Here is a 288358-nt window from a genome sequence, read left to right as displayed (position 1 = left end):
AAAGGCATGGCCATCACTGACTGCAAAGTGGCTGCTGGGCTCCAGACAATGTGTTCTCATTCAGGAAGAAAAGAAGGGGTCGGTGAGAAAATGCATTTCATTGATCATGAGGAAAATAGCCTTCAGCAATGCCCCAGCAGACATTTTGTTAGTTGTCTTTGGCCAGAACCAAGTCACAAGGCCACCGGGAGCCACAAGGAAGGACAGACAACCCACAGTTGGCTGAGGCTGACCAACAATCGTCCACTGGGGCTGGGCCCCTTGCAAATGGAATGAAACCAGGGTTGTGTTAGCAAAGAAGGAACCAGGGGGTCAGGGTGGTGGGAGGCAACCAGTAGGCTTAGCCTCACAGCAAAGTAGAGGGTGAGGTGAGAACGGCACCATGAGTCTAGTAAGGGAAGAACTAACTAAAGAACTAAAGGGAAGAACTCACCAACTCTAGTTGGTGAGATGCTAGAGGTGAAGGCTGAGGAAGATTCTTTTTTTTTTTTAATGTTTATTTATTTTTGAGAGAGAGAGAGAGAGCATGAGCAGAGAGAGAGGGAGACAGAATCCGAAGCAGGCTCCAGGCTCCAAGCTGTCAGCACAAAGCCTGACACGGGGCTCGAATCCACGAACCGTGAGATCATGACCAGAGCTGAAGTCGGACACTAAACCGACTGAGCCACCCAGGCTCCCCCTGCGGAAGATTCTTCGGTGATTCGCAAATGTATGGCTTGGGTGACCAGGATGTCAGTGATTTAAGTAACCAAAGGAAGGCAGACGACTGAGACGCATTGTCTTAGTCCACTCCAGCTGCCACAACACAGCACAGGCGAGGTGGCTTAGACAACAGGGATTTATTGCTCATGGCTCTGGAGCCTGGGAAGTCCAAGGTCAAGGTGCCGGCTCATTCAGCTCCTGTGAGAGGACTCTGCTTGAGTTGTCGGTGGCTACCTTCTCACTGCGTCCTCACATGTGTGTGTGGGGGGGAGATCCCTCTCTTTCTTGTTCTCCTTTAAGGGCACTAAACCCATCATGGGGACCCCACCTTGATGACCAATCCATCCCTAATTTCTTCCTAAAGTCCCCATCTCCAAGCACCATCACCCTGGGGCTTGGGGCTTCAATACATGAATTTGGGGGTGACAAACACTCCACCCCCAACATGCCTAAAACGATTTTGTGATTTAGGAGACATTCTGTTGCTTTGGGATTCTTCAGAGACGTTCTTATCTCTCGTTTGTTAGGAGGATCAAACAAATAAAGCAAGTACAAGTGTGTTTACATCAGCCCCCTCTGACAGTCCGTTGCCATCATCACTTAAACAGAAGGCAGTTGGAGTGGCTCTCCGATCCTATTTCCCCGGTGGCTGCATCCGTGCTATGTGATCTGAGCCCCTGACAGACAGGCTGTGTCATTTTCATATCAGTTTCAAGTCCCAGGACACCAGGAAGCCCTGTGTCTGAGGACCCAAGACCTGGCCTGGTGCCTGCCTCCTGAGGTGAATCTCATTATTCCTTCATTCTTCCAAGAAATTAATTTTGTCATCAAGTTAATAGTAACCATTTGTACTGTGTAAAAGCAAAAAAAAAAAAATTTATCCGACTTGGTGGTGGTGGTTTTTTTTTTTTTAATCACATTATGAGGTATGATTGCCATACATCTGGGTTAGGTCTTTATTAATTTTTTTAATGTTTATTTATTTTTGAGACACAGGGACAGAGTGTGAGCAGGGGAGGGACAGAGAGAGGGGGAAGACACAGAATCTGAAGCAGGCTCCGGGCTCTGAGCTGTCAGCACAGAGCCCGATGTGGGGCTCGAACCCACGAACCATGAGATCATGACCTGAGCCGACATTGGACCCTTAACCGACTGAGCCACCCAGGTGCCCAGTTAGGTCTTTAAAAGTACGTCATATGCCACAATATCTCCTATGCAGTACTCTTGCCAAACTATTGTGTTCCTCATTTCTGATGATCTGTTTTGTTTTGTTTTAAATCTCCTGGTTAAGGGTCTCACTGATGTTCTCCACTCTTTTCTCAAGCCCAGTATCTTTGTGATCATTACTTTAAATTCTCTCTCAGGCATATTACGTATCTCAGTTTCGCTTAAGCCTCTGGCTTAATTTTGTCCCATTTTTTTCACTGGGTCATATTTCTCTGTCTCCCCGTTTTGTCTAACTCTCTGTGTCTGGTTCTGTGTGCGAGGAAAGTCAGCTCTTGAAAGTCATGGGTGGGGCAGGCACTGATCCTTTAACGAGGGTGCACTGGTCCTCTGCCAGAGGGAACATGCCTCCGATGCTGAGGTGGGGCCAGCTGCTGCCTCTGCGAAGTGTGTGCAGGCAAGGCATGCAGTTTGAGCGAGGTGTCCACGTCCTCCCTGGGAGGTGACAGGCTGCCGCCACAGGGACTGAGGTCCCTCAAAGTGCGTAGGTAGGAGAAGCAGTGTTGGCATGGTTTGCGCTAGTCTTCTGCAGCGGGGGGGGGGGGGGGGGGGGGGGGGGGCAGCTGCGGGGCCAGGACTGAGACACGCAAGCCTGGCTGGAGGCAGTGGGGTGCAGTGTAAGCAAGTTAGGCGGTGAATGCAGGGGCCCCTGCAGGCACAATTAATAAATAACTCTTCCTCCCGTACGCCCCAGGCATTTTTCAAACTGCTGTCTCTAAGCTGTATCTCAGAGGGTTATTTGTCATGCTGTCTCTTTAAGGGTGGGGATGGTTGCCTATCACCCTCCAGGCTTTCCCAGACCAGAGCCCTGATTTTTAAAGTTCGAAGCTTTATGTCCCACTAGTCGTAAGAACTTTCGAAATTCGGTCGTTCTAATTTTCAAAGTCAAATGCTATAGAGATTTGTCTTCACATGTGGGCTCGAGGGTGTGGTAGTCTGTTTCTCTTCCCCCTCTGAGACTGTGACCCTCTCCCTAGCACTGAGGACCACAGTCCATTTAGCTCTGCCCTGGGACTCCACCCTTCCTACCGTCTTGAACGTGGCCTCTTTTTTTTTTTTTAATTTTTTTAACGTTTATTCATTTTTGAGAGACGGAGAAAGACAGAGCATGAGTGGGGGAGGGGCAGAGACGAAGGGAGACACAGAATCGGAAGCAGGCTCCAGGCTTCGAGCTGTCAGCACAGAGCCCAATGTGGGGCTTGAACCCATGGACCGTGAGATCATGACCTGAGCTAAAATTGGACGCATAACCAACTGAGCCACCCAGGCGCCCCTGGCCTCTTCTTTACAGTTAGTTGTAGAGTTTGTTCTCCCAGTCTTCAGGTCGTTTTCTAGCTTATTTACAGTGATGGGGGGTGTTATCTAGTTGTATCCACAGGACGAGGTCAGCTTAGAGTCTTTCTACTCCGCCCTCTTCCTTGGAAGTCAGCCATGTAACTCTTTTTTTTTTTTTTTTTAATTTTTAATGTTTATTTATTTTTGAGAGACAGAGCGTGAGCAGGTGAGGGGCAGAGAGAGAGAAAGACACAGAATCCGAAGCAGGCTCCAGGCTCCAGGCTGTCAGCACAGAGCCCAACACAGGGCTCGAACCCACAAATCATGAGATCATGATCCGAGCGAAGTCGGACGCTTAACCGACTGAGCCACCCAGGTGTCCCTCAGCCATGTAACTCTTAATGTCAATCTGTTCATATGTTCAGAAGGACATCTAAACTGATGTTAACTTATCCAGGACAACGATAATTTCTGACTCATGAGATTTATGTTCATTTTTAACTTTCTTCTCTGTACGTTTTTTTTGTATTGTCAGGTTTATTTCCTGACATGAGGGCATTTTTGTTTGTTTTTTCCTTCATGAAGACTATGGATTGTTATTCTTAGAGGCACCCGGGTGGCTCAGTCGGTTAAGTGACTGACTGTTGGTTTCGGCTCAGGTCACAATCACACGGTTCATGAGATAGAACCCTGCATCAGGCTCTGTGCTAACAGTGTGGAGCCTGCTTGAGAGTCTTTCTCTCCCTCTCTCTCTGTCCCCTCCCCCACTCTCTCTCAAAATAAATAAACTTTAAAAATTTTTTAATTTATGTGTTTTAATTAAAACGTAATTCAACCTGGGCTTCAATGTCCGATAGAGCTAGGTTCAAACCGTAGATTTATTAGAGCCTGGTTGTGACTTCCAGCGAGTTCCCTTGCCTCTGTTAAGCCTTCATTTCAAATGGAGATATTTACCTTCAGAGGCCACGGCTGGGATTTGGCTTGGTATGTGTCAAATAGCTAACACAGTGCCTGGCAATAGAAGGTGCCTACCCAGCAAATGAGAACCATTTATCACTTCTATTCGTGTAATCCCGGTAGGTTGCTTCTGTTCTTTAAACTTTCCCCACCTCTCTACTTTTAACAAAGCGCTGTGTCACCAAGACTTTGGCATTAAACTACTATTGTCTCTGTTCCATGTGGGTGAGGCTCCCAGTGGGAGCCCCAGTCTACCCCTTTGTCTCTCCACCTAAAATTGTATGGAAATTGGGGCACCTGGGTGGCTCAGTTGGTTAAGCACCTGACTTCAGCTCGGGTCATGATCTCACGGTTCGTGAGTTCAAGCCCCATGTCAGGCTCTGTGCTGACAGCTCGGAGCCTGGAGCCTCTTTCGGATTCTGTGTCTTCCCCCTCTCCACCCCTCCCCTGCTCACGCTCTGTTTCTCTCTCTCAAAAATAAACATTGAAAAATATTATTTAATAAGAATAAACATAAATAAAATTGCGTGGAAATACCTTACTTCCTCTTTGCAAACACTATTTAACTGAGGGGTGGTCCTGGGCCCAGGCCAGCGTCCTGCAGATAATACTCGTGGTTTATCTTGGTTTTGGTTTTTGGTAAAGGTTGGTTTGAATAGGCACATTTGCGATTCTGTTCTTCTGAGGTTACGACTCTATTCTACATAGTAGTGCTGCTGTGATGCTCCGTGTTTGGTTTGAACTGTATCTGCAAACAATTAAAAGCCTCCTCTGATGGCCTCAGTAGAAGCAGAATGGAGCCTAATTGAGTGCTGGACCAAGCAGAGCTGGGCTTATTCGTCCCTCGTGTGCCCTACTTCCTCAATTCTAGCTTGCAAAGGGTAGCACATGCCAATACCGCACCACCCAGCTCTTTAACCTTATGTTGTCCCTGGAATACTCTTTACAGAAAAGAAAGTTCTGATGATTAAATAGTCTGGGTTATTTGCCCACATGGTGTTCTTTTCCACCCTGATTTTCACCCTTTCTTTCTTGTGCAGCTTGGCTCTCATAGAGACCAAAGGATCCCTACTTTTTATAAGGCCATGACCTGACAGGCATCATCTAGCAAAACTTTCTGTCCCACAGTGCATCACAATAGCCTTTTGAGTGATGTAGAAGGATCAAGCCCTATATCTCTGCAGTGTGTTTTTGCAGTATATCCAGCACCCGGAGGTGGCTGAAATAACCACTGTCCTCAGAAGACTGATTTTTAAGAACAAAGAGGACTCTACCCACTAGAGCCCAAGCAGGTAACACCGGTTCGGTCATTACTGCTGGAACATCTCTCTCCTCTTACTTAGTGCTTGTAGTACTAAATTGCTGATTGCATTTTGAATGTTCTGGAGACGAGCACTCACAGTTCAGCAAACTTTGTGGCAAACCATTCTGTAAAGCCAAGAATTCTTTTGGAAAGTGAATATTCATACCTCTCAGCTTTAAATTATTTGAGTAGATTTAGCTCAACATTTTTTTTTCTTAGAAATGAGGTACACCCATGTAAAGGCATCTGGCTCTCTGCAATACAAAAAGTACAAAGATTAAAAGGGTATCTGGGTGATTCTGTCGGTTAAGCCTCTGACTTCAGCTCAGGGCATGATCTCATGGTTCGTGGGTTCGAGTCCTACGTGGGGCCCTGTGCTGACAGCTCAGAGCCTGGAGCCTGTTTCAGATTCTGTCTCCCTCTCTCTCTGCCCCTCCCCTGCTCATGCTCTCTCTCTCTCTCAAAAATAAATACACACTGAAATTTAAAAAAAACAAAAAACAAAAAACAAAAAGAACAAAGATTAAAAACTGTTTACTAGATTAGCAGGTTATTGAGTTGACTGACTGATTGGTTCTTTCATTCACTCATTCCAAAGTACGCACAGAGAACTTCCTTGGATGGGGAGTACTTTGCCAGTCAATGAGGCAAGAGAAGGACAAGGACAGTGAAGACAGTGGCTGCCAAAACGATACGGTCCCAACAGCTAGGAACTTGCATTTCAGGTAGACAGGCCAGACCTTGCATGAAACTCATGTCTTGTGCTTTGAAGAATCTCTAGAGCCTTATCCGAGGCCTGGCACAAACTTTTTACTCATTCAATGTTCTCTTAAACGATAGAATGAATAGATGAATTCAGAAACCAATAAGCCAATGAAGACAGGCCTTAAAACCAAAATGCGTTATAGGATTAATTAAGGGCTCTGGGAGTCCAGAGGTGGGCAACGGACCATTTGGAACCCAGAAGAGAGAGGCCTTGGAGGATATGACACAGACCTTGAATAAGGCCAGGAAGGGTGGGTGGAACTTAGATTCAGAAGAAGGGAAGAAAAAGCATTGAGGCAGTAGAATTCAGAGTAGGATGGGGAGGCGGGGGTAGATAACCAATCTTCGTGAACTGGGAAGACTGGCTTCTTGAGGAAACAGAAGAAGGAGGGGACTGTCCAGGTCATTCAGTGGTGGAAAGCCCTCTTCTCAATTCTTCTCACAATACACATGCTCAAAGGCAAGTGGTAGCAATTGCCCCCACTATACAGCCACCCTGCAATCAGCCAGGCCACTGTCATACATCCAGCCAGGGTGGGTCACACCAGTTCTGAGCAAGCCCCCACCCCACAGCTTCTCTGCACTGTCAGATCACTAAGGAGTTGCTTTCCCCAGGGGCCCAACCTCCGCCAACACCTTGAGTACCGATTCCACACCTCCAAGGAAAGGCGGGGGCGGGGGGGCGGGTGGCGCGCAGGGCTCTGGGGTTTTAAAGTACATCTAGAAAACCAATTGTTGCTACTTATATACCAGTTTAAATGCCACCCTCTGTTTCTCGAATTTTCCCAAAATTATGGATAAATAACATTAGAATCTTGGGACCCTGACTACTATTCTGCCTCTGCTCCTTCTTTGAACAGATTAATTAAGTGATAAAACTTGCTAGTTATTTGAGGTTCACAAGCTTATTAGACTCACCAGGCAGTTACTACTGGTTCCACTCAATCTCATACTGGGAGGATCTAACCTCTGATTTAACAAATATTATTTTTAGTCCTTCCTACCATAAAAAATTGATGTCACTTTAAAATTTTAAACCACAGAAAGCCCATCTACATGAGGAAAGCTTATCACATGCTTCCTATCAGGGAAAATGTTCAGGTTTTCTGAAGCAAAGGTGACATCTGTTCTTGGAGCCTTTTCCTTTAAAATTCTGAAAAATTCGGAGGCGGGGGGGGGGGGCGGGGGGGGGAGGGGACCTGGGTGGCTCAATCGGTTTAGCCTCCGACTCTGGCTCTGGTCATGATCTCACGGTTGGTGGGTTTGAACCCCACATCAGGCTCAGAGCCTGATGCCTGCTTCAGATTCTGTCTCCCTCTCTCTCTGCCCCTCCCCCACTCATGCTGTCTGTCTCTCTCAAAAACAAACATTGAAAACATAATAAAATTCTGAAAAAGAGTGTGGGTGGGGTGTGGGGACACAGCCACTCAACAACCTGAAAGGTCACTTGTCGAGGAAACTTGTCAAGGATTCTGTTTTAGAAGCTACGAAGCTTCAATTTTGTATCAACTTGTGTGACGTTGTGATTAGTATCAGACTTGATCTCCTTCCAGCAGGTAAGTAACGAGAAAGCAGAACCACATGTCTCTTGCTAAATGCTTTTTCCTTAGTGCCTGGCACAGTGCCAAGCAAAGGTGGTTGATCAAGAAATATCTGTTGAGTGGATCAATGAGTCAGTGGCACTGTAGCAGGAGGAGAAGGGCTTCAGAGTCAAACAGATTTGGCTTTTTTTTTCCTTTTCTTGTTTATTGGCCATGTAACCTTCAACGTGAAATTTAACATCTACTAGAAATTCAGGATAATGAAGGAAAACTCTCAGGACTCCTGAGAGGATTGAGTGAAACAGCATATGTGACAACTGTCTGGTGGATAATGAGCGTCAGCCCAGGATGAGGCCTTTCCCATCGTTTCCCACAGAGGGTGGCTACTCTTTTTCAAAATTGTTTTGGCTATTTTAGTTCCCTTGCATTTCCAAATAAGCTTTAGAATAAACTCATCTATATTCTCCAAAAACTCCTACTGGGTAGTTTGACCAGATCCAATTTGGGCAGATTGTCATCTTTACTATGTTGAGTCTCCCAAACCATGAACATAGTATATCTCTCAGGTCTTTGATTTCTTCCATCAATTCTGTAGCCTTCAGCATACAGAGTCTGTGCATGTCTTGTTAGATTTGTGCATAATGTTTCTCCTTTTTTCTTTTGAGCTATTATAAATAGTTGTGTTTTAAATTTTGGGCTCCAATTTTTTATTTAAAGTATAGAAATATAATTATGTGTGTTGACCTTGTATCCTATGATCTTGTTAAAAACGTTATTTGTTTTGGGGCGCCTGGGTGGCTCAGTTGTCTGGACTTATCATCCAACTCTTGATTTCAGTCCAGGTCATGATCTCACAGTGGGGAGATCGAGCCCCCGTGTCAGGCTCAGTGTGGAGCATGGAGCCTGCTTGGGATTCTCTCTCCTTCTCTCTCTCTCTCTCTCTCTCTCTCTGCCCCTCTTCCAGCTCATGTGCACTCTCTCTCTCAAAATAAATAAATAAGCTTATTTATTTATTCATAGGCTCCTTGGGATTTTCTACATAAACTATTACATCATTTGTAAATAGGGACAGTTTTCTTCCTTTCCATCTATATGCCTTATATGTCTTGCCCTGGCCTTATTGTACTGTGTAGGACTGCCTGCATTATGTTGAATAGGAGTGATAAGAGTGACATCCTTGCTTTATTTCTGATTTTAGGAAGAAATCAGTCTTTCTCCATTAAGTATGATGTTAGCTGTAAATTTCTATAGATGTTCCTTATCTGGTTGAAAAACTTCCCTCATGGTTGGCTAAGAAATTTTACCATAAATGGATAGGTTTTATCAGATTTTTGACTGTTATATTATTTAACAGAATTCTGATTTGATCCATAATATATTCTGTAATACCAAAAAGTTGCTGAAAATGTTGACAAGATAAGTCTTATACCTTTGTCCCTAACTCAGTATGTTGAACATTAACGTTGAGGCAGTTTGTTGCAACGTTATGTCTTTTACTCGTGTACCTTAGTTCACCTTCTGAACATGAGAATGATAAAAAAATTCTATTATTAAGCTTTCATTTCTGTGCCCTGGGAGTCTAACCGCAGTGGTTTATGTGCCGGTATTAATTAATTGGAAGTGGTTGCAATTCTCCTAAATAAGGGCCATGAAGTTGCCCAAATCTTATCTCATTCTTAGGAATGTACCTTAAGGAATGAATTTCCTAGAATCAAAATATATTTATATTCACCAAGATCAAAATGGCCAGTACTATGGGACTGGGTTTCATAAATTCCGGCATATTCGGTTACTCAATAAATATTTATGAAATGTCCACCATGTGCCAATTTTTATCTTTGGCCCTAGGGACACAGCAGTGAGGATAAGAGACAAACTTCCCTGTCTTCATGGAGACTACTTTCCGATGGGGAGACAGACCTAAATAAGATACATATGTAAACATGTAGTACAGCAGGTGGTGATGAGCATTTTGGAGAAAAATAAAACATAGAACAGGGAGGAGTCCAGGCGTGGGAGAGGAATGGGGTACTATTTTAAATAAAGTGATGGTTGGACCTCGCCAAACAACATAAAAGGAACCTTAAACATTAGAATTAAGAATACTCTGTAGCAATGTGGAAAAATGTCATGATACCTCATTAAGTGAAAAGCAGAGAATATAAAACAGGAGATCTGCCGTGGTTTCGAGTATTGAAGTATGTACATATATAATGTATATAAAACATAAAAAATGAAAATAGTTTGTGGATAATTTTCATATTATTTTACAGCATTATTCACTTTGAGCATAATTACGCCCGCAGTTTAAAACAAGAAAAATGTTTAAGGTTCCCTAAGGCTAATTCAAAATGGAATGGAACGTATGTATGGGGATCCAGCTAGAACTCACCCTTGCCCCGGAAGGATTTTATTTGGGGCACCTCTGAGGAAGAATCTTCTATTCAAGTGACCAGCAAAGAGTCTGTATTTTAAAGGAGATGAAAGTTCCATTGTCCAGGGTGCCGAGAACAGTGGTTGCGCAGTGTTGGCTGCGAGTATGGAAGTGATGGCAAGCTTAACATGCGTGCGTAATCATCTCCTTCAGATTTGGCATGTGAATCTATTTTTCACGATCGACTAAAATAAAACGAACTGACACGTCTTACTGCAAACTACATTCTCTTATTTGTTCCAGAGATGACAAGTAATCACACAAGATGTGACTTGGTAGCCTGTATATGTGGTAGCAACCGTTCTCTAGGGATGCAGAAGGACAGGTTGCAACCATTGCCAGACAATGTCTTCCGATGATTCTGAGAGCTCAGATTCCGTGTGGGCTGTTCGTGTGTTCCTCCGAAAATGTTTTTTGTGGCCCGGCCAAAGCATGGCAGCCCAGGACTGGTTTATTCCCTCCGGTGTTGATTCAGAATTCCTAGGCACTGAGCAATCACTCTATCCTCAAAAAGCAGACGCGGTGTTGTCTTAGTGAAGCGCAAATGTCCTGAATATCTTCCATTCTTCTCTCCGGCATGTCACGTCTGGCGAAGGAAAATCCCAGCAGTCACAAAGCTTTCCGAGTTCAAGCAGGAGCTCAGTGGTGTTTACTCGGATTTTCTCTTTTGTTCTTTCTACTTCTTGGGTGTTTTTTTCTTTTTTCTTTTTTTTAATAATCACACTAGCACTAAGAGAAAAACACAGATTACATAATGAGCAGACTCCACTGGATAGCCAAACTATTCTACTATAATCTTGCCTGAAAATGTTCAAGCTGCTTGAAAAATACATTCAGAGGCGAAATAACGCAGCTAGCTGGCCTGTGAATGGTCCGTGGACTAGTTTTGACTAGAAAAGGGAAGAAGGAGGCACCACGCACTTGTTTTCCGACCTATCTCCTAACCAAAGAAGGTTGCTGCTTCTTTGGGGCTGTCCCGTTTTTGTTTTGGCTGATGGTCTGGGCGCTCTGTGGTTTTTGCGATGTAGCATAGTAGTCAAATGTTTCTGGAACCAAACGGATTCCCATCCTGGTTGCTCAGTGTCCTTGTACAACTTATTTCCCAGTACTTTTTTTTTTTTTTTGGTCCATAAAATAGCAGGTTTCATGTCACCTGACACATAGTACACACCCATACATAGAAACTCATATTTCTCTGTTCGCAAAGGTGCTGTTTTGTGTACAGAACACACACACACACACACACACACACACACACACACACACGCATCACTGCCTCCCTTAACCCTCCAGATAGGTATTGTAATCATCAAAACACAGAGCAGCTGCTTTAGTCTGTTCCGGCCGCTGTAACAAATTCCCGTGGCCTGGGTGGTCTACAAGCACCAGAAATGTATTCCTCACACTTTTAGAGGCTGGAAGGCCGAGATCTGAGCGCCAGCCTGGTGGGGGTTCTGCTGAGACCCCTCTTCCGGGTTGCAGGCTGCCGACTTCCTGTTGTGTCCTCACGAGACAGAAGAGAGCAAGTGAGCCCTCTGCGGTCTGCACCAGTTCCATTCGCGGGGTCCCCGCCCTCTTTCCTTCTCAAAGGCCCCGCCTCCAAACACCACCGCTTTGGGATCAGGGTTTCACACGTGAATTTAAGGAGCTCGGGGGTAGGGGACACACACATCCGGTCCCCTGCGGGGAGACGACTTTCCCCATTTCCTCTAGCCACGTGGGTATCAGTCAGACATTCCACTGCTGTGCTATTCTTTACCCCACTTATGCAGACACAGGCCCAGCGGTCTGCGCATACGCATAATACAAACACACGGTACAGAATTGATGAGGTACCCCAACGGTAAACTAAAAAAGTAAGGCTTTCTCCCACCTCTGTCTCCCAGGCACTCCGTTTCTCTTCCCATCGTGGACTGTTTCTCAAGAGAATACTCATGTGTAGTGGTTTTCCGCTGAAAGTCTTCCTCTCCGGGAGATAATCAGCTGCAATGAGAAGTGTAGACTAGAAACAATCTAGATTGTATGTTTACGTCTAGGAAAAAGAAAGAGTTCGATGTCGATGGTGAGGCCCTTAAAAAATCATCAGAGGGACAATGAGAAGCAGACTCTGGGGAAGGCCTCCAGGAAGCTTCTAGAACGCCTCCACAACACTGACCCAACATGGGAGCAGCTACCTGTGCCCTACTCAGGAAGCTGCTTCCAGAACCTACTCCCAAAGCCACCAGCACGGCCACTGCGGTGCTCGCTCCATACTCCTAAAGATGGTGTTTGAACCCCAGAATGTGGCCTCAGTCACTGTCTTCGATGCACTTGCTTCATGACACCCAGTGCTGGAGACCAGCCCCTGCCTTGTGCTGCAGACACTCACCACACACGGCTTCATGAGCAGCAGGAAATGGCCTCTGCCTCGTTTCTGCCTTCCAGATCTCAGTCCGGTCTGTCGGATTTGGAGGAGTCGAAATCCTATCCAGAGGTCTAGGTGCCAGGGAGTCTGGACATGTAATGCAAAGCCCATGAGCCAGTGCGGTAGGAAAGCACCTAAGAAGGGTGGGAACAGACACTAAAGACCCAACTGCACAGTAGTTTCTTTTTTTTTTTTTCTTTTAGGGTGAATTCCTGCTGACCTCTGTGGCTCAAGTTTCACAGATTGTTGTGTTAATCCTCAGATCAATTTTCTAGGTGTGCAAAATGGTTCGTTGCTGATCTAGTTGCATTTCAGGGATGGGAGAGGCAGAGAATGTCACGCTGCTCTGCCATCTTGGCCCCTCCCCCCCTTTTTTTCTTTTAAAGAGAGAGAGAGAGCAGGCATGAGCCAGGGAGAGGGGCAGAGGGAGAGAGAGAGAATCTTAAGTAGGCTCCTCAGCATAGAGCCCATCACAGGGTTCAATCCCACAATTGTGAGATCATGAAATGAGCTGAAATCAAGAGTTGGACACTCAACCGACTGAGCCACCCAGGGACGCCCATATCGGCTTATGCTTTCCACTTTTTTTCCCCCTTTACTAGTTTCTTTCCTTCCCTAAGTGGTCTACAAGAAGCCATGGATAGTCTCCTTACTCTTCAATTTTCTTACTGTTATTTCTTTCCAGACAGACTTTGTGGCACTAGACAGCTGTCACATGGAAGTGGACTGTGTGTCTAGTGTATATGCGATATAGTACATAGTGTGTATACATTTGCAATATAAACCTTCACTCTGTAATGTTTTTTAGACTCCCATCCACCATGGCTGCCATCCGGCTTTGAGAATTTATTGACCGCCGCCCAGTGATCCTATCTAGGTAATGTTCTTCCAGATGCAGACGCCATCCAGAGCTGTGGTGAGGCAGACAGACACCTGGGGTGGGGGGTGGGGGGTAGATTTGCTCACCGGGTGCCCTGTGATTGAGAGGCAATAGCTGCCAGAGGTTCCAATGACATTTCTTTGAGTTTGGGGAAAGTTGTAAAAAACAAACAAAAAGAAATTCCACACTGATGGCAAAATCCAAGCAAACAGGCAACTCCAAACACCCAGAAGATTGGAAGGATATTGGTTTTTGCTTGGGAAGGGCTTCAACAAGAAGGATGAGGAACCTCAGCCTAAATTTTAGCGGGGGCCCCTTTAGTCTGCTCAGGATCAAACAAACCACTTCCTGCTTCTGCCATATGGAAGGTTGAAACGACGTAGGATTTTCACTCTTCCTCCAAGTTCCAGCCTTAGACGGGCCAAGACTAACAAGCCCTAGGCATGTGTTCTTGGGCTAAAGTCATCTTGCTGAGAGATATGGGTAATAATCTATAGACTCTAACCCAGCCTCCCTTTACCACTGGCCGTGGGGTCTGGAGAGGCTCCGAAGCTATGACAGTGGGTAAGACATTCACACGGTAAGCGACTTTGAGGTCAGCCTCTTTGGCTTCATGGTTTTGAGTGAGGCCTGTGTTTATTTTAGTATCTAGTTATTTTTGACAATGTTTAGTCAGCAAAGATAAGTCCTTTCGCTTCCAGAAATTACCAAAGGAGGGATGGGGAAAGGATGCTTTGTTCCTACAGTCCTCTTTCAGAGAAAGGACAGAGTCTACCCTTCTCTCCCAGAAGCCCACACGATGAGGAACTGGAGGAAATAGGGATGGGTTCCAGTATTTCTTGATTTCTGCCTCCCCACAACCCTTTGGTCTTTCGGAATGTGTGTGAGATCTGTCTTGCCCGCTGTTGAGTTATTTAACTGTGGGTCATCTCCTGGGCAAAATGGAAACAAAGCTCCCTTAGCTGCTGCTAAGGAACTCAGTGGGACTGAGGCAGGGTCATCGGGCCTGGCCTAAACCAGCTCACAGGGAGCCTGAGGGTTTGGGCGAAACAGTGCAGCAGGCACAGGGTCCGTGAAATTCTAAGGTGGGGCTGGATTCAGTTGTCTGCGCTCATCCCTCAAAGCCTCCACGACGAGGCACACCACCGGAACTAGGCTGGGGCCCCAGCCTCCCCGCCGTACTCACTGTGAGGCTGGCCCTTGTCTACACCTTTCCTGAATCTGCAACAGGAGGGGGTCCAATCCATCAGTAGGTTCCTCAGTGGTACCTCCAGGACGTATCTCCAATGGGAATGCGGCCTGTCCCCACTCACCTGCCACGACCACCGTCCATTCTCCAGAAAGCACTTCCGAAAATGTAACTTGGTTCAAAGCCCTTCATTTCATTAAGCCTTGCAATCACCGCATTTTGCATAAAATCTAAACTCTGCTAGGGCCCGCGCGGCTCTCCACAAACGGGCCCTGCCCCCACCTCAGCTTCCTCTTCGGCCAGCCCCACTGTCTTTCCTTCATGGGAAAATGAAATCGCACACGGGCAGGGGCACCTGATAAATATTCAGTGGTTCACCAGTCATAGTGACCACACAGCTCTCACGAGAATTATACCAGGTGTAAATGCCACTTGTGGCCATTCCCAAGCTACAGGCCTGACTCTCAGGCTGGGCTGAGGGTTGAGTTGGTTTGCAGAGCATCAGATGCTCCTGAAAAGACGGTTTTAGGCGGATAAGTGCAGTGTGGTGTGGAAGAAAAAAGAGGTGGAATTTGTGTCAGATATAAGTGGATTTTTTTTTTGATGTTTATTTATTATTTTTGAGAGAGAGAGAGAGAGAGAGAGCGCGCACATGAGTGGGGGAGGGGCAGAGAGAGAGAGGGAGACACAGAATGTGAAGCAGGCTTCAAGCCCCGAGCTGTCAGTGCAGAGCCCGACGCGGGGCTGGAACTCACAAACTGTGAGATCATGACCCGAGCCGAAGTCGGACGCTTAACCGACAGAGCCACTTGGGTGCCCCAAGAGTGGATTTTTAAAACACTGGCTGAAGTGGTCTCTGGGAGATCAAGAGGCAGCTGGAGGGGTCAGCTCATCCCGCCCGGAGTCATGGTAACACCTACCCCAGATCACCAAGTATGTCCACAATGTCCCATTGACTCACGGAGCCACACGGAGCCATAGCTGATCAGTTCCCCCCCTACTTTACTGATACCTGACGCCCCCCCTCTTCCTGGAGGGGATAGTGAGTCTGGAAGATAGCAGAGCGGACACGGCAGTCTCCCATCCTCTGTGCCAACCAGCTCGTGTCCTTACTAAGTGACTCATTCCCTAGAGCCTGCTCCTCCCTGACACAGCACTTACTTCATCGTGTATGATAGGTTAGTGCCCGAGTGTGATTTTCCTGCCAGATCGTGAACTCTTGGGTAGAAGAGAATGTTGAATGTCACTGTCTCCCTGTCCCCTGCACACGGCGGACACCTCAGAGCCTGCAAAGAGGGCTTGTTTCCTTGAACCAAGGACAGCTTCCAGCTAACACGGCCGTGTCTGTTTCTTCCCCTGTCCCTTCGGTGCACGGCATCGACTTCCTGCGTGCCCGTGAGAGAATCACAGAGTTCATATAAAAATAGCACCGGATTCTTCTGAAAGCCAGCCATCCTGCACACCAAGAGATGACTCTGGGTGCAACGTGGAGCTCAGAGAACGGGTTTGATCCTTGGCTCTGGCATTTACCAGCCGGGTGATCTTTGGAGGGCCCAGTTGACCTCTCTGAACCTCGGTCCCCTGTTGTTCATAATGTTTACCTGGCAAGGTGACTAGGGATTAGATGAGATCACCCATGTAAAGGAGCCTCATAAAGCCTGAGGCCCAGCACAGACATAACAGAGGACTGCAGGGCCACCTCAGGTCACGGGGCCAGGCTCTTGAGGGACGAACACGCCTGACCTCCCCTGGGCATATTGGATTCCGTCTGCGGCTAAGCCCAGGTTTCTGCTCCGGCTACGCACGCTCTCGTCTGCACAGACCGCATCACCTCAAAGAGCCAAGCTTTGAGGGGCTGGCAAACAACGTATGGGGGAATCGGTCAAAGCAGGAGTCTGGAGGAGGAGGAGAAGGGGTCTTAGAAGCCAACCTTCCCACAACTCATTCAGGAATCTTAGAAGCCAAGTCAATCAACGGGTCTGAGCAGAGCCCAGGCAGGGGTCCGCGGCCAGGTCTGGAGAGACCGCTGCTTCCCCCACTCACGCACCCAGCCCCGCCAGGAGAGGCCAGCTCCTGACTGACAGACCAGGTTACCTACGCTTTGCCCCTCATTAACCTCTCGACTGGGATCTTCCTCTTCTGGAAGGTGAAGTCAAACCACGTGGGGAGCTGGGAAAGTCCACCCGAAGAGTTTGCCCTTCTTTCCCCAATCCTTTCCACTTCTCCACCCAGCCCCCCTTCCCTTCAGCACCTGCTTACGCGCTTCCCTCCCCCTCCCCGCTCCTGGGCCAAAACCTACCAAGAGAGACCCCCCAGGGACTGGGAGCTGGGCCTGTGATCTGGTGCTGGCAGAGAAGGGCTTCTCCATCCTCAAAACAGCTTTTACAGACGGCTTCTACAGAGCAGTGCTTAGGTCACTCGCCTGTATTCAGCAGGCGTTTGTTACAAGCATGCTTGTGAGAATCCACGGTCAAAACTCGGCCTACTGAAAACGGCACAGCAGCTGTGAGAGACCAGTGTGGCTTCGGAACCCCGGCTGGATGGCTCACAGACTGTAACAGGGCGCTAGGGGGATCTTTCCAAGGGAGTGCTTCAGCCACGGGACGGGTGCCCAAGAAAGTCCCAGGCTCTCAGAAATGTCATTTGTTCCCTATGATTGTGCCAGTTCCTCTCCTTTCTTATGACTTAATCCCTGCTCGTATTTACTCTTCGGGGCTCAGTCACTTTATCCGAGCCACTGGGCAGGCCCGGACAGCCTGTGGTTTTTCTGAAAAGTCAGAGCTCCCGGAAGCCCTGTTTGCATAGACAGACAGACCCGCCCTGTTCACAGCACTTGCCTTTCGCACTGGTTAGACAGCGAGGTCCCCACTGGCCCCCCGCACACTCCACTTTGATCCCAACTCTGGCCTCATCTTGGCTTCTGAAATTCCCACCTCGAATGTCTTCCCCATCCTGTTTGCTTGCCCAAATCCTGGACATCCGTCCCTCAACCACGACCCCACTGACCCTTTATTCAGATCACCATTTCAGCACATAAAGAGCAAAGGGACGCCTGGGTGCTCAGTCGGTTACACTTCCGACTCTTGATTTCGGCTCAGGTCGTGATCTCACAGTTTGTGAGTTCGAGCCCCACATCGGGCTCTGGGCTGACAGCAGGGAGTCTGCTTGGGATTCTCTCTCTCTCCCTTTTTCTTTGCCCCTCCCCGGACCTCTCAAAATGCATAAACTTTAAAACAACAACAACAACAAAAAAGAGCATTATGAGGACAAGTCAGCTCCTAGATCTGTATCTAAGAACCCTCAGTGTGCAGGCACGTTGTGTGAATTCAGTAAGTGCTGGTTGGACTGCGGACACGGTTCAGATTTCCATTCATCACCCAACACGTGTTTGGTGAGCTATTTCGTGCAAAACTATGTACTGTTTTCTACCAAGTCTTCCCTTGGAACTCTGAAATAGCATCGTCTGAGAGCTCAGAACCTGTGGAAGTCCCCAAACACCTACATATCACAAACTCTCCCCACGACGGTCACCTTCCTGTGTCCCCTCCCTCTCCAGAGGAGTGGCAGCCTTCTTCCTTATGCCTGAAGCCGTAAGGCAAGCCTGTCCTTGTATTGGACGCCTCCCTCCCAGCCTCAACCCTTTCTCCCACGGTGTCCCCTGTCCTCTCCAGCCACCTTCCCCAACACATAGCTCGGGTTTTTCCGTGTCCCACATAAATGACGACACCTGCCTCCTGGCCAGTCTCTGTACTTCAGTCAGACTCCTCACCTTCATTGTCCACACAGCCACTGGCAAATATCTTTCTAAAATAAAAATTGCACTATGTCATTAATCTTCTTTTTAAAAATGCTACCAAGATTCCCTGCCCCCTAGTGAGTGGTTCCCAACCTCTCGGACACAACGCCCCCTTTACGCCTAACATAATCCAATTACACGTAATTCTGAAATGGCAACATAATGCAGTGACCATAATCTAAAAGGAAAAGTAATTGGTTATAAAGTAAGAAGTCTTTCAAAACTTTTTTTTTTAGTTTATTTTTTGAGAGAGAGAGAGAGAAAGCAGGGGAGGGCTGGGAAGGGGCAAAGAGAGAGAGAGAATCCCAAGCAGGCTCCACACTGTCAGCACAGAGCCCGATGTAGGGCTGAATCCACAAACCATGAGATCGTGACTTGAGCCGAAATCAAGAGTTGGGTACTTGAACTGAGCCACTCAGGCACCCCAAAATAAGATGTCTTTCAAACGGTAGGGTCTGGATATCCCGGCACCCTTGCCTCACCTGGCCTTGGTTCAGCTGTACATGCCCACCCACCCCTGCTCAACTTCACACCCCAAAAGCACTTCCTCCCCCCACCCCACTGATTTGTGCTTCAAAATGTCTTTACAACCCAGCCCTCCCTAGCAAAGCTAAGTTCCCTCCTCCAGCCCACAAGCGCCCTGTGCTTTGGCCATCATAGTGCCTATTCATTTCTTGCCCCATACACTTAATTGCCACAGCTTTTAAAAAATCTAAAATACTTGGGCAAGTTTGTAAACCTACCAAAAGTAGGGAAAAAAATAGTATAAGAAGCCCCCACGTAACCATTCTCTCATTTCAACAATGATCAACATTTGCCCCCACTGATTTTAAATAGCCTCTTATTTCTTTTTCTGATAGTTTGAACCTAATACCTGACACATCAAATACTTCCTTATGACTCTTGAGAAGGAAATCCTGAAAAATGGACAACAGAAGACAGCCCTATCAAGAAATTCCAAAGGTTTCCAGAGCTCTGTGCCAGAAACCGGAAGCAAAGACTACATGTATTTTTTATTATACCACAGCTGGCATTCTGCTGTAAAGAACTAATTGCTTTTTTTTTATCACCCTTTTACTTTCTCCACTAGTGTATTCATCGTTCATCAAGGAAAGGACATCCAAGGATATTACCCCGGGCAGCTGGCAAGAGTCCACTTTGATTCTAGTGAGAAGAGACCTCCCAGGTAAGGAGACCTTCCTAAATCTTAGTTTTCAAAAATTTCATTAAAGTTAGAATAATAAAATGAAAAAAAAAAGGGGGGGATGACAATTTGTAGTCATAATAATGATAATAATAATAATTATTATTTAATGGCTAAAAAAAAAAAAAAAGCTTGGAACAAAATACACCAAACTTAACAATGACGTTTTATGACTGGTTAAGATCATTGGTATTTGTATTTTATTTTTCATCTTTCTCTCTGTTTTCCAGATTTTTCTCTAAAGAACATATATTACTTTTATAATCAATAATAAATATAGAATGTTACTAAATCATCAAAGAAATGTAAGAAACACCAAGAGTTTAGAGTTTCAACTTGTTCAAAAAACTTACCCTCCTGAGAGTCAGTTTCCCTCTAAGTAAAATTGTGAATTTGGTTTCTGTCTTTCCAAATGTGATTTTAACAAAAAGAAAAGGAAAAAACAAAGAACAATCATTTGGACGTTATTTAAGTTTATTTACTTATTTATTTATTTGTTTAGAGAGAGAGTGAAGGAAGGGCAGAGAGAGAAGGAGAGAGACAGAATCCCAAGCAAGCTTCGCCTACCAGGGCAGAGCCCAATATGGGGCTCAATGCAGGACTCGATGCGGGACTCACTTCATATAGTTGCACATTTTTTTTACTCATGATGAGAACTTTTAAAGTCTACCATCTCAGGACCTTTCAAATACACAATACAATATTATTACCTATAATTACCATGCAGTACATTACACTTCTAGAATTTATTTATCTGGAAGTTCGTACATTTTGACCTCCTTCACCCATTTTCCCCATCCCCCCAAGTCTGCCTCTGGCAGCCACCAATCTGTTCTCTTTTTCTATGTGTTTGGTTTTTTTGTATTCGACATATAAGTGAAATCATACGGTCCTTGTTTTTATCTGATCTTTTTTCACATATATATATATACATATATGAGAAAAACATATATATGTATGTATGTATACAACAACATCTTCTCTATCCATTCATCCATCAATGAACACTTAGATTGTTTCTATGTCTTGGCCATTGCAAATGATGCTGCAATGAACATGGAGATACAGATATCTGAGACAGGGATTTCACTTTCTTTGGATGTGTACCCAGAAGGGGAATTCCTGGTAGTCCTAACTTTTGGAGGAACCTCCATACTGTTCACAATGGCTGCACCAGTTTGCAGTCCTACAACAGCGCATGAAGATTCCCGTTTCTCCACCTCCTCGCCAACACTTCTTATCTCTTGCCTTTTTGATACTAACCATTCTAACAGGTGGGAGGTGACAGCTCACTGTGGTTTCAGTTTGCATTTCCCTGATGGTTAGTGATGGGGAGCATTCTTCATGAGTCTGTTTGGCATCCATACGTCTTCTTCGGGAAAAAAAATGTCTGTTCTGATTCTCTGCCCATTTTTTTGTCAGACGGGTTTTTTTTGTTTGTTTTTTTTTTTTTTTTTTTTTTTTTTTTTACTATTGACTTGTAGGAGTTATTTGTGTATTTTGGCCATTAACTCCTTATCAGATATATGACTGGCAAATATTTATCCTATTCCACAGGTTGCCTTTTTGTTTTGTTGCTCTCCTTTGCTGTGCAAAAGCTTTTTAGTTTGATGTAGTCCCGTTTATTTGTGTTTTTGTTGCCTTTACTTTTGGTGTCAAATCCAAAAACTCATTGCTAAGCTTGATGTTAAGGAATTTACTCCTTATTGTTTTCTTCTAGGAGTTTTATGGTTTCAGGTCTTACCTTCAAGTCTTTAACTAATTTTGAGTTGCTTTTTGTGTATAAGATAATTCATCTTTTGCATGTTGCATTTTTTCCAACACCACTTACTAAAGAGACTATCCTCGGGGCGCCTGGGTGGCTCAGTCGGTTAAGCGTCCGACTTCAGCCAGGTCACGATCTCGCGGTCCGTGGGTTCGAGCCCCGCGTCAGGCTCTGGGCTGATGGCTCGGAGCCTGGAGCCTGTTTCCGATTCTGTGTCTCCCTCTGTCTCTGCCCCTCCCCCATTCATGCTCTGTCTCTCTCTGTCCCCCCAAAAAATAAATAAACGTTGAAAAAAAAATTAAAAAAAAATAAAAGAATAAAGAGACTATCCTCTCCCCATTGTATATTTTGGGGATTTTTTTTTTTTTTTTTTTTAAACCAATTGACCACATAGATGTGGGTTTATTTCTGTGCTCACTATACTGTTCTGTTGATATATGTAATATATGTGTCTTTTTTATGACAATATCATACTGCTTTCATTGCTATAGCCTTATAATATAACTTGAAACCAGGAAGCATGATGTCTCCATGTTGTTTCTCTTTCTCAAGATTGCTTTAGATATTTGGACTCTTTTGTGGGATTTTTAGGATTTTAGAATTCCTTGTTCTAGTCCTGTGAAAGAATGCCTTTGGAATTTTTATCTTATTTATTTATTTAATTTTTTATTTTTTTTTCAAAAGAGAGAGTAAGAGGCAGAGGGAGAGAGAGAGAATCCCAAGCCAGCTCCATGCCTGTGCAAAGCCTGACACAGGGCTCGATCCCATGAGCCCAGGATCACGACCTGAGCCGAAACCAAGAGTCGGACTCTCAACTGACTTGAGCCATCCACATGCCCCTGCCTTTGGAATTTTTATAGGAATTGCATAAAATGTGTAGATGGATTTGGATAGTATGACGTTTTAACAATATTAATTCTTCCAATCCATGGACACAATATCTTCCCATTTATTTGTGTTTTCTTCCATTTCTTTCATCAGTGTCTTAACGGTTTTCAATGTGTAGGTCTTTAACCTCCTTGGTTTAATGTACTCCTATTTATTGTTTTTGATGCAACTGTAAATAGGATTGTTTTCTTAATTTCTCTGTCTGATAGTTTATTGTTAGTGTATAGAAATGCAATACATTTTTCTACATTGATTTCATATCCCGAAACTTCACTGAACTCCTTCATTTGTTCTAACATTTTTTTGGTGGAGTCTTTACAGTTTTCTATATATTGATCATGCTATCTGCAAATAGAGACAGTTTTACTTCTGACTTTCCTATTTGGATACCTTTTATTTCTTTTCCTTGCCTAACTGCTCTGGTTGGGACTTCCAATATACGTTAAATAAAAGTAGTGAGGGTGGACACCCTTGTCTTACTCCTGATCTTAGAAAAAAGCTTACAGCTTTCTAACTTGGAATATGAGATTAGCTGTGGGCTTTCATATATAGTCTTTATTATGCTGAAATATGTTCCCTTTATACCCACATTATCATTAATGGATGTTGAATTTTGTCACATTCTTTTCCACATCTACTGAGATGATGGTATGATTATTATCTTTCAATTTTTTAACGTTTTATTCATTTTTGTGAGAGAGGGGGGGGATGCAGAGAGAGATGGGGAGACAGGATCCAAAGTAGGCTCTGCACTGACAGCAGACAGCCCAATGTGGGGCTCGAATCCATGAGTTGCAAGATCATGACCCAAGTTGAAGTTGGATGCCCAACCGACTGAGCCCCCCAAGGTGCCCCTCCTTCAATTTGTTAATGTGGCATATTATGTTGATTGATTTGCAGATGTTGAACCTTCCTTGTAGCCCTGGAGTAAATCCCACTTGGTCATGGTGTACGATCCTTTTAATGTGTTGTTGAATTCAGTTTGCTGATATTTTGATGATTGAAACCTTGTTTTGTATAACAGTTTTCCTGAGATAATTCCCACATCATAGAGCTCATCCACTTAAAGTGTTCAATTCAACTGAAACCTTTGTTTAAACTTAATTATTTATTGTGGACTTTCTTCCATCTCAAAATTTATAATTCCACAGCATCACTTTTAATGGTGGTATGATATTCCTGTACATGTCTGTATCATTTTCTAAATAATCCCTCTTTTTTCACATGAAGATTGTTTCCATTCTTTTATTATCATAAAATACTTCGGTGAACATTCTTCGAGCTATGTCTTTGGTGACACCCCTAATTTCCGGAGTTGGCTGTGACAAAGTATATGCACATTTTAAAGATATTAATACTCACCACCAAAGTGTTCTCAAGCAAGCTGCACCAGTGAGTGTAAACTCCCACACGTGTATGAAGATATTTCACCATTAAATTTTGATTCTTCTTTACTTTTACTTTCAGAGGGGACTTATCTGAGTGGAGGGACAGGAAGGTTATAACTGATTTCAGGTTCATCCAACACCAACTTGCACCATAGTGGTTAGTCTGGTCAGAAGACAGTATTGGTTCCTGGAGGGAACCAAACATCCATAGGGAAGAAAATTACGCTGGGAAAGGGCCTTGGGGAGATGTGGAGTACAGGAAGTAGCCGGGGCACAGGAAGTACAGTACAGGAGATAGCCAGAGTGCAGGAAGTAGCCACACTTGAGCAGACCCAGTGGAGGTTTCAATGCAGGTCGTCTTCTGGAACCTGTGGTTGAGGAGGAGGAGGGATGCTACCATGGGGGAACAAGGGACTGGGATCCTCGAGCCACCTGCTGAAAACCCCGCTGTGCTGGCCTTGGTGCCATGGAGTCTTACCAATAGTATCTTTGTAGCCTCCTGGCTGCTTCCAGAGAGTGGATTTCAGCTGATGAGAACGTTGGACTGCTTGTCTTCTACTGGGTGCTCAGCAAGCTGTTTCCATTTTCATTCAGACCTCTCATAGACTTGACAATTCCACCCAAGAGAAAAAGCCAGGATCAGCCTCAATTAGACCAACAAACTCTCATTCGATACATTTGTTTTCGAAGACATTCAAGGCCCGCTGAACCCTGGTATAAAGAAACCACCTACCAAAGGGACTATTCTCTGCCATTTTACAAGATTGGTAAGTCAGGTCAACTGCTCTTCCTCTCTCAGATCACACTTGCCTCCGATGAGTCTCTTTCGTGGGCTTGTAGCCATCAGGGATGTGTCTGGGACCAGTCAAGTTGGGGACAGTGTGTGTGTGTGTGTGTGTGTGTGTGTGTGTCGAGGTGCAGGAAGAAGAATTTAGAGGCTGGCCCAAGGGCTGTTTCCGCCTCTCCTTTTTTCCAGCTCGCTATAGAATTCAAGGATAAAAATGCAGAAATGTCAGGGTGGCTCAGCTGGTTAAGCATCTGACTTTGGCTCAGGTCCTGATCACGTGGTTCATGAGTTTAGGGCTCTGCACGAATGGTACAAAGCCTGCTTGGGATTCTGTCTCTCCTTCGCTCTGCCCCTCCCCGACTTGTGCGTGCACGTGCGCTCTCTCTCAAAATAAATAAACAAACTTAATAAAAAAGAAAAGAAAATGCACAAATGTCCTTGCTAGGAAGCAGGCTCAAGTGTGACTGCTTCTTACCGAGCCTCTCGTCACTCAACAAATTCCTTGTGGTGCCTAACTATATTGAGGAAATTTTTTTCTTTTCTCCCATTTTTTTTAAATGTTTTATTTATCTCTGGGAGAAAGGGCATCAGTAGGGGAGGGGCAATGCGGGGCTGGGCAGAGGATCTGAAGCAGTCTCCACACTGACAGCAGTGAGCCTGATGTGGGGCTTGAACTCACGTACTGCGAGATCATGACCTGAGCTGAAGTTGGACGTTTAACTGCCTGAACCACCCAGAGGCCCCCTTGTTCTCCCATTTTAAATGACTTTATGACAATTTGACATTTGGAGGCATGTTTCAAAAATTCTAAGTTCCCTGTACATTGCAACATGTGTGGCTATGAAGGGCCAAGCCCTCCCCCAGATGTGAGCCGGGGGTACACACGTGGATGCCAGTGTAGACATTACTTGTATTCCTGTCCTCACGGATGCCTTGAATTTTAGTGAGGGGAAGGAGTCGCTGCGTCGACAGGCTTTGTAAGTGAGTTAACCCCACTGTTTCTGGAGCTCTTACCCTGTGGCAGGAACATATTTTGTCCTCGTAACACCACTCTTAGTGCTATTATTTCCCCCATTTTCCAAGAAGGGGGGATCGAGTTTCTGAGACAGTTAATGACCCAGATCACCAGGCAGCAGGTAGGAGGGGCAGAGTTCAGACCCAGGCCATTTGAGACATAGCATTCAGGCAGAGGCCAAGCTCTGTGCTTGACCTGTAACCCATATGGCCTCTGTCACAGCTGGGTGTCACCTGCACTACTGTTTATCTAATAGTTTTCTTTAAAGTGAGTCACTTTCTTCTTGCTTGAGAAAGAGTAAGAAACCGAGTAGGAGGATGGTGGAGGGAGTGGCTGGGGGTGAGGAGGGCCCACCCTTCCTCCTGTTCTCCCCTGAGAAGAGTGGCTAGGCCAGGGATGGGGCTCAGGTCCCAGGGGGAGAGCAAACACCAGCAGCCAGGAGGGTGGGAGTCAGGCCCAGGCAATTCATCTCTAGACAGTGGAGCCGCGGAGGGGCGGGGGGCGCAGTAGATGAGGCCGACAGGCCGCATGTGGGCAGGAGGCATCTGGCATAAGAGGTTCCCAGGGGTGCGAAGCTGGGTTCTGGGAGGTGGGAGACGGGTGGAGGCTGAGCAGGGCGGGAGATGAGGGGAGAGGGAGGCTGGGGGCTGAGATGAGCTCTAGGGAAGGAGGTGCCAGGAGGGAGTGTGGGACGGTAGAAGTTGGGGCCCCACAGGGGGCCCCGGGATGGTTGTATTAATGGAAGCCAGGGTGGGTATGGGTGCAGATCAGGGCTGAGGATGAGGCCTGAGGGGGGACGGGAGCCGCCAGGGGCTGAGTAGCTGGAGGGAAGAGGTGGTCAGGAGAACCAGCTAAGCGGCTTGCCCTTTCGAGAACGTTCGAGTCTGAAGTCAGCTTCCTTAGCAGGGGGTAATCCAGGTGGGCCTTGGGTTACCAAAGTGGTAATAGACAAGACCTTCTTTCCAATTCCTCTGCTTCGAGGGAATCCGGTGAGACAGAAAGACACAAAAGGTTTTCTCCCCTGCTTGTTTTAGACGACGATTCTTAATTCTTTCCGCCTTATGGAACCAGGGGAGTGTTTAGCGACGCAGTGGAGTATTTACCAGGTTCTGTGTCCCTAACACCGTGCCGGGTGCCATGGGAGGAGGTGAGCGCCAAGCCCAGGCTCTGACCTCAGCCACGGGGCGTTCCCAATCGGATCAGGAAGGTGAAGCAACAACCAGCCTGCCAGAGAATGACTAAGCAACTAGCTGAGTGGGAGCTGGAAGATGGGGTCTAGAACATGCTAGGCCCTGATGGATGAGGTTCCAGGCAGAGGGAACAGGGGCCCCCAGGCGGGGACACCGCAGCCGGGACGTGGTGGGGAGATGGTGAGGCTCGTGGAAGGTGGGAGAGCAGGCAGGACTCCAGCCAGGAGGACTCAGGCCCCAGGGCCACTGCGGGCCCGCATGCCCTGGCTCTTCAGTGTGGGGCAAGACGCTCAGCTTCTCTGAACCCGACTTCTCGGAAGTCTGTAGTTTAAAAAAAATTTTTTTAACGTTTTATTTATTTTTGAGACAGGGAGAGACAGAGCATGAGCAGGGGAGGGGCAGAGAGAGAGCGAGACACAGAATCTGAAATGGGCTCCAGGCTCTGAGCTGTCAGCACAGAGCCTGACGCGGGGCTCGAACTCACGGACCGCGAGATCGTGACCTGAGCCGAAGTCAGCCGCTTAACCGACTGAGCCACCCAGGCGCCCCATCGGAAGTCTGTAGTTTAGCATAGCTGTTAGGATTTAAAATGTCTGTCATGGGCCCAGAACTGTGCTGAATGATACACACACACACACACACACACACACGTGTATACACTTGTGGTTGCAGTGAGTCATAGCCCCCGTGATGTAGCTATTATTATTTACTCCACGTAGCAGAAGAGAAAACCGAGCCTTACAGACTTTAAGAAACTCACTCCATCTGGCAGCTGGTGGGTCGTCGATCCGGGCCCTCCAGAGAATGAACGGAGGGAGGCTTCACAGGAAATGGGAAGAAGATTCAGGTGGTGCAGCATTGGGAGTGAGGAAGGACACCATCAAGAGAGAACTCACGAGAACTCACGAGGCATTAAAGCTCGTTGCACAGCCGCCCGCTCCGACCGCAGGGATTGTTGGTGCCTCTGATGGAAATACTGGTTTTCGGCCAGAGACGTGTCAAGCTGGGATGCGTAGGCAACTGAAAATGAGGTGCTGGAAAGTCCAGCAGGCAGCATTAGACAAGGAACAGGGTTGGACAGCCCCCTACCCAGTGAGGGTTGAAGCCTGACCCATTCAAGAGATAATTCATGTCGAAATATTCACTGACCCGCTGAGCGAGTGTGTATGAGTTATCTATCGTGGAGGAACGTCTCACTCCAAAACCTAGTGGTTTATCAGATAAATGATCATGATTTTCACCTTTAGATGGGCAGTTCTGGCTCAGGGTTTCTCTCTCAAGGAATCAGTCACCTGCAGTGAGCGGGGCATCATCTGAAGGCTTGACTGGGGCCGGAGGGTCTGCCTCCAAGGTGGCTCATTCACATGGTCGTCACTCACGTGCTGGCTCATGACTGGGGCCTCAGTGCCTTTCCAGGTGGGTCTCCTCACACCAGTGCCAAACGTCCCGAGGGCACGGCAGTTAGCTCCCCCTACCTAGAATGGGCAATCTGGGATGAAGGGGGAGACGGTAATGCCTTTTCTGACCTGGGGGCAGAAGCCACACACTGTCACTTCTGAATGGTCCTACTGAGGCAGTGTGCAAGGATTACATAAGGCACGGGTACCACGGGGTGAGAATTACTGGGGTCCTCTTTGGAAGCTGGCAACCAAGCTCACTCATTGACTGAGCACCCTTTATGAACCAGCCACGGTGCTGTCTGCGGGGGGTACAGTGACCTGGATAGACAGGACACCTGCTTTCATGGAGCTGACATTCTTGGGGGCCTACAGAGCATAACCAAGCACGCTCTGTCAACATTATAGACTGCAGTGGTGCTATCAGGGAAACAAGGCAGGCTGATAAGTGAACTCAAGGGAGTTTGCTTTTAATAGCACAGTCAGGGAAAACCTCTATGCAATTTTAGCTGAGCCCTGGAACACAGGAATGAGTCACGTTAGAGAGCGTTTCAGGAGCAAGGAACAAACAGTAAGTCCAAAAGCTTGAAAGCAGGAAAGGCCTAGGCTTGTTTGAGGAACAGAAAGGAACCCAGTGTAGCGGGTGTGTGGTCAGGGAGGGCGCCTGGATTCGAATCTCAAAACAAAGACCTGGAAGGGTTTGAGCGGAGGAGTGACCGATCATTTGTATTTTTAAAAGATCAACTCTAGCTGCTGCTAAGACCCTGTTTGGAGAGGGACAAGAGGTAGGGCGTGCCGACCAGCGAGGAAGCTATTTGCCAGCTTAGAACGGAGATGATGGGGCTTGGACCAGCAGGGAAAATGAAAAAGGATGAATGGATTCCAGAGATATTTTGGAGGTGACATCAGTTGGACTCAGTGACTTGCTGTGAGAGCGTTTTCATTCATTCATCTGTGTTCTTCCAGTAAATGATTTGAGAGCCTATTTGTATGCCAGGCAGTGTGCAAGGTTTTGGCGATACAGTGTCAAACAAAAATAGACACAACGTTTCTACATGCAGGAAGCTTCAACTGGAACCGGGATAGAAATAAGCATACCATTTCACCTGGCATAAATGCGATAGAGCAGAATTTATGCGGTGCTATAGGAGCGCTTAATGGGTTTCCCTGAGGAAATGATGAGCGAAAAGTTCACTAAGCGAGGAGTAGGGGAAGAGCTTCACAGTGAGCACAGAGTGTGCAAAGGCCCCGTGGTAGGAACACAACATGTTTGAGAAACTTAAAAAAAATGTGCTAAAGCACAGAGATCAGGAAGGGTGGAGGAGGACGTAACTAGAGATTTAAAGACAGGAACAAGGAGAGGGTATACAGGCCATTTTCAGCTCTGGCACCTCTAGCCTGAGATAAATGGCAAATCACTAAAAAGTTTCAAGGAGGGTGGAGACGCCATGATTAAAAGTGCATTGTGAAAATGAGAAGGAAAGGGAGGCCGGGTGGGGAGTCGGGTGAGGCAGGGACTGAATATGATGAGTCAGGAGCACCCCTGCCCGCTGCCCCCAGCAGTGGTTAGGCTAAAGGTTCTCACCCTCAGTGACATCACTTTTCGCAAGCCAGATGCCCAGGAGATACCCATACCAATTAAATCAGGATCTCCTGGTGCAGGGGTGGGGTGGGGTGGGGTGGGGTGGTCCTAGGCATCAGTAATTTAAAAACCTCCCCAGATTAGTCCCCCATGTGGCCAAGTTTGGGAACCAGTGGTTTAGGCAGGTGATGACAGCTGGTAACAGTAAAGAGAATTGGACGGATTTGCGAGGTGCTTAGGGGGCGATTATTTTGTGAACAACCATCAGGTAGGCGACAGGGGGGTCTTCAAGAGACCTAACAGAGAGAGGTCACAAATCTGAGCACTGAGAGAGACCACAGCAGGCACTGAATCGAGGGTTTGTTTATTTTTTTTTTATTTTTAATTTTTTTTCAACGTTTATTTATTTTTTGGGGGACAGAGAGAGACAGAGCATGAATGGGGGAGGGGCAGAGAGAGAGGGAGACACAGAATCGGAAACAGGCTCCAGGCTCTGAGCCATCAGCCCAGAGCCCGACACGGGGCTCGAAGTCACGGACCGCGAGATCGTGACCTGGCTGAAGTCGGACGCTTAACCGACTGCGCCACCCAGGCGCCCCATGAGGGTTTGTTTAAATCAAGAAACTGTACTCCTTGAAGGAGTCTTTGGGGGAAGGGCTTCTCAGAGAATAAGATCGATATAAAGTGGTTTACGAAGACGTGGGTTTTTTGTTTTTGTTTTTGTTTCTAATCTTAACCATTTGACCCGTCTTGGTGATCAGATTTTAAGGGCCGGACATATGCCTAGATTAGCACTGACGCGCATTTCACTGTCGGGTTCTCATTTCCTCTTTGGGCATTGTTGAAAAACGGATTAAATATAGATTGTGATAGATCACCTCTCAAGAAGTTCTTCCTCAGTAACAAATTCATTCTCAGCACATTCTCAGGGGTGCGTTTATTTTTTTAGGAAACATTGATTAAGCACAGACTCTGTGCAAGACACAGTGTAAGATGGACAGACTCTATCCTCAGAGAACCTAGAGCCTGCGAATATGAGACGGCCCCTCACACAAAATTTGCCCATGTATTACCCTGGCACCAAATAATTAAAAGAACTCATCCTCTGAAAATAAAATATCTGCTCTTCGTAGCGGTGTGACCCTTAGACTCCCTGACCTTCCGATTTCTCGTCTGTAAAAAGGATAATAATAGTATCTACCTAACAGAACAGAGATAACCATATAAGGAACTTAGCATTGTGCTTGTACGTAACATTAATAGGCCTTCAAAAAATATTAGCTATTATATTATCGATCAAAGAATAAACACATGCCATAATAAATGTTTGTAAACAGACAAACAAACAAAAAACCCTAATGCAACGGGATTGTGTTTTATTCTGGGATCAAGTTCTAAAACCAGTGCCTCAAGTAGTTATCATGTATAATCAAAGTTATCCTTGGAAATCTCTTAAACTGTTCCAAGTGATACTATCAAATGATACTAAATTGTTACAGTAGTTGGAATAAATGGGATTCAGGAAGTTGGTTAAATTGTCTCCGTAGTTCTCACTTAACTCGTTTTATTTTTCGATGATGACTTTGGAAGAAGTCACCCCCACAAATCCACATGAACAAAAGTTTCACTTTATCAAATGGTAAGGAAGTCCCCAAAATCATTTCACATGTCCTTTCCACAGTAGTCCCGCCCCCAAATCTGCACAGCGTATTTCGGGCTTGATAGCATCCACTGTCTGTGGGCATGTTGACTCGGTGAAGCCCCAAAAGTTTGTTGCACGTTCTGGGAACGTTTATTGCCCAGTGGACCCAGTCGAATGAGTGCGTCATTCAGCTCCACGGCTGGTGAGGGATTCTTCACGCTCCTAAACCGCTTAGACACAGTGTAACCCTCGAGAAGGTCAGAGTTGCTATTTTAACCCCATAAGCCTTGGGAAGTTGAATGGTTACTTAGTTCAGACAGGTACACACTATTCAATGAGATTTCAAGAATCCTCCTCCAGGGATGGCATTTCGAGTCATACTCCTGGGTTCAATGAAATATTACCCATTCTTAATACCAAGAAATGTTTGTGTCTTTCAATGCTGTCGAAGTAAGTGTGGAAGGTGTAATGGAGCAGGGACTTGGGGGCCAGGTATTCCTGGGTCAAGTCCCCTCACTATCCTATAAACTTGGGCACGTTCATGAATCTCTTTGAGATGGTGACCCCATCAGTGGGCATCTGAGGATTACCGTGGATATTAAGGTAAGTAACACAGTGCACGGCACTACACGTAACACAGCTGCGTTACGATGCTATCGCCATAACGCCGCGCTCTTTGGTTCACCCAGTGTGGACGCGATGGCTGATGCATTTATCCCCAAGCCCTCCGCGAACCCTCAGCTCCAGACAAGCAGAACTGTTCGTGATTGTAGATAAGAGGGTATAAAGTACAGGAACTCCAGTGGGGGTAAATTGAGGGATGGTACCAACTGAAGTTTGATACAAACACACAGAGTGGCCCGTTTCCAGTGTGGGGTTTATAGGGTTTGGGGGTCTACAATTAGGATGTCAAAATGCAAACGTATATGACTGATTTAATTTTATTTACATGTGGGCATAACTCAGTGAGGTGCCTCTTGATCACAGAATGAAACACAGAAATAACCTTTTGACTAAGTCCTGTTCCCCCATATCTTTCACATATATCCCTTTCTCTTCAATCCCCCAAATTATTTTATTGCATACAATTGTTGTGGACACTATTTTGGGGCACTTGGTTGGCTCAGTTGGTTGAGTGTCTGACTTCGGCTCAGGTCATGATCTCACAGTTCGTGAGTTAGAGCTCCACATTGGGCTCTGTGCTGACAGCTCAGAGCCTGGAGCCTGTTTTGGATTCTGTGTCCCCCTCTCTCTCTGCCCCTCCCCCCCCACCTCTTTCTTCCTCTCAAAAATGAATAAACATTAAAAAAATTAAACAAAATTGTTGTTGACACTATTTTAAAATTTAGGAGTGAACGGTCTTAAAATAAATCATTGATTTGTTTTAAATTCCAGATTGGAACAAGAAATTAGCCACAGTTTCATCAAACCCTAGACCACTCGATTCTCTGCCAGAGCTCTACTGTTGTCAAGAGAGGCAGTTGTGAACGAAAACCGCTTAAATTGTAAATAACCACGGCATTCAAACAAAACAACATTTGGAGTTCTTAGGTGACTCTTTTAGATTAAAATAATAACAGGACTACTGTTGATTGAAGTGTGTATCTGGGTGGCTACAATCCTGAAATATTTACATGCGGCAAAGTCTTTTCAGATTGAGGCAATCAACCTAAGGGCAGGGGATCAAGAGTCAAGTTTAAGGCGCACCTGGGTGGCTCAGTCGGTTGAGCATCTGACTTTGGCTCAGGTCATGATCTCGCGGTCTGTGAGTTCAAGCCCCGCGTCAGGCTCTGTGCTGACAGCTCAGAGCCTGGAGCCTGCTTCAGATTCTGTGTCTCCCTCTCTCTCTGTCCCTCCCCCGCTCATGCTCTGTCTATCAAAAATAAATAAACATTAAAAAAATTAAAAAAAAAAAGTCAAGTTTAAGACAACTTGTCATCTCTTCTCACGTCAACCATCTTACATTTAATCCAAAGGTTATACAGGGGGCCAGGTAAGAATATAATCTGCTCAATAATTGCATTACTCATTATAAAGAGAAGAGAAAAGAAGAGAAGAGAAGAGAAGAGAAGAGAAGAGAAGAAGAAAAGGAAAGGAAAGGAAAGGAAAGGAAAGGAAAGGAAAGGAAAGGAAAGGAAAGGAAAGGAAAGGAAAGGAAAGGAAAACCTGGGGAAGTAGCCAGGGAGGTAGACTGCCAGCAACCATAGATCCTAAAGGTGTTCTGGATGCAGAAACCCAGAAGTGGCTAAGGGCTGTAGTGAGTTATGGGAATGGTTAAAAAAAAAAAAAAAAAAAAAAAAAAAAAAAAAGGATTAATTGATTAATTGAAAGTCTGTGTATAGACAGTTAATACCCTTATCTTAACAACTGGGCATCAGTTCCCCAGGCAAAAAGCTAGCAGGTTTTTTTTTAAAGAAATGAATGATCCCAAAGAAAAGAATCCTACATTCTGGCCCCTAGCATCCCCCCATCCCCCCACACCCCAGCATACAAGTGGTTCCCTACTCAACCCCCCCCCCCCCAAAGTGAAACCTACTAGTTAACAGTCTTCCCCGCTGGGAACACAGTTTTAGGTAGTTTTCCACTGCCTTGGTCGTAGATGTGAAGAGCCAGCCAAGGATCACCAGAGAGTTGGAAAAATAACGAAACATGAAAGACAAAGAGAAGAAATGATCCCAGAGGAAACACCAAGGAATCGAAAAGAAGCTAACAAAGTAACATTGTCATCCAACAAGGGATGCGTCATCCACAAACATGAAAATGCCATCTTTCCAAAGCTCTTGGACATTAAAAACGTGATTCCTAAAAATTAAACATTTGACAGGATTGGAAGAAAATTCTGAAAAGCTCTATATGGAATCAAAAGACAAAGAAAATTATTGTTTTAAAAGAAGAGACACAGACTAATAAATCAGGGGGTCCACCACCTAACAAGCATCCTAGAAACAGAACAGAGAAAATTAGAGGAAATCATCAAGGAAACGTTTTCACAGAGCTAAGGACCAGGAAGCTGCGTTTCGGCTGTGGCCGAGCACACGAAAACACAGAAAATAAAAATAACCAGCTTTTGGTTTCACTGATATTCTCTGTTTTCTAGTCTCTATTTTGTTACTCTTGACTCTACTCTTGTTTCCTTCCTTTTACTGGTTTTGGGTTCAGTTTGCTTTCTTTTTTTAGCTCCTTAAGGTGGACAGTTAGGGTCTTGATGTGAAACTTCTCACTGCTACCAATTTCCTGTGGGGCTCTGCCCATGTTTGCTGCACGTTCTCCTCTTTGTGTTTCCTCCTTTCCTGTGGGAGTTCTTCTTTGACTCATTTGGTTGAGTGTGTGTTCTTAAATTTCCACTGTGAATTTTTCGGTTTTCCTTCTGTTACTGATTTCTAGCATCGTGCCATTGTGATCAAAGGTACTCTGTAGGATTTCAGTATTTAAAAAAACTTTTTCTTAATGTTTATTTTTGAGAGACAAAGTGTGAGCTGGGGAGGGGCAGAGAGAGAGAAGGAGACACAGAACCCGAAGCAGCCTCCGGGCTCCAAGCTGTCAGCACAGAGCCCGACGCGGGGCTCAAACTCATAGACCCTGAGACCATGATCTGAGCCCAAGTGGGACGCTCAACCGACTGAGCCACCCAGGAGCCCCTGGTTTTCAATATTTTTAAATCTGAGACTGGTTTTGTGACCGAACATAGGGTCTGTCCTGGAGAATGTCCCATGTATGCGTGAAAAGAGTATGTATTCTACTATTTTGGGGTGAAGGGTTCCATAGATGTCTGTTAAGTCTGGCTGGTTTATAGTGTTGATCATGTTTTCGATCTCCTTACTGATCTTGCATCTAAATGTTCTATGAATCATTGAAAGTTGGGTATTGAAGACTCCCAACTGTTATCGTAGAACTACGTCTCCTTCAAATCCATCAGCATTTGTTTCATATATTTGGGGGCTCTGTTGTTTGGTGAGTACATATTTAAAATTATTATATCCCTTGGTGACTTGACCCTTTTATCCATACATAAAGCCCTTTGTCTCCTGTAATAATTTTTGACTTAGTCTATTTTGTGACATTAGAATATCTTTTTCCATTCTTTCACTTTCAACCTACTTGTATTTTTGGATCTAAAGTGAGTGACCTCTAGACAGCATATATGACCTTGAGTTAGGCAAAAGACTTCTTCTTCTTCTTTTTTATATTTATTTTTGAGAGAGAGAGAGAATGAGCAGGGGACGAGCAGAGAGGGAGACAGAGGTCCAAAAGGGGCTCCACATTGTCAGCGCAGAGCCCTATGCAGGGTTCGAACTCGCGAACCATGAGATCATGACCTGAGCCAAAATCGAGTCAGATGCATGACTGAGCCACCCAGGTGGCCCTAAATCACCAAACTGTATTCTTAGAACAGGTGAACTTTATGGTCTATAAATTATATCTCAGGGTGCCTGGGTGGCTCAGTCAGTTAAGCGTCCGACGTCAGCTCAGGTCATGATCTCATGGTTTGTGAGTTCAAGCCCCACATTGGGCTCTGTGCTGACAGTGCAGAGCCTGGAGCCTGCTTCGGATTCTGTGTCTCCCTCTCTCTCTGTCCCTCCACCGTTCATGCTCTGTCTCTGTCTCTCTCTCTCTCTCAAAAGTAAACAAGCATTTTAAAAAATTATACCTCAATAAAGTCATTTCAATAAAAACCATACGTATGTAGACGTTTGACAAAAATAAAACAAAATCAGACCAAGAAGCCTCTAAGGAAGACAGAATGATGCTGTGCATAAAGGTGATACAACTTACTTTCCCTCTTGGGTAGATTCTACAGAGGTGGATGCGATTCTAAGTGAAATTGTATCAGAAATTGCAAATTGATTCCCCATATTGCAGTAACTCCCCCTGCGGGCAGTACATGAAAACGCCATAGCTCTAATGTTGCATATTTAACACTCAGAGATGACAAGTGGGATCTCATTGTGTTAACTTACGACTTCCTGTCTGTAGGCGAAAGTGAATGCCTTTTCATGTTTTGGGCCATTTACATTTATTTTCCTGTGGATTGACTAGCACCTATTACTTGGTCCATCTTTCATTAGCTGTCACATTCTTAGTCGTGCTAGCTCTTTGTATATAAAGGATATGTATTGAAATCTTTTCTCCCAGTTTGTTGTTTTCCCAGGGTTTTTTTTTTTTGTTGTTTTGTTTTTGTTTTTTAATGAGCTTTGTCCATAAGTATTTAAAAATTTTTACTTTGGTCAAATCTGTACATACTTCTTTAGGGTTTACAAGCTTCCTACTTTTGTTTAGAAGGCTCTCCTGAAGTTATTTTCCTTTATTACTTTCATTGGTTAAAAAATTTTTTAATTTGAATTTTATTCAATCTGAAGTTCATATTTGAGATTGTATTTGTTGTCATTTTTTAAAATTTTATTTATTTTAAAAAAATTTAATATTTATTTATTTTTGAAGGAGAGAGACAGACAGAGCTTGACCTGGGGAGGGGCAGAGAGAGAGGGAGACACAGAATCCGAAGCAGGCTCCAGGCTCTGAGCTGTCAGCACAGAGCCTGATGCGGGGAACGAACTCACGAGCTGTGAAATCATGACCTGAGCCGCAGTAGGATGCTTAAACGACTGAGCCACCCAGGTGCCCTTATTTTTTAATTTACACCCAATATAGTGCAATAATGATTTTAGGAGTAGATTCCAGTGATTCATCCCCTATGTATGACAACCAGTGCTCATCCCAACAATTGTCTTCCTTAACGCCCCTTGCCCATTTAGCCCATGCCCCCAAACACAACCCCTCCTTGCTGTCATTTCTTTAATGCATCCTTTTCCCAATGACATGAAATGCCATTTTTAGCCCATATCAAGCTCCTATGTGCATGTAGGTCGCGTCTATTTCTGAAATGTCCAGTCCATTTTCCTTCTTTGTTCATTCCCATGACAGGATCACATACTTTGACTACAGTAGCGTTATAATGTCTTTAACATCTGGTGGGGAAACACCTCTCAACACATTCTTTTTTCAAAACTATCTTAGGAATTCTTGCACATTCATTTTTCCACCAAAGCTTCAGCGTAATTTTGCCCAGTAGACAACCCCCTGGCAATTCTGACCGGAACGGCATTAAATTCACATACTCATTTGTGGAGGGCATTTGGCTACATCAGTCAGTTAATATATAAAAAGTATATACTAAATAGGCCGTCTCCCCGTGGAAACTTCTTGTTCTGCCGTCTAGTTATACCTTCTACTGAGCTTTGAGATCTGGAGTGCACTTTTCTGTTTTAGTTTTTCCGTTTCCCCATTAGGCCCCCTTAAGCGTTTTGCCCTAATGCTTTCCTTTTAGAGGAAACATATTTTGGTTATTTGGTGGGGTCCTCCTCCAACTTCTTGCCAACCTCATCAGCCTCGCCAGCCCCTCACTCATTTTGTTCCTCCAACTTTCCAAGTGTTTCCAGCCTCCAGGCCTTTGCACAGCCCTCTGACTACTCATCCTTTTGGTCCGTTTGAATGCTATTTCTGCCAAAGGCCTTCTCTGACCCTTTCCAGACTTACATTAAGTTCTGTTTCTGTTTCACGGCACCCTGCACTTTCCCATCGTAGCACATATCCCTCACAAGTATGTTTATCTGACATGCTGCCCCACGACAAAATACCCAACACCTAGCAGATTCTAGCATACACACTTGTTAGTGAAGACTTATTACTGGAATATAGTTACCTGGGACTTCAAAGACTGAAATGTATCTGAAGAATAGAACCTCTCTCTTAACCAATTTAATTAGCAAACAAACAGCTCACAGAGAGGAGAGAATCAATCAACCTAGTCAAAAAGGGGTCAAAGTCTATCAACATCCATAGGAGATTGATGTTTTTTGGTAGGGGAAAAAAAAAAAAATCAGTGATTCAGAGAACGAGTTTTTTTTTTTTCTTTTTTAAAGTTTATTTTTTTGGTAATCTCTACACCCAATGTGAGGCTCAAACTCATGACCCAAGATCAAGAGTCACATGCTCTTCCGGCTGAGCCAGCCAGGAGCCCCCAAGACAGTTTTGTGGGTTTGTTTTTTTTTTTTAAGTTTATTTTTTTATTTTTAAAGTAATCTCTTTGGTAAGTGAGTTCTTCACATCTGCCTCTGGACCATTACTAAAATTATGTTTCAATAAAGCAACGCTTACAGCCAAGATGAGAATGTGAACTTAAAAGCCTAATTTCAACTCAACCTAATTTGAAATTCAAGCAGGAAGATAAAGCGTTAGGAGAAATAAAAGCCCATCCAATTTCTGCTGAAAAAAATAAAAATTATTTATTGTATACGAAATATAAGTTATTTTTACATAAAAGCCATTATTGACCCATAATGGGCTTGTAAGATCATCTGTACGATCCTTTTTGTTTACTGAAACCAACAAGGCTGACTCTCTCGTAGAACTTTCTGAACTAAGTATCAACGAAAGTATGTCTAGTGAAGACAAAAGAGGTTAATGTTCTTTTCTAAGATTCTGTTTTGATCTCTCCCCACCTCATCCCTACATTCTACAGGGAGAAAGCTGCTGCTTCTATATCCAAGTGTTGCTAGTACTTCTCCTACAGAACAAAAACACAATACACAAACCATACTAGAAATATTTGGTTCATTTTAATCAGCTATTGATGGCATAATAAAATAAATTTAAGTGGCACCTAATTTAAACATTTAAAATAGTTCATCAGAGGATAATCTACAACACACTACGTGACGCCTAATTGTCAGAACAACACCTCTTTTTTTCCCAAGAAAGAAAAAAAATAAAGGCACAATCAAAATTATGACCAACAATTTGAATTCATTTGGACACTTATAGATGATTTTGTAGGCAAACCGGCAGGCACAATGTTGAAAAATCAATCCACTAGGTTTAGAAATAATGGTAAGATAAAAAAAACGACAGCTATACATTTCAGAGTTAATGCCTGAAATTAAAGAAAAATATCCACCAGTTAGCACAATGATCTTTTAATGACTAATTTTTTTTTTTAACATTAAGACTGTTGTCTTAGGGAACGCCCTTCTCCAAACATTTAATTAAATGTTCAATGTATTAAATAATTTACAGAGAGAAGTAAGTTTTGTGTTCTGTACAAATTAAAGGACACACGAATATAACCCCCTCCCCCCCTGCCAAAGCTCAAATTTGCAATGGTCTCAGCAGAAACTAAACAGTTCACAAGTTAAACAGAACTTATAGCATTACAAAAGTTTACAGAACCCTTCTTTTCATCCTTTTTTTCTAACAGCAAAGATTACAACGACAAATTGAATGACCAGAATGTAAAAATATTTGTGCAAAACTGCATTAATTGTTCTTACCATTTAATAGAGGTAAAACCTAACAAAGCACAACGACAGTCATGAAGAAGAACTACACTGGAAGGAATTCTCTTAGATTTCGAACATGGATCGTACTAGGACTAAACACTGAAGGAAAACGTGGCACCGTGAGCAGGAGGAAAACGTGACTCGGCGACTCTGCCAGCGAAGGCGGCGGACCCTGCACCGCGCCGAAGTTTCTCTCCACACCAGCCAGCCGCCTTAAATGACTGGGAACACCTGCAGGGCTTGAAACTCACTCCAATGTCTTTATTCTCGAAACTCACTCCAATGTCTTTATTCTCGAAACTCACTCCAATGTCTTTATGCTCGAAATTTGCAGATCATAAATGAAGTATTTCAGAAAGTCCTCTCCCCCCCCTCCTCAAGGAGTGTTTCTTGTTGTCACTGGAGGTCCTTAAAAGAGTTGAATCATAGATTCTCTGGATTTACCTACACCGATCCATTTAACTGGGATGGGGAAAAAGAAGAAGAAGAGTATTAATTTGTTTATAATGTTCGATCCTTGGGATGAAAAGGTCCCCACTTTTCCCGGTGTCACTATTTAGCTTTGCCAGGTGTCTTTTGCTATCCGTGGCTGTCCTGACAGCAGACCGTGCTGATTTCTAAACAGAACGTGCAGTTGGCATCCAGCACAGGTGTGAGACTTACCGGTTCCAGTGTTAATCTCGGGGTATTTCCAAGTTGTCGATGCCTGATAATTAGGTCAGTAAGATACTGGCCCAAACCAGCAGAGACCGAAAGAACCCTTGATCAAGTCCCTAAGAACTAGATCAGCATCTGATAAATACAGGATGCTAGGAGGTTCTGAAACTATCAGCATAACTTTTGTATCTCAAGAAAGGAGAAGGGGCTGGAAGCAAATGCCATTTTAGCTTGCAGAGCCCGGACCAGTCTATAGGAATCTCTCAACATCGTACCACACCTTTATGGTCTTTTATACAAGTCACTGTCAAAGTCACTACTGCTTGTGTTTCAAAACAATGCTGACTGAGAGCCACAGCAAACATGCTGACTTAACTCTGGCATCAGGCTGGTCAGGACAGCTAGCAATGTGGAAAACCAGACTTGTATTTGAGAGGAGCAGAAGAGCAAAGAAAGCACTGTGTTAAAAAGAAAAGACTTTCGGTAACTGGTCAGAGCCACTACTTGGTTATGCCTAACTCCCTGGCCAGCTTAGATTTGTTTCTTAATGTGGGTTTATTCTTTGCTCTTCTTGTAGATCTTTTCAAATTGGATCGCCTATTTTCTGTACCTGTTATTCCCTAATTGTTCAAGAAACACCCCCAACTCCCAAGGGTGCTTTAACCCGGAATGGAAAGACTGCCAACCATTTTTGGTGGAGGTGAAGACACAAAAGGGTTTGTTACTAAGAGGGAGAAAGCGGGGCGCCCGGGTGGCTCGGTCGGTTGAGCGTCCGACTTCAGCTCAGGTCATGATCTCACGGTTCGTGAGTTCGAGCCCCGCGTCAGACTCTGTGCTGACGGCTAGGAGCCTGGAGCCTGCTTCGGATTCTGTGCCTCCCTCCCTCTCTCTCTCTGCCCCTCCCCAGCTCATGCTCGCACTCTGTCTCTGTCAAAAATAAATAAACTTAAAAAAACAGAAAAACAAAAAAACTAAGAGGGAGAAAGCAACGAGCATAAGTGTAAAAGTAACCTGCTGTCTTCAGGCATCTGAAGGACTTAAAGAAAGGTGATTATATTTATCCTAAGAAATAGGATTATTTTGTATCTTCCTGGGCATTTATACAAATCATGAGCACTCTACAAATTAATAATGATCTTCCTCTAATCCCATCTCAAAGATACAGTCAAGTTAGAAGCAGAGAAAAAGTAGAGATGGCTGTTCATAAAGAGTTTATATTTACCTGGAATTTGAAGCTCATCTTCAATAAATCGAACGTAATTTTGTGCATTAACAGGGAGCTCTTTAAATGTCCTTGCATTTGATATGTCTGTGTTCCAACCTGGGAGAGTCTTGTATTGAACTTCAACTTTATTTAAGACTTCTTGGTTTGCTGCAAGTTAAAGAGGATGTATGCTTTCTCATGGTATAACACTGTCTATTGCTAAATAAGTGATTTGCTAGGTCATAGGTTCCTGATCTCTTCTCAAAACCCTTGGAGCCAGATGCGCTTTGAAATGCAGGAAAAAAATGTTTTGTTTTGTTTTGTTTTCCTCCAGAGTTTAGGAAGGTCAAACAGTACATTTACCATTTGAGGCGGTATTTTTATAATCAAACACATTCCTGCAGCCACCAGATTATTCACTCGAAGCAGATAGAGGATTGGTTCTAATATCAACTTTGGTGCCGACCTTTCCATTTTTTAGAGCTTTCCAGATTTCCACACCGTGGATTAGAGGCTGCGGACCTGCATAAAGGCAGCAATCTCACAGAAAGGAGACTGGCGGACTCGCTCTCATCTGGGAAAAATCTATGATTTTGGTGACGGCACAGAAGCTTAGCTGGAAATTTTCTTCATGATCTCACCTAACCGTCTTCTCTGTACCCCCTGGTAGAAACTAAAAGCCTACGAAAGTAAGAACAGTTTCTTCGACCAGAGGCAGTACGGTGGCTGCTGTGGTGTACCATCCAGATTTCCTGCTTTCGGATGGAGGCCCTGCCCACCCCCCCCCCCCCCTGCTGCGGAAGCACCCCTGCTGAGGATCAGGTTCAGAATCTCCCCAGAGACCGCCCTCCGCTGGAAGGAGCTGCCTCCCTGGAGAGCGCGTATCCCACGACCGGTCAACATGGACCACAGGCAGCACAAAACTGCAGTTTCTGAGAAAAAGGAAACTCACGAGCAAGTCCTGAAAACAACTCCACCATCTGCCCAGGGACAATGTCCTGACGACTAAAGGTCAGGACACTGGAGTCAGAGGAGAACAATGGTCCCACTGACAGAGAAGGCAGATACCAGATTTCAGGGAGGTCGAAGCAGTGAGAATCACGGTCCAAGCGTCAGAAAGGAAGGAGCTATACAGAGAGCTCCCACCCCTCAGAGACCCTGTGAAAGTCCCCTGGCTAACGTTCACCTTTACATGCTAAGACTGGGACCCCTGGAGGCTTCCGGACAGCAGGGGCCACAGTTGAGTGCGACAGGTTCTAGAGTTCCAACAGTGCTGTCGGAAGGGAAGGGACACAGTACACTGAAGCTCCAGCCAGCACTGCCACACTGGAGAGATCTCTTTATACCCCAGTAACTCTCCTGGCAGCAGCCGAGACAGCAGAAACACCGCTTCATTTAAATAACGATGATCAGGGGCGCCTGGGTGGCGCAGTCGGTTAAGCGTCCGACTTCAGCCAGGTCACGATCTCGCGGTCCGTGAGTTCGAGCCCCGCGTCGGGCTCTGGGCTGATGGCTCAGAGCCTGGAGCCTGTTTCCGATTCTGTGTCTCCCTCTCTCTCTGCCCCTCCCCCGTTCATGCTCTGTCTCTCTCTGTCCCAAAAAAAAATAAATAAAACGTTGAAAAAAAAAAAAAAAAAAAATTTAAATAACGATGATCAGTCGGTTAAGCGTCTGACTTCAGCTCACATCACGATCTCACGGTTCACCAGTTCGAGCCCCGCGTCGGGTTCTGTGCTGACAGCTCAGAGCCTGGAGCCTGCTTTGGATTCTGTGTCTCCCTCTCTCTCTGCCTCTCCCCTGCTTGTGCATGCACTCTCTCTCTCTCTCTCTCTCTCTCAAAAATAAACATTAAAAAAAAATTAAAAACGATGCGCCAGAGTACAACTGACCGCAGACCCTCTATAATAAAGCCTAAAACCAACCTCTGCCAAGATCCACAGAGGAAATAGAATTTGTAGACGGACTCACACCAGGTTAGAGGCTTGGGAAACACCTTGGGTTCTTCCTGTAACTATACAAACACAGTGGAAAACCAAGCTCATGCAAGTTCAAGATGATCAGCCAGAAATTCAACTGTCCCCTAAAACAAGAACCAATACTCTTCAGAGGGAGGTAACGGAATCTGAGTCACTACAACATAAGCGCATTCACCCAGAAGTCATTAGACAGAAATAGAGATCCATGGGGCACCTGGGTGGCTCAGTCAGTTACGCGTCTGACATCGGCCCAGGTCATGATCTCACGGTTCATGCGTTTGAGCTCCATATCAGGCTCTGCTCTGACAGTGTGCAGCCTGCTTCGGATTCTCTGTCTCCCCCTCTCTCTGCCCCTCCCCCGCTGATTCTCGGTCTCTCAAAAATAAATAAATAAATTTAAAAAAACTAAAAAAAAAAAAAAAAGAAGTAATAGTAGTGAACCACAATCAACTTAAAAAACAGTCACGAGAAACCAAACTGGAGACGGCCCAGCTGTCAGACTAACAGAAAACGGCTTTCAAGGGGTTTCCAAGAACTTGCAGCGACCCTCGGTTCCCAAGGACTGGTCGTCATTAGCAAGCCACAACACCCACCAACCTACAAGCTTCATTAAGCTAGTAGATATTCCTTTGTTTGGCGGATCCCCCGTCTTACAGGATGACTAAACAAATGAACAGTTAGTTCCTATTTCCGAAAGCTGGTAACATTTATTGAACTTCCTGAGTAACTGAAAAAATCATGTAGCTACGGATGTGCTTGAAGAAACACATTGCCTCATGTGGGAAGTCTCCTTACAACCACCCACTCTTGACACAGGAGATTAGACAAAACCACTCGTGTGGCTTGAAGGACGGGGTGGGTTAATGTATTAAGAGCCTGCTTACCCTTACAGGCAGCACTCTTCTACTCCACATTTCTCAAGGCGGGGGGAGGGGTGGGGAGCAGAACACCTATGAAGAAGTCACTTTCAAAAAAGGGAAGGTGAGATTCAGGGGCCGCATCGCTGAGCTCAGAACTGCCACGTTTCTTCTTTCTTCCTTTGAGTCTGAACACATGCGTCCTGCAACCCGGAACCCAAACACGCGGCAGCTACGAAACTGAGGCCAGTGACAAGTGACTATACTCGCGCGGTTCCCAAAGGATAGGGCAACCCTGTGGCTACCTGTCACCGACCTATTGGAGACTGCTCTAACACATCCCCTGATGCCCTGATAACGTTCTGTGTACCACAGACTGAAGAACGTACCTGGGAAATGAGGTATGATTTCACCATCGAGCTTGTAAGCAACCCCAACTTTGATTTCCGTAAACATGTCCAAAATATCCAATTTGGTAAGTGCCAACCTAAGCGGAAGGAGAGGCAACGTTAAAAGAGCAGACTCTTCGAGGCCCTAACATCTAACGCGATGAGGAAGTAAAGAATTCGTACCAAGCTAAGCATTCCAAAGCAATTCTGAAAACTGGTTAGGATTATCTTCTGAAGTGCACCACACGTAAAGCGTGCATTTTCCTCATGATAAAAAAATGACTTACCTACTTGTGAGGAGCTCTCATAATTCCATTTTCCCTGACTGACCCACACCATCTTGCTTAGCTTTCTTATGAGGGATCAACACACACGTGAGGGGCAGCGGCCCGGTGTAAAGGACGCAGTCTATGGGACCCGGCAGAACTCGCTGTCCCACAGAGAGGATGACAAGACACATGGACATTTATGCATACACCAAAGGCCCTCATCTCGCCACTCTAGTCACCATCGCCTCCGCCCTTCTGCTCAGAAACTGTCAAAGCAGAGTGAGGGAACCACATCAAGGACCTCTTCGTGATACATCCAATCTCCCAATAAACTGACTGGGAAATAACTTTAAGGGGAAATCTATGGCATTAGATAAAATAACAGGTTTGAGAATCTCATCCACAAGGTATCTTTTTATTCTTTATTTTGCTCTTTGCTAGAAGCTAACCCAGAGTAACAGAGACATGAATACGTTTATTTACATATTTGCGTATATGTGTTCATAGCAACTTTTACTGAGCATTTTCAGGGAGCCAGGCAGCGTGCTGTACGCTCTCACTATATTTCTCGCCCAATTTTCAAAATACTCGTGTGAAGTCGGTATCATCATCTAGGTTTTAAAGATGATGAAAAAAGGCACAGAAAGATGAACTTGCCCAAAGCCACAGCACAATGCGTGAGTCGGAGATTTGAAAACAGGAGATAGACATTCATCAAGCCCATGCACCAGCTCAGTCATACTGCCTCCTCTCCATGAAGGCAAAGTGTGCCAACCCATCTACCTACTTATCTTACTTCCCTCTACACTTGCATGTGGAGGATCCTGATTCCTTTTTCCCAACCCAGATGTCTAGGAAGACAACGTGGGGTCCTTTCCCTTGGACACCCTTCCCCTGGATCTTGGGCCCCCTGCGCTTTGAGCTACAATTGCATTTGGGGGCTAAAGAGTGAAACTACCACCAGGATACTACTCTTAAGGTTGCAATCCACAAAAACTAACCTTTGGTCACGAACCCTCCTGTACTTTCCTGAAATAAATGTTTCCGAGAATACTCACGCAGTAAATCCATTAATCATATGAGCGTATTTGAGCAAAACGAGGTCCAGCCAGCCACACCTTCTTTTCCTTCCAGTGGTTACCCCAAACTCGCGACCTCTTGTTTGTAGTAATTCTCCAATTTCCTGGGAAATCAAAAATAGGGCTTTTGGACTACACTCCCAGTGCTGTAAATCTAGTAGAATTAATTATATCTAAGATCATGTAACAAGTCGAAGTCTCCTAGAAATGAACATCTCTCAAAAACTAACGAAGTGGAAGACAGAATTCCATCCAGATGATGGATGTTCCGTGAGGCATTATTTGGAAGCGATCCACCTTTGGCTTCGTTTTTTACCATTTCTTTAAAACCAGCAATTTTTATGATGTCAGATAACTTCTTAAGATTTAGATAAACATATAAGAATAATAAATGCTACATATGAAAAACAAAGTTGTCAGTAAGTATTTATTACAAAAGACAAGCCAATTATTTGCAAGAACAACTGTAGTCCGATGACCTTCCTGAAAACCGGAAGACAAACTCTCAGCTAGCAAGGAGTCGCTAACGGCACGATGCCCTTTCAAAGAGAAGGCAGGTCGACAACAGCGCTCCAAGTTCTAAGCCACAGCCATTGTCTACAACCTAACCTTCGGCCCATGGTCTATCTATTCCCTACTTTACACCTTTCCGATTAAAGTCATTACCTCTCATATTCTGACATTGACACAACTACGTAGTTTTTAGACTGCTGCTCTGTCAGGTTTGAATCCCAGCCCCGTCCGTCTATGCGCAAGTTATGGTGACTCTCCGTGCCTCAGTTTCCTCATGCGTAGAAGCGGGGGGTGGGGGGAGGGGCAGGGGTTGGTGACACCACCCAGCTCCCTGAGCTGTCGTGAGGTCCACAGAGCTCCTGAGTATACAACACTTCAACAGTGCCTGGCCCGCCATCGCCACCACTGAGTGTCGGCGAAGGTTAGCCCAGGTCCGGAGGTCATTCTCCTCAGCCCTGGTTCCTGACAGGCTCCTAGTGCAAGGCAGCTGTTATTTTTAACCACCTTTTTCTCCTCCCCCACCTTAATCTCCCTCGTGTACCCACCTTCTCATAGCCTTGCACCTATAAGCACCCTTTTAATGTTTATTTATTTTTGAGAGAAAGAGACAGACCATGAGTGGGGGAGGGGCAGAGAGAGAGGGAGACACAGAATCTGAAGTGGGCTCCAGGCTCCGAGCTGTCAGCACAGAGCCCGACGCAGGTCTCGAACCCACGAGCGGTGATATCACGATCTGAGCTTGAAGTCGGACGCTTAACCGACTGAGCCACCCAGGTGCCCATAATCCACAAGTACCTTTAAGCGCCCTCTAACACTTCTCTTTTGTTGCCAACCTGCTGCTACTTCTGTGAAGTGCACAGGAAAGTAAGAATTTGTTAAGGCGGGGGGGGGGGGGCAGAAGTTTATATTTTTTATTTTTTTAACTTTTTTTTTTTGAAAGATAGAGAGCAGGGGAGGGGCAGAGGGGAGAGAGAAGGAGAGAGAGGGAGGGAGAGGGAGAGAAAGGGAGGGAGAGAGAGAGAATCCCAAGTAGGTTCCACACTCTGTGGACATAGGGCTCAATCCAACGACTCTGGGACCATGAACTGAGCCAAAATCAAGAGTTGGACGTTCAACTGACTGAGTCACCCAGGAGCCCCCAGAAGTTTTTCGGGGGCACCTGGGTGGATCAGTCGGTTAAGCATCTGACTTCGTCTCAGGTCATGGTCTCATAATTCGTGGGTTCGAGCCCCGCGTCGGGCTCTGGGCTGACAGCTCAGAGCCTGGAGCCTGCTTTGGATTCTGTGTCTCCCTCTCTCTCTGCCCCTCCCCCACTTGTACTCGGTCTCTCTCTCTCTCTCAAATATAAATAAATAAACATTAAAAAAAAAAACCCAACAACAACATTTTTGGAATTAGATCAACTGAAAACGGGCTTACATTGTCCTGCTCTGTAGGAAAGGCCCCGATGCCAACTCGAGTCGTGTAGGCTTTCACGACCCCATATACTTCTCCGACATTTTGAGGGGGCATCCCCAGCCCGGTACAGACACCTCCAACCGTACAGTTTGAAGAGGTCACAAAAGGATAAGTTCCTAAAAAGAGAAACAAATATTAAACTGTACACACATGGGCATACGTTACTCGGAAACAGAATTATAATGAAAAATCCACATTTGAGTATATTCCAGGTAGTGGACAGACTTGACTAGAACCGTCCCCTCAAAAGCTCAGTGTTTTCCTCTTGATCCTTTCTGTCCGTAACGAGGTAACAACACGGGCGGTTAGAGCTGGCAGGTGTGGGCACTGGAGAGGCTCTGTGGGCGTGTGCACGCTTACTCAGCTCTGCTCGGTGGGTACTCGCCAAAGCCTGCTAGATGACGTGATGCCAAAACCCTGGTGTTCTTCCACTATGTAGACTTACAATCTACGTACTTTTAATACTCTTCTGTTAATTTGAAAACAAGTTTGTCTTACTTCCTTGATACAAATTTTTAAGACACATCAGCAACCCAGAGTGACACCAGTACACCATGAAAGTCTGTGGTCTTCATTACCCTTCCTTCTGATTTCTGTTCAGGGAAGAATCCCCAAAATGACAAGGGAAGCTAAGAGGGGTGTACTCCCCCAGCCCCAAAGATCCTGGATCCCCACTTAAACTATCCACTAAGCCAATCAGACACTCTCCTTTCCTCCCAGACTGCACAGACATATTAAGCAGTCAAAAATCCATTATCTACTGTAATAGAAATACACTTTTTAATTGGTTTACTTGGGAGTCAAAAGCCAATGAAAGGTCAGTGAGAGCTGAGAACAATCAGACTCATCCTGAGGGATCAGACTCAGGCAGAGGCCAACAACCTGATAGGGCAGTAGCTGGACGGTATTGACTCGTCCACTTTTCGAAGATGGAAGAAATACCCTAATGTGCTCAGAATCTCACACCCAAGATGTTAAACAGATTTCCACAGACCTTGGAGTGGACATGTTTAAGGACAGCGTTTATTCTTGATATTTAAAGAAAGGCTGGATTAAAAGTAGAGATCCTTCCATAGGATTCCTCTCATCATCAAATGGAGCGTGAACCAAACAACGAAAATCAGTTTACAGAATCCCGAACCCACCGACCCAAACGGTGATTTCATTTTTCTCATAAACTACAAAACTTAACACATGTATTATATTTTCCACAACATTCTTTTCAAAAAACAGATGAGTGGCAGATGGCAAACTTCCATCATTCCTGAATAGACAAGCCTGGCTTTAAAATCCTGTAAGGCTGGGAATGGAAGCTGGTACAGCCACTCTGGAAGACAGTCTGGAGGTTCCTCAAAAAATTAAAACTAGATGGGGCGCCTGGGTGGCGCAGTCGGTTAAGCGTCCGACTTCAGCCAGGTCACGATCTCGCGGTCCGTGAGTTCGAGCCCCGCGTCAGGCTCTGGGCTGATGGCTCAGAGCCTGGAGCCTGTTTCCGATTCTGTGTCTCCCTCTCTCTCTGCCCCTCCCCCGTTCATGCTCTGTCTCTCTCTGTCCCAAAAATAAATAATAAACGTTGAAAAAAAAAAAAAAATTTAAAAAAAAAAAATTAAAACTAGAACTACCCTACAACCCAGCAACTGCACTACTCGGCATTTATCCATGGGATACAGATGTGCTGTCTTGAAGGGACACATGCACTCCCTGTGTTTATAGCAGCACTATCAACAATAGCCAAATGTCCATCGATGGATGAATGGATAAAGAAGATGCGGCGTATATATATACAATGGAGTATTACTCAGCAATCAAAATGAATGAAATCTTGCCATTTGCAACTACGTGGATGGAATTGGAGGGTATTAGGCTAAGTGAAATTAATCAGTCAGAGAAAGACAAAAATCGTTATGACTTCACTCATATGAGGACTTTAAGAGACAAAACAGATGAACATAAGGGAAACAAAAATAATATAAAAACAGGGAGGGGGACAAAACAGAAGAGACTCATAAATATGGAGAACAAACTGAGGGTTACTGGAGGGGTTGTGGGAGGGGGGATGGGCTAAATGGGTAAGGGGCACTAAGGAATCTACTCCTGAAATCATTGCTGCACTATATGCTAACTAATTTGGATATAAATTTTAAAAAATAAAAAAAATTAAAAAAAAGAAACTCAAATTGAATGCTGGAAACATTAAATAAAATTATAATTAAAAAAAAGAAGTGTACTTGTGGTGTACAGAATTGCTGAATCACTATATTGTACACCTGAAACTAACATTACACTGTATGCTAACCAGAATTTAAATAAAAGTTTTTTAAAAGTTAAAAAAAAAATCCTGTACGGGAACATTAATTATTTATATCCTAAGTACTTTAGGGCTCGGTTAAGCCCCCATGAAGTCATAGCTCACTCACCAAAATCAATATCTAGTAGGGCTGCATTCGCACCTTCTACCAAGATTTTCTTTGGTGGTCCATGTAGGGCCTCATAGAGGAAGTAAACTCCATCTCTCACCATTGGTTTAATCCTTTCCATGTAACCCTACAGGCAAAGACAAAATCCAATTCCAGTGTGTACTAATAAATGTACAACATGATCAGTACAAGTAAAACTTACCTGACTCTAAGACAGGTAAGACTTAACTAACGCAAAACAGGAGGGGCTGGTGATGGTACTCAGGTTTACTGGACATTTGGACTAGCTTTGGTCTCTCGTCCTGATTCTCCAGAACCAGAAAAGAGACCCTTCCACATTAACCTTACTGCAAGTTCTGATGACAACCTTCCTCGTGGCCAAGACTCATTCTTCACAAACCAGCGTGCAGGAAAATGAAAAGAACCGGGTATATTACATTGTGCTTTTGCGTCAGGTGAGGTCTTGAAAAAGCTACATTTACAATCCGTTTGTAACCACGAGTTTTGCAACTTGCATCAGGGTGACTGTCAAAATGTTGGTGCGGGTCACCAGTGTCATGCAAATATTGACAACTGATTGTTAACACTCTTTTGCCATTGTATTCCATTATAGCAATAGCTCAGCAGTATTACTAGTAGGTAATATGAAATACTATTTTACACATGAGCATTAAAAAATTTTCACAAAACATATTAAAAGCATTAATAATCCTGCTTAATTTTAGAATTCAATTAAAAACGTCATATAAACAAGAGTCCCCTCAAGGCCTAAAGTACAAATACAATAAAACCTAGTTTCGGGGCATGTAGGTGGCTCAGTCAGTTAAGCGTCTGACTCTTGATTTTGGCTCAGGTCATGATCTCACAGTCGTGAGATCAGCCCAACATCGGGCTCCGAGATGGTCATGGAGTCTGCTTAAGATTCTCTGTCTCCCTCTCCTCCTGCCCCTCCCCCTCTCGCATGAGTACACATGTGCCCATGCCCTCTCCCCGCCTCTCAAAAACAAATAAGGAAGCAAACCCCCTAGTTTCAACTATGTTTCAATATTTAGCCAGACTACTATGGAAATTCCAAGATCCACTTGTGAAGTCACCAGAATGTGTTACACCAACTGATCAAGGTATGGTCCCCCACCTTGGCTCTAGTCTCCTGCTTATTCCTGTTTTAGTCCTTTTTTTATGCCTGAAGTGACCATACCGTTCATCATGTCCCTTATTCCTTCAAGTGCTGGTTCAACAAATAGCACCTATTAAGAATCTTCTTACCCAATTCTGTTCATTATTATTCATCTACTTCACATGAAACATGAAACATGCATAAAATGGAACTGAAAAGCCATAACCATACTTTAGCACATAAATAGTTCCAAGTTGCTAGCAATAAATTTAAAATATTTGCCGCATGACAGAATGAAAAACAATGGCAGTGTATCCTAAGCAATGAGCAATACACTGAAATCTAAATACTCAGCATTTAGAATCTTCCTTGGAGGTCTTTTTTTTTTTTCTTTTTTTTTTTTTTAAGGAATTTAGTGAGTAGATTAGGCCTAAAGTCTGTAATCATTCTAGAATAACATAGGAGGTTTGTAAATTCCTATTCAGTTCTGGAATTGATGTTCATACCGATTTACAGAAGAGAAGGAGTAATAATCAGATACACAGGAAGCAGCTTGAAACTCACCAAAGACCAGGGAGGAATGGAAGGTGGAGACGGTAGGAGACTCGTCTACTAACTCGGGCACCTAACACCTAACAGTTGCCAAACGTGGGCCCAACCTTTGCCAATCACCTTGGTCTCGTAAGAGAACAGTGCTAAAGAGACCGGCCCCGGGGGCCCTCCTTCTGGAACGTGCTGGCCAGCTTTAAAAGTCAACAGCCCCCGCCGTCCCTCTGTTGATCTCTGCTCCACATTGCTAGGAGGGATTTTTATTTTTTACGTAATCCACATCGAGTCTTTTTTCTGCTCAGAATTACTCAATAGCTTTTCCTTAACTCCAGGATAGAAGCTAAAATCGTTATCGCTAGACAGAAGATCCCCAGAAGACCTCCCGCCCACCCCCGCCCCGCCAATATTTCATTTCAGCCACATCATGTGAAGTGACTCAAACATGCCCTGTCCTTTTTGGTAGGCCTTATGCTTTCAGACTTAAAAAGGACAATAATCTGCCGTACCAGTCCTTACTTCTGGTACGTTACACGGTCTGTGTGGTACTTATTACACCGTAAATCATTCAATGTACATCTTCCCAGTCACAGTGTGATTTCCATAAAGGAAATCAGAGACTGTATGCTCTTCATTCTTATGTTTGCAGGTCCTAACACAAAGCCTGAATGAATGATCGGAGATGTCAATCTGGCAAATGACTTTTTTAAAAGGACATTAAAGGGGCCAGAAAGCATTACCTTGAGTTTTTGTAATTCGCCTTCAATGTCGATTTCCAAAGTGGGGTATATAGATTTGTACTGGTTGGCCAGAACTTTGAACCTGAGAAACACGGATAAATCAAGATGTTCGCTCTGCGTAAAACCAGTCTGAATAGATCACTTGATTCAAATGGTTTCTGTAGATAAGTGGTTTTCATAACAAATCAATCCAGGACTGAAGCTACATTCTCAGACATAAAAGCTACACAGGAGATTGGTCATATGAATAAGTGATACATTCAAAATATTTTCTAATTCAAATGTAGGAATGTCAATCATATAATTAGGGTGATGTGTGTGGAGGGAAGGGGATGGCCTAAGATGTGTAACCAGTAGACTTAAATCAGTGTAAATTATATTGCGCTGTGTAAAAAAAAAAAAAACAAAAGGAGACAGTCTACACAATGCTTTTTAAAGAGACAGAGGCAGGGACGCCTGGGTGGCACAGTCGGTTAAGCGTCCGACTTCAGCCAGGTCACGATCTCGCGGTCCGTGGGTTCGAGCCCCGCGTCAGGCTCTGGGCTGATAGCTCAGAGCCTGGAGCCTGTTTCCGATTCTGTGTCTCCCTCTCTCTGCCCCTCCCCCGTTCGTGCTCTGTCTCTCTCTGTCCCAAAAATAAATAAACATTGAAAAAAAAAATTAAAAAAAAAAAAAAATAAAGAGACAGAGGCAGAATTTAGCAACTGGTCTCCAGTAATCTCAGTGGAGGTGCCCTGATGGCACAAACTGCTGCCTGAAAATGGATTCAGCCATCGGGTCTTTGATGCCACCTGTCATTAGACACAACCAATTAACTCCCTGCCACTGAGTCACCACACAGCTTTGATGATTATTAGGTTTCTCATGGAGACTTTTCTAGAGAGTAAGCATCCATGAGGCAATTTCTATTTTTTAAGGTGAGCTTAAATATTAAGTAGTTCACCAGTACCTAAGAACCTAATTATGTCTAGGCTGGGGGAGTCTCTGGAACTGAAAATCCGAGGGGGTCAAGACTCTAGGGGGCGGTAACCCGACCACAGTACCACCACACCCCCCTGGGAATCTATTTCTCAGCAAACTATACCAAACTCCAATCCCTACATATAATTTTGGCTTTGCCTTCTTGGGGTACTGCTAGGATACCAACAAGATGTTACTTTTCATGAAGTTAATTTGAAATTAAGTAATAAAAAGTAACTTTAATACTCCAAACAAAACAAGAGAGCCAAACGCCACTATTCAACTAGAATACTGATCTTACCTATTTGCATCCTGGATATGAACAATCCCCAAAATCCCACGTGCTCTTTCCATTCTGAAACACAAGTTAGTTACCTCTCAGAGAAGCCCTCGAAGTCAGAAACAAGATCACACATCCGCAGTCCACTCCGAGCAGCTTTGGAAGAATAAACTGGGCCAATGCCCTTTTTTGTGGTACCCAAGCTTAAAAATAAATCAAAACGGGCTTTGAGTTAGACAAGAAAGAGGCACTTCTTGTGGTCAGATCATTACAAAGAATGGAGTTACTTCGACTATTTTGTTTGTGCTATTTTCTCTAAGTTTATCGTCACAACCCTATCGATTTCCTCTGAAATCCAGACATATTCTAATAATTTTTCTTAAACCTCTGGCCTAGGATTTGAACATAAGGGTCTGGATCTGCTTAAACTGCACCAAAAACAAAAACACATACTTTTTCCCGGCTTGTTCTTGTCTCTGTTGCTCCTGGATACCATCAGCTGCTTGATGAAAATCGAATACTGAGGAGAGAAACACCAAGTCACAGTCGTTGAAACAGAGATCACGTGGGAGGAGCAAAACATACTGCATTTTAAATTACTTGAGTTACAAATGCCTTCGGCCTACCTTCATCACGACGAATCAAATGCATGCTTTTAAAAAGCGTCAATAATGGTGGGAGTGAAGTTATGACGCCAACAGGTACATGAATACGAAAATAACGCCCAATCGTTCATTCCTATTAATTGCAAACTATATTAATTTTAAAACTGGTCAGTAAGAGGGTAATTTTGGGGCCTACCCTACAATCCTATGAAGCTTCACTTACTAGGACACCCTCTTTTCTTCAAGTTCTACCCTCCAGACGTCTCTGTGTTATCTTGACATCTCCCTCTCCCTCACCAGTCCCAAACTTCCGTCATCTCTCACCCCAAACCGCGGCTTCCTAATGAGTGTATTTCCACTCTTGGAAATTCAGATTATCTCGAATTCATAATTCTTAAGGCAGCAAAGCCGTCTTTCCAAGACACAAAATATGATGTCACCACCCCCTTGCCTTTAAAAACTCAATGGCTTTCTGTTGCTCCAAAGAAAAAGACAAAACTCCTTTATGTGGCCTCTCTTCTGGCTCCGTGCTCTGGTCCCCTTTCTGCCCTTGGGTCACACGGGCATTCTTTCACATTGATGGCTACAAGGCAGACACTTGTGTCTGAAGGTGGCTCTTCCTGTGCCTGCGCGTGCACTCACAAACTCACGCCCCACCAGTACTTTAGGAAGTCTCTTACCAGCTGGTTTCCTGTGCCTACAAGTTCTCAAATATTTACCGACTGAATAAATAGCTACTTGATGGAACAGGCAGGCCTAGAATTTTGTCTTACAACTTTTCACCAAGGCTTCTTTTGTTTCCAAAAAGCCAGACAGGAATATAATTTAGGTACCATAAAATTCACCCACTTGCAGCGTCCAATTTAGTCATTTTTCATACATTAAACCCTGGCTTCTTTTCCCTAATGATTGTGATTGCTTCCATATAAATAAGTTGAAGTGTTTACATTTTACACAGAACGACTGACATTAAGTTTCCTAGAAAGCAGTGGTGGCTTAGCTAAAAGATCTGGTGGTATCGGAAGGCTTCTGTTGTAGTTCTAGATGTTGAAACTAGAAAAATTCGAGGAAACCTGACCTTAATCCACCCTCTGATTGACCCTACCCCCTACAACCCCCTCCTCCCTAATTCCCTCTTTTGAGAGGCTACAAAATTGTCAAGGCAGTCCTCTTCCCAACTGTATGGTTAACAGATTTCCCCAGTGGTCTAGAACAGGAGTTCTGACACCTCTCACACTAGGTGATTACAACACAGAGACTAAACTTTTATTGTGTGACATAAAATTACCCTGTAAATCACGATGCGTCTTCGTGCCACAGAAGCAGGTAGCAACAACATCCTTAAACTACACTGCCATATTGCACACCAAAAGGTATCTATGGGAATGTTCAGAGCAATATTATTTGCAGTAACTCAATACTAGAAATGAGTCAAAGCCTCGTTAATGGGAAAATGGATAAGCTGTGGCATTTTCATACAATGGGATACTATTCAGCAATGAGAAAAGTATAAAATATTGCTTCATTGAACAATAAGGATGAATCTCATGGGCACCCTGTTGAGTGGAAATCAGACGCAACAGATTAAATGTGTAATCTGTATCGAGTTCAAACAACAACGACGACGACAAAACCAATCTACAGTGAGAGAATAGCAGTCTCCCTTAGTGAGACGGAGTAGATAAGGACTGGGAAAGGTCATTAGAGTGATTTTGTTTGTTTATTTGTTGGACTGAAATACATTGACCTAGAACGCTACTTCCAGGCGTACAACATAAAGAGTCAATATTTGTACGTACAGGACGCTTGGACTATTCTGGTTCTTGTAGTTCTAGTAGAGTTTTAGGACTGTTTCTTCTATTTCTGTGAAAAATATGATAGGGATTGCACTGAATGTGTAGACTGCTTTGGGTAGGACGGACATTTTCACAAAACGGGTTCTTCCAATCCCCGAGCACAGAGCATCTTTCCATTTACTCGCGTCTGCTTTCTTTCATCAGTGTCTTACAGCTGTCAGTGTATCGGTCTTTTACGTGCTCGGGTAGCAAAGGAGCTTTTTCGGGCACTAGAAAGGTTCTGTTCAACAAGGTAGACACTGATTAAAGGGGTAAAATATGTGTACACTTTTTGTGCATTTTGCTGTTGTGTGTGAGATGTTAAAATGGTTATTTATTTCTAATAATAGCTATTGTATACTATAGGGATTAGTTTATTACCATGTACCGCTAATAACCATTCTTATTTACTTTAGAGGAGCCCGAACAGTTCTTAAGAAGCTGTTTCATTAAAACTCAGACTTTGCCAAAGTGAGACGTTGGAGTGAGCTATTTCTTTCGAATAAAAAAACATTTTGCATTTAAGTATCTGCTGCATTTTCTATGCCCAAATAAGTTACAGTGGCAACTTGCAAACCACAAATAAATGGTTGATGGAAAGCAGGCAAACCATATTTCTCAGAAATTAATTTAGTACCTCGCCACTAAGCTAACGTTTCCTTAGGTTTTTCCAGGCCCCGGGGAGCTATTAGTGAACTCGGAGTAATTACTTTCATAAAGCCTCATCGTGGCACAGAGCCTTGATACCCCCACTAACACTGTTTTTGAAAGAACGCTCTTCGTGCGAGGTTGCTTTGAACATGTCTTCCACTGTCCACAGCCTAGATAAGGAAAACAAAAAATGCTGCCTTGGGGACTCAGTCTAATTTTTAAAATAAAAGATAATTATGCACTTTCAGTAGGTAAGTTTTAATAACACCATCTTTTATTATTATAGTTAAGTTTTATTAACACCATTAATGTCACACTGTATTAATGTGCCCACGTGAGCTTCAGGATCTGTAATACCCACGTTGCTTGCTGCTCTTCTAAGTTGTTTTGGGGGTTTTATTAGTTGTGGCCACTTACTAGGAGATCTACCCTCTTAAGAGATTGGTAAGTCACAAGAGAACACGGTCATCTACAGCCTCAGGGTTGCACAGGAGGTCTCTAGAACTTACTCAGGAGATGACACAAAGGTCATCTTTGCAGTGACACATCCCCAGCCACTGTATCGGAAATTATAGATTGCTACCCACCTTCTCCAAACTGCCAGATGCGACAGGTGGCTCCCCCCTCCTCAGACCGCATCACTACATGCCATGGTGTGTTTGTTACAGATTTATCTTGTTTGTCATCTGTCTGCCCTACTATACCACACGCTCCATTTTTTCTACTGCTGAATCCTCAGTGCCCAACACTACACCTGGCACAGAGTAGCCATTCAATAGATAGTTGCTGAATCAAAGGACAGACACCAAATAACCTAGATTTCAAATGTTTAAAGAAATTTAAAGTCTCGGCCATTTCTCAGATCTCTTTCCATCGGTAAGTATCTCTTACATTACAAATTTTGTTTGGAGTTTCAATGCGACAGGTCGCAATTATAATGTAATGGTTCCCTGCATGCTTGCTTAAGTAAGCTAACGTAAAGAACTGGCCAACGATGGACTCATTTAAAAATTTCTTTAAAAGAAAATTAGCTGTTTAAAGCAAAAATTTAAGAATGCAATGTAGAGTTTATAACAACGTAGACATGAAATGTAGGACAGTAATAACACAAGGGACTGGATAAGGGGTATAGAGGGCGTCTGGGTGGCTCAGTCGGTTAAGCGTCTGACTTCGGCTCAGGTCATGATCTCGCGGTTCGTGAGTTCGAGCCCTGCGTCAGGCTCTGTGCTGACAGCTCAGAGCCTGGAGCCTGTTTCAGATTCTGTGTCTCCCTCTCTCTCTCTGACCCTCCCCCATTCATGCTCTCTGTCTCAAAAGTAAATAAATGTTAAAAAAAAAAAAAATTAAAAAAAAAAAAAAAACATTGCCTTGTAAAAATCTTGGATTAAATATTGTATCATGTTAAGGTAGATGATTAAAGATGCATATTATAGGGGCACCTGGGTGGCTCAGTTGGTTAAGCATCCAACTTCGGCTCAGGTCATGATCTCACCGCTCGTGAGTTCAAGCCCCGCATCAGGCTCTGTGCTGACAGCTCAGAGCCTGGCGTCTGCTTCACATTCTGTGTCTCCCTCTCTCTCTCTGCCCCTCCCCCCTCTCAAAAATAAATAAAAACATTAAAAAAAATTTCAAGATGCATATTATACATCCCAGAACAACTACCAAAATTCCCAAACAGGAGGTGTAATTAATCAATCAATAAATAGTGCAGATAATATTTAAAATACTAAATCTAAAAGAAATCAGGAAAAGGAGGAAAAAAGACAATGGCAGGAATAGAAAACAAAAAGCAGATATAAATTCAGCCATAATGTTAATTAACTATATTTATAAATAAATGATCTAAACACTCCAGTTAAAGGGGACATTGTCACAATGAATAAAAAGCAAGACCAACTATATTTTGTGTATAATAAATGCCCTGCAAATATAGATATAGATAAGCTAAGGATGATTAGATTGAAAAAGATACCTCCTGCAAACGCTGATCTTAAGAAAGGTGTGCTGGTTCTTAAGAGTAAGGAATATTACCGTGGCACATTCCTGTGTATACCAACATACATGAGGACATCTCATCACGATCAAAGTTAATCCACCAAAACAGAAGTTTAAATAGACACACCACCCAAAGCACACAAAGCAGAAACTGACAAGAGGTGAAAAGACAGGCGAATCCAGTTACTGCTGGAGGTTTCAGCGTGCCTCTAAGTGACTGACAGCAAGGAGACAGAATACCAGCGAGGACACAGAGACGTGAACACCCTTTAACTGACACTTAGGGGACACCCCACTCTCAACAGAACACATATTCTTACGGCATGTCGAACACTAACCAAAAGAGGCCCTATGCCAGGCCATAACACAAGTCTCGACAAATTGAAAACGGATGAGATCACACGCAGAGTATATTCTCTGTCTATAACAAAGTCAGGAATAAATAAGGGAAATCAGAAAAAGCATCCAATATTTACAAATGTAAACGTATTTCTCAATAACTCGTGGGTCAAAAAGAAATCACCAAAAAGTATTTTCAAATGAATGGAAATAAACGTACAAAATGTCAGTATTTGTGGAATGTAGCTCAAGTAGTATGAGACTCATATGCAGCTTTAAATGCTTATATTAGAAAAGAAAGGTCTACGTCAATGATCTAATAAGCTTGAAAAGAAGCTAGAAGTGAGCAGATTAAACCCCCAGAGTATGTCAGTCCAGCACAGTTCACTTCAGAGAAATTATTTGAATGGATTACTGAGGTTTAGCCATAGGCTTCAGCCTCTGCTGGTAATTTGGAGGCACTGCTACTTAGCTGATACTTAAGAAACTTGATGGGGCTGCTCTTAAATGGAGGTCAAGGCTAAAACTAGAGCAGCTCTTGCCTCAGGAGACCTTTGTATTTAAATACAACTTAAGGGGCGCCTGGGTGGCTCAGACGGTGTGTCTGTCTGACTTCCGCTCAGGTCGTGAGCCCCGGGCTCGAGGGTTTGAGCCCCACGTCAGGCTCTGTGCTGACAGCTCGGAGTCTGGAGCCTGCTTCAGATTCTGTCTCTGTCTCTCTGCCCCTCCCCTACTCGCTCTCTGCCTCTCTCCCAAATATAAAAAACATAAGAAAAAAGTTTTTTTAAAAATGCAACTTAAGAGCTTGCATCGGTCAGTTCTCTCTCTTTTCTGGTTAGTGTCTCAAAACCACGTGACTGATAATTAACAATTCTATCCCTTCAAAGGTAGGACAGGAACAAGGAGACAAACTTCAAACTTCTTGGTGCTGCTTGAAGTTAATTTGAGAGTCCAGTTTGTTCTAACAACGGACAAGGAGGCTACACTGAATAAAGTCTGAACCACTGAAAAAGCCACATGGGTACATTTTAGACACAAAGAGTCACTCTCAAGATTTTTTCCAGATAGAAGACCTGCTTTTTACATGAGTATTAATGTGCAAATAAATGCTCTTCATATTTGATATGGTTTATTATATCTTTTATTTTATTTTGTTTTTTTAAGTAGGCTTCACGCCCAGCACAGAGCCCAACACGGGGCCAGAACTCCCCACCCCGAGATCAACACCTGAGCTGAGATCAAGACTCAGATGCTTCACCAACTGAGCCAGCCAGGTGTCCCTAATATGCTTTATTTTATAACAGAATTAGAGATGTTTCTCATGAAATGCTGCTTATGTTATTCATTAGTTTAGCTAATTCCTCAGAAGTTAGTGATAACTTTCTGAGAATAAGGCAGTTATAAAAAAATGCATGTTATGCCCCTTACCAATGTGAGCTCTGTCAGATATGATAAGCCTTTTTTCCCAGCCTTCCAGACCTAGAGGAAAGGAGAAAAAAGATACGGTTAACTGAACACTTTGTATAATTTTTAAACCTTAATTTCTTTAGGGATACAATGTTTCAAAGTGTTTTTCACGGAAGTAATCACTAACACATCTTGTCTTCTGTACAGGATACATATTTAACAGGAATGTTCTGACCGGTCATTCATTATATATACACTCATGCACAAATTCTATCTTTTTAAATGTTTAACTCTAAAACGCTTCAAACTCAAGCCAGCCGGAGCCACATAAAATACTTCTAAGAATCCAAAAGCAAATGGTGGGAAAATGTCATTTTGTTAGAGGCAGGGGAGGGGGAATTTGCTGCAGAGCAGGAGAAGAATTTTAAGAAAAGGGAGTTAATTTGGGGAATGGCACCCTTTCCCAAAAGACAATTATAAAAAGTGGGATTAGAGGCGCCTGGGTGGCTCAGTCGGTCAAGCGTCTGACTTCAGCTCAGGTCATGATCTCATGGTTTGTGAGTTCGGCCCTGCATCAGGCTCTGTGCCGACAGCTCGGATCCTGGAGCCTGCTTCGGATTCTGTGTCTCCCTCTCTCTCTGCTCCTCCCCTGCTCGTGCTCTGTCTCTCTTTCTCAAAAATAAATAAACGCTTAAAAATTTTTAAAAGATTAAAGAATTTAAAAGGAGACAGCACCATGTAGGTAAAAATGCAGGGAAGCCAAGAGGGATGAGAGCCGCAGGCAGCCAGGATTCTGTGACATCACATCGAACTGTCAGGAACACTTGAGGTTGGATTGCTACTTTTAAACTTGAACAGCGAAATCGAGTTGAGTATTTCCAACGAGCCAGGCTAAGGGCAAACAGTGCTTTTCCTCAACTGCGTATTTATTATTTGCGTTGCCAAGTGCCCCTCAAAGCCCAGCAAGGCAGCCAAACTGAATGTAAACAGACTTCCACAAATCCCAAAGAGATTAGCAAAGGCAGGAAATTAAGGCTTTAAAAAAATTGTTCTTAAGGAGATGGGAGTGAATCATGTCATAGAAAGAGCATCTCCCTCATGTGGAGGGAGGGACAGAAACAACCCTGTTTTATCCCAGGATTATACAACCCACGGGAACGACACTGACTGACTGTGTGCAAAGGGGACCTCACTGGTTTCCTGACTCCCACAAGCTAACGTTTGGTTGGGGAGGTGGGGATGATGAATCTCTGGAGTTTCTCCACCAGCGAACAGACAGTGATTCCAGGAGCCTGAAGAGAAACTCTATGGGTGACCTGGGTGTCAAGAAATCAGGGCTTACACAATTACCTTATTCTGTTTGTCTTCTGTTTACAATACTGATCATACTGAATAAAATGTAACCGACATTGAAAACATTTGTCCTACAACAACCTGCAATTTTAAGGTATAAGACAAGGGAGCCTGGGTGGCTCGGTCGGTAAGCATCCGACTTCGGCTCAGGTCATGATCTCACCATCCGTGAGTTCAAGCCCCGCGTCAGGCTCTGCTCAGAGCCTGGAGCCTGCTTCAGATTCTGTGTCTCCCTCTGTCTCTGCCCCACTCGTGCTCTGTCTCTCTCAAAAATAAATAAACATTAAAAAAAAAATTTAAAGCATAAGACAAAATGTTTTGCCCGGTGTGAGATTTTTCAACAAACTTTACAATAAGCAAACCAGTTACCAGGCAAAGCAGTCAGGCTTTCATACCTTTTCCTTTTTGAACATTTTTCTCTGCTTCCTCAAATAATCCAGGTAGATGAATTACCACACCATTTCCTAAAGGAAAGCAAAAAAAAAAAAAAAAAAAAAAAAAAAAAAAGACCAACCTTAAATATTTATACTTATAATACAGATATACATAACGATATTAAAATACAGACATCTATGATAACTCTCATCTAGAATAGCAGATAAATGAAGGACTTAATAAACAGAATATCTGATTTCTCAGGGAGTTACCACAGAAATGATTCCAAGTTTTTAACAGTAGTGTAATGTAAATACACATAGAGTATAAAACACTAAAATTACATTCAAAATAATTTGAAATTTCTTTGAAACAAAGTGAAACTTATTCTGAAAGAACCTAGTTAGGTTGGTCTAGTCAAACTGAACCAGGTTACAATGATGCTAAGTCAATGCCTTTAAAATTGGGGAATCACACCCTATTAGTGGCCATAAAAATCAATTTAGCGGGTTGTGATTAGCATTTTTAAAGATAAAAAACTAGGCCAAAAAACTTTAGATTGCATCACATTATAAGGGTTCAGCATCAATCCGTGAAACACCTCCTATATTTCTCACTGTGCATCAGTGTTTGGAAAGCTGATTTGATGATCTAATACTACTTTATAAATTTAAGATTGCCAATGGCCACAGTTAAATGCAAGTTATTCCAAAAAGTATTAGTGCTAAAAGACACAGTTGTAAAATAGCCAGAGTTAGGTATATTCCAGAAGGTACCAAGGTCAAGATTAATAAGGGACCAGTGATTATTTGAGCAGTGAGAGATGAAATCAGCTTGGATAATGAAAAATGAACACCATTATCAATTGAGGGAAAAAAACCCCAAACGGTTCAGTTTATACACTCACCAATGAATGCGGTAACATTGGGATTAATTATTCCACTGGGTAAAAGATGAAAATCATACTCCACAGAATCTACAACAACTGTATGGCCGGCATTATTTCCTCCCTGAAAATATAAGACAGGGGAAAATTGACCCAGACAATAAATATGACAAATAACACATCTCCCTTCTAAAGTGAACTAGTAATTTCTTCTAAAATGTCAATATAACTGAAGAAAACCCAAGTATGTATTCGCCACAAATACTTATTTTTATTTTTTTTAATGTTTTATTTATTTTTGAGACAGAGAGACAGAGCATGAGCAGGGGAGGGGCAGAGAGACAGGGAGACACAGAATCCGAAGCAGGTTCCAGGCTCTGAGCTGTCAGCACAGGGGCTTGAACTCAGGAGCCGCGAGATCATGACCTGAGCCGAAGTTGGACGCTCAGCCGACTGAGCCACCGAGGCGCCCCACAAACACTTATTCTTTAGAGGCTTTATAATAGTTTGACTATACCCTCTTCTTCCCCCACCACAGTACCCTGGTTTTCCTGACGGGATCTAGAAAACTAATAAATTCAGGTTTCCAGAAGGTAGAAAGACATCTCCCCTCTTAAAAAGAGAAAAAATTGTGAGAAAAAAAGTACAGGGAGCAATTAGTTATTCTGGCTTGGGCATTACAGAGGACATGTAGCAATCTAATTAATTATCCGTGATATTTCATCCAAACACAGAAAAATCCCTAGATTAAAAGAGTAATTGATCCAGTTATGTCGACCCTAACTTGACATAAACATTCATGTAATTCCCACGGTACTAAAAGGGTGTCAAGCAGCTCTGTGACCTGAAATGTGTATTCTTATGTGGACTTATCTATCAACTAGGAAATCTCCAAGTAACTCCTTCCAATACTGGCTATCCTGAGACTCCAATTCGTAAATGTGTAAGTCAGTCTTGTGGGTGTTTAGTACCAATCCCTGAATCCGCTCATCTCTGGATAAAGTAATACACTGGGTCAAGGAACCTCTAAAGTTGAGAAACATATTATAACCCCATAGTGAAACTTCCACTCTGTGAAGCTGATGCCTAGAATAGTCAACACAAAGCAAAACCTGAGGTCAGATTAGGTTCACAGGAGAATGATTATTAAGTGACCACATAATTTTTCTAATTTTTTTTTTTGAGTTTATTTATCTTGAAAGAGAGAGAGAGAGGATGGCACAGAGAATCTCAAGCCCACTCTGCACCCTCAGCACAGAGCCTGACCTGGGGCTTGAAGTCACAAACCGAGAGAACATGACTGAGCTGAAATCAAGTCGGACGCTTCATAACGGACTGAGTCACCCAGGCGCCCTAATTTTTCTAACTTCTAAGCTTAAAAAACATTAAAAAGAAAAACCCCACACAAGTCAACTGATATTTAAACTTCTACATAATATTAACAAAAAGCTTAAAGTAAACAAACCAGGAATATATTTGCAACAAATACAAAATTTAACAACATCCTTGTTGGACACTAAAAAAAATATCAATACACTATGCGTCCTGAGAATGACTAGTTTAACTTTATCCCAAGGCTGTTTTTGACAAAATGAAGGTTATTTACTTTTTACCAAATCATCACCAATCACGAACTCACAAAACCTGCCAGAAGGTTGGTCTTGCACAAAAAAATAAATAAATAAATAAATGCCTATTTACACTGTTCTCCACAAATACAAAGCATAGAACTGCCTGCTTTAAGACTAGTACATGTCTATGTCAGGTATGTTTAAAACAAAACCGGACAAAAAAAGACCGGACAGTGAGGTCTGGAAGGCAACAGGTGGGCGGCAGGTCACAGGAGGACAGAAGCAGGAGTGGTTAGCAGCGCTTCCCTCACTGGATACACCCAGGGAACCCGGCAGTATTTCCCTACTTTTTATGTTTTAATAAGAAACGTCTGCATGTGAGAAAAGGCTCTGAAGGATGCACGGTAGGGGTGAAGTCTTCCTCATAGTCCTCACCCCTCGCCCCTCGCCCCTCCCTACCAGTCACCACCAGGTTTTGGTGTAACTTCTGGAGGTAATTTGCCAAAGCCAACAGGTAATCTGCATCCTGTTTCATTGCACACATCCAAACGGCGGGAGCTGTATACTCCCGGGCAGCCTGCTTTTACTTAGCAAATCTGAGCACGCATTCCACACCTTGTGAACTGAACCACCTCATTCTTTTCATGGCCCTACCGTACAGCTTTTTATATGGTCCCATACAGAATTTATTTCCCACAAGAGAGGCATCCGGGTTGTTTCCAATCTGTCGTCCTTAGAGACAACGTCACAGCAGCACTTCCTGGTGCATACTTTATTATGACTTCACACTTGCGCAAGTTTATTACCAATTCTGATAGAACCCTAAAAGAAAAATAACTCACAGGACGATTCTTACTTGGTGTTTATAGCTTTTCTTTCACAGATCTATCCCTCATGCTAATATTAGCTTTTTTTATCGCGACTTTTTACGATTTAGGAGACCTCCCCCAAACTTTCAGGAAAAATCTTTCCAGAGTATAAAGCTCATTCAAATTTCTGGAGATCCTACGAAGAGATCCTATGAAGATGCTCATTTGTTCTTAATTCTAAATTGTTATAAATCACTAAATCTAAGAAATTTGTCCTCAACTGTTATAAAGTACTAGTGACTTTATGACAAAAAAAAACTAGTAAAGCACTATTACTTCAGCAAAATCAGTTTATTTTTTTTTTTTTTAATTTTTTTTTTTCAACGTTTATTTTATTTTTGGGACAGAGAGAGACAGAGCATGAACGGGGGAGGGGCAGAGAGAGAGGGAGACACAGAATCGGAAACAGGCTCCAGGCTCCGAGCCATCAGCCCAGAGCCTGATGCGGGGCTCGAACTCACGGACCGCGAGATCGTGACCTGGCTGAAGTCGGACGCTTAACCAACTGCGCCACCCAGGCGCCCCTCAGTTTATTTTTTTAATCCATCATTTGCCTAAGATAAAAAACCACGCCACAATTTTTGGAGTAGACCTCTAAAGTCAGTCTCCTAATTTACATAAAACTACTTTTTACAGGTACACTAATATAATCATTTGGTGAAACAATTATTAACTCGGCAGTGCCCAATAATGTTCTTATTGTGTAACCAAACCCTACTCTCTTAGATAATGTTTTACCAAGACAGGCAGTGATGGTGGCAGCAACCGTAATAAAGCGGATTGTTTGTTATGGGTTGTGAGAGATGACGCTAGGGGGATGAGACGGTTTAATTTGTTAAGTTCTTCCAAGTTTACAGGTGGTGGTTCAGGCTGGAAAAGTTCAGCTGCAAAAGGCTTGAAAATCACACTTTAGTGAACAGCTGAGCGCATTCAAACACTAATCAGCCCTTTCAATAACCAATGTCCTATATTCAGGCTTCCTACAGGATTTCAATCTCATTTAAATTCTACTTGGTTGAGCAAGAAAATATGGTTAAACATGCCCAGAATAACCCTAGCTTATTCATTCTATTAAGGAGCTAGGGGAGAAAATGTAAGCCTGCTTATTAGCGTATCTGGCCATTAGTGCCCCGGGGGAACTGGGGTAGGATGGTTTATAATCTCAAACACACAACTCTGCAGAAAAGATTCCTAAGGTGAACTGAGGGGGAGTTACTCATAAGGAGCTTCCTGACAAGGTGATCTATACGGGAGATAAGCTTTCGTAAACTGTCGTGTTTTACAAAATGCGACAGAGGCAGCTTCAAATCTGAAGTGTCTATTTGGCTGCTAACCTCAAATATTCATAGATGGTGTGCAATACACAAAAGTCCCCTTGGGAGCTCAGGCAATGGTCTCCAAACACAGACTACACCGGTCCAAGGAGAGGTCAGCACACTAGCAAGCAGCAAAACACGGTTTCGATACGCGCACCACTGCTAACCACACCACACCCTCCCCCCACACCCTCCAGTGGATTAGGGGGGCAGAGTCTGAACCACAGGCTTCCACGTCTGTGATCACACTGCCGGTCACAGGGGCAGTTCCGCGAGCGTGCCAGAACAAGTAATGAGAACATATACATTTAATCGTGTTTAGTAATTCTCATAAGGAGCACTGGGGAGGCCAGAGAGCACTATATAAACGATCGGAGAGAAATATCGTCTACTTTTAACGGAGGTGTACTACTCTCTTCCCAACGCGAAATTTCTGCAAAACAAACTTGATAAATTATCCCCCCTCCCGACAGCGTACTAGTCATATATTCATATTAATAGTCACAAGTAACTATCTCTTGCTGTTTTGTTAAATTCCCGTAACACATGGTCCTAGTCACTCATGTAGGACACGTGTAGGTCCTAGTTACTGTTAACTATCAAAGCTGCATGTTTTATGTCACTTAACTAAAAACACAGAATGTGTTTAATTGTCACACAATCAAAAGAGCTGTGGACTAGCAATTAACGTTGTTTTCCAGATCAATGATACCAAGAGAGAAAATATTTTTTAACAATTCTCAGATGCCTTAATTTTTTTTAACATTTTAAATTCTGAAATTTACCCTTTAAAACCCCAAGAAACAAGAAATCCGTGTGAACCCGAAGTAACTGCACATTACGTGGCAAGTTGCTTTGAGAAAAAACCTAGGTTTATAATGCCTCAAATGATGGTTTTTCCTATACTGAATATCAAGAATAAATGCAAATTCAGGGGCGCCTGGGTGGCTCAGTCGGTTGAGCATCTGACTTCGGCTCAGGTCACGACCGCACAGCTCTTGAGTTCGAGCCCCGCGTCGGGGTCTGTGCTGACAGCTCAGAGCCTGGAGCCTGCTTCTGCTTCTGTGCCTCCCTCCCTCTCTGCCCCTAACCCGCTCGCATTCTGTCTCTGTCTCTCTCAGAAATAAACAAACATTAAAAAATTAAAACAAACTAAATAAAAACAAGAATAAATGCAAATTCACTGTATTGAAGTAAAAAAATAAACCTACGAAAGAAAATCCAATCAGGTCTCACCAGTCACAAAACATCCCCTAATTTGGTATTTATTTTACTGATTCTCTTCGACTGTTATTCTTGCTTTAAGATTAAATATAAATAAAATATTAAATATGCTGCTTAATGACCAAGAATAAAATGTCTCTCGAACATTATGATGGAGGCAAAGCAGAGCTGAAATGCTATGTTCTCAAACCTAAAAATCAAAGTTTCTGACGTACGCTTTTAGTTTTATAAACCATTCCTAAGATAGGCCATTTTCACTGTTTTAATTAGAGTTAATCAAAACCAATTTTTTCAAATGTTTATTTATTTTTGAGAGAGAGAGCGGGGGAGGGGCAGAGAGAGAGGGAGACAGAGGATCCCAAGTGGGCTCTATGCTGTCAGCACAGAGCCCGACGCGGGACTCAAACTCAGGAACTGTGAGATCAAGACGTGAGATCATGACCTGAGCGGAAGTCGGATGCTTAACTGACTGAGCCACCCAGGTGCCCCAATAAAAACCCATTTAATTCCAAACATTCTTCCCTCTAGAAAAACAGCGGCTCTACAGTATATTTAATACTGTTACCAAACAATTCACAAATAAGAATAACCCAGAGCCAGTATTTCTTCATTGCATATTTTCCTATATAAAATTAACTCTCCGTCAGCTACACCTTCTTTATGTTTCGTCCCTCTTCTTTTCCCTCTCCCCCCAAACTCCTTATTTTGCAAATCATTAATTGACCCAGACTGGGAAACCTGATCCGACCAAGCCTGAGCCAATCAAGATCCTCCCCTCTTGGGAATTGGATTTTGAGTAGCGAGAAAGGCAGTAGCTCAGTGACACCCGTAACCTAAGGGAGCCTCCTTTAAAAAAAGGTTGCCAGTTCGGGCTGCTGAGCTCCCAGGAGCTGCCTTTACCCGAGGCCACCCTGAGGACTGGCCAACCCGTCCTTGCTTCAAACAATTCCCCATTTTGCCTAAGACAGCCTCCCTCCATTGCTAGCAAACAACAGACTCCAAATGATTCACCGCAGGAACTAATTGCAATATAGTATGCATACAGCTGGCTCTCTAAAGTTCCTATCTTGCACTGGTGATAAACCGAATATAAAAAATGATTAACTTCCAAATGTTAGTATGTATGCTGTCAAGAACAAAACTCGGAAGCACTACAGGGATGGTATAACAGTATTTAGTTATTTTGTAACTGTTCTCAGTTGTACACTTCCCAATTGGGGTTTGAAGCCTGAGAAAGGAGACAATTAATTTTCCTTCCGCCGGAGCCGTCAAGCCCAACCCTAGAATAAAAGCTTGGATCAGGAAATGGTGGTATGTGCAAGTTTCCAATTAAGAAGCTCCAAAGGTCCAGGGGAGATTTAAAAGAAAAGGTTTTGGGGGCACCTGGGTGGCCCAGTCAGTTAAGTTCGACTTCAGCTCAGGTCAGGATCTCACGGTGTGTGGGTTCGAGCCCCACGCCGGGCTCTGTGCTGATACCTCGGAGCCTGGGGCCTGCTTCGCATTCTGTGCCCCTCTCTCTCTCTCTCTCTCTCTCTCTCTCTCTCTCTCTCTCTCTCTCTCTCCGCCCCCCCCCCACTCACGCTCTGTCTCTCTCAAAAATAAACAAACATTAAAAAAAAAGTCTGGAAGGGAATGAAATGAAACATTAGTCTGCAAAAGCGACTCCGAAAAAAGAAAAGAAGAAAAAAAAGCGACCCCTGATTCCCAACTCAGCTCGCTATTGGGTCTTACCTCTTTCCCAAATCACTCCCCTAACCGAGTTCCTGCTGTGACCTCGGAGGTGAAGACAGTAAAGGCCCCCCCCCCCCCCCCCCCCCCGTGTTGCAAACCCGAAACAATGGCGTCTGCAGCAACAGCAGGCGCCCGAGAGTCCAGGGCTGACACTTTTGTGCGCAAGCCTGGAGGCCTTTCTCAGGCCACCGAGGCCTCTGACACACGGTCTGTGCGTCTTTGTCCTTCCTGCCCCGAGTACACGAACACGGTGCTATGACCACAGAGCGCAAAGTGAACACCCGTCCACAACAGGTCCTGCCCTGGATCACAGGAGAGGGCAGCGACGCCTCACACCCACGCCTCCGAACCATCCCAGCAAGCAGAGAAGGGTTCCTACGTCTTGCCTCGAGTCTTCAAGCATCTTAGAAACCTAACAGGCTTTTGAGACAACGCTGATGACCTGGGCTGGTTTCTCGGGAGAACGTCAGACCTGTGCCTGTCTTTCCACACGCAACACTTCTCCTTACGCCAAAACTAAAACACTTGACAACCCACAGCAAGAAAGTCATTATAAACAAGGATGACTAGTCTTTTATGAAGACGTTCATCTAATTGCAATTGGCTTATGATTTCAAAATAGAACAGGTTAAGTGACTAGCAGTAAGTCGACCAGTTAAACTATTCAGCAGTAACCAGACACACTAGATAGGAAGAGAAAACATATGCACTGCTCAGTTGTCTTTTAAAGGCTTAAGATACTCTCTTTACCTTACGTTATTATGGTTACCTTCCATTTTCGTGCAGATAAATGTCACACACATGATGAAAAGCTTGGGAGGACCTTAGGTTCCTAATCAAGCTGCGTGTAGATGCTAGGCACCAAGCCCTAATATACACACTTACTAAACCAGGGTCACGGATGGAAAGATCAGACACGCAACCAAAACCTGCATAAACCAATGATGTGTGATGCAGCTTTTGTAAATGCTTGAGAAAAGTTCACCCAATCATTACATTTATAAAGACACTTTCTTAAAAATGCACTGGAAGTATACGGCAGGTTTCAAGTCAAAAAAAAAATTTTCTCATGAATAAAAAAAAGAGGTTTTAAAAAGCTTGATATAGACAAAAATCCCACTTTTTAAAGAAGAATTCTAAATAATCTGAACTACACAGAATTAAAAGTTGGTTCAATGCAAAGAACCATCCCACGTTGGAGCCAGAGTCGCCTTGGGAAGGGACTTCTGTTGACGGTTCTCAACGGTGCCCATAGCCAACACTGAATACCTCAAAGTCCTCTTTTCCACTGGTAAAAGTATTCCGACAGTCACCAATCTCTACTTATTGGTGAGTAGCTTATCCATACTGACCTTTAGTGTCAAAATCTGACATGGGGCCCAAAAGATAATACTGCTAAATGTGGGTCCTGTTATAGTAAGCCAGTAACTATATGTCAGTTTACCATTTCACTCTACATTTGTTCTGGGCAACAGTTTGTCCTAGAGATAACTTGAAATTACCCAACTCACTCACCCATTCCCACCAAAATTAAAGAAATAAAATAATATTGATCAGACGTCACTGAGATGATCTCATGATTTAAAAATTTATGCCTCAAAAATAGAGATTATACATTAACAAATTACATGTTATATCCTACTGTACTATTATATATAATATCATTATATATTATCTATATTTATATCAACAGAATAAGCTTAAACAGTAAACAACTTGGGATATCCTCATTAACTAAATTTTCAGATCTACTGCCCTCAGCAGACAAAAACTATTTTACTAGAATGACACGGCATTCAAGCGAAATATGCTGAGGAAATACACACAAAAAATTACAAACATCAGTTATCTCTTCACACACAAGACATAAGACTTTACTATAAACCATTAAAGCCTCTGAACATAACGGTACAATATAAAAGTACTAGTTAAAATACTAAGTAACAAATGTTAATCCAACGAATGCTGGGGATTCCACCTTAAACTCATGCCATCAGTCAATTAACTTGTCCAGGGAGATGTTAAAATAATTTACAGGAAAGGGTTAAGCTACCGGTCTCAAAGAAATTTCTAGACGTGATCCAGACACCTAATAAATATTTGTTGAGGATTTACTTCCTCTCTGTCTCACAGAGTACTTGGTGCTATGGAAAAAAACAACAACAAAAAAAGCACAAATCCTCGTTTTGAGAAAATTTATATTCTGGCAGGGAAAACACAGTAATCCAAGAAAGCAAGATTTAATCAAGTATACCACACATTGGCATACATCTCTGTACTTGGGAAAGTCTATGAACTTTGTAAAAAGTGTTGATAGGGGACAAAGAAATAGCGATTATTATGAATCTGGAAAAACAGTTTACCCTAAATGCTAATTCTTTTCCACCTTCAAAATTGTGGGAAGTGGTTTGGGAGGTAATTTTAGCTGTATCAAGTCAAGGCATTAAAAAACACTTTAGTTATGCCTTTTAAATTATCTCTCAATTTTTCTAATCATTCCAACGACAAAGTCTCAGTTTGCTGCTGTTAGGTCTTCTATACTTTTTTTTTTTTTTTTAACTTACTAATAGCTGGTTTCAGAGCCTTCTGCGAATGTCAGCATCTAGCTACAAATTAACATTTTCTTCATTGTATTTATTTTCATGGCAAGCTTTTATATAGAGCAAGTGACAGGATACACTTTCCCTTTATAATTAATTTTAGTTAACATTTTTCTTTATGTTAACTTTAAAACCCTGAGGGGGAAAAAACACAAAGAGAGAGAGTACCGTCCTAACTATTCCGGATCCCAGGCAACTTCATGGTTAACCAAGACCACCTTGCTGACTTTCTAGAACAATAAATAAACCTGCTTAACAAGTGGTAGAAACGGTAACAGTTAAAACCTCTGTAGTTTCTACTCAACAAAATAAAGAAAATAAAGTATAACAGTTTACTATGGAGGATGGGGGGGGGGTGGTGATAGCAAGAGACTTCCTAACAAAGCAACTTTTATGCTGCCAGAAAGGGGCCGACCTACACCCACCCATACTTTAACTCTTTGAAAAACCCCTACCAGTATCCTTCTCCAATCCCTACCTGGCAATACCTGCTTATGCAGAAGTTGTCCCTCAGACTGTAAGCTCCTTGTGGGCACAATCCCTGCCTTTTTCAGCTTCTTAACTCTGGGGCTAAGTGGTTCCCCCTTTATCCCCTGTAGATACTCATTCGGTGATTGTTGGATAAATAAGATACACCTGGAGTTGGTCCTACACGTACGGCTTTTCCTTAAAAGACATCAATTTAAAATTAAGATATCAGGAGGTGTTGTTCTTTGATGTTAAGCCCTACATACTGATTTATGGATCTAGAGAATTTACCAAATTGTAAATAATTCCGTATAAATCCTGAATCTGCAATATAGGCCTTAAGGGTGTTGATGAAAATGCCACTAGCATTGCCTCTACTCTTTCCAATAAGGCATTTGATACATTTAACATAGTTAAATGCAAGGTCAGTTTTTCTTTCAAAAACTTTATTTTAAATTGGAAAAAATTCCTTTATGATTCCATTGTTAAACCATGAACACATCATCTGTATACTACTTCTAGAGAAACAACCTGTACACAAGCCGAGTTTATGGCATAAATATGATCAATAAAAACTGTACCAAGTTCTAACAAAGTATAGATTTCCAGTAATACACAAAACTTAAATCACCAAACAAGGCATTTCAAGCTACAAATGTCTTTCCAACGTTGACTTTTCCCAGCGCTCTATATACACTGAGAATTTCAACATTCCATATTCTTCAGTTTTATAAGCCAGGAGAATTTCAGTAAGTAGGAGTCAGCTTACTAGGGCTGACCAAATAATATAAAGTTACCAAGGTGAATCACAAGAGAGATGCTTAAATCTATTCATTACGTAACTACTCTCAGTAACAAAACTAGTAAGAGTCCTTCCAATGATGAGCTCTTAAAAGGCACTAGAATATGAAGATTTTAGAATTATATAAGGATTGCAGTCAGTCAAAAGTTTACAGGTGGCAAACGTCTGCGTAACAGGTCTGCACAAATGTTCCTCCTCTGTCTTCAGCTAACAGTTTTAAGCCAAACTTGGCTCCTTTTCAATCACTTCTCTCTAGGCTTTCCAAGGGCATCAGATGAGATTGGTCCATGACCTTCCTCAAGAGGACATTCACAACAACACAGAAACACCTTCTCTTGTTTACAAATTCATTCTACTATTTTTCAAGGAAATACTAAAATCAAGGATCTTTTAGAATAAATGCTCTTCAACGTTACATTCTCCAAACCTTCTGACAGCCCATAATGTTACTCAGCCTAAGCATTACTATTTCTGGGTAAGGAAGACGGCAGGAATGACAGGCAAGGGGACAAAGAGGCCCAGCCTCTCTCCCTTTCTACCCAGCAAGAGTTAGGTATTCTCATTCTTCTTTCCCTGTAGCATGGCCAGACCTGATTTTAAGACAAGAGCAAGGTGAAAGCTGGCTTTTGGAGCAGCTCCTAAGGCAATGTGGGGCAGGACTTGCATGGAAACACGCTTAGGAGTAAGGCAGTAAGTAAGGTAAGTGGGTCGCCAGAGGGCCGGAGGAAAAGAGATCTGAAGGTGGGGAGAGGTGGTGGTGGTGCTACGTGGCAATACTAAGAGGCCATGACTATCTTGGCTAAGGAATGGGCAGGGTGAGTTTCTGCATGCAAAAAACAAAACAAAACAAAACAAAACCCCACGACAAATCAGAATATCTGCATTTAGCTTTTTCTGTACTTGTGATTACTTTGTTTCTGCTTGCTCAAATGACATTCAGGTAGAACGCTTTCAATCGAGTGGGCCTACTAACTTGTTACAACATACACAGCATGGCTTCATCATACTGTGCCATGTTCACGAGGAAGAGACCTACCTTCTTGCGAGGTAAACAGCAGTTCATTTCAAACACATCGCAATTTGTTTTGAAAGTGGTTATTGCTCAACCACTTCGAATTTTGAAACTGGTAATAGTTATCTAAGAGCCTTCACAAAGGCGTAGCCTAGAGGCTGCTTCAAAGCAACCGACAAATCAGAAGAAAGCTTACACTGAAAACCACGTGTCTCCGGGTAGGAAGTACATTACCGTTCCATTTCCCGAAAGTTCACTTTCCGTGTGAGCGTAACAATGTAAATATTTCTAAACACCACATTTGACATCCGCGCATTATTTGCCTCACTCGTAGAGGAGCTGGGATTCTTTCATCTGGGACCAACAAGTAACAATAATCTACCCTTAACATGAATACACGGGGTACGGAGTCAAAACCCGTGGCCGTTAACTGTGCAAAGCCCGGAGGCTGGGTTCTAGTGTCAACAAAGTGGACGGGAGGAGGCAAAGGTCTGCACGCTGGGGGCCTGCAGGTGGGGGAGTGGCGAGCGGCTTTTCGGACGCTTCGGAACAATCCATTCCGCCCCCCCCCCCACTTCCATCGGTCTCCCCCGGCTGGGTGGGTGGGTTAAGGGGAGGGAGCGTGCTGCTGCCGCGCGGGGTCTCCGCCCGGAGTCGGGAGCAGGCCTCCCTCGGGCGGGAGCGTCTCAAACTCGGACCGTATCCCGTCCCACCCCGGCCCCAGACCCGGGGCTGGGCACTGCCCCCCACACCCAAAACTGCAGCCCCCGAGGCATCGCGCGTCTCCCAAAGACTCCCCGTCAACCCTCGTTTTCCTCCAGAGCCACCCCAACCCCTCGGGTCAGGGGTCTCTGACCTCCCGCCATTTCTCCACGTCGCCGCAGCTCCGAGCAGGAGAGAACCTCAAGGTGACACCTCCTTTTGGACGACGGATCCGGGTTCCGCGCCCGCGCTCTCGGGCCCGGCTTCGCGTCAGAGCCCGGTCGCCTCACCTGGCAGCGGCACACGATGTCGGCGTCCTGCGCCAGCAGATCCACCACCTTGCCTTTGCCTTCGTCGCCCCACTGCGCGCCCAGCACCACCGTCACCCGGTTCCCGCCGGGCCGCGCCCCGGGGCGGCCGCAATCGCCGTTGGGCAGGGAGGATGCCGCCGGGTTGGTCTCGGCGAACGCCATGGCTCCGGTGACGCGAGGAGAGCCCGAAGGAGGCGCGGGCGGCGAGGAGTGCGCGAACCGAACTGCTCTGCGGCCGCCAGCCACATGCGGAGGAAGAAGGAGCCAGAGGCCGGCCCCGCCCCCGCCCGCGCCGGGCCGCCCCTCTCCAGCCAGGCCCCGCCCCGCTCCCCGCCACAGCCCACTCAAGGGGCGACCATGACTGCCCCGCGCAGGCCGGCCGCCGCAGCACCGCCCGCAGGAAGAGGCCCCGGTGGCGGCAACCGCCGCCACCCGGGACTGAGGCCACGCCCCTTCCGCAGCCTGGCGCGCCACCCCAGGGGGAGCCCGCGAGCGGAAGGTGGCGGGGGCGGGGCCTCGAGCGCGCTTCGCCTCATCGCCCCGCCCATTCGCCCTGGTCCCGCTTTTCAAACTGGAGAGGCGCGGAGGTGCGTGCTCGAGCGTCGGACTACAACTCCCGGCATGCAACGCTCTGGGCGGAGGCGACGTTTTCTGGGGCCATGGTGTCCTGCCGTCTGCAAGCGTTCGTCCTCAAATTGTTTTTTAATGACTTGTCTTTATTCAGCGACGAGATAGCGTGTGCGAAATTCAAAGGGTGGAATTCCAAAATACAAATGGGATGGAATTGAAATGTATAGATTTGGAACTGGAAACTAAAGGCCTGGAAGTAAGAGAGATGGGGCAGGGATCGAAGAGGGCAAACTCAAAAGTAGAGCAATGGAGGACATTAGAACTGAAAGTCTAGAGATCAAGTTCTAACCCTTCTCATTTTACACACTAGTAACAGAGGCTCAGAGAAGAGGAGAATACTGATGTATAGTTTGTGCCAAATATTATGATGCACTTAGCTCTTTTAAATTCCACAACCACGTAAGGGAAGTAATACTCTCTTACCCTTATTTTATAGGATTTAAAAGTTAACTTGCTCTAGTGCGGGCTGAATTGGCACCGAGAGAACCCAGAGCCCAGGCCCTTTTTGTACATTCCACTCTTTAGTGTTTGAATCGCGCTTAGCTTCTGGAGTAAACTGTATCAACTGCTGATCTAATGCTCTTCCAACTGCAACACAAATTAACTATGACAGCTAATTCTGATATAAAGATGCTTCGGGAAAAAGTGCGAATAGAGCCTCATGTAAACATTAAATGCAATGTCTACTACATATATATCGTATACACACAATCACGTTCTCTAATGGTCCCTAGAGCATATTTTAGTATTATACTGGTTTTATTCAATGATTCCTTGTCGGTAAACCTTGAAGACGTACTACAAACCATGATGGTGCTGGGCACTGAGGACGTAAGGAGGAGTAAAGGTAGTTGCAGCACTCAAGGATTCAGATTATTTGGTCTACTAACAAACATAAATTAGAAAACTGAAAATTGTGGTGTTTATCTTAGCTTTACCGCAAGATTACAAACCCCTTTGTAAACCAGAAAGCCGCCATATTTCCTTGTACTCAAGTGCACGAGGTGGCGTTGGGCCTAAAGTAGGTGCTCAATAAGTCCCCGTTACTGTTCATTTCTGTTGAACTTAAAAACCACTTCTAGAGTGTTGGATCCTGGAAAGCACTGCCAGATATGTATTCGCTATTGCAATATTTATGTACAGTCACAACGAAGACTTGGGCTAAAGGATGCAGGAACTTAAAAGCTTCACCCTCGTTCCGTCAACTGGGATTTTCCGGAGTGGTTTTGCTCTTTCACTCCCAAAAAGCACGGTTTCTGCCCTTCCTCCCGTCTGGTTTTACGTTTCCTCCTCCAACCAACTACCAAGCTCAGGGATAGCGCAGGTAGCGGCGCGCTGGCACGCATGCGCACTGCGCGCTGGCCCTCGCGGGTGGGGCTCGACCCCGCCCTGCGGCGCGGGGCCCCGGGCACCTCCTCGGCGGGTCGGCCGGCACCCCCGGGGAGCGCGCGAGGGCAGGGTGGGCGTGGCCCGGGCCGTTGGGCGGACGCCATCCCGGCGCCATGTCGGCCCAGGGAGTGGCGGTGTTGCTGTCGTGGCTGAGCTGCTGCGGCTCGGCCCTGTGGAGGTAGAGAGACGCCCAAGGCGCCCTGGGACACCGGGCAGGGCGCGCCCCCGCGCCCTGGCGTCCTGGCCCACCCGCCCCTGCGGACCAGCGCCCCGAGCCCCAGCTCCCGGCCCCCAGCACCGGCGCCCCGCCGCCCCCTTCCGCCAGTTTTCCATGAATGGGGCGGGAGTGAGGGGCAGTGCTAGGGCTCTGCTACTCCAGGGTCTTGGTGACTTCGCGTGGCTGTCGGGTGCACAGCTGAGCCCCCGCGAATCCGTACACTCGTTTCCTCCTGCCGCGCTCTCGTTCCGCCGGAGACGAGCGGAGCAAACGAGAACCCAGAAGTCGCCACCACCGGGGAGTGGAGGCAGGCAGCGAGGGCACTTCCCTAGGATGACTAGGTGGTTGATGGTTTCTGGTGCTTTGTAAGCTTCCATTTTTTCCTCTATAAGGTGAAGAAGATGAAACCTGCCTCACGGGGTTGTCGTGAGGCTTGAAAGCAAAGATATATTTACCTCCCAGCATAGGCCTGGCAAACAATGGATCAATAAATAAGGAAAGGGGATATTATTAAGGATGGCCTGTGAATTCTAGGTGTTGTATAAACTTTATGTTGTACCCCAGAGGTCACCAAACTTTTCTGGAAAGGACCAGGTAGTAAATACTTGGGGCTTTACAGATGATGCAGTCAACTCTGCCATTTTAGGGATTCATGCACACCCTTACAATAGCCAACCAGGGGATGTGGCTGTGCGCCAATGAATCTCTATTATAAAAACAAACAGGTGGAATTGGACCTGTAAGGCATGGTTTGACACCCCCTGGTCTACATTCATAACGGACGAGAGTACTAAATTCATTGAGGTAATTAGTGCAGACAAAGTTGCAGGCAAAATTCAGGGTAGATGTGTTATTGAATGAATTCTTCCTTTGCTCAAGGTCTAACAGATATGTACCTACATTTTCTACTAAGAGCGTTAACATTTTGTTTTTGACATTTCGTATCCCGACGGAGTTGGTTTCCTTTAATGATCTAAGGTAGGGCTGCAATCATTTCTTTCTCCTTATGAGTCCAGTTCCGTTTTCCAGTTCCATTTATTGAATATTGCCTCTGTCATATACAAAACTTCCCTCTGCACTTATGTCAACTTAAGGGTTTGCTATACAATCCCTCTTATTTGGAGGAGAAATTAGTTTTAATATTTATATTTGACCTTTTCCTCCACAGGTATTCCAGTAACAGCCCAAGCTACCACATTTTTAGTACCAGAAGTACTGTAAGTGTTTAATTTTTTTCAAACTATAGTCAAGAATCATTTTTTACCTTAGAGCAAAGAGCAGTGTTTTATACTTAGTTGTATAGTGTGGTGTCATTCATTTGTTTTTATTTTATTTCCGTTGTCTCATTTGTCGTCCTAATATAAATCCCCTTCCCAATGAATGTCCTTAGATATGTGTGTAGCAAAAACAAATAATGTGGTTTTGAGTGTTTTTTTTTTATTTAGTATTCACAGATAAGATGGCCATACAATATATTGTGTAAACTATAGACAGTGAAAGATAGTGCTATTAATATTTTTGCTGGGACAGCAGGTATGAATTGGAACTGCCTAGATAGACGGAGACGTATGGTCACCAAAGCTGTAGATTTCATTCTCTATATTCCTTTTTTTATCCAATACTTTGCCTTAATTTCTTCTGAATGCTGCCTGCTTACTAGTGTGTGTTTTATTTTATTTATATACCCCCCTAATGATGGACACATGGCTTTCTATCACCACAAACAACACTGTGAAGAAGATCCTTCCACATGTCATTTTATGGGTCTGCGCAATAATTTTTCAGTCATGGTTGCAGGGACACAGGGAAAGCAGACAATTTAACTAAATTTTGCAAGATTGTTCTTAAATGGTAATCACAATTTCCACTCTCACCTAGTGCACATCTCCACCAAAGTCTGGTATTATTGAAGTTTCTATTTTTTACCAACATCGTTAGTATGTGCTAATATCACTGTTGCTATTTTCAATTCTCTGACGGCTACTGATTTTGAGCATCTCTTACCACTTTTACACAAGCTTCTCTTCTGAATTGCCTGGTCATAACCTTTTGCCCATTTTCCATTTAAGTTTATGCCCTTTTCTTGTTGATTTACAGAGTGCTGTATACATTCCACTCTCTATATTAGTTGAATATTGGTTTTAAATGTTTCAGTTATCAGGGCATCTGGGTGACTCAGTCAGTTAAGTGTCCAATTATTGACCTCAGCTCAGGTCTTGATCTCAGAGTTGTGAGTTCAAGCCCCACGTTGGACTTTGCACTGGGAGTGAAGCCTACGTAAAAAAAAGTTTAAGTTTTAATCATTTTCTTGTCTCTCATCTACTCATCTAACCATTAACTTTGTCCATGGATATTTTATTTTTCAAGAAAAAGCCAACTTTTGTTGAACCAAACCACTCTGCCTCCCCGCTCCCCCCCCCCCACTCTTTTTGACCTCATACTTTCTACTTCTTTTGCAGCCCCTTTTTTTTTTAGTGTTTATTTATTTTTGAGAGAGAGAGAGAGAGAGACAGAGTGTGAGTGGGGGAGGGGCAGAGAGAGAGGGAGACACAGAATCTGAAGCAGGCTCCAGGCTCTGAGCTGTCAGCACAGAGCCCAACATGGGGCTTGAACTCAAGAACTGTCAGCTCATGACCTGAGCCAAGTCAGACGCTTAACCAACTAAGCCACCCAGGTGCCCTTGGAGTCTTACTTAAGAAAAATCTTCTCCTGCCTGGAGTTGCAAAGGTATTTATCCTTTTTCTTTTATATGCTTTATATCTTGACCTTTCAAATATAGGTCAGAAATTCATCTAGAGTCCACTTGTATATAATATAAAGTATGCATTCACATTATTGTCTCCATGTAATGAACCACCATCAATTAAACAACTTATTGTTTTTCAATTATTTTCTGGTATTATCTTTTTAGATGTTGTCAATATCTATATATAGAAAAAAGATAATACCAGAAAAATAATAGAAAAACAGTAAGTTGTTTAACGTAGCTGCAGTTTAGTTTCAATGGTGTATACTCTTTCCTTGAATTAACATGCCACAGTATAGGCATCCTTTTATTCTAGATAAGCAACTAGGTTGTTTCCATTTTTAGTCTGCTATGATTAGGGCTACTAGGAACATTATTATGCCTATCTTCTGGTTAACATATATGCATTTCTGGTGGGTATATAACTAAGTGGAATCGGTAAGTCCTGGGGAATATGCACGTGTTCAGCTTTAGTAGGTGATGCAAAAGATTTTACAAAGTAATTGTATCAGTTTACACTTATATTCTATGTTTATATATATCATTGCATTTACATTATTAAAAATTTATTACGTTACTCAAAGTCAGGCAAAAGGAAACTATACCAACAACGTCATTTGTTTTTAAATCCATTGCTATCCATTTCTTATAAAATCTGTACTTATCACCTAAATTGTTATTTGTAGTTAATTTCTTTAATATCATTTATCTATTTCATCTTTGTTTCTTGAACATCTTTGCTGTATAATTGACCATTTGATTAGTCATTTTAAAAATCTCTTTTTTTTCTAAGTAATCTCTGCACCCAGCATGGAGCTCAAACTCATAACCCCACGATTAAGAGTCACATGCTCCACCAACTGAACCAGCCAGGCACCCCGTAAAAATCTCCTTTCTTGATCTCTACTGTTTCTTTATCATTTTTAGGGGGGGTGACAGAAATATATCATCTTAGTTGGCAATTGGTAACCAAAATAGTGGAATTATGTCATTATAGAAATGCAAATTGGGAGCCAGAGTTTGATTGTCCACCAGGAAGGTAGACAAAATGCAAGAGAGTAGATGCTAAAACCAGTGGTATAGCAGCTTCCTTGCAAGTGATATTCAGAGAAAGAAAGAAATTATTGAGTGTACAGAAGACACTTTAGGGATGAAATATTTCATAAATCTTGATGGAAAGCATTTTGAAACAGTTTTTCTCTACCTATTTGCTTTTCTGGGAGCTTTGGCATGAACTTTGGCAGGATTCAGGTTTGACACACATCTAGGAACCTGTGAAGGTGCTCTGAGGGAACATAAGCTGATGGAGGCCATCTCTCTACTTCCCTATGTCTCTCTACAGCTTGCCAGTATCTCCCATAAAGGAACTTATGCATTTGTCTAGAGCCTCGTTTTTGTAACCCACAGGACACCTCTGGATCTCCTGGCTCTAGTGGCCAGGGAGGCTTACACTTGTAGTCCCATTGGACTATATATATTTGTATGCTTTAAAAGCTACTGCTTGAGTGTCTGGCTTCTAGACAACATGAATCTAGGTGCTCACTGAGATCCTCCCTTTGGGACAACGACAGGACTGGAACATCCTCAACTACTGGGAGTTATTAAAAATAAAGTAAGCTTCTTGGACAATCACAAAGTTTTGAAGGACAACCAAGACCTAGGGCAAGGTTAAATGATAAGCTTCATCTTTTACACAAGGCCACTTCATCAAGACTAGAAGAGGTGGTTATTTTATCTAATGCATAGAAATGAACACAAGAGAGTCAAGGAAGTAGAAGAAACAGAAGAATATGTTCCAAACAAGAGAATAAGATAAAACCTCAGTGACAGGGGTGGGGGAGACACCTTACTCTAATGGAGATAAGTAATTTGCCTGATAAAGAGTTCAAAATGATAGTTGTAAAGATGCCCTTTGAACTCAGGAGAAGAATGGTTGAACACAGTAAGAACTTCAACCAAGAGATACAAAATATAAGAAGATACCAAATAGAAGTCACAGAGCTGAAGGATATAATAACTGAACTGAAAGGTACACCACAGGGTTTAGTAGAAGACTAGACAAGGCAGAAGAAAGGATCTGTGAACCTGAAAGCAGAGCAGTGGAATACACCTAAACAGAGCAATAAAAAGAAAAAAGAGTGGGGGGAAAAAAGTAAAGAAATATTAAGGGACTTACAGAACAACATCAAGTGGACTAACATTCACATTATAGGGGCCCAAAAGAAGAAAGGGGCTGACAATTTTTAAAGAAATAATGACTGAAAGCTTCCCTAATTTGGGGAGGGAAACAGACATCCAGATCCAGGAAGCCCAGAGAGTTACAAATAGGATGAACCCAAAGAGACCCTAACAAAGACACATTATAATTTAAACATTGAAAGTTAAACACAAGGAGAGATCTTACAAGCAGCAAGAGAAAAATAACTTCTGTTACATGCAAGATAAACCCCTAAGGCTATCAGTAGATTTTTCAGCAGAAACATTGCAGGTCAGAAGTGAGTGGCACAATATATTCAAAGTGCTGAGAGAAAAAAACTTCCACACAAGAATACTCCGTGCAGCAAAGTTTTCATATAGAATTGAAGGAGAAATCGTTTTCCATATAAGCAAAAGCTAAAGGGATTCATCATCACAAACTAGCCTTACAAGGAATGTGAAAGTGACTTTTTATGCTGGGGGGGGGGGGGAAGGTACTAATTAGTAACAAGAAAACATGAAAGAATAAATCTCACTGGAAAGGTAACTGTATAGTAAAGGTAGTGGGTTAGTTACTTATAAAGCTAGTGTGAGGGTGAAAAGACAAAAGTACTAAAAATAAACTAATAATTTCTTAAGGGATGCACAGGAAAAAAAGATGTAAACTATGACATCAAAAACAATGTGCAAGGGGTTAGTAAAAATGTAGCACTTTAGATTGTGATCAACCTTAGGTTATTATCTACTTAAAATACACTGTTACAAGTTTTTGTGTGTAAGCCTCATGGTAACCACAAAGCAAAAAACCTGTAGTAGATACATAAAAGATAAGGAAGAAGGAATCTAAGTATGCCACAAAAGAAAGTCAACAAAACAAAAGAAAGAGAGGAGAGAAGAAAGAAACACAGAGAAACTACAAACCAGCCAGAATACAGTTAACAAGATGGCATAAGTACAGCCATACCTCATATCATTGTGCTTCACTTTATTGTGCTTTGCAAATACTACTGTTTTTTGTTTTTGTTTTACATATTGGAAGGTTTATGGCAACCCTGCATCAAGCAAGTCTGTCAACACCATTTTCCCAATACCATCTCATCTGCTCATTTCATGTCTCTGTGTCACATTTTGGTAATTCTCACAATATTTCAAATTTTCATTATTGCATTTGTTATAGTACTCTGTGATCAGTAACTGCAGCTTGCTGAAAGCTCACATGATGGTTAGCATTATTCACAATGTTTTTTAAACTAAGGTATGTACGACATAATGCTATCACACACTTAATAAACTATAGTACAGCCTAAACAATTTTTATATGCACTGGAAAACAAAAAAATTATGTGATTCATTTTATTGTGATATATAATTTATTGTAGTGGTCTGTAAATGAAACTGCAATATCTCAGAGGTATACTTGTACATACCTATCAGTAATTACTTTAAATGTAAATGGACTAAATTCTCTAATCAAAAAACCAAGTGGCTGGCTGGATTAAAAAAAAATCCATCTATGTGCTGCTGATAAGAGACTCAACAGATGTAAGGACAAACACACAGACTGAAAGTGAAGGGATGGAAAAGGATATTCTGTGCAAATGGAAACCAAAAGAAAGCAGTGTTGGCTATACTTATATCACACAAAATAGGCTTCAAGACAAGAGCATTACATGAAGAAGAAGTGTTCAATCGAATAAGATGACATAACATTGGTACCTATTTATGCATTCTGCATAGGAGTGCTGAACATATAAAACAAATAATAACAGAACTAAAGGGAGAAATACACAGCAATACAATAATAGTAGAGGACGTTATTATCCCACTTTCATTAGTGCATAATCCAGACAGAAAATCAAAATGGAAATATCAGCCTTGAACAACACATTCAACCAGATAGAACTTAACAGATATTTACAGAACATCCCATCCAAAATGAACAGAATACACATTCTTCTCAAACACAGGGAACATTCTCCAGAATAGAGAGGTCATGTGTTAGGCCACAAAGCAAGTCTTAAGATTAGTATCATATCAAGGATGCTTGGGTGGCTCAGTCGGTTGAGCATATGACTTTGTCTCAGGTCATGATCTCTCAGTTTGTGGGTTTGAGCCCCACGTCAGGCTCTGCGCTGACAGCTCTGAGCCTGGAGCCTGCTTCAGATTCTGGGTCTTCCTCTCTCTCTCTCTCTGCCCCACCCACACTCATGCTCTGTCTCTCAAGAATGAATAAACATTAAAAAACAATTAAAAAAATAAACATTTTAAAAAATTTTAAAAAGAAGATTAATATATCATGCAAATTTTCTGACTGCAGTGGTATAAAACTGGAAATCAATGATAAATAGAAAACTGGAAAATTCACAAATATGTGGGGGTTAAACAACATGCTACTGAAAAACCAATGCATCAAAAAATAAATTGAAATACAAATCAACCAGTAACTTGAGACAAATGAGGAGGGAATGGGATGCAGCAAAAACACTTCTAAGATAGAGGTTCATAGCTTAAATGCCTAAATCAACTAACAAGAAAAATATCAAACAATATTACACCCCAAGAAACTAGAAAAAGAAGAAATGAAGCCCAAAGTAGGTAGGTAGAAGGAAATAACAAAGATAAGAACAGAAATAAATGAAGTAGGTGGGGCGCCTGGGTGGCTCAGTCAGTTAAGCATCCGACTTTAGCTCAGGTCGTGATCTTGTGGTTCATGGGTTCAAGCCTTGTGTCAGGCTCTGTGCTGACAGCTCAGAGTTTGGAGCCTGCTTGGTATTCTGTGTCTCCCTCTCTTTCTGCCCCTCCCCTGCTCATGCTCTGTGTTTGTCTGTCTGTCTGTCTGTCTCTCTCTCTCAAAAATGAATAAAACATTAAAAAAAAGAAAGAAATGAAATAGAGATTACAATAACAATAGAAAAGATCAATGAAAATAAAAGCTGGTTCTTTGAAAAGATAAAATTAACTGCAGGATACAAAATCAATATTCAAAAATCTCTTGTGTGGCTGTACACTAACAGCAGTCTGGAAGAGAAATTAAGAAAACAATCCTATTTGGAATTACATCAAGAAATAAAAATACTTAGCAATAAATTTAACCAAGGAGGTAAAAGACTGCTACATTAAAACTATAAGATATTGATGGAAGAAATAGAAGAAAACATAAATAAATGGAAAGATATTCCACACCCATGGATGAAAAGAATTAACATTATTGGGGCGCCTGGGGGGCTTAGTCAGTTAAGCATCTGACTACAGCTCAGGTCATGATCTCATGGTTCATGAGTTTGAGCCCTGTGTCAGGCTCTGTGCTGACAGCTCGGAGCCTGGAACCTGCTTCAGATTCTGTGTCTCCCTCTCTCTCTGCCCATCCCCTATTTGCACTCTGTCTCTCTTAATCTGTCAAAAATAAATAAACACTTAAATTTTTTTTAAAGAATTAACATTGTTAAGATGACCATCAACTCCAAGAAGTCTACACTTTCAGTGCAATCTTTATCAAAATTCTGATGCCATATTTTACAGAAATAGAACAAACAATGGAAAAGTTTGTGTAAAACCATAAAAGACCTCAAATAGCCAAAGCAATATTGAGAAAGAAGAACAAAGCTGGAGGCATCACATTATCTCATTTTAAACTACATCACAGAGCTGTAGCAATCAGAACAATATGTTGGCATAAAAATAGATACAGAGGGGTGTCTGGGTGGCTCAGTCGGTTGAGTATCCAACTCTTGATTATGGCTCAGGTCATGATCTCACAGTTTGTGAGACTGAGCCCCACGTTGGGCTCTGCACTGACCGTGCGAGTCCTGCTTGGGATTCTCTCTCTCTCTCTGCCCCTCCACCCCCTTCTCAAAATAAATAAACGTTTAAGAAAAGGGGCACCTGGGTGACTCAGTTAAGCATCTGACTCTTGGTTTCAGCTTAGGTCAAAATCTCATGGTTCATGTGCTGACAGCACAGAGCCTGCTTGGGATTCTCTGTCTCCTTCTCTCTTCCCTTCCCCTGCTCTCTTTCTCTCTCTCAAAATAAATAAATAAACTTCAAAATACATATATAGAGAGGGATGCCTGGGTAGCTCGGTTGTTTGAATGTTCAACTTTGGTCAGGTCATGATCTCACAGGTCATGAGTCTGAGCCCCAAATGTGCTCACTTCTGTCAGTGCAGAGCCTGCTTCAGATCTTCTGCCCCCCTCTTTCTCTGCCCCTCCCCTGCTTGTGCTCTCTCTCTTGCTCTCTCTCTCTCTCTCTTAAAAATAAATTAACAACATTATGGGGCGCCTGGGTGGCGCAGTCGGTTAAGCGTCCGACTTCAGCCAGGTCACGATCTCGCGGTCTGTGAGTTCGAGCCCTGCGTCGGGCTCTGGGCTGATGGCTCAGAGCCTGGAGCCTGTTTCCAATTCTGTGTCTCCTTCTCTCTCTGCCCCTCCCCCGTTCATGCTCTGTCTCTCTCTGTCCCAAAAATAAATAAACGTTGAAAAAAAAATTAAAAAAAAAATAATAAATAAATTAACAACATTAAAGAAAACAACACAGAGATTGATGGAACAGAATAGAAAGCCCAGAAATAAACCCATGCATATATGGTCAATTAATTTGCAACAAAGGAGCCAGGAATATACAAGGGGAAAAAGACAGTCTTTTTAATAAAAGGTGTTGTGAAAACTGGATAGCCATATGCAAAAGAATGAAACTAGACAAGTATATTATACCATATACAAAAATTAACTGAAAATGGATTAAAGTCCTGAATAAAAGACTTGAAACCATAAAACTCTGAGAAGAAAACACAGGCAGTAAGTTCCTTCACATTGGTCTTGGCAGTGACTTTTTTTTTAAACTGACACCAAAAGCAAAGGCCACAAAGACAAACATAAACAAATGGGACTACAACAGACTAAAAATATTTTTCACAGTAAAGGAAATCATCAGTAAGATGAAAGGGCAATGTACCGAATAGGTGAAAATATCTACAAACCATGAGGGGTTAACATCCAAAATATATAAAGAACTCATACAACATACAACATAAAATAGGAAAAAGCAAACAATTTGATTTAAAAATGAGCAGAAGATTTAAATGGACATTTTTCCAAAGAAGATCTACGGATTGCCAACAGGAACATGAAAAAGTGCTCAGTGTCACTAATCATCAAGGAAATGCAAATCAAAACCACAATGAACTCACTTCACACCAGTTAGAATGCCTATTATCAGAAATGAGAGAGGATAAACAGCGACTGACACCACAGAAACACAAAGGATCATAAGAAAATACTGTGAAAAAGTATATGTGCCAACAAACTGGACAGCCTGGAAGAAATGGATAAATCTAAATAATCTTCCAAAGCTAAACAAGGAAGAAATAGAAAATCTGAGCAGACCAAGTAAAAGTAACAAAATTGAATTGGTAATCAAAAAACTATCACAGAATAAAAGTCCAGGACCAGATGTATTCACATAATGAATTTTACCAGACATTTAAAGAAGAGTTAATATCTATTCCCCTCAAATTCTTCCCGAAAATTGGAGAAGGAAAGCTTCTAAATACATTCTATGAGGCCAACATTACCCTGATACCACAAACAGACAATGACACCACAAAAAAATAAAACTACAGGCCAATATGCATGGTGAACATAGATAGAAAATCCTCAACAAAATATTAGCAAACTGCATAAAACAATACATTAAAAGATCACTCACCATGATCAAATGGGATTTATTCCCAGGATGCAAGCATGGTTCAATATCTGTAAGTCAATCAATGTCATAAATGACATCAAGAAAATGAGGGGGAAAATTATATGATCATCTTGGTAGATGCAGAAAAAGCATTTGACAAGATTCATGATAAAAATTTTCAACAAAATGGGGTTAGAGGGAACATACCTCAATATAATAAAGGCCATATAGGAAAACCCCACAGCTAACATTATACTCAATGGTGAAAAACTGAAAGCTTTTCCTTTAAGGGCAGGAAAAGACAAGGTTATCCACTCTCACCACTTTTATTCAACCTAGTACTGGAAGTCCTAGCCACCCACAGCAATGAGACAAGAAAAAGAAACAAGATGCATGCATATTGCTAAAAAAAGAAAAAAAAGGGTGGGGGGCGCCTGGGTGACTCAGTTGGTTGAGCGTCCGACTTCGGCTCAGGTTATGATCTCGCTGTCCATGAGTTCGAGCCCCATGTCGGGCTCTGTGCTGACAGCTCAGAGCCTGGAGCCTGTTTCAAATTCTGTCTCCTCTCTCTGCCCCTCCCCCCACTCATGCTCGGTCTCTCTCTCTCTCTGTCAATAATAAATAAACACTAAAAACTTTTTTTAAAAAAAGTTAAACTGTCACTATTTGCAGACCACATGATACTTTATAGAGAAAATCCTAAAGACTCTACCAAAAAGCTACTAGAAGTAATAAACCACTTCAGTCAAGTTACAAGACACAAAACTAATATGCAGAACTCTGTGCTATTTACTAACAACAAAGTAATGACTTTATTGTTAGCACTAACAGTAAAGTCCCAGAAAGAGAAATTTGAAAAACAACACCATTTCAATTGCATCAAAAGTAATAAAGTACCTAGGAATAAACTTAACCAAAGAGGTGAAAGACGTGTACTCTGGAAACTATAAAACACTGATGAAAGAAATTGAAAATGACACAAACAAATGGAAAGATATTTAATTCTCATGGATTGGAAGAATTAATATTGTCAGAATATCCATATTATCCAAAGCAATCTGCAGATTCAGTGCAATCCCTATCAAAATACCAATAGCATTTTTCACAAAACTAGGACAAATAATACTAAAATTTGTATGGACCCACAGAAGACCCTGAATAGCCAAAGCAATCCTGAGAAAGAAGAGCAATGCTGGGGGTATCACAGTTTCAGATTTCAAAATAATACTACAAATCTGTAGTAATCAGAAAAATAAACACATAGATCAATGCAACAGGATAGAAAGCCCATAAATAAACCCACATTTCTATGATCAATTAATCTATGACAAAGGATGCTGGAATATACAATGGGGAAAAGATAGTCTTTTCAATAAATGGTGTTGGGAAAACCGGACAGCTTCATGTATAAGAATGAAACTGGACTACTTTTAGCAACATACAAAAAAAAAAAAGAAAAGAAAAAAAAACTCAAAATGGATTAAAGACCTAAACATGAGACCTGAAACCATAAAAATCCTAGAAGAGAAAGCACACAGGCAGTAATTTCTGTGACACTGAGCATAGCAACAGTTTTCTAGATATGTCTCCTAAGGCAAGTAAGACAAAAACAAAAATAAACTATTCGTACTACATCAGAATAAAAAGCTTTTGCACAGCAAAGGAAACTATAGAAGTAAAAGACAACTACTAAATAGGAGAAGATGTTTGCAAATGATATACCTGATAAGGTGTTAATACCCAAAATATATAAAGAACTTATATGACTCAACCCCACCAAAACCCCAAAAACAAATAATCTGATTAAAAGTGGGCAGAGGGGTACCTGGGTGACTCAGCTGTGTGAGCATCTGACTTTTGATTTTGGCTCAGGTCATGATCCCAAGATTGTGGGATCAAGCCTCCCATTAGGCTCCATGCTGAGCGTGGAGCCTGCCTAAAACTCTCACTCTCTTCCTCTGCCCCTCTCCCCCACTTGCTCTCTTTCTCTTAAAAAAAAAAAAAGGTATTAAAAAATGGGCAGAGAAGCTAAATAGACATTTTCAAGGAAGATGTGCAGATGGCCAACAGAGACATGAAAAGATGCTCATCAACACTCATCATCAGGGAACTGCAAATCAAAATCACAATGAGATATCACTTCACATCAGTTAGAATGGCTAAAATCAAGAAGACAAGAAACAGTAAGTATTAATAAGGATGTGGAGAAAAAGGAACCCTTTTACACTGTTGGTGGGAATATAAATTGACATAGCCACTGCAGAAGAGTATGGAGATTCATCAAAAAATTAAAAATAGAAATACCATATGATCCAATAATTCCACTACTGTTTACTCAAAGAAAATGAAAACACTAACTCAAAAAGGTATATGCCTCTCTGTGTTTATTACAGCATTGTTTACAATAGCCAAGACATAGAAGCAACCTAAGTATCCATCAATAGATGAATTGATAAAGACAATGTGATACGTACACACCCACAAACACACAAAATGGAGTTTTACACAGCTGTAAAAAAGGGTGAGATTGTGTCATTTGAGACAGCATGGATGGACCTAGAGGGTATAATGCTAAGTGAGGTAAATTAGACTGAGAAAGACAAATACCATATGACTCCACTCAAAATGGAATCTAAAACAAGTGAAAAAGCAAATAGAGGTATTCTAGACATAATATTTCATCCATAAATATTTTAGTATGTATGTTAAAATGTTAAGATTCTTAAATTTTATTTTATTATTATTTTTACTTCCTTAAGTAATCTATACACCCACTGTGGGTATCAAACTCACGACTCTTGAGATCAAGAATTGCATGCTCTGGGACGCCTGGGTGGCGCAGTCGGTGAAGCGTCCGACTTCAGCCAGGTCATGATCTCGCGGTCCGTGAGTTCGAGCCCCGCGTCAGGCTCTGGGCGGATGGCTCAGAGCCTGGAGCCTGTTTCCGATTCTGTGTCTCCCTCGCTCTCTGCCCCTCCCCCGTTCATGCTCTGTCTCTCTCTGTCCCCCAAAAAAATAAATAAACGTTGAAAAAAAATTTTTTTTAAAAAAGAGTTGCATGCTCTAAGGGTGCCTGGGTGGCTCAGACAGCTGGGCGTCTGACTTCAGCTCAGGTCATGATCTCACCACTCATGAGTTTGAGCCCCGTGTCAGTCTCTGTGCTGACAGCTCAGAGCCTGGAGCCTGCTTTGGATTCTGTGTCTCCCTCTCTCTCTGCACCCAGCCCCTCTCCTTCAAAAATAAATAAACATTTTTAAAAAGGCAACCCTAAAACTCTTTAAATACATACATACATACATACATACATACGTACGTACATACATACATACCATAGCCAAGGCAATTAGACAAGAAAATGAAATAAAGACATCCACATTGGAAAGGAAAAAAAATAAAGTACCTCTATTTGCAGATGACATGATTAATATAAAAACCCCTAATGAATCCACTAAAAAAATTATTAAAACTACTGAGTTTAGTAATTTCATATGGAAATTCACGTGGAATTTCACAGGGAAATTCAAGAAAAAAAGAATAGATAAGACATTTTTGAAAAAGAACAATGTTGGAAGACTCACAGTTCCTGACTTTAAAACTTAACTATAAAGCTGCAGCAATTGAGGGGTGCCTGGGTGGCTCAGTTGGTTGAGCATCTGACTCTTGGTTTTGGCTCAGGTCATGACCTCATGGTTCATGGGTTCGAGCCTCACCTCTCTCTCTACACTGACAGAGCCTGCTTTTTTTCTTCTTTACTTATTCCACTTATAGTCTCTTAGTTGTTTTTCTGCCTTTCTTCAATGCCTTTTTTTCAGTTTTTATTCACATATAATTTCCCACCAGTAACTTTTAATTTAATCTTCATGTCCCTTATCATCATCTATTTCATGTGCTGGTTTAGTCAACTCTTATTTCTATTTGTGTTTCATTTTCTGTTCCTAGCTTATGAATTTACTTTATTTCAATTCCAGTATAGTGTTATATTTCAGTTTCAGGTGTACAACATAGTGATTCACCTACTTAATGAATTTATAACTCAAGATTTTTCTTTCTCTTATCACCAAATGCTTGTTTGATATTTAATTCAGTTAAATATCAGTTTGCAGTTTTCTTCTGCTCTTTGTTTGTTTTTTTAAGGGAATTTAATGAACTGAAATGTTTTTATTTTTATTTTCTATTCTCCTATAGTAGCTTTTTATAGGTAAAGTCTGATTACACCTTTGAATTTTATGGACAGTTTGGCAGCCTAAGTTGGTTTGCACCATTCCTAGATAAACTTCTCTCATTGTAGCAAAGTGCAGTTTCTTTAACTGATGGCTTTTTGTTGGTACTGTTGCATTTTCTTGGTTGTTTGGTTTGGTTTTTTGACTCACCTGATCCTAAACTTCCCCTCTTGATTCTTCCCTTCACCACTTACTCTCCAAAGGGTGTTTCCCTTTCCTGTATCTTCTCTCCTGAAGTGACACCTTTCTGAGGGTCTCACGTGCTTTTAATTCCTGTCCTCATAGTTCTGTGGTCTCCCAGGAGGCTTTTTCCTATTATATTTTTGCACCTAGGGAGTGCTTTCTCTCTCTGTGGGTGATTTGAATTCAGTCTTAACCTTTTGTTTCCTGTCTTTTCCCTGCAGTGTTCCAGAAGCCTCCTCACTCTCCACAATGGATTATGATAGGAGCTTGAGTGAGAGCTCTGCTGAAGATAGTTGGTTTTTCTACTTACAGATCTACTTGACATTTATAGTACGCTTTGTCTTCTTGCTTTGCTGTAATGTAGACTTTTCTGGGTTTTATTTGTTGATCTGTGTGTTTTTTTGGAAATGTGTGGAGAGAGTCAAACTTATGTGGCCACCATTACCTGGGCTAACCATAATCCCCCCCACCCCTAATGTTTTGATACACTGTCAGATTACAGGAATTAGCAACTATATCCTTTTTTTTATACCCACCATGCAGAGACATGGTTCGGCAAAAACTTCTTATGTAATACTTAGCCTCAGTCCTTATGCTGATGTCTCCGCAGTCATTTCGATGGCCTGAAGCTCTTCTTCTAGCAGAGTCTTGAGGAAGGGCTCATAAGAGTAATATTACCTGAATTACTTTATGGTCATAAGAGCTTATTTATGGATTTGATCTAAAAGTTGGTGTATCTGGATATAAAAATCATTGGCTTCTGTTTTATTTCTGTTACTTTGTTGTCTCTGACATAAAGTGTTGCTTCCAAAACATCTGGTGAAAATATGATTTGCTTTCCTTTATGAATAATATGTGTGTTGGTTGTTGTTCTGGTTGTTCTTGTTTTGGTCACAATCCCCAAACTGTTTCTTTTTAAGCCCAGTGCTTTTATTAATATAGCTCCTGGTTGTTTTTATTTTTTAAATCATTCATAATTGTTTTTCATAGATATAAGCTGTGCCTTTTTAATATGTTGTTTCAAGTTATTTTATTTCACATATTACTCTTGACTTAGAGTTAGTGTTGATGTTACTGTTGTGTTCCAAACATCTTGGTTTTCTTCTTCAGGATCTCCCAATTATACATACATTGGATTTTCTTTGTCTATCTTTTATATTTGCCACTTATTCTTGAATTACTTTTTTTCTCTTTTGTTCTTAAAAAGCTGTTTATCTCAAGGCCTTATCTATTGCTTATTCACAGTTGTGTTTTCTCTAAACACATTTGGTTTATTTCTGAAATGACTTTTTCTTTTATTTCTATATTTTTCCTGAGTTCTAGCTTATTTATGAATTTCAAATTCTGATTTATATTGTTCTTTCATAACTTCTATCATTTCCTTATTTATTTTGCCTCATTTTGAAATAGTAGATGTATCAGCCAGTGTTCTCACAGAGAAACAGAACCATTTTAGAATTTATACATACTTATATTAAGAGATTTATTTTAGGGAACTGGCTTCTGTGACTGTGGGAGCTTGCAACTCTGAAATCTTTAGGTCAGGCCAGCAATCTGGAAATTCAGTCAAGAGTTAATGCTGCAGTGTTGAAGCAGAATTTCTTCTCCAGGAAACCTCCATTTTTTTCTGAAGGTTTCCAACTGATGGAAGAGGCCCCATCCACATTATTAAAGGCATTCTCTTTTACTTAAAGTCAACTGACTATAGATATAAGCCACATCTATAAAATATCTTCACAGATAAACCTAGGTTTGATTAAATAACTGTGTACTCTAATCTAGCCAAGTTGATACATAAGGCTAACACTCATATTAAGTTATAGCGTTCATTTATACATTGTGTATGTTCTTACAGTTATTCTGCTTCATATTTTCTTTTTCGTGTAATAACTATGTGAAATTAGACTGTGATCCTTTTTCTGTTGCTTTTTTTTTTTTTTACATGAAATTAATTTTCCTGATCTTTAAGGAGGGTGGGTCAAAATAACTTTTCTAACTTCATGGCTGTAGAGTTACCTCTTCTGTTGTTTTGTAAAGTATCCAAAAAATGAGGCTAATACTTTCTGAGATCTCCAGATTCTATTTCCCTCTCTCATTTATCTGTAGCTTCTCTTTCCTTTGTCTTTATTGTCCCTTTCCAACTCTATTGGGATTCTTTTCCCTGTATTTTTCATTACAGATCCTTGTCCTAGAAGGTATCTTTGGGTCCTTGGTTTAGGGTTTGTAGGTCCTAGCTTCTCCTGCTCTTTCAGACATTATCATGGACTTCATGGACTTACTTAGAAATGGAAAGTGCGACAACCCCTCTGGTTAGAGTTGCTATCCTCGAAATGTCCTGCCGTGGTTTCCACTGAATACCTATCACTGATTTAGGTGGTTCTTCCCTTCTAAGGTCTACCATATTTGCTTTCTTTTGCTTCCTTATGCTCATACATGTGAGTCTGGTTGTTTTAGCTGGTTTGTTCCAACCCACTTATATTTGGGGATTTTGACAGATACTTTGTCACCAAGTTTTATTATTGGCATTGTCCAGTGTTGTTTGTTTTGTTGGTACTATCCTAATTGTTCTCTCTCTGCTTATAAGGAAATTTGGGTAGATTGAAAAACTACATCACCACTAACCCTTCACAATTTGTTTTCTTTTTTAAACTCTTCTTTTTTCCTCTTTTTAAATAGCCTTCCTTCTACTATTTTGGGTTTTCTCTGTTGTTATTTTATTAGCATCTTCTACTGAAAACAGAGTTTATTCACTTTCAAACTACCTTATTTCTTTTGTATATATATTGAAGGATATAAATTTCATTTTAGGAGTTATTTATACTATATGCTACATTTTGATAACATTGAATGCTTTTATTGTTTATTTATACATATTTTGTAATTTCCTTTTTGATTCCTCCTTTGCTCCATGAATCACTCAGAAGTAAAGTTTGGGCTTTCTATTTTAAGAATTATATGTATCCTAAGATTTTCTTCTACCTTTATGAGAAATTCTAATTTTATTTCATTAATATCAAAAGCATAGTATGTGTGATAACAATTCTTTGAGATTGGCTAAGACTAATTTTGTAAATAAGGTCAATTTTGATTAAATGTTCTATGTAAGATTGGAAAGAATATGTTTTATATTGGTAAATTTTAGGAAGTGTGTGTGTGTGTGTGTGTGTGTGTGTGTGTGTGTATCTTTTACAGGTTTATCTATAGTTTGAGAAAAGTGTATCAAAAATATACCACAGTATTTGTGACTTTTAATTTTTTTCCTAGTAATTCTATCAAATTTTGCTTTATATAATCTACAGGTTTAAGGCAATCTCTATCAAATGCCAACACCATTTTTCACAAAACTAGAACAAATAATACTAAAATTTGTATAGAACTACAAAAGACCCCAAGTAGCCAAAGTGATGTTGAGAAAGAACAAAACTGGAGGTATTACAATCCCAGATATCAAGCTACACTACAAAGCTGTAGTAATCAAAACAGTATGGTACTGGCACAAAAATAGACATAAAGATCAATGGAACAGAATAGAAAGCCCAGGAATAAACCAATTAATCTATGACAAAGGAGGCAAGATTACACAGTGGGGAAAAGGCAGTGTCTTCAACAAATGGTGCTGGGAAAACTGGGCAGCAACATGCAGAAGAATGAAATGGGACCACTTTCTTATACCACATATAAAAATAAGCTCATAATGGATTAGAGACCTAAATGTGGGACCTAAAACCATAAAAATTCTAGAAGAGATCACAGGCAGTAATGTCTCTGACATCAGCCACAGCAACATTTTTCTAGATATGTCTCCTAAGGTAAGGAAAACAAAAGCAAAAATAAACTATGGGAACTCTATCAGAATACAAAGCCTTTGCACAGCACAGAAAACCATCAACAAAACAAAAAGACAACCTACTAAATGAGAGAAGATATTTGCAAAAGATATATCTGATAAGGGGTTAATATCCAAAACCTATAAAGAGCTTATACAACTCAATACATACATACACACACACACACACACACACACACACACACACAATCCAATCTAAAAATGGGCAGAAGACCTGAATAGACTTTTTTCCCAAAGACCTACAGATGGCCAACAGAGATGTGAAAAGATGTTCAACATCACTCATCATCAGGGAAATGCAAATCAAAACCACGATGAGATATCACCTCATACCTGTCAGAATGGCTAAAATAAAAAACACAACAAACAACAAAGGTGGGTGAGAATGTATAGAAATAGGAACCCTTGTGTACTGTTGGTGGGAATGCAAACTGGTTCAGCCACTATGGAAAAAAGTATGGAGATACTTTAAAAAATTAAAAACAGAAATACCATATGATCCAATAATTCTACTACTGGGTATTTATCCAAAGAAAATGAAAACACTAATTCAAAAAGATGTATGCATCCCTATGTTTATTGAAGCATTATTTACAACAGCTAAGATACAGAAGCAACCTAAGTATCTATCAATAGATCAATGGATAATGAAGATTGCTTATCAGTAGATGAATGGATAAGGAACACACACACACACACACACACATACACACACACACACACACACAGGAATATTACACAGTCACACAAAAGGATGAGATCATGCCATTTGAAACAACATGGGTGGGCCTAGAAGGTATGTTAAAGTGAAATAAGTCAGATTGAGAAATAAGTCATAGGGTTTCAGTCATATGTAGAATCTCAAGAAACAACGACAGCAACAACAAAGAATAAACAAAACACAGAATCAGACCTATAAATACATAAGACAAAATTATGGTTGCCAGAGGGAAGGGTGGCAGGTCGGGCAAAATGAGTACAGGGGAGTGGGAGACACAGGCTTCTAGTTATGAAATGAATGAGTCAGAGGAATGAGACACAGCATAAGGACTTTGTCAATGATATTGTAATAGCAGTATATGGAGACAGATGGTGGCTACATTTGTGGTGAACGGAGCATTAATGTAAGACCTTGTGGAATTGCTATGCTGTATACCTGAAACTAATGTAACATTGTGTGTCAACTAAAATTTAAACATTTTTTTCTTTACGTATTTCAGGGTTATGTTATATCTTCTGGTGTTTTTTTTTCTCTTTTTTCTTACACACTGTCACTGATCCTATCATTTCAAACTTATGACATAGTTGGTATCATAATCCCCTTTTTACAAGCAAAGACACTGATACACTCTTTGCACACGTATATCTACAAGAAATGTGTACACATTATAAAACTGTTACTCTAAAGGTGAAATGGTGTCCCAACGCTGGCTGAAGTAGACTAATGTTGAGACTGAGACTGATGATATTAGGATGTGAATCAGTATCCTTCAAAAGAGGAAAGAAAGAAATTATAAATGAAAGAATGGGAAGCAGAAAAAAAAAGAAATAAGGAAAATGTGACTGATGAAAGTGATAGTGACAGTCAGTGATCCGTGAATAGTAGGACCTCAGAATTCACCATGTCTTGTTTTTAAGTGTAGGATCTTGTCTCATCCATTTTTCTTTATCCTCAGAATCTGCTGGAGTACAGTCACCTTCCAGACACTTGAGAGATTATTATTATTATTATTATTATTATTATTATTTTACTAAAAAAATTTTAATGCTTATTTATTTTTTAGAGAGAGGCACAGAATTGAGTAGGGGAGGGGCAGAGAGAGAGGGAGACACAGAATCTGAAGCAGAATCCATGCTTATTTATTTTTTAGAGAGAGGCACAGAATTGAGTAGGGGAGGGGCAGAGAGAGAGGGAGACACAGAATCTGAAGCAGAATCCAGGCTCGGAGCTTTCAGCACAGAGCCCAATGCGGGGCTCAAACCCACAAGCTGTGAGATCCTGACCTGAACCAATGTCAGATGCTTAACTGACTGAGCCACCCAGGTGCCCCTATTATTAATATTTTAAGTGTTTATTTATTTTTTTAGGGAGAGAGAGCAGGGGAGGGGCAGAGAGAAAGGGGGACAGAGAATCCCAAGCAGGCTCTGCGCTGACAGCAGAGATCCCAATGCGGGGCTGTAACTCACAAACCACAAGACCATGACCTAAGCCGAAGCTAGCCCCTCAACCAACTGAGCCACCCAGGTGCGCCGATTATTTTTGAAGTAAAATAAGAATCTTATAGGGTTCTTTTATTAATTTATTTTCAAGTTAGTTAACATACAGTGTAGACTTGGCTTCAGGAGTAAAACCCAGTGATTCATCTTTTACGTATGACACCCAGTGTTCATCCCGAAAAGTGCCCTCCTTAATGCCCGTCACCCATTTAATCCACCCCCAACCCCCACTCCAGCAACCCTCAGATTGTTCTCTGTATTCAAGAGTCTCTTATGGTTTGCTTCCCTTTATGTTTATCTTATTTTTCCTTCCCTTCCCCTATGTTCATCTGTTGAGTTTTTCAAATTCCACATATGAGTGAAATCATATGATATCTGTCTTTCTCTGACTTAATTTGCTTAGCATAATACCCTCCAGTTCCATCCACATTGTTGCAAATGGCAGGATTTCATTCTTTCTCATCGTCAGGCAGTATTCCATTCTTCATCCATTCATCAGTTGATGAACATTTGGGCTCTTTGCATAATTTGGTTATTGTTGTTGATAGCACTGCTATAAACATTGGATGCATGTACCCCTTTGAATCAGCACTCCTGTATCCTTTGGATAAATTCTGGTAGTGCAATTGCTGGTTCTATTTTTTAATTTTTTGAGGAACCTCCATACTGTATTCCAGAGTGGATGCACTGGGTCGCTTTCCCACCAACAGTGCAAAAGGGTTCCCTTTCTCCGCATCCTTGTTGTTTCGTGAGTTGTTAATTTTGGCCACTTTGACTGATGTGAAGTGGTACCTCACTGTGGTTTTGATTTGTATTTCCCTGATGATGAGGGATGTTGAACATCTTTTCACCCCTTTGCTGCGCAGAAGCTTTTTATCTTGATGAGGTCCCAATAGTTCATTTTTGCTTTTATTTCCCTTGCCTCCTGAGACATGTCAAGTAAGAAGTTGCTGTGGCTGAGATCAAAGAGGTCGGTGCCTGTTTTCTCCTGTGGGATTTTGATGGTTTCCTGTCTCACATTTAGGTCTTTTATCCACTTTGAATTTATTTTTGTGTATGGTGTAAGAAAGTGATTTAGTTTCTTTTTTTTTTTTACCTTTATTTATTTTTGAGACAGAGAGAGACAGAGCATGAACGGGGGAGGGTCAGAGAGAGAGGGAGACACAGAATCTGAAACAGGCTCCAGGCTCTGAGCAGTCAGCACAGAGCCTGACGCGGGGCTCGAACCCACATACCGCGAGATCGTGACCTGAGCCGAAGTCGGCCGCTTAACCGACTGAGCCACCCAGGCGCCCCGAAAGTGATTTAGTTTCATTCACCTTCATGTTGTTGTCCAGTTCTCCCAGCACCATTTGCTAAAGATAGTGTCTTTTTCCATTGGATACTCTTTCCTGCTTTGTAGATTAGTTGGCCATACATTTGAGGGTCCATTTCTGAGCTCTCTATTCTATTCCACGGACCTATATGTCTGTTTTTGTGCCAATACCATACTGTCTTGATGATTACAGCTTTGTAATACATCTTGAAGTCCAGGGTTGTGATGCCTCCAGCTTTGGTTTTCTTTCTCAACATTACTCGGGCTATTAAGGGTCTTTTGTGGTTCCACACAAATTTTAGGATTGTTTGTTCTAGCTCTGAGAAGAATGCTGGTGCAACTTTGATTCGGATTGCATTGAATGTATAGATTGCTTTGGGTAGTATCAGCATTTTAACAATATTTGTTTTTCCAACCCATGAGCACAGAATGTTTTTCCATTTCTTTGTGTCTTCTTCAGTTTCTTTCATAGCTTTCTGTGGTTTTCAGCACACAGATCTTTTACTTCTTTGGTTAGGTTTATTCCTAGATATTTTATGGGTTTTAGTGCAATTATAAATGGGATTGATTCCTTGATATCTCTTTCTATTGCTCCATTATCGGTGTATAGAAATGCAACCAATTCCTGTACATTGATTTTATATCCTGAGATTTTGGTGAATTCCTATATCAGCTCCAGCAGTTTTTTGGTGGAGTCTTTCAGATTTTCCAGGTAGAGTACCGTGTCATCTGCAAAGAGTGAAAGTTTGACTTCTTCTTTGCCAATTTGGATGACTTTTATCTCGTTTTGTCGTCTGATTGCTGAGGCTAGGACTTCCAACACTACGTTGAACAACAGTGGCAAGAGTGGACATCCCTCTCATATTTCTGATCTTCGGGGGAAAGCTCTCAGGTTTTCTCCACTGAAGATTATATTAGCTGTGGGCCTTTCATATGTGGCTTTTATAATGTTAAGGTGTGTTTCTTCTATCCCGACTTTCTTGAGGGTTTTTATCAACAAACAATGCTGTATTTTGTCAAATGCTTTTTCTGCATCTGTTGACAGGATCGTATGGTTCATATTATCTTTTTTTCTATTAATGTGGTCTATCATGTTGACTGATTTGTGAATATTGAACCAGCCCTGTAGCCCAGGAATGAATCCCACTTGATCGTGGTGAATAATTCTTTTAATGTACTGTTGAATTCAGTTTGCTAGTATTTGTTGAGAATTTTTGCATCCAGGTTCATCAGGGATACTGGCCTGTGATTCTCCTTTTTAGTGGAGTCTGTCTGTTTTGGGAATCGAGGTAATGCTGGCTTCATAGAATGAGTCTGGAAGCTCTCCTTCTATTTCTATTTGTTAGAACCGTTTGAGAAGAATGGGTATTAACTCTGCCTTAATTGTCTGGTAGAATTCTCCTGGGAAGCCATTCTGGCCAGGACTCATTTGGGGGGAGATTTTTGATAACCAATTCAATTTCTTTGCTGGTTATGGGTCTGTTCAAATTTTCTATCTCTTCCCATTTGAGTCTTGGTAGTGTGTGAGTGTCTAGGAATTTGTCCATTTCTTCTAGATTTTCCAGCTTATCGGCACATAATTTTTCATAGTATTGTCTTCTAATTGTTTGTATTTCTGTGGTGTTGGTTGTGATCTCTCCTCTTTCATTCATGATTTCATCTATTTCGGTCCCCTCTCTTTTCTTTTGAGAAGTCTGGCTAGAGGTTTATCATTTTTGTTTATTCTTTCAAAAAAACATTCATTGATCTGTTCTACTGTTTGTTTTTTTGTTTGTTGTGACTCTACATTGTTTATTTCTGCTCTAATCTTTATTATTTCCCCTCTTCTGCTGGCTTTGGGCTTTATTTGTTGCTCCTTTTCTAGCTTCTTTAAGTGTAAGGTTAGGTTGTGTATGTGGGACCTTTCTTGCTTCTTGAGATAGTCTTGAATTGCAATGTATTTTACTTTTAGGGCTGTCTTTGCTGCATCCCAAAGGATTTGGACTGTCATATTTTCCTTTTCATTTGCTTCCATGTATTTTTAAATTTCTTCTTTAATTTCCTAGTTAGCTCCTTCATTCTTAATTAGGATGTTCTTTAACCTCCATGTATTTGGAGGCTTTCCAAAAATTTTTCCTGTGGTTGATCTCAAGTTTCATAGCATTGTGATCTGAAAATATGCATGGTATGATCTCAATCTTTTTGTACCTATCTGAGGGCATTTTCTGACCCAGTATGTGATCTGTTTTGGAGAATGTTCTATGTGTACTCGAGAAGAATGTATATTCTGCTGCTTAAGATGAAATGTTCTGAATATATCTGTTAAGCCCATTTGGTCCTATGTGTCATTCAGAGCCATTGTTTCCTTATTGATTTTCTGCCTAGATGATCTGTTCCATTGTTGTAAGTGGAGTATTAAAGTCTCATGCAATTATGGTATTATTACCCAAAAGTTTGCTTATGTTTGTGATTAACTGATTTATGTATTTGGGTGTTTCACATTGGGGGCATAAATATTTACAATTGTTAGCTCTTCTTGATGGATAGACCCCTTAATTATGGTATAATGTTTCTTCATCTCTTGTTACAGTGTTTGTTTTAAAATCTAGTTTGTTTGATATAAGTATGGCTACTCTGGCTTTCTTTTGACATCTGTTTGCATGACTGCTGGTTCCTCACCCCCTCACTTTCAATATTCAGGTGTCCTCTGGTCTAAAATGAGTCTCTGGTAGGCAGAATATAGATGGATCTTGGTTTTTTATCCATTCTGATACCCTGTGTTTTCTGATTGGGACATTTAGTCCATTTACATTCCAAGTGATTATCGAAAGATATGGATTTAGTGCCATTGTGCTATCTGTAGATTTCATGTTTGTCATGATGTCTCTGGTTCTTTGTAGTCTTTGCTGCTTTCCACTCACAGAGTCCCCCTTAGGATCTCTTACAGGGCTAGTTTAGTGGTCACAAACTCCTTTAGTTTTTGTTTGTCTGGGAAAGTCTTTATCTCTCCTTCTGTTCTGAATGAGAGCCTTGCTGGATAAAGGATTCTTGACTACATATTTTTCCTGTTCACTCCCTTCTGGCCTGCCAAGGTTCAGTAGACAGGTCTGCTACCAACCTTGTGTATTACCTTGTAAGCTAAGGACCTTCTGTCCCTGGCTGCTTTCAGAATTCTCTCTTTATCTTTGTATTTTGCCAGTTTCCCTATGCTACGTCATGGTGTTGACCTATTTTTGTTGATTTTGAAGGGAGTTCTCTGTGCCTCTGGGACATGGATGCCTGTTTCCTTCCCCAGATTAGGGAAGTTCTCAGCTATAATTTGTTCAAATAAACCTTCCACCCCTTTCTCTTGCTTTTCTTCTTCTGGAACTCCTATGTGATGCATATTGTTTCATTTCACAATCATTTAGCTAATTCTCCCCTCGTGATCTAGTAATTTCCTTTCCCTCTTTTTTTTTCAGCATCATTTTCCATAATTTTATCTTCCCTTTCACCTACTCTCTCCTCTGCTTCTTCCACCCTTGCTGTCACTGTATCTAGTTTATTTTGCATTTCATTTGTAGCATTTCTTAATTCATCATGCCTAGTCCTTAGGTCTTTGATCTCTGCAGCAATAGATTCTCTGTTGTCTTCTATGCTTTTTTCAAGCCCATCTATTAATCTTATGACTATTATTTTAAATTCTTGTTCAGATATATTGCTAATATCTGTTTTGAGCAATTCTCTGGCTGTAATTTCTTCCCAAATTTTGTTTTGGGGAAGAATTCTTCTGTTTCATCATTTTGGCTAATTTTTGTCTTCTGCATGTTTTAGTAGCTTGTTATGTGTCTGCACCTGCGAGTACTACTATATTAAAAAGGGGTCATTCACTGTTGAGGGCCTGGCACTTCAGGAAGTGTTTTTGGCGTATGTTGCATGCACTCTATTGTTGTGTTTTGGCTGCTCTATCCCACTGGTCAGTCCTCTGCAGAGGTCCTCCTTGCTTGTAGTGCTGGAGTGTTTGGACCTTCCACCAGGTGGGCTTTGATTTGTTTGTTGAAGTAACCATGGAAAAAAAAGAAAGAGGTAGGGGGGAGGCCTGATCCCATAAGAAAAGAAAAATGAAAGGGGAGAAAAGAAGACCAAACAGAGAATCAAAAAACTATAAGGCTTAAATCCAGAGAAAAAGAAAGGAAAATAAAGAAGGAAAAGAGATAGAAAAGATCTAAAAAAATAAAGTAAAAATGCCTGAACAGACTATATATATATATTAAGAATTGACCACAAACAATTCAGAAACTATGAGCCTTATTCCAATAGAAAAAAGGAAGAGGGTAAAAAAGAAAAAGAGAAGAGAAGAAAAAAAGAAAAGAGAAACGAAAAAGACAACCAGACAGGCAAACAACAACAGTAACAACAGCAACAAGCAGTTGTCTGTTGGTGCCAGGGACAGGTGGCTGTCCTGGTCTGGAGGAGAGGCTGGCTGCATGGGCTCAGTGTCAGTCTTGTTCCAGTAGATGTGCAGTTACCAGGGGCAGGGCTTGGTGTAAGTGTCCCGCCTCCACTGGGGGCCGCTGTGCTTCTCTCTGAAGCCCCACTGTGTCGGTGATGGGGAGAAAACTGGCGACACCCCAGTCTCTCCTTCCCACGCCAGGTTGTCTCAAACCCCTGTTCAGGCAGCCCTCACAGGATAGCGAGGGCATTCAGCTTGACCTGTTCCTCACGGTTCTCCAGCACCTTCTAGGTGCCCAGTTGGGATTCAAAACCCAGTGTCTTAAAGGACCCCACACAGCATGGATCCTGTTCTGATGTAGAGCCACTCCACTCTGCTGATAAAAGGCTGATAAAAGACCGGGTGCCTGGGTGGCTCAGTCAGTTGGGCTTCTGGCTTCGGCTCAGGTCATGGTCTTCCAGTTCTTGCGCTTGAGTCCCGCATTGGGCTGTCTCCTGTCAGCACAGACCCGGCTTCGGATCCTCTGTCCACCCCCCCCCCCGCCCCTCCCCTGCTTGTGCTCTCTCTGTCTCAAAATAAATAAATAAACTAAAAAAAAAAAAAAAAAAGCCTTTGGCTGGCACCTGCAGGGTCTTTGTCATTGGGGAGGCAATAAACCCTTTTCCCAAAGTACTCTGGAAAGGGGACTGTTTTCCAGTATCCCCCAGAGATCCGTGTACCAGGCTATGCACTCCAGGGGGAGGTTCCTCCTCCACAGGAGCACCCGGCGGCTCCTGGCTTAGCTTCGGAGAAAGTCGGCGAAAGTCGTGCACTTTTGAAACCTCCGAGTTTCAGCTCCTAAGGCTGTTTGCAAAATAGAAACTGGCACTCTCTGTATTTCTCATTCCCCCATCTGTGGTCTGGAGAGGTTTTCCTTTTGTGCCAACTGAGTACTGACTTTTACAACCCCTCTCTCTTTCACTCCCTTTTGTCTCTGCACAGAAAGGGCTCCCTCCCTTCCATGCCTCTGCCATTTTCTCTCCACCACTCCATGTACATGCACCTCCATCCCACCACGGCTGCCTCTCTCTGCCCCTGCAGGTCCTTCAGCCACTCTGCAGATCCATTTCCTGGGTGGTCCAAATGATCTCTCCTCAATACAGCTGTGTTTGAGGGACCAGGGCAGTCCCAGTCCCCCTACTTCCCTGTCGTCTCAACTCCACAAAGAAGCTTGGAGTTTTTAAGGGAGACTATCGAAGTGTCTTGGAAAAGCTACATTGCCTTTCTTTGTCGTATTACTTTGTACAATTTTAAAGCAATAAAATGTTTAGTCATTCTTTCTTTCAATGATAAGGACACAGAAAATTCAACCCTGCCTCTGAATACTGAGGTAAAAATTCTGGGGCAGACCTTTTGTTTGAACTATTGTACCTTCTTTTTTTAGATTACGTTAGAGTATGAAGGAACATCATTTCTTGAGTGGAGTGTGCCAGGAACTTGTTCAGTGAAAAATAAAAGGTAAGATTTTTGCTGCTGATGTCGATATAATGTGTGTATTTACCCATAAAAAAGTATTCATATAGTGCGGACAGTCAGATTTAAGGCAGTGATTGAATGTAAATTTCTTCCCATTAAATAGGTGTGAGAAGAAAGACAAGATCTCTTTGAAAATAGGATATGGGGTGCCTGGGTGACTCAGTCCGTTAAGCATCCAACTTCGGCTCAGGTCATGATCTCAAGGTTCATGGGTTTGAGCCCCGCACTGGGCTCTGTGCTGACAGCTCAGAGCCTGGAGCCTGCTTCAGATTCTGTGTCTCCCTCTTTCTCTGCTCAACCTCTCTCTCTCTCTCTCTCTCTCTGTCTCTTTCGCTGTCTCTCAAAAATGAATAAACATTAAAAAAAAATTTTTTAAAGAAAATAGTATAAAAGTAAAATATGCTGTATGTTTTATTTTTCTTATTAGCATACAATTAATGTTTTTAGGCTTAAAAAGTAGGGAATTTTTCCTAACCTTGTATGCTTATTTATCTTTCTGTTCTTTTTAAATACTAGCTCACCGAGGACAGAACTGCGTTGTTCTTCTCCTGGTGTTCATACTATAAGACCAATTGTTGTGGGCCCAGTGAGTTGATTTTAATGATAACTTATTAAATCTTGAGTAATTATCTGTGTTACACTTTATTTCCCATATTTTGAGCTTTCAACCTAACTTAATCTGTTTTAAATAGTATGTGTTAATCATAGATAAGAGGTATTTTTAAATTATTATCAATATGGCATTAACTTCCAGATATATCTCATAGAAAATGATGTTATGAAATGGTATGTGATTTTACCTTAGCCTTTTTGTCAATAAGTATGTGAAAGCCTCAGTTACCACCTTCCTGGTAACAATATTCCCCAATGAGTGGGTCTCACATCATATACTTTTATCACAATTCCCTGGATTAAAAGCCATTTCTGGCAAGTTTGTTTTTACTATATTTTCTTCAATTCGAGAAAGCATTTGTGAATGCAAATACATAAGAATGATGTTGAATCCTCTCTGGGTTACAAAAAAAAAAAAAGAAAAAGCTAAGCATCAAAAACATCGGCTCTCTACTAATTAGTAACAGGTACCGGCCAGGCATTCATAGCTGATGTTCCCACGCAAGTGTGTCTAAAGCCACTGCCATAGAGACTGCGTGTGACAAAATTTGACTATATTTTGGGGCTTATGCCTTCTTCTTGATTTCTAATCTTTATTTTCAGAGAACAAGTAGAGTGATGCAGGAGAGGCCAAATGTATATTAATTCATTTTTTCAAAACTCGTAGATTGAAAAGTATTTCAACTTGAGGTTTTTGAGTTTATGAATATTTACCAGTTTCATGGACACAATTCTGAGGAAGTAAAGGTTTACTCCTTTTCCTTTTGTTGTGTGTTAGAAGCCCAAATGTGCAATGTTACATACACATAAATACATGCATAGAGAAGAGTATCTTTGTCGTTTACAGATAGTGCCATCAGATCTTATAACCTTTAAGGATGTACACGTGACTTTAGAAATACATTCAAAAACACTCAGATATAACAATCCAAAATGTCTCCAGGCATTGCCAGTGTACCCTGGTGAGCAAAATCATCTCTGATTCAGAACCATCATGGAAGAAAATGAATTGAATTGCATTTCAGTGAGTAAGACTGTGCAGGAAAACTCACTATTTTCCTTTATACACTCACAGAGAACATTCTGTTACCACATGAAGTATAAGGGGTTGGCTTCCATACTGACTAATTCTCTGATACCAGCTGACTGTCTTACAATTCTAAGTTCTGGCATTTTCTACATGGAGTTAACTTCCCATCCACAAGGTTAAGGGCTCAGTCCCATAAGACTGCTCCACTTCGGATGCCAACTGCAACTCCCAGTTTGTCACCTGTACTCGTGACTGACTGTCCATAAATCCAGGTTCCTACAACCTTCTCCTCAGGGTCAATGGTTTGCTAGAACAGCTTGCAGAACTCATGGAAATGCATTTATCGGTTATAATAAAAGATATGCTAAAGGATACAGATGAACAGCCAGAGAAGAGCTACATAAGGCAAAGTCTGGAAGGGCCCTGCGCACAGGAGCTTCCGACCCCATGGAGCTGGGTTGTGTCACCCTGCCAGCACATGGACATGTTTACCAACCTGATTTTTATGGGGCTTCATCACATAGGCATGATCAATCATTAACTCATTTTCTAGTCCTTCTCCCCCCTCCAAAGGGTGGGAGGTTGAGGTAAAAGTTCCAAGCTTCTAATCATGGCTTGGGCTTTCTAGTGACCAGTTCCCATCCTGGATCCCACCCCGAGTCACCTCATTAGAACAAAAGGGATTGAGGATCTCTGTGTCAGACCCTCCCGTCATTCAGGAGATTATAAGAGTTGTAGGAGCTCTGCATCAGGAACTGCGATCAAAGACCAAAGATTAGCAGGAACTGGGTGCAAAGACCAATACATAACAAATTTGTCACTCATGATAGTGAATTCATAATTACAGAGAATAGCTACAGAATTGAACTAGTATTACATGAATATTTGTTAGTTCTGTTCTGAAATTTGTTCATTATACTTCCTCTCATCTTAGATCACTAATTTAGTGCCTCTGTGACTTTTCTGCCTGTATCCAAATTTGTATTTAAAGCTACCTTAATTTCCTTTTAGGATTCAGAAGAAGAACGCAATTTGTCTGTGCAAAGTTCTCATATCTGCTTCCTGTGGTATTATAGAGTTATGTAAGTAAGGCAATGTTGAATACAAAGATAATTAATGCTTTTTAAGAATAATTAGATTTAACTTTTAATTAACCACAGATGGATTATCTACATTATACTTTTCACATAAGCTTGCACTCACCAATCAAGATATCCTCAAATAAAACGCCAAACTAATATTGGGAAACAAACAATAAAAGTAACAATAGCAACCACTATTTGAACATATATTTCTAATGTTCATACTTGATGTAAATTATCTCTCTCACTTTTCATAACAAACAGAAATGCAAGTATTGTTATCTTTATTTTATAAATGAGGACATGTAAGCTTGGGTAGGTTAAATAACTCGGATAATAATACACAGCTACTAATAACTAGCATTGGGATTTGCCGCTGGTTTTTCAGACTACAGGGCTCTTTTAATTCCATTATATACATAGTTTCTCCAACCCATATTAACATGAGAGTGAATGAAAATAACTAAAAAGAGAAAACTGGCACAGGAGAAAATAATTAAGTGCATTAGAAAATCATCTGATAAGTTAAAACCATCAATGAATCAGAATATTTTTCAGTGCAACAGTCAAGGCAATATCCTAAGTCCTGAATAGGATACAAGGAACTGTCTTATGTGGCCCCTGCTCCCCAGAGGACTCAACAGCCTCGCATTTCATTGGCCACAGGGATTACTTGAGGACTGACACATGACCCAGGCAGTCGCCAGCAGAATACTCGTGTCTTCTGTAAAGCGGAAGTGGTTGTTGTCGATAGTTGTCTTGGTTCACGTGGTCCCTTAGAAATCAGATGGCTCTGCAGTGTATATGCAATTTTCAGACTAGAAGCCCTGATAACTAGATTTTAGCAAGCCCTTCAAGGAGTGCACGTTCCATTCCTCTCAGAAATACTGCCACCTTCCCAGACTCTTACCAAGAAGCAAGGATGGAGTCTCTGCTACTCCTGAACCTGACAGGGTTCTGTCCTAGTTGGGGATTTCAGATATGCCAATCACCAGCTTTCTCCTGTGGGTTTGAAACCAATTGAGAAACAGACAAAGGCTAATTTGGAGATAAAAATTCCCTGTACAGCAGAATTGGAGAACAGAACCTTCCTCTCTGGCCACATGGGTTATTTTCTGCTTCCTCCAAGCAGAGACCAAGGGGGCCATCAGAGAAGGCAATCTGCCAAAAAAAAAAGCATTGAAAAAGCATTGATAGTCAGTTTCACGAGTTTCCAATCTCACTCACACACACTGAGCCCCAAGAGCTAGTGACGGATATGGGCTTCCATACTGCTCTGATCTGGTCATGAATCATGAAAACAAAATCGGAAGAAGAAGCACCTATCTACCGGGGGGCAGCTAAGCCCAAAGAGACAGCTCAGTGGGAGCTAAGTGTTTTTCTGTTATGTAAGTGGTAAAAATGTACGCAATTTATCACCTGTAAAAATACCATTTAAAGAATAAAATGAAACTAATACTCATGTATTCATCACACAAGTCAAGGAAGAGAACATTATCAATACCGTAGAATCTGCTACTTAGAAATGCAGAATCTGGGGCCTCATTCCAGACCTCCTAGATCATTACCTGCATTTGAACAAGATCCTGTAGTCATTGTATGTACATTATTGTTTAGCAAATCCCATTCTGATGCACATGAACAAAAGTTTGTCTAGGATATAGACCTAAAAGTACAGTTGGCTAAAAGTAGGATATGCATTTGTTCAAGTTTACTAGGTAATGCCTAAATGCCTCTTGAAAAGATCGTTCAAATCTACGTCTACACCAGCCGTGGACTACATCTACACCAGCAGCAGATGAATGTTCCCATTGTGCTACTTCCTCACCAATACTCAGTATTATCTGACTTTAATTTTACAATCTAGTAGATGTGAAATTATGTCACTGTGCTTTTTATTTGCATTTCCCTAATTACTATTGAGCATATTTTCATTTATTCGTGAAGAATTTTTCTTCCCTTTCTGTTAAATGAGGATTTTTACCCATTTTTGAGTTATTTTTGTTTCAGAATAATTTATAAGATTTCATTCTAATGACTAGGACATTATTTATATATTTCAATATATATATATAGAAAGAATTTATCCCAGTTTATGCAACTTTTCACTTCTTATGATCTCTATTGATAACAGAGGTCCTTGCTATTATAGATGAATTTGCCAGCCCTTACCTTAATTGGTTTGTGCCTTTTTAAATCAATTTAAGAAATCTTTTCCTCCAAGTTCATAAAAATAGCCTCTTATGTTGTTTCCTGAAAGGTCCACATAGTTTTGACTTCCACAGTTAGGTCCTTAATCCATCTGGAGTTAGTTTTTGTATATACTTGGAGATAGGGATCCAATTTTATTTTTTCCATGTGAATAATTAATCTAATCAGACCCATTTATTGAATAATGTATTTACCTGTAGTGCCTGCTTTATCATACATCGATTTTCCATGTATGCATGTGTTTCTTCCCAGCTGGCTCTACTGTTCAGCTGATCTGTTTGTCTGCTTAATAAACACTACATTATCTTTATTACTATAATTTCATATTTCAAATCTTGATGAGTGACAGTGCAAATCCCTAGCCTACTCTGACCCCAAATCTTGTTCTTCTTCATGAGTCTCTTAGCTTTGTCTGTTTTTCCTCTGGCCTATTTTTCCTCTCTATGAAATTTTAGAATTGGTTTGTCAAATTCCACAAAAACTCTAGTAGGGATTCCTATAATTTGTCTCAATATTTAAATCAATTTGGAGAGTTTCAGCTCAAGAATAATACATAACCTTCCATTTATTTAGGTCTTTTTCTATGTCTGCCAAAAAAATTTTGCAGTTTTTCATAAAAGTGCCTGGACATTTTTATTAGACTTATTCCTAGATGCTTTATATTTTTGTCTCTATTAGACTCAATTTTTTAAAGCTACCATTTTTTATATTTTCTAACCAGAGCTTCTTGTTGTATAGAACACAATTTACTTTTGAATATTGATTTTTGTATGCAACAATCTTGCTAAATTCTTATATTAATTCTAACAATTTACTTATATATTCTCTTGGAGTTTTTACAAATCCTATCCCCTGCAAATACTGATGGTTTTCTTTATCCCTTTCCAAATAAGTATGGCTCTTCTTTCTTTTATTCTGACTGCTTTGCTAGAATATTCAAACACAATGTTTCCTAGAAGGGTGAAAGCAGGCCTCCTTGTCTTATTCCTGATTTTAAAAGGGAGGCTCTCATTTCACTAATTTTGCAGAATATTTATTACAAATTATGGATTAACCTTTACCCAGTTGAGGAACTTCCCTTTTATTCCAAGTTGGTGGTGAATTTTGCGTATGAATCAGTGTTGAAATTCGTTTAAAGTTTTTCTACTTGCACTTCAGAGTTCATATGGTTTTTCTGTTTTACTATGTTAATGATGAAAAATAGTTATTAATGTTTCTATATTAAACTAACCTTGTATTTCTGGAATAAGCCAGCTATTCCAGATTCCAACTACTCCAGAATTCTTGATGAATTCTCTTTCATTTACATTGATGAAATTCCTTTGTTAGTACTGTGTTCAGATTTTTTTGGTGTGAATTTCATGAGTGAGTTTGGCCTGTGGTCTTACTCCCCTTGTGCTATCGTTTTCTGCATTTGGTATCGGGATTGTGCTAGACTCATCAGGGAAGTTAGGAGTGGTCATTCTTTTCTATTCTGAGAGATTTTGTGTAACATTGGAAGTATATGTTCCTTAAGTATTTGATGGAAGCTTGCACGGAAGTTTCCTTGGGTCTGGATTTCATATGTGTGTGGGGGGGGGGGGTAGATTTCCTAAGTGTTAATTCCATTTTTTAATGGTTATAGTGCTATTTTGGAATTACAATTCTTGTAAAATCCATTTCTGTAAGTAGTACTTTTCCAGAAATTTATTCATGTCTTCAGTTAGCCATCTTAATATCAACTTTAATATCATAAAGTTGTCTGTAATATCCTCTTATGAGTTTTAGTCTCTGAGGTGGTTGTAGTGTTACACTTGTGTTTTAACATTTCTAATGATTTTATTTGTGCCTTCCTTTGTTTCCATGTCCTTGTGGTATTCCTCTTTTATCAGTATTTTCAGAGAACCAACTTTTGGCTTTTTGAGCTTGTCTATTGCAGTCTATTTCATTTCGACCCATATTTTCTATGATTTCCTTGAGTTTGTTTTTCTAAAACTTAAATTGGCTATTTAGCCCATTAGGCATGAGGCTCTCTTTTTTTCTAATGTGCGTGTTCAAGGCAATCACTTTTCTTCTAAGTACTTCTGTAACTGTATTCAACAAGTATTGCAAATACCTCCTGTGATTTTTTTTTTTATTGCTCAGAAATAATTTTCTAATCCTCGCTACAATTTGTTTGACCCATGAGTTAGTTAGAAATGCATTTTTGGGGGCGCCTGTGTGGCTCGGTTGGTTAAACATCGGGTCAGGTCATGATCTCACAGTCATGGGATCAAGCCCCACATCAGGCTCTGTGCGGGGTGTGGAGCCTACTTGAGAATCTCTCTTTCCATCTCCCTCTACCCCTCTCCCCCACTGGTGCCCTCTTTCTCTCAAAATCTTTTTTAAAATACATTTTTTCAGTTTACAAACCTATGAGTGTTTTTAATTATAACCTGATTGTATTGGGATAAGAATTGCTGGAGGAAATTTTTGACCTAGCATCTAGTCAGTTTTTATAAATGTCCCATGTGTACCCATAGAAAATACATTTTCTTATTGTTGGGTCAAATATTATAATCACAGAATTAGTAGATCAGATTTGGTAAGTGAACTGTTCAGATCTTCTGTGTGCTTACTTGACTCATTGTTGGCTTGATCTATCAATTAATGAGAGGGCTCTGCCAAATGTCCCACTAGGATGGTAGATATGTCACTTTTCCTCATAGGTACCTAAGTTTTTGTTTCATATTTTGAGGTTATCTTTTATGTGTATATAACTTTGGAATTACTGAGCCTTTTTGAAGAATTGAAACTTTATTTGTAGTGATCTTGCTTCTCACCTGTAATACTTTTTCTTTTGTTGCCTCATGTTCTGTTTTATTTTATGTTAATATATTCATGGGTCTTTATCCATTGATTTTCAAGTTTTCTATAAACTTATATTTTAAGTGTTTCATTAATGAATGCCTTGAAACTGGATATTCTGTTTTCTAAAATGACAATCTTTGGCTTTTAATTGGGCAATTTGGAGCATTTATGTTTGTTGTGATTACTTAAGTTTATATTTATGAAAAAAATTTAATGTGCTTTCCATTTACTTGCTTAATACCCTTTATGTCTTTAGCATGTTTTAACCCTAATCATGCCTTGGTCAATATTTTCATTCTAGTCAGTTCTTTTCTCCTTTTTCCTTGACTTTCTTTTTTTCCTGATTTAATTTTCTTTCATACTTGTTTAGAAATTATGAATTGTATGTCTATCTTACATGAGACTCCAGTAATTTTAGATGTATCAAGTCTAAATTTAATCAATACATTTATTATTCTCTTGAACAATACAACAATCTTTAGAATACTTTACTCTGATATTATACCTCTTTTTTTTAATTTTTTTTTTTTTACATTTATTTATTTTTGAGAGACAGAGAGAGACAGCACAAGCAAGGGAGGGGCAGAGAAAGAATGAGACACAGAATCCAAAGCAGACTCCAGGCTCTGAGCTGTCAGCACAGAGCCTGACGTGGGGCTCAAACCCACAAACCATGAGATCATGACCTGAGCTGAAAGTTGGCTCTTAACTGGACACTTAAGTCGGACACTTAACCAACTCAGCCACCCAGGTACCCCTATTTTATCCTCGTTCTTGAAAAATAGTTTCTCTGAAAATACAATTCTGGGTTGGTTGCTGTTTTCTCCCAAGACTTTAAAATTATTGTCTGCTAAATACAGAAAACAAACTGAGGGTGGATGGTGGCAGTGGGGGGGGGGGGGGGGGGGGGGGGGGAAGGGAGGGAAAATGGGTGATGGGCATTAAGGAGGGCACTTGTTGGGATGATCACTCAGTGTTGTATGTAAGCCAATTTGACAATAAATTATATTTAATAAATAGCTTCCTAATAGTAAAATAAAATAAAATAAAATAAAATAAAATAAAATAAAATAAAATAAAATAAAATAATTGTCTGCTGGGTCCTACTATTGCAATTGTAAAGTCCACTGTCTAATAGTTTCATCTTTTAGGTTGTCTGTATTTTCTGTTTAATGACTTAACCTTGCCTTTGGTGTTTCACTATTATAGGTTTTTTAAAAAATTTATCCTACATGTGGTTTATTGCAGTTTCTGAATCTGAAGATTAGGGTCTTTCATTAATTCTGAAAAACCATTCATTATCTTTTCAAATATTGATTCTCTCATTTTATTCTTTCTCTTTAGATTTTCATAAGAAAATATATGTCACCTTTTCATTCTGTCCTTCTTGAAATATTTTCATATTTTCTATCATTTTGTTTTCCATGACTCATTGTAGACTATTTTTTTTTTTAATTTCAGTTTGCTAATTCTCTTATCATCTGTGTCTAAAATTTGTCTTCACGAGGGGTGTCTGGGCGGCTCAGTTGGTTAAGCATCTGACTTCAACTCAGGTCATGATCTCACGGTCCATGGGTTCACACCCAGCATCGGGCTCTGTGCTGACAGCTCAGAGCCTAGAGCCTGTTTCAGATTCAGTGTCTCCCTCTCTCTCTGCCCCTCTCCCAGTCACACTCTCTCTCTCTTTCAAAAATAAATAAACATTAAAAAATTTTTAAATTTGTATTCACTAAAATCCTGTCTAGAGGCAACTGCCACAGTATATGCTCCCATTTTTTGCATTATTGCATCCAGAACTGCCTTTGTGATTTGTTGGGCCGTACGAAGACTCTTGTTAAAAAATCAGAAGAAAAATAGTGTTAAAAGTTTTAAATATAAAGCATTCCCTTTCTTCCCCAGTCACTCTCTACTGGTCTTCGTGCTTTTATTTATATTTAATGTCATGCTCCCATGGACGTGAGAATACTCTTGGGCCAACTGCAGACCCTCATAATCACTTGGCGATTCAGCATGTGTGCAGTTCACTTTCTGCCAGGTTTCCCCTGTCAACAGCCATTGGACCAACACCTCATGCCCCAGTCAGGGGTGGCATCTGAAGAAGTCAAGCCTGGTACCTTTCCTTATAGTGGGTCTAGTCATCTTGACCTATAGCAGATGAGTAACCTCCAAGGGTACTGCAACTTATCACTTGAACACACTAAGTACCCTGATTGGGGGTGGGCAAGACACTCACTCCTGTGGAGACGAGGCCTCCATCTGCCACAGCACAGTGCTGCCACCTGGTGAGGCAGGGGGCAGCTGCTGCCATGCCTTACTCCAGATGCCACAAACTTCATATACCCTACACTGACCCTCCCACACCTGAGCCCTGGCCATTGCCCAGGGTGAAGGCAGAAGCATTTTCAGGACAGGGAAGTGAGGAGGCCAAGACCAGGTGGAACCCAAGGTACCAGGGAATGGAGGAGTGAGGTACCAAGAACCTGTCCTGTGAAGGCAGACAGGAACAGGAGTCAGGACTGCACCAGCCAAAGGTCCCAAGTGCGCGCTTCATTGTCCCATCATAATTCACATATAAAATACAAGTTCAAAGATAAATTTATTAATAATTTCAAGAGAAAGATTGCAGTGGATTAAACCTCAAGCACCAGGCCCTTGCTGAGCACTGCTTGAGCACTGGGCTTTCCAAACCTATTGACTCTGTTTGCCCCCAAGCCTGAGTTCTGACTCTGAGGAGGAGAATTCATGGAACAGGTACCATGTTATCATCTAGACTCTTGATTTATTTTCCCTCTCTCTCTCTCTGTCTCTCATTAGAACAGAGAAAAGGAAGGGAGAAGAATCCAGGAGGAGGTCATGCTCAGGCTGCTATCTTTCCTGAATTCATGGTGACACTGTTTGGCTTCATCACTCTATCCCAGTACTCGCTACGTACTATCTGTCTATCTACTTAAATAGCTTGGTAAAGTCACTGAAAGTTTGCCAAGTTTAATAGGATATTTTTTAGTCCTCTTAGCACTTGACCACTGTACCACATATAATGTTGGAGATGACTTATTTCTTCTTGAAACTCTTTTCTTCCTTCACTTACCTGCTACTATCTTCCATGTCTTTTTTCTTTTTCTTGTACAATGTCTCATTATTGTTGTACATATTTTCTTGTACAATACATCATGCTACACATTAGATCCTGGAACTTAATTAGCTTATAACTAAAAGTTTGTACACTTTGGCCAACATCTCCTTGTGTCCCCTAGCTCCAAACCCTTGGTGTAAACATCAATATACCCTCTGTTTCTATGAGTTTGAAGTTCTTAGATTCCATATATAAGGGAGGTCGTATAGTGTCCTTCTTGGTCTGATTTATTTCACTTAACATAATGCCCTCCAGGTCCATTCATGTTGTTGCAAATAGCAGGATTTCCTTCTTTATATGGCTGAATGATATTCTATTGTATAGATTTACTACATTTTCTTTATCCACTCATCAGTTGATAGTCACTTAGGTTGTTTCCGTATCTTGGTTATTGTGAATGATGCTGCAGTTAACATAAGAGTGCAGTGGGGCACCTGGGTGGCTCAGTCAGCTAAATGTCCAACTTCAGCTCAGGTCATGATCTCACAGCTCATGAGTTTGAGCCCTGTGTCAGGCTCTGTGCTGACAGTTCAGTGCTTTGGATTCTGTGTCTCACTCTCTCTGTGCCCCTCCCCCACTCATGCTCTGTCTCTGTCTCTCTCTGTCTCTCTCCCAAAAATAAATAAACATTAAAAAAAATGGGAGTGCAGATAACTCTTCAAAATAATGATTTATTTTCTTTTGGAATATACCCAGAAGTAGGATTGCTGGATTACATGGTAGTTCTATTTTTAACTTGTAAAAGAACCTCCACACTGTTTTCCATACTATCGGTACCAATTTACATTCCCACCAACAGTGCACAATGGTTCCTTTTTCTCCACATTCTTACCAACATGTATTTGTCATTTCTTGTCTTTATTTATTTTTTTTATCATATCCATTCTAACAGTTGTGGGGTCATATGTCATTATATCCCTGATGATCAGTGATGCTTAGCACCGTTTCATGTACCATACCAACTGTATGTCTTCTTTGGAGAAATGTCTTTTTAGGTACTTTGCCAATTTTATAATCAGATTGGGGTTTTGTTTGTTTGTTTTTTGTTTTTTGATATTGAGTTGTATGACTTTCATATATTTTGGATATTAACCCCTTATCATATATATGGTTGGCAAAAATTTTCTCCTATTCTGTATGTTAGCTTTTCATTTTGTTGATTGCTTCTTTGATGTGCAGAAACTTTTTAGTTTGATGTGATCCTACTTGTCAATTTTTACTTTTGTTGCTTGTTCTTTTGGTGCCATATTTTAAAAAATCATTGTCAAAACTAAGGTCAAGGAGATTTTTCACCTATGTTTTCTTGTAGGAATTTTACTGTATTTTGTCTTACGTGTAAGTCCTTACTCTATTTTCAGTTAATTTTTTGAGTGGGGTAAGATAGTATTCTAATTTCATTCTTCTTCACATGGACATCCAGTTTTTCTAAACACCATTTACTGAAGAGACTATTCCTTCCCCATTTAGTATTTGTGGCTCTCTTGTCAAATGCTGGTTGACTATAAGTGTGTGGGTTTATCTCTGGACACTTGATTCTGTTCCATTGGTTTTTGTGTCTGTTTTTAATAACAACACCATACTGTTTTCATTAATATAGCTTTGTAATATATTTTGAAATCAGGAAGTGTGATGCCTCCGGCTTTGTTCTTTCTCAAAACTGATTTGGCTATTGGGGGTCTTTTGTGGTTCCACACACATTTTACAATTGTTTCTTCTGTTTCTGTGGGGGAAGAAATGCCACTGGAAATTGATAGGATTTTATTGAATCTATGAACATGGAATATATTTCCATTTATCTGGGTCATCTTCAATGTCTTATAGCTTTTGGTGTATAGATCTTTCACTTCCTTGGTTAGATTTATTACTAAGTATTTTATTGTTTTTGATGCTATTGTAAATGTGCTTATTTTCTTCCTTTTTCAGATTGTTTATTGTTAGTGTATAGAAACACAACTGATTCCTGCGTGTTGATTTCATATGCTTCAACTTTATTGAATTTGTTGATTATTTCTAACAGTTTCTTGGTGGTGTCTTTAGGAAGACATATATGATATTCAAGGTCATATCAGCAAGCAGAGACAATTTTATGTCTTCCTTTCTGATTTGGATGCCTTTTATTTCTTTTTCTTGCCTGATTACTCTGGTTAGGAGTCCCGTACTGCATGGAGTAGGAATGGTGAGAGTGGGATGGGCACTCTAGTCTTGTTCTTTTTTTTTTTTTTTTTTTTTTAATTTTTTTTTTTCAACGTTTATTTATTTTTGGGACAGAGAGAGACAGAGCATGAACGGGGGAGGGGCAGAGAGAGAGGGAGACACAGAATCAGAAGCAGGCTCCAGGCTCTGAGCCATCAGCCCAGAGCCTGACGCGGGGCTCGAACTCCCGGACCGCGAGATCGTGACCTGGCTGAAGTCGGACGCTTCACCGACTGCGCCACCCAGGCGCCCCTCTAGTCTTGTTCTTGATCGTACAGGAAAACTATCAACCTTTCACTATTGAGTATGATGTTAGCTGTAGGCTTGTTATATATTGCCTTTGTTACGTTGAGGTATGTTCTCTCTATATCCAATTTGTTGAGAGTTTTTATTAAGAAGGGATGTTGTATTTTGTTAATGTTTTCCTGCATATATTGAGATGATCATATGACTTTTGTCTTTCATTTTATAATGTGTTTCACATTTATTGCTTTGCATATGTTGAACCATCCTTACATCCCACTTGATTATCATGTGTGATCCTTTTAATATGCTGTTGAATTCAGCTTTACTAGTATGTTGTTGAGAATTTTTGCATCTGCTCTTCAGGGATATGGTCTGTAGTTTTCGCGTCTTGTAGTGTGCTTTTCTGACTTTGGTATCAGGATAATGCTGGCCTTGTAAAATGAGTTTGGGAGTTTCCTCCTCTTCAGTTTTTTGGAAGAGTTTGAAAAGGATTGTCATTAATTCTTCTTGAAATATTTGCTGGAATTAACTAATGAAGCCATCTATTCCTGGGCTTTTCTTTGATGAGAGATTTGTGCTTACTGACTCAATCGCCTGACTCATTTTTAGTCTGTCATATTTTCTACTTCTTCCTGGTTTAGTCTCAGTAGATGATGTTTAAGGAATTTATTTCTTCTAGATTGTCAAATATGTTGGTCTATAATTGTTCACAGCAGTCGCTTATGGTCATTTGCATTTCTGTAGAATTTGTAGTAGTGTCCACACATTTCTGATTTTAGTAGTTTGAGTATTCTTTTTCCTTAGTCTAGTTAGAGTTTCATCAATTTTGTTTATTTTTTCAAGCAACAGTTCTTAGTTTTGTTGATCTTTTCTACTGGTTTTTTTGGTCTCTACTTATTTCTGCTCTGATCTTTGTTATTTCCATTTTTCTGCTAACTTTGGATATAGTGTGTTCTTCTTTGTCTAGTTGCTTGACATATAAAGTTAGGTTGATTATTTGAGACCTTTCTTTTCCCTTAATGGGGGCATTTATCACTATAAACTCCCCTTCTTGAAGTGTTTTTGCTGCATCCCATAAATTTGTTATATTGTGTTTCCTTTTTCATTTGTTTCAAGATATTTTTAAAATTTATTTTATTTAAATCCAATTTATTTTATTTATTTAACATAGTATAATATGAATTCAGGAGTAGAATTTAGTGATCCATCACTTACATACAACACCCAGTGCTCATCAAGATATTTTTTTAATTTCCTTTTGATTTCATCTTTCACCCATGGTTTTTCAGTGTGTTGTTTAATGTCCACATATTTGTGTATTTCCCAGTTTTCCTCCTGTAATTGATCTAGTTTCATACTATTGTGGTCATAAAATATACTTAGTATGATTTCAATCTTTTTACATTTGCTGAGACTTTTTTTAACCTAACATGTTTCACTTGGTCTAAAGTATAGTCCAAGGTCCAACAGTCCCTTGACTGTCTAGATGATCTATCCATTGTTGAAAATGGCATATGGAAGTCCCCTGCTATTATATTATTTTATATTGCTCTCTTCAGACCTGTTAGTATTTGCTTAATATGGTGCTCTGATGTTGTGTGCATATATGTTTACAATTGTTATAGCCTCTTGATGAATTAGCTTCTTTATTATTACACAGTTACCTTCTGTGTCTCTTGTTACACTTTTTAAGCTTACAATCTATTTTGTCTGATATAAGTATAGCTATTCCACTCTATTTTGGTTTCTACTTGCGTGAGCTATCTTTTCCCATCCCTTACTTTGAGCCTGTATATATCCTTGAAGCTGAAGTTAGTCTTTTATAAGAAGCATATAAAGGGGTCTTGTTTTTTATCCATGCAGCTATTCTGTATCTTTGTTTAGAGAATTTAATCCATTTACATTAAAAGTAATTATTGTTAGATAGGTCTTACCAATTCCATTTTATTAATTTCCTTGCTCTTTTATGTTTTTTTAAAGTTTATTTATTTTGAGAGAGACAGAGACAGCACGAGTGGGGGAGGGGCAGAGAGAGAGGGAGACAGAGAATCTCAAGTAGGCTCCACAATGGTGCCCCTCAATGTGGGGCTTGAACTCATGAACCATGAGATCATGACCTGAGCCAAAACCAAGAGTCAGACGCTTAACCAACTGAGCCACCCAGGTGCCCCCCTTACTTTTTTGTATTCCTCTGTTCCTTTCTTCTTCTCTTGCTGTCCCTTTGTAAACTGATGATTTTCCACAATGGTATACTTTGATTCCCTTCTCTTTATCTTGTGTGAACCTATGATAGCTGAGATTTGTTTTGTTTGTTTTTGTTGTGGTTACCTGTTGGCTTACTTGAAATATCTTATAGATATAACAGCATTCTACGTGGGGCTGATAGCAGCTTACCTTCTATCACATACAAAACTCTACCATTTTATTTCCCCACCCCACATTTTATGTTTTGTTGTCAATACTGACATCTCTTTAAAAATTTTTTAATGTATTTTTTAAAATCTAAATACAATTAACATACAGTGTTACATTAGCTTCAGGTATACACTATAATGATTCAACAATTCTATATATTACTCAGTGTTCATCACAAGTGTACTCTTAATCCCCTTTATTTATTTCACCTATCTCCCTACCCACCTCCCTCTGGCAACCACCAGTTTGTTTGCTATAATCAAGAGGCTGGTTTTTGTTTGTCTCTTTTTTTCTTTGTTCATTTGTTTCTGTTTCTTAAATAGCACATATGAGTGAAATCATATGGTATATCTTTTTCCAACTGACTTATTTCACTTAGCATTATACTGTCTATCTCCATCCATGTTGCAAATGTTTAGATTTTACTTGATTTTTATAGCTGAGTAATATTCCATTGTATATACATACCAATCTATGGATGGACCCTTGGGTTGCTTCCATATTTTGGCTATTATAAATAATGCTGCAATAAATAAATGGATACATATATCTTTTCAAATTGCTGATTTCATTTTCTTTCAGTAAATACCCACCAGTAGAATTACTGTAGTAATTCCATTTTTAATTTTTTGAGGAACCTCCATAATTTTTCCACAGGGGCTGCACCAGTTTGCATTCCCACCAGCAGTTCATGACTGTTCCTTTTTCTGCACATCCTTGCTAACACTTACTATTTGTTGTGTTCTTTATTCTAGCCATTCTGACAGTTATGAGGCAATATGTCATCGTGGTTTTGATTTGCATTCCTGAATGATTTATGGTGTTGAACATCTTTACCTGTCTCTTTTGGCCATCTGTATGTCTTCTTTGGAAAAATGTCTACTTGGATTCTCTGCTCATTTTTTAGCTGGATTATTTGAGTTTTTATGATGTTGAATTGTAGAAGTTCTTTGTGTATTTTGGATATTAACCTCTTATTGGATATATCATTTGTAGATATCTTCTTTTATTCAATAGGTTGCTTTTTTTGTTTTATTTATGCTTTCCTTTATTGTACTAAATCTTTTTACTTTGATGTAGTCCCAATAGTTTATTTTTGCTTTTGTATCCCTCCCTGAGGATATATATCTAGAAAAATGTTTCTACTGCTGATATCAAATAAATTACTGCCTATGTTTTCTTTTAGGAGTTTTATGGTTTCAGGTCTTACATTTAGGTCTTTAAACCATTTCAAATTTATTTTTGTGCACGGTATAAGAAAGTGGTCCAATTTCATTCTTTTACATGAAGCTATCCAGTTTTCCCAGCACCATTTTTAAGAGATTGTCTTTTTTGCATTGTATATTCTAGCATTTTTATCATAGAGTAATTGACCATAAAAATCATGGGCTTATTACTAGACTCTCTATTCTGTTCTATTGCTCTATGTGTCTATTTTGGTGCCAGTACCATAATGTTTTGATTACTACAGCTTTGTAGTGTAGCTTGAAATCTAGGACTGTGACACCTCCAGCTTTCTTCTATTTTAAGATTGCTTTGGCTACTCAGGGTCTTTTGTGGTTCCATACACATTTTAGGATTATTTGCTCTAGTTATGTTAAAAATGCTTTTGGGGGCACCTGGATGGCGCAGTCGGTTAGGCGTCCAACTTCAGCCAGGTCACGATCTCGCGGTCCGTGAGTTCGAGCCCTGCGTCAGGCTCTGGGCTGATGGCTCGGAGCCTGGAGCCTGTTTCTGATTCTGTGTCTCCCTCTCTCTCTGCCCCTCCCCCGTTCATGCTCTGTCTCTCTCTGTCCCAAAAAATAAATAAACGTTGAAAAAAAAATTTAAAAAAAATGCTTTTGGTATTTCGATAAGGATTTTATTAAATCTGTAGATTTCTTTGGGCAGTATGGACATTTTAACAATATTGGTTCTCCCAATCCATGAATATGGGATATCTTTCATTTGTTTGTGTCATCTTCAATTTCTTTCATCAGTGTTTTATAGTTTTCAGAGCACAGGTCTTTCACCTCCTTGGTTAAGAGTTTATTCCTATTATTTTAGTTTTTTTGGTGTAATTATAAATGAGATTGTTTTCTTAATTTCTTTTTCTGCTGCTTCGTTATTAGTGTGTAGAAATGCAACAGATTTCTATATATTAATTTTGTGTCCTAAAACTTTACTGAATTCACTTCTCAGGTCTAGTAGTTTTGGTGGAGTCTTCAAGATTTATTATATATAGTGTGATATCATCTGGAAATATGAGTTATACTTCTTCTTTCCTAATTTGGATACCTTTTATTTCTTTTTCTTGTCTGATTGCTGTGGCTAGGACTTCTAATACTGTGTTGAAAAAAGCAATAAGAGTGGACATCCTCACTTTTTCACCATTGAGTATGATGTTAGCGATGCGCTTTTCATATATGGCCTTTATTATGTTGAGGTATGTTCCCTCTAAACCTACTTTGTTAAGAGTTTTTATCATGAATGGATGTTACATTTTGTCAAATGCTTTTTATACATCAATTGAGATGATGATATGGTTTGTATCCATTCTCTTGTTAATGTGATGTGTTAAGTTGATTGACTTGCAAATATTGAGCCACACTTGCATCCTGGGAATAAATCCCACTTGATTGTGGTGAAGGATTTTTTAAATGTATTGTTGGATTTGTTTTGCTAATATTTTGTTGAGAATTTTTATATCTGTGATCAGACATATTGGCCTGTAGTTCTCTTTTTTCTTATAGTGTGTTTATCTGGTTTTGATATCAAGACAATGCTGACCACATAGAATGAATTTGGAAGCTTTCCTTCATTTTCTGTTTTTTGAAATAGTTTGAGAAGAATAGACATTATTAACTCTTCTTTAAATGTTTGATACAATTTACCTGTGAAGCTGTCTGTTCCTGGACTTCTATTCGTTGGGAGTTTTTTGATTACTGATTCAATTTCATTGCTGGTAATCAGTTTATTGAAACTTTCTATTTCTTCTTGATTCAGTTTTGGAAGCTTTATGTTTCTAGGAATTTTATCCATTAATTCTAGGTTGTGCAATTTGTTGGCATATAATTTTTCATGATATTCTCTTATTTGTATTACTATGGTGTTGGTTGTTATTTCTCCTCCCTTATTTCTTTTTAAAAATTTTTTTACGTTTTTTTATTTTTGAGAGAGAGAGACAGACAGACAGAGCATGAGTGAGGTTGGGGCAGAGAGAGAGGGAGACACAGAATCCAAAGCAGGTTCTAGACTCTGAGCTGTCAGCACAGAGTCCAACGTGGAGCTCGAACTCACAAACTGTGAGGTCATTACCTGAGCTGAAGTCAGATGCTTAACTGACTGACCCACCCAGGCACCCCTCTCCTCCTTTATTTCTTTTTCTAAAGTTTATTTATTTTGAGAGAGAGAGAGAGAGAGAGAGAAGAGAGAGCAGGAGAGGCCAGATAGAGGGAGAGAGAGAGAATCCCAAGCAGTCTCTGTACTACCAGTGCAGAGTCCTATGCAGAGCTCAAACCCATGAACCATGAGAGCATGGCCTGAGCCAAAACCAAGAGTCAGACGCCCAACTGACTGAACCACCCAGGCACCCTCTTCTCTTTTATTTCTGATTTTATTTCAGTTTTCTCTCTCTCTCTCTCTCTCTCTCTCTCTTTAGGTTTATCAATTTTGTTTATCTTTTCAAAGAACCAGATCCTGGTTTTATTGATCTATTCTATTGTTCTTTAGTCTTAATTTATTTCTTCTCTAATTTTTATTATTTTTTTCTTCTACTGGCTTTGGGCTTTATTTTTGTTTTTCTAGCTTTAAGGTTAGGTGTAAGGTTAGCTTGTTTATTTGAGATTTCTCTTATTTTTTGAGTTAGGCATGTATTGCTATAAACTTACCCCGTAGAACAGCTTTTGCTGCTCCCCAAGGATTTTGGACCATTATGTTTTCATTTTTATTTCTCTCTTTGTATTTTTTTATTTGCTTTTTGATTTCTTGGTTGACCCATTTATTGTTTAGTAACATGTTATTTAGCCTCCATGTATTTGTGTTGTGTCCTTTCCAGATATTTTTCTTGTGATTCATTTCTAGTTTAATACACAGGAAAAATGCATGATATGATTTCAATCTTTTTTAATTTATTGAGACTTGTTTTGCTGTATACCGTGTGATCTATTTTGGAGAATGTTCTTTGTGCTCTTGAAAAGAATGTGTATTCTGCTGTTTGGGGGTGAAAATTTTCTGAATATCTGTTAGATCAACCTGGTTTAATGTGTCATTGAAAGCCACTGTTTCCTTGTTGATTTTTTGTCTCTATGATCTATCCATTGATGTAAGTGGGATGTTAAGGTCCCCTACTATCCTTGTGTTATTGTCAATTTATTCATTTATGTCTATTAATGGTTGCTTTATGTACTTAGGTGTTTCCATATTGGGTGCATAAATATTTATAATTGTTATGTCCTCTTGTTGCATTGTTCCTTCTATCATTATGTCATGCCCTTTCTCTCTTGCTAGTCTTTGTTTTATGAGACTGAAGCGCTACCTACTGCACTAATGAGGCACCTTCTAGTCTTTGTTTTAAAGTCTATTTTGTTTGGGGTGCCTGGGTGGCTCAGTTAAGCATCTGACTTTGGCTCAGGTCACGATCTTGCAGTGAGTGAGTTCAAGCTCCACATCAGGCTTTCCGTTGCTAGTGTGGGCCCGCTTTGCCCCTTCTCCACTTGTGTGCGTGTGCATGCGCACTCTCTCTCTCTCACACACAAACACACACAAATAAACATTTAAAAAAATAAAGTGTATGTTTTTGATATAAGTATTGTCACCACAACTTTCTTTTCCCTTCCATTTGCATGATGAATGATTTTCCATCTCTTCACTTTCAACCTGCATGTGTCTAGAGGTGTGAAGTGAGTCTACTGAAGGCAGCATATAGATGCATCTCCTTTTATCTCTCGCTCTCTCAGTCACCCTGTATTTTCTGACACAAATTACTGGAGCATTAATTTTTTTACATTTAGAGCAGTTGTTGATAGGTGTGTACTTATTGCCATCTTGTTATTTGTGTTATGGTTGTTTCTGTAGTTCCTCTTGGTTCCTTTCTTCTTCTTTTGCTCAGGTCCCCTGTGGCCTGATGGCTTTCTTTAGTAATATGCTTGGATCCCTTTCTCTTTATTTATCGTGTATCAAAGGTTTTTGATTTGTGGTTACCATTAGGTTCACCAGAACCAGGCACTTCAGGGATGTCTCCCATGTGGATTGTATATGCCCTACTGTTGTGGCTGAGCCACATTTGCCTTCAGTCAAGTCAGTTACATTGGCCCACTTTTGCCTTTTTTGGGTACACTGGGTGGGGTTTAGTCCTTGTGCTATTAAGGAACCGGTCTGGGGCCCCTGTGGGCTTGCAACTGGGCAGTGTTAGAAGTCAGCACAGGTGCCTGCCCTCAGCTGCAGTCTCACCAACCTATAGGGCCCTCTCCCTGCCTTGTCCACAAAGGCCTTCCTTGGTGTGTGGATCTGGCAGTTGGGCCCGATGCCAACCCCCATTCCATTTGCTGGGGTTGCCCTTGCACCAACCTACAGAGTGCTCTCCCAGCCTGTCCCTTGGGAGGTTTTTGTTGGTAGGTGGAGTTGGCAGTGAGACTCACAGTTTGCCCCCAGTCTGTCTGTGGGTGCTGTAGTCACACTGAACTGCAGGGATTTCTTCCTGTGCTGCCCCTGAGAGCTTTTTGTTGGTGAATGGGGCCACAGTCAGACCACACGCCTGCTCCCCCGTATGTGTGCGGGAGCTGCAGTCACACCGACCGGCAGGGCACTGCACTGCCAGCTGTAAGGTTTAGCTGCTGGGACTATGGGGACACTGCTGTGTGTCTGGTTTTCTTCCCCTCTCCCCAGGGCTGGAGTCACCTTGGAGTTCCACTCGTCCCTGCCAAGGCTGCTTGCAAGGTGTGCTGGGGCAGGAGCCACTTTGAAGAGACACCTGCCACATGGGGTGGGTTGGATGGGGTGGATACACAGGAGAACCTGGAGGCAGAAAATGCAGTGTTAGCAAGATACATGGATTGTGTTCATGCTCGTTCCCACAAGCATCAGCTGTCTAGGCTGGTGGGGGGCAGAGAAACAGTGCCTGCCATCTCTTCTGTTCTTGGAGAAGTCTCTTAAAGGTCCCTGTCCCTCCAGTGCATATTCTGAGATTAGCAAATAAATCGATACCTCAGTAAATAAATGTGCCATATACCTCAGGCACTTTCCAGACTGCTGCTTCTCTGCTGTGCCTTGGCTGGGTTGTTTACTTTGCTGGCCCTTTACAGGTGGCATTTCAGTTTCCTGTTGCACAATGGCTCTCCTGGAGCTAAGCCCACTGATTTTTAAGGTGTTCAGAGCTAAGCCCTGCTGGTTGTAAAAACTCATGAAATTGAGCCTCACTGGTTTTCACAGCCAAGTGTTATGGGTACTCATCTTCCCAGTTTGGGTTCCCCGTGCCTGGGGTGCCCGGTGTGGAGTCTGATGCTCTCGTTTCTCCATGCTTGAGCTGTCCCTCCTGTTTGGGGTTGGCCTCACCAGCGTGTTTGGTTCCCAGCCAAACTTCCCAGCCAAGGCTTCCCGAAAGCCTTTCCCACCCATTTTGACTCGGCCTCCTCTCTACGATTAAGTGTGAAAAGTGTGTTCTGCCAGTCTTTCAGTCATTTTCCGTGTTAGTTGCACTCGTGTGGCTGTTATCTCAGTGTGTCTGTGGGATGTGGTGAGCTTAGAATCCTCCGACTCTGCCATCTTCCCAGAATTCCACATCTCTGATGTTGTGTGGCCATTATAATTTGTAATACTTTTGTCCTTCAACCTTTATACTAAAGGTAAGTGGCTAACACACCACCCTGCTACAATATTAAAATATTCAGAATCTCATTATAGACTTACCTTTACTAGAGTGTTATATATTTTCATGTTTTCTTTGTACTAATTAGAGGACTTTTTATTTCAGCTTGAAGAACTCCTCACAGCATTTCTTGTAAGGCAAGCCTAGTGGTGATAAACCCCCTCAATTTTTATTTGTTTGGGAAAGTCTATCTTGCTTTCATTTCTAAAGGACAGATTTGCTGATAAAGTGTTGTTGGTTGGCAGTTTTTTTCTTTCAGCACCTTGAATGTATCATCTCACTCTTTCCTGACTGTGAGGTTTCTGCTGAGATCACCTAAGGGTGATCGTTTGTATGAGAGGGTTTGTTTTTTTTTCTCCTCCTGCTCTTAAAATTCTCTTCTTTGTATTTTATTTTAGATAATTTTATTATAATGGCTGTGGAGAAGATCATTTTACATTGAAATTTGGGGGTGATTTAGCTTTATGAACTTGAATATCCAAATCTTTCCCTAGATTTAGGAAGTTGTCAGCCATTTTATCTTTAAGATTTTCCTTCCCTTCTCCTCCTGGGACTCCAGTGATGCACTGATTGTTTCTCTTAATGGTATCCCAGGCTTTGGTCATCCTTTTTTATTCTTTTTTTCTTTTTTCTTTTCTGAACTGGGTGATTTCAAATGATCTGCCTTTGAGTTCATGGATTCTTTCTTCTGTTTTGTCCAGCCTGCTCTTGGAGATCTTTTGTAAATTCTTCAGTGCAGTCATTGTATCCTTAGCTTCAAATTTTCTCTGTGTGTGTGTGTTTCCATGTTTTCCGTCTCTTGAACTTCTTGGTTTATTCTTCTGTTGTTTTTCCGATTTCATTAAATTGTTGACCTTTGTTCTCTTGTAGCTCTCTGGGCATCTTTAGACACATTATTTTGAATTCCTTTGTGAAGTATTTATGTATCTCCATTTTGGGGGGACCCATTACTGGAATTTGTGTATTCCTTTGGTGGTGTCATGATTCCTTGATTTTTCATGTTCCCTTTAGCCTCACATAAGTGTCTATATATTTGAAAAAGCAGTCACCTCTTCCAAACTTTGGAAGACTGACTTTGCTAAGGAAAACCTTCACTGGTGGGTGGAGAATACAGTGACCCCAGGTCTAGTGATGTAGGGCACCTCAGGGGCATGTGGCACCTTGGGGTTCAGAGATGCATGATGTCTCATTAGGTCAGGCCACTGGAGTCCATAACATCAACAACTGTGTGATATTTGGCAAGTGCTATGTAGTGTTCACAGTGACTGCAAGGGCTGTTAATGTTCTCCACAGCTCCTCCAGGTCCAGTGGCTAGGGACCAGAGCAGGAAGTGGTAGTGGCCCGAACCAGTGGTGTGCACATATTTAGCTGTGGGGGCCTGCTGGTAGTTTCCTGTGTCCTGGTAGGGGTCAGTTTTAGGCACACACATAGTGTTGAGGGTCAGGGCCAGCAGCAAGGGCCAGGCCAAATGCAGGCATACAGACAACTGTAGGAGTCCTGGCTATCTGTGTGCATTCCTGTGGCTGTGGTGTTTCACCACAGATATGGGCACAAGTAATGGAGGCCGGTGATAGTAGACAAGGCCAGACCTAGACGCACAAACAGCTTTGACCATTGGAATGACTTCCCAAAGATGCAGGGTCTTGCCACAGACATGCCCAAGGTAATGGAGCAAGTAGTGGCAGCTGGGCTGGGGAGCCTAGAGGTGCACATTTGGAGGAGCTAGCCCTAAGCACCTGCAGAGGGGTGGAGGCAAGCTGTGGGGTTCTAGGCTGCATCCTGCACTTGCACAGCCGCAGAGGCTGAAGCTAGCTGCTTGTACAGATCCTGCTCTCTGCCAGTGGTGAGGACAGGGGAATGGGAAGGGACTCAGGCAGCTGGAACCTGCAAATGCAAAAACCTGTGGGGTAAAAACTGGTGAAACCTGCAGGGGTCCACGATGGCTGTCCTGACCACTGGTTTCTTCTGTAGCGAAAGCTTCTGGGTCCCCTGTAGAACCAGGTCACTGGGACCCTCATTGCTCCCACTGTGTGGTTGATACTGGTAGTGCTTGCCTTTCTTCCTTGTTTCTGGCCATCTCTGTGCATCTCAGCTTTGACAGTCTCTGGATGGGGTGAAACCTAAACAGGTCTTCCGTGCAGTACCCCAAAAGGCTGGGGACGCTGGTCAATCACCCTGCCCTCCCTTTCCCAGGGAGGGGAACTCTACAGCTGGTGAGTTCCCTCTTGACACAGAGCAATGCCGGCTTGGCAGATGGGATGATTAGAACAAAATGAAGCATTCTTCCTTCCCTTTTTGTGCCGTTGCTCCTAGGTTTTTGTTCTACCTCGTTGAAGTTTCTTAAGGGGACTCTTGAACTCTCCCAGAACTTTTTTTGTTTGTAGATAGCTGTCTAATTGTTGACCTTTGTTGGGGAATGGAGGTTGGCTTCTTCTACTGTACCATCTTGGTGACATCAGCCTCTTCTGTTTTTTCTAACGATCCCCTCCCAGTCTTTTTGTTTGGCTTTTTATGATCTGTCCTTACCTTAAATGTCAGCTCCATTCAGGTTTATTTCTTTGACTCTCTTTTCATTCTACGCTTCAGTTTGTGCACCACTTAAGAAAGGCAAGCATTCTGATAAAGATCCAACAGAATACTGCTAATATCATCTTCCGTGAAAATCGAGGTTGTTACTTTAACATCAACTGACACTGTCTCTCTGCAAGTTTACCTTTAATAAGCTTTTTAGTATTAATACTAAAACCTTTCTCATATTATCAGTACATTTCTCCTTTTGCCTTTAAATTTTCCTTTCCAGATAGACAGGTAAGTCACTCAGTGACCCACTTCTGTTCTTATTTCCTGCACCTCAGACAAGTAGCATAACACAAGGAGGACATACCAGCCCTGGAGCTTGGGATCGTTTTGATCAACCTAGTTCTTTGTGAACACTTATCAATATTTATAGTACTTACTTCCATTTGCTTTCTAAAAATCAGATTGAACATATGGGGGCACCTGGGTGGCTCAGTCAGTTGAGCATCCAACTCTTGATTTCAGCTCAGCTCGTGATCCCCAGGTTGTGGAATCGAGACCTGAACTGGGCTCCATGCTGAGCATGGAGTCTGCTTAAGATTCTTTCTCTCTCTCCCTCTGCCCCTCCTCCCAGTTTGTGCTCCCTCTCTCTCTAAAAACACATTTTTAAAAAATAGAATAAAATCAGCTTGAACATATGAAATATTGTTTTCGTTATATGGTCTCAGAAACTCACTGCATACATACTTACTGATTCCCAAAATATCCTTTTTTTCCCCATTTTATACATAATAACGTACCAGGCACTGTGCAGCAGTCAGCAAATAAAAGAACATAGTCCCGAGGCATTGACTTTTAGAGCTTATATGATAAAGAAAATACAGATATCATTAAATGAACATCACTTTCTAGAAAACATGCAACTGAACATACAAATAAATGTTCCTTTCAGAAAATTTACATTGAAAGGGCAGTTAATGAAAGATTTTCACTGCTAATTGATGACTTTGTTGGCATAAACTGGCATAAATTACAGCATGTAAACACTATAGACTTTCTTAGGCAGAATGATCATATCACAGTTTTAAAGACTGCTCATGCAATTTTGGCTACGTGAACTTGTAATGTTACTAAGGCAGCATGCAGATTCAAGCCTGTCAGCCTTTTGACATGTGATAACATGTGAGAATCAGTCGTTATATTTAATTATAGACATAGTAGCTTTTTAAAAATTTAGTATTTAATTGTTTATGTATTTATAATGGAATATAAGAATATTGGGAGACTTAGAAACATGTATATTGAAAGCGAAGTATTCAAACTAATATTTAGCCTGCTGTTTACTAAAATGTGATTCCTCTTTTTCTCAACAGAAGTTTCTTTCACAACTTTACCCAGGTAAAACATGTTTTGAAATTTTATATATCCTTCCCATATCACTACTGTATTATTTGCCTCTAATCTTTCATGTTACCCAGAAGGAGAATTTCCCAAACTAATTTTTCAACAAAATTTGCCTAGAGCAGTGGTACTTACAATATGATTTGAGGACTCCTAGAGCTCCACAGACCTTTTCAGGAGGTCCCTGAGCTCTACCCTTTCCCAACCACATATCTGTGCGAGGATAGATTTTCCCCACATACTTCCACCAAAACAACATGTGCCAACAGCTTGAATGCAGGAGCACAGATGATAATTCAGCTGTCTTCTATTAAGACAGATAACACAGACATTTTGTGATGTAAAATGCAAAACAACCATTCTTCTGCTTTTCTTTGTTTTGGAAAATAGCTCTTTTTCATTAAAATATATGTCATGTTAACATTTTATGGGTTTATCATAGTTTTTAAAATAAATTCATAAATATCTTTAAATCTTCTTGGTTTGATACATGGTAAATATTGATAGATCTGACCCACCTAAAAAAGAAGCTCTGTGATATTCTCAATGATTTTTAAGGCTATGAAGGGGTCTTGAGATCAAAAGGTTTTAACATCTGGTCCGAGGGTGGAAGATGACAGTCAAGTAGAAGGATCCTAGGCTCGCCTCCTTCCATGAATGTAACTAAATAGCGATCAGATCATCCTAAATACGCGAGAAATTGATGTGAAGACTGGCAGAATAAACTCCACAACTGACGGTAGAGAAGCCACATCAAAGAAGGTAGGAAGTGTGGAGATGCACTTTGGGAGAGAGATTGTGGCCACTGTGATAAGGAGGGAGCCATGGTCATGAAGAAGGACAAGAGACAGACTAGCACACAGGGGAGCACACAGGAAAAATGAATCCCTGTAGCAATTGGCTTGGAAAGCAAGAGGGGCTGAATTTCATGAGTTCTTGCAACCAGTGGGCTTAAAGGTCAGTGGGCTTGGCTGGGATAGACCCCGAATGGCACTGCACTGTTCTTGCAGAGAAGGCAGGCAAACAACCCTACGTTGTGGAAATAGCAATCAAAACAGCACCTGTGGCACACAGTGGGGAGTTTATTCAGTCATCTCAGAGCGAGTCCTAGAGAAGTAGCATTCACAGAGAGAAACCTCGGGGAACAAAGGAATTGGCCAGCGTCATTTCCCTCTCCTGACCCTCAGCATAAGCACAGGACCACCTGTGGGAACCAGTGCGGCACTGACACTCACTACCTACCTTGCTTACACCAAGCTCCACTCCCGCATGCTCCAGTAGAACTGCCTATCTGAGCCATGCTTGTCTCAGCCCCAGCATGGCAGACCCCTTCCCCCAAAAGACCAGCCTAAACCCCTACTCACACCATGTTACCCATCATGGGAATTTTGCAGCATCTCAGTTCTGCCAAGTGGAGTCAACAGAGCTCACTTCACAAACAGACCAAAGCACACCTAGTTAAAATGTGCCACATTCAGGCCAGAGACCAAACAGTGCCTACAATAGGCAGAGACTCTGCAGATGACTGGCCTGAAGGACAAAACAGCCAGGACAAAGCAGCAGAGCACATGCAACACACATTGGAGACATTTCCAGAAGCACAGGCCCTGGGGAACAGATGACATTACATGGCAGAGAGCACTATAGGACCTCTTCTTCATAAGATCATTACCCTCAAGAACAGGAGACATAGCTGACTTTCCTAACACAGAAATAGGCACAGAGACATAGACAAAATGAGAAGACAGAGAAATTTATTCCAAATGAAAGAACAGAACAAGACCATGCCAGAGATCTAAGTGAAACAGATATAAGTAACATGTCTGATAGAGAATTTAAAGCATTGATCATAAGGATACTCACTGGACTCAAAAAGAGTAGAAGACATGAGTTAAACCCTTACACAGAGATAGGGAACAACATAGCAGAAATAAAGGTCATAATAAACAAAATGAGAAATATGCCTCATGGAATGAACAACAGCCTGGAAGAAGGAGAGGAATGAATTAATAGCCCAAAAGACAGAGTAATGGAAAGTAATCAAGCTGAACATAAGAGGGGAGAAAAAAAGAATTATGCAAAACAAGAATAGAGTTAGGGAACTCAGTGATTCCATTAAAGGTAATAAAATTTGTATTATAGGAGAGCCACAAAAAGTAGAGAGAGAAAAGGGGTTAGAAAATTTATTAGGGAAGCTGAAAACTTCCCTAATTTGGGCAAGAAAACAGATATCCATATCCAGAAGACACAGAGAACCCCCCTCAAAATCAACAAAAGCAGACCCACACCAAGACATATTGTAATTAAATTAGTAAAATATAGTGATGAAGGAAAAAATGTTAAAGCAGCAAGACAAAAGAAGACTAACTTAACAGGGAAAACTCATAAGGCTAGCAGAAGATTTTCCAGCAGAAACATTTCAAGGCAGAAGGGAATGGTATGATATATTCAAAGTGCTAAATGGGAAAAATCTGCACCTGAGAATACTCTATCTGGCAAGGCTATCATTCATAATAGAAGGAGAGATAAAGAGTTTCCCAGAAAAACAAAAAAACTAAAGGAGTTCATGACCACTAAACCAGCCCTGTAAGAAATTTTAAAGGGGACACTTTGAGTGGAAAGACCAAAAGTGATAGTATAAAGTAGGAAACACAAAGCAGTAACAATATTTCTGTAAAAAAAAAAAAAGTCAAGGAACTCACAAATTAAAAGAATGTGAAATATAACAATATATACCTAAACGTGGGGAGGAGAGGAGTAAAGAATGTGTTCAAACTTTAACAACCATGGACTTAATATGGACTGCTATATGCAGAAGAGGTTATATACACACCTAATGGTTACCACAAATCAAAAACCACTAATAAATATGCAAAAATACCAAAAGCAGGCAAAGAGAAGGGAAGTAAGGAAGTGTAGATCAATATCCTTGTATATATAGGTGCAAAAATTCTACATAAAATAATAGCAAATGGAATCCAACAATGTATTAAAAGAATAAATTAAAAAGGGCCAGTATCTTCCAGAATGCAACATTGGTTCAATACCAAGAAAGATGACAACAATATCCATTCCATAAACGCAGTAAAGAAGAAAATAAATGATCACATCAGTAAATTTAAAAATTGAACAGCCATTCCTAATGGAAACACCAAACAAAACAAGTTTAGAAGGGAACCACATTGATTTTAACATTTTAAAAATGTTATTCTAATTTTTATTTTTGAGAGAGAGAGAGACAGAGAGACAGAGCATGAGTTGGGGAAGGGCAGAGAGAGAGGGAGACACAGAATCCGAAACAGGCTCCAGGCTCTGAGCTGTCAGCACAGAGCCTGATGCGGGGCTCGAACTCACAGACTGCGAGATCATGACCTGAGCCGAAGTCGGATGCTTAACCGACTGAGCCACGCAGGCACCCCAGGGAACCACTTTATTTTAATAAAAAAAACACTGACTTCTCAAATAATTAACAATATTATTATAAATTATGAAATACTTTTGATTCAACTAAAATCAGAAACTGGACAAATGTGCTCATCTGTCAGTAAATATCATCACTATTATTTAACATTGTCTTGAACATAACAGTGTAAGTAATAAGACAAGAAAAAATGTACAATATATAAATTTATAATAGCAATAAAGACTAAAATACTGATGAATCAATTTAACAGGAAAGACACAGAACTTGTAGCAAGAATCACTCTCAAATTTTGTTGAATGATTTTTTAAATATACTTTAAATGTTTATTTATTTATTTTGAGAGAGAGTGAGTGCATGCATGGGTGGGGGAGGGGCAGAGAAAGAGGGAGAGAGAGAGAGAGAGAGAGAGAGATCCCAAACAGGCTCCATGTCGTCGGCACACAGCCCGATGTGGGGCTTGATCCTACAAACCACGAGATCATGCCCTGGGCTGAAATCAAGAGTTGGACGCTTAACCGACTGAGCCACCCAGGTGCCCCTGTTGAGTGATCTTTAAAAGATCTAGTTTTGGGGCGCCTGGGTGGCGCAGTCGGTTAAGCGTCCGACTTCAGCCAGGTCACGATCTCGCGGTCCGTGAGTTCGAGCCCCGCGTCGGGCTCTGGGCTGATGGCTCAGAGCCTGGAGCCTGTTTCCGATTCTGTGTTTCCCTCTCTCTCTGCCCCTCCCCCGTTTATGCTCTGTCTCTCTCTGTCCCAAAAATAAATAAACGTTGAAAAAAAATTAAAAAAAAAAAAAGATCTAGTTTTTAAAGTATTTAATTGGACCTAATGTCAATTTTTTGACTGAAAAAATATCTTTGTTTTCCAATTTATTCTTTTTAAAATTTTTATTTGTTTTTAATTCCAATATAATTAACACACAATGTTATATTTCAGGTATACAATATAGTGAACCAACCATTCTATCCATTACTACTCAGTCCTCATCATGATACGTGTGCGTGTATCTTAATCCCTTTCACCTATTTCACCCATCCCCCACCCAACTAACCCCTGGCAACCGCCAGTTTGTTCTCTGTCTTTAAGAGTCTGGGGGGTTTTTTTGGTCTCTTTTTGAAAAAATATTTCACCAATTATGTGTAGTAATACGGTATAATATGTTATACTCCTGGAAGAAAATGAAAGTGTAATCCTCTCTTATACCATATAAAAAAATAAATTCCAATTGGCATACGAGAAAGAGTTTAATGTAAAACCAGATTTGGAGAGAACTTGAAGCTGTACCATATAAAATGAAGGGAAATCTTACCCTAGACTGGAAACCAGAATCTTTAAATTAAAGATAGCCATAATTGAAAACGTGAAAATTAAAAACTTTTGTATCACAAAAGTACCATAAGCATAGTTCAGACAATAAATAGTTATGAAAAAATTTTACAACATAGATGACACTAACCAGCTAATATATCCCTAAGTGTTCAAAGAGATGGGGGAGCTGTAAACTGGTGCAGCCGTTTTGTGAAATCATCCTGCATAATCTGACACATATCCTGCAACTCATCATTTCCACTCCTGAGTATATACCCAGGAGAAAACTCTTGCTCTCAAGCATCAAGAGACATTTTCAGAAATGCTCATAGCAGAAAACACTCATGGGGTGCCTCGGTGGCTCAGTAGGTTGAGCCTCTGACTTTGGCTCAGGTCATGATCGCGCCATCCCTGAGATCGAGCCCCGCGTTGGGCTGTGTGCTGACAGCTCAGAGCCTGGAGCCTGCTTCGGATTCTGTGTCTCCCTCTCTCTCTGCCCCTTCCCCACTCATGCTCGCTTGCTCTCTCTCTGTCAAAAATAAATAAACATTAAAAAAAATTTTTTAAATGCTCATAAAATCCATCCCTCCCAAACAGAAAGAATCCAAATGCCCATCAACAGGAAAATGGAAAAGTTGTGGTACATTCACATGATGGAATTTTAAATAGCAATAAAAATGAATGGGCTCAGTTAGGGCAACAACACAAATAAATCCTAGTTACATAATGTTGAAAGAAAAAAAAGCAGATCCTAGGGGGCTATGTGTGGGATGACTAAGTTCAAAATAGCCAAAAACTAAACATCATGTTAATGTTTAAAATTAAAAAAAAATAAATAAACAGTTCAGGAAAGTGAGTACCTCTGGGCAGAAACAGAACCAGAAAAGGAACAATATGTAGATAAATGCAAGATATTTGTAAGGTTCTTGTACTCGAATATGGTGGTGGGTTCTTGGTTTTTATTTTACTGTTTTAGAATTTAAATAGTTACATAAAAGATAGTCATACCAATAATAATAGTGTGTTGTGAGCCAAGGATTGTGATTATTCTAATTCTGTATATGTGTACCTGAAGTCCAAACAAAACAAAGAGCTCTTACAAAGGGTAAGAAAATGGTAAGTGCCAACAAAAAATGCAAAAGCGCACTGTACCCAAGAGCAAATCTAGCAAACCTGAAACAATACTGAAATTCACATAATCTCAGGAAAACCCAAATTCACAATGAAATGTCGTGCTCATCACACTGGTAAAAACAAGAGAAACACTGTGAGAGGGAAACTGGGCCACAGGGTGTAACTCAGATTTTGTTGGTGGAAAATGTGTACAGTTAGAGACTTAGTACATTTTTGGAGAGTAATAGGGAAACACCTAGCAAAAGTATTTATACCCTTTGGATCAGGAGTCTTACTTCTGGGAATCTACTCCACAGAAGTCAGACCTCCAGTACATAAAGCTATATGAAAAAGGTCCTATATTTTGCAGCATTATATTAGTGGTAAAACAAAACATAATAAAACTGGAGCCACAGTAAAGCTCCATTAGAGAAATTGATCTATAAATTACAGCATAACCACATTGTAAAATATTATTCAGGCTTTATGAGAACTGACACTGGGGACTTTCAATGGGGTACACTTGCATGAGAAAAAGAGAATATGGGAGTGTGTATAATATGATCCAGTTTTGTTTTAAAAACTCTTAAAATGCCTCTTTTTAAAAATACATGTAAATATGTATTTGTCTACATGTCTGTAGATGCTTATATGGTGTAGAGAAAAATAGGGGAGGGCACATAATAGTTGTTTAAATCGTTTTATAGGTTGAGAGAGGCTTAATAGGTGAAGGGACTATAAAGGAAAAATAAAGCCGTGCTATAAAAAAGCAAGGAAGGAAGGAAAGGAGGAAGCACATCAATATGAAAGGACAATATAGAATTAAAGCAAACATGAAATAGGATAAATAGGAATATGATATCATTATATAGGGAATAAAATTTTCATGTATGTGTATATAGGTGTGTGTGTGTGTATCCATATAACCAAAACACAGAGCAAGATTTAGAACATACAGATGTCGAAGTTATTAACATAAAGAATTCTACAAATTAATAAATCAAAGACTAACAGCCCAATAGAAAATGGAAAATAGGCAAAGGAAGTGAACAGATAGTTCACAAGACAGGAAATACAAGTGGACCTTGAACATATGGAAAGATGCTCAAACATTTTTATAATAAAAGAGATGGAGGTTAAAACTGCATCAAAGCACCAGTTTTCACCCACCAGATTGGCAAGTTCCAAATGTGTGACAACACACAATGAAGAAAGAAGAAATCTCATACACTGCAGTATCTGTGAAAATTACAAAAGCATATACTGTATGGCTCAAGAATCACACTTTTAGTCATACTCCAAAGCACAAAATAATATATGTACAAAATTGCTCATTATAGCATTGATTATAATGGCAGAGGATTGAGAACAAATTTATTAGTAGGTTACTAGTTAAGTAAATTATGATTCTTCCATAATTTGGAAAAATATCCAGTGGAAAAGTTCATGAAAATATGTAAAGATCTCTAAGATATAACTTTAAGTGAAGAATATGTTTGAAAAAAAACATGTTTATGGGGAGCCTGGGTGGCTCAGTCTGTTGAGCGTCTGACTTCAGTTCAGGTCGTGATCTCACAGTCCGTGAGTTCGAGCCCTGCGTCGGGCTCTGTGCTAACAGCTCAGGGCCCGGAGCCTGTTTCAGATTCTGTGTCTCCCTCTCTCTGACCCTCCCCCGTTCATGCTGTCTCTCTCTGTCTCAAAAATAAATAAACGTTAAAAAACATTTTTTTAATTAAAAAAAGGAAAAAACATGTTTAGAATACTTGCATTTATAAGAAAGAAAAAATAACATCTTAGTTATACACAAAAATTTTATAGAAATATAAACAAGTGATAGTAGATACTTGGGGATACAGTGAGAAGTGAGTGATGGAGTACAGAGTGGGAAAGACAAAATTCACTTTATTTTGAATATAATTTGTTTTTAACTATGTGAATAAATTGTCTATTCAAGGAAAAAATCAACAAGAAAGAAAAAATTAGATCTACATCTATTGAAATGACAATGGTGTAGATCAAGTGATGTATCGAGTGACAAAACCAAGTGTTGAATTGTGATTATAGAGAAAGAGATATAAACATACATGCACAGTTTTTGTTTTTTTTTGTTTTTTTTTTTTCTTCAACGTTTTTATTTATTTTTGGGACAGAGAGAGACAGAGCATGAACGGGGGAGGGGCAGAGAGAGAGGGAGACACAGAATCGGAAACAGGCTCCAGGCTCCGAGCCATCAGCCCAGAGCCCGACGCGGGGCTCGAACTCACGGACCACGAGATCGTGACCTGGCTGAAGTCGGACGCTTAACCGACTGCGCCACCCAGGCGCCCCACATGCACAGTTTTAACATTGGTTACTTCAAAAGTGTAGAGGAAAATTAACTCTTCCTTCATAGGTCTTTGGTTTGTTTCACTTGTTAAAAACAATATGTATCACTTTTGAGTTTTTTAATGGCATAATCAAAAATGTTTAAATAAATAAAAACATTTTTATTGTTATAAAAATGAAATTTGTCCAAAATGTAGAAAAATACAAACACTTTTTTATTTTGTAGGTTATCATTGTATGGATATATGACCCAGAAAATGCAGATCCCAGTGAGATTCTACGGAATGCAAATGAACCTTCACTAGTAGGTGGAAACATTACTATTATCACAGATAAAATAATATGCTATGGTTCCTTTTTAAGGGCTTTGAATAATTTATTTTAAGCATTCCAGAACTAACTAAACACACTTTAATTATCCATTACATTTAGCCACTATAGTGATTTTGAGCTAGTGCTCATTCTCCCCAATTATAAATCTTTCTCCTGAATTCTAATTGAGCATTGCCCTTACTTTCTATGAACCGCATTATCCACGAAGATGCTAACCTTCAAAGTGCTTTAAAGGTGTTCCTTGAGCATCTGTCTAGATATCATCTTTCAAAAATCTGTCCAGTCCCTTACTGAACCCTTTACCACTTGGACACTAGTGAATTTCCTAAAGGGGCAGTACAGTGGATGAACACAGATGGTCTTCAATTTATGTGGCTTGACTTACAGTTTTTCTAATTCACTATAGTGCAAAAGTGATATACATTCAATAGAAATTGTACTTTGAACTTGGATCTTTTCCCAGACTAGTGGGCTATCAATGTGGCATGATACCTTTGCGTGACACTGGGTGCTGGCAGGGGTCACAAGAATAAACAACCAGTACATTTAAACTATTCTGAACACATACAACCATTGTTTTTCTTTTTTTTTTTTTTTTTTTTTAATTTTTTTTTTTTTCAACGTTTATTTACTTTTCGGACAGAGAGAGACAGAGCATGAACGGGGGAGGGGCAGAGAGAGAGGGAGACACAGAATCGGAAACAGGCTCCAGGCTCCGAGCCATCAGCCCAGAGCCTGACGCGGGGCTCGAACTCCCGGACCGCGAGATCGTGACCTGGCTGAAGTCGGACGCTTAACCGACTGCGCCACCCAGGCGCCCCACAACCATTGTTTTTCAATTTCAGTACAGTATTCAATGATTTACATGAGACATTAAACACCTTATTATAAAACAGCCCTGGTGTTAGATGGTTTTGCCCAACTTTAGGCTAATGTGAGTGTTCTGAGCACATTTAAGGTAGGCTAGGCTAAGCTACAACGTTTGGTAGTTAGGTGCATTAAATGCATTTTCCACTTAATGATATTTTCAATTTATAGCCAATTGTAATTCAAGGAAGATCTGTACGTCCTTTATTTCATTTGTTACAGATTTATCTCTTTCAAGATTTAAGTTTTCTGTCTTCTGTTATAACAAAAACCTATTGAAGAGAAGAATAAAATGAGTTTTAGTTTCATATGAGACTATGTCTTAATGAGTCAAGATATAATTTTTGAATAGTATGTTACATGCCTCTTGGTAGCCAAATTCACAAGAGATGGACTAACAAATCAGAATGACAACCTATTGGGGCACCTGGGTGGCTCAGTCGGTTGAGCGTCTGACTTCAGCTCAGGTCATGATCTCACGGTCCGTGAGTTCGAGCCCTGCATCAGGCTCTGTGCTGACAGCTCGGAGCCTGGAGCCTGCCTCAGATTCTGTTTCTCCCTCTCTCTCTGCCCCTCCCCTGCTCATGCTCTGTCTCAAAAATAAATAAAAATATTTTTTAAAAAGTACTTTGAATTGTAGGGTTTTATTCTGAGGTTTTTTTCTTACAATTTTAATTATGAATCATATCAGAAAGAAAAAACCATAGATGTGTACAATATAGTTTAATGAATAATAACAATTAGCCCTATAACCACTATCAAGAAGTAAAACACCAACAATAGTACAGAAGGTCCCCATATGTGCACTCTGAATGAGCATAATTTCTCCCTCCACCTTAGAAGTACTTGTATGGATATAATCATTTTGTTCCATCTAAAAGTAACCATTATTCTGAATTTTATGTTAATAATTGCTCTGCTTTTTTTTATTTTTTATTTTTTATTTTTAGCTTGTTGCATGATTCCTAACCAATGTAGCTTGGTTTGGTGGGTTTTGGTTTTGTGTTTACTTTTCTACTTTATATAAATGGAATCATGTTTTGTATACATTGTACATATTGCTGTTGGGGGGGGGGTCAACTTTATATTACTTATTCATGTTATACTGTACCTATAGTTTATTCATTTTTGATCCTGTATGATATTTCATCATTTCAACATACTATGCATTTTTCATCCATTCTACTGTTGATGAATTTTGGATGGGCTTTTGTTTTCTTTTGTTTGTAAGGAGTGTTGGTTTCTTTCTTTTTGTTCAGCTTTATTGAGATATAAATGGTATATAACATTGTGTAAGTTTAGGCATACACTGTTGATATGATACACTTATATGTTGTGAAATGATTACCATAGTAGAATTTTTAACACCTTTATCACCTACATAATTACCACTTGTTTTTTGTGGTAAGATTATTTAAGATTTACTCTTTTATCAACTTTCATTATTTAATACTGTGTTATTAACTATACTCATTATGCTGTACTTAGATTCCCAGAATTTATTCGTCTTATCACTGGAAGTTTGTACCCTTTGACCACCAGGTCCCCATTTTGCCCACCCCCTCAGATCCTTCAGTCACCATTCTACTCTGTTTCTGTGAGCTCAGCATTTTTTAGATTCCATATAGAAGTATATCATATACTATGTGTCTTTCTCTAACTTATTTCACTTAGCATAATGCCCTCGAGATCCATCCATGTAGTTGCAAATGGAGACATTTCCTTCTTTTTTGTGCTTGAGTAGTATTCCATTGTATGTACACCATATCTTCTTTATCCATTAATCTGTTGATGGACACTTAGGCTGCTTCCATATCTTGGCTATTGTAAATAATGCTGCAATAAACATAGGGGTGCCTATATCTTTTTGGATTAGTGTTTTAATGGGGAGTGTTTAATAGTTTAATGGGGAGTGTTTAATAGTTTGCATTCCACTCAGCAGTGGAATTACTGCATCATATGGTGTTTCTAATTTTAATTTTTTGAGGAACCTTCATACTGTTTTTCACAGTGGCTGCACCAATTTATATTCCTGCCAACAGTGCACAAGTGCCTTTTTCACCACATCCTTGCCAACACTTGTTATTTCTTTTTGATTTTAGCCATTCTGACAGGTATGAGGTGAGGCATCTTTTCATGTACCTGTTGGCCATCTGTATGTCTTCTTTGGAAAAAAGTCTATTCAGATCTTCTGCTCATGTTCGAATTGGATCGTTAGTTTTTTGTTTTTTGTGTTTTTTTTTTTTTTTGCTATTGAGTTGTATGAGTTTCGATATATTTTGAATATTAGCTCCTTAATTGATATATGATTTGTAACTATTTTCTTTCACTCAGTAGGTTGTCCTTTCATTTTGTTGATTTAGTTTGCTGTGCACATATGATTTTTATCCTTTGTTCTGTTGTAGTGGGTTAAACTGATTGATTTTGGGATGTTGAACGAGCCTTGCATACCTAAAATAAATTCCATTTGTCCATAGTATATAACTCTTTTTATATATTGTTGGATTCTATTTGCTATTGTATTTCCATATAGTTCAAAGATTTTTAAGTTTACATTTCTTTTGAGACTTCTTCCTGACCCATGTGTTATTTAAAAGTGTGTCAATTTCCAAGTAGTTAGGGATTTTCCAATTACCTTTCTGTACTAACTTCTAATTTAATTCTATTATACTCTGACAACATACTTTCTATATTTCTATTCTTTTAAAATATTTATTGATTTGTTTTCTTAATTCTACTATAATTAATGTAGTGTTATATTGTTATATTGATTTCAAGTATACAATATAGTGGTTCAATAATTCTATACATCACTCAGTGCTCATCATGACAAGTGCCCTCCTTAATCCTCATCACCTATTTCACCCAAACCCTGCAACGTCCCCTCTGTGACCACTAGTTTGTTCTCTATCGTTAAGAAACTGATTTTTTTGTGTGTGTCTTTTTTTTCTTAGATCATTTGTTTTCTTAAATTTCACATAAGAGTGAAATCATATGGTATTTGTCTTTCTCTGAATGACTTATTTCACTTAGCATTATACTCTCTAGGTCCATTCATGTTGTCACAAATGGCAAGATTTCACTCCATTTTACAGTGGAATAATATTCATTCATATATATATATGTTCATATTATATATATTCACTCATGCATATATATATATACATACATACATACATACCACATCTTTAAAAAATTTTTTTTATTGCATTTATTTTTGAGAGACAGAGTGAGACAGAGCATGAGATGGGGAGGGGCAGAGAGAGAAGGAGACATAGAATCCAAAGCAGGCTCCAGGCTCCAAGAAAGAGTTCAGCACAGAGCCCAATGTGGGGCTCAAACCCACGAACTGTGAGATCACGACCTGAGCCAAATCAGACACTTATCCGACTGAGCCACCCAGGCGCCCCATACCACATCTTCTTTATACATGCATCCATCAATGGACACTTGGGCTGCTTCCTTATTTTGGCTAGTGTAAACAGTGCTGCAATAAATATAGGGGTAGATATATCTTTTCACATTAGTATTTTTCTTTGAGTAAATACACAGTAGTGGAATTACTGGATCATATAGTAATTCTATTTTTAATTTTTTGAGGAACCTCCATACTATTTTCCACAGTGACTACACTAGTTTGCATTCCCACCAACCGTGCACTAGTGTTTCTTTTTCTCCGCATCCTCACCATTTGTTGTTTTTCTGATTTTAGCCATTCTGACAGGTGTGAGGTGATATTTCATTGTGGTTTTGATTTTCATTTATATGATGATTAGTGATGTTGAGGATCTTCCCTTATGTCTGTTAGCTGTCTTTGCAGAAATATCTGTTCATGTTTTTTCCTGTTTTTTAACTTTATTACTTGTGGTTTTTTTGGCATTGACTTGTATAGGTTTTTTATATATTTTGGATACTAAACTTTTATCAGATATATCATTTGCAAATACCTTCTCCCATTCAGAAGGTTGTTTTGTTTTGTTTTGTTCATTGTTTCCTTTATTGTGCAGAAGATTTTAGTTTTGATGTAGCCCCAGTAGTTTATTTTTGTTTTTCTTTCCCTTGCCTCAGGAGACATATCTAGAAAATAGTTGCCATGGCTGATGTCAAAGATATTACTGCCTGTTTTCTCTTCTAGGGTTTTTATGGTATCAAGGTCTCACATTAGGTCCTTAATCCATTTTGAGTTTATTTCTGTGTATGGTGTAAGAAAGTGGTCCAGTGTCATTCTTTTTGCATGTAGCTGTCCAGTTTTCCAACACAATTTGTTGAAGAGACTATCCTTTTCCCATTGTATTGCCTTGCCTCCTTTGTCATAGATTAATTGACCATCTAATTGTGGATTTGTTTCTGGGCTCTCTATTCTATTCTATCAATCTATTATGTCAATTTTTTTTGCCAGTATCATACTGTTTTGATTACTACTGTATTGATATACTCTTTGTAGTATATCTTGAAATCTGGAATTGTGATATCTCTAGCTTTGTTCTTCTTTCTCCAGATTGCTTTCGCTCTTTGGGGTCTTTTGTGGATGCATACAAATTTTAGGATTAATTGTTTTAGTTCTGTGAAAAATGCTGTTGGTGTTTTGATAGAGATTGCATTAAATCTGTATATTGCTTTGGTTAGTATCAAGAATTTAACAATATTTGTTCTCCCAATCCATGAGCATGGAATGTCTTTCCAATGATTTGTGTCTTCTTCAGCTTCTTTCATCCATGTCTTATAGTTTCCAGAGTACAGATCAGTCACCTCCCTGGTTAAGTTTATCCCTAGGTTATTTTATACTTTTTGGTACAATTATAAATGGGATTGTCTTCTTAATTTCTCTGTCTCTACTTTATTATTATTGTATAGAAATGCAACAGATTTCTGTATATTAATTTTGTATCCTGAAACTTTGAATTCACTTATCAGGTTTAGTAGATTTGGGCAGAATCTTTAGGATTTTCTATATATAGTATCATGTCATCAACAAATAGCAAAAGTTGTACTTCTTTTCAATTTGGATGCCTTTTATTTCTTTTTCTTGTCTGATTTCTGTGGCTAAGACCTCCAGTACTATGTTCAATGAAAGTGGTGAGAAAGGACATCCTTGCCTTGTTCTGATCTTAGGGGAAATGCTTTCAATTTTTTACCATTGAGGATAATGTTAGCTGTTGATTTTTCCTGTATGGCCTTTATTACATTGAGATATGTTCCCTCTAAATCTACTTTGTTGAGAGTTTTTATCATGAATTGCTGTTGTTCTTTGTCAAATGTTTATTCTATGTTTATTGAGATGATCATATAGTTTTTATCTTTTTTCTTATTGATGTGATGAATCACATTAGTTGACTTGTGAATATGGAAGCACCCTTGCATCCCAGGAATGAATCCCACTGGATCGTGGCGAATGATTTTTTTAATGTATAGTTGGATTCGGTTTGTTAATAGTTTAAGGATTCTCGATCTGCATTTGTGTTCATCAGATATATTGGCCTATAATTCTTTTTTCTTACAGCGTCTTTATATGGTTTTCATATCATGGTAATTCTGGCTTCATAGAATGAATCTGGAAGCTTTCCTTCCTTTATATTTTTTGAATAGTTTCAGAAGAAAACATACTAACTCTTCTTTAAATATTCACTAGAATTCAGCTATGAGGCCATCTGCTCCAGGGCCTATCTGTTGGGAGTTTTTGATTATTGATTCATTTTCATTGCTGGTAATTAGTCTGTTCAAATTTTCTATTTCTTCCTGATTCCATTTTGGGAGGTTACATGTTCTAGGAATTTATGCTTTCCTTCTAGGTTGTCCAATTTGTTGTCATATAATTTTTCATAATATTCTCTTATGATCCTTCATATCTCTGAGGCATTAGTTGTTATTCTTCTCTTCATTTCTGATTTTGTTTCTTTATGTCCTCTTTTTTTTTAATGAGTTCTACTAATAGTTTATCTATTTTGTCAATCTTTTCAAAGAACATCGATCTGTTTTGTTGTTTTTTTAAGTTTCTATTTCATTTATTTCTGCTGGAATCTTTATTATTTCCTTCCTTGTACTGGTTTGGGTTTTGTTTTGTTATTTCTTTTTATTCTAGTTCCTTTGGATGTAAGGTTAGCTTTTTTATTTGAAATGTTTTCTTGCCACTTGAGGTAGACCTCTGTTGCTACTTCCCTTTCAGAATGACTTTTCCTGCATCCCCAAGGTTTTAGACTGTTGTGTTTTTATTTTCATTCGTCTCCATGTATTTTTTTAAAATTTCTTCTTTGATTTTTTGGTTGACCTATTCATTGTTTAGTGTCACATTGTTTAGCCTCCATTTATTTGTGCTCTTTCCAGACATTTTCTTGCAGTTGGCTTCTAGTTTTATAGTGCTGTGGTTGGAAACGATGAATGGCATGACTTCAATCTTTTTTAATTTGTTGAGACTTATTTTGTGGCCTGACATGTGATCTTTTCTGGAGACTGTTCCATATGTTCTTGAAAAGAATGTGTAATCTACTGTTTTAGGGTAGGATGTTCTAAATATGTCTGTTAGGTCCATCTGGTTTAACGTGTCATTCAAAGCCACCATTTCCTTGTTGATTTTCTTTCTCAATGACCTATCCATTGATATAAGTGGGATATTAAAGTCCCTGCTATTATTGTGTTAATGTCCATTTCTTACTTTATGTCTATTAATAGTTGCTTTATGTAATTAGGTGCTCCCATGTCAGCTGCATACATTATTTCAATGATTATATCCTCTTGTTGGATTGTTTCTTTTATCATTATGTCATGTCCTTCTTTGTCTCTTATTATAGCCTTTGTTTTAAAGTCTATTTTGTCCAATATAAGTATTGCTACCCCAGCTTTCTTTTCACTTCCATTTGCATGATAAATGTCCTTTCATCCCTTCACTTTCAATCTGCATGTATCTTTAAGACTGGTATGAGTCAGGGTGCCTGGGTGGCTCAGTCGGTTAAGCGTCTGGCTTCAGCTCAAGTCATGATCTCACAGTTAGTGAGTTCAAGCCCCACATCGGGCTCTGTGCTAACAGCTCAGAGCCTGGAGCCTGCTTTGGATTCTGTGTCTCCTTTTCTCTCTCTGCCCTTCCCCCACTCACTCTCTGTCTCTCACAAATGAATAAACATTAAAAAAAATTTTTTTAAGTCTGGTATGAGTCTCTTGTAGGCAGCATATAGTTGAGACTTACTTTTTTATCCATTTTGTCATCCTGTGTCTTTTGATTGGAGCATTTAGTCCATTGCACTGAAAGTAATTATTATGCAGTTTTTTGAAGTTTATTTTTATTTATTTTGAGAGAGATAGAGAGCAAGTGGGGGCAGGGCAGAGAGAGAGGGAGACAGAATCCCAAGCAAGCTTGGGACAGAACCTGATGCAGAGCTTGAACTCACAAATGCGAGATCATGACCTGAGCCGAAGTCAAGAGTCAGATGCTTAACTGAGCCACTTTGTTGCCCCTCAAACTAATTAATTATTGACAGATATGCATTTATTGTCATTTTGTTATTTGTTTTATGATTTTTTTGGTAGTTCTTCTCTGTTTCTTTTTTCTCTTGCTTTCTTTCTCTTTCTTCATGGTTTGCTAGCTTTCTCTAGTGATATACTTGGATTCCTTTTCTTTATGTTTTGCATATCTATCACTGTGTTTTTCCTGTTTGTAGTTACCATTAGGTTTATATATAACATCTTGTGCATATAACAGTCTGTGTTATTTTGATTGTCACTTAAGTTTGAACCCATTCTAAAAGCACTAAATTTTTACTCCTCTCCCCCCACCTTTTTAAGTATAGTATCATACTTTACATCCTTTCATTCCGCAAATCCCTGATTGATTTTTACAAACATAGTTATTGTACTTCTTTTGTGCTTCCTACTTTTCTTACTCCTGCTTATCGTCTTTATTTTCCACTCAAAGAACCCCCTTTAACATTTTTTTGTGAGGCTTGTTTAGTGGTAATGAACTCCTTTAACTTTTGTTTGTCTGGGAAATTGTTTATATCTCCCCTCTGTTCTGAATGAGAACCTTGCTGGATAGAATATTCTTGGCTAGAGGTTTATTTCTTTCATCATTTTGACTATATCATGCCACTCCCTTCTGGCCTGCAAAGTTTCTGCTGAATAATCTGCTGATAGCCTTATGGAGTTTCCCTTGTATGTAACTGTTTTCTCTTAATGCTTTTAAAACTCTCTCTTCATAATGACTTTTTGTTATCTTAACTACTATGTGTCTTGGTGTAGACCTCCTTTAGTTGACTTTGTTGGGGGCTCTCTGTGCCTCCTGGATCTGGATTTCTGTTTCCTTCCTCAGATTCAGGAAGTTTTCAGCTATTATTTCTTCAAATAAATTTCCTGCCTTCTTTTCTCTCTCTTCTCCTTCATGGATTCCTGTAATGTGAATATGGTTACACTTGATGGTGTTGCTGAGCCCCATTAATTTATTCTCATTCTTTATTAATGTTTTTTTTTTTGCTCCTGTTCAGTGTGATTGTTTTCCATTACTCTGTCCCCCAGTCACTGATCCATTTTGCTTCCTCTAATACTTATTCCCTCCAGTGTATTTTTAATTTCATTTATTGAGTTCTTCATCTCTAACAGGTTCTTTTTTATGTTTTGTATCTTTTTTGGTGGGGGTCTCACTGAGATCTGCCACTCTTTTCTCAAGTCCAGTGAGTATCTTTATGACCATTACTTGGCATTCTATATCAGGCATGTTACTTACCTCTGTTTCATTTAGCTCTCTTGCTGTGATATAGTCCTTTCTGTTTGTTTGGCATATTCCTTGTCTCCTCATTTTGTTTGACTCTCTGTATACATTTCTATGTGTTAGGAAAATTAGCTATGTCTTCTGCTCTAGCAAATAGTGGCTTTATGAAGAAGAGGTCCTCTGGTTCCGTGCAGTACAGTGCCCCCTGTTCACCAGAACTTGGCACTTCAAAGGTATATTCACTGTATGTTGCATGTACCCTACTGTTGTGACCGAGCCACATTTACATTCAGTCCAGTCATCTGCAATGACTCTCTTTGCCTGTTATGCACAGGGTTATGTTCCTGTGTTATTAATGGGGCAGTCTGGGACCACCTTGGGCTTAAGTTGGGTCAGACCAAGTGCTGACCAAGCTGCAGTTGCACCAAACTGCAGGGCACGCTCTGATGTGTCCCCTGTGAGTCTCTCATTGACGGGTAGAGTCTGCAATTAGACCAGATACCTGCCCCCAGCCCACTGTTGGGGCCACAGTTGGACTGGTGTATGTAGTTATCTTCCCCTCTCTCCAGGTAGGAGTCTTTTTGGAGTGATGCTGACCCAGTCAAGACCACTTGCACAATGCCTGCTTTGGTTGTACTCTTGCTGAATCCAATTTGGAGTGGCAAGTCCCGCGGAGAACATGGGTGTAGGTGCCAGGAAGATCCATGCTGGTCTGCTGTGAAAGAGGACCTGCAATCACCAGGAAAAATTGCCAAGGTCAGGTTGGAGAGGGTGAGTTGGCAGAAGAGTACAGGGGGTGAGATGTGTGGCATTAGTAAGATTTGCTGACGTCTGCTATGGGAGGATGCTTGGCACTGATTTGGAGAGCTGCTGAGGCTGGGTTGGAAGAGATGAGTCTGCAGGAGGACATGGGGGCAGGGCACCCTGTTAACAAGCTAGCTAGAGAGTATAGGTGCTGTGCTGATTCCTGCAGGTGTCCGTGTATCTACACTGGGGGGCAGGGAAGGGAAATTGCTCCCACCAGATTTTTTGTTCTTGGAGAAGTCTCCCAAACATCCTTGCCCCTCCAGTAGATGTTCTGAGATTACTAAACAAATTTCCCTCCCATATACTCCAGGCATTTTTCAAACTGCTCCTTCTATGTTATATCTCAGAAGGTCTGTTTTATTGTACTGTCTCTTTAATGGCCAGGACTCACTTTTCTCTCACGCTCCAGCTCTCCCAGAGCCCAGCTACTGATTTTTTTAAGTTCCAGGTGTTAAGCCTCACTGACTGTAAGAACTGGAGAAGTTAAGCCCCTCTGGTTTTCAAAGCCAAATGTTATGGTTATGATTTATCTTCCCAGTGTGGGTCCCCTAGGCTTGGGGTGCCCAGTGTGGGGTCTGCTCCTCTCCCTTCTCCTTGCTAAAGGTAGTCCTCCCTCCTGCAGGAAGTCTCACAGGTCAGTGTGGTTCCTGAACACATCTCTGCTTTCTACCCTCCCCGGTATGGCCTCTTCTCTATATTTAGTCTGTTCTGCTAGTCTTCAGGTCATTTTCTGGGATATTTACACTGATATGTGTGTTATCTGGTTGTATCCATGGGACAAGGTGAGTTAGGATCCTCCTACTCCACCATTTTCCCCAGAAGTCTATGGTTTCTATTTTTTTAAATTTGTTAAGTAGTGTTTTATGGCCCAGAATGTGGTTGCTTGATAGGTAAGCACATTTTGGGGTGATGAAATTGTTTTGGAACTAGATAGAGGTAGTGGTTGCACAACATCATGAATGTACTAAAAGCCACTGAACTGTAAACTTTAATTTGGTTAATCTTATGTGAATTTTACCTTCAAAAGAAATTATTTTATTTTATCCTTGTTTACTTCTTTTCTAATGCTCTCCTTTTTTATGTAAATCCAAGTTTCTGCCCTTTATCATTCTCCTTCTGTCTGAAGAAAATATTCTAACACTTCTTGCAGGACAGATCTGGTGGTGAGGAATTCCCTTTGTTTGTTTTCTGAGAAAGTCTTTATTCCTCTGTCACTCTTGAAGGATAATTTTCCTGGATATAGAATTCTAGTTTGGTGGATTTTATTCTTTCAACACTTTAAATATTTCACCCATCTATCTTCTTGCTTGTGTGGTTTCTGACAAGAAGTCTTTTTTAGGGGTGCCTAGGTGGCTCATTTAGTTAAGCATCCAATTTTGATCTCAGCTCAGGTCTTGATCTCAGGGTCGTGAGTTCATGCCCCATGTTGGGCTCCATGCTGTGTGTGAAGTCTTCTTAAAAGAAAAAAAAAAGGAGGGGTCACCTGGGTGGCTCAGTTGGTTGTGTCCAACTTCAGCTCAGGTCTTGATCTCACAGTTCATGAGTTCGAGCCCTACATCAGGCTCTGTGCTGACAGCTCAGAGCCTGAAGCCTGCTTTAGATTCTGTGTCTCCCTCCCTCTCTCTGCCTCTCTCTGCTCATTCTCTGTCTCTCTCTCTCTCTCAAAAATAAATAAACATTAAGAAAAATTAAAAAGAAAAAGAAATAAAGTATCTTTTAATTGTTACTCTTGTTGTTGATCTATAGGGTTTGTTTTTTTGTTTTTTGTTTTTTGTGTTTTTTTTGGTGTGCTTTTTTTTCCTCCAGTTTTTTTTCAAGATTTTGTTTTTGCCTTCAGTTCTCTGTAGCTTGACTATGGTATGCCTTGGAGTAATTGTTTTGCATTTCCTCTTCTTGATGTTCCCTGATATTCCTGGATTTGTGTTTTTGTGTTTGTCATTAGTTTTGGAAAGTTCTTGGCCATTATTGCCTCAAATATTTATTTTGCTCCATTCTTTCTTCTGGCATTCCAGTTGTGCATATGTTACATCCTTTGAAATTATCCCATAGTTCTTGGAAGTTCTGTACCTTTTTTTTAAATTCTCCCCTTTGTATTTCAGTTTGGGAATTTTCTTTTGATCTGCCTTTAAGCCCACCAATTCCCCTCTTCAGCTTTGTTTTGTCTACTGATGAGCATATCAAAAACATTCTTCATTTCTATTACATTGCTTTTTTTCCTAACACATCCTTGACTCTTAGAATTTCTACTTTTCTGTTTACATTACTCATCTGTTCTTCCATATTTTCTAATTTTTCTGTTATAGCCCTTGACATAGTAATCACAGTTATAAATTCCCTATCTGATAATTCTAGTATGTGTGTCATTTCTGATTCTGGTTCTGTAATTTGCTTTTTCTCTTCAGACTTTGTTTCTGCTTGCCTTTTGGTGTGCTTACAACTTTGTTTGCTGTTGTTGATATATGTTATATTGGGCAATAGGAACTGGGGTAAATAGGCCACTTCTATGTGGATTTATATTAGTCTGGCTAGGAATTTAATTTAATTTAATTTAATTTAATTTAATCCACTGAATTGTGTGAAGTCCATCCACATGTCATGAAATCTAATGGACACATCTCAAGACTTGGTAGCATTTAACATGTCAACATGTTTAACCATTTCTTTTTTCTTCATTTCATTTTTTTTCTTGTTTGCTGTAGCTGTAGGTGCCAGAAACTTTAAATTGGTTTAAGATTCTTTTTTTTTTTTTTTTGTCTCCCCTTCTGACTTCAGGTTTATCTAAGTTTCCCTCTTCAGAGATTGTATGTGTCTTATGGCTCTTTAAGCTGTGATCCACTGTTAGACTGAAGCCCTTTTGATGTGGTGGTAAGGTATGAGTGAGGAGAACCTTATACAATCTCCCAATTAAATGCCAGCCTTTTAGTGGGTTTGCTTCTCTTGTATGTGACCTTCAGAGTTTATTCTTCTATAGCTCCACCCTCCCTTAACTTACTGAGACTGGAAGTCTAGAGGAGATGGGAGTGAGAGGAATGCTCTCCCCTATGGCCCTGGGACAGGACACCGGTAAAGTCTTTCTCTCTGGAGAGTAAGCCCTTGTTGTGAAAAGGGTGGGCCTCCAGGGTATTTCACAAAGATTACTTTTCCTCTCCCTCTGCCGGAGCCACGAAGGAATATTTCTCTAGTCCTCACTGTGAGAATTTGGTGGAGTTTTCCCTAAAAATGTAGCCATAAGGATATTCTTTACCTCAACTCAGCTTCCCACAACTTGTCAAAATTACCATTTAAGTGTTACTTACCACCATTTTATGGCTCCAGTAGCTTCTGGAAGCAGATCTCAGCTATGACTTTCTGGATTCACCTGACTCTCCCAATCTTGGGACAACAGTTTGCCTTGCAAAGTCAGTTCCCTGGATGGGCTCAAGAAAAGTCATTGATTTTTAATTTGTCCAGCCTCTTCTTGTTGTAGTGATAGAAGTGACATCTTCCAGGCTCTTTACGTGGTGGAGCGGCAACTCTGTGTAATGTGTTTTTATTTCATTAAAAATTTTTAATGTTTATTTATTTTGAGAGAGAGAGAGAGAGAGACACAGAGACAGAATGTGAGCAGGAGAGGGGCAGAAAGAGGGGGAGACACAGAATCTGAAGCAGTTTCCAGGCTCTGAGCTGTCAGCACAGAGCCCGACGCAGGGCTCAATCCCATGAATGGATCGTGAACTGTGAGATCATGATCTGAGCTGAAGTCACATTCTTAATCGACTGAGCCACCCAGGCACCCCTGTATAATTTATTCTTAGTTCTGTTCATTCTTCAACGAATACCATGCATCTTCAGTCTCTACAACCAGGAACTTCCATATATGGTTGTACAGCTTGAACAGAACAGCCATTGTAGTGACTCCGCTTTTAGTCCACTGAATTGTGTAATCAAAGTTCATCCCCCGTGTCATGAAATCTAATGGACACGTCTCAGGACTTGGCAGCATTTAACATGGTTAACCCTTTCTTTTTTCTTGAAACACTCTCCTCTTATGACTTCCCTAGCACTGAAACATCTTAGTTTCTCTCCTACTTTACTTGCTAGCCTTTGCCAACTCCGTTACTTACTCCTCTTCCTTCACTAGTCTTTAAATGAGTCTTTGCATTTACTCCCCAGGTGATCTCACTTAGACCCTATGGTTTTAGATATCAATTATATGAAAATGGGTTACAAATTTATATCTCCAGCAAGAACTTTCCTCTTTCCTTTTCAAATAATAAATTCAACTGACCACTGCCATCCCCGTTTAGATGTCTTATAAACAGGTTATAAACTATGGATAAAATGGACTCTCCAGTTTGCCTGTAAATCTGTTCTTCCCACAGGCTTCACCATCACAATACATGACACCACCACCCTTGTACTGTCTCAAGGAACAGCTCCCTAAGTGATCTCAGTGCCCCCACTCGCTCCCCACCCTAAAATCTATTTTCCATATGACAATGACAATTTTAAATATAGTATGTCAAGGTTTCCGGTTCCAGACTAGCGGAAGTAAATGCTTTCATTTTACTTCTGACACTGGTCAGAATGGAAAGAAATCCTAGACAAAATACATTTCCCTCACAAAAAGACTGAAAGAGAGAAAAAGGAAAGTAGAGGTGATTAGGGACCTTGAGATTCTAAGAGCACCCCACCAGTGAGTTCCCTGAAGTTCCCTTATATACTCTGGCCTGGGCATTAGGGATGCCTGAATTCAGTAATTCCAGCAAGCACAGAAGAAAACAAGCCCCAAGAAAGGCCTGCATTCTTTATCCAAAAGACCAGATAGACCCATTGGTGGCCCAGAAGGGCAAAAATCTTTTAACATACCTGCCTGATCTTGAACCAACCACCACAAAAAAGAGCTGTTCCCATTTCCCACTACAATAAGTGCTGCACTAGGTGCTCCGTTGGCCAGAACCCTGTTTCTCTTCCCACCTCCTGCAGTAATGAGGAACTTTCCCTCCCTTGTGGAGCCTACAGGTAGAAATCTGACTCTCACCCATCTACGATAATGAAGCAGTGTCCTTCTCGCATGGTGCTCACAGGCAGAACTCTTGACTTCCATCCCCACACTGCAGTAACACAGCAAAGCTAATTACCACTTCTATTCATGCATCTCTGTCTCTCCTCTCTCTCTCTCTCTCTCTCTCTCTCTCTCTCTCTCACACACACACACACACACACACACACACACACACAAATGAGGCAGTGCCTCATCCTGCAGCACCTGTAGGTGAAACTCTGACTCCTACCTCTACCTTCTAATAAGGTGGGACCCCTGCTCTGCAGAGCCTGTGGATGGGATTCCAAAGTCAACCCCACCCTATAATAAGGAAGCAGTGAAGCAGCAAAGCAGCACCCCTTCCTTGTGGTGCCTGTGGGCAGGATTCTGACTAACCTCCGCCCTGCAACAACAAGGAAACACAGCTTCCCTTCCCTAACTAGCACTGGGGGACTAGTGGGTGGGGTCCTCCATTCCTGTTAACACAAAAGTGGAAAGGAACAAAATGGCACTGCAGTAACTTTATCAACTAACATTTGAACCACAATCCACGAAAGTGATCTATGACATGCATTCTGACGCTAAACAGATTGACTACCTCATAATATGAAAGATTTAAGTAGGAATTCACGTCTTATTGTATAATACTAAAATGTTCAGGGGATACAGTCCAAAAATTACTCACCAGACCAAGAAAAAGGAAACTCTTAACTTAAAAGACGATCAACAGAGGCCCCTGGGTGGCTCAGCTGGTTAAGCATCTGACTCTTGATTTCAGCTCAGGTCATAATCTCATGGTTTATGAGATTGAGCCCTTCCATGCTGTCAGCACAGAGCCTTCTTGGGATTCTCTCTCTCCTTCTCTCTCTCTGCCCCTCCCCCACTCCCCATTCTCTCTCAAAATAAATAAACATTTTTTTAAAAAAAATAAAAGATCAGTAGATACTATATGAGACAAATGTTGAAATTATCAAACAAAGGAATGAATCAGTAAACTTAAGATAGAACAATAGAGATCACCCAATTTGAACACCATGCAGATTGAAAATAGAAACAAAATGAACAGAGACTCTGGGACCTGTGGAACTATGACAAAAGATCTGGCATACGTGTCATTGAAGTCCTACAAGAGAAAAAGACAGTGGGACAGAAAAAGTAAGCAAATAAAATATGGCTGAAGATTTCAAAAATTGACAAAAGACATAAATCTTAAAACAAAGAAGCACAACATAGGTGCCTGGGTGGCTCAGTCGGTTTAGTGTCCAGTTATGGCTCAGGTCATGATGTCATGGTTCGTGGGTTCAAACTCCGTGTAGGGGTCTGTGCTGACAGCTCAGAGCCTGGAGACTGCTTCAGATTTTGTGCCTATGCCCCTTCCCCACTAATGCCCTCCCTCTGCCTCTCAAAAATGAATAAATGTTTAAAAATTTTTAAAAAGAAGCACAAAAAATCCCAAAGAAGATAAACCCCAAAAAGCCCACACTAAGACATGTCATAATCAAACTTCTGAAAACTAAAGATAAAAGGAAAGTCTTGAGAACAACCAGAAAGAAATAATGCATTGCCCATATAGAATGACAATTTGACCAATGGATTTCCCATCAAAAACCATGGAAGCCAATAGGAATTTGTACAACTCTTTCCAAGACTCAAAAAGAAAGAACCACCAGCCCAGGATTCTATATCCATCAGTCAAGAATGAAGATAAAATAATGACACTTTTAAATGAAAGAAAACTACGAAAGCTTGCAGTCAGCAGACATATGTTAAAATCATGGATACAGAAAATTCTTAACACATAAGGGAAATAGAAAAAGAAATCCTTAAACATCAGGTATAAGAAAGAACAAGGAAAAGAGTAAAAATATGGGAGGATATGATTGTCTGTCCTTACTCTTGAACCTTCTAACTCATGTTTGATGGTTGAAGCAAAATATTATAACATTGTCTCACGTGGTTCTCAATGTATGTAGAGGAAATATTTAAGACAGCTATATTATAAATAGAGGAGGGTAAAGGGATATCAATCTGTTTTTGATATTGTACCCAACCATTACATAAGAACATAACCACTAGGCGAAAACTTGGTAAGGGGTGCCTGACATCTTTGCAACATGCTGTGAATCTATAATTCTTTCAAAATAAAAAGTTACAAAAATTTTTTGAAAAGCTAAAAGAACTGAAGAAATAGACAAATCCACAATTATAGTCAGGTGCTTCAGTATTTCCAATAATTGAAAGAATTGCTAAACATAGGATACAGAAGAACTGAATAGTACCATCAAACAATGAGATCTGGGGGCGCCTGGGTGGCTCAGTCGGTTGAGCGTCCGACTTCGGCTCAGGTCATGATCTCACAGTCCGTGGGTTCGAGCCCCGCGTCGGGCTCTGTGCTGACAGCTCAGAGCCTGGAGCCTGCTTCAGATTCTGTGTCTCCCTCTCTCTCTGACCATCCCCCATTCACGCTCTGTCTCTCTCTGTCTCAAAAATAAATAAACATTAAAAAAATTAAAAAAAAATAATAAATATTTAAAAAAAACAATGAGATCTGACAGCCATGGAATACTCTGCCCAACAACAGTAATATACATATTATTATTTTTAATGTTTATTTTTAAGAGAGAAAGAGAGAGAGATAGTACAGTGGGGGAGGGGCAGAGAGAGGGGGGCAGAGGATCCGAGGCTGGCTATGCGCCGACAGCAACAAGCCCAATGCGAGGCTTGAACTCACGAACTGCGAGAACCATGACCTGAGCTAAAGTGGGACGCTCAACTGACTAAACCACCCAAGCGCCCCTACATGTTATTCTTAACTGTGCACAGTGCAGTAACCAAGAAAGACTATATCTTTGGTCATAAAACAAGCCTTAACAAATTTAAGAGAATTTAAATCACAAAAAAATATGTTCTCTGACTATAAAGGAATCAAACCAGAAATCAGTAACACAAAAAACAGCGAGAAGTCTCCAAACACTTGGGAATTAAACACATTGCAAAATAATTCATGTGTCAAAAAAGTCTCAAGAGAAATAAAAAATACTGAACTGATGGAAAATGAAAATATAGCATGACATAATAGGTGAGACACAGCTGAAGCAGTGCTGAAAGGGAAATTTATACCACTAAATTCTTACATTAGAAAAGAAGAAAAGTCTAAAGGTCATCTAAATTTGAATTTTAACTCTTCTATAGCTACAATAATCAAGACCACGTGGCATTGGCAGAGGACTACATACACAGACTAGTGGGACAGAACAGAGGTTAGAAATAGACCAACAAACGTACCAACAAACTGATTTGTCTGTGGGGACAGCAGCGGGGGAGGGGTACCTTTTTAATTGGATGATGGAAAAGCAGGAAATAGAGAACTTCCAGAACTACTGTGTCCAGGAAGGGAGATTAAAACTTTATCCACTGAATTGTATTAACTTTACTTTAGGCAACTGATTTTTAGCAAGATACAAAAGCAGTTTAATGGAGGAAGGATGGTCTTTCACCAAATTGTGTTAGAATAACTGAACATTCATAGGCACACACAGAAAAAGAACCTCCTACTTTATACAAAAATTAATTTAAAATTTAAATAGATCTAACCATAAAACATAAAACTATAAAACTTTCAGGAAAAAACAGAGTAGAAAATTTTCATGACTTAGGGCTAAGCAAAGAGTTCTTAGAAATGATACCAAAAGCACAATCTGTAAAAGAATCAATTATTCAATTGTACTTCATCAAACTTTAACTTTTGCTCTACAGAGACCTTTTAAGAAGATGAAAATACAAGCCACAGGCTAGGAGAACATTGTTTGCCAATCACATATTCACCAAAGAACTTGCATCTATGCATGATCTATGCGTGAGCCAAATAATAAGCAAATTAAAATGTCATCTGATTAGAACAAACAGTGAAATAAAAGAAACATTTTATTTTTACTTCTTTTTAATGTTTATTATTTATTTTTGAGAGAGAGAGACAGACAGACATTAGCAGGGGAGGGGCAGAGAGAGAGGCAGACACAGAATCTGAAGCAAGCTCCAGGCTCTGAGCTGTCAGCACAGAGCCAGAATATATAAAGAATGCTCTAAACAAATTATGCAGTTAGAAAATGGGCAAAAGACTTGAACAGGTGCTTTGTGATAAAGGATATACGGATGGCAAATAAGCTCATGAGAAGATGTTCAACGTTATTAACTATTAGGTAAATACAAATTAACGCTATAAGGTAAGGTCACATGCCTATCAGAATGTCTAAAATTTAAAAATACTGATAATTACAGGTGCTGACAAGGATACAGGGCAATTGTATCTCATACATTGCTGGAAGGGATGAAAAATCTACAGCCACTCTGGAACACCATGTGGCAGTTTCTTATAAATTCAAACATATATTTGCAATATATCCCAGGAATCTCACTTCTCATTATTTATTCTAGACCTAGACATAGGGATATAAAAACTTATGTTCAAACAACAAACTGTACAAAAATATATCAGCTTTTGTTTTTTGTAATAGCCCCAAACTAGAAACAACCCAAATGTCCTTCAGTGGGTGAATGAGTAAACTGGGAAATGTGACTCAGCAAGAAAAAGAAATGAGGTTTTTTTTCCCCAAAAAAAGTTTGCAAAGATTTTGGGTACCCAGAATTGCCAGGAAGGCTTGGAAAATGGGTGGGAACTGGGAGAGACCAGCCCTAATGCCACAGCGAAGATCATAGCACAGGAGCCAAAAGTATGCATGCCCCTGCCTTTGCCTGGAACTGCATCTGGTGGTGCTGACCTCTAGCACAGGTCATGTGCTGGCACTTCTGCCTCCAGAATCTGGAGGTTGTTGTCACCACCATTGTCCTCTGAGGGGGCAGGGAATTCTCCAAACATCAAGGGGACTTAGGTGCTCATCAGATAAATGAAAGGCAGTGCTCACTAAATGACTCGTCTGTCTTGCAAAACTAAGTTCAACACTGTGTTCTAGCAAAATAAAAAATGAACCCAACAAAGAAAGAGGAAGCCATAAGCTTCAAGACGTGGTGGAATAAACTTAGGCATTTGATGAGAAATCCTGATTTTGCAGAGGTAGGTCTAGAAAGATATCTCTACTTGGAATGGTAATAGGAAGTTAAATCGTCCTTGAAGAATATCAACACAATGAAGTAGTTGCCATGAAACAAATGGTATGAAGTGGGGACGTGTAAATGCGTAGTGATATTAATGAGACAAAGATACATATTTCTTTTTTAGTTAATAAGGAAAAAAGTCCATAGAAATTATTGGAAAAACAAAAATCTATGAGTGATCTATGCATGAGTCCAATAATAAGCAAATTAAAATGTCATGGGATTAGAACCAAACAGTGAAATAAAAGAAACATTTTATATTTTATTTCTTTTTAAATTTTATTATTTATTTTTGAGAGAGAGAGAGACAGACTATAAGCAGGGGTTGGGGTAGAGAGAGAGGGGGACACAGAATGTGAAGCAGGTGCCAGGCTCTGAGCTGTCAGCACAGAGCCTGATGCAGAGCTCAAACTCACAAACCAGGTGATCATGACCTGAGCTGAAGTCGGACGCTTAACCGACTGAGCCACCTAGGCGCCCCAAGAAACATTTTTAAACTGTCACCAAACCTTCCAAGATACAAGCTGTTTTAGTAGTGAGTAGATATCATGTACATTTGTGTTTAATTTGTTTGGGTTTTTAATAGTTTCCAGTTTTAGTCACTGTTCAAGATTTTTTTTCTAATAGTGACTTACTGCTATCAATATTTGTTTATAGATCCATTTTCTTCCTATTAATTTATTGTGGCACATCACTCTGAAAGTAACCATAAGTTTTAAACTTTTTTAATAAAAAATATTTTGTTGTGAGAACTCTTGGAAGGAGGGGCCAAGATAGCAGAGCAGTATGGAAGTTCTCTGCTTCTCTTGTCCCTGAAATGCAGCTAGATCAGCATCGAACCATTTTGCACCCCTAGAAAATTGACCTGAGGATTAACACAACAATCTGCATAACTTGAGCCATGGAACTCAGCAGGTACACAGTGCGGAGAGGTGAACTAGGGGAGACAGAAGCCACAGAGGGTAGGGAGTGGTATTTGCAGAGAGAGGACAGAGAAAGGGGGGGAGAGTACAGGAAAAACACTCCCCCCAAAAGTAGCTGGAGAGAAAAAGAGTGGAAGTACCCACAGTTGCCTGAATAAGAAAGAGAGAAAGGAGAAAGGAGAGGGCTTCAATATCATTAGGACTCTATAAACAGGGCTGAGCAGCGTTGGAAATTCCACAGCCCAATACCTGGCGGTGCTCTGGTGGGCAGGGCAAATCCCCAGGAGCTGGCATTGAGGTCCAAGGGGTCCACAGGCCACATGGGGAGAAGCAGTTCCCCTGCTACCCTGCTAGGAGGGCACTTGGTAGAAGCTGTACGGCTTTTCCATAGGCAAAGTTTCCAGCGGACCCCAGAAAACACAATTGCTGGTATTGGAACAAAAACACCAGGGTGTAGTCAAACCTGACTCATGTTGTGTGTTGTGATTTACCGTAATCCCTGAAATACCGCCCCTATGAGATCAAACGAACTTATTCTGGGGCAAGCCAGCATCCAGTCACAACCTCTGAGCCTCTACAGCAATGTGATCCCAGGAACGTTCCTGGGGCAAGCTGGCATCTGGCCATTGCTCTGTGAGACCCTCCCCCAGAGGGTCAGAGTGGGTCTAAGCTGCAGGGCCCTCAGAAAGTGAGGGGTTTGGAGACAGAGCCCCATCTGAGATAAAATTTGGGAGGGACCTGAGACCTGGAAGTCTCATAGCTTGGACTTGAACAGTGTAGAAGCAGGAAGTAAAAGGAAGCCAGAGACAAAGGAGGGGTGCTTGATTGCCGGTGGGGTAGGGTACAGAGTTCTGATGCTAGAGACTGGGAAGCTAAGCTGGGTGATGCCATTTTCACCTCTCCCACGCATGTGCACACACCCCTACATGCACCACAACAATCCACCCCAGTAAGCTAAGTAGCACCACCTAGTAGAGAACAGAAACTTTACACCAAGCTCCATCCAACTGCACCAACCAAGCCCTAGAGGACAACCACAAGTCTCTGCCTGTGTAGTGTATGAAGTATAAAGTACTTCAAAGTTTGACTTCTAGGGGAAACTGGATGTAATTTCATTCAGATTGCATTCGGATCGCTGGTCCACCTATTCAGATTTTTTGTTGGTTTTGTGTTTTCTATTTTTTAAAAAAAAATTTTAATGGTTATTTATTTTTGAGAGAGAGAGAGACAGAGTGCAAACAGGGGAGGGGCACAGATAGAGGGAGACACAATAAACTGAAGCGGACTCCAGGCTCTGAGCTGTCAGCACAGAGCCTGATGTGGGGCTCAGACTCATGAACTGCAAGATCATGACCTGAGCCCAAGTCAGACACAACCAACTGAGCCACGCAGGTGCCTCTCTTTTCTTTTTTTTCTTATTCTTGGATACAGAAAGAGTATCCATTTTATATAAATTTTTATATTTTTTACATAATTTAAAAAATTTTACTATATAAATTTTTTTGGAAATTTGTTTTTTATTCTATTTTACCTTCTCCAGTTCATTTTATTGTACTTTATTACTATATACATTTTTCTTAATTTTTAAACGTTTTCTTACTTTTTTCTTTTTCTACTCTTTTGTTCCCTTTTTTTCCCTATTCAATCAAGCTTCTTTCAACAACCAGACCAAAACATATCTAAAATCTATCTTCCTTTATTTGATCTTTTTGTGTTGTTTTTAACCTTTTTAATTTTATTTTTTTAATGTTATATTTTATTTTTTTAATTTACATCCAAATTAGTTAGAATATACTGAAGCAATGATTTCAGTAGATTCCTTAATGCCCCTTACCCATTTAGCCCATCCCCCCTCCCACAACCCCTCCAGCAATCCTCAGTTTGTTCTCCATATTTATGAGTCTCTTTTGTTTTGTCCCCCTCCCTGTTTTTATATTATTTTTGTTTCCTTTCCCTTATGTTCATCTGTTTTCATCTCTTAAAGTCCTCATATGAATGAAGTCATATGATTTTTGTCTTTCTCTGACCGACTAATTTCACTTAGCATAATACCCTCCAGTTCCAGCCACGTAGTTGCAAATGGCAAGATTTCATTTTTTTGATTGCCGAGTAATACTCCATTGTATATACACTACATCTTCTTTTTTTTTTTTTTAAATTTTTTTTCAACGTTTATTTATTTTTGGGACAGAGAGAGACAGAGCATGAACGGGGGAGGGGCAGAGAGAGAGGGAGACACAGAATCGGAAACAGGCTCCAGGCTCTGAGCCGTCAGCCCAGAGCCTGACGCGGGGCTCGAACTCACGGACCACGAGATCGTGACCTGGCTGAAGTCGGACGCTTAACCGACTGCGCCACCCAGGCGCCCCTATACCACATCTTCTTTATCCATTCATCCATCGATGGACATTTGGGCTCTTTCCATACTTTGGCTATTGTTGATAGTGCTGCTATAAACATGGGGGTGCATGTTTCCCTTCGAAACAGCACACCTTATCCCTTGGATAAATGCCTAGTAGTGCAATTGCTGGGTCATAGGGTAGTTCTATTTTTAGTTTTTTGAGGAACCTCCATACTGTTTTCCAGAGTGCCTGCACCAGCTTGCATTCCCACCAACAGTGCAAAAGAGATCCTCTTTCTCTGCATCCTCGCCAACATCTGTTGTTGCCTGAGTTGTTAATGTTAGCCATTCTGACACATTCGTGAGGTGGTATCTCATTGTGGTTTTGATTTGTATTTCCCTGATGATGAATGATATTGAGCATTTTTTTATGTGTCGGTTGGCCATCTGGATGTCTTCTTTGGAGAAGTGTCTATTCAAGTCTTTTGCCCATTTCTTCACTGGATTATTTGTTTTTTGGGTGTTGAGTTGATAAGTTCTTTGTAGATTTTGGATACTAAGCCTTTATCTGATATGTCATTTGCAAATATCTTCCCCCATTCTGTCAGTTGCCTTTTAGTTTTGCTGGTTGTTTCTTTCACTGTGCAGAAGCCTTTTATTTTGATGAGGTCCCAGTAGTTCATTTTTGCTTGTGTTTCCCTTGCCTCCAGAGACTTGTTGAGTAAGAAATTGCTGCGGGCAAGATCAAAGAGGTTTTTGCCTGCTTTGTCCTCGAGGATTTTGATGGCTTCCTGTCTTACATTGAGGTCTTTCATCCACTTTGAGTTTATTTTTGTGTATGGTGTAAGAAAGTGGTCCAGGTTCATTCTTCTGCATGTCACTGTCCAGTTATCCCAGCACCAGTTGCTGAAGAGACTGTCTTTATTCCATTGAATATTCTTTCCTGCTTTGTCAAAGATTAGTTGGCCATACATTTGTGGATCCATTTCTGGGTTCTCTGTTCTATTCCCTTGATCTGAGTGTCTGTTCTTCTGCCAGTACCATACTGTCTTGATGATTACAGCTTTGTAGTATAGCTTGAAGTCTGGGATTGTGATGCCTCCTGCTTTGGTTTTCTTTTTCAAGATTGCTTTGGCTATTCGGGGTCTTTTCTGGTTCCATACAAATTGTAGGATTATTTGTTCTAGCTCTGCGAAGAATGCTGGTGTTACTTTGATAGTATTGCATTGAATCTGTAGATTGCTTTGGGTAGTATCAACATTTTAACAATATTTGTTCTTCTTATCCAAGAACATGAAATCTTTTTCCATTTCTTTGTGTCTTCTTCAATTTCTTTCATCAGCTTTCTATAGTTTTCAGTGTATAGATTTTTCACCTCTTTGGTTAGATTTATTCCTATGTATTTTATGGGTTTTGGTGCAACTGTAAATGGGATCAATTCCTTGATTTCTCTTTCTGTTGCTTCATTGTTGGTGTATAGGAATGCAACCGATTTCTGTGTGTTGATTTTATATCCTACAACTTTGCTGAATTCATGAATCAGTTCTAGCAGTTTTTTAGTGGAATCTTTTGGGTTTTCCATATAGAGTATCATGTCATCTGCACAGAGTGAAAGTTTGATCTCTTCCTGGCCAATTTGGATGCCTTTTATTTCTTTGTGTTTTCTGATTGCAGAGGCTAAGACTTCCAATACTATGTTGAATAACAGTGGCAAGAGTGGACATCCCTGTCTTGTTCCTGACCTTAGGGGGAAACTCTCAGTTTTTCCATTGAGGATGATATTAGCGTTGGGTCACTCATATATGGCTTTTGTCATCTCGAGGTATGATCCTTCTATCCCTACTTTATTCAGGGTTTTTATCAAGAAAGGATGCTGTATTTTGTCAAATGCTTTCTCTGTATCTATTGAGAGGATCATATGGTTCTTGTCCTTTCTTTTATTGATGTGATGAGTCACGTTAATTGTTTTGCAGATATTGAACCAGCCCTGCATCCCAGGTATAAATCCCACTTGGTCGTGGTGAATACTTTTTTTAATATATTGTTGGAGCCGGTTGGTTAATATCTTGTTGAGGATTTTTGCATCCATGTTCATCAAGGAAATTGGTCCATAGTTCTCCTTTTTAGTGGGGTCTCTGTCTGGTTTTGGAATCAGGGTAATGCTGGCTTCATAGAAAGAGTTTGGAAGTTTTCCTTCCATTTCTATTTTCTGGAATAGTTTCAAGAGAATAGGTGTTAACCCTTCCTTAAATGTTTGGTAGAATTCCCCCTGGAAAGCCATCTGGCCCTGGACTGTTGTTTTTTGGGAGATTTTTGATTACTAGTTCGATTTCCTTACTGGTTATGGGTCTGTTCAACTTTCTATTTCTTCCTGTTTCAGTTTTGGTAGTGTGTCTGTTTCTAGGAATTTGTCCATTTCTTCCAGATTGCCCATTTTGTTGGCATATAATTGCTCATAATATTCTCTTATTATTGTTTTTATTTCTGTTGTGTTGGTTGTGATTTCTCCTCTTTCGTTCTTGATTTTACTTATTTGGGTCCTTTCCTTTTTCTTCTTGATCAAACTGGCTAGTGGCTTATCAATTTTGTTAATTCTTTCAAACAACCAGCTTCTGGTTTCATTGATCTGTTCTACTGTTTTTTTAGTTCTGATAGCATTAATTTCTGCTTTAATCTTTATTATTTCCTGTCTTCTGCTGGTTTTGGGTTTTATTTGCTGTTCTTTTTCCAGCTCCTTAAGGCGTAAGGTTAGGTTGTGTATCTGAGATCTTTCTTCCTTCTTTAGGAAGGCCTGGATTGCTATATACTTTCCTCTTATGACCGCCTTTGCTGCGTCCCAGAGGTTTTGGGTTGAGGTACTATCATTTTCATTGACTTCCATATACTTTTTAATTTCTTCTTGAACTGCTTAGTTAGCCCATTCATTCTTTAGTAGGATGTTCTTCAGTCTCCCAGGTATTTGTTACCTTTCCAAATTTTTTCTTGTGGTTGATTTCGAGTTTCATAGCATTGTGGTCTGAAGCTATGCATGGTATGATCTCAATTTTTTTGTTGTTACTTAGGGCTGATTTGCGTCCCAGTATGTGGTCTATTCTGGAGAACATTCCATGTGCACTGGAGAAGAAAGTATATTCTGCTGCTTTAGGATGAAATGTTCTGAATATATCTGTTAAGTCCATCTGGTCCAATGTGTCATTCAAAGCCATTGTTTCCTTGTTGATTTTTTGATTAGATGATCTGTCCTTTGCTGTGAGTGGGATGTTGAAGTCTCCTACTATTATGGTATTACTATCAATGAGTTTCTTGATGTTTGAGATTAATCGACTTATATATTTGGGTGCTTCCACATTTGGCACATAAATGTTTACAATTGTTAGGTCTTCTTGGTCTATAGGCCTCTTGATTATGATATAATGCCCTTCTGTATCTCTTGATACAGTCTTTATTTTAAAGTCTAGATTGTCTGATATAAGTATAGCTACTCCGGCTTTCTTTTGTTGACCATTAGCACGATAGATGGTTCTCCATCCCCTTATTTTCAATCTGTAGGTGTCTTTAGGTCTAAAGTGGGTCTCTTGTAAACAGCATATAGATGGGTCTTGTTTTCTTATCCATTCTGTTACCTTATGTCTTTTGATTGGAGCATTGAGTCCATTGATGTTTAGAGTGAGTACTGAAAGATATGACTTTATTGCCATTATGATGCTTGTAGAGTTGGAGTTTCTGGTGGTGTTCTCTGGTGCTTTCTAATGTTTTGTTGCTTTTGATATATATACACACACACACACACACACACACACACACATATATATATACACACACACACACATACATATACATATTTTCATCTTTTGTCCCCTCAAAGAGTCCCCCTTAATATTTCTTGCAGGGCTGGTTTAGTGGTCACAAACTCCTTTAACTTTTGTTTGGGAAACTTTTTATCTCTCCTTCTATTTTGAATGACAGCCTTGCTGGATAAAGAATTCTTGGCTGCATATTTTTCTGATTCAGCACACTGAATATATCCTGCCACCCCTTTCTGGCCTGCCAGGTTTCTGTGGATAGGTTTGCTACAAGCCTGATCTGTCTTCCCTTGTAGGTTAGGGGCTTTTTTTTCCCTGGCTGCTTTCATGATTCTTTCCTTGCCTGAGTATTTTGTGAATTTGACTATGATATGCCTTGTTGATGGTCGGTTTTTGTTGAATCTTATGGGAGTCCTCTGTGCTTCCTGGATTTTGATGTCTGTGTCTTTCCCCAGGTTAGGAAAGTTTTCCACTATGATTTGCTCACATAACCCTTCTACCCCTATTTCTCTCTCTTCTTCCTCTGGGACCCCTATGATTCTGATGTTGTTCCTTTTTTGAGTCACTGATTTTTTTAATTCTTAAATCATGCTCTTTTGCCTTAATCTCCCTCTTTTTCTCTGCTTCATTATTCTCTATAAGTTTGTCCTCTATATCGCTGATTCTCTGTTCTGTCTCGTCCATCCTTGCTGCCGCTGCATCCATCCATGATTGCAGCTCAGTTATAGCATTTTTAATTTCATTCTGGATATTTTTTACTTATTTTATCTCTGCAGAAAGAGATTCTAATCTATTTTCAACTCCAGCTAGTATTCTTATTATCGTGATTCTAAATTCTGGTTCAGACATCTTGCTTGTGTCTGTGTTGGTTAAATCCCTGGCTGGCATTTCTTCGTGCTCTTTCTTTTGGGGTGAATTCCTTCATTTTGTCATTTTGAAAGGAGAAAAGAAATTAATGAGGTAGAAAAATTGCAATTAAAAAAATTAAAATTAAAAAAATATTAAAATTAAAAATTAAAAACACACCCACACATAAATCGAACAGATGATACTAGATCCTAGGTGTGTTTTGGTCTGGGTGTAGAAAGTGGTTTGACAGATTAGAGAAACAAACAAACAAAAACAAACAAACAAAAAAGGCGGGGGGAGAGAAAAAAATGGAAATCGTTTGAGAATTTGAAAAAATGAATACACTAAAGTAGACTAAAATACACAAAAGTAGAGAATATAGTAGAAAAAATTATAGAAAGATATTTTTAATAAAAATTAAAAATAAATATGAATTTTTTCATTTTCTGTATTTAAGAAAAAAGAAAAGAAATGAAAAAGAGAAAAAAGATTAAAAAAAGAAAAAAGGAGGGGCGCCTGGGTGGCGCAGTCGGTTAAGCGTCCGACTTCAGCCAGGTCACGATCTCGCGGTGCGTGAGTTCGAGCCCCGCGTCAGGCTCTGGGCTGATGGCTCGGAGCCTGGAGCCTGTTTCCGATTCTGTGTCTCCCTCTCTCTCTGCCCCTCCCCCATTCATGCTCTGTCTCTGTCTGTCCCAAAAATAAATAAAAACGTTGAAGAAAAAAAAAAAATTTAAAAAAAAAAAAAAAAGGAAAAAAGGAATCATTTGAAAATTTGAAAAAGTGAATACACTGTAGTAGACTAAAATAAAATAATGGGAGTAAGATAGAATATGAAAAAATTTACATAAAAGCAAAAACTGTAGTAATAAAAATTAAATAAAAATATTTTTAAAAGAAATTGAAAGTGAAAATGAAGTTTTTCTCTTTCTGCATTCAAGAAAAAGAAAAGAAATGAAAAAAAAAGAAAAAAGGAAATTGTTTGAAAATTTGAAAAGGTGAGTACACTGAAGTAGACTAAAATAAAATGATGGAAGTAAAGTAGAATTTGAAAAAATTTACACAAAAGTAAAAAATATAGTAATAAAAATTAAAGACAGATATTTTTAATAAAAATTGAAAATAAAAATGAGTCTTTTCTCTTTCTATATTCAAGAAAAAGAAAAGAATTATAAAAGAGAAAAAGGAGAAAGAGAGAAAAAAATTGAATAGATGAACCTGCTAACTGAAGTAGGACTGAAATTGCTTTGTTTTCCCCTAGAGGTCAGTCCATGTAGCTCTTTATAGTCCATAGCTTAAGCCGGTGGTGAGGTTTGTGTTCTTGAAGAGCAAAGTTGGCCCAGTTGGGCAGGGCTCAGTGTAACAGCTCTGCTCTCCCCTAGATGGCGCTGCTAGCCTACTGGGGTGGATTGTTGTGGTGCTTGTCAGTGCACATGGCACATGCGCGGGAGCGGTGAAAAATGGCGCTGCCCAGCCACCCAGTCTGTTCTCCCGCATCAGCAGTCGTGCGCCAGTCCTCTGTCTTCAGCTCTTGTACACTCCCCACTTTTTCACTCTCCGTGACCAGGCCCAGGCAGTACCTCTCTCCCAAGTTTTGTCTCAGATGTGGCTGTTTTCCCCAGCCCCTTACTTCTGAAGGACTGCGGCTTTGACCCACTCTGCCCCTCTGCAGGAGGGTCTCATCGAGTGGTGGCCTAATGAGCAATGGCTGAATGTTGGCTGCACCCAGGAACACCCACTGGACCCTGCTGTTGCCGGTGCCCTAAGACTGCAGCTAGGTGCCAGCCCGACCCCCCAAAAATTTGCGAGACAGTGTAGCCTCAGCATTTCAGGGACCGTGGAAAATCGCAACACACATCTGACACCAGGCTTCACCCTCAACAACCTTGCCCCTGCACCAGTGAATGTGGCTGCCTTCCAGGGTCTGCTGGGACCAGGTGACTTCAACAGTCTCTACCAAATATCCTTCCATCAATGGAACCGCTTTTCCCCATGTGGCCCGAGAACCTCCCGGACCCCACTCTGTTCCTGGGCATTCACCTTTCCCACCAGAGCACCGCCAGGTATCGAGCTGCGGAGTTGCAGCCTTTGCACTCCCCTAGTTTACAGTCTTAATGGAATTTAAACCCTCTCCTTTCTCCCTTTTTAGTTTAGTCCCTGCGACTGTTTCCAATTTTCTACTTTCTCTCCAGCTGCTTTTGGGGAGGGGTGCTTTTCCCGTATGCTCCCCTCCTCCCCAGTCTCCATCCTCTCTCCACCCACAAAAGCAGTTCCCTACGTTTCGGGGCTTCTTGCTCCCCAAGTTCAGCTCTTCGTGTCACATACCTGCTGAATTCTGTGGTTCAGGTTGTGCAGATTGTTGTGTTAATCTTCCAATTGGTTTTCTAGGTGTGTAGGATGGTTTAGTGTTGGTCTGGCTGTATTTCACGGACGCGAGACCACAAAAAGCTTCCATGCTGTTCTGCCATCTTGGCTTCTCCCCCAGATTGTCTCTTTTATTTTCTTTTATTAATTCTTTTTCTCCCTCCAAAATGACAAAATGAAGGGATTCACCCCAAAAGAAAGAACAGGAAGAAATGACAGCCAGGGACTTAATCAACACAGATATAAGCAAGATGTCTGAACTATAATTTAGAATCATGATAATAAGAACACTAGCTTGGGTTGAAAAAAATATATAATCCCTTTCTGAGGAAATAAAAGAGGTAAAATCAAGTGAGGACTAAATTAAAAACGCTATAACTGAGATGCAATCTTGAATTGATGCCATTGATGAAGCAAAGCAACAAATCAGTGATACAGAAGCCAAAATTATGGAGAATAATGAAGCAGAAAAAGAGAGAGAAACTAAGGCAAAAGAGCACAATATAAGAATTAGAGAACTCAGTGGCTCACTGAAAAGGAATGACATCCAAATCATAGGAGTCGCAGAAGATGAAGAGAGAGAAAAAGGGATAGAAGGTTTATGTGAGCAAATCATAGCAGAAAACTTTCCTAACCTGGGGAAAGACACAGACATCAAAATCCATGAACAGAGAACTCCCATTAGATTCAACAAAAACCAACCATCAACAAGGCATATCATAGTCAAATTCACAAAATGCACAGACAAGGAAATAATTTTGAAAGCAGCAAGGGAAAAAAGTCCTTAACCTACAAGGGAAGACAGATCAGGTTCGCAGTATACCTACCCTCAGAAACTTTATAGTCCATAAAGGAATGACAGGATATATTCAACATGCTGAATCAGAAAGATATGCAGACAAGACTTCTTTATCCAGCAAGGCTGTCATTCAAAATAGAAGAAATAAAGAGTTTTCAGACAAACAAAACCTAAAGGAGTCATGACCACTAAACCAGCCCTGCAAGAATGTCTAAGGGGGACTCTCTGAGGGGAGAAAAGATGAAACAAAACAAAAAAGACCAAAATCAACAAAGACTACAAAGGACCAGAGAACACCACCAGAAACTCCAACTTTACACAATTGCCAACACAACGGCAATAAGTTCATATCTTTCAGTACTCATTCTAAATATCAATAGACTAAGTGCTCCAATCAAGACATATGGTATCAGAATGGATAAGAAAATGACATCCATGTGTATGCTTTTATAAGAGACTATTTTAGACCTTAAGTCACCTTCAGACTGAAAGTGAGGGGATGGAGAACCATCTAACATGCTAATGGTCACGAAAAGAAAGCTGGAGTAGCCATATGTATATCAGACAATCTAGATTTTAAAATAAATATTGTAACAAGAGACAAAGAAGGGCATTCTATCATAATTAAGGGGTCTGTCCACCAAGAAGATCTAACAATTGTAAACATTTATGCCCCAATATGAAAGCACCCAAATATATAAATCAATTAACCACAAACATACAGAAACTCATTGATAATAATACCATCATAGTAGGGGACTTCAACACACCTCGTAGAGCAATGGACAATCATGTAAGCAGAAAATCAACAAGGAAGCCATGGGTTTGAATGACACACTGGACCGGATGGACTTAACAAATATATTCAGAACATTTCATCCTAAAGCAGCAGAATATACATTCTTCTCAAGTGCACACTGAACATCCTCCAGAATAGATCACATACTGGGTCACAAATCAGCCCTCAACAAGTTCAAAAAGATCGAGATCATACCATGCATATTTTCAGACCACAATACTATGAAATTCAAAATCAACCACAAGAAAAAATTTGGAAAGACCACAAATACTTGGAGATTAAAGAACATCCTACTAAAGAATGAGTAGGCTAATCAAGAAATTAAAGAGGAAAGTAAAAAGTACATGGAAGCCAATGAAAATAATACGACAGCCCAAAACCTCTGGGATGCAGCAAAGGCAGTCATAAAAAGGAAGTATAGGGGCGCCTGGGTGGCGCAGTCGGTTAAGCGTCCGACTTCAGCCAGGTCACGATCTCGCGGTGCGTGAGTTCGAGCCCCGCGTCGGGCTCTGGGCTGATGGCTCAGAGCCTGGAGCCTGTTTCCGATTCTGTGTCTCCCTCTCTCTCTGCCCCTCCCCCGTTCATGCTCTGTCTCTCTCTGTCCCAAAAATAAATAAACGTTGAAAAAAAATTTAAAAAAAAAAAAAGGAAGTATATAGCGATACAAGCCTTCCTTAAGAAGGAAGAGAGGTCTCAGATACACAACCTAACCTTACACCTAACGAAGCTGGAAAAAGAACAGCAAATAAAACCCAAAGCCAGCAGAAGACAGGAAATAATAACGAATAGAGCAAAAAATCAGTGCTATCGAAATAAAAAAAAAAAAACAAAAACAGAACAGATCAATGAAGCCAGGAACTGGTTCTTTGAAAGAATTAACAAAATTGATAAATCCCTAGACAGTTTGATCAAAACAAAAAAAAGGAAAGGACCCAAGTAAGTAAAATTAAAAATGAAAGAGGAGAGATAACAACCAACACTGCAGAAATACAAACAATAGTAAGAGAATATTATGAGCAATTATATGCCAATAAATTTGGCAATCTGGAAGAAATGGACAAATTCCTAGAAACATATAAACTACCAAAACTGAAATAGGAAGAAATAGAGAATTCAAACAGACCAATAACTAGCAAAGAAATTGAATTAGTAATCAAAAACCTCCCAAAAAACAAGAGACCAGGACTGGATGGCTTTCCAGGGGAATTTTACCAAACATTTAAAGAGTTAACTCCTACTCTTGTGAAGTTATTCCAAAAAATAGAAATGGAAGGAAAACTTCCAAACTCATTCTATGAGGCCTTGATCCCAAAACCAGACAACAACCCCACTAAAATGGAGAACTATAGACCAGTTTCCTGATGAACATGGATGCAAAAATTCTCAACAAGATACTAGCCAACTGGATCCAACAATGCATTAAAAGAATTATTCACCATGATCAACTGGGATTTATACCTGGGATGCAGGGCTGGTTCAATATCTGCAAAACAATCAATGTGATACATCACATTAATAAAAGAAAGGACAAGAACCACATGATCCTCTCCATAGATGCAGAGAAAGCATTTGACAAAATACAGCATCCTTTCTTGACAAACACCCTGAAGAAAGTAGGGATAGAAGGATCATACCTCAAGATCATGAAAGCCATATATGAAGGACCCACCACTAATATCATCCTCAATGGGGAAAAACTGAGGGCTATCCCCTTAAGGTCAGGAACACGATAGGGATGTCCACTCTCACCACTGTTATTCAACATAGTATTGGAAGTCCTAGCTTCAGCAATCAAACAACTCAAAGAAATTAAAGGCATCCAAATTGGCCAGGAAGAGGTCAAACTTTCACTCTGTGCAGATGACATGATACTCTATATGGAAAACCCAAAATATTTCACCAAAAAACCGCTAGAACTGATTAATGAATTCAGCAAAGTCACAGGATATAAAATCAATGCGAGAAATCGGTTACATTTTTATACACCAATAATGAAATGGCAGAAAGGGGAACCAAGGAATCTATCCCATTTACAATTGCACCAAAAACCATAAAATACCTAGGAATAAACCTAACCAAAGAGGTGAAAAACCTATACACTGAAAACTATAGGAACTTATGAAAGAAACTGAAGAAGACACACACAAAAAAAGGAAAAATATTCCATGCTCATGGACTGGAAGAACAAATATTGTTAAAATGTTGATACTACCCAAAGCAATCTACATAGTCAATACAATCCCTATCAAAATAATAGAACACACAATCCTAAAATTTATATGGAACCACAAAAGACCCCGAATAGCCAATGCAATCCTGAAAAAGAAAACCAAAGCTGGAGGCCTCAGAATTCCAAACTTCAAGATGTACTACAAAGCTGTAATCATCAAGACAGTATGGTACTGGATCAATGGAACAAAATAGAAAACCCAGAAGTGGACCTACAAACATCTGGCCAACTAATCTTTGACAAAGCAGGAAAGAATACCCAATGGAATAAAGACGGTTTCTTCAGCAAATGCTGTTGGGAAAACTGGACAGCAATATGCAGAAGAATGAACCTGGTCCACTTTCTTACACCATACACAATAATAAACTCAAAATGGATGAAAGACATAAACCTAAGACTGAAAGCCATCAAAATCCTAGAGGAGAAAGCAAGCAAAAACCTCTTTGACTATGGCTGTAGCAACTTCTTACTCAACACATCTCCAGATGTTTCCAGAGGCAAGGGAAACAAAAGCAAAAATGAGCTATTGGGACCTCAAATAAAAAGCTTCTGCATGACAAAGGAAACAATCAGCAAAACTAAAAGGCAACCAAAGGAATGGGAGAAGTTTGCAAATGGTATACCAGATAAAGGGCTATTATCCCAAATCTACAAAGAACTTATCAAACTCAACACCCAAAAAACAAATAATCCAGTGAAGAAATGGGCAAAAGACATGAATAGACACTTCTCCAAAGAAGACATCCAGATGGCTAACAGACACATGAGAAAATGCTCAACATTACTCATCATCAGAGAAATACAAATCAAAACCACAATGAGATACCACCTCACACCTGTTAGAATGGCTAACATTAACAACTCAGGCAACAACAGATGTTGGCGTGGATGTGGAGAAAGGAACCCTTTTGCGTTGCTGGTGGGAATGCAAATTAGTGCAGCCACTCTGGAAAACAGTATGGAGGTTCTTCAAAAAATTAAAAATAGAACTACCTTACAACCCAGCAATTGCACTACTATGTATTTATACAAAGAATACAGGTGTGTTGTTTTAAAGGGGCACATACACCCCAATGTTTATAACACTGCTATCGACAATGGCCAACGTATGAGAAGATCCCAAATGTCCATTGACAAATGAATGGATAAAGAAGATGTGGTTTAGGGGCACCTGGGTGGCTCAGTCAGTTGAGCGTCTGACTTCGGCTCAGGTCATGATCTCACAGCTTGTGAGTTCAAGTACCGCGTTGGGCTCTGTGCTGATGGCTCAGAGCCTGGAGCCTGCTTCGGATTCTGTGTCTCCCTCTCTCTCTGCCCCTCTGCAGCTCACACTCTGTCTCTCTCTCTTTCAAAAATAATAAAATATTTGAATATAATAGTAATACACACACACACACACACACACACACACACACACAATGGAGTAATACTTGGCAATCAAAAAGAATGAAATCTTGCCATTTGCAACTCCGTGGATGGAACTAGAGTATATTATCCTAAGCAAAATTAGTCAGTCAGAGAAAGACAAATATATGACTTCACTCACATGTGGAATTTAAGATACAAAGCAGATGAGCATAAGGGAAGGGAAGCAAAAATAATATAAACACTGGGAGGGGGACAAAACATAAACTCTTAAATACGGAGAACAAACTGAGGGTTGCTGGAGGGATTGTGGGTGGAGGGATGGGCTAAATGGGCAAGAGGCATTAAGGGGGACACTTGGTGGGATGAGCACTGGGTGTTCTATGTAGGGGAAAATCACTGGATTCTACTCCTGAAATCATTATTGCACTATATGCTAACTAACTTGGATGTAAATTAAAAAAAAAAACTCTTAAGAAAATATTTTGTTGTTATTTAGAATTCAGTGCTGTTTTCTGAATTTGAGATAGTTGATCAAGATTTTCTAATTATACATAACTAAATACATATCTAATACTTTATACATTATAATGTATAATGTAATCTAATACTTTATACATTATAATGTATTTAATTATAAAAATTAAATAAATTAATATGAATTTATATTTATAAATATAAATATAAAAGTGAATAAATGTAATTAAATATATATTTAAAGGCTTTAATAAACATGTATGTAGAATTTATATGAATTGCCATCTTGGGTGTTTTTCTCAGCGTCTTTTACCTTCAGAGGTGAAATTTCTTAGGAACTTTTATGTATTAAGAAAAAATATCCAAAACTTAGAAATAAGGCAGAAAGATGACTGCATGTTCTTTCAGTGTCATATTAGGGCACTATCTAACAGCCCACTCCAGGATCCCTTAAATATTTAAAAGAAAGTACTTTTTAAAAAAATTATGTAAAATATACAGAAACATTTATCATTTTAGTAACTATTTTAAGTGTACAGTTTAGTGGCATTAAGTACATTCCTATGGTTGTGCTTCCGTCTCTAAGAATTTCACAACTCTAAATACCTTATATAAGTGGAATCATATAGCATTTGGTTTTTTTGTGACTGATTACTTCACTTAGCATGATATAGTCGAGGTTCATCCATGTTGTAGCGTGTGTCAGAATTTTTCTTCTTTTTAAGGCTAAATAATGTTCCATTGTATGCACAGCAAAGGAAACAACAAAACTAAAAGGCAATCTACTGAATGGAAGAAGATATTTGCAAATGACATATCTAATAAAGGGTTAGTATCAAAATATATTGAAAAAAACTTAGGCAACTCAACACACATAAAAAACAAATAATCCAACTTAAAAAATGGGTAGAAGACATAAACAGACATTTCTCCAAAGAAGACAGACAGATTGCCCTCAGACCCATGAAAAGAATCTCAAGATCACTCATCATCAGGGAAATGAAAATCAAAAGCACCATGAGATATCACCTCACATCAGTCAGAATGGCCAAAATAAAAAACACAAGAAACAACAAGTTTTGGTTACTGTGGAGAAAAAGAAACACTTGTACGCTACTGGCAGGAATGCAGACTGGTGCAGCCCCTGTGGAAGACAATATGGAGGTTTCTCAAAAAATTAAAAATAGAAATACCCTATGATCCAGCAATCTCACTACTGGGTATTTGCCCAGAGAATACAAAAACAGTAATCCAAAGAAATATATGCATCCCCATGTTTACTAATGGGATGTATACATCTCATATCTTCCTTATGCATTCATCAGTTGATGGACGTTTATGTTGTTTCCATAATTTGGCTATTGTAAATAATGATGCAGTAAACATAGGAATATATATATATATATATATATATATATATATATATATGTACGTATTATGTATATATGACTATTATATGTGAATATTGCTCAGCCATAAAAAGAATGAAATCTTGCCATTTGCAGTGACAATGGATGTCCCACTTGTTTAATTTTGATTTTGTTTTTGTGCTATATCACATCACAAAAAAGTCAATGCCAAGACCCACATCAAGAAAATTGTTTCCTATGTTTTCTTCTAGGAGTTTTATAATTTCAGATCTTACATTTAATATTTTAATCAATTCTGAGTTAATTTTTGTGAGTAGTGTAAGATCGGGATCTAGTGTCATTCTTTTACTAATGAATATCCAATTTTCCCCAGCACCATTTACTGAAGAGACTGTCTTTTCTCCACTGAGTGTTCTCAGCTCCTTTGTCAAGTACTACTTGATTGCATATGCTTGGGTTTATTTCTGGACTTTCAATTCTGTTCCAGTGATCTTTCTGTTTTTTATGCCACTGCCATACTGTTTTTAAATTTTTTTTTTTCAATGTTTATTTATTTTTGGGACAGAGAGAGACAGAGCATGAACGGGGGAGGGGCAGAGTGAGAGGGAGACACAGAATCGGAAACAGGCTCCAGACTCCGAGCCATCAGCCCGGAGCCTGACGCGGGGCTCGAACTCACGGACCGCGAGATCGTGACCTGGCTGAAGTCGGACGCTTAACCGACTGCGCCACCCAGGCGCCCCATGCCATACTGTTTTGATTACTATAGCTTTATAACATATTTTGAAATCAGGAAGTGTGATGCCTCCTGCTTTATTCTTCTTTCTCAGGATTAACTTGGCTATTCAGAATCTTTTTTGGTTCCATATAAATTTTAGCATTTTTCTTTCTACCTCTGCAGAAAAATGTCATTGAACTCTCGATAAGGATTACACTGAATCTATAGATGACTTTTGGTAATATAGACATTTTAACCATATTAATTCTTCTAATCCATGAACACAGAAATACCTTTTCATTTATTTGTGTCTTCTTCAGTTTCTCTCATCAATGTTTTGTAATTTCAGAGTACTAATCCTTCACCTCCTTGGTTAATTTTATTCCTAAGCATTTCATTGTTTTGATACTATTGTAAATGAGATCATTTTCTTTATTTCTTTTAAGGCAATTTATTATTGGTATATAGAAATACTACTGATTTTGTATTTTAATTTTGTATCCTGCAACTTTAATAACTTGATTAGATCTAATAAGGTTTGTTTTTGTTTTTGTTTTTGTTTTTTTGTGGTATTTTAGGATTTTCTATATACATCATATCATCAGCTAACAGACACAATTTTACATTTTCCTTTCCAATTCTGATGCCTTTTTTTTTCTTGCCTGATTTCTCTGGTTAGGACTTCCAGTACTGTGTTGAATAAGAGTGGTGAGGATAGAAACCCTTGTCTTGTTCCTAATATTAGAGGAAAAGCTGAGTATGATGTTAGCTGTGCTGTGGTCTTGTCATATATTGCCTTTGTTATGTATCTTCTATATGTAATTTGTAAAAGAGTTTTAGCATAAATGGGTGTTTTATCATAAATGTTTTTTCTGTGTCTACTGAGATAATCATGATTTTTGTCTTTCATTCTATTAATGTGATGTAAGTCATTTATTGATTTGCATATGTTGAACCATCCTTGTTTTCCAGGGTTAAATCCCACTTGATCATTATGTATGATCTTTTTAATATGCTATTGAATTTGCTAGTATGTTATTGAGAATTTTTTGCATCTATATTCATCAGGGATATTGGGCTATAATTTTTTCTTCTGGTAGTGTCCTTTTCTGGCTTTGTAAAATGAGTTTGGGACCATTCCCTTCTCTTTGATTTTTTGGAAGACTTTGAGAAGGACAGGTATTACGTCTTCTTAAAGTTTATCAGTAAAGCCTTTATTTTTAATAACAGTCACCTTTCAGGTTTGACCAGCAAACCCTGGGGTGGTGGATGACAGAGTACTCCAGACTCCTGAATCAGAGAAAGGAGAGAGCAAGGGGGCCAAGCGCTCTAGTGGCAATGGCCCCAAGCAAAGCTCTTCTCCAAGCAAAGTTTTTATTGAGAATCTTATTAGTACATTTCAAGAGGTACAGGGGAAAGGAATGTGTAGTTTCAAAAGCAGGAACAAAGCATACTAAAAAACTATCAGGGGAACAGTACAATCAGGGCAGTGACGTGCAGACAGGCAAAGGGAACATGACGGGGGCAGTATATATGTCATAGGAAGGGGGTTGTTTTAATACTTTAGATTAAGCATCTACAGAGTGGAGAAACATGTTGATCCACAGGCAAGGTCAGGCTGCCTTCAGCCTTGAAGTTTCAAAGGAGACCCAGTTTTGCTTGTCTCTTTGCTGCTTCTCAACCAGCCATTTCCCAGACTGCAAACACTCCTTACTTACATCTTAGCCAGGCAAGCTCTATGAACTTCCAAGGTCATCCTAATGGATGTGAGGTTATATCTCACCATGGTTTTGATTTGCATTTCCCTAATGATTAATGATGTCGAGTATCTTTTCACATGTCTATTGGCTATTTGTATAATTTTCTCTGGATAAATGCTATTCAAGTCCTTTGCCTGTTTTTTAACTGTTTTTGTTGTTGTTGAGTTTTAGACATTCACTATATATTCTGTATATTAATCCCTTGTATGTGATATGCAAGTACTTTCTTCCATTCTATGTGTTGCCATTTTACTCTATTGATAGTGTCTTTTGATGCAAAAAGTCTTAAATTTCAAAGACTTCCAATTTGTCTATTTTTCCTTTAGTTGCCTGTGCCTTTGGAGTCATACCCAAGAAATCAATGCCAAATCCAATGTCATGAAGGTTTCTGTCTGTTTTCTTCTAAGAATTTTATAGTTTCAGCTTTTATGTTTAAAGAATGCACTATTGATATGCATAACAACTTGAATGATGCTGAGTTAAAAAGCCGATTTCAAGTGTTGTATATTGTATGATTCCATTTATAGGATATTGTTTTAATGTTTATTTATTTATTTTGGGAGAGAGAGATCACAATCAAGGAGAAGGGGCAGAGAGAGAGAGATAATCCCAATCAGGCTCCATACTGTCAGCAAAGAGCCCAATGTGGGGCTCAATCCCACAAACCATGAGATGGTGACCTGAGCTGAAATCAAGAATTGGATGCTTAACCAACTGAGCCACCCATGTGCCCCCTTTGATAGCAGCACTTTCAAAAGTAGCCAAATTATGGAAAGAGCCTAAATGCCCATCAACTGATGAGTGGATAAAGAAATTGTGGTTTATATATACAATGGAATACTACTTGGCAATGAGAAGGAATGAAATATGGCCTTTTGTAGCAATGTGGATGGAACTGGAGAGTGTTATGCTAAGTGAAATAAGTCATATAGAGAAAGACAGATACCATATGTTTTCACTCTTATGTGGATCCTGAGAAACTTAACAGAAGACCATGGGAGAGGGGAAGGGGAAAAAAAAAAAAGTAAGAGAGGGAGGGAGTCAAACCATAGGAGACTGTTAAAAACTGAGAATAAACTGAGGGTTGATGGGGGGTGGGAGGGAGGGGAAAGTGGGTGATGGGCATTGAGGAGGACACCTGTTGGGATGAACACTGGGTGTTGTATGGAAAACAGTTTGACAATAAATTTCATATTAAAAAATAAATAAATAAAGACAATGTTGTTCCAGAATCAAAAAAAAAAAAAAAAAAAGAAGAAGAAGAAGAAGATTTTAGAGGTGACAAAACTGTAATCATTGAAAACAGATAAGTGATTGCCAAAAGTCAGAGTTAGCAGGCAGTTATGACTCTTAAGAGTTAACATGATGGGGTTTCTTCTTTGTAATGGAACAGTTCTACCATCTATATTTTATAACAGTTCTATATTGTGGTGACGGTTACATAAATCTAGACATGTGATAAAATTTCACAGAACTATATAAAAAAAAGAGCACCTGTAAAACAGAATGGAGAAATCTTAATAAGATTCATACCTGAGTGAATAGTGCTGCCTCCTCAATTTCCTGGGTTTTGACAATGCACTAAGATTATATAAAGCTATTGTCATTGGGGAAAGCTAACTCCTTGTGAGTCAAACTATTTCAAAATAAAATAGTTATATTTATATTTTAAAATTTCTTTAACATTTGCCCATTGTACTAAAAGTAAAATCCAAACTATTTTCCAAACCTACGATGCTTAGCATGATGTGGCCTCTGCCTATCTTTTATCTAACCTTTTCCTGCACTATTTTCTCTCTTACTACTTTCTAGCCATTATCTCTCTTTCAATTCCTCAACCATAATAATTCCTCTCCCACCTCAGAGCCTCTGTGACTCCTGTTCATTCTGTCTGGAGCACTCCACTCACAACTACATTGCAAAAGAACTATATTCTCTTCTAGCTTGTGAGATTTTTTTTCTACTTTATTCATTCAACAAACACTTACAAACACAGGTTTAGGAGGCAGAAACCTCAAGGCATCATCAGTGCAGTTTTAGACACATTGGTTTGAAGTGTTTGCAAGACAAGCAAAATCATTGTTAAAAATCTAGTCAGGTACATTGATACTGAACTAGATACAAAATTTGGGATCTGGGCCATAGAATTTGAGCGTTTTTATGGAAACTGAATGATACTTGAAGCCATGCGATTGAACAAGATTCCCTAGGAAGAGAATGTACTATGAGAAGGGTACTGGGAGGAAGAGAATCTGGGACCAAGATCAGGGGATCTCCAACAGCAAGGAGTGAACGGTAACATGGAAGCCGAGTAAGAGAGTGTTTCCAAGGGGAGACTAGTCAATAGTCCAATGTGTCAAATGCTGCTGAAAACTCAGATGAGATAAACAAAAAGTATGTTAAGTTTCAAAACGTGTAAAACCATATACTGATGTTATAACTAGAAAAATACTTTTAAAAACAATAATGCAAAGTTTGACATCACCATAGTGAAGTTTGTTCTGTCATAGATTCCTAATAGTAAAGTGAACTGGCATGGTCCTTTTAGAAATCGTTTCAAGAATATGCATCAAGAATGTTTAAAGGATTCATAGCTTGTGACCCAATAATCCCATTTCCCAGAATCTCATCAAAAGAAATAGTCCTAACTGAAAAAACTGTACCACTGATGATATCCATGGCAATAATATTTATAATAGTGAAAGAATAAAGTTACCTAAATGTCCAATAGGGGAGTGTTAAGTCAATGCTGATAATCACTTAACTGAATATCATGCTATCATTAAAAAGGATGTTTATATAGACTTCCAGTTAAATAACATGGATACATAATAGTAGCCTTCATTTGGTAAATTCTAAGAAATATAATAAATGTGTTTTTATATATTTATAATTTCTATATGTTAATTTTTGCCATATTTATAAAACTATCTTTAATGACCATGAATTATATCCTCTTAATGAAAAAACCTGTTTTTAAGCTTGTTTGCAGGATTGTCTTAATTTTTCTTAGCCTATCCTTTTTTCTATTATTTTTTGTATATGTCACTTATTATATTTTATTCCTATCTTATTCTTTGCTACATTTATTCCCTTCCTTTCCTTTGCAGTTATATTAAAGACAGTTGTATTGTATTTAAAATTCTGAATAGTGAATATAATTTTCTGGAATGAAACTTAAAATATCCATTATTATTTACCACACAAACCTATATTTCTCTATCAAAACCAGTGAATGTGTATGCTTTGGAGGCCCTAAGGACCTGACCACGTTCACTCTCAAAATTAGGTTAAATCCTATTAGATAATCCCGTATGAATACACCCTGATGCTCATCATAGCAATCTCAAAGGCTCCTTTGTTTGTGGCTGACATTTCTAGGAAATTAACTGGAGCATTACTGGAGGATTAGGGCAGAAGGAAGCCATGGAATTTTGGACTGGCTGTCATTATCTGATATTTTATTCTAGGCATTTCCCATAATGAAACCATTGCCTCTATTCCAAAAATACCTATTAGGAAAAATTCCAGGAAGTTCAACTTCTCTTTCAATCTCATTAGAAAAAGAAGCAGCAAGTCAGATCTATTGTTATACTAAGAGAAGTTTTCTTAAAGCCTCCAGATGTCATTTGAAACCTACCTTGAAAGAGGGTGTTGTTTTGAAGTCAGATTCGTATAGAAATAATTCTAACAGATTAGTTTAGAAACTCCATTATGTATGTCATTAAAGTTAAGACATAATGTATTTAAAGGTTCCCATACTCTCAATTCATTCAGGAATCTGATTATGTATATTATTTTCAACACGTTGGAAAGGGTATTGTAACTTCTTTTTAATTCATAAAGTTCAATGGGAGAAGAAGCATTATGATAGAAAAAACCTGATCTTGAAAATGTGGTAAATCTATAAATATAAATAGTGTCTTAGCTAAAATAACAAATTCGGTACATCATGATATAATTTCAGAATAATTTTGTCTATGAAAAGTAAAAAGAGGAATTTTTTTGTTGTTTTACAGAATTCCATAATACTTAGCAAGCAGTTGGCCACTTTGGGACAGAAGCCTACCATATTTACAAGTCTGCAGAGAAAGGTTTATTTTCCAGAGAGTAAAATGAAGAATGGGTATTTAATTTTAAAACTTTGAAATTAAAGCATTAATTTTAATTTAATTTGTTTTAAAACTTCATACATAAATTTTGTTTTAAATTTTGTAAAGTGACTACCAGAAATTTAAAGTAAACAAAATTCTAAATACCTGGTGAAATTTCATGGAATAATCTTATGTGTAATTGCCAAGTAGCTTCTTTCATGATACACACAAAAAATTGCGATAATCAGAACTGGTTACCAACTTAGAAAATGCCAGTCACACTTCTTGATTATAGTTTTATAATTTCATATTAATAGCTAAACTTTAGTCCAAGTTTAGCCTTGGATGTTGGCAAATCCTGTCAATATCTCAAAACGTTTCCTGGCAATTCAGAAAAGCGAACCACAGTGGTTTAACTGATGCCAAAATCATTACCACCATCAGTACACATAGACACAACAAATTCTACCTGAGGGATAAAATCTGTTACAGTTAAAGTTATTTAGTAGGTGACCATGGGGTTTAGACAGCCTTTCTTAGTCTATTACCACTAGGCACAGGGCAAGGTGCTTATAACTAAAACATACAATTCCTGCCCTCAATGACCTTACGTTGATTGGGGAGACAAGGAAGCAAATAGACATTATGATAGAGGTGAACCCAGGAGAAATGGAACAGAGGGTGCACAAACGAAGGTTTGAATAAAAGGGAATCAAGGAGGACTTTCCTAAAGAGGTGAAATCTGCATTATTGAAAAGAAATAAAAGTTAGTCAATTGAGGGAACATTCCAGAGAGGCAACATATACAAGGGCCTTTGAGCAGAGACCCGAGAAAGCAGAAAGCAATGCATTTCAGACGATGCAAAGAAGTTGAGTTCGTGAGTAAAGGGTGACATTCAGAGAAGATATTTTTTAAACATCATAATAATCTGGGGCTAAAATTCCTGCTGATTTTGTAAAACTTTGAGAGTTAGGAGAAACCGTCATTATAAAACCTACCAAAGGCTTGTCTGATATAGCCGGCAGGTAGGAAGTTGTAGGTACCGTTTGTTTCTTTCCTACTGTCAACAGCTCTGTGGAGCTTCATCTATCACATGATTCACCCTTTTAAAGTGTGCAGTTCAATGGCTTTTAGTATATCTGCGGAGTTGTGCAACTATCACCACTGCTTGATTCTAGGACACCTTTATCAACTCAAAAAGAAACCCTATTCCCTCCTCCTCCCAGTCCTTGGTACTATTAATCTATTTTCTGTCTCTACGATTTGCCTATTTTGGCTATTTCATGTCAAGAATCCTGCAATACATAGTCTTTTGTGACTGGCTTCTTTCAGTTAGCATAACGTTCTCAGGGTTCATCCATGTTGTCGCATGTATCAGTATTCCATTCCTAAAAAGGAACAAAATTTGCCAAATATTATTCCATTCTATGGATAGATCAACTTTTTAAAACATTCATTCTTCAGTTGATGGAGATTTGGGTGTTTTTTTTTCCACTTTATTTTTTTTTTTTTAATTTTTTTTTTCAACGTTTATTTATTTTTGGGACAGAGAGAGACAGAGCATGAACGGGGGAGGGGCAGAGAGAGAGGGAGACACAGAATCGGAAACAGGCTCCAGGCTCCGAGCCATCCTCCCAGAGCCTGACGCGGGGCTCGAACTCACGGACCGCAAGATCGTGACCTGGCTGAAGTCGGACGCCCAACCGACTGCGCCACCCAGGCGCCCCTTTTTTCCACTTTAGAGCTATTATGAATAATGCTGCTGTGAACATTTACTTACAAGTCTTTGTGTAGACCTAATGTTTTTATTTCTCCGGAGTGTGTGCCTAGGATCGAAATTGTGAGTCATATGGTATCTAATTTCAGAGAAATTACTTTGTATGATTTCAGTCTTCTTATATGTATTGAGGATTGTTTTATGGCCTAACGTACAGTCTGTCCTGGGGAATTTTCTATGTCCATTTGTGAAGAATGGATGGTCCACTGTTGTTGGGTGGACTGTTCTGTAGACGTCTGTTAGGTCTGTTGATATATAGGGTTGTTTAGGTGTTCAGTTTCTTTGTTGGTAGTCTGCTAGTTGTTGTATCCATTATTTAAGGTGGTATATCAAAGTCTCCGACTATTTCCCCCTTCATTCTGTCAGTTTTTACTTCATGTGTTTTGGGTCTCTGTTGTCAGATGACAACGTATATGTTTATAATTATTATACTTTCCTGATAGAAGACAGACTCTTGACATTATAAAATGTTCCTCTTTACTTTTGTAGCTTGCTCAAAGTTACTCAAAGTTGCTTTTGTTTGCTCAAAGTTATTTTCTCTAATGTTAGTATAGCCGGTCCAGCTTTCTATGCCTGCCTTTGCATAATATATTTTTTCTACCATTTACTTTGAACAAATTTGTATTTTGGAAACTTAAATGCATCTCCTATGGACAACATATAGTTGGAACTTATTTTGTTATCAGTCTGATAATCCCTGCCATTTCGTTGGACTGTTCAGTCTGCTCACATTTAATGTTATTACTGATAGAGTTGGATTTATGTCTGCCATTTTATTTTTACTTCCTATATTTCTCATGTCTTTTTTGTTCCTCTGTTTTGCCTTTATTGTTTTCTACTGGAAAAATGAGAACACTTACATTGCACAACAAATTTGAAGGATAATTTTACATTATCACACAATGTTAAAGATGCACATGCCAATAGTTTGCCATTTCAATAACAGTGTATATTCTACAGAAATTCATGCATAAGTACCAGGAGATGCATGTATTTGCAGCAGAATTGTTATAAATAAATTTTACAAATACAACATTGAATGAAAAAAGCAAGTCACAGAATAAAAACACAATGATTCCATCTAGATAAGGTGCAAAGCTTGAAAAATCAAAGAATATATTGCTTAATAATACATATATGTGGTAAACTGGTTTTATAAAAGATGAGAATTGACTTTTGTGTATTAACCTTATATCCTGCAACTTGCTATCATTGGTTATTAGTTCTAGGATTTTTTTGTTTGTTCTTCGGAATTTACTTACTTAGACAATCATGTTCTCTACAAATAAAGAACATTTTATTACTTCCTTCTCAGTCCTGTACGCCTTTTATTTCATTGTCTTATCTTACTATGGTAGCTAGTACTTCCAGTGTGATATTGAATAGGAGTGGTAAGAGGAGACATTGTTGCCTTGTTCTTAGGAGGAATGGATCTAGCTTCTCACCATTAAGTGTTTTGCATGGTTTTTTGTAGATGTTCCTTTATCAAGATGAGGAAGTCCCCCTCCATTGCTTGCTTAGCTGAGAGTCTTTGTCATGAATGGGTGTGAGATTTTTGTCAAATGCTTTTTTTGCATCTACGGATGTGATTATACACTTTTTATTTTTTAACCTGTTGATGTGATGGATTATATTAATTGATTTTTAATACTGAACCAGCCTTGCATAACTGGAATAAATCCCATCTGGTCATGGATCTGAAACTTTTCCAGTAATGTCAAAGGATCTGTAACTTTTCCTGTAGTATCTTTATCTAGTTTAAGTATTAGGGTATCTGGTTTTCTCTGTTGTTCTTCTATTCTTCTGTTTTCAATTTACTGATTTCCATTGCAATCTTTTTCTTCTGTTTGATTTAGGTTTATATTGCTTTTTTCCCTCTAGTTTTCTAAGGTGGAAGCTTACAGTATTGATTTTAGGTCTTTCTTCTTTTCTAAATATGCATTTAATGCCATACATTTCCCTCTAAGCCTTGCTTTCACTGAAGCCCCCAAAGTTTGGTAAGTTGTATTTTTTTCATTTGTTCAAAACACTTTTTCACTTGCATTTCGTTCAAAATATTTTTAAATTTCAGTTCAGATTTCTTCCTTAACCGATGTGTTATTTAGAAGTGCTTAATCTCCAAATCTTTGGGGATTTTTTCCAGTTATCTTTCTGTTATTGAATTCTAGCTTAATTATGTAGTATTTTAAGTACATACTTTGTATAATTTCTATTTTTTAAAATTTCTCAGGTGTGTCTTGTGACCCAAGATATGGGGTGTCATGGTGAATGATCCCTGAGAACTGGAGAAGAATGTATATTCTGCTGTTGCTGGATGAGATATTCTTTATTTGTCAATTAGATACACTTGATAAATGGTGCTGTTCAGTTCAGTTATGTCCTTACTAATTTTCTGCCTGCTGGATCTGTCAATTACTGAAAGGAGGTTGTTGTTGTTGTTGTTGTTGTTAATGTTTATTTATTTTTGAGAGCGAAAGAGAGACAGAACATGAGCAAGGGAACGGCAGAGAGAGGGAGACACAGAATCCGAAGCAGGCTCCAGGCTCTGAGCTGTCAGCACAGAGCTCGAGGCAAGGCTCAAACCCACAAACTGAAAGATAATGACCTGAGCTGAAGTCAGTTGCTTAACCAACTGAGCCACTAGGCGGCCCCTGAAAGAGGAGTTCTGAATCTCTAACCACACTAGTGGATTTTTCTACTTCTTGTGGTTCAATATTGTTCAGTAAGGCATACATGTGGCAAAACTAATTTTTATTTTTTTTTTCCGTGACAGAATGTCAGATTTATTCAAAGATGTTTACCACATTCCTTTCTCTGTTCTGTATATTATGCTAGACATTATAAGAAACACAGCAAATAGTATGATGCCATTCTTGTCCTTAGGAGATTATAGTAAAGAGAAAGCATTTATTCATATATGTATAATTTTTTAATATGAAATTTATTGTCAAATTTGTTTCTATACAACACCCAGTGCTCATCCCAAAAGGTGCCCTCCTCAATACCCATCACCCACCCCCTCCCTCCCACCCCCCATCAACCCTCAGTTTGTTCTCAATTTTTAAGAGTCTCTTATGCTTTGGCTCTCTTCCTCTCTAACCTCTTTTTTTTTCTTCCCCCCCCCCATGGTCTTCTGTTACGTTTCTCAGGATCCACATAAGAGTGAAAACATATGGTATCTGTCTTTCTCTATATGAATTATTTCACTTAGCATCACACTCTCCAGTTCCATCCACGTTGCTACAAAAGGACATATTTCATTCTTTCTCATTGCCACGTAGTACTCCATTGTGTATATAAACCACAATTTCTTTATCCATTCATCAGTTGATGGACATTTAGGCTCTTTTCATAATTTGGCTATTGTTGAGAGTGCTGCTATAAACATTGGGGTACAAGTGCCCCTATGCATCAGCACTCCTGTATCCCTTGGGTAAATCCCTAGCAGTGCTATTGCTGGGTCATAGGGTAGGTCTATTTTTAATTTTTTGAGGAACCTCCACACTTTTTCCAGAGCGGCTGCACCAATTTGCATTCCCACCAACAGTGCAAGAGGGTTCCCGTTTCTCCACATCCTCACCAGCATCTATAGTCTCCTGATTTGTTCATTTTATCCACTGTGACTGGTGTGAGGTGGTATCTGAGTGTGGTTTTGATATGTGTTTCCCTGATGAGGAGCGACGTGGAGCATCTTTTCATGTGCCTGTTGTCCATCCGGATGTCTTCTTTAGAGAAGTGTCTATTCATGTTTTCTGCCCATTTCTTCACTGGATTATTTGTTTTTCAGGTGTGGAGTTTGGTGAGCTCTTTATAGATTTTGGATACTAGCCCTTTGTCCGATATGTCATTTGCAAATATCTTTTCCCATTCCGTTAGTTGCCTTTTAGTTTTTTTGATTATTTCCTTTGCTGTGCAGAAGATTTTTATCTTCATGAGGTCCCAATAGTTCATTTTTGCTTTTAATTCCCTTGCCTTTGGGGATGTGTCAAGTAAGAAATTGCTGTGGCTGAGGTCAGAGAGGCTTTTTCCTGCTTTCTTCTCTAGGGTTTTGATGGTTTCCTGTCTCACATTCAGGTCCTTTATCCATTTTGAGTTTGTTTTTGTGAATGGTGTAAGAAAGTGGTCTAGTTTCATCCTTCTGCATGTTGCCATCCAGTTCTCCCAGCACCATTGGTTAAAGAGACTGTCTTTTTTCCATTGGATATTCTTTCCTGCTTTGTCAAAGATTAGTTGGCCATACTTTCGTGGGTTTAGTTCTGGGGTCTCTATTCTATTCCCTTGGTCTATGTGTCTGTTTTTGTGCCAATACCATGCTGTCTTGATGATTACAGCTTTGTAGTAGAGGCTAAAGTCCGGGATTATGATGCCTCCTGCTTTGGTCTTCTTCAAAATTACTTTGGCTATTCGGGGCCTTTTGTGTTTCCATACAAATTTAGGATTGCTTGTCCTAGCTTCCAGAAGAATGCTGGTGCAGTTTTGATTGGGATTGCATTGAATGTGTAGATAGCTTTGGGTAGTATTGACATTTTAACAATATTCTTCCAATCCATGAGCATGGAATGTTTTCCCATTTCTGTGTATCTTCTTCAATTTCCTTCATAAGCTTTCTATAGTTTTTAGCATACAGATCTTTTACATCTTTGGTTAGGTTTATTCCTAGGTATTTTATGCTTCTTGGTGCAATTGTGAATGGGATCAGTTTCTTTATTTGTCTTTCTGTTGCTTCATTATTAGTGTATAAGAATGCAACTGATTTCTGTACATTGATTTTGTATCCTGCGACTTTGCTGAATTCGTCTATCAGTTCTAGCAGACTTCTGGTGGAGTCTATCGGATTTTCCATGTATGATACCATGTCATCTTCAAAAAGTGAAAGCTTAACTTCATATTTGCCAGTTTTGATGCCTTTGATTTCCTTTTGTTGTCTGACTGCGGATGCTAGCACTTCCAACACTATGTTAAACAACAGCGGTGAGAGTGGACATCCTTGTCGTGTTCCTGATCTCAGGGGGAAAGCTCTCAGTTTTTCCCCATTGAGAATGATATTAGCTGTGGGCTTTTCATAAATGGCTTTTATGATGTTTAAGTATGTTTCTTGTATCCCAACTTTCTCGAGGGTTTTATTAAGAAAGAATGCTGAATTTTGTCAAATGCTTTTTCTGCATTGATTTTACAGGATCATATGCTTCTTTTCTTTTATTAATGTGATGTATCACATTGATTGATTTGCAAATGTTGAACCAACCCTGCAGCCCAGGAATGAATCCCACTTGATCATGGTGAATAATTCTTTCTATATGCTGTTGAATTCGATTTGCTAGTATCTTATTGAGAATTTTTGCATCCATATTCATCAGGGATATTGGCCTGTAGTTCTCTTTTTTTGCTGGATCTCTGTCTGATTTGGGAATCAAAGTAATGCTGGCTTAATAGAATGAGTCTGGAAATTTTCCTTCCTTTTCTATTTTTTGGAACAGCTTGAGAAGGATAGGTATTATCTCTGCTTTAAATGTCTGGTAGAATTCCCCTGGGAAGCCATCTGGTCCTGGACTCTTACTTCTTGGGAGATTTTTGATAACTGATTTAATTTCTTCACTGGTTATGGGTCTGTTCAAGCTTTCTATTTCTTCCTGTTTGAGTTTTGGAAGTGTGTGGGTGTTTAGGAATTTGTCCATTTCTTCCAGGTTGTCCAGTTTGTTGGCATATAATTTTTCATAGTATTCCCTGATAATTGCTTGTATTTTGAGGGATTGGTTGTAATAATTCCATTTTCATTCCTGATTTTATCTATTTGGGTCATCTCCATTTTCTTTTTGAGAAGCCTGGCTAGAGGTTTATCAATTTTGTTTATTTTTTCAAAAACCAACTCTTGGTTTCATTGATCTGCTCTACAGTTTTTTTAGTTTCTATATTGTTTATTTCTGCTCTGATCTTTATTATTTCTCTTCTTCTGCTGGGTTTGGGGTATCTTTGATGTTCTGCTTCTATTTCCTTTAAGTGTGCTGCTAGATTTCGTATTTGGGATTTTTCTTGTTTCTTGAGATAGGCCTGGATTGCAATGTATTTTCCTCTCAGGACTGTCTTTGCTGCATCCCAAAGCGTTTGAATTGTTGTCTTTTCATTTACATTTGTTTCCATGTATTTTTAAATTTCTTCTTTAATTGCCTGGTTGACCCATTCATTCTTTAGTAGGGTGTTCTCTAACCCCCATGCTTTTGGAGGTTTTCCAGACTTTTTCCTGTGGTTGATTTCAAGCTTCATAGCATTGTGGTCTGAAATATGCATGGTATGATTTCAATTCTTGTATACTTATGAAGGGCTGTTTTGTGACCCAGTATGTGATCTATCTTGGAGAATGTTCCATGTGCACTTGAGAAGAAAGTATATTCTGTTGCTTTGGGATGCAGAGTTCTAAATATACCTGTGAAGTCCATCTGATCCAATGTATCATTCAGGGCCCTTGTTTCTTTATTGATCCTGTGTCTAGATGATCTATCCATTGTTGTAAGTGGAGTATTAAAGTTCCCTGCAATTACCACATTCTTTTCAATAAGGTTGCTTATGTTTGTGATTAATTGTTTTATATATTTGGGGGCTCCCGTATTCGGCGCATAGACATTTACAATTGTTAGCTCTTTCTGATGGATAGGCCTTGTAATTATCATATAATTCCCTTCTTCATCTCTTGTGACAGCCTTTAATTTAAAGTCTAGTTTGTCTGATCTAAGTCTGGCTACTCCAGCTTTCTTTTGAGTTCCAGTAGCATGATAGATAGTTCTCCATCCCCTCACTTTCAATCTGAAGGTGTCCTCAGGTCTAAAATGAGTCTCTTGTAGACAGCAAATAGATGGGTCTTGTTTTTTTTATCCATTCTGATACCCTACGTCTTTTGGTTGGAGCATTTAGTCCATTTACATTCAGTGTTATTATAGAAAGATATGGGTTTAGAGTCATTGTGATGTCTGTAGGTTTCATGCTTGTAGTGATGTCTCTGGTACTTTGTCGTCCTTGCAACATTTCACTCACAGAATCCCCCTTAGGATCTCTTGTAGGGCTGGTTTAGTGATGATGAATTCCTTCAGTTTTTGTTTGTTTGGGAAGACCTTTATCTCTCCTTCTATTCTGAATGACAGACTTGCTGGATAAAGGATTCTCGGCTTCATGTTTTTTCTATTCATCACATTGAAGATTTCCTGCCATTCCTTTCTGGCCTGCCAAGTTTCAGTAGATAGGTCTGTCAATAGTCTTATCAGTCTCCCTTTATATGTTAGAGCATGTTTATCCCTAGCTGCTTTCAGAATTTTCTCTTTATCCTTGTATTTTGCCAGTTTCACTATGATATGTCGTGCAAAAGGTCGATTCAAGTTACGTCTGAAGGGAGTTCTCTGTGCCTCTTGGATTTCAATGCCTTTTTCCTTCCCCAGATCAGGGAAGTTCTCAGCTATGATTTCTTCAAGTATACCTTCAGCACCTTTCTCTCTTTCTTCCTCCTCTGGTATACCAATTATGCATACATTATTATGTTTTATCGCATCGCTTAGTTCTCTAATTCTCCCCTCATACTCCTGGATTTTTTTCTCTCTTTTTCTCAGCTTCCTCTTTCTCTACATTTTTATCATCTAGTTCACCTATTCTCTCCTCTGCCTCTTCAATCTGAGCTGCGGTCACCTCCATTTTATTTTGCAGCTCATTTGTACCATTTTTTAGCTCCTCCTGACTGTTTCTTAGTCCCTTGATCTCTGTAGTAATAGATTCTCTGTTGTCCTCTCTACTTTTTTCAAGCCCAACGATTAATTTTATGACTATTATGTTAAATTCATTTTCTGTTACATTGCTTAAATTGTTTTTGATCAGTTTGTTAGCTGTCGCTACTTCCTGGAGTTTCTTTTGAGGAGAATTCTTCCATTTCATCATTTTGGATAGTCCCTGGAGTGTCATGGAACTGCAGGGCTCTTCCCCTGTGCTGTCTGGAGTAATTGCCTTGGTGGGTGAGGCTGCAGTCAGACCTGATGTCTGCCCCCAGCCCAGCGCTGGGGCCACAGTCAGACTGGTGTGTGCCTTATCTTCCCCTCTCCCAGTGGCAGCACTCACTGTGGAGTGGTGTGGCCCCTGTCTGGGCTACTCGCACACTGCCAGGCTTGTGGTGCTGCTTCTATAGGATCTTGTGTATTAGCCAGGGTGGACCCACAAGGTGCACAGGGGTGAGAGGGGCAGACTCAGCTCGCTTTGCCTTTGGTGACCCGCTTTGGGAGGGGCCCTGCGGCACGGGGTGGTGGCGGCGGGGGGGTGGGGGGGAGGCAGACCTGTCGGAGAGATGGATCCACAGAAGCACAGCATTGGGTGTTTGCGTGGTGCAAGCAAGTTCCCTTTGGGATTTTGGCTGGGGGATGGGCGAGGGAGATGGCGCTGGCCAGCGCCTTTTTTCCCTGCGAAGCTGAGCTCTGTCCTCTGGGGCTCAACAACTCTCCCTTTCGTTGTTCTCTAGCCCTCCTGCTCTCGGAGCAGAGCTGTTGACTTATAACATTCCAGATGTTAAGTCCCACTGGCTGTCAGAACACACTCCGTCCGACCGCTCCACTTCTGCAAGCCGGATTTGGGGGTTCTGTCTTGCAGGGTGGGCTGGCTGCCCCTCCACCACCCCGGCTCCCTCCAGCCAGTCCGTGTAGTGTGCGCACCTCCTCTCCACCCTTCCTGCCCTCTTCCATGGGCCTCTTGTCTACACTTGCTCCAGAGAGTCCGCTCTGCTAGTCTTCTGGCGGTTTTCTGGGTTATTTAGGGAGATGTGGGTGGAATCTAAGTGGTCAGCCAGACGTGGTGAGCCCAGCGGCCTCCTACACCGCCATCTTCCCTGGAAAACCTCTGAGAGTCTATGTATCCAAAACTGATTTTTAAAAAGCACAGGAATGTGAACACAAGCGCAAACACAAAATCAGGCGAGTGTTTATGTGTAAGCAGGTAGGAGTGGAGGAAGGAGAGACGTGGAGCATTTCTAAGGTATGGGTAGCATTCTGATTCTTGATCTAGGTGATTAATACACAGATGTTCATCTCAGTATTATTCTTTAAATGTGTGTGTGTATCATATACTCTTTTTGTATATATGATACATTCATAATAAAATTATTAAATATGTGGTTTTTAATTTTTTTTAATGTTTATTTATTTTTGAGAGACAGAATGAGACAGAAGATGAGTGGGGGAGGGACAGAGAGAGAGAGAGGGAGACACAGAATCCGAAGCAGGCTCCAGGCTCTGAGCTGACAGCACAGAGTCTGACACGGGGCTCAAACCCATGAACTGTGAGATCATGACCTGAGCCGAAGTCAGATGCTTAACTGACTGAGCCACCCAGGTGTCCCCTAAATATGTGGCATTTTTAAAGAAACACAAAGAAAAAAATATATATATATATATATATATATATATATATATATATATATATAATATTAGAGGTTCATTTTTTTTTACTTTACATCCAAATTAGTTAGCATGTAGTGAAACAATGATTTCAGGAGTAGATTCCTTAATGCCCCTTACCCATTTAGCCCATCCCCCCTCCTACAACCCCTCTAGTAACCCTCAGTTTGTTCTCCATATGTATGAGTCTCTTCTGTTTTGTCCCCCTCCTTGTTTATATATATATATTTTTTTTTCTTTTTTTTAATATTGCCTTGGATGCCATAAAATACCATCCACATGATGGTTTAGAATCAGGGTTTAGAAAAGGTTATCCTTATAAAAGATACATTTTGTAGTAAAACAAGAAAGCAAAATAGAAGAGATAGTTTTGGGCAGGACTTAAAAAAGAGTAGAACATAAAGACAGGAGAATGGAAGAGGAACTCCCACAGGACATTAAGAGCACCAATAGTTCTGACAGGCAAACAGAAAGAACACACTTGAAATATAATATGGCAAGGGAAATTGAATAGGAAAAAATATGGAGATTCCCTGAAAATCATTTGGAATGGCTTGAATTTTTTCCTGGATATAATTATGGGGCCATTGATGTTTCTAAGCAGAACAGCACTTAATGAAATTCAGTTTAAAGGAGATAAATTACAACATGGCAGATTAAATACAATTGTTTATCTCCACTCTCACCCATAATCTCAGTAAGATAGTTGCAAGCCTACAAGGAGAAGCAATGGGAAGGGAGGCAAGAAAGTAGAAAGCAGAGAGAGAAGTGGTAACTGACTTAGTAGAGCATGAAATTGTATTAATTAAGAGCTCACAGAGGGAATTCTAAAGTGATGGGGACCCCCCAGTGTGCCTTCAGTTCTTTCCTCCTGCTCTGCTCCCTGAATATGGAAACCTAGCATATATCCTGGCAAGATAGAAGAGGAGTTTTCTTTGTGTTAACTGATCAGACCTACTTAAAATAACTTAAATTGGAGTCAGAAAGGAAAAAGCACGATGGAGCACATGGTGAGCAAGAAGTGTCCCTCAGAGCTGACCCACACACAACTTGTTACAACTTCTCTCTTAAATATTAGACAACCAAAGACTAACAGAGAATTATAGGTTCCAATATGAATGTCAGACACCTGAATCAATAAAAAGAACAGTAGAACTCAGAGGAAAAAACACATAGAGGGAGCCAAAGAAAAGATCACAAAAAAGTATAAAATCTTCAGAGAAAGAGAAGATATTACACACATAAAAGAAATTAAGATGTTATAAAATGGGAAAGAAGTAAGAAAAGAACTTTGAAACGTGTATGATCACCATAAAAAAATCAAACATTTGAAAACAAAATGATAGACGTGGAAAATTGAAGATGTGGTTTATATATACAATGGAATACCTACTTGGCAATCAGAAGGAATGAAATCCTGCCATTTGTAACAGCATGGATGGAACTGGAGGGTATTATGCTAAGTGAAATAAGTCAGTCATAAAAAAGACAGATATCATATGTTTTCACTCATATGTGGAACTTGAGAAATTTAACAGAAGACCACGGGGGGAAGGGAAGGGGAAAAAATAGTTTCAAACAGAAAGGGAGGCAAACTATAAGAGACTCTTGAGGAAAATAAACTGAGGGTTGATAGGGGGACGGGGGGCTGGGAAATGGGTGATGGGCATTGAGGAGGGCACTTGTTGGGATGAGCACTGGGTGTTGTATGTAAGCAATGAATCACGGCAATCTACCCCCCAAACCAAGAGCACACTGTATGTAGTGTAAGTTAGCTAACTTGACAATAAATTATATAGAAATAGAGAAAGAAAGAAAGAAAGAAAGAAAGAAAGAAAGAAAGAAAGAAACACAGTAAAAAAAAAATAAGGAAAAAGAAAATTGAAATGCTCAGTATGTCTTAGCTAGGCCTTGAGTGCTGGCTCCTTTCTAGGCCTTGTAGATAGGAAGTTATCCATTCAAACAAAATAGTCACCGATGCTTAGTTATAATGGGGCTATACACATATGAAATTATTATTATATATAGAATAATGTATTTATATTTATATATATATAATATGTGTGTGTGTGTGTGTATATATGACAATGTAACAAAATGGTACTGATGATTTTTTTATGTTTATTTATTTATTTTGAGAGAGAGAGAGAGAGAGAGAGAGTGTGTGTGGAAGGGGCAAATAGAGGGGAGAGAGAGAGAATCCCAGGCAGGCTGTGCACTGTTAGTGCAGAGCCTGAGGTGGGGCTTGAACTCACAAACCATGAGATCATGACCTGAGCTGAAATCAAGAGTCAGATGCTTAACCAATGAGCCACCCAGGCACCCCATGATGATTTTAGAAATTGTACTTGAAACTGATGTTACCAAGTCAGTAGTGTGGCTTGCCAAAAACAGTAATTGCATTGAGTGTCATGGCAGCATGGTGATTTGGTGATAACCCTACAAATGCCCCAACATGGGCTGCCTTGACCTGCCAGGACCACAGTCCGAGTGGGCAGAATGCCATCACCCAGGTATGTATTCACTGAGGAAATAGAAAACTCAAGAGATGTTCACTGAACATCTACAACCCAACATCTCCTCGATTGTCCTGCTAAGAAACTCTCCTTGGAATTCTTCACGACTTCTGAGATTCATGGTAGAATGCTTGTTTTCACAAATTCCTCTGTATGTCCACTCAAAAGATAGACCCAGCCCTGTTGAATAATAGAATACCAAGAAAAAAAGGGGGAGATCCTAAAATCTTAAAGAAAGGCAATCCATTTAAATAATAGCAAGAATCAGTGTATCATCTGGCTTTTCATTAGTAAACTTTAATACAAAAAGAAGGGAGAAGATGCCCTCAGAGCTCTGAAGTCTCTGCCTAATTTATTCAGTAGGTGTGTAAAATATTTTCAGATATTCGGGGGTCTCAAAATTTTATGTTCATATATTTTCTATTCACATATACATGAATGTACATTCATATTTCACATTCATATATATTTTTTATGTTCAATTTTATACTTTCACAGAGAGGTACTGAAGGATGTGCTTTAGCCAAACCAGAAAGATCAAAGCTCTGGACTGAGAACATGGTGCCTTCAGCCCAGAGAGTTATGAAATGAACAAGTACTAGATGACCTGTCTTTACCACGTGGAAAATATTAGGGAGCACCATTTCACCTCCTGGCACACTTAGGAAACAACAGATTTTCAAAATCAAATAATTATTAACTCTAGGAGAAGGATTATGAATATATATGTGTATATGTGAAGATGTAATTATAGTACAATAACTGGCTCAGTAGTAAACAATATTTACATAGTAAAACAATGTAAACCCTATAGATTTAGCTAAACACTGTGATGTTGGAGAAGAGACGTATGGGTAGTTAAACTTTATGAGCAATACATCTTCATCTGTCATATAAGAAGCCAATAGATAATGTGTAAAAATTATATATTAAGAGAGAAGCATAAGAATATTTGAGAATTTGGAGACACACTGCAAATGAGAGAGCTGTAAGAGTCCAGATTGTTTTCCTTTGGGAACAAGAGTGAAGAATGTGGAGAAATGGGGCAGGGGTAGCCTTTTAGTGCTATTTAATTTGTTTCACCCAGATTTATGTTGATAAAAATAAAATTTTTTTAAAGATGATAAATGTCAGTAGTGTACAAAATGGATGAGAAGAGAGGCCATTACATTTTTATACATTCTATGTTTATAATTTCTACACTTAATTCTAATATTTTATAGACATAATTTTTTATATTTAATTTTTATATTTTTAATTTTCATATTCTTCTTCTCCTTAGGACCTGGCATATTTCAGTGCCAATGACAACAGATGATGTGCTAAAGGAAATTAAAGGAAATCAGGTGGCTTTTCAAGACTGCTTTATCGCAGATGTTCTTTTCCTGCTGACCTTCCCTTTGTTGACAATGCCCGAGATTCCTGACTCTTTACCAATCACTTCACCGCAAGGTAGTCAGTTAATATTAGCCTGGGCTACTTGTGTTCTTTCATCGGTTGTGGTGGTAGCTGATATGGAGACCTTTCAAACAAATGATTCATTCCGTACTTGGACCAGAATCAGAGTGCCTCCAAACATTTTGACTGACGATGAGAGACACAACGTGTCTGATGTGAACATATCGTGGGATGGAATATTTTTTCTAATAAATGGTATTCTTTACATCAAAACTTTTACTGCGTTCAAAAGACTGGGAAGAAATGAAAATCTTCCTGATGGTGGAATTATGGGCATTTCCTCAAGAAAATGGTGTTGGGCCAGACATTTATTAAAGGTTAGTAAAAGATTATATATATATATATATATATATATATATATATGTATATTAGACTTACACATTTAGACAAATTCACCATATCACTTAATTCCATGGTATAAAAGAGACTATACTATGCAGATTTTGCAGAGCTATTTTATTTTTGGTGGTAAGTAAAACCATCTTCCTAACCTAAATTTTCAGAAGCCTCTGTTTAGAGATGCATTTCCAACAACAAAGAATGAAATAAATCTTGGTTGTTATTATGCAGAGTCATTTAATTATATTATGAGAGTTTTGTTTTATCTCAATGTGGGCAAAAGGCCCAAAAAACTATTTTACCCAAAGATATCATGTGCTCTCAAAATTGGATTAACTTTTCTTTTTGACAATATAGTGAATAAAATATTTTAGACATTCTGACAGGTGTGAGGTGATATCTCCTTGTAGTTTTGATTTGCATTTCCCTGATAATGAGTGATGTTGAGTATCTTTTCATGTGTCTGTTGGCCATTGGCGTGTTTTCTTTGAAAAAATGTCTATTCATGTCTTCTGCCCATTTTTTTAAATTTTTAAAATTTTTATTTTTTAATTTACACCCAAGTTAGTTAGCATATAGTGCAACCATGATTTCAGAAGTAGATTCCTTAATGCCCCTTACCCATTTAGCCCATCCCCCCTCCCACAGCCTCTCCAGCAACCCTCTGTTTGTTCTCCATATTTAAGAGTCTGTTTTGTCTCCCTCCCTCTTTTTATATTACTTTTGCTTCCCTTCCCTTCTGTTCATGTGTTTTGGATCTTAAAGTCTTAACATGAGTGAAGTCACATGATATTTGTCTTTCTCTGACTAATTCATTTAGCATAATACCCTCTAGTTCTATCCACGTAGTTGCAAATGGCAAGATTTCATTCTTTTTGATTGCCAAGTAATACTCCATTGTATATATACACCACGTCTTCTTTATCCATTCATCCATCGATGGACATTTGGGCTCTTCCCATACTTTGCCTACTGTTGGTAGCGCTGCTATAAACATTGGGGTGCGTATGCCCCTTCAAAACAGCACACCTGTATCCCTTGGATAGATACCTAGTAGTGCAATTGCTGGGGCATACAGTAGTTCTATTTTTAATTTTTTGAGGAACCTCCATACTGTTTTCCACAGTGGCTGCACCAGCTTGCATTCCCACCAACAATGCAAAAGAGAGCCTCTTTCTCTGCATCCTCGCCAACATCTGTTGTTGCCTGAGTTGTTAATGTTAGCCATTCTGACAGGTGTGAGGTGGTATCTCATTGTGGTTTTGATTTGTATTTCCCTGATAATAACTGATGTTGAGCATTTTTTCATGTGGAGGTTGGCCATCTGGATGTCTTCTTTGGAGAAGTGTCTATTCATGTCTTTTGCCCATTTCTTCACTGGATTATTTGTTTTTTGGATGTTGAGTTTGATAAGTTCTTTAGATATTTTGGATACTAACACTTTATCAGATATGTCATTTGCAAATATCCTCTCCCATTCCATAGGTTGTCTTTTAGTTTTACTTATTGTTTCCTTGGCTCTGCAGAGGTTTTTATTTTGATAAAGTCCCAATAGTTTATTTTTGCTTTTGTTTCTCTTGCCTTAAGAGACCTATCTAGTAAGAAGTTGCTATGCCAATGTAAAAGAGGTTACTGCCCGTGTTCTCCTCTAGGATTCTAATGGTTTCCTGTTTCACATTTAGGTCCTCATTTTAAATTTATTTTAGTGTGTGGTATAAGAAAGTGGTCCAGGTTCATTCTTCTGCATGTCACTGTCCAGTTTTCTCAACACCATTTGATGAAGAGACTGGGTTTTTTTTGCATTGGATATTCTTTCCTGCTTTGTCAAAGATTAATAGTCCATATAGCTGTAGATTCATTTCTGGGTTTTCTATTCTGTTCCATTGATCTATGTCTATTTTGGGGCTTATACCATACTGTCTTGATTACTACAGCTTTGTAATATATTTTAAAGAAAGAACAAATTTTAAAAACTAATTAGAAAGTGTTTTGAACTATGGGCACCTGGGTGACTCAGTTGGCTAAGCATCAGACTCTTGATTTCAGCACAGGTCATGATCTCAGGGTTCATGAGTTAGGGCCCTGTGTTGGGCTCTGCACTGACAGTGTGGAGCCTGCTTGGGATTCTCTCTCTCCCTCTCTCTCTCTCTATGCCCCTCCACCGCTCATGCTTTCTCTCTCTCAAAATAAATAAACACTTTTTAAACTGAAAGAAACAAACTGTTTTGAACTGAAAGAAAATGGAAACAATATGTCAAAATTGGTGGGATGCTACTGAAGAGATACTTAGAGGGAAATTTATAACATTAATCCTCTATATTACAAAAGAAGAAATATCTCAAATCCATGATCTCTGCTTCCACTTTAAGAAACCAGAAATGATTTCAACCAAAAGTAAACAGAAGAAAGGAAATAAAAAAAAATCATTGGGTAAATTAATGGCATTAAGAAAAACAAAACAAAATAAAAACAGAAAACCTACAGAGAAAATCAACAAAACCAAAAAGCTGATTCATTGAGAAGATCCATAAAATTGGCAACTCTTTAGCCAGACTGACTGAGGATAAAACAAAAAAGAGAAGACACAAATTGCCAATATTGAGACTGAAAGAAGTGGAATTGGTGCAAAGTCTGCTGCTGCTAAAAAGACAGTAAAACAATGTTACAAACAACTGTAAATACAAAGTTAAAAAGAATCTAAAACACATTCAAAACCATAAAATGGACAAGTTACTTGAAAGACACAAACTACCAAAGCCTCCTTAAGAAGAAACAGATGACAGGGGTGCCTGGGTGGCTCAGTTGGGTAAGCGTCCAACTTTGGCTCAGGTCATGATCTCGCAGTTCGTGAGTTTGAGCCCCACGTTGGGCTCTGTGCTGTCAGCTCAGAGCCTGGAGCCAGCTTCAGATTCTGTGTCTCCCTCTCTATCTCTGCCCCTCCCCCATTCATGCTCTGTCTCTCTCTCTTTTAAGAATAAACATTAAGGGGCGCCTGGGTGGCGCAGTCGGTTAAGCGTCCGACTTCAGCCAGGTCACGATCTCGCGGTCTGTGAGTTCGAGCCCCGCATCAGGCTCTGGGCTGATGGCTCGGAGCCTGGAGTCTGTTTCCGATTCTGTGTCTCCCTCTCTCTCTCTGCCCCTCCCCTGTTCATGCTCTGTCTCTCTCTGTCCCAAAAATAAATAAACGTTGAAAAAAAAAATTAAAAAAAAAAAAAAGAATAAACAAAAAAAAAAAAAACTAAAGAAGAAACAGATGACATGAATACTCTTACATCAATCAAAGTAATTGAATTTGTTATTTAAAAACCTTCCCACAAAGAAACCTCCAGGCCAGGAGGATTTCATCAGTGTCCTGCTATATATTTTAAAAATAAATGATGCCAGTTCTAAACTTCAGAAAATTGAAGAGGGAGTAATACTTTTCAATTGATTCCATGGAGCAGCTTGTCTGATACTACAACCAAGAATAACATATTAGAAAAATATAAAACTACATAGTAATATCTCTCATAAACAAAATTTTAAACTTCTAGGCAAAATTTTAGCAAACTAGATCCAACAATATATAGAAAGGAAAATATATCATGCACAGGTAGGGTTTTAGTTCAGGAATGAAAGAGTGGTTTACATTAGAAAATCAATCAACACGACTTACCATATTAGAAAACAACAAAAGAAAAACCATATGATCATTTCAATAGACACAGAAAAGCACTTGACAACATCCAATATACACAATTGATTTTAACAATCAGCAAAATAGGAATAAGAAGGAATTTCTTCAACTTAACACAGGACATTCATATAAAATGAATGGCTAACATTGCACGTGATGGTAAAAGACTAGCCCACTTAGATTTAATGCAGTTATTGCTGTGGTTGGGTTTTAAGTCTACCATTTTGTTATCTATTTTCTATTAACACTATATATTCTTTATTTCTTTTTTTTTTTCTTGCCTTCCTTGCTTAAAATAAGGAACAAGGCAAGAATGTGTGCTCCTATTACTTCTATTCAACATTGTGCTGGCCATTCTAGTAGGTGCAATGAGTCAAGAAACAAAGGCATGTACCTTGGAAAGGAAGAGTGAAACTGTCTTTATTACCAAACAGCATCATTAGATGTAGAAAAGGTTACAGAATATACAAGAAACCCATCAGGGCTAATAAATTTGTTTACTAAGATTGCAGTTTATAAGATCAATATAAAAACTCAAATTTATTTCCATATGAAATATACAATTTAATTTTGCATAGGAAATATACAAGCATAAAAATGAACAATAACAAATTGAAACTTTAAGAAATACTATTTATAGTACATTATAAAATATTAAGTGCTTAGGGATGATTCTGACAAAAGATGTGCAAGTGTATACACACTTAAAGACTACAAAACACAAATAACCGTATGATTTCACTCATGTGGAATTTAAGAAACAAAACGAACAAGCAAAGGGAAGAGAAGGAGAGGCAGACCAAGAAACAGACTCTTAACTATAGAGAACAAACTTATGGTCCAGAAGAGAGGTGGGTGGAGGGGTGATGGAAATAGGTGATGGGGATTAAGGAGTGATGAGCACTGGGTGATATACTGAAGTGTTGAATCACTATATTGTACACCTGAAACTAATATTACACTGTGTGTTACTCACTGGAATTTAAAAGCTTAAAAAAATGGTACCACGCACACATACCACCACACACACTACACATATAACACACACACACACACACACACACACACACACACATTACAAAATATTACTGGTGAAATAAAAGACTTAAGTGGAGAGATCTGTTCATGGGTGAGAAGACTCTGTTAAGGTGTCAATGCTTGAGAAATTCAGCACACATCAGTTAAAATCCCAGTAGGCTTCTAATAGAAATTGAGAAGCTGATTCTAAAAGTCATATGGAAATTCAAGAGAGAACCAAAAAAATTTCCAGATTTCCAAGAACAAATGCCATTAAAAATGTACAAGATCTTGGTTGAGACGAAAATAAAATATTATCAAAAATATTAATAAAGATCCGAATACATAGCCATATCATGTTCATGGATTAGAATACAGAATATTTTAAGCTTTTCAATTCTTCCCGGATTTATCTATCGATTTGATGCTGTTCCAGTCAAACTCCCAATGTTACTTTGTGGAGCTCAGTACACTGATTCTAAAATACATATCAAAGAGTAAAGAGCTGAAAGTTGGAATGGTTGGGTAGCAAAGTATTTCTTCTATCATACATCAAAATTTATTACAAGGCTATAGTAATTAAAACATAAAATACTTATGGCAGTTTTTTTTTTCATTTCGTTCCACATCTCACCAACATTGGGTGTGTCCAATCTTTTATTATCTAAACTCTTCTAGAGGGTATGCACTAGCTTTCTTATGTTTCATGCTTATATGGTGCATTATTTTTATCCCTTTACAATCAATCTGTCTGTGACTTCATACTTCTTATAAACTGCAATCTTGCTTCTTCTCCAGTGTGACAATATATGCTTTAAAAGTATAGTATTCAGGGGCACCTGGGTGGCTCAGTTGGTTAAGCATCTGACTTCGGCTCAGGTCATGATCTCGTGAGTTCACGAGTTCACGAGTTCGAGCTGCATGTAAGGCTCTATTCTGACCATTCAAAGCCTGGAGCCTGCTTCAGATTCTGTAACTCCCTTTCTCTCTGCCCCTCCCCTGTTTGCGCTCTCTCTCTCTCTCTCTCTCTGTCTCTCTCTCTCTCAAAAATAAATAAACATTAAAAAAATATTTTAAAAATTATAGTATTCAGTCCACCAAGATTTAACATAACTACTGCTATGGTTGGAGTTAAGTCTACCATCTTGGTATTTGTTTTCTAGTAACCCCACGTGTTCTTTGTTCCTTTGTTTCTCTCTTCTTGTCCTCTGAAGGAATCATGTTTTTTTCAGTATCTCTGTTTTCAGCTGTGTTCATTTTTTTTTTATTCAAGATCTTCTTTTTAGTGATTGCATTTGGCTGTACAACAATCTTTTTGTTAAGGCTATTTATTTATTTTAAGAGAGAGTGTATGCACGTGCACATGCATGAGTGGGGAAGGGGCAGAGAGAGGGGGAAAGAGAGAGAATCCCAAGCAGGCTTCCTGCTGTCAGTGCAGAGTCCAATGCAGTGCTCAGTGTCATGAACTGTGGGATTATGACCTGAGCCAAAACCAAGAATCTGATGCACAACAGACTGAGCCACCCAGGTGCCCCATAATAATCATCTTTAATTTATCAGAGTCTAATTTCAAGTAGTATATACTTAACAACAGTGTAAGAAACTTATGACTGTATGGTTCCATTTATATCCCTCCCACCCTTTATATTCTTATCTCATATTTTACTTCTAAATATGCTATAAATTTCAAAATATATTGTTACTATTTTTCCTTTAAAAAGGTCAATTGTCAGGGGGCCTGGGTGGCTCAGTCAGTTAAGTGGCTGACTGATTTCGGCTCAGGTCATGATCTCATGGTTTGTGAGTTCGAGCCCCACCTTGGGCTCTGTGCTGACAGCACAGGGATTCTCTCTCTCCCTCTCTCTCTGCCCCTACCCTACTTTGTGTGCTCTCTCTCTCTCTCTCTAAAAAAAAAGAAAGTAAATAAATGAATTAATAGTCAATTGTGATAAAGATGTATAGATATATAGATATAAACTGATGGCAAAATAAGTCTTTATAGATATATTCTCCCAGGCAGGCTTCATTTCTGTTTGCATATCCAGAGTTCCTCCTGAATCCATTTCCCTTCTGCCTGAGGAATATCTTTGAATTTTCCTATACAACAAGTTCTCTCAGCATTTGTCTGTATAAAGGTGTCTTTATTTTTTGGCCTTCATTTTTGAAGGGCATTTTTCACTGAATACAGAATTATAGGATGACAGCTGGGTTTTGTTGTTTTTAAAGCAATTTATGATGACATCGTTCCATTATCTTATGGCCTCTATCATTTTGGGGAAGAAGTCAGCCATCATTCATGCCATTGTTCTCACATATACAATGTGTCTTTTTATCTGCCGCTGCTTTTAGAATTTGCACGTTATCTTTGGTCTTCAGCATTTTTATTATGTATTATTCATTAGTAGTTAGGTGCGATTTCCTTTGTATATATCCTGTTTGTGGTTCAACTGAGTCTCTTGGGTTTCTGGGATTATGTCAGTCATTAATTTGGGGATGTTCTTGGACATTATCTCTTCAAATATTTCTTCTGCACCATTCTGTTTTTCCTCTCCTTCTAGGGGTTTAGAAATGCATATATGACACCATTTAATATTGTCCCACAGACCTCAGTCTGTTCATTTTGTGTTTACGCTACTTCTTTCTTTGTATTTCAGTTTGTATATTCACCTGTCTTCAAGCTCACAGCCCTTCAGCTTTTCCCACTTTACTCTTGAATGCGTCTAATAATTTTTTTATTCCTGATGTCATATTTTTTTTATTTCTAACATTTCACTTTGTTCTTTTTTATCATTTACATATCTCAGCTGAAATTCCCCATCTCTGTACTCGCGTTGCCCATCTTTTCCAGTAGGTCCTTCAGCATTTTTATCAGTTATTACCTCTTTAGCCATACTTGGGCTCTTAGCACTGACAAGATTCCAGGGATCTCTTCACACTTTACAACTGGCCCATCACCTTTCCAAACTCGAGGACAGCTGTCTCTGCTTTATAGTCTAGCTGCCAGCTTTTTGATCTCTAAGGAATTCTCTTTCCTCATCTGCCCTGGGATTTTCAGGCATTGAGAGACCTCTCTCTCTTTCTCTTTCTCTTTCTCTTTCTCTTTCTCTTTCTCTTTCTCTTTCTCTTTCTCTCTCTCTCTCTCTCTCTCTCTCTCTCTCTCTCTCCCATGCTTCCCTGTCCCCAGTTGTGGCAGGGAGGCTGCCTTACACTTTGTAAAGGCCAAGCATGTCTCAGAGGGAGAGTCTCTCAACCCCCGTATCCCACTCCCAGCCTATGATAGCTGAGAATCCGGAGTACAGATGGATTTCTCTCAACTTTGCTGCCTTGCAGCCTGCCCCCTCCCTGTCTTCAGAGGATTACTGCTTTATTTTTGAGAGAGTCCCTGAATGCCTCAAGGGGATCTCTCAGCTCCCTGGCCTTGTCCCAAAACCTTTGGCTTACTACACCTATGCACTAGGTGAAGATCTATGGGAAAGTTTGTGGGTGGGTAAAAACTCATTCCATGGCTGAGGCTCCTTGGAATTCCCATATGTCATATTTATGACGGATTCCTCTTCCCATCCCTCTGCCAAGAATGAGCATAACCTTGGGTCTTTTCTATGAGAGGCTCATCACTTTGTTTCTAATATATTTACTCTTGGAAGATCATCTCACACTCATTTAAGCAACACAAGCTCTAGACTTTTTTTTTAAGTTTTTATTTTTTTTCTTATTTTTAAAAATTTTTTTAAAGTTTAAATACAAATTAATTAGCATATAGTGTAATAATAATTTCAGGAATAAAATTTAGTGATTCATCACTTACATATAACAACCCAGTGCTCATCCCAACAAGTGCCCTCCTTAATGCCCCTCACCTCTTTAGCCCTTCCTCCCACCCAAACCCTGTCAGCAACCCTCAGTTTTTTCTCTGTATTTAAGAGTCTCTTATGGTTTGTCTCCCTCTTTGTTTTTATATTAATTTTGCTTCCCTTCCCTTCTGTTAATCTGTTTTGGATCTTAAATTCCACATATGAGTGAAATCATAGATTTGTCTTTCTCTTACTGACTTATTTCACTTAGCACAATACCCTCCAGTTCCATCTACGTAGTTGCAAATGGCAAGATTTCATTCTTTTTGATTGCCGAGTAATACTCCATTATATACATATATATATATACACACCACATCTTCCTTATCCATTCATCCATCAATGGAGATTTGGGCTCTTTCCATACTTTGGCTATTGTTGATAGTGCTGCTATAAACATTGAAGGGTGCATGTGTCCCTTCAAATCAGCATACATGTATCCTTTGGATAAATACCTAGTAGTGCAATTGCTGGGTCATAGGGTAGTTCTATTTTTAAGTTTTTGAGGAACCTCCATACTGTTTTCCAGAGTGGCTGCACCAGTTTGCATTCCTACCAGCAGTGCAAAAGTTGTCCTCTTTCTCTGCATCCTCGCCAACATCTGTTGTTGCCTGTGTTGTTAATGTTAGCCATTCTGGCAGGTGTGAGGTGGTATCTCATCGTGGTCTTGATTTGTATTTCCCCAATGATGGATGATGTTGAGGATTTTTTCATGTGTCTGTCAGCCATCTGGATGGATGTCTTCTTTGGAGAAGCGTCTATTCGTGTCTTTTGCCCATTTCTTCACTGGATTGTTTGTTTTTTGGGTGTTGAGTTTGACAAGTTCTTTATAGATTTTGAATACTAACCCTTTATCTGATATGTCATTTACAAATTTCTTTTCCCATTCCTTCGGTTGCCTTTTAGTTTTGCTGATTGTTTCCTTCGCTGTGCGGAAACTTTATATCTTGATGAGGTCCCTATAGTTCATTTTTGCTTTTGTTTTCCTTACCTCTAGAGAAATGTCAAATAAGAAGTTGCTGCAGCTGAGGTCAAAGGGGTTGTTGCTTGTTTTCTCCTCGAGGCTTTTGATGGCTTCCTGTCTTATGTTTAGGTCTTTCATCCATTTTGAGTTTATGGATTTGAGTGTATGGTGTAAGAAAGTGGTCCAGGTTCATTCTTCTGCATGTCGCTGTCCAGTTTTCCCAGCACCACTTGCTGAAGAGACTGTCTTTTTTCCATTGGATATTCTTTCCTGCTTTGTCAAAGATTAGTTGGCCATACGTTTGTGGGTCCATTTCTGGGTTCTCTAATTCTGTTCCATTGTGTCTGTTCTTGTGCCAGTACCATACTGTCTTGATGATGACAGCTTTGTAGCACTGTTTGTAGTCTTGAATTGTGATGCCTCCAGCTTTGCTTTTCTTTTTCAAGATTGCTTTGGCTATTCAGAGTTTTTTCTGGTTCCATACAAGTTTTAGGATTGTTTGTTCTAGCTCTGTGAAGAATGCTGGTGTTATTTTGATAGGAGTTGCATTGAATGTGTAGATTGCTTGGGTAGTGTCGACATTTTATCACTATGTGCCCAAGAGACTCCTTTTGACAGTCATGAAAATAGAAGTTACATATTAAGTAAAAATCTCTAAGAATTAGAAACAATTGGGAAGAAGAGACAGGGGAGAAGAGGGATCTTGGCTTGCTAAATGAAATTAGGCCCACTGAATTTCAGACACAACAGTCTCTCTAACAGCCTGTGTTCATAAAAGGGTAGTATTGATCCAAAGTTTTAAGTTCTCTCTTCTCTTGATCTCATATCCAAGGAAGCTATAATTCCAAAAATAACTTCATGTTTGAAGTGTCTTTATATCTTGACCGTAGTGAACATCAAAAAGGCACTCCTGGCCAGAGTGGATAAATACATAAGAAAAGAGAAGGCTGATATTCTCTGGGGATTTAAAAGGGAATTAAAATTAATTATGTCTATAGATAAAGAGTAAAATTACTGAAATAACTTATATTTATGAATATATATAATATGACATATTTCCATGTCATGTATTTCAATACCTGGAGTATTATTCAGAAATACACTAAGAGTCAAACCTTAATAGTTACTACATTTTATTTTTAAATATAGCAAATTAGAAGACAGGAATTGTAAGGACCATCCCTAAAACAAAAGATCTTTAAGTTATTTTCCATTTTGTTACAGAGTAAAATAAGAAGTATCTTCGCAGTCTGGACCAAAAGTGAACTTTATCTTGGATATCCTCTTCTTAAATTTATGAAAATAATGACTACTGAAAAACTGAAAAGCCTTCTAAATATATCACCAACCGATACACTAACTATACACAATGTTGAGTATACAGGACACCCTTTGGAGATTGCCTTGTTATTAAGTTACTGCTCTGCATACACAGTCAACAAAAAGATTTATGTGGTAATATATAATGAAGATACAGAGCAGTGGATGAACCAAGACTTTGCATTAGATGTCCCTAGTGACACTTTTGTAAATGCACATTTTCTATATTCAGCACTTCCAGAATTAGTACTATGGGACAAACATAGGGTCTACTATTGCTATCACAATTTCACCGAGACTGGAGTCATCCAAACGCCTACAGAGTTTGGAAACTTATCAAGGTTGTCACAGAACAGCACCATTCATATCATTTTCATCGGTGAGCCATTCTCAGTCTGCAAAAATTTATTCTAGATTTTCTAGTAGATACCTTCCTTATGAAGATGTAACAATTATAAATGCACTAATATATGGGTATATGGGTAGAGAAAGGTGTACTTTTTACCGCCTAAAAACGGATATGTTTTAAGCTCCACTAAGGTCAGTTATGATCTCACATAGCAAAATGGCCAACTCCAGTTCTGGGGTTTTTTTTCCCGTTAGATTCATTTCGGTCAATCAGCACATACATATGCATTTTAGTATTGGAAGTGATATGGTGTTGTATTCATTTCCTAGGACTCCTTAGGGCTACCACTAGCTGGGTGGCTTCAAACAACAGGAATTTATTGTCTCAATTTTGGAGGCTAGAAGTCCACATTCAGGGTGTCAGCAAAGCCATGAATTCCCTCTGAATGCCATGAATTCAGAATCCCTCTGAAACCCAAAGGGGGATCTTTCATTGCTTCTTCCCAGCCTTTGGTGGCTTTCTGGTAAACCTGGCCATCCCTTGACTTGCAGCTGCATCATCCCAACCTCTGCCTTCATCACGATGTCGCATTCTCCCTGTGTCCTCACACGCCAACTTGTTGTAAGGACGCCAGGGCCCACCCTGCTCCAGGAGCACCTCATCTTAACTGATTGCCTCTGTAATGACCCTATTTCCAAATAAGGTCACATTCTGAAGGAGTACTGGGAATTAGAACATCAACATATCTTTTCTGAGGGGACACAATTCAAGCTATGGCACATTTTGTAGAGTTAAGTGGACCTGTATTCACATCCATGAGCAAGTCATTGAACCTTTCCAAGCTTCAGTATTCCAATCTAGAATGTAGGGCAGCTGTGTCAACTGGATAAGAGATTGTATGTAAAATGCTTAAAATAAAACTGGGTGCATGGTAAACCTTCAGCTAATAGTAGTTATTCTTGATCTTGTTATTCCTGAGGTAGCATACTAAACATTATAGGCAATGCCGAGAAATAGGAAGTGCAATCCTCAAAAAGCCTAGTTAGGAGGTAACCCCAAACATGGAATTTAAAGGAAATGTCACTGTCATTCATAATCAGTCTTTCTTGACCTCTATCACCCTTCAACTCCCAACCATTTGATTTTTATGTTCCCTTTTACAACAAAACTCTAAAAAATATTGCCTACTTTCACTTTTTCCTCTTTCCTCCCTTTCTCTTGAAGGCACTCTAATCAAATATTCCGTGGAAACTGCTCTTGTTAAGGTTCTCGATGACCTCCACTGTGCTAACCCAATGGCCAATTTTCAGCCATCTTCCATGACCTGGCAGCAGCATTGGAAACCACTTAGCAGGGCCTTATTCTTGAAATACTTTTTCTTTTTGAAGTTTATTTTTTACTTTTATTGAAATTCTAATTGGTTAACATACAGTGCAACAATGGTTTCAGGATAGAATTCAGTGATTCATCACTACATACAACACCCAGTGCTCATCATAACAAGTGCCCTCCTTAATGCCCATCACCCATCTAGCCCATCCCCCACCCACCTCCCTCCATCAATCCTATTTGTTCTCTATCGTTAAGAATCACTTTTTACCTCTTTTTACCCCTTTCAACATGTCCATGTTTTGTTTCTTAGCTTCCACATATGAGTGAAATCATATGGTGCTTGTCTTTGACTTATTTTGCTTAGCGTAATATACCCTATCTCCATCCATGTCATTGCAAATGGCAAGATTTCACTCTTTTTGATGGCTGGGTATTATTCCTTTGTGTATATATACACCACATCTTCTTTATCCATTCACTAGTTAATGGACATTGGGTCTCCCTCCATAGTTTGGCTATTGTGGATAATACTGCTATAAACACTGGGGTACATGGACCCCTTTGAATCTGCGTTTTTGTATCCTTGGGGTAAACACCTAGTAGTGCAATTGCTGGATCATAGGGTAGTTCTGGTATTAGCTTTTTGAGAAACCAGAGTGGCTGCACCAGTTTGCATTCCCACCAACAGCACAAGAGTTGTCCCCTTCAAAATGCTTTTTTTCACCTGGCTTTTGGGCTATCGCTTTTTTACTCTTCCTACTACCTCACTAGCTACTCCTCCTCAGCCTCTTTTCCATCTTCATCTTCCTGATTCCCAAATGGAGAGGCACCTCAGGGTTTAGTTTTCAGGAATCTTCTGAGTTCTGTTTACATTTGCTCTGCCCTCTGGCCATAAGCCCTAGCCTCAACTCCAGGCCTTATTCCCAGCTGCCTTCAGCATACCTTCATTCGGATGACTAGTAGGCATCTTAGATTTGACATCCAAGAATGGATCCCTGAGTTTCTCACTCCTATCTCAACCTGCTCCTTGCCTAGTCCTTTCCTGTCAAGTAAATATCACCTCTTCCTGTCTTCCCAGGCACAAACCTTGACCTCATCCTCGAATCTTTCCCTTTGACATCCCACAACTAATCCACGAGCAGCTCCTGGTGGCTCTATCTAAAAAGTCTATCTAAAATCTAACCCCTTTCCACCATCCTCACTCCAGTCCAAGCCAGTGTCCTCTCCAGCCCATATGTGTAAGAGCCTTTCATGTGCTCTCCCTGCCTCCACCAGATTACAGTCACTGGGAAGCTAGCGTGAGCCTTTCAAAACATGCAAAATCACATTACTCCTCAGCTTAAAACCCTCATTTGGCTTCCTGCATCACTCAGGATAAAATCCAAAACTGTTACCATGGCCCGAAAAGTAGTATGTGGTTTGGCCCCAGACTCTGATGTCATCTATCACTTGACCCTTTGTTCACTGTTACCTAGCTGCAGACTGGCCTCTTTGCTGTTCCCTGGTTACCTACTGTTTCATATGCCAAAAGCGTTGTTCACATTGATGTCTACATGACTCTTAACATTGGATTCAGGTTTAAGTCTAAATGCCAACTGTTTGGAGAGCTCTTCCCTAACCCTGACCTAACTCCCATGCTGTGTCCCTTACACTTCTTCATTTTGTTCACAGCACTTCTCATCCAACAAATTACACGTGTACTTATTCATTAACTGAATCTTCCAACAAAAAACAAGCTTTGTGTGACTTTGTTATATTTGCTGCTTTACCCACAGTGTCTAATATAGTATATAATAGGTACTTTTTTGAATAAATGGATGAGCATGTATTCATTGAACACGCACTATTTGCGAGATGCTCTTCTGGGAGTTGGAGATAGCATGGAAATTGGACACAATCCCCACCCTTTTAGCACTTACAAAATTGCAGAGGATAAAGACAAGTAAACCTACAAACAATGCAACATGGCTAATGCTATAACAGAGCCAATATTGGGCGCTACAGAATCACATAAATCGAGTACCTTACTCAAGTCTGGGGGCGGGGGTGGGGAGATACAGAAGGCTTCCTTGGAGAAGTGATGTCTAAGCTGAGGCTTGGGAAATGGGTAATGGGAACTGGGAAATGGGTAGACGTTAGGTAAGCAGTGAAGACAATGAAGACAGTGTACCCAACCACCCAGAGACAGAGACAACAGGGTACAACCCAGGACTCGAAAGAATACACTGCTGAAACAGAGTTCTCCAGAGAAAAAAAAGAAGTCTCCCCTGGAGAAATGAAGTTCAGATTATGAAAGTCCTCACAAGCCATGTGAGAAAATTGGACCTTCTCCTGCAGCCTGTATAGGGAGTTCTAAAGAGTTTTCAGCAAGAGAGAAGCAGAATATTTGTGTTTTTAAAAGACCGCTGGCCACCATGATAAGGAGATAAGGTTAGAATAGTAAATTGGGGATAGATTTTATTTTTTACTTTTTTTATAGAAAATATTTTTTTAATGTTACATTTGTCCCAACACAGCATTCCACTAACATATCTGTATGGGTATGTGCATTTTACACAAGTGTATAAAAATGTATATGTACATTTTTTAATTTAAATTTTGGTTAGGGGGCGCCTGGGTGGCTCAGTAGATTAAGCATCTGGCTTCAGCTCAGGTCATGATCTCACCTTTTGTGAGTTCAAGCCCCACATTGGGCTCTTTGCTGACAGCTCTGCTTCAGATTCTGGGACTCCCTCTTTCTCTGTCCTCCCCCGCTCATGCTCTGTCTCTCTCTGTCTCTCTGTCTCTCTCTCTCTCTCTCTCTCTCTCAAAAATAAATAAACTTTAAAAAAATTTTTTAATTTAAATTTTAGTTAGTTAACATACAATGTAATATTAGTTTCAGGAGTAGAATTCAGTGATTCATCACTACATACAACACCCAGTGCTCATCCCAACACTTGGGGATACATTTTAGAGGGACCTTAAAGTCTGAATGTTGTACTGAAGGCCATTTGGAAACACGGAAATAAAAAGCTTAAACAATTCATAAACATGAAATATGAAGTCAAAAGCCTTCCACCTTCACCATTTTCATTCCTCAAATAACCCACTATTCAAAAGTTCCTGTGAATTTATTCAGACTTTTGAAAAAGAAAATTCAAAACATAATAAGCTGTATTTTCAAAATATCTAATACACATAAAAACTATGCCACTTTCACTGCCACAGTGTTCATGGTTTAACTGTACTATTATTTAGACCAATAGGAGTATAAACATATTTACATAGATATCAGGCTTCATTTCTTTTGCTACTACAAATAATGCTGCAGGAAATGTGCTTCTATATATGTATATGTTTTCTACACTTGTACAGGTATTCTTTGATATAAGTTATTAGATGTAGAATTCGTGATTCAAAGCTCTGAATATTCAAAAAATCAATACATCTTTCCAGTTGCTCTCCAGCAAAAGTTGCCACAGTCTGTTTCCCCAAAAGTATTAGAAAATGTGTATTTTCCATATGAAAATATTTGATATCTACCCACAGTACAGAAAAAAATGGGTAATTCTCCTTTTAGGACTCATTTTATAATTAGAAGTTATATCTAGTTTCATGTGTTTATTGGCCATATTCTTCTATGGATTGTCAGTTCTTACTCTTGAGATATTTTTGCATGGGGTTATCTATTTTCTTATTGATACTGATATGGTCGTTACTCACAGTGTATATTCACCATTTATCTTTGACATGTATTGCAAATATTGTCTCTTGTGTGTAATTTCTTGTACCTTTTTGGAGGGATTTGGTATTTAGAATTTGTGTTTTTGTGTAGTTAAATTTGTTAATATTTTTACTTGTGACTTTGGATGTAATGTCATAATTTGAAAGGTCTTTCCAATTACAAAAATATTACTAAGTATTTTCTTTTATCATTTTTACTTTTCTAATTTGCATATTTCAATCTTTAATTCATCCAGAATTGTGTTTGGTATAAGTTAAGAATTTCGTTCTATTTTTTGTCTTTATGTCTTTCACTGAAAGCTGATGTTGCCTTCAAATCACTGTTTTAGAAACCAACCCTTACCCCCCAGATTTGAAATACCACCTTCCTTATCTGTTTATTACTCGTGTCAACCAGGTTCATTTTCTAGGCTATTCTGTTCCACTCCTACCTGCATGAGCTCTCTGTCGTTTTGATTACTGTAGCCCTAATCTCCTAACACACCACATAATTCACTTATTTTCATGTCCTATTGACTGTATTCCTGCAGGAATGTAAGTTACACAAGAGGAAGGACTTTCTGGGTTTTCCCCTAATGTATCCCCCACAAGTTTCTAGAACACTGTGTAGCCAGAACAGGCATGCAATTTATTGAAGAGATGATGATATGTGTGCAATATTAGGTCTTCGCAAGCAGGAATGTTGTACACTTCATTATTTGTATTTTCTCTAATTGGTTTCTTCAAATATCCCATCTCTTTAGTCAATTTTAGAAGTTTGTATTTCCTTAGGAAATCATTCATTTTATCTGGATTTGCTACTTTATTGGCAAAGGTTTTCCATTTTAATTTTTAGATTGCTTATTGTCTGTAATAGTATTCTCTTTCTTATTTATAATGTTGTCTGTATCCCACCCCTTATTAATTTGGCTCACAAGATATTGTTTATTGTGTTTAGGGGGTTTTTTTTGGCTTTGTTTTCTTTCTTTTGAAAAGTACTCTTAGTTTATCAAATCTGCTTTCTATTTAATTTCTTAATTTCTGCTTTTGTCATTATTGATTCTTCACTTGTGCTTTTTTTTTTTTTTTTGTAACTTTGGTGCTCTGTGGCCTGCTTCTTATGTTAAATGATTAGTTCATTTATTTTCAATCTTATTTTCTAAGCATTTAAAGCTACAAATAAGCATAAGGCTATGAATTTTTCTCACTACGGCTTTATCTGCATCCCCAAACTTTTATATACAATGTTTTTAATCTCATTGTTTTAAAATCATTCCTAATTTTCTTCTTAATATTCAATCCAAAATTCATTTAATAATGTTTCAACGAGCAGCAAGATAAGCAGAAGAGAGAGTGCCATATAGCACACAGAAGGGACACCTAATTCAGATTTATGACATCAGAAAAGTCTACACAGAGGCGCCTGGGTGGTTCAGTTGGTTAAGTGTCCAGCTCTTGCATTTGGCCTAGGTCAGGATCTCATGGTTCATGAGTCTGAGCCCCCATCAGGCTCTGTGCTGACCCTGTGGAACCTGCTTAGGATTCTCCATCTCCCTCTCTCTCTCTACCCCTCCCCCACTCATGATCGATCTCTCTCTCTCTGTGTCAAAAATAAATAAGAAAACATTAAAAAAAGAAAAAGAAAAGTCCACACAGGGGAAAAGCCCTCTAAACCAAAACCAGGGAGAAGGTACACACTAGAAAAATTAGATCAATCGTCAGGATGAGAGTTGAAGTAGCAAAGACCCAGAGGTGCAAGAGAACATGGCAAGTTCGTGGAACTGAAGTTAATCGTGTATGACTAGATGGTAGAGGGTGAGACCAAAAGTGGCAACAAGGCTGGTGGGAGAAGGCAAGGACCACGTCACCAAGTGACCTGGACACTATTGAAGATCCTAAAGCAATATGTGTTTTTTGTTTTGTGAGATTTTAAACCTTATATATCATCATACTGTGTGTATCCTGCAACGACTTTTCTCACTCAACATCTGGATATATTCTGTTAGGTCATCCACCCGCATCCATCCTTCTCTCCTCCTTCCACCTTGTGAAGTTTCTAGAAACACACACACACACACACACACACACAGCACAGCAGGCCAAGAATTTGGTACGCCTCGATGGACTTTTTGTCAAAAGCACAACAAAACAAAATTAAATTTATAAAGGATCTAAGTTCCATGAGAAAAGTTACCAAATCACTTTAGCATCACAGTGTTACTGACCTGTCAGCACTGGTGTTGGATGCCCTGTGTGTTGCCTTAGCGCTAAGGGCAGCGTACCCTTGCAGTTTTACTAAAAGACTCAGAAGAATATTCCAAGCTTCATATTCACCTTACCAATCAATGTAATAATTTCGCCAACATTATTATATTGTTGAATTTCTACTGACAACACTAGGACTGTGTGACAGCTTAACGTTATAAGGACATCTATGTGGACAGTGATGTCTTGTTAAAGTATTCTGATCCTAAAAAAAAAAAATCGGCATTTCTGATTTAGGGGTTTTATTAGCATATAAACTACAGCAGTCTGTGAAAATATCACTTATTTATTCAAATTTCAAATGTAAGATGCATACACATAATATACTCTGAACCTTCCTGACTCTACGAATCGACCTTCCTCCTTTTGGTCAGTCCCCTTAAAGCATTGGGTGGTTTGGGTTTGTTTTGGGGTGTTGTTGTTGTTGTTGTTGTCGGGTTTTGGGGTTTTTTTGTTTTTTGTTTTTTTAGTTAAGGAAAGTATACCCCTAGAAGCTGTACACGGAGAAAGTCGTATATGGAAAGAAAGCTATGAAATCAACTAGCTCCACTCTTCATTTTACAGATATGGCTATAAAACCAAAGAATGTAAGAGACTTATTGTCTATAAACCTCTATGACTTAGGCATAAAACTCTGTTAAGGGAAGAAGTTGGCTTTTATTTATAGAGTGAACATGAGAGGAACCAACACCCACCCCCGTTTCTTATCCCAGTTTTGTTAGTCTGCTAGGGCTACTGTAACAAAATATCATGGGCTAGGTGGCTTAAACAATACAATTTTATGTTATCACAGTTCTGGACTCCAAAAGCCCAAGACCAAGGTGATCTCAAGGTTGGTTTCTGGTGAGGATCGTCTTCTTGGCTTAGAGACATAGGCCACCTTCTCACTGTGCCCTCATATGGCCTTTTTTTCTGTGTGCATGCAGAGAGAGAGACAGAGATCTGATGTCTCTTATTCCTCTTATAAATAAGAATACCAGTCATATTGGATTAGGGTCCCTCCCTTATGACCTAGTTTAACCTTAATTACCTCTTTAAAGATATTTTCACTTGGGGGGACACAATGCTATCCATAATGCAATGCTTCCTAATAATATGATTCTTGTCATGCCTATCCTTATTATTATTTAATGCACTAATTCTAGCTTTTTAATGGAAATGATGTCATATATATCTAAGTGATATTGTACACGCAAGAAGAAATCTATCCAGGGGAAACATTGCCCCACTATGAAGTGGGAGAGATGTCCTTCAGCATCACGTAAAGTTGTAGTTTTCTGCCTGCACACTCTAACTTTCTCAAAACAGACAAATCCTTCCTTACTACAAAAGAAATTATTTTGGTTAAAAGTGCATGGATTCGCGGTTACTTAGAATAACACAAACTTTTCTCCTCCTTTTCCAGATTATTATGGAAATGTGGTGGTGAAAATGGAAAATAACATAATGTTCTACTTCAAGGCCAATATTAAAGACGCGGTAAAACTACACGCATGGACAAATAGTACACTGAAGTCAGCAGTCTCGATGAGTTCCTCTGGGCTAATGTATCTCATATATGTTTTTGAAAATGGCACAATACGTCCACAGGAATATCCTTTAAGACTAGAAGCAAAAAGTGTAACTTTCAATTCAAGAGAGAAATGCCCCTACGTGGCATTTCTTAATAATATTTTTAGTGTTTTTTTCTTTTTGGACAAGGGACAGAACGTGTCCATCTGGACTCAAATAGTCTATCCAGAAAATGTTGGTCTGTATATTGTGGTGGAATCATACGGCCCAAATATATTACAAGAGACATATCAGGTTCACTATGAAGTTGCCCTAGGATACTGCACTAAAACCATGGTAAGTTGATAGTTTGAAAATGTATTCATATGACTGTAATAAATGTAAAATTATAATATTGACTTTTATAAATCCTATCACCAAAAAAATAGCGTCTAGCATTGTCAGTCACATTCCTTGAGGTTTTCTCATAATATCATGTATCCTTAGTTTTAGGTCCTCTTGGCCAATGTTGCAGTAATTTCTGTTAAGTGATTGTGGTAAACGGTGTTTGATGTGAAGACAAATTAGAACTTTCTTCGTCTGTTGTAAATGTGTGTGTGTGTGTGTGTGTGTGTGTGTGAGTGAATGTATTTTTTAAAAAAAGATTTTCCTTCTAGGTTTAGCTTGGAAAATGTTGAGAAATATACAAGTTTTTAATAAATAAATGATAAGCCATTAGCTCCTGAGTCACACATTTCACTTTTAATATCCAAAAGGCCTCTTTGCTGCCTAAAAGCACATTCCTGCAGAATTCTTTGTCAATTGTATTATCTGCTTCCTGCTTCCTTTTTTGTTTTTAATGCATGGCTTTGTAAGGACTTCTATCAGCCACCTATTATACTATAACATCACCCAAAACGCGATGGCTTCAAACAGTATCCAAATCTATTTGTCAACATTTGGGTCGTGAGAGGCCGGGCAATTCCGCTGGTTTCACCTGGGTTTATTCATCTGGTGGTTTGTCTGGGACAAGGTGATCTAAGATGGCCTCAAACACATGTCATGTGGTTGGCGCTCACGCTGGCTTGTTTGTAGAAGGGACATCAGCTGAGCACTTGTCTGTGAACCATGTGACCTCAATTGTCCAGGCCAGACCTGGCTTTTCCCCAAGGCGGTCATAGGGCAGTATTCCAAGACTGCATGAGTGGAAGCCACAAGGCCTCTTCTCGGCCACATTCTATTTGTCAAAGCAATTCATGAGGCCAGTCCAGGTTACTTACGCTGTGAGGGGTGGTGCCTACAGGAAGGAGAGGAATCACTGAAGCTAGCTTTGGAAACAGTCCAGCACAATTAGGTATGAATGAACTGCATATATTATTTTGTGTACTACTTTCCGATGAACATTATAGCATAAGCGTTTTATGCGTTACTACAGTTTTTTCCCCAACACTCTCTATTCTGTTTCCCACCTTCTCTTTCTAGGCTCAGCTTTCTTTAGCATATATGAGGGTGGGCCTCTGAACTGATGCAATGCAATGGAGTGTTGAGTTAATTCCAAAGTCAGTTAAAGCAGAGAATCCTAAAACATGAAACATATATATGAAGCATTGTACTTTAACTTCAATAAATGAATGTGCATTCGTTAGTCAATCTTTTAATATAGGACCACAGGCTTTTCTTTGAAATAAGTCAACTTATTGGAGCGCCTCGTCTCCTTTCTTGAATAACCTTATTTGTAATGCATTATCACTGACTTCCCATTTCTGTTTCTTTAAAGTAGAGGAGGGAAGGGGCGCCTGGGTGGCTCTGTCAGTTAAGCCTCTGACTTCAGCTCAGTTCATAAGCTTGCACTCTGTGAGTTGGAGCCCCACATCGGGCTCTGTGCTGACAGCTCAGAGCCTGAAGCCTGCTTCGGATTCTGTGTCTCCTTCTGTCTCTGCCCTCTGCCTCTCATGCTCTCTCTCGCTCTCTCTCTCTCAAAAATAAACAAACATTTAAAAAATTCTTAAAAAGATAAATTAAGTAGAGGAGGGAAAACAAAATTAATGACACTGGGAAAGGAACCAAAGTTCTTTTTTTTTTTTTAATTTTCAACCAGCTTTTTATTGTTACCTTGCTCATACCTAATTCAGCAATTTCTTCAGGAACTTGGTTTATTAAAACTTTCCAAAGCAATCAGTTTAGTTCTCAGAGAAGCAGTAACTGACATTTCACCAGTTCATAATGTTTCATTCCACAACTACAATAATAATGCAATCTGGCAGAAATGGGTTTAGAAACAAAGAAAGCTGAATTAGGTTTGTGTACAGTCATAGGGATAGATCTTAAAACGGTGTCGAGTAGAAAACAGTGTTAAGTGAGGAACTGAGACTGATCACATGGTAACATTTACAAAAATTACAAACACCCGCATACAAATCACAAGCAACAAAAAGAAAAGCATTATTCATTTTCCGTGGATACAAAGATACCCAAGGACATATATTAGACAATATGACATCATCAAGTATGATGACATCATACTTGTTTGATAAATATTATGGGGGCCTACAGTGGAGACAGGAAATGGGGGAAGAAGGTACAGGGGAAAAGTAAAACATAATGAATAAAATGAGACTCAATTGATCATGTTTCAAGAAATAAGGAGTATCTTCAACTCACTTTTCTGAAACTGAGTTACCCCTTCTTCCAGAACAAAAACAGAAAAGAGTTCCACTTCCTTTAGCCCAGGAATATTTTCTTTCATTATCTAGCCCCAATATCTGCAGATGCTCTCATAAGTTTTCTTTCCAAGACTGGGCTGTCTCGTGTGCATTTGCCCATTTGCAGTTTAGAACTTCAAAATAAGTTACCAATCAAAATATACAAATGACCAAGGATATAAAAATTTACCTGTTTTGATAAAATACTAGCTCTGTCATTTGTTAGCAATGCACATTAACTGATGACATTAAGCAAGTTTTTTAAAATTTGATTCCATAAAAATCTTAAGACTGCTTTTACATCTAACTTTTTTATTAAATTATTTTAATTCCAGTATACTTACCATATAATGTTACATTAGTTTTAGGTACACAATGTAGTGCTTCAACACTTCCCTACATCACCCAGTGCTCATCACAACAAGTGCCCTCCTTAATTCCCATCACCTATTTCCCCTTTCCCCCCACCCACCTCCCCTCCGGTGACCAAGAGTCTGTTTCTTGGTTTGTCTCTCTCTCTCTTTTTTTTTTCCTCTTTGCTCATTTGTTTGCTTTCTTAAATTCCACATCTGAGTGAAATCATATGCTATTTGTCTGTCTCTGACTTATTTCACTTAGCATTATGCTCTCTAGTTCCAAAAAATGCCATTGCAAATGGCAAGATTTCATTCTTTTTTGTGTGGTGGAATAATATGCCACTGCATATATGTGTGTGTATAATATATATATATATATATATATATTACATATATATAATACATATATATTATATATTATATAATCACCTCTGATATATATATATATATATATATATATATATATCACCTCTTCTTTATCCAGTCATCAATCAGTGGATACTTGGGCTGCTTCCATAATTGGCTCTTGTAGATGATGCTGCTATAAACATAGGGGTGCATGTATCACACCTGTCAGAACGGCTAAAAGCAAAAACACAAGGTGTTGGCGAGGATGTGGAGAAAGGGGAACCTTCTTGTGCTGTTGGTGGGAATGCACACTGGTGCAGCCACTCCGGAAAACAGTATGGAGGTTCCTCAAAAAGTTGAAAATGGAAGTCCTCTTTGATCCAGTAATCGCCGTACTGGGTGTTTACCCCCCAAAAAACACAAAAATACTCAGAGAAGCAAGTTTTTTAGTCTTTCTATGCCTCCGTACCCTCATCTAAGTAATGATGATAATAATAATAATATATTATATGTAATAAAATATATTAACATATAATTTTGTTAACATGTTAATACAATGAAATTATATAATATAGTCATTATCATAATATTTACTTCGTAAGGTTATTAGGATGAAAATGAGTTTAGGTATGTAAAGCCTTGGAGCTGCGTCTGGTACCTGGCAAGCACTATGTTTATGCATTGCTGCTACCACCACAATCACCACTGTGGGTGCTGCTCTTAAGGCTGTTGCTACTGCTCCCACCACCATGTTTCACCAATTCTAAGGCACATTTTTTTTTAAATTTACACCCAAATTAGTTAGCATATAGTGCAACAGTGATTTCAGGAGCAGATTCCTTAATGCCCCTTACCCATGTAGCCCATCCCCCCTCCCACAACCCCTCCAGGAACCCTCTGTTTGTTCTCCATATTTAAGAGTCTCTTCTGTTTCACCCCCCTCCCTGTTTTTATATTATTTTTGCTTCCCTTCCCTTATGTTCATCTGTTTTGGATCTTAAAGTCCTCATATGAGTGAAGTCATATGATATTTGTCTTTCTCTGACTAATTTCGCTTAGCATAATACCCTCCAGTTCCATCCACGTAATTGCAAATGGCAAGATTTCATTCTTTTTGATTGCCGAGCAATACTCCATTGTATACATATACCACCACATCTTCTTTATCCATTCATCCATCGATGGACATTTGGGCTCTTCCCATACTTTGGCTATTGTGGATAGTGCTGCTATAAACATGGGGATGCGTGTGTCCCTTCGAAACAGCACAACTGTATCCCGTGGAGAAATGCCTAGTAGTTCAATTGCTGGGTCGTGGGGTAGTTCTCTTTTTAGTTTTTTGAGGAACCTCCATACTTTTTTCCAGAGTGGCTGCACCAGCTTACATTGCCACCAACAGTGCAAAAGAGATCCTCTTTCTCTGCAGCCTCGCCAACATCTGTTGTTGCCTGAGTTGTTAATGTTAGCCATTCTGACAGGTGTGAGGTGGTATCTCATTGTGGTTTTGATTTGTATTTTCCCGGTGGTGAATGACGTTGAGCATTTTTTCATGTGTCAGTTGGTCATCTGGATGTCTTCTTTGGAGAAGTGTCTATTCATGTCTATTGCCCATTTCTTCACTGGATTGTTTGTTTTTTGGGTGTTGAGTTTGACAAGTTCCTTATAGATTTTGGATGCTAACCCTTTATCTGATATGTCGTTTGAAAATATCTTCTCCCATTCTGTCGGTTGCCTTTTGGTTTTGCTGATTGTTTCCTTTGCTATGCAGAAGCTTTTTATTTTGATGAGGTCCCAATAGTTCATTTTTGCTTTTGTTTCCCTTGTCTCCGGAGACATGTTGAGTAAGAAGCTGCTGTGGCCAAGATCAAAGAGGTTTTTGCCTGCTTTGTCCTCAAGGATTTTGATGGCTTCCTGTCTTACATTGAGGTCTTTCATCCACTTTGAGTTTATTTTTGTGTATGGTGTAAGAAAGTGGTCCAGGTTCATTCTTCTGCATGTCACTGTCCAATTTTCCCAACACCAGTTGCTGAAGAGACTCTTTATCCCATTGGATATTCTTTCCTGCTATGTCAAAGATTAGTTGGCCATATGTTTGTGGGTCCATTTCTGGGTTCTCTATTCTGTTCCATTGATCTGAGTGTCTCTTCTTGTGCCAGTACCATACTGTCTTGATGATTACAGCTTTGTAGTATAGCTTGAAGTCCGGGATTGTGATGCCTCCTGCTTTGGTTTTCTTTTTCAAGATTGCTTTGGCTATTCGGGGTCTTTTCTGGTTCCATACAAATTGTAGGATTATTTGTTCTAGCTCTGTGAAGAATGCTCGTATTACTTTGATAGGGATTGCATTGAATATGTAGATTGCTTTGGGTAGTATCGACATTTTAACAATATTTGTTCTTCCTATCCAGGAACATGGAACCTTTTTCCATTTTTTTGTGTGTCTTCTTCAATTTCTTTCATAAGCTTTCTATAGTTTTCAATGTATGGATTTTTCACCTCTTTGGTTAGACTTATTCCTAGGTATTTTATGGGTTTTGGTGCAACCATAAATGGGATCAATTCTTTGATTTCTCTTTCTATTGCATCATTGTTGGTGTATAGGAATGCAACCGATTTCTGTGCGTTGATGTTATATCCTACAACTTTGCTGAATTCATGAATCAGTTCTAGCAGTTTCTTGGTGGAATCTTAGGAAACCCTAAAGATTTCCATATAGAGTATCATGTCATCTGCAAAGAGTGAAAGTTTGAACTCATCCTGGCCAATTTTGATGCCTTTTATTTCTTTATGTTGTCTGATTGCAGAGGCTAAGACTTCCAATACTATGTTGAATAACAGTGGTGAGAGTGGACATCCCTGTCTTATTCCTGACCTTAGGGGGAAAGCTCTCAGTTTTTCCCCATTGAGGATGATATTAGCGTTGGGTCATTCATATATGGTTTTTATGATCTCGAGGTATGATCCTTCTATCCCTACCTTCTTGAGGGTTTTTATCAAGAAAAGATGCTATATTTTGTCAAATGCTTTCTCTGCATCTATTGAGAGGATCATATCGTTCTTGTGCTTTTTTTATTGATGTGATGAATCATGTTCATTGTTTTGCAGATATTGAACCAGCTCTGCATCCCAGGTATAAATCCTACTTAGTCGTGGTGAATAATTTTTTAAGTGTATTGTTGGAGCCGGTTGGCTAATATCTTGTTGAGGATTTTTGCATCCATGTTCATCAGGGAAATTGGTCCATAGTTCTCTTTTTTAGTGGGGTCTCTGTCTGGTTTTGGAATCAAGGTAATGCTGGCTTCATAGAATGAGTTTGGAAGTTTTCCTTCCATTTCAATTTTTTGGAACAGCTTCAAGAGAATAGGTGTTAGCTCTTCCTTAAATGTTTGGTAGAATTCCCCTGGAAAGCCATCTGGCCCTGCACTCTTGTTTTTTGGGAGATTTTTGATTACTAATTTGATTTCCTTACTGGTTATGGGTCTGTTCTAATTTTCTATTTCTTCCTGTTTCAGTTTTGGTAGTGTGTACGTTTCTAGGAAGTTTTCCATTTCTTCCAGAGTGTCCATTTTATTGGCATATAATTGCTCATAATATTCTCTTATTATTGTTTGTATTTCTGCTGTGTTGGTTGTGATCTCTCTTCTTTCATTCTTGATTTTATTTATTTGGGTCCTTTACTTTTTCTTTTTGATCAAACTGGCTAGTGGTTTATCAATTTTTTTAATTCTTTCAAAGAACCAGCTTCTAGTTTCATTGATCTGTTCTACTGTTTTTTTGGTTTCGATAGCATTAATTTCTGCTCTAATCTTTATTATTCCCTGTCTTCTGCTGGTCTTGGGTTTTATTTGCTGTTCTTTTTCCAGCTCCTTAAGGCATAAGGTTAGGTTATGTATCTGAGATCTTTCTTCCTTCTTTAAGAAGGCTTGGATTGCTATATGCTTTCCTCTTGTGACCGCCTTTGCTGCGTCCCAGAGGTTTTAGGTTGTGGTGTTATCATTTTAATTGGCTTCCATATACTTTTTATTTTCCTCTTTGACTGGTTGGTTAGCCCATTCATTCTTTAGTAGGATGTTCTTCAGTCTCCAAGTACTTGTTACCTTTCCAAATTTTTTCTTGTGGTTGATTTCAAGTTTCATAGCATTGTGGTTTGAAATATGCACAGTATGATCTTGATCTTTTTGTACTTGCTGAGGGCTGTCCCAGTATGTGGTCTATTCTGGAGAACATTCCATGTGCACTGGAGAAGAATGTATATTCTGCTGCTTTAGGATGAAATGTTCTGAATATATCTAAGTCCATCTGGTCCAGTGTGTCATTCAAAGCCATTGTTTCCTTGTTGATTTTTTGATTAGATGATCTGTCCATTGCTGTGAGTGGGGTGTTGAAGTCTCCTAATATTATGTTATTACTATCAATGAGTTTCTTTATGCCTAAGGCACATTTTTTTACCATCTATGACATCAGGATGAGTCTTATACCCTGTGGCATCCTAGATTTGATGAATTATGGTTTTATTCTTTGCATTCTATACTTTCACTCTGACGTGTGTAGATGTTTACGTTTATCCTGCTTGGGACTTCTTGGGCCTCTTGAATCTGTGGATCACTGCCTTCATCAGGTATCTTGTCAAATGTCATCTTTGCCTCTGTCCCTATCTTTTCTCCTGAAACACTGATGAAACAAAAGCTAACCCTCCATCTATTCCCCATGAGTCTTTCTTCTTTATTGTCCATCTTTTTATCTCTCTGTGATACATCGTTATAATTTCTTCTGATCTGTCTTCCACTTCACTCCTTCTTCTTGTCATGCCTGATCTGATGCCAAAATTATGCACTGTGTGTTTATTTTGACTCTTGTATTTTCCATCTCTAGAAGTTTTATTTGTTCCTTTAAAAAGACACTGACACATTTATGGTTTCTTTTACACAACAGATATTTTCAACTTGTCATTTATTCCCACATGACTAGTAAACACATCTGTTTTATAATCTGCACCTATTACTTCCATATCTGCAGTCTGAGCATGTGCTATTTCATCTATTTCTTCTCCCTCATCATTGTTTATTCTGGTTTGTTTATTCTCATGCACACCTTATTTCCTTGTGCACTTGGTTATTCTTGACTATGTGCTGTTACACTTGTAAAACTATCTGTAAGAATTCCCTGAGGTCGAGTAAGAATATGCCTTGATCTTAAGATGATCTGTGTTTGCTGCTATCTAGGGGTACCACTCCCTTGAAACTTCTTTAAATCCTGAGTCTTCTGGACAAACAATTCCACCCATACAAGAACCTACCCATAGGTAGGCTACCAATTGTTAGGACAAATTTTTTTCCTTTTCTTGCTTTTTCTGATCACATAGTAACTGAAGTCACTAGAAGGTTAAGGAGGGCCCAAATTTAATCTTGACTTACTCTTACTCTGAGAATACAATCTTCTGATAACACAGGTTAATGTAGAGAGGATATCCAATTTGATTCTCTATCTTGAATTCTCTGTCTCCTGACTATGTTGACAAATGCCTTTAGGGGAGAAATAGATTATGGCCTCTGGTGTTCTGCTTTATTCTCTAGATTCCTAATTTCCCTCAGTCTTTGGGCTAATAGTTCTCTACTCTCTTGTCAGTTATTGGATGCTTTTAAAGGTGACTTCACAAAAGGCTGATGTTTGTAGGTTTTGTGATATGTGTGTTTTTAAGAGCAAAAATTTGTCGGGGTGCCTGGGTGGCTCAGTCACTTAAGTATCTGACTTCGGCTCAGGTCATGATCTTGCGATTTGTGAATTCGAGCTCTGCGATGGGCTCTGTACTGACAGCTTCAGTACTGAAGCCTGCTTCAGAGTCTGTGTCTCCCCCTCTCTGCCCCTCCCCTGCTCACACTCTGTGTCTCTGTGTCTCTCAATAAGAAATAAATGTTAAAAAAATTTTTTTTTAAAGAGCAAAAATTTGTCCGTAGAACCTATCTACCAGTAGCAGAAATGAAAGTCTCCAAATCATTTCCTAATTATTTACAATGAAATGGTTTTTAAACAGATGATCACATTCACGAAATATATATTTTTAAAATAGTTCCACTGGGTAAATATTTTCAGTGATTATGATCCAAAATAATATACATATATGCTGGTTGAGTTACAGACCCAAGTTGGAGCACCACTTAAGTGACAATTGATAAGCAACCCTTGGAGAATCTGCTTACATTTCACAAAAGATAATATTAAAATTTTCAAGCCTAATTATGCTATTTTTATCATTACATATGAAGAAGAGTATGGTGTACAATAGAATACAAGTGTAAATTTGACAACTAGCTCCTTTCCTCGAAACTGAACTAGATTTATTTTTAGTGTGATGACCTCCACAGCCTTCAACTTTATCATGAGAGATTGCATATTTCGTTTAATACCACTTACCATCCAAGATGTGGATAAATAAACTTTGTCTCAGAAGTTAAGATTTTTTGCAAAGGTTGTATTAGAGGTACAACATCTCTGTTCTAATCATACCAGATTAGCCAGAGTCAAATTGATATCTCTGAAGATAGTATAAATATATACAAAACAAAGAAGTACCACCAAAAAAGTAATTTTGGGATATGGTGATTATAGTTACCATGCTTTAAAAATATGCAGCTTATGGGGCGCCTGGGAGGCTCAGTCGGTTGCGTGTCTGACTTCAGCTCAGGTTATCATCTCACAGTTTGTGAGTTTGATACCCACATTGGGCTCTGTGCTGACGGCTCAGAGCCCAGAGCCTGCTTTGGATTCTTTGTCTCCCCTCTCTCTGCCCCTTCCCTGTTCACATGCTCTCTCTCTTTCTCTCTCTCTCTCAAAATAAATGTTAAAAAAATTTTTTTAATTAAATAAAAAAATACAACCTATAATTTTTTTCCTCTAATATCATACATGTTCCGTAACTGGATTTATCCTGAAAAGATAGAAACCTTCTGGAATGCTGAACATTGAGATGAAACGTGCCCCAGGTAGAAGAAAATAGCAAGGACATATACACAAGGCAAATAGATTTTTTTTAATTACTCAAAAACAAGAAAAGAAGTTTCAGGCAAATGACTCCTCAGAGTCTCAAAAATTACAGACAACATTATGTCTGTAATTATTCTAAAAACCTCAAAGAAGAAATAAAAAGGTCCAGAGATGAGGTTATTAGGAACAGGAGAAGGCTGGTCACACATCAGGAATGAAATGAAAAATTAAAAATGAAAATAGGAATATTGCAATGACAAAAGTAAATGAAGAGGGAGAGAGAAGCAATCGAAATAAAGGGACTATGGTAAAATGCAATTCAAAGAGAAAATAAGAAAAAGGTAACAAAGGAAGTCTAATATGTACATAATTGGAGTTTCTGAGTTAGAAAAGAAAATAAATTGGAAAAATACTAATTATATTTTTTCTTACCTAAAGAAAGTTTCAAATCTGTCTTGAAAGTATTCATTGTCCCCCCATTCCCAGTTTTCCTGTTTTAAATAAACTCTCATTTTCTTTTCCAGACAGTAACATTTTTTCAAAATGTAAATTATGAGGCAGTAGATGATTACTTCAAATTGCAGTAAGTATGACTTTTAAAAGAACCTACTCGGTATGAAATGTGCTATCAAGGGTATTGATTTCCAGGTGTTCTTTTACTTAAATGGCCTCATATCATTTTAAATATCCAGATTTCAAATTCCTTTAAATGTTTGGAGAGATGTGAAATTACTATTCTGTATAAAAATGTAACAAAATGAAACCTATCAAGGTTTTCATTCATCCAATTGAAGATGCAAAAAACAAGCTATTTCTTTATTCAATAATTTTCAAGTGTGTTTTATCACTCATTCCCATCCCAAAGTCTTTACATACTATCCTTGGGCAGACTAGAACTCTAATATCAGAAAGTCTTTGAGTAGAATCAGAGAAAACACCATCGTTTACTCTTCTTGGAATAGGTAGGACCTGAGCACGATAATTCCCAGAGGAAGCAACTACTCCGGAATTGAGTCTTAAGGCATTTCTATGGTCATCAATTCCTGACTCAATATATTCTCTGGAAAAATAGCACTGCTACTCCAAGTGAGTATGAGTACCTACTCTATGCCAAGCACTTTCTAGGTGTTCAAAATACATGGTGAACAAGAAAGGAGGTACTGGTGTCGTGGGACATATCTCTTGTGGGAAAAGACAAAGAACAAACCATCAAATAAATGAACAAGATGATTTCAAATAGTTTTAAATGCTATTAAGGAAAGAAAACAGCACAAAGTGGTAGAGAGAGACCAGGAAGGGGAGGGAGAAAAGTCTACTTTAAAGACAGTACTCAGGGAGGCTCAGTTCATCCCTCGCCCCCTCACCTACCAACTTTTCTCTCAATTCTTCTAATGTTGTGTGTTTCTTGGGGTATTTTTGATTTTCTGGATATTTACTCAGAACTCTGTTGCTGTAGAATACAATCAACTGTCCAGGATACTTGAGGTCAGTCGAAGACTCGAGAAAAAATACCTAATGCTTTGAAATCAGCCATGGCAGGAAAAAAAAATCTACCTATAAGAAAAATTATGTGGAAAATTATAAATGCAGGGGTGCCTGTGTGACTCAATTGGTTAAGCATCCAACTCTTGATTCTGGCTCATGTCATGATCTCATGGTTCATGAGATCGAGCCCCTTTGTCAGGCTCTGCACTGACAGCATAGAACCTGCTTGGGATTCTCTCTGCCCCTCCCCACCACACATTCTTTCTCTCTCTCAAAAAAAAAAAAAACTTAGAAAATTATAGATGCAGTATTTGTTATAGTGTTCTTTACAAATCTATGGTATATTACTGTATTTATCAAATCAACGTTTCCATCACATTGGAAAACAAACCATAAGTGACATAGTTAAAATTATAAGATGCTTCCTGATTTCAAAGGTATTAAATGAGAAAAAAATATATATCTTAGAATTGATGAAATATGGAACAGTGATTTAAAAAATATAAAAATGTGCTATTTGTATCCTAACTTATTTATTTACATTTTATACCCAATATTTGATAAATAAATAAATATGAAAATGTGATGAATATTGGAAGAAAAAGAACCTTTGCATGTGGTTAGTTTGTTTTTCCCCAGCTGTTTCAAAAAGGAAACACCTGAGCACCAACGGGATAGAATATTAATAAAACTTCCAAAAAACTCTGTGATTTTTGGCCCTCCCCAGTTTCTCTGAGCACAAAATAACTCTTGTGCACTTCATCACCTAGAAATTTGATCTCATTTTTGCTTCCATTCGGATCATACTATGTGGCATAATGTGGTTCAGGAAACTGATTTCATACCTTACTCTTTATTGTTCCCAAAGTGTTATCAATAGGAGGAAAAGATCTGTAGAGGGTAGAGGAAGAACAAATGGAGCAGCTGTAGCCTTCTGATACCATCAGAAGCAGGGCAAGATGTCAGCAGCACAGCCTCTCCTCTAGGGACTGGGGGTGTTAATAAAACAGGGAGTTGAAATGTTGATAGCTCTCATTTCTCTTTCCCATTGGGCCGACCCTATGCCAGCCCACCATGAGGTGCGAGGGGCTTTCCAGAGTGACCACAGTCCACAGCTGCCTTAGCAGAAGCAGAGAGCAGTCGCTATCACCACCCCCTTCTAGGCCTCTAGAATTCCTCACAGGGCTCAGTCACATTGTGTACATGGGATTTTTCATAGGCTCTCCAGAAAGGTGGGATTGTGCCCGCCTCCCCTGTGATTCTATAATCACCTGCACATGCTGTTTCTCCTAGACACCAGAACACAGGTCTTCTGCTTCTCCACATGAGGCCTAGTGACTCAGCAAGACCATGTCCGATATCCCAGAAGGTAAGTGACATGCGCAGATCAAAAGCTTTACCTCAATAATGGTAATAATGGTGGTGAGCTGTATAATCCATACAATACCTCTATGCAACTCCACTCCCCTCCTACATTTGTAACATTTCTCCATAGGGAAGAGATCAGGGAACAAAACTCTGGGAATGGATCACAGTTCTGCCTTCCGTGGGTTTGCCGTCGAAAGTGAGACATATAACTACCTATAAAAGTGTAAAATTATTAGTTTATGGAGACAAATAAAACTGTATAAAGGAAAAAGTGAAATGAATGAGAACAACAGAAGCTGGGTGTGTTTGTCAGAGGAAACTGCCAGTCATGTCCACATTGACCCTGCATTTATTTCTTTATTCAAAAAAAGTGAACCATTGTTTCATTCGAAAAAATGTATCGGATACCGACTGTGTTTCTCTGTCTCAGTATGTGTGTGTAACCACGTAACCACCACCACTGTCACAAAGACCAAAAGACAGACTCTTCCCTAGTCGTAAACAAAAGCCAGCATGAGGGAATGTGAGATACATGGTCATCAAATAGCCCAGAAGAGTGGGCCATTCTGAGTGTCCCAAAAGGACTGTTGAAGAATCAGTAGAAGTTGAGCAGGCTGGATGCAAAGGGAACCCCAGGAAGACGCATATACCGAAGTACAGCACCGTGAAATAGCAACAGTGTGTTCAGGTAACCAGAAGCACTAAGAAACTGAACACCAATTCTTCAACACCACCCCACCTCTTCTGAGTCAGTTCTACTCCAAGGGATGCCTCCTCTCTTTATTCCCTCCCAGCCTAATTAACAATCAAGAAACATATATTGGTGGGAAGGCAAGCTGGTGCAGCCACTCTGGAAAACAGTATGGAGTTTCCTCAAAAGACTAAAAATAGAACTACGCTACGACCCAGCAATTGCACTACTAGGCATTTATCCACAGGATACAGGTGTGCTGTTTCGAAGGGACACATGCACCCCCATGTTTATAGCAGCACTATCGACAAGAGCCAGAGTATGGAAAGAGCCCAAATGTCCATCGATGGATGAATGGATAAAGAAGATGTGATATATATATACAATGGAGTATTACTCAGCAATCAAAAAGAATGAAATCTTGCCATTTGCAACTACATGGCTGGAACTGGAGGGTATTATGCTAAGTGAAATTAGTCAGAGAAAGACAAAAATCCTATGACTTCATTCATATGAGGACTTTAAGAGACGAAACAGATGAACGTAAGGGAAGGGAAACAAAAATAATGTAAAAACAGAAAGGGGGACAAAAGAGACTCATAAATATGGACAACAAACTGAGGGTTGCTGGAGGCGTTGTGGGAGGGGGGATGGGCTAAATGGGTCAGGGGCACTAAGGAATCTACTCTTGAAATCATTGTTGCACTATATGCTAACTAACTTGGATGTAAATTTTTTAAAAATTAAATTAAAAAAAAGAGAAACATATATTGAGTACCTACTGTATACCAGGCATAACACAGTGAGGAATCCCTACAAGAAGAATTCAAAGGTACATGAAATAACAGCCCCCGTCCATCAGGACCCCAGCACAAGGAGCCTGTTCCCAGCAGAGTGAGCTTGCATGAATTTGGAAGGAGCCCTGAACAGAGGCAGATGTGATCCAAGCTTGAGTGCGGCTGACAGACACATGGCTTCCCCGGGCAACTTCCTGCAGGTGCACACCAGCCACTCCCCGGCCGGCCTATCCCACCACCTTCCCAGCTTCATCTTCGCAGGAAGCAAGAAACCGCAACCTAGCCAGCTCTTTCTTCCCCAGCCTAGGTCTGTTCTCCACCTCCAGCTGCTTGTCCCGTACAAGATGCCTTCCAGAAGCACCCTGCTTTCCTCTACCCCTTTTTCCTATCTACTCACTAGGTTTGTTAGGGATCCCAACCACTGGGTGCTGCCCAGCCCAGGCATTACAAAAACAGGTTAATCTCACCTGAGTTCAGATCCAAGCCTTGCCACCTGCCGGCTGGGGCAAGCTACTAACCAGTGATTTGCCGCCGCCTCGTTTGCCAAAGGGAAATTGGTCTTACAGTATTTATCCACTCTGTAGAGAGTATTAAATGTGATCCATTTGTGTAAAGTGTCCAGAACGGTGCCTGTCGCAGAGTAGCCATCTAATATTACCAGTTTGTTTCTTCTCTTTCCTCCTCGGCATGCCCCAAGACACGGGCAGTTCAAATCTAGCCACCCTCTGTGCCCCACTGTAGGTAGCTTGTATTGGCTGCAATGAAGCCACCCTAGTGAGCCATTCCCCAGAAAGCTTTAGTGATTCCTCCCAGGATCAATTTCCCCAGGGAGAGATGACTACACTCTATGTAATGCATTATCTACCAACGTTTCTGTGTTGACGGCCTTCAGAATTCCTGTCTCAGTTCCGTTGTTCTGCCCGGTTAGAAGGAATGTGCTGTGTCCACTTCTGAGCTAAATTAAGAGCGGTCCTACCCTGTCTCTGCACCTGAGAGAATAATGTGAAGTGTTTGCTTTGGCAGCACATATACTAAAATTGGAAAATAATATTAAATAAAGAAAACCAGTGCGCTCATTGTTTTCATTTGGGTTACATGTCAGAATACCTCTAATTAGGTATCCAATCCTGAGAACACTGTCAGCCCCACAGCAGTGGGTGCATGGGTGCCCTAGAAAACAGCCTTTCTCGTGCATCCCATACTCTGTACCAACGTTCCTGTTCACGTTCCACATGCGGGTCAACTCAGATTTTTAACCCCAAGCATGGTTGTTGATTTTTGTCAACTGGGCCCCGGAAGAGAAGGGATGTTATGACTAAGACACCGAGTGATGGTGGGTCCTGACTGAAAGACTCACCCCTAGGAAGCCTAGGATGGGGCGGCAGGGTAGTCAACCACGTGTGACAAATGGATAGGTTAGTAAAGATAAAGGGCAGGCCCATGCTTCTGAACACATTTGACTGGAAAACAAAGCTTTGATGATGAAGGACAGCAAGGACTGTAGGTAGAGTTGCTGAGAGAACAAATCAGGTCCTGTGACCAAGATCAGGTGGTTCAGGCAATAAAATCCATGAACTCCTGCTGTAGAGCATGCCTTTCAAATGAAGGCTGAAGGGCCTTGGTTTCGCATGCACAACTCTTTAAATCCCTCAAGCTTATCTGGACATTATTCTCTAACCCCATCCTCTGATCCCCAAGTCCTACTTTGGGGTAAGGAGTATTAGAGGTTTTTTCAGATTTGTCTTATGGAAATATGCAACATACAGGACATGTTTAAGACAGAAAGCAAGCGTCTAGATCGCCCCTAGGAAGCCTAGGATGGGGTGGCAGGGTAGACAGCAACGAGTAAGGCATCCGGGAGCCACGTTGAAATTGAAATAGGCATCCTGGTCAGGGAAGAACCAGGTCTCTGGTTAAAAAGAAGTCAAATTAATAGCTATACATATTGTAGAAACCTACCAGCTGAGCCAGGTGCAAGCTGGAAGTGGAGTTGATGATCATGTTTGCAGAGGTGCTCGTAAAAGATGAGATTGGGTCAGTTCTCTTGAGATACTGATGTCAAAAAAGCAGAGTACTAACCTTTGGGCAATGGTCTGGGCAACCGGAAGCAAAGAGAGAGAAAAAAAAAATGTGATCAGAAAGAAGGAGTAAAACAGCACAGAACAGTATGATAAACCGTACATTTAAAAGGTTATTATTTCAAATCAAAAATGTAATTGCTTTTAGCTCATGAGAACCAGAACCGCTGATCTCACCACTTAAATTGCTTCATTTTAGGTGTTCCAAATAGCTGTTGGCTGTAATCCTCATAAATACATTGCTGTTAAAGGGCAAGTATATTTGCATTTGACCTGTCTTACTCTTTGCATTTTAAAACAAATGGTGAACTACATTGTAATTACTGGTGGTGCTATTAGCCTGATGACTGACATGTTCTTTATGAAATCCAAAGTTGAATCGGCATTGGTGTCCAAAACTTGAATTTAAGTTTGTCCAAACTAAATTTGTGTGAACCTTTTGCCAAGTCAAACCTTACATCTGAATCACACAAACAGATAAAAAGAATTAACCTCTTTCCCTATTACCAGCATTTTTCTCCGCCTTCCCTTTTAATAATCCAGTTCCCAGCTTTCACCATCACCTCTTCTCAGCTCTTCAGGCTCACTTCCCAGGGAAGGGAGAGGCAGAAACACTTAGGTCTACTTTCTGTCCTACTCAAATCAGTCATGATCTCATCTCTGTCAGAGAATCGCTTACATCCACATCAGAGAAGCCTCAGTTTCCTGCACCATTTCCCATGGGACATTTTTTTAGAGCAAACCTCACAGAACCATCAGTGCTTCCTCCAGAGAACCCCAGGGTTCTCTTTATTTGATCTTACTGTGGTTCATGATGAAGCACGCTGGATTTTGTCATCCACTTGCCAAAGCTCTCTTCTGTGTGGGCGAGACTCGAGGTCAGCAAGCACAGTATGTTCAGCTGAGATAAAGGTGCACTTGAGACGAGAAGGTCTCCTGTGGTTAGGAGTGGGGGAGAGCGGGGGACCAGGGGCTCTTATGCAAGTCTATTTGTGAAACGACTTGCTCTCATCCAAACAATTGTCTATTCACCTGCCATTCCAATAACCTTTGGAGTGTGGAATTGTGATAATCGGTTGCTGGCTTGGTGATTAAGTATTCTTATTTAATTCAGCAAGGAATTTGCATTTTCCATAACTCCTGTTCCAGGAAACACGAAGGCTAACTAATTTATATAGCATAGAGCATCCTGCTTCTGGGATGGTCCACGTCCTTGCTTCTTAGAGAATGGTCAGTGGACCAGCACTGGCATCTTGGGGAATTATTAGAAATGCAGAATATGTGACCTTCTCCCACTCCTGCTGAGACAGAACTTCTATTTTAACTAAATTTCCGGGAGATTAGCAAGAGCATTAAAATTTGAGAATAACTGCTGTCCTGTTTCCCAGGACTACTGCACACAGTAGCCATGCCTGCAGATTTCTTTCTTCAGTGAAATGCAGCTTGAATCAGTCTGTTCTGGGAGGGTATACATGGCAATTGTCAGATAGCTGGTTGTTCACCAGACCTATCTGGAAAGCATGTTTGAAAAACATAGATTTCAGTACCTTATTCTAGGCCTCTTAGTCAATGACTAAGAATGACTGCAACCCGAAAAATGACCCTCTGATCTTAAATTCAGGTTGTGATAGGCCTAAGGTTTTCACAGTCATGAAAGGAGACCTATGGAGTTCAAGGTGCCCATGACAGGAGAAATGTCCATGATGAAGGGCATCTCATGGGGTCTGTTTTGAGTTTCAGGGTGGGAGATGGTGTAGACTTCCAATATCTCTCTAAACGCAGTGGTGATTTGAGTCACTCTCTTGCTGGAAGTAGCCAGCAAAAATTGTCAAATGAATAATTTAACTTACTAAAAAATTTATCACTTTATAGACCATGATAGCCTTATGTCTGCATGAATCCTAACTGGAAATTATGTGAATCCTTAAAGTAGCTCCTTACCTGTACAACTGAGTCTCCAGTAACAATTAGGAGTCTGTGTTAAAAAAAAAAAAAAAAAAAAATATATATATATATATATATATATATGGAAGAAAATAGTCCAAAGAAATTTATCTTATTTTGATAGATTTTCAATGAATTCTTCACATGTATCAAATATAGATAAATCAATATATTTCAAATTCTGATGTCCTCAGAAACATTTATGAAGCTGATTTTTTTAAATAGAAATGCAAGGGCCACAACCAACCCCAGGATTCTAATTCAGTAAGTGACAATTCTGTGATACTCTCAAGTCTGAGAATCATTGAGTTAAATGATTAAATGTCTGTTAAGTATATAAGGGATGATAATATTACAACTTCATTATGTTTTATTTTTTGTAGATTTAATAAAAAAGAATGTCTTCAGCATGATTTCTTTTACCATATTGAAAAGTAAGAAATAGTTTTAACATAAGCACTGAGTCTTATATTAATATAACACCAATAATTTAGAATCAAGTAGTATTAATTCCTATTAACATCAATCTTTTCTAAAATATGCATTCATTGCTATGAATTTACCTCTAGGCACTGCTTTTGCTGAAACTCACAAATTTTGATAAGTTGTGTTTTCATTTTCATTTAGTTCAAAATGTTTTAAAATTTCTCTTAAGATTTCTTCTTTGACCCATGAGTTATTTAGAAGTGTGTTATTTAATCTCCACACATTTGGGGAGTATTTTGTAATTAGTTTATTTATTTAACTTTGTAATACCTCCTTACCTGAACAAAGTAATGGTTTTGATTTTTAAGTTTGAAAAGAAGAAAGAAAAATAAGTAATGAAAAATCATTCTTTTTTACAGGTCATATTTGAGGAATAAACCATCTAAAAACTTGGTAAGAAAACTATAATTTTATCAATCAGACAAATATAGAAAATAACTAAATCATTTTTCCTTTTCTAGCGAGTAAAATATAATTGGAAAGAATATGGCTGCCCATTGAGACTTGATTTTCGAGAAAAGTTTCACACCCTTTGGTTCAATTGTAAGTATATTCTTACTAAAATTTTTACTTACTTTGAAAGTTTCAAAATGAAAGTATGAAAACAGAGCTAATTAATTATGCACTTAATAATAAATATTTTTGAGCACCCAATATATGCAACTCTAGGTTTTCAATACTAGTTATACAAAGTTGGACTACCCATGGTGCTTGCCTGTTGAGAGAGCTTGTAATTTTACCGCTGAGACATAGTGGATAAGATAACTGAGGCTCTTCTCAGGCATGCAGGTGATCTCTTCACCCTTGCTTTATTCTCTCTATATCTCTCCCCAAGCTCTTACCAGCACCCCTGCCTGTTTGATAGGAATTACCTTCCCCAGGTGACATATGACTGTTCTGTCCATGGGCCAACAATAACTGAAAGGTTGCAAGGAAAGAAACTAGATTGCTGATAAGGGCTGGTACATTGGGGAGATTTCAAAAATATTATCTCTAACTTAATTCTTAAAAATAATATTTTATAATGAGAATAAAATGCTATTAGGAAGGCTTTTGCATGTAGTTTTACATTACTTTGCTTGTATCTTTGATTTTATTCTTGATTGATGATTTTAAGTAGGCTCCACACACAACATGGAGCTCAAAATCATGACCCTGAGATCAAGACCTGAGCTGATATCAAGAGTCTGACTCTTAACCAACTGAGTCACCCAGGGACCCCATGATTATAGCAGTTACACAGCTTGTTGCAAAACTTAAAATAGAAAAATATAAGAGCTAAATGACCCATTTCCTAATTTTTTTTTTTTTTTGCTATTATAAACAAAATGGTGGTGAATATCCACTTACATACATGTTTGGACACCAGTCCAGATATGCCATTAGGAAAAATTACTGGAAATGAAATTCTTATGTGTAAAATATCAAAATTTTAGTCAAGGTTTCCAGCTTTAGAGTTTGCGGGACCTCTCAGGCTAGAGACAATTTCTGAGATCTCTCAGGTGGTAGGTATGACATAGTGAATCAGATGCTCTAATTTAATTTTGCTATGGGAGCTGTCCTTATTGGGACCCAGAAGTCCTCTGCCATCATGTCCTGCCCACCACTCCTCACCCATGGCAGTTCTAAGATTCTGTGCTGTGCCCTCTACATCATTGTCCTACAGTCCCTCTGTCCTGGGTCCTCTGAGCTATCAGGCCATTCTGCTATCTTCTTAAGTTTTGTTCTTCTACACATCTAGTGATGCCACTGCTTTTCCTGAGAACCCTTGAAACCCCTTCCACCACTGAGGCCTCATTTTTCTCTTTGTTTGTTTTGCTTTGTTTTTTAAATTTTTATTTTAATTCCAGTTAGTTAACATACTGTTACATTAGTTTCAGGTGTACAATATAGTAAGTCAATAGTTCCACACATCACCCTGTGCTCATTATGACAAGTGCACTCCTTAATCCCCATCACCTATATCACCCATTCCCTCCACCCCCATACCCTCTGGTAGCCATCAGATTGTACTCTATAATTAGGAGTCTGTTTGTTGATTTGTCTCTCTTTTTTTCCCTTTCTCATTTGTTTTGGTTTTTAAACTCTACATATCAGTGAAATTATATGGTATCTGTCTTTCTCTGACTTATTTCAGTTAGCATTATACTCTCTAGTTCCATCCATGTCATTGCAAATGGCAAGATTTCATTCTTTTTCATGGCTGAATAATACTCCATTTTATACACACACGCACAATGGAATATTACTCAGCCATCTAAAAGAATGAAATCTTGCCATTTTCAACAACATGGATGGAGCTAGAATGTATTATCCTAAGCAAAATAAGTCAATCAGAGAAAGACAAATATATGATTTCACTCATATGTGGAGTTTAAGAAGCAAAACAAATGAACATATGGGAAGGTGGGGAGATAAGAAATGGAAACAAACCATAAGAGACTTAATGATAGGGAACAAACTGAGGGTTGATGGAGGGAGGATAGTGCGAGATGGACTAGACGGGTGATAGGTACTAAGGAGGGCACTTGTTGTGATGAGCACTGGGTGTTGTATGTAAGTGAAGAATCACTAAATTCTACTTCTGAAACCAATATTGCATGGTATATTAACTAACTAAAATTTTTTTTAAATGAAGAAATAATGCTTGGTAGAATTCACCTGTGTAGCCATCTGGTCCTGGACTTCTGTTTTTGGGGGAATATTTTGATTACTGACTCAATTTCTTTGCTGATTATTCATCTCAAATTTTCTATTTCCTCCTGTTTCAGTTTTGGTAGTTTGTACATTTCCAGGCATTTGTTCATTTCTTCTAGGTTGTCCAATTTTTTGCCATTATGGTTTTATCATAATATTCTCTTATAATTGTTTGTATTTCTGTGGTGTTGTTGTTATTTCTCCTCTCTTGTTTATGATTTTATTTATTTGGGTCCTTTCCTGCTCACTTTCTCTCTCTCTCTCTCTCTCTCTTTCTTTGAGAAGTCTGGCCACAGGTTTTCCAATTTTATTGATTTTTTCAAAGAACCAGCTTTTGGTTTCATTGAACTGTTCTATTGGTTTTTCAGTTTCTATAACACTTATTTATGCTCTAACCTTTATTATTTCCTTTCTTCTGCTGGTTTAAGGTTTTGTTGTCTTATTCTAGCTTATTTAGGTGCAAGGTTAGGTTGTTTATTTGAGATTTTTCTTGCTTCTTGAAGTAGGCCTATATTGGTATATACTTCCCTCTTAGGACCACTTTTGCTGCATCCCAAAGGTTTTGAGCCATTGTGTTTTCATTGTCATATGTTTCCATGTACTTTTTTATTTTTTCTTTGATTTCTTGTTGACCCACTCATTGTTTAGTAGCATGTTCTTTAGCCTCCATATATTGTGCTCTTTCCAGATTTTTTCTCGTGGTTGACTCCTAGTTTCATAGCATTGTGGTGAGAAAAGATGCATGTATGACTTCAATTTCTTGAAATTGTTAAGATTTGTTTTATGGCTTAATATGTGATCTATTCTGCAGAATGTTCTGAGTGCACTTGAATGTGTATTCTGCTGTTTTAGGATGGAAGGTCCTGAATATATCTGTTAAATCCATGTGGTCCAGTGTGTCATTCAGAGCCATTGTTTCCTTGTTGATGTCCTATATAGATGATCTGTCCATGGATGTAAGTGGGTTGTTAAAGTCCCCTATTATTATTGTATTATTATCAATTAGTTCCTTTATGTTTGTTAACTTTTTTATCCATTTGGGTGCTTTGATGTTTGGTGCATAAATATTTACAATTGTTGTATCTTCTTGTATTGTCCCTTTTATTATTATATAGTATCCTTCTTTGTCTCTTGTTACAGTCTTTGTTTAAAGTCTAGTTTTTCCAATAGAAGTATTGCTAGTCCAGCTTTCTTTTGATGTCCATTTGCATGATAAATGTTTCTCCATCCCCTCACTTTCAATCTGCAGGTGTCTTTTGGTCTAAAATGAGTCTCCTGTAAGCAACATATAGATAGCTCTTGTTTTGTTTTTGGTGGGGTTTTTTTTTTAAGTTTATTTATTTATTTTGAGAGAGAGAGAGAGCGAGCACATAAACAGGGGAGGGGCAGAGAGAGAATCCCAAGCAGGCTTAATGCTGTCAATGCAGAGCCCAACATGGGGCTCGATCTCACAAACTGTGAGATCATGACCTGAGCAGAAATCAAAAGAGTCAGGCACTTAATTGACTGAGCCACCCAGGTGCCCCAAAAATGAGTCTTGTTTTTTTGTCCTTTCTGTCACCCTATGTCTTTTGATTGGAGTGTTTAATCCATTCAAAGTAAGTATTGATGGGTATAAACTGACTGCCATTTTATCACTTGGTTTATTACTTAGTTGTTCCTGAAGATTTTCTCTGATCCTTTCTTGTCTTTCTCTCACGTTTTGTTGATTTTCTTTAGTGATATATTTGCATTTCTTTCTCTTTAGTCTTTGCATACTTATTAACAGTTTTTGGTATATGGTTACCATCAGGTTTGTATATAACCTCATCTGCATGCAGCAGTCTATATTAAGTTCGTGGTCATTTAAGTTTGAAACCACTCTTTTTGCCTCTCCTACCTACATTTTAGGTATATGTTATTATGTTTTACATCCTTTTTTGTGTGAGTTCCTTGACTGACTTTTTTTTTTTTTACAGAATTACTCATTTCTTTTGTGTTCCTTACCTCTCTTCTTTTCTATATTTAGTAGCGGAGTCTGTTCTACCAGTCTTCAGATGACTCTCTGGCTTATTGATTTGGATGTGGGTGATGTCTAGTTGAAAATGTGGGATGGGATGAGCTCAGGGCCCTCCTATTCTGCCATCTTCCCAGGCTCCTTGTTTTTGTTTTTGTTTTTTTTTTTTTTTTTGTTTAATGCAGTACCTAATCCCCCAGTGGTACATAATCTTAATGTTCTCTCCCAGAGAAGTGTACTCTTCAATTCATTATTATTAAACATCTTTGAACATTTTACTCTGGTAGGCAATGGGAATTCAAAGATAAATAAGATAGGATTTCTGTTCCCAGGGCTCAAGAGCCTGATGAATTAGATAAACATATGAGCTGATATGGAATAATAAAAAGGAAACTCAAAAGAAAAGAATCCAACCCAGCTGTGGAAGGGAGATGGGCTTTGGGAAATATTTCCAGAATAACTTGCATTTGAGCTAGTCACTGAGTCTTAAAGGATAATGAATATTTAGCTGAAGGCAGGGAGGGAAAAAGAGAAGTGGGGAAGGTGATAATGGACTCCACCAGGGAGCCTTTCAAGAAAAAATGACGGTGAGGAAGAAAATGCACAGTTCCAACAGTAAAATGCTGTTGGGGCATTAAGTGAGGCAGTAAGTGTCAAGCCAAGAGGCTGGGAAACTAGCTAGGTGGAGTCTACCTTGTGAAAGACTTTCTGTCCATTCTATGGTAGAGTGGCATGATCAAATATGTGCCTTAACTAGTTCTCTCTGGGAGAAGTGTAGAAGATGACCTTCAGGAAAGCAAGTCTAAGTAGGGAGACCAGGTAGTAAACTATATTGGTAGTACCAATGGAGGAAAATTGGTACTCCAGTTGGTACTTCCAATGGTAGTTCCATGGAGGAAAAAAACAAGTGATTAAAATAGCAGCAAGGACAAAGAAGAGGAATTGATTGATAATTGATAGAAGAAAAGAGAGAATGAGGAAGACGATTGAGTCCCAGTGACCTCAATTAGAAGAGGTCTCCACAAACTTCTACCACCTTACCTACTCATCTGCAAACATCCGTCCCCTTGAACTCTGTCTGTCTTCCTATCATCATAAGTGAACTATATGTACATGTAAGGCCTCTCTCTCCATCTGGAAACTGGATCCCCACCTGCTTTCCTAATTCAGAACACTGCTTCCGAAACTGCCCCCTCCCTCTCTGGCATCATCGACTTTTCCCTCTTGACTGTATCATCAAAGAAACCTGCAGTTCTAACGTCATCAGAAACAAAAACACAACAAGACCCTCCCTTGACCCCACTACCTCTTCAGCTACCATAGTCACCGTGACTAACTCTCCTCCTGTCCCCCAGCCCCTCTCAGTGAGGATTCTACCACGCCACTGGCACTGCTAGCTAGTGTCACCGGTGGCCTCCATATTGGTATACCCAGTGCTCAGCCCACAGGACTCACCCTATCTGACCTCGTTAGCAAGAATTGCATAGCTGGTCACTCTCTCCCAATTGAAACGTTTTCTTCACTTGGCTTCACATTCTCCTACTCTTCCTGCTACCATAAACCGAGTGCAAAGGACGCCTGGCAGAAATGTGTGCTTATGGTGTCTTTATGTACAGATTTTTCAAATTGTGGTAACATACACATAAAAAAACATAGTGAACATTTGGATGTATACGTTGTACGGTCAGCCAGTGCAATACTGCTCAGCAGTGAAAATGAATGACTAAGAATGGTTGTAAGAGGGAATCGGACAGTCAGCCACGAAGCTCGGGTTGGGTAGGGAAGGAAGAGTAGCCGGGAGGGAGCTGCTGATGAGGAAAAGAGATCAAGAGACTGGAAACTTCTATGGATTCATCTCAAAACCTAATATTGAATGTCGGGGGTGGGGGGGGGGGGAAGTTGCCAAAATATACTTGCAGTGTAACCTCATGTTACCTTTATTTGCAAACCCACAAAGCAACACTATATATGATTTATGGATATATTTATGTATAAGTAAAGTTTAAAACCTGGATGGGAATGATATATAACAACTTTCACATTATTCTCTGTGTTCTGCATATTTGAAATATTTTCTAATTAAAATGAAATAAGCTATAGGAGCCAAGCCCATGAAGAAAACTGGGGAAGTAGCATCAAAGGCCCAGGTGGCAATGTTGAAAGAAGAATAATTCATCCTCTGAGACTTGGGGGGAAGGAGTAAAAAAAAAATTTTATTTTTGATGTTTATTTATTTTTGAGAGAGATAGAGACAGAGTGCAAGAGGGGAAGGACCAGAGAGGGGAGACACAGAATCCGAAGCAGGCTCCAGGCTCCAAGGTGTCAGCACAGAGCCTGATGTGGGGCTCCAACTCACTGACTGTGAGATCATGACCTGAGCCGAAGTCGGATGCTTAACCAACTGAGCCACCCAGGCGTCCCGGAAGGAGTAAAATTAAATGTAGAAAGTGACTGGTTTGGAAATAGGAGTGTGGGAGTGAAGAGAAGTCATGTCTGACAGCCTCAATTTACTTCCATGAAAGAGAAAGGACGCTGTGTAAACGGGGCGCCCTGAGGGGTTGAGGAGGAGCTTTGAGGAGGATGTCAGGGGTCACTGAAGGTAATGTGAGACGGTCTGGCTAAGGCGACCCATAGAAAGATGATCAGACAACACCGAAGGCACAATTGAGCTGACGCCACAAGTGGGTTCAATCCCACATATTTGAATTTCTCGAGTGACATGTGCCTGAATGCGGAAGGCACAGTGTGACGTCCAAGACTGGGGTGAGATGTTGGAGGCAGGGCCAGAACAAGTGAATGAATCCAGGATGCTGGGCAGGGAGGAAACTGCCTGGAGGAGGAAAGCAGAGAGGGGTCAGGATTGGAAGTCTGGCGAGGTCAAGGGGCAGATGAGAGTCTGCGAGGGGTGAAGGAGGCGGGGCCGGAGAGCAGACAGCAGCAAACCCCACTTTGGATCACGTGGCGGCACGTTTGTCTTGGGGTTACTTATTTACGTGTCTGGGCACCAGGACTCACTTGATAGAGTATGCTGCTTCCAATTCATTCTCCTGGGATAATTAACCCAGCTATTAAAGCACCACAAAAGAAACGGGAACCCTCTTGCACTGTTGGTGGGAATGCAAATTGGTGCAGCCGCTCTGGAAAGCAGTGTGGAGGTTCCTCAGAAAATTAAAAATAGACCTACCCTATGACCCAGCAATAGCACTGCTAGGAATTTACCCAAGGGATACAGGAGTACTGATGCATAGGGGCACTTGTACCCCAATGTTTATAGCAGCACTCTCAACAATAGCCAAATTATGGAAAGAGCCTAAATGTCCATCAACTGATGAATGGATAAAGAAATTGTGGTTTATATACACAATGGAGTACTACGTGGCAATGAGAAAGAATGAAATATGGCCCTTTGTAGCAACGTGGACGGAACTGGAGAGTGTGATGCTAAGTGAAATAAGCCACACAGAGAAAGACAGATACCATATGGTTTCACTCTTATGTGGATCCTGAGAAACTTAACAGGAACCCATGGGGGAGGGGAAGGAAAAAAAAAAAAAAAAAAAAAAAAAAAAGGACGTTAGAGTGGGAGAGAGCCAAAGCGTAAGAGACTGTTAAAAACTGAGAACAAACTGAGGGTTGATGGGGGGTGGGAGGGAGGGGAGGGTGGGTGATGGGTATTGAGGAGGGCACCTTTTGGGATGAGCGCTGGGTGTTGTATGGAAACCAATTTGTCAATAAATTTCATATAAAAAAAAATAAAAAAAAAATAAAAAAAAATAAAGCACCACAAAACAGAAAATAAAAGACACGATACCGTGGGCTATCTGAGTGGCCGTGGTCTCTCCTCCCAAATTCCAAAAGGGGAACTGTCACAGTGAAGTTGCAAGTTGTAGGGAAGTTAGTTGCCAAGTAAAGACATTTCCGAATTTCTCAGGTTTCATTGGTATCATATATTATTAATGAACATTAATGAAAATAAGCCATGCCTACACGGGATAGAATTTTTGTCCCGTATGCTCAGTGAAATCAATAAAACATCATCAAGGAGCATTATAAACCCGGGAAATATCGGGTCATGTAATTTATCCTTATTGCCACTAGATGACGCTATAGCTTATTGGTTTTGTGAGTGTCAAAAGATGTCTGCTCCCAGTTCAAGGAAAATCTTTTTTCTGAATTCAAATAAAAGGTCTGGCTTTACAGTTAGTCCTTAATAATTCAAGAATGTGATGGTTTTCAGAAGATGCAAACAAGCTGCACCTTCCGAATCTCCTAGAATGAGAGCTTTGCTAAAGCCTGGCCCAAATCTCCGAAACTGCATACCACATTAAATGTGTCACACACGTGTGTGCATTTTCCTGTGGAAGGAACTTTAGAGTTTAGAGTTCTCTGTGACCTTCCTCCTGTGCTGGGAAACAAGTCGACCACCACTACTCTAACCCCTAGCTAGTCACACCTGAGTTCATGTCTTCATGGTTCCTAAAAATGAATTAAGATGAAAATATAGTAGCTTCTTCAGATACCACTTTCTGATACGTAAAAATCCCCTGCCCTGCTTGTGAATGGGACAACAGCTGGTTTTTCTAAGCAAGAATGGACGGTGTCAGGTTGTAGGACATACGGAGAGCCAGGTAGAGCGACCCGTGAAGTCAGGCAGAGTTGCGGGCAGTGGGTAGAGAAACACTGTCAAGGACCTTTGATCTTTTACGGATAAACACAGAGAGGGAAAGCAAGAGAAAATATCAGACACTGGGGCAAGAGTCCTGGAGTCAGAGCCCAGAAGCAAGCGCTTGAACCAAAGTCCTAAGTGAAATTTTCATCCTGGGGGATGGGGGGGGGGGGGGGGAGACATTCCCATTCAGAAAAATGGTCACTGACTGATGGAGAAGGAAGATGTGACCATGTTTAAAATGGCAGCAAGGTCTGGTACACACCAGTAACTTCACCAGTAACTGAACCTGAACTTTGGTCTCAAGCCCCTGTTTCATACGGTACAAAAAAAAAAAAAAAAAAAAAAAGCCAATAATAATGATCTTAACAATTTGAAGGAACATCCCTTTTGAAACACACTGAATTTGGGGTGAAAACTCTAAGCTCAATGGGGCTTATGTGTCCAGTGCTGGCATCTGGGGGGTGGGCAACCTGTCCATGCTCGACTGTCTGCTGGGGTCTGCTGTGGGTAGAAGTCATCACGAGCTCTCTGGGCATGGGCCATGCATGACTGTGGCTCCTGGGAGCTGGTGACCACTTCTAGCTCTCGGCCCCATGAGAGGTCTCACTGCTGCTGCCCGTCCCCTGACACTCAGCCCTGTCCTCCAGCCGGGTCCTCCCGGGAGATCCAGAACATCTGCTCTCCTAGTGATTCCGTGCTTTAATTCGCTGGCACGCAACAGTCACCCAAAGAATTCATGTGGATTCAATGACACCAGGGGACCTTTGCTGTGCCCTTCCTCCTTCATCCCTGCAGTCTTTTTCCCTGCGACCAGCCAGCACGGCAGGGCCTCACCTCCTCACTACGTGGTTCCCGTCAAACTGAGGAGCACTTAGGGCTCTGACTATTGAAAAGGCGACATCATTCTGCTTTGTCACTATGAGGCTGATTTTGAGAGGTGAAGGAAACCTGTACAGTAGGTACAGTTGTTATTTTACAGGTAAGTGAGGATGTCGAGGCTTCCAGAAAATAAGTCACCTCCCCGGGGCTGCAAGGCTGGCTGTTCAGGGATAAACACAGGACTGAAACAGAAGCCCACCAGACAAGAAAGCTGCCACTCTTAACCCCTGTCCTCTACCCTCAACTACTATTGTTGTGCTTGTTGTCTCACACAGATACAATGAAAATGGCTATGTTGAAGATGTGGAAGTCAATTTCATTGTGTGGGAAATACACGGCAGGAACGACTACAGCTTTAATAATACCATGAAGAAGGTATGGTGTCTTTGAGTTGAAACAGACCTGAACGCACAGGTAGACCTGTCGTCCTGTTTTAAATCTGTATATAAATTATCTAAGGGAAATAAAACCTGTAACACACGGGTAGAAAACACACACGACCTGTGTATTAAATTTTGTGAATACTGAAATTCATTCACAGGGAAAGAAGCCCTGGTCATAGTCACAGACTTTGGGGTGCCTGGGTGGCTCAGTTGGTTGAGCATCCAACTCATAATTTCAGCTCCAGGTCATGATCCCAGGGTCATGGGATCGAGCCCTGCATGGGCTCTGCACTGGGTGTGGTGCCTGCTTGAGATTCTCTCTTCCTCCTGTCCCTCTGACCCACTCAAGCCCTCACCCACTCTCTCAGGGTGAGATGAGATGAGATGAGATGAGATGAGATGAGATGAGATGAGATGAGATACTCAGCCTCCTTGGTGACAACCATCTCACTTTGCAGGCCTTGGCAGGAAGACCTTACCCCTCCTGGCCACCACACTTCACTCCCCTATGCGGCCTTCTATCCTGAGGGCCTCCCATCACAATGGAGCCTCCCCAGAAGTCACCAGCATCGATTCCTGCTTTTCCCCAGAGATCTCAAGCTCAAAGGCAGGGATGACTCCTTCCAAAGGAACTTTCTCATCTGTCAGAGACCTTAATGCTCCAAGAAGGAGAACCCACCCAGATAGCAGCCAAGAGACAATGAGTTCCGCCTGCTACCCCTCCAGAATGTCGCAAGAACAAACTGTCTTTCAATTATGTGGCCAAACAAATCCATCCCACCATGTTCCTCCTACACTTTTCCAGCACCCAAAATGTGATTCCTTCCCAACTACCCTCTCCCCACAGTCTCATCCCTAAACTATTCCATTCTTCTTATACCTGGGTCCAGATTCCCTGGCCCCCATTCCTCTCCACCTTCTCAAACCTTTCTAATATACCCTGGGGTTAAATGCCCCTTGACCCTTCTTCAGTAGACATTCCTCGGAGAATATAATTTTCCCTGTTTTTCTCTCAAACCAAGGGTTCTCTTTCTCTCTCCCCAAAGTATTTCAGGATAAGCTGCGGAACTAAAGCCCTCCCTAATCCACAGTATCATGGCCAGATCAATAATCCCCTCACCCTAATTCAAGTGTCATTTGTTTAAGGCCCCTGTCATCCAGGTGTCACATACCCCATCCCTGGCTGTTGCTGTCATTTGCTCAGAACTTGGTGAGTGTTCCTCATGGCCTAAAAGCAGTCACAGTTGACTCCTGACTGTGGCCAGCCATCACATGGGGCTATTGCTGGGGAGAAGCTTTCTAAATGGGGATGACGTTTCCCAGCCCTGTTTGCGTCTGGGTGGGGCCACATGACTGGTTCTCACCTCCGGGGAATGAGCAGAAGTGATATGTGTCACGTGCAGGCTGAAGTGCTAAAGAAGGGGTCACATGAACCTCCATGCGTCCGACCTTCCTCCACATGTCAGTCTATTGCAGCAACAATTAAAGACGGAATAGATACAAGCTGGGTAAGAAGGGACCGGTGAAGGGAACCTTCAAAGAGCCACTAGACAGAAAAGCCACTCCACTGCTTGAGAAGAGTCATCCATAGGAACCCTCTCACCAGGGGCATCTGCACCGGACTATGTGTGAGCAGGAATTGAACTTGAATGCGTAAAGGCCCTGAGGGTTGGGGTTTATCACGGCACAGCTGAGCCTGCCTTGACCAATGCCAGTCCCCTTGTTATAATTACATTTACATTCAAACACTCCGGGGGCGCCTGGGTGGCTCAGTCGGTTAAACGTCCAACTCTTGATTTCAGCTCAGGTTATGATCTCATAGCTTCATGAGATCAAGCCCCACATCGGGCTCTGCGCTGGCAGCGTGGAGCCTGCTTGAGATTCTCCTTCTCTCTCTGCCTCTTTCCTGCTTGCACTCTGTCTCTTTTTCTCAAAAATAAATAATAAATGAAAAACTTAGTAGATAGATTTGGAAGATGGCAGCGTAGGAGGACGCTGGGCTCACCTCATCCTGCTGATCACTTAGATTCCACCCACACCTGCCTAAATCACCCCAAAACAGCCAGAAGACTAGCAGAACGGAGTCTCCGGAGCCAAGCGTAGACAAGAGGCCCATGGAAGAGGGTAGGAAGGGCGGAGAGGCAGTGTGCACTACACGGACAGGCGGGAAGAAGCCGGGGTGGTAGAGGGGCAGCCTGCCTGGCAAGGCAGAGCCACTGAGACTGGCTGGCAAAAGTAGAGGGGCCAGACTGCATGGGTTCTGACAGCCAGTGGGACTTAACATCTGGAATGTTAAAAGTCAACAGCTCTGCTCAGAGAGCAGGAGGGCGAGAGGACACCAGGAGGGAGAGGTGTTGAGCCCTGGAAGACAGAGCTCAGCTGGGCGGGGAACAAAGGCACTGGCCAGCACCATCTCCCTCTCCCATCCCCCAGCCGAAATCCCAAAGGGAACGAGTTCCCGAACTGCTTGCGCTGCAAAAACACCCAACAACAGTGTTTCTGTGGATCCATCCCTCCGACGGGTCTGCCTCCCTCCTGGTGCTTCAGGGACCCTCCCTCAGGGGACCACCAAAGGCAAAGCGAGCTGAGCCTGCCCCTCCTGCCCCTGTGCACCTTGCAGATCCACCCTGGCTAATACGCCATACCCCATAGAAGCAGCACCACAAGCCTGGCAGTGTGCAAGTAGCCCAGACAGGGGCCACACCACTCCACAGTGAGTCCTGCCCCTGGGAGACAGGAAGATAAGGTACACACCAGTCTGACTGTAGCCCCAGCAGTGGGCTGGGTACAGATGTTGGGTCTGACTGTCGCCCCACCCACCAACACAAGTTACTCCAGACAGCACAGCGGAAGTGCCCTGCAGTTGGGTGCCACCCCAGGGACTACCCAAAATGACAAAACGAAAGAATTCTCCTCAAGAGAAACTCCAGGAAGTAGTGACAGCTAACGAATTGATCAAAAACAATTTAAGCAATATAACGGAACAAGAATTTACAATAAGAGTTGAAAAATTAATTGCTGGGCTTGAAAAAAGTAGAGATGACAGCAGAGAATCTATTGCTACTGAGATCAAGAGACTGAGAAATAGTCATGAGGAGCTAAAAAATGCTATAAATGAGGTGCAAAATAAAATGGAGGCGACCGCAGCTCGGATTGAAGAGGCAGAGGTGGGCGCCTGGGTGGCGCAGTCGGTTAAGCGTCCGACTTCAGCCAGGTCACGATCTCGCGGTCCGTGAGTTCGAGCCCCGCGTCGGGCTCTGGGCTGATGGCTCAGAGCCTGGAGCCTGTTTCCGATTCTGTGTCTCCCTCTCTCTCTGCCCCTCCCCAATTCATGCTCTGTCTCTCTCTGTCCCAAAAATAAATAAAAAAAACGTTGAAAAAAAAATTTAAAAAAATGAAGAGGCAGAGGAGAGAATAGGTGAATTAGAAGATAAAATTATGGAAAAAGAGGAAGCTGAGAAAAAGAAAAAAATCCAGGAGTATGAGGGGAGAATTAGAGAACTAAGTGCTGCAATCAAACAGAACAATATCCATATAATAGGAATTCCAGAAGAGGAGGAGAGAGAGAAAGGTGCTGAAGGTGTACTTCAACAAATCATAGCTGAGAACTTCCCTGATCTGGGGAAGGAGAAAGGCATTGAAATCCAAGAGGCACAGAGAACTCCCTTCAGACGTAACTTGAATCAATCTGCACAACATATCATAGTGAAACTGGCAAAATACAAGGATAAAGAGAAAATTCTGAAAGCAGCTAGGGATAAACATGCTCTAACATATAAAGGGAGACTGATAAGACTATTGACAGACCTATCTACTGAAACTTGGCAGACCAGAAAGGAATGGCAGGAAATCTTCAATGTGATGAACAGAAAAACCATGCAGCCGAGAATCCTTTATCCAGCAAGTCTGTCATTCAGAATAGAAGGACAGATAAAGGTCTTCACAAACAAACAAAAACTGAAGGAATTCATCATCACTAAACCAGCCTTACAAGAGATCCTAAGGGGGATTCTGTGAGTGAAATGTTGCAAGGACGACAAAGTACCAGAGACATCACTACAAGCATGAAACCTACAGACATCACAATGACTCTAAACCCATATCTTTCTATAATAACACTGAATGTAAATGGACTAAATGCTCCAACCAAAAGACGTAGGGTATCAGAATGGATAAAAAAAACAAGACCCATCTATTTGCTGTCTACAAGAGACTTATTTTAGACCTGAGGACACCTTCAGATTGAAAGTGAGGGGATGGAGAACTATCTATCATGCTACTGGAACTCAAAAGAAAGCTGGAGTAGCCAGACTTAGATCAGACAAACTAGACTTTAAATTAAAGGCTGTCACAAGAGATGAAGAAGGGAATTATATGATAATTACAAGGCCTATCCATCAGAAAGAGCTAACAATTATAAATGTCTATGCGCCGAATACGGGAGCCCCCAAATATATAAAACAATTAATCACAAACATAAGCAACCTTATTGAAAAGAATGTGGTAATTGCAGGGGACTTTAATACTCCACTTACAACAATGGATAGATCATCTAGACACAGGATCAATAAGAAACAAGGGCCCTGAGTGATACATTGGATCAGATGGACTTGACAGGTATATTTAGAACTCTGCATCCCAAAGCAACAGAATATACTTTCTTCTCGAGTGCACATGGAACATTGTCCAAGACAAATCACATCATAAGTATAAAAGAATTGAGATCCTACCATGCACACTTTCAGACCACAATGCTATGAAGCTTGAAATCAACCACAGGAAAAAGTCTGGAAAACCTCCAAAAGCGTGGAGGTTAAAGAACACCCCACTAACGAATGAGTGGGTCAACCAGGCAATTAGAGAAGAAATTTAAAAATATATGGAAACAAACGAAAATGAAAATACAACAATCCAAACGCTTTGGGATGCAGCGAAGGCAGTCCTGAGAGGAAAATACATTGCAATCCAGGCCTATCTCAAGAAACAAGAAAAATCCCAAATACAAAATCTAACAGCACACCTAAAGGAAATAGAAGCAGAACAGCAAAGGCAGCCTAAACCCAGCAGAAGAAGAGAAATAATAAAAATCAGAGCAGAAATAAACAATATAGAATCTAAAATACTGTAGAGCAGATCAATGAAACCAAGAGTTGGTTTTTTGAAAAAATAAACAAAATTGATAAACCTCTAGCCAGGCTTCTCAAAAAGAAAAGGGAGATGACCCAAATAGATAAAATCAGGAATGAAAATGGAATTATTACAACCAATCCCTCAAAATACAAGCAATTATCAGGGAATACTATGAAAAATTATATGCCAACAAACTGGACAACCTGGAAGAAATGGACAAATTCCTAAACACCCACACACTTCCAAAACTCAAACAGGAAGAAATAGAAAGCTTGAATAACCAGCGAAGAAATTGAATCAGTTATCAAAAATCTCCCAACAAGTAAGAGTCCAGGACCAGATGGCTTCCCTGGGGAATTCTACCAGACATTTAAAGCAGAGATAATACCTATCCTTCTCAAGCTGTTCCAAAAAATAGAAAGGGAAGGAAAACTTCCAGACTCATTCTATGAAGCCAGCATTACTTTGATTCCTAAACCAGACAGAGACTTAGCAAGAAAAGAGAACTATAGGCCAATATCCCTGATGAATATGGATGCAAAAATTCTCAATAAGATACTAGCAAATCAAATTCAACAGCATATAAAAAGAATTATTCACCATGATCAAGTGGGATTCATTCCTGGGCTGCAGGGCTGGTTCAACATTTGCAAATCAATCAATGTGATACATCACATTAATAAAAGAAAAAATAAGAACCATATGATCCTGTCAATCCATGCAGAAAAAGCATTTGACAAAATTCAGCGTCTTTCTTAATAAAAACCCTCGAGAAAGTCGGGATACAAGAAACATACTTCAACATCATAAAAGCCATTTATGAAAAGCCCACAGCTAATATCATTCTCAATGGGGAAAAACTGAGAGCTTTCCCCCTGAGATCAGGAACACGACAGGGATGTCCACTCTCACCGCTGTTGTTTAACATAGTGTTGGAAGTGCTAGCATCAGCAGTCAGACAACAAAAGGAAATCAAAGGCATCAAAACTGGCAAATATGAAGTTAAGCTTTCACTTTTTGAAGATGACATGATATCATACATGGAAAATCCGATAGACTCCACCAGAAGTCTGCTAGAACTGATAGATGAATTCAGCAAAGTCGCAGGACACAAAATCAATGTACAGAAATCAGTTGCATTCTTATACACTAACAATGAAGCAGCAGAAAGACAAATAAAGAAACTGATCCCATTCACAATTGCACCAAGAAGCATAAAATACTTAGGAATAAACCTAACCAAAGATGTCAAAGATCTGTATGCTGAAAACTATAGAAAGCTTATGAAGGAAATTGAAGAAGATACACAGAAATGGGAAAACATTCCATGCTCATGGATTGGAAGAATAAATATTGTTAAAATGTCAATACTACCCAAAGCTATCTACACATTCAATGCAATCCCAATCAAAACTACACCAGCATTCTTCTTGAAGCTAGAACAAGCAATCCTAAAATTTGTATGGAAACACAAAAGGCCCCGAATAGCCAAAGTAATTTTGAAGAAGACCAAAGCAGGAGGCATCACAATCCCAGACTTTAGCCTCTACTACAAAGCTGTAATCATCAAGACAGCATGGTATTGGCACAAAAACAGACACATAGACCAAGGGAATAGAATAGAGACCCCAGAACTAAACCCACAAAAGTATGGCCAACTAATCTTTGACAAAGCAGGAAAGAATATCCAATGGAAAAAAGACAGTCTCTTTAACCAATGGTGCTGGGAGAACTGGACGGCAACATGCAGAAGGTTGAAACTAGACCACTTTCTCACACCATTCACAAAAATAAACTCAAAATGGATAAAGGACCTGAATGTGAGACAGGAATCCATAAAAACCCTAGAGGAGAAAGCAGGAAAAGACCTCTCTGACCTCAGCCATAGCAATCTCTTACTTGACACATCCCCAAAGGCAAGGGAAGTAAAAGCAAAAATGAACTATTGGGACCTCATGAAGATAAAAATCTTCTGCACAGCAAAGGAAATAATCAAAAAAACTAAAAGGCAACCAACGGAATGGGAAAAGATATTTGCAAATGACATATCGGACAAAGGGCTAGTATCCAAAATCTATAAAGAGCTCACCAAACTCCACACCTGAAAAACAAATAACCCAGTGAAAAAATGGGCAGAAAACATGAATAGACACTTCTCTAAAGAAGACATCCAGATGGCCAACAGGCACATGAAAAGATGCTCCACGTCGCTCCTCATCAGGGAAACACAAATCAAAACCACACTCAGATACCACCTCACGCCAGTCAGAGTGGCTAAAATGAACAAACCAGGAGACTATAGATGTGGCAAGGATGTGGAGAAACGGGAACCCTCTTGCACTGTTGGTGGGAATGCAAATTGGTGCAGCCGCTCTGGAAAGCAGTGTGGAGGTTCCTCAGAAAATTAAAAATAGACCTACCCTATGACCCAGCAATAGCACTGCTAGGAATTTACCCAAGGGATACAGGAGTACTGATGCATAGGGGCACTTGTACCCCAATGTTCATAGCAGCACTCTCAACAATAGCCAAATTATGGAAAGAGCCTAAATGTCCATCAACTGATGAATGGATAAAGAAGTTGTGGTTTACATACACAATGGAATACTATGTAGCAATGAGAAAGAATGAAATATGGCTTTTTGTAGCAACGTGGATGGAACTGGAGAGTGTCATGCTAAGTGAAATAAGTCCTACAGAGAAAGACAGATACCATATGTTTTCACGGGTATGTGGATCCTGAGAAACGTAACAGAAGACCATGGGGGGAGGGGAAGGAAGAAAAAAAGGTTAGAGAAGGAGGAAGCCAAACCATAAGAGACTCTTAAAAACCTAGAACAAACTGAGGGTTGATGGGAGTGGGAGGGAGAGGAGGGTCGGTGATGGGTATGAGGAGGGCACCTGTTGGGATGAGCCCTGGGTGTGGTATGGAAACCAATTTGACAATAAATTTCATATTTAAAAAAAAACCTTTAAATGCAAACACTCCGGTCTCTGACCTCAACCCCCAATTTTCTAGCCCTGTGGTTGTAATCCCCACTGCTCCTCTGCCTCTTACTTTTCCTCTCGCAGTCTAGACATCCACCATATTGAGCCCTCTGCTCTCTCCCTCTCTGCCACCCCCATATTTCCTCTTTTCCTGCCTAACTTGAGCTCCACGGTTTCGTCCTCCAGCCTCCATCTTGCCAATACCTGCAAGTCGCCTCCCGGGGTTGTTCCAATGCCCCACACGGCAACTTTCAACATCAATCATTCTGCCTTATCCATGCCTCTGAGCTGCCAATCACTTCTGGAAAAAAAAAAAAAATCAAAACTGCACTAACTGGAATGAAGAATTTGACTATTAGGAGTGATGACTGAAAACAGAGTCAACTGGAAGAGGCGTCAGAAGGAAATGCCCAGGGGCGCCTGGGTGGCTCAGTCGGTTAAGTGTCCGACTTCAGCTCAGGTCACGATCTCACGGTCCGTGGGTTTGAGCCCCGCGTCGGGCTCTGGGCTGATGGCTCAGAGCCTGGAGCCTGCTTCTGATTCTGTGTCTCCCTCTCTCTCTCTGCCCCTCCCCCCTTCATGCTCTGTCTCTCTCTGTCTCAAAAATAAATAAACGCTAAAAAAAAAAAAAAATTAAAAAAAAAAAAAAGAAGAAGGAAATGCCCAGAATTATACACAGGGAGATAAGCTGATTGAAAATATAGACAAGAACATAATGGAGACTCACTGTCTACATCTAAGGAGTGGAGTCCTAAAAAGAGAGAAGAGAGTTGGGCAGAAGCAAAATTTTCCCAAACTTGAAAAAGACATCGAGGCACAGAAAAAAGTAATCTGTATCCCGAAACACTATGGTAAAATTTCTGAAATCAAAAACAAAGAGAACCTCAAAAGCAACCAAAGCAAAAAAAAAAAAAAAAAAAAAAAAAAAGAGTACCTATAAGTCTTCAAGTTGATTTCTCTATAGAGATAATGCAAACCAGAAAACTTTGAGTAAAAATATCTTTAAATTGCTGAAAGAAAATAAATTCCAAATCTAAAATTTCATATGCAATGAAAATAGCCTTTAAAAATGAAAGTAAACAACAGGTAATGCTTTAAAAGACACAGGTGAAATTAACAGGGGAAAATTTTTAAAGTAAAAAGAAATGAACAATGGGATAAAAAGGATTTCAGACAAAGTGACAAATACTGAAGATAAGCAAAGAAGATCTAAAAGAAATCCGTGAAAAAGAAAACCAGAACAAAGGAACAAAACCAATGCTAATCATTCAAGAAAACGTCTCTCCCACCCTTGGCCAAGAAAAAAGACTTGAAGCTTCATATGGAAAGAGCATAGCATATACTCAAGAATATCAGAACAGGGGCACCTGGGTGACTCGGTCAGTTGGGCATCCGACTTTGACTTGGTTCATGATCTCACAGTTCATGGGTTCTAGCCCTACACCGGGCTTCTGTGCTGACAGCTCAGAGCCTGGAGCCTGCTTCTCTCCAAATTCTCTCTCTCTCAAAAATAAACAAACATTAAAATATATATATGTCTGTATCTAAGATATATATATATATATATCAGAACAGCCAACCCAAGTGACCATGTAGGCAAAAAAGCAAGCAATTTACATATAAGGAAAATAAAATAAAATTAACATTTTTATAGCAATGCTTTATGCCAGGAAAAAATGGAGTAAAATATTTAAGATACTAAAGGAAAATAAATACTGAGCCAAGGATTTTATATTCAGCAAAACCAGTGACTCTAGAAAAGGCACAAACTGCTATTAACATGTAAAAAAATCAGATGATATTGTTCCCATGAGTCCTTCCTGAGTAACTTATTAAATAATAACCTTCAAACAATGACAATTAATACTAAAGAGGTAGCAACATAAGAACTAGAGGAAAGCATTATATAGGGTTACTTATAAAGCTGAAGCAAAGCGAGGGTTAAAAGGGAAAGAGAATAGTATATAACGGATGTATTTTCTGACAATATAGGTATAATACAGTTATAAAATATGCTAGGAGAATGTTAAGATCATATGTCAGAGGGAAAATATAACTGTTTTCAGTAATCACAATAGCGGTGGCAATATTTGTATTAGTTATTCTGATGTTGTGAGATATGTAATGTGAGATATTCTAACACTATCATTCTTCATCAAATGTTTTGGTATAAAAGCAAGGAGACACGTATGTAAAGTAGAAGAAGTTAGACAAAAAATCCTGAATTTGAATAGGACTCCATGTAAACTTGTGAGGTATTAGAAACTCATGTGATCTGGATAGAAATGTATTGTTCATAGAGAGAGAAATTTTTCCTAGGCTGTCCAGTAAAATCCCTAGAAGCATAACCAATCGTTAGAAGTATCCTCAGTACCCAGGTGGTTATCTTGAAATATTATCTCCCACTAAAAAGAACTGGAAATTCTTAAATAGCTGATTCCAAGCCTGGAGGAGGAAATGTACATGATGGGTTTGGGAGAGTTTGACATACCCGTTAGCAAGGAAGTATCAAAGACTCCTAGGGTCATGTCAAAAGTAATCAGAAGTGAACATGAAGAGGTTCCTACTGGCTGGAGAAGGGACGATCAGAGCTTCATTAAGGGTAATTACCGCAATATTGCCAAGACCCATTAAATGCATTAAACCTATGAGTTAAAACGGTTTTTTCAAAAATATACCTTTGGAGAATGATAGAAAACCAACTCCTTGTTTTAAACACTGGCAAATAAAGACAAGGACACAAATATTTCTAGTACCTTCTGCAAATGAGCCATCCCAATGGGTAACCAAATAGTAGATAAGGGGAAACATCTCTTTATAAAAGTTTTCCAGTTGAAAAATGAGAAAAGAGAGAGAGAGAGAGAGAGAGAGAGAGAGAGAGAGAGACAAAATTAGAATATCACCACTTTAAGCCCAAATGATAGAGGTTACTATAAACAAATTTATATTAACAAATTTGACAATGAAGAATTGGATAAAATAGACAAACGCCTTGAAAAACACAATTTACCAAAGTTTCTTGGATTCTAAGCAATAAACAGACATCTATAATCCCAGATGGCTTTCCTGATGAAGTCGACCAAATATTTAAGGAATTTTTCCCTTCAGCTTTCTAAAAACTCCAGAGTATTCAAGTGAGAAGAACACTTCCCAACTCATTTTATGAATGCAGGATGACCCGCCAAGGACCTTAAAAGAAAAGGAAATTATGAGCCAATCTCACCCATGACCACAGATACAAGGCACCTAACCAAAACACTGGCAAATCAAACTCGGCAATATATTTAAAAATCACGCATCCCCCCCCCAAAAAAAAATTTTTTTTTTTAGAAAGAAAGAAAGAAAGAAAGAAAGAAAGAAAGAAAGAAAGAAAGAAAGAAAAAGGGACACCTGTGTGGCTCAGTCGGTTAAGCATCCGATTTCAGCTCAGGTCATGATCTCACAGTTTGTGAGTTTGAGCCCCGCATTGGGCTCTGTGCTGACAGCTCAGAGCCTGGAGACTATTTTGGATTCTGTGTCTTCCTCTCTCTCTGCCCCTCTCCCACTCATTCTCTCTCTCTCTCTCTCTCTCTCTCAAAAATAAAAACATTAAAAAAAATTTTTTTTAAATCATGCATCCCAACAAGTTTTGTTTATTTTATAAATGAAGAGTTGGAATATCATTTGAAAATCAAAGAGAGCCAACATATTAACAGAATAAAGAAGAATAAGCATGGATGGATTATTATAATAGTTGAAAAGCCATTAGGTTAAAAAATTATTCATATGTAACATTTTAAAAATACACCTTGGAATTCTCAGGGTCATGAGTTTAAGCTCCACATTGGGAGTGGAGCCTACTTAAAAAAAATAAAGAATAGCACCAAAATAAATCATAGAAAATTATAAGTATATGGTAACTTCTTTAACCTAATAAAATGTAACTACAAAAAAAAAATTATAGAAACTTCTTACTTAGTGGTGAAAATTTGAAAGCCTTCTTTCTGGAGCCAGGAGTGAAATGAGGGTGTCAGTTATCACCACTTCTATACAACATTGTTTCTGATCTCTATAACAAGGCAAATGATACAATGCAAATTAATTAAAAGCATGAGAATTGGAAAGGAAGAAATAAGATGGTCATATTCACCGATAACATTACTTTTCACGTGAAACACTTAAAATAAGTGAGTTTCCCTTTTCTACAAGGTCAATATACAACTGTCAATTGTTCCCCTTTATATCAGCAAACGTTTAAGGAATGAAAAAATAAATAAATATACATTTTTCAATGACATTAAATATATTAAATATTAGGAATGAATTTATATACAAAACATGTGTATATATACAAAACATACATGTGTGCGCAATTTTTTATTAGGTTTTTTTATTTTAATCCCAGTAGAGTCGACCTACGGTGTTATATTTGCTTCAGGTGCACAATATAGTGACTCAACAGTTCCATCCTGGTCATCACAAGGACACTCCTTCATTCCCATGACCTGTTTCATCCATCTCCCCCACCCACCTCCATTCTGGTGACCATCATTGTGTTCTCCACAGTTAAAAGTAGATTTCTTGGTTTCTCTCTCTCTCTCTTTTTTTCCTTTGCTCATTTGTTTGTCTCTTAACTTCCTATATGTACAATTATTTGACAGAGTGGTTGTTTAAATGAAGCCCAGACATGGAAGTCAATGATTGAGCTTAACAAGCACCTCCCACTAGAAGAAGTCTGGGGACCTGAGGTAAGGAAATTATTACCCAGAAAACTTTATTTGTAATAACTAAATTGGCATTTCAGCATTAACAAAAGCTTGATGGAAACATTCTGGATTTAAATTTGTTTCTGCAACTCACATCCAATTTTTCTATTGCATTAGTATTATGATTTCAAAAGTGCTTCATCTTATTCCTGTTTGATCTTCCATTGTTCCTGTGTTACCAACAATTTTAACTTTTTTCTGCTGAAACCTGTGTTTGCAGATTTATTAAATACCTGACAAACACGTTGAAGCATTGAGAGTAAGTCTTTCTAAAGAACACCTGAAGTTTCAATTTTTGTACAACGAAAAGACCACTTCTGAATGCCAACTATCAGTCCCATACTATAATATTTTCCATTTTTTCAATCGAACTTTCTTGAATTGAAATTAATTTATGTTATATGGAAAATCAAATCATATCTCATGAATAAAAGGGACCTATACAGTACCTGAGCCTGTAAAATGTAAGTCCTACAACAGGAATGTTACTTTACTTCTATATCAGAATCTGTGCATGTCAAGACAGAGATATATATACAAAAAATGTGTATTATCCTCTATATTCCCAGCTCTAAGCATTCCACTTTCCATCCACCACTCCCAACCCTTCCAGCAACATAACCCTAGAACCTTGACTGTGACAATCCTTTGGACAATCCTTCAACCTCAAAATGACCTTCAATCCAGTGACCCCACCACCCTCACCCCACCCCCAGGTTCTCTTGCTCTTTATTCAGCTTAAATTCCATGGTCAATAATTCTATCACTCTGTTGATATGTACCCTGAATTCCCTCCTTCCTCACACTTCTTCAGACTTGTGTGGCTAAATCACAACCCTCATTAAATCCAACTGTCCACCTTGACATCTGACTGGTGGTTGGAGGAAGACATACCCATGCTGACTGGTTTCACTTTAATTTCATGATTAAAACCATCCCTTAATACTGCCCAACAAACATAAGTGTATTTCTCCAGATCATTCCCTTCTCCCCTCTAGCTATCACATACTTTCTCCTCTCTCCTATCTGTAACACCTCTTCTCCTAGAAAACAACCCTAAGGTTTTTGTCTTTGTTTCCTGTTCAGAACTATAAACACTGTTTTTCTTATGCTATTGGAAAACCGGGAGACTTGAATCAACCGTATGAGATTATCAACAAGTCTAACTATAACCATTTAGTTTGGCCCGTAGACCATTCTGGAATGTATGTGTTTCGTGTGAAGATCCTGGATCCAAACTATAGGTGAATATAAATATTTTATTATAATAGTTTTAGCATCTATTTAAAGGGATAATCATGGGATTGAATAAAATTTCTACTCCACTCTACAAAGTCCAATAAATGAGTTACAGTAAAACATGACAACATCATATAAGGCAAGAGGGAACCCAAAAAGATATATGCACCCCCATGTTCATGACAGCATTATTTATAATAGCCAAGGCGTGGAGGGAGACTAAGTGCCCATTAATGAGTGAATGATAAAGAAAATGTGGTATATATAAGTATAGAATGGAGTATTATTCAGCCATAAAAAGGAAGGAAATCCTCTACCTCAAGAAGGAAGAAAAATCTCAAATAAACAACTTAACTTTACACTTCGTAGAACTAGAAAAAGAGGAAGGCCCAGAGTTAGTAAATGGAAGGAAATAACAAAGATCAGAGCAGAAATAGAGACTAAAAAGACAGTAGAAACTAAGAGTTGGTTTTTGAAAAGGTAAATAAAACAGACAAAATTTTTGCTAGATTCAATAGGAAAAAAGAGAGAGGACTCAAATAAAATTGGAAATGAAAGAGAAGTTACAACTGATACCAAAGGAATACATAGGATCATAAGAACTACTATAAGCAATTATATGCCAACAAGTTAGACAACCTAGAAGAAATGGGTAAACTCTTAGAAACATACAACCTACCAAGACTGAATCATGAAGAAAATGGAAAATCAGGGGCACCTGGGTGGCTCAGTCGGTTGAGTATCTGTTTAAGTCCAGCTCAGGTCATGATCCCAGGGTGGTGTTATCAGGCCCTGTGTCTCACTCTGTGCTGAGCATGGGACCTGTTTGGGATTCTCTCTCTCTCCCTTTGCACCTCTCCTTCTCTCTCTCTCTCTCTCTCTCTCTCTCTCTCTCTCTCTCTCTCAAATAAAAAAAAAAAAAGGAAAATCTGATTAGACTGACTACTAGTAAGGAGAGTGAATCAGTAAGAAAAAAAAACTCTCAACAAAAGTCCAAGACCAGATGGCTTCACTGGTAAATTCTACCAAACATTTAAAGAATATCTAACCTCCTCAAAATCTTCTGAAAAATGCAAGAGAAAAGAATGTTTCTAAACCCATTTTATGAGGCCAACATTACTAGTACCAAAACCAGACAAAGATACCACGAGAAAAGAAAATTATAGGTCATTATCCTTGATGAACATAGATACAAAAATCCTCAAGGAAATATTACCAAACCAAAGTCAACAATACATGTAAAAAGGACCATATACTATGATCGAGTGGATTTATCCCAGGGATACAAGGATGATTTGATATCTGCAAATTAATCAGTATGATACACATTAACAAAACGAAGGATAAAAACCATATGATGATCTCACTAGATGCAGAAAAGCATTTGACAAAATCCAACATTAATTTATTATTTAAAAAAAAAAACTCTCAACAAAGTGGAGAAGGAACATACCTCAACATAATAAAGGCCATATATGACAAGTCCATGGTTAGCATCATACTGAATGCTGAGAAGCTGAAAGCCTTTCCCCTAAGATAAAGAACAAAGATGAGAGACAGAGATGCCCACTTTTAGTTTTGTTCCACATAGAATTGGAAGTCCTATCCAGAGCAATTAGGCAAGAAAAAGAAATAAAAGGCATACAAATCAGAAAGGAAGAAGCAAAATGTTCACTATTTGCAGTTGACATGATATTATATTTGGAAAACCCTAAAGACTCCACCCAAAAAAAACCTGTTAGAACTAATGAAGAAAGTCAGTAATGTGGCAGGAAACAAAATGAATATATAAAAATCAGTTATGTTTCTATATACTAATAATGAACAATGAGGCAGAGAAATTAAGAAAATCTCATTTACAATTGCATCAAAGAGAACAAAATACCTAGGAATAAATTTTTTTTTAAATTTTTTAACGTTTATTTATTTTTTGAGACACAGAGACCGAGCATGAGTCGGGGAGGGGCAGAGAGCGAGGCAGTCACGGATTCCGAAGCAGGCTCCGGGCTCCGAGCTGTCAGCACAGAGCCCAACATGGGGCTCAAACTCACGAACTGCGAGATCATGACCTGAGCCGAAGTCGGATGCTCAAACGACTGAACCACCCAGGCACCCCTCCTAGGAATAAATTTAACCAAAGAGTTGAAAGACCTAGACACTCAACTCTTTGGCTAAATTTTTATAAGACAATGACGAAAGAAATTGTAGAAGTCACCAATAAATGGAAACATATTCCATGCTCATGGATTGGAATAATTAATATTGTTAAAATACCCAAAGCAAACTACAGATTCAATGTAATCCCTATCAAAATTCCAATAGCATTCTTCACAGAACGAGGACAATCCTAAAATTTATATGGAATGGAATGACAACAGACCCCAAATAGCCAGTCATCTTGAAAAAAAAGAATAAAGTGAGAGGCATCACCCTTCCTGATTTCAAACTATCCTACAAAGCTATAGTAATCAAAACTGTATGGTCCTGGCATAAAAACAGACACATACATCAATGGACAGAATAGAGAGGACAGAAAAAACCCACACATATATAGTCAATTAATTTATTATAAAGGAGCAAAGAATATGCAGCAGGGAGGAAGACAGTCTCTTCAATAAATGGTGTTGGGAAAACTGGACAGCTGCATGCAAAGGAATGAAATTAGACCCCTGTCTCACACCATACACAAAAATTAACTCAAAATGGATTAAAGACATGAATGTAAGGCCTTATCCCATAAAACTGGGAGAAAACATAGGTAAGAAGCTCCTTGACTTCAGTCCTGGCCATGATTTTTTTAATCTGACACCAAAAAAAAAACAAAAAAAAAAAAAAACAGCAAAAAGAAACAAGTGGGACTACGCCAAACTAAAAAGCTTCTGCACAGCAAAGGAAGCATCAACAAAATGAAAAGACAACCTGTGGAAATCACACACCCAATAAGGGGTTAATCTGCAAAATATACAAAGAATTCATATAACGCAATACGAAAACAAACAATCCATTTAAAAACTAGGCTGAAGATCTGAATAGACATTTTTCCAAGACATACAGATGGCCAACAGGCATATGGAAAGGTGCTCAACGTCACTCATCATCAAGGAAATGCAAATCAAAAGGGCAACAAGATATCACCTCACACCTGTTCAAATGGCTGTTCTCAAAAAGACAAGAGATAACAAGTGTTGGCAACGATGTGGGAAAAAGGGGATCCTGTGCACTATTGGTGGGCATGTGAATTGCTGTAGCCACTATGGAAAACACTATGGAGTTTCCTCAAAAAGCTAAAAATAGAACTACCATGTGATCCAGCAGTTCCTCTCCTGGGTATTTACCCAAAGAAAATGAAAACGCTAACTTGAAAAGATTCACCCTCCTGATCATTGCGACATTATTTACAGTAGCCAAGACATGGAAATGATGTATGTGTCCATCAATGGATGAATGGATAAAGAAGATGTGGTATATAAATACAACGGAACATTACTCGGCCATAAAAAGAGAAGGAAATCTTGCCATTTGCTACAACATGGATGGACCTTGAAGGCTAGAATCTACTTTGGCTAGAAACCGAATTTTGCCACTGATAGATATGCCTCCTTAAGCAAATTACTTAGTCTCTGAGCTTATTTCTTTATTTGTAGAATGAGTCTATAATTCCTCTCTTAATAGTATTCTGAGGATCAAATGAAAGGCCTGGGTAAAAATCCCTAATTTTGCTCAATCAAGTTAAGTTCCTTTCTTCTCTCTTCTCCCACATGAAGATAGGTGCAGTCGTATCATTAATGTTGATTTAGCTCTACTCTATCTCTTTCCAAGAAATAGGCTACATTATGAGAGATACTCAGTAACTTTAGAAGTTAATAACACAGTTCCATATGTCTAGTTCCTCACATTCTTAGCTTCTTGAAAGAGTCAACCTACATCAGGTGAACATCACAGGCTCTTCGATCAGAAAAACCTAAATTCGGCTCTGCTACTTACAGCTGTGTAAACTTTTGCAAGTAGCCTAACCTATCTAAGCATCAGTTTCTTCATCTAAAAGAAAGGGTTCCTGTGAGGATTCAGCAGATAATTCATGGAAGGTATTTGGTACACTGCCTGGTACAAAGGAAACACTCAGATAGTATTTGCTTTCAATAAGTACTAATGCTCAGTAAAACATTATGATTATTATTATTATTATTGCTGTTGCCTCGGGACCCACCATCAAAACGATGCAAAGCTGTTAAGAGGACCATGAAATCGCACTGACAAGCTCTGAGAAATTATACAGCAAGCAGGCCAAGTCACACGTATGGAAAAATCATCATGGCTGTTATGCAAATGCATCTAGTCTCTCCATTACCGAGAAATTGACACCTTAATTAGGATTATACATGATTTGATCATTACCGTAAAGATTTGGACGGAGTCTTAATATATTGCACTTAATTTCATCTTTAATATTATTTTTCTGATTTGCAGTTTCTGTAACCTAACAACTATCTTTGCAATAGAGACCTTCGGAATGATTCCCAGGTAATGCCCGGTGCCTAATCAGATTTTAATGAGGGAAGTTGTAAAAGACAAGGGTGGCAGCTAAAAAAAGGAAAAACCTCTCTCCCCCATTTCCCTGGGACCCTAATACTTCTGCCCTATATGTGATACCCTAAAATTGTATGTATCAATCATCCCAGGGATGCGGCTGTAAGGAGTTTCTGAGAATTGTTACTGCAGCTGGGGGTCCCCTTTTGTTTCATCCCCCAGTGCCTGCTGTCTTCCCATCCAACGCCTCTTTCAACCCCACTTAAGGGCCAGACTGTAGGCTGCAGTGGTGGAGACTGGGAGCAGACACTGGCTGTGCCCCCAATGACCCCAGGTCTGCCCTTGACCACTGGCCATATTCTTATGCATCCGGGAAACAGGTAGCGAAGGCATTTTCCTGGACCCAACTTGAGTTTCCCAGGAGGGCAGAGTAAGGAGTCTTCATGCTCACCCTGGGGCCACAAATGACTTTGCGTCTCTGTCCTGGGCCTGGTTTTTGTAAAATTTTAAAAAATGGAAGACAAACAATTAAGTTACTTACGGCCCTACTTCAAACATTACTGACTCCTTGATATTTTGTACCAACGGGAGATCAATAGTGTGAATAACCTACAAATGAGATGAGCCATGTGTTATTTCGAAGTGACTTTGGGAAACATGTATAGCGTTTGGCAGTGACTTCCCTTCCTAATGAGGATTCGATTGGCATGTTTGATTTCGATGAATATTAATAACATCCGTCCACCCAAGTATCCACCATCAGAAGGGGGCATTGGTGAGTTGGAGAGGACAGAAGACAGTGAAGGAGGATTTCACCCAGTCGCCCCAGCTCACCTCCTAGTAGCTGGGATTTTAGCAGCCAGGGCATATGGTGCAGCCTAGGGAACAGTCTGTAGGTTAGTGAGCCCTGAACAGGGGCGGCAGAGGAGAGAAGGGGTTAGCTGGTGGTGGACATTTTCCTAGCGAGAAAGCCCTTTTCATGAGCAAACAGTGGCTGAAGACCAGCCTGTAGGAGGCAGACATTTAGTGCTCCCTTGCCTTTTGGCCCAGTGCTCAACCACTTCCCCAGATTTTCCACTGGGTCCTTTGGAGTTGCTACCATTTAACCAGCAAACTCACCTAAATCCTCAACCATCCTCTGAGCTCCCCCCTCTTATCTCCCTCTCCCCCGCCCCCAGGACACTGCTTCACCTTCAGCCCTCTAGAGTGCTGGCTGTTTATTTCCCAACGACCCCCAGGTGCCTCGCAGTGCCATTACCACTGTCAGATCATTATTTATCCCGGTTCTTCTAAAACAAAACTAAAACGTATCTTTTTCAACACCCACCCTTTGAGGCTCATGGCATCCGCTGTACCTCCGTCCTTTCTCTGTGTTGCCGCATCCTCCCCAAAGTCCTCTCCACTCATTGATGACCTTGGCCCTGCCATGCTGTTTCCACCTCCATATCAGTCCCCACCATCTGTGCCCACACGGCTAACCCTGCCAACATCAAGGCCTTTCCCCATCCTGAGTGTCCTCTTCCTCTGCTGTGTTTCCACCACCCACTCCCATAGTCACACTGAGGACACTGGCATTACTGTCAGAATGTCTCTGCTTCCCGAAGCATCCGCTCAGACATCCCATTCTCTGACCTTCCAGATTGCTACTCCAGCTATACTCACCACAGCTCCTCATTGTTCCCATTGGGACCTCCACTTCTACTTTCAATTTCTCCTTTTTTATTTAGTATCTTCTTACACTTTATTCCTTCAGTAGCACTAGTATCTCCTTACCTTTCTGGAATTTAGCGCCCCACAGCGCTCTGTGATTACACCTGAACAGCCAAGTGTCGGAAAAGAAAGTGACACAACAGGGCAGATTAATCACCAACTTCATGTAGGTCACCAACACTACCTGAGAATCTTCCTATCTTTCTCTGGCCAACCAACGTCTCTACTCTCCATAACGACCTCGGACCTTATCTAATTAGCTTCCTCCTTGGACCATCTTTACTTAACAACCATCAGATGAGCTTGTCTCCACCATTCCAGGGAAATTAGAAGCCAGCACCCGGGAACACTCCTGATTCCTGATTCCAAACATATAAATCTGCAAACACCTATATCCATTCTCTCCTTTTTCCATCCTGTTACAGTTAAAGAAATTTTATTCCTCCTCTTTAATTCTTCCTCCTGTGCTTTGAACCCTCTTACTTTCTAAGGAAACTTCCAAATCCATTATTTCTTCTCTCTTGTATATATTAAACTTTGCCTCTCAACTAGATCCTCCTCGTAGGCTTTTAATCACCCCCAAGTTTTTAATTTAAATAAACTGATAAAACCTTGGGGTGCCTGGGTGGCTCAGTTGGTTAAGCCAAGGTCTGTTTCTTGAGTTTTCTCTTGTTCTTTTGTTTGGAACAAATTTCTTCCGTTTCTTCATTTCCTTTGACTGCATTGGCTTCTGACTTAGAGAAGACAGCCTCTTTTCAATAGTCTTGTAGGATTGGTCTCAGGGAGGAGATTAACCTTATTGTTCAGTCTGGCCCTAGCTGTTGGTTGTCTCTCAAACCTTTGACTGTCCAAGATGCTTTCTTTAAACATTTTTTTTTAATGTTTATTTTTGAGACAGAGACAGAACATGAGTGGGGGAAGGGACAGAGAGAGAGAGAGACAGAGAGAGAGAGAGAGACAGAATCCGAAGCAGGCTCCAGGCTCTGAGCTGTCAGCACAGAGCCCGATGCGGGGCCCAAACCCACCAATCGTGAGCTCATGACCTGACCCCAAGTCAGACGCTTAACTGACTGAGCCACCCAGGTGCCCCTATGCAAGGTGCCTTCTTAATTCTGAGGGTTTTCTAATAGTTGAGGGTGTGCCAAGACCTGTCAGCCTCCCAAAGAAGAGGACCTCAGTCAGCACCTGGATGCAAGCTGATTGGAAACTGGACACATAGGCAGTGGCTTTTCAAGTATGCAAATAGACCTCTTTCAGGGAAAAGACTGGGAGATGGGTGTTCCTGTCTGTTCCCTCTGTGCCAAATCCTGGGTTAATCTCAGCTAAATGGAGTTTGTCACACTCCTACAGGACTAGTGAGTGTAAGTTCTCCTGACAACCAGAGTCAGGCGATAAAGGGAGTGTCCCCTGCATGGCAGCCATAGAAGCTGGGGCCACCGGTCATGTGCAGAAGCTCCTTTCAGAGAGATACCAGTGGTCGAAGGAGAAGCAGAGAGAACGTTAAGATGGCACTTGCCACACTCCCAAGTGTCTGGAAAGGATTTCAGTCAGTCCCTTGATGTGCGTTAAATCAGGAGCCTGAACCCCAGACCATAACTTGTAAGATAAGCAAATAGACCTCTTCATGGAAAGATGAGGAGATGGGCATTTCAGTCTGCTCTCTCTGGGCTGAGGGTTAAGGGGGGCTTAGCTCCTGCAAGTGCTCAGGATCCCTTTTCTGCGCTGCCCCGTGGGTCTCATAGATACAAGTCCGGTTGGCTCTCAGAGCTAAGTGTTTGGGGGGCCTGTCCCTCAGGTGGAACTCTTGTAGATTGAGACTCTAGATGTTGGGTCCAAACCCTTCAGGCTTCAGGGACAAGCTCCTGGTTGTGTGTTGCTGTGCTGGGTGTGGGGTTTATGGTCAGATTGTGTTCTAGTCACTCCTACCCATTTCGATGTGGGTGGATTTTTTCTCATTCACCCAATGTGTAGATGTTGCTCAGCTAGTTTCTGGATTTCTTTTGGAGAGAACTGTTCCTCAGATAGCTGTGGCATGGGTGTGATGGTGGAAGGAGGTGAGCTCAAGAGCCTCCTATGTCACCATCTTGAACCGGAAATGGCCTGCACTGAACCTGATATTTACCAGCCCTCATCTTATTTCCTGTTTCATCAGTGTTGACTCTTCCTTTGACTGCTATATTGCTTTATGGGTTTTCCTAAACTTCTATAGCCAGTCTCTCTCAAGTAAAGAGAGCCTCAACCTCCTTCACCAGCCAGTAAATGTTGACTTTGCCCAGGGCTCAGCCCTGGTCTCATGAGCTTCTCATTCTGGCAAGCTCAGCCATACTCATGGCTTCAGTAAGCATCTATCTATATACGCATGACTCCCAAATCACATCTCTGGCCTGTCCAGAGCCAAAGATCCTACCATCTACTTAACGTCTTGTTTTAGATGTCTCAAAGACTGGTCAAACTGGACATGTCCAAAAGTGATCTCGTGATCTATCACCCGTTCCCTTACCCCATCATTTGTCCCACTCTAAAACAGATCTGTTGGGGTAACTGCATACAACCCTGCAGGTTGTCTCTGCACAGCCAAGAGAATCCATTCACATGGGCTATAATATGAATGGTGCCTTCAGGAGATGAACAGTACAGCAACCCTGTGTTCCTGTGTTCCTTCTCTCAGGAAATAGCACATTGAACTGTACAAGCCAAACATCTACAAGTCAAAAAGAAAAGATAAATAAGTAAATAAAATAACAAAAAAACAAAAACAAAAACGAAAAACCAAAAAACCTAGGGCTCACGTTCATTTCTCTATTTCCCCCAGCTCATCCAGTCACTGACTCTCATTCGTTCAATCTCCTGAACCGCCCTTTAATGAGTCCGCTTCCCACCAAGCCTATCGCCACCTCTCCAATCCAAGCTACCATGATCTCAGATGGGAACAGCTGCAGTAGACACCTAACACATCTTGCCTCATTCAGTTCTATTTTCTTCTAGTTCATTTCCTTCGCTGGGGCCAAAGTGATCTTTTCAAATGCTAATTTTATAGCCTGAAACCCTTAGGTTTTTTTTTCCTTAAAATGGTAACTCCACAACAAGGCTTACAAGACCTACCATGATCTGGCCCCCACCTACTTTGCCAATCTCATCTTGCATTATGCTCCCGCCATCTTCTCTGCTCTAGACCCACCGACCTTCTTTCAGTTCCCAACTTTCTCCATACTCTGTCCCGAAACAGGAACTTCACAGGTGCGATTTCTTCCATCTGGCAACTCTTCCTTACCTCTTTCCTACTTAACTTTACCAACTACGTTTCCGTTTAATTCTTCATAGTTTAGGATAATTATATTTTCCCTAAAATGGAGGCATTTCTTGACCCTATCACCAGGTTAAATCCTGCTATAGTAAGCTTTCATTGTGTTGTATCTCTCTCCTACTTAGTTCTTATCGCAAATAAAATTTTCTATTTATTTTCTCATCACTGATTAACGATTATGTCCCCACTTGAATGTAAGCTCTCTAAGGATGGGGACCATGTCTATTCTTACTTATCATTGTTTATCCAGGTACTACCACAGGACCTGGCTCATATCAGGTAATTTATTGAGTCAGTTAATTAACTTCCTCCAAGAAGGAAACCATTCACTGGAGTCAGATTAAGCTCGTATCCATGTAGAAGGAAGGTCTGAGTAAGGAGGGACCTGGGGAAACTTTAACACTGCAAATAAATAATTATGGCTTAAAAAGGAACCAAAAACTGAAGTCAGATAACAGGACACCAAATAGAAAAGAGCACAGTGTTTGGCTCAAGCAATAAATCCGCCCTGATGGGAGGCACCCATGCAGAGTCCCAGGTGAAGAGGCCTGGTACCCAGAGGAAAGTAGCAGAGAGAGAGAGAGAGAGAGAGAGAGAACAAGAATGAGCAGGGGAGGGGCAGAGAGAGAGGGAGACACAGAATCCAAAGCAAGCTCCAGGCTCTGAACTGACAGCACAGAGCCTGACGCAGGGCTCAAACTCACGGACCTGAGCCAAAGTCAGATGCTTAATGGACTGAGTCACCCAGGCGCCCCAATTTATTTTTATTTTTTGAGAGACAGCATGAGCAGGGGAGGGGCAGAGGAAGAGAGAGAGAGAGAGAGAGAGAGAGAGAGAAACCCAAGCAGGCTCCAGGCTCCATCCCACCACCCTGAGATCATGACCCAAGCCAAAGTCAAGAGTCAGACGCCCAGGTGTTCCCCCTGCCCCCACTGCCAGACATTTTTATCCAGGGAGCCCATTCTAACGCTCCTAATCCTATTCCCACCAGTACTCTGTTCAAAGGTCACCACCACTGGAAGGCCTTCCAGATGTCTGCCCTCAGCGAATTTCATGTTTCTTTCTCTCATTCACCACACTCTCTGTTTTCCTCCCTGGTCCACCTTGAACACTAAGAGGCAAACGTCCTGAGGGTAGACAGGCTGTCTTACTAAACTCTGTTTGCTATCAGTGGCATAGGAGCTAGCCATTCAAATGTTGTCTGACTAAATAAATTCACAACCAAAGTGAATGATGACTTCTAATGGACTGGTTTTTCTTCTGTTCTTGTTTCAGTCCCAGTGGCTACCTGGTTGCTGCTTTCCTCTTTGTTCTGATGCTATTGTTCTTCAGTATTCTAGTTTTGAGCTATTTCCATTACATGAGGATCTATAAACAATGTATTTACGAAACACTTAACAAATATGAAAGAACACCAAAGAATAATTAGGTGGAACCAAAGCTTGTACAGTAGGGATGTATATATATTTATGTAGAGAGAGTATGTATATATACTTACATTGCAAGTGTGGGTGTGACCAAGACGTACAAAGCACATAGTATGTATCATCAAATTCAAGCTGCGAAGAATGTTTTTGAATTGCCCCAAGACGAATATCCTCATATCCGTTGTATATTACAAAATTAACGTTAAGGTGTTTGCACTTACCTTAAGGTACTCTGTATGCTCTTCCATGGTGTTCTAAAAAATTAAAATGAAGCTAACTTTGGCTGTTAACATCCTTCCTAAGAATGTGAGTAAATTTTTTGAAAGTGTATAAACGTGTCAAATATTATTTTGCGTGAAACTGCTCATATGAAACCTTAGATGGCTATAGTTCGCTTATGCACAAAAGGCTTAATGTGTCCTAAATGATCTGCCTTCAGCGTATTCCAGAAGTTTTTCTAGCAGTAGAGTCATACGTGAAATGTACAACTTATTATATTGAAAACAAGGAGCGGATGCTCTAAGTTTTAATTTTAAGTTTTAAAGTGTGATTTTCATGTTCAACATAAGCTGCTTAATTTGCCCAAGGGTCACCACAGCTTTCAAACAATCAGTATTTCTAGCAGTCAGAGTTCAACTACAGAATCAGAACTTGTGGGAAGCGCGTGTGTGTAAAGCAATTTGTTTAAAAGAATTGGCTTATGCGATTGCGGAGGCTAGCTACACGAGAATGAAATCAACAGCACGGACATCAAGAATAGAGGATCACAGGGGCGCCTGGGTGGCTCAGTCGGTTAAGCAATTGACTTCAACCAGGTCATGATCTCATGGTTCATGGGTTCAAGCCCCGAATCGGGATCTGTGCTGACAAGCTTGGAGCCTGGAGCCTGCTTCAGATTCTGTGTCTGCTGCTCTCTCTCTCTGCCCACCCCCCTCAAAAAAATGTATAAACATTAAAAAAAATAAAAACAGAAAAAAGAATAGAGGCTCACAAAGACTAGAAGATCTTGAGATGGAACCCCAGGGGCAGATCAAAGCTGCTGTCCACAGTTGGAATTTCTTATTTTACTAAAATCAAGAACAAGACAGGGATACCTGCTATTCACCACTGTTTTTGAGAGTTCAGACATTACAAGAGGAAAATAAAATAAAATAACCATTATAAGCACTGGGGGAAAGGAGATAAAAATCCTCTCTTTCAAAAATAAGATCATATGCCTAGGAAACCCAAACTTAGTCACAAGAACTACCCTATAGTTGTCTAGACTAAGATAATTTGATGGCACAATGTAAGATAAATATTTAAAAATTAGTACTTTTTCTCTAGAATGCTATATAACAACAATAGAAATAACAAAAAGTAATCTATTCATTGTAGTGACAAATTTTTTTTAATGTAATTTATTGTCGAATTGGCTTCCATACAACACCCAGTGCTCATCCCAACAAGAGCCCTCCTCGATGCCCATCCCCCACTTTCTCCTCTCCCCCACCCCCATCAACTCTCAGTTACAGAAATTAAATTTTACTTAATTACAAATCTTTAAAATCTTTATTGAAGGAGGTGAGACAAAATCTGATAAAAATATTTGATAGAAAGAAAAAACACCCGATAAAAATGATAGCAAAGAATACAGTCATTTTACAGAGGAGCATACCCAAACAGCCAATAAATGTATTTAAAACAACATTTTTTGTGTGTGTTTACTATGCGCCAGGAATTGTTATAATAATTTACCTAATTCTCTTCAATGGCATGAGGTGGGAATATTATTATCCCATTGCAGAGATGAGGAAACGGGCCCAAAAAATGGCAAAAAATTTTTGTAAGGTCACACAGCTGCTAAGAGATGGAGGTGAAATTCACACTCAGGCACACTGACTCCAAAATCAGGTGCTGTCCACCTCTGATAGTCAACCTCACCAGCAGTCAGAAAGATACAAAGTTACAATGAGGCTGCACCCAAGGGCACAAAGTCGGAAGGGTAACTCTTGGGAAGGAATGAGGGTCAGGAAACTCTTGCACTTCTGAAGGAAAACCGAATTATTTCAGCCTTTTTGGAATGCGATCTGGTAAGATCTATTGAAAACATCTATGCTCTTGTGGCGCCTGGGGTGGCTCAGTCCGTTAAGCGTCCGACTTGGGCTCAGGTTGTGATCTAACAATTCAAGAGTTCAAGTTCGAGTTTGAGCCCCGTGTCCAGCTCGGAGCCTGGAGCCTGCTTCGGATTCTGTGTCTCCCTCGCTCTCTGCCCCTCCCCCGCTTGCACTCTGTCTTTCAAAAATAAACATTTAAATTTTTTTTAGTAAAATAAAAAATACGCATATATACACGCTCTTAGACCCAGAAATTCCACTCTTAGGAATCTATTTATGGGATGAGATGGGATGGAAAGGAGATATATATACATATATATATCCTACTTGTAGGATATATATATATATATATATATATATCCTTGTAGGATATATATATAGATATATATATATATCCATATATATATATCCATATATATATCCTACTTGTAGGATATATATATATATATGGATATATATATAGAGAGAGAGAGAGAGATACGGAATCTATATATACGTATATGCTGTATCATTGGTTGTCATGACAAAACTCTACAAAAAGAACTAATGCCTATCAATAGGTGAAGAGTTGAATCGATTGATTATACGTTGACCATATAGATCAATCTGTACTAGTCGATTTGAAAGATTTTCCACGAGGTTTTGTTGAATGAGAACACAGAGAAGTAGTTAGAGTATGATCTTACAAACAAAAGAAAACCTCTGTGTGTGAGAACATGAAGAAACGTTCGGAAGGATACATCACATTCCGTTAACGCTGTGTGCCTGTGTGCAGGTGTCTGTGGGTCACTGTGGGAGGGGAGTGGGGATATATCAAGAGATGTGGGGATATATCAAGAGAAGTTCTAAATCAAACCCTTAAAAGGGCGGAAGAGGAAACAATAGAGGAGTAGCACATAAAACTCTCCTTATTGTAAAACAGCGTGTCTGTGATGTAATTCCAAGTGACATTTGCTTTCTTGCTCTCGTTCCAGCCACATTGAACTTATACCATTTTTATTCATACAAAAATAAAACTCTTGTCATCGTGAACAAAAACATGGGAGACGAGGAAGGGGAGACAGTAAGTGGAGGCAACTCTTTCAGAGAGTTCCTTTGTTCCTGTGACAGGGAGCAAAGAAATGGAGGCCAACACAAGGCAGAGGTGAGGCCAGGAAGACGTTCTGAAATACTGAGAGGTATCGTCCGGGAGCTAGGGAAAACCAGCAGAGGAGGCGGATAACTGCCGGACCAAAATCTTGAGGAGGCAAGATAGCTATGATCCAGCGCTGACCCTAAGGATGGAACATTTCACCCACTGCTACGGGGGGGGAGCCAGAGTGCCGGGGTACCCGTGTAGGTGGGGTGGCAGGAAAATGAGCAGTGTGGCGGCCTTGGGAATGCTCCTGGCAGGCCTCCAAATGAAGATGTGCGACTGAGCCAGGAAATCAGCAGCTGCCTTCGGGCGTCCACCACCACACTTGCACCAAGGCCACACGTGCACCCTCAGGCTGCTCCCCTCCGGTGACAGGGTACAGAGGGGATACTGAGGCAGACTGGATCCTAGGTAGACCAGGACCCCTGCGGCCTGCCTCAGGGACTCCTGAAGGCTTCTCAAACTTTCCTTATATCTCATGGCCCCTGTAAGGTGGTGTGGAGACCCCCACCCGATCTCTGTCTCTCGCCCTCTTTTCTCTCTCTGGTGATTCTCCCAACCTTCCACTACTTCGCATTTCCTTTCAGGGAGTACTTCCTCTAATAAAATCGCTGCATACTTAATCCCATGTTGGCGACTGCTTCTCAGAGGCCTGGGCCAATGCAGCAGTGACCCGAGTGGTCTGAGCAAATGGGCAGGCAGAGGGGATTTGAGACTGGCCCAGCACCCAGCAGGCAGAGACAGCACCATCCTGGAAGGTAAGAGGGGCCGCAAAAGTTTCTGGCTCAAGCTCATGGTTCAGTTGCTAAAGTTCTCATTGGTAGTGACCTGGGAAATGTCCCGGTGGGAGTGCTAGCGGGTGTCATGGAGCAAGCATTTGAAAAGCATGGACTAACAAAGACAACAGAGTCCCCCGGTTCTTGCTAAATTACGTATGTTTTTCATTGAAATATAATTGACATACAACATTGTGTAAGTTCAACGTGCGTTGATTTGATATTTACGTGTCGCGAGAGGACGACCATTGTGGCATTAACTAACACCCCTGTTGTGTCACGTAATCATTTCCCTTTTTGTGGTGGGAACAACTCAACATCTAATCTTTCAGCAACTGTGAAGTTTATGATGATCATTGACTATAGTCACTGTGCCGTGCCATAGCTCTCCATTGTCTGCTAGTTCCAAATTTGTGCCCTTAAACAGCATATGCCCAAATCCCCCACCCCTCTGCCTCTGGTAACCCCCATTCTACTCTGTTTTTATGAGGTTGGCTTTTGAGGATTCCACGTATAAGTGATATCACACAGTATTTGTCTTCCTCTATCTGGCTTATTTCACTTACCATAATGCCCTCAGGATCCATCCATGTTGTTGCAAATGGCAGGATCTCCTTTCTCATGGCTGAATAACGTTCCATTGGGTATATACGTACACCACATCTTTATCCATTCATCCCTTCACACTTGAGTTGTTTCCATAACTTGGCTACTGTAAGTTATGTTTCAATAAACATGGGAAAGCATATATTTCTTCAAAATCCTGTTTTCATTTCCTTTGGATATATACCCAGAATGGAACTGTTGGATCACGGGGTGGTTTTATTTTTATTTTCAGTTCATTTATTTACTTTAAGAGAGCACATTCACACAACCTTGAGAGTAGGGGAGGGACAGAGAGAGAAGGAGAGAGAATCTTAAGCAGGCTCCGAGCATGGAGCCTGTTACAGGGCTCAATCCAACCGTGCGATCATGACCTGAGCCACAATCAAGAGATGGCCGCTCAACCAACTGAGCCACCCAGGGGCCCCTTATTTTTAATTTTTTGAGAACCCTCCATACTGTTTTCCATAGTGGCTGACCAAACTGACATTCCCACCAACAGTGCGCCAGGGTTCCCTCATCTCCACACCCTTGCCAACACTAGTTATTGCTTAACAACGTGCAGAAGGTCAGTGCGAGGCAGAGCCCCAGTGGTTCCAGGCGAAGGGTGAGAACCGGAGTGCCTCAGAGGTGGCTTATAAAAAGAGATCATCATCACCAGTAACAGAAGGACAGACACCACTGAAGCTTTGGAATCACAGGGCTCTAGAGATGTTTGAACGCTCAATCAAGGCAGGTCTGTTATGTAGAAGTTGAGGTGCTGGTAGGGATAGAGGTTGAGGTGCCAGTAGGGAAAACCTGGGATCCTGAAAACTGGAACAAGGTCATCTGGATGGATGCCTCTGAACGCACTGTCTCTCCGCACCCACTCCTTCCCACACCCACCCTCTGGACATGAAGACGTTGCCCATCCGTCTCTAGTAAGTGGTCACTTCCCCTGGGCTGGGGGATGCTGCAGAAGCCCCTCCCTCACAGGAGAACGTGTGCCCCCCCCCCCCGACATCCTCTCATGGATTGGTACAAAAACTAACCTTTACGTACCCACCGAGCGAAGGGAGGACTCCTGAGACTGGATTCCAAGGGTTCTTTAAAGCCGGATAAGCAAGTTCTTGATGGCTTGGAAGCATTTTCTCAGGATATGGGATCTAACTAACACCTTATCGAGGACCCTCAGAGAGGGGGCAAGTTTACTGCTGGGGTGGCTCTCAGAAACCTGGAAAAAACAACATCTAACTGTCAGCACATAGAAAAGCCTGAGTCCTGGCAGTTGGTAAAGGAAGGAATAAAAAGGCCCAGGGAGGTGACAGGCTGGAATGGATGCATTACATGAGGTCCCGATGGCACGCCAGTCATCAAGGACATATGATCTGATGAGAGGACCACCAGCATCACTGAGAGGCCCAGTGGTGGCTACCACTGCAGCCAGGGACAAGAGGAGGTGAGGCAGTCACAGATGGGGTTCATTGACACCCACGGGGAGGACAAGGCCCCTAAGTAAGAGAGGCTTGGTGATGACACTTTACTTCCAGAAACCAGGGGGCCACAATTACCATAAGGACAAGGAGTGGCCATGGGGATTTGACCTGCAGGGAATTATGGAGATGGTCAATAGAATATTCTGGCAAAATTGTTGGGACAGCCAACAAGGCTGTTGACTGTACCTATTAAAGAAAACAAAATGGAGGAGGCGGTTAAGGGCAATCGTCTCGACAAAAAGTCATCGTCCTTGCTCCAGTCCCCAGACCTAAGTAGATTATTAGATCCAGAATCTGCCAGTTCCCTAGGAAAAAGGGCCCTGCAACACCAGGGCAAGTCTATAGCATGACAAGTCTATAGCAGAGACCTGTGGCCATCCAGTCAGTCGGCTGTATTGGTCAAAGTGGTGAAAGCACCTACACTGGTCAAAGTGGAAAACCAGACATTTGGAGGACTTACCAGACGGAGGTCTGACTTGACAGCGATACTCAGAGGCCCAATGTGCCACCAACCCCCTTTAGCATGGGGACCTTGAAGGGCCACAGTGGCTCCATGCCAGGGGTCCTTTCCCCAGTCCTCAAGTGCATAACTGGAATTGACATATGTGGCTGTTGGAGTAAAGCCCACATGGGGCTCCTGGACTGTGGGATAGGAATGATCATAGTTGAGACGGCCAAATGGAAACCTCTAAAACTGCTCCCCCCCCACACACACACACGTGGCCAAGTTAGAAAATCATTAGCATTTCCAGGTGGGTAGCTGAGATTACTGCCACCATTAAGCCCTTAAGGATGCACGATTGGTAGTCTCTGTCACGTCTTTATTTCATAACCAGTCTGGCCCATGCCAAAAAAGTTTCGAAAGGATCCTGGAGAATGACCGTAGACCCCTGCAGATTTAACCAAGTAGTGGCTCCAACGACAGCTGGCGTGTCAGATGTGGTGTCCACGCTAGGGCGAGCTAATTGGACCTCGGGTATCTGGTGTGCAACTACAGACCTGGCAAATGTATCCTTTACGGTCCCTTAAGAAAAGAGGGTCAGAAGCAGTTCACGTTTACATGGAAAACAATATTCAATTATCTGCCCATCTTATAGAATTCCCAAGTACACATTGTCACACACAGAACCAAAATAGCAAACCAAGCCCACGTCTGGGCTGCTCGCAGAGTCTGGGACGCCATGCTGTTGTGGGACCCCGGTCCTTCTGTACCAATTAAGAATGAAACAGCCACCTAGGGCAGATGATTGCCCAACTTTCCACAAGGATGATCTCTCTTTTTTTTTTTTTTTTAATGTTTTTATTCATTTTGAGACAGGGAGAGACAGAGCATGAGCAGGGGAGGGGCAGAGAGAGAGGCAGACACAGAATCCAAAACAGGCTCCAGGCTCTGAGCCATCAGCACAGAGCCCGACGCGGGGCTCGAACTCATGGAGTGTGAGACCATGACCTGAGCTGAAGTCGGACGCTCAACGGACTGAGCCACCCAGGCGCCCCAAGGATGATCTCTATCTTAGCACCAATACGGAATAATTCTGGAGACGTGGGAAGCACAGCACTGACAGGCGAGCCGTGTGGAACTCTTACCTCCGAGCCAGGAAAAACGAAGTGTCTTGCGTGAAGTGATCATCCGCTCTAGGTCTACAGTGCTGGTGCCCTGCCTGGGCAGCCTCCTCAGCGGCCGCTACCCAAGACTGATCAAACACAAGTCGGTACAACTATCAATGGCTGAAAAGGCCACTTCGTCAGCAGAGATACCTAAGACAAAACCCACAATTATCCTCTGAATCTTTCCATGGGGTTTTCTTCTCGGTTGGCAACTCTGAACCGGAAAACAGTTTCAAGATGTCCTGTAGAGTGTACATTTGTGCCTTTTAACCCTGGACTGTTGGGCTGCAGCAGTCAAGATGCACCACCCCCCCCTCAAGCCATCCTCGCCTCCTAGTAGTCACATCTATGTGGTCTCCTCCCACACTGCACCAGAGTTGGTCTGCGTGATGTTAGGTCCCTTCCGAGATCAGGTGATAAGACACTGCGGTTTCCTTCTCTGTCACTTTCCCACTCTGGGTCACTGAGAGAACCAGCCACCAGGCGGTCGACCCTGGAAAGGCCCATGTGGTGCTGACGTGTAGCCTCCTGCTACAGCTACGTAAGTGAGCTTGGAAGATTCTCCAGCCCCGGTCAAGCCTTCAGATGATGGAAACTCCCTAAGAGGCCCGTTCACCTAAACATAAATCAGATGGTCTGAGACTCCCGACTTAGAAACTGTAAAACGTGCGGGGTTTTTTTTTTAATGTTTATTTATTTGACAGAGAGAGAGAGAACAAGAGGGGTAGGGGAAGAGAGAGAGGGAGAATCCCAAGCAGGCTCTGTGCTAACCGCGCAGGGCCTGATACAAGTCTCCATCTCACAAATCATGACCAGAGCTCAAATAACGAGTCAGACACTTAACCGACTGAGCACCCAAGTGCCCCTAAAATGTTCTGTTTTAAGCTGCCGTTTCGAGGTGTTTGCTAGCCAACAGAAAATAAGGCACTGTCAGGCTCAGTTCATGTCTACAACACAGCTCATGTAGCGATAAACTTAAAATTTATGTTCCTCTGTAATGCTTTGGAAACTTAATGTCTCCCTCTGGGTTGCCTAAGACATCGTTTGTGGGAGTTTGTATCAAGGCTCCTATCACTCAGTTTCAAATCTGCCGTTCTCGTTAGAGGCTGGGACTCCAGTGCCCAGTAGGTTTCTTGGGACCAGGTACCAGAGGGACACGGGCAGGCAGGAGGAAGGGCTTCCTGTCCCCACGTTTCCTGTCCGTGTGAACTTGGCTATGCTTCTTCACCCCGGAAGGGCTGCGGGCTTCAGTAGCGTGTTTGATTTCTAATTTTTTTAATGTTTATTTCTGAGAGTGTGTGCACCAGCAGGGTAGAGGCAAAGACAGAGGGGGTCAGAGGATCCGAAGCAGGCTCTGCGCTGACAGCAGAGAGCCTGGTGTGGCGCTTAAACTCACAAACTGTGAGATCGTGACCTGAGCTGAGTTGGATGCTTGAGCCACCCAGGTGCCCGTAGTATTTGATTTTTTTTTTTTTAACGTTTATTCAATTTTGAGAGACAGAGACAGAGCTCGAGCAGGGAAGGGGCAGAGAGGGAGACACAGAGGCTGAAGCAGACTCCAGGCTCCGAGTTGTCAGCACAGAGCCGGACGCGGGGCTCAAACCCACAAACTGTGAGATCATGACCTGAGCCTGAGTGGGACGTTTAACCGACTGAGCCACCCAGGCACCCATGACAGTGAATTCTCTTCTGGATCTGATGAATTAGAAGTGACCACGGGACATGGGATGTCAATGAATTCTCCAGAATCTGCAAATACATTAGTGTACGTAGGAAAAAAAAAAAAAAAAAAAGACTTTGCAGATGTGATTAATGAAGGATCTTGAGATGACATACTCCTGCCCAATGTAATCATGAAGGTCCTTCTAAGTGAAAGGGGGAAGCAGGAGAGTCAGAGAAGATATGAGGATAGAAAGAGGGGTCGGGGCAATGTGGCCATGAGCCGAGGAATGAGCGCAGCTTCTAGAAGCTGAGAAAGGAAGCAGATTCTCCCCCTGGAGCCTCCAGAAGGAACACAGCCCTTGATTTTAGCCCAGGGAAACCCATCTGGGACTTCTAACCTCTGGAACCGTAAGATTATAAATGTGTCTTTTATATACATTGTAGTTCCTGTTCATGTGAGACAGCAGCCATGGGAAACTAGTATCTCCTGTAGAGAAATCCAGTAGGCTGCAGCCTATACCGGCCCAGTGCTTGGGACAGATGAGGGGTTTGGAGTTGGGGGCATCAGACTTTTCAGCATGTGTGTGATTATGACAGCTGAGAGCAGATGAGATCACAAAGGTCAAGGCAAGCGTGCAGGGTCAGAGGTGAAGTGAACCAGCGGTGTGAGCCCTCAGGAGTGCAGCAAAGACTCAATGAGGTGTTACCGGATAGCACCCTTCCCCCATATCTCTAGTTTGTTCACCTGGGTTGGGTGGAGAGGAAGACCACACCAGAGACGGAAGGGAAGGCAAAGCAGCTGGGTACGCCAAAACTCGAGTTTAGAACTTTGTCCACAACAGGTCTGAAGACAGTCAAACATCAATCATGCATCCAGCACTTACCACACTCGGCATTGCCTGGCCGGTGAATCTTATTTCCCTAGTATATTTGTTTCTCCCTATTCTACACCCCCCTCTCTCTCTCTCCAAATTCCCTACACCCCTCACCTTCCCTCTCCGACTCTCCGATGACCATCTTGCCTCTTAATCATTGAGAAAATCAAAGCAAAGCAGGAGGGAATATTCATTCCTCCAGCCCCCAAATTTCTAACCTGTCTTCATTTGTCTTCTGCATCTTCACCACTGTGCACCTGCACCTGCCTTATATGCCGTCACCATGGTTGAGGCATCCTTCCTACTAAAGGCCAACCCGGTACCATTCGTGCACTAGATGTCTTCCTCTTCTTACCTGGCCCTCAGAAATCCCCCCCCCCATCTCCTACATCATCAATTTCTCTCTCTTTACAAACAACTATACCTTGGTATCGCTCATCTTAAAAATGTCCTCCATTGGCCACATAGTCCTATCCCACTATTGTCCCCAGTTGCCTGTGGGTCTGTCTCCATGTCCTCACCTTACATTCACTCCTCAAACATTCCAGATGTTCTTTGGATCCCACTCTTCCCAAGACTGCTCATGTCAAGATTACCAGTAACCTCCAATTTGATACAATCTAATAGTCTTGTGGCTCCTGAGTTGCATGTTCTCGTGTCTCAGCAGTTCCTTTTCCTTCCCAACTTGACCTCTAAATGAAGGATCCTAGAACTTAGCCTTTGGCCCCTTCCTGCGTTTTTAGCTACACATTTTCCTAGGTCATCCAATCAGTCCCAAGGCTTAACAGTCTATTTATAATGGCCGTGTCTCCAGCTTACGCCAATGCCTATTTGATATCATGGATGTCTAGAAGGCATTTCTAACTTAACACGACCAAACCATAATTCTTGATTTCCCTCCTCCCAACCGTTCTTCCCAAGTTTCACATCTTATAAATGCCACCACCACCCACACAATCTCCTAAGTGAAAAATCTAGAAACTGCCCTTGAATGCTTTCTCCCTAACAAACGCAACTCATTAGCAAGCCCCACGAGACTCCACTTTCAAACTATTGCAGATAGAATGTTCTCAGTGTTCCCCACTACTCCCAATGCCCAAGCCACCTTTTGGTATGCACTGTGGAACAGCTTCCTAATTGGTTGAATGTTAGCTTTGCTGCTCCCCCTTGATGCGGTTTTTGTCCGGATGGATAGCCGTCCTTCAGATCTCAGTCTAAACCAGACCTTGTCACCAAGACGTTCCAGATGCAGCCACCCTAAGATTACTGTCAATCACTTCATCCCATTTTGATTCTCTGCAAGGCACATACCACCCATATTTATTTTTCCTCCTCTTATTACGGTATTCCCAAGGGCTCACAACACTGCCCGGCATACGGCAGGCACACAAAGATTTGTTGAATAAATGCAAAAGCAGCTACTGTGTCCTAACGTTATGCTAATCTGTGAATGCTGTACTCTCCTCCCATTGTCAGCAAGACAGTTTCGTAAAACGTAAGATTTCATACTGAGCACTAGCTGGACGCGTGTTATGCCCCCCCCCCCAGCAACCTGCCTTCCTCTATTTCC

At 40.3% G+C, this 288358-nt stretch overlaps 3 protein-coding genes across 4 annotated transcripts; 2 read left to right on the top strand and 1 right to left on the bottom strand.

Annotated features, from left to right (window-relative positions):
• Nucleotides 1-13426: 13426 nt before the first annotated feature.
• On the top strand, nucleotides 13427-32815 carry CF1H1orf100 (chromosome F1 C1orf100 homolog). Its single transcript, XM_030303166.1, is given in 4 exon segments — nucleotides 13427-13482; nucleotides 19561-19656; nucleotides 24310-24482; nucleotides 32724-32815. Coding segments are annotated over 4 exon segments (417 nt in total).
• Nucleotides 32816-38922: 6107 nt separating this feature from the next.
• Nucleotides 38923-76419, bottom strand: ADSS2 (adenylosuccinate synthase 2). 2 transcript variants are annotated; one of them, XM_030303003.1, is made up of 13 exons: nucleotides 76158-76419; nucleotides 63594-63696; nucleotides 62707-62775; nucleotides 60980-61030; nucleotides 54580-54646; nucleotides 54222-54329; nucleotides 52887-52968; nucleotides 50484-50610; nucleotides 48028-48182; nucleotides 46075-46199; nucleotides 44748-44845; nucleotides 41544-41693; nucleotides 38923-40126 (listed from the first exon to the last, which is right to left on the bottom strand). In XM_030303003.1, the coding sequence occupies exons 1-13, from the start codon at nucleotides 76338-76340 to the stop codon at nucleotides 40074-40076; spliced, it is 1371 nt and encodes a 456-aa protein (XP_030158863.1). In that variant the 5' UTR covers nucleotides 76341-76419; the 3' UTR covers nucleotides 38923-40073. The 2 variants fall into 2 exon arrangements, with proteins under 2 accessions (XP_030158863.1, XP_030158862.1); XM_030303002.1 differs by lacking the exons at nucleotides 38923-40126; nucleotides 41544-41693 and adding an exon at nucleotides 44390-44451 and having other exon boundaries at nucleotides 76158-76418.
• Nucleotides 76420-79112: 2693 nt separating this feature from the next.
• Nucleotides 79113-276841, top strand: CATSPERE (catsper channel auxiliary subunit epsilon). The gene is given in 23 exon segments (XM_032591870.1): nucleotides 79113-79139; nucleotides 79509-79631; nucleotides 106655-106728; nucleotides 107263-107332; nucleotides 109400-109470; nucleotides 133232-133256; nucleotides 141655-141732; nucleotides 186077-186183; nucleotides 201144-201636; nucleotides 212391-212865; nucleotides 221543-221985; nucleotides 232540-232598; nucleotides 234794-234869; nucleotides 238634-238686; nucleotides 240762-240812; nucleotides 241224-241257; nucleotides 241326-241388; nucleotides 241391-241407; nucleotides 251381-251480; nucleotides 264247-264333; nucleotides 265438-265595; nucleotides 270058-270111; nucleotides 276407-276841. Coding segments are annotated over 23 exon segments (2892 nt in total). The 3' UTR covers nucleotides 276561-276841.
• The last annotated feature ends 11517 nt before the right edge of the window (nucleotides 276842-288358 follow it).

Source organism: Lynx canadensis, chromosome F1 (assembly GCF_007474595.2).
Source record: "Lynx canadensis isolate LIC74 chromosome F1, mLynCan4.pri.v2, whole genome shotgun sequence".
NCBI lineage: Eukaryota > Metazoa > Chordata > Mammalia > Carnivora > Felidae > Lynx > Lynx canadensis.
This window is presented reverse-complemented; position numbering and strand designations above follow the sequence as displayed.

What these genes read in the sequence shown, in the direction of transcription:
- ADSS2 (XM_030303003.1), bottom strand. Translation starts at nt 76,340, where the DNA reads ATGGCGTTCGCCGAGACCAACCCGGCGGCATCCTCCCTGCCCAACGGC. An exon ending in TTCCTACAGAGCAGGACAAT is followed by an intron (nt 46,200 to 48,027) that starts GTAAGCCCGTTT and finishes TTGATTTCCCAG; the next exon opens with GAAATTGGAGAATTACTACA. An exon ending in AATCATACCTCATTTCCCAG is followed by an intron (nt 41,694 to 44,747) that starts GTACGTTCTTCA and finishes TTTAACTTGCAG; the next exon opens with CAAACCAAGAAGTCTTAAAT.